Source organism: Diceros bicornis, chromosome 1 (genome assembly GCF_020826845.1).
Source record: "Diceros bicornis minor isolate mBicDic1 chromosome 1, mDicBic1.mat.cur, whole genome shotgun sequence".
Taxonomy (NCBI): Eukaryota; Metazoa; Chordata; class Mammalia; order Perissodactyla; family Rhinocerotidae; genus Diceros; species Diceros bicornis.
This window is the reverse complement of record NC_080740.1, coordinates 58111347-58375557: the sequence shown is the minus strand read 5'-3', so window position 1 is coordinate 58375557 and position 264211 is coordinate 58111347. Positions and strand designations below refer to the sequence as shown.

The window sequence follows — 264211 nt, the reverse complement described above, 5'->3', positions numbered from 1 at the left end:
CTAGGCTGTCCCCCTGGCCAGCTGGTTGTAATGCTCAGCTGCGTGCAGCTGCTATGCTCCCTTCAGTCACTTTATTGGGTGTGGGGAGCCTTTGCACAGTTGGCTTCAAAGTCTAATAGCACATCCCTACTGCAGTTTTTCTGTTAAGTGAGTAGGCCCCCAGTGTGGCTGCTTGCTAGGCTCAGGGGCTTACAATTGCTGTAGGCCTCCAGCCTGCAAGGCTGTTGTCAGCTCTCTCAGTAGTGCAGCTGGGTGGGGCCAGCGCCAGGCATGGCAGCACACAGTTGTTTCAGGCGTTCAGGAAGGTGGGGCAGATCCCCAGTGTGGCTTAAGATTGCTCCAGGCCATGAAGCGGCATGGCTAGAATGTGGCTTTTTCCTCTCCAGAAAGGAATTTATGCCTCTTCCACCTCTGTCAGCACTGTCCCTTGTTGTGGGGGTTATTTTTATCCAGTTTTAAGTTCTCTCTCAGGGGGTAATTGTTCCAAGAGTAGTTGTAAATTTGTTGTGTCTGTGGGAGGAGGTGAGTTCAGAGTCCTCCTACGCTGCCATCTTCCCAGCAATCCCTCTCCTCTTCTAAACTGTGAGCAATTAGAGCACCGCATCCAAATCTTATTCCTTCTTATAATCCTGGGACATAGTAGGTGTTCAGTTAATATTTGTGGCAAGAATAAATGACAGTCAATTTTGATATCAAAATACTATTTTTACCCCCTGCTAAAAAGGGTATACCTCCTTACTCTTTTTTTCTTGAATATATTTTAACTCAATTTTCCTTCTAATCTATTTGTAGTAGAAGCAATGGGTAAGGCTGGCTGGTTATTTTAGGCTAATCAAAATAACTTACGGTAGTTTGGTGGGGTAACTACGCTCTGAGGTCTAGTCACCAATTAATACTTTAGGCAGTAGCAACCTGACCCACTCTTGAGCAAGGAAATAACATGATAGTAGTAAAGACATATTACTCTGTCGCTGATAGGCAAGATAATTAGAAGGCTATTGCATTAATCTGAGTATGAGGGCATAAGAACTTGATGAAAGGTAATAGGAAAGAAAAGAGAAAACACATTCTAGATATACATTTTTTATTACTTTGATTTTATTTTCTGATTTAAAAATAATACTTTGATTTTAAACAAGGGTTCCAGGACCATTCAATAGGGGGGGAAATAGTCTTTTCATCAAATCATATTGGAACAACTGGATATCTACATGCAAAAGAATGAAGTTGAACCCCTACCTCACACCATATACAAAAATTAATTGGAAATGGATCAAAGATATGATCATTATATTCAATAAGAGCTAAAACTATAAAACTGTTAGAAGAAAACTTAGTGTCAAATCTTCATGACCTTAGATTTGACAATTGTTTCTCAAATATGACTCCAAAAGCACAAACAATAAAAGAAAAAATATATAATTGGACTTGACAAAAATTAAAAACTTTTGTGCAGGGGCCGGCCCCGTGGCTTAGCGATTAAGTGCGTGCACTCCGCTGCTGGCAGCCCGGGTCCAGATCCCGGGCGTGCACTGACGCACCGCTTCTCTGGCCATGCTGAGGCCACGTCCCACATACAGCAACTAGAAGGATGTGCAGCTATGACATACAACTATCTACTGGGGCTTTGGGGGAAAAAATAAATAAATAAAATTAAATAAAAAAAAAACTTTTTTGCATGAAAGGACATTATCAAGAGAGTGAAAAGATAACCCACAGAATGGGTAAAATATTTGTAAATCATATACCTGATAAGAGTCTAGTATCCAGAATATATAAAGAACTCTTACAACTTAACAATAAAAAGACAACTCAATTTAAAAATGGACAAAGAACTTGAACAGACATTTCTCCAAAGAATATATACAAATGGCCAACAAGAACATGACAAGATGCTCAATATCATTAATCATTAGGGAAATGCAAATCAAAACCAAAATGAGATACCACTTCACACCTACTATGATGGTCATTAAAACAACAACAACAACAGAAAATAACAAGTGTTGATGAGGATATGGAGAAATTGAAACTCTCATACATTGCCGATGGGAATCTAAGTGGGTGCAGCCTATGGTGGAAAAGAGTTTGGTAGTTCCTCAAGAAGTTAAATATATGTGCCAGCCCCGTGGCTTAGCGGTTAAGTGCGCGCGCTCCGCTGCTGGCGGCCCGGGTTCAGATCCCGGGCACGCACTGATGCACTGCTTCTCCAGCCATGCTGAGGCCGAGTCCCACATACAGCAACTAGAAGAATGTGCAGCTATGACCTACAACTATCTACTGGGGCTTTGGGGGAAAAACAAATAAACAAATTTTTAAAAATTAAAAAAAAAAAAGAAGTTAAATATAGAATTACATATGATCTGGTAATTCCATTCCTGGATATAAATCTAAAAGAGTTGAAAACAGATGTTCAAACAAAAACTTGTACATAAATGTTCATAGCAGCCAAAATGTAGAAACAACTCAAATGTCCACCAATAGATGAATGGATAAACAAAATGTGATATATCCATACAATGGAATATTATTCAGTCATAAAAAAGAATGAAGTACTAATAAATGCTACAACATGGATGACGCTTGAGAACATTATGCTGAGTGAAAAAATCTAAGCACAAAAGGCCAAATATTGTATGATCCTATTTATATGAAATATCTAGAATAGGCAATTCTGGATACTGAGGCAAGTCAGTCTCTATGGCCCAATAGAGACAGAAAGCAGATTGGTGCTTGCCAGGGTCTAGGGGAAGGAGGGAGTAGGAAATGACTGATTAATGGGTATGAGATATTGATTTGGAATGATGAAAAAGTTCTGAAACTAGATGGTGGTGATGGTTGTGCAACATTGTAAATGTACTTAATGCCATTGAATTGTACACTTTAAAAGCTTAAAATGGTAAATTGTATGTTATATGTATTTTACCACAATAAAGAAAGTAATATTTTACCCTTTGACTCAGAAATTTCAATTTTAGGAATCTACTCAGAGGAAATAATGGGATGGATGCAAAGATATAGTCAAAAGGATGCTCATTGATGGGTTATTTAGAGTGGTAAAATACTGAGACAGTCCAGAAGTAAAGAGTTAGCTTAGTAATTTATGATATCTCCATATTATGGACTACAATGCAGTTATCAAAAATCATGTTAGAGAAGACTTTATGGACATGAGGAAATGTTCTGGATAATATGTCAAACAGACAAAAACACAGATCACAGAGCAGATGTAATGATCATCTTTTCTAACAAGAAAAAAATCTACTGCAAAAGGACTAGAAGGATATACACCAAAAGGTTAACAATGGTTATTTGGATGTTGAGGTTATAGATGGATTTTGATAGTGTTCCTTTAATTTTATGTGTATTTTCTGTTTTCTACTTTGAAAATGAATTGTTTTTGTAACTTGAAAAAAACAAACCATGAGTACTATTTAAAGCAAGAAAACTATCCCAGAATCATTATAAAAATCTAGAAAAATAACTTTTAAAGGAGAAAATAAAAATCATCTATTTTCCCACTACTTAAAGAGAAATATTGTAATTGTTTGACATGATTTCTTTCACATGCATTAGTGCTTACTCTTGCACTCACTTTATGTGTGTATAACATATGTGAATGAATAAATCCATATAAATATAGAGTATATTAATTGCTTCAGTTACTATGTATCAATCACTATAAATTAATATTTAATGTAAAAGAACTACATGACCATTGTAAAAGTTTAAATGGTTACAGAAGTACTTTATAAAATAAAAGTCTACTGTTCCCCAATCCCATTAGTAATACTAATATTGATATTATTCTAGAAAATTTTGATCATAAACAAACATCATACAAACACACACAAACACATATATATGTATGTATATTTAGTTTTACCTAAATTAGAGCATACTATTTATACTGTTGTGAAATGTAATTATTTAATAATACATCTTGGAAATATTTCCATATTGTTATGTATAAATCCATCTTATTCTTTTTAATAGTGTCAGAGTTTTACACAGTATGAATTTACTGTGATATGTTTAACCAGTCTCCTAATGATGGACCCTAGGGTACTTCAAAGACTTTTTTTGTGGCTGTTAGAATAATGGTAAGAGAGCCCTCTGTTTACGTGTCTGCATGCTTGTCATAGTATTTCTCTAGACGCATATGATATTTTAAAGGAAGAAATGGTAAGCCTTGCTGACAGGTTGGTCGGAAGCTTGATTTTATCAATTCAACCAAGAATTGAATTGGGCATCAATTCAGACTAACCAAATTTGCAAAATTCTGAATTATATACCAGGATGCCACTTCATTAAATTGCAGTAAGAGGTATCTCTGTTTGAAAAGAGAAATCCATTGTACAGAGCACCCCATTTCTTGGTTTCGAATTATCCAATAACCAGAAAGTTGCTTTGAGAACTGGGTATTTTAAAATAAGGAGGTTTAGGGCTGGCCCGTGGCATAGCGGTTAAGTGCTCGTGCTCCACTGCTGGCAGCATGGGCGTGCACTGACACACCGCTACTCAGGCCGTGCTGTGGCGGCATCCCATATAAAGTGGAGGAAGATCGGCACAGATATTAGCTCAGGGCCAGTCTTCCTCAGCAAAAAGAGGAGGATTGGCATGGATGTTAGCTCAGGGCTGATCTTCCTCACACATACACATATACACTAAATAAATAAATAAATTTAAAATAAGGAGGTTTATTTTTTTATTTTTATAATTTTATTTATTTATTTATTTTCCCCCCCAAAGCCTCAGTAGATAGTTGTATGTCATAGCTGCACATCCTTCTAGTTGCTGTATGTGGGACGCGGCCTCAGCATGGCCGGAGAAGCGGTGTGTCGGTGCGCGCCCGGGATCCGAACCGGGCCGCCAGCAGTGGAGCACGCACACTTAACCGCTAAGCCATGGGGCCGGCCCCTAAAATAAGGACGTTTAATGAACTAAAGGGATGTTTTTTAAGCTGTGAAGGATTGAGTCATCCTTCTTTAATGAACTATCTACCTGTCACACAGATTGCAAGGCTCACACCCTCTGGTTCTCTTACACATTGCTAGAGGCATTATACTTATCTGTTACTTATCTGTTCTACTTTTTAAAACAACTCTATAATGAACTTGCCCTTGTTATTTATGATAACCGTTTTTGTCATTTTGGGCTCCATCTCATTTTGGACTGGTAGTCCAGTGTCCACTAGTTTGTCTCGTTAGATGCAATTCTGTGCAGTGTTCATACCAGACTACTCTTTTCCTTTCCTTAGTTCTTTCAGCACCCAAAGAGGCTGAGGGAGGAGGAGGAGCAACACTCCTTCTTCCTTTTCTCCTTTTTAATCAGTTCTTCATCCACTTCATCTCAAATGGAGAAATCAGTTAACTGGAACCATCAGGCTTCCCACTCTTTAAGTGGTGACTTGGAGGAGAAAAAGAGGGCAGTTTCAGCTTATAGGGGCTCTTGGCTCAAATTTCTACAAGAATGGTAGAGGAAGGGGGTGGCTATTTCAGTCATGAGTGATTATGTTCTCCAAGGCTAAACCTATAAATATTAAACGCCAATTTTGTGGTGGTAAATGCTACCAAATTGGATTGCTTTTAAAACTACACATAACCTTGGCAAATATAATTTCAGCTCTTTTCTCACACTGTGGTACCCTTTTACTTACGCCATACTTTGACAGAGAAAGAATGGAACAAGCTTCATTTTGATTCATGAATGTTGTTTTTATTCTAAATGCCCCATGTGAGGGGAATGCAAATGGACACAAGATATATGCAAATTCAATTGCATACCCAGAGAAGGCAAATGAGGCTTAGTTCTTAGATTCCTTGATCAGGCTCCCTGGGTGAGAAGGCTAAGGAAAGAGGTGTCTGTAACTGAATTACAGAGAACGTCATGTTTGAGAAGGGAGAGGAGAGATGTTGGCTGCCATACAGCTCCCAGCATTCCAGAACCTGCATATAAAAGTGAGTGCAGCTGCCAAGGCAAGTGAAGGAGCTCAATGAAAGAACGGCCTTCACTGGCGTGAGGGCGCCCAGGGCACAGAATGCGTACAGCAGGAGAAAACGGAATCTCCAACTTTTCTGCTTTAGGTCTTGACCCCAAATCCCTGCATAAGGCTTTAGACCACTATCTCTTCCTGCCTCCTTCCTCTCTCTTACAACCCAGGCCAGGACAAGGGTGTGGTGAGTGAGGCACAAAATTTAAGGGGAGCCAAAAATCTCAGTGATCAAGATAAATAATGTTTTAATGTAATATTTTTTAAAAATTCAAAATTGGTGCAAAAAATCCATGATGAACAAAATGTCAAAATTTTAAATAAAGACAGAATTCTATCCTGCACTTTTCTGACCCTGCCTCAGTCACTTCACCCTAAACCTGACCCTGATTCCAATAAAACTTTATTTGCAAAGCAGGTGGCTGGTTGTAGTTTGCCAATGTGATTTTTTTAAACTATTGCATTAAAATATTATTTATCTCGATGACTGAGTTTTTGGGGGTGCCTCTTAAACTTGGTACCCGAGGGGAGTGTGTCACTTACCTTATCCTAGTTCTGGCAGTTTCAACTCCTCCTTTTTTTCTTTTTTTAACCTTATGATGATTCTGTTTGTAAACAAGCTCCCTCCTGAACTTGGCTTAATATAATGAGTAGTGGGAATATGCAGGACATACTGGTTTTTGCAGAGAGCTTTTCTCATTCCACCTTCTTTCTTTACCTTCTTTCTCTGAAATCAGTTCCCTGGCAGAGCATTCATTCTTTTGTGTGTGTGTGTGTGTGTGTGGAAGATCAGCCCTGAGCTAATATCTGCCAATCTTCCTGCTTTTTTTGCTGAGGAAGACTGGCCCTGGGCTAACATCCATGCCCATCTTCCTCCACTGTATATGGGACGCCGCCACAGCATGGCTTGCCAAGCGGCGCGTAGGTGCGCGCCGGGGATCCGAAGTGGCGAACCCCGGGCTACCCCAGCAGAACGCGCGCACTTAACCACTTGTGCCACTGGGCTGGCCCCCAGAGCATTCATTCTTAATTGTCCTTTCCTGTCCCCTTTGCTTTTTCCAAGCAGCATCTCCTAAATTTCCTGATCCCAGCTATCCAAGTTCTGTCATCTGTCATCTCAAAAAGCCCCTCCATTCCTGTACTGATTTTAGACAACCAGGAAGAAAGAGAAATTTGCTCTGCTTGTGACAGAGGTTCTTATGCCTGAATTATGTTCATGCACAGGGTGGGCTGAGATGGCTTGCTTAGAAGAATGGACATTGTGTAAATGCCATGACAGAGACATGTCAGAATATCCCTGAGGTACTTATTCCTCGGCTGTGTTTATAAAAGAGGATTTATTAATGTTCTTTACTTTGGGTTGCTTTAAGATTTATGTTCTGTTCTAAGTTTGTATTATAGTGGAGTTACATCATAAGTATTTTTAATTTATGTACATTCAACTATACACACTCAGCGAGAGAGAGGGAGGAAAGGAGAGAAAGGGAGGAGGGGAGAGAATTTAAATTTTGAAGATAGGGCTCAGCCATTCCCCTAAATGAGGATATATCCCAGAGTGAGCATGAGAAGGGAGATGTGACTCTGCTGTTTCCTTACAAAGCCATGTCTATAGAACTGTTCTTTATGAGCAAATTTAAGGAATTTTAGAGTAATTTGTCTATGTTTAGTTTTTTCCTTTTAAGTTGATTTAGGAACCAATCCCCCATTAGATGCTATTCCACTGGATAGTAATGAATGATTGTTGCTATTGTGTTTTGTAAGGGTGTTTTTCAATTGTTTAATGCATTTGAATTCTCTTCACCCAAATAAATCGACCCTTTTTTTTTTTTTTTTTTTGGTGAGGAAGATCAGCCCTGTGCTAACATCCATGCCAGTCCTCCTCTTTTTGCTGAGGAAGACTGGCCCTGGGCTAACATCTGCGCCTGTCTTCCTCTACTTTATATGGGACGCTGCCGCAGCATGGCCTAACAAGTGGTGCATCAGTGTGCGCCCAGGATCCGAACCTGGGCCGTCTAGCGGCAGAGTGCCCGCACTTAACAGCTACACCACGGGGCCAGCCCTAAATCGACCTTCTTTGAAAGAAAATGTGAGGTCATAGCTGTCACACAATGTTGCACTTATCATTTCCTCCTCAGGGCTCGCAAAGGGTGCTGGCTAAGACCATGGGCTCCAGAGATAGCCTACCTGGGGTCAAATTCTGGCTCTGCCACTTATTAGCTGAGTGACCTTGGACAAACTGCTTACAGAGTCTCAGTTTCTTTCTCATCTGTAAAGTGGGGTGCTAATCCGACCTCATAGGCTTATTGGGTGGATTAAATGAAATAATGCATATAACATGCTTAGCCCAGCACCTGATGTTTAGTAGATATTCAGTAAATGTTAGCTATGATTATAATAGGTCTAGGGTTGCATGGCTGCATGGTAAGTCTGCAGTTTGAGGAGTTGCCCCTAAAAATAGTGACTTCTGATGATGATGGTAAGACCCAGTCAGGCTTCCCTCTCACAGACATCTGGTCAGCATGTGATTCCAGTTAGTTATGAGTTTTTTCATAATAACATGTTTAGTAAATTTATAGATCTGAACAATTACTAACTTCTAAAGACCATAAAGAAAATGCGATACACTTAGAACATAATGTTAAGAAATAGACTTAAGTAAAGTTTGGGTCCCTTTTTAATTTCCACTAGCAGTTATCAACTACTTTTTAATTCTTTGTTCTATTTCCAGTTGTTAATGGGAAATAATCTTCCTCTCACCCTTAAGAAGCTTGCTTTGCGTGTTTAAAACACCAGTGGTGCTGGTGCACAAAGGTTTTAGCAGCTTGGCAAAAAGACCATACGAGCAATTTTCTCCTATCTTCAGTTTTCTCATTTTCTTTTCTGGTTGGTGTTCAGTCCTAATTCTATCATATTTTTTAGGGGAAAAGTCCCATCAGCCTTCCAATTATTTTATTTCTCTTCTCCTCTTGGCAAAAACTTACAAGGAAAGATAAAAAGAGAATTGTGACTATAATGTGCACATACTCTTTTCTAATCAGAAGTTTCCTCAGTAGTTGGTTTTGCAGCCTTAAACAGAGAAATCCCCCGGCTTTTTTTTGTGTGTGTGTGAGGAAGATCAGCCCTGAGCTAACATCCATGCTAATCCTCCTCTTTTTGCTTAGGAAGACTGGCCCTGAGCTAACATCTATTGCCAATCCTCCTCCTTTTTTTTTTTCCCCAAAGCCCCAGTAGATAGTGGTACCTCATAGTTGCACATCCTTCTAGTTGCTGTATGTGGGACGCTGCCTCAGCATGGCCTGACAAGCAGTGCTTCGGTGCGCGCCTGGGATCCGAACCTGGGTCGCCAGTAGCGGAGCGTGTGCACTCAACCACTAAGCCATGGGGCCGGCCCTCCCCCAGCTTCTATCACTCTTTTCTAATCATTTCTTATTATCATTAAAAGTGGTTTCTCTAGAGCAGAGGTTGGAAAACTAGGCCCCACAGGCCTGCCACCTATTTTTGTAAATAAAGTTTTATTGAAACACAGCCATGCCCATTTGTTTGCATATTGTGTGTGGCTGATTTCCTGCTACGACTGCAGAGTTGAGTAGTTGCAGTGGAGACCACATGGTCTGAAAGCCTAAAATATTGACTGTCTGGCCATTTAAGAAAAAGTTTATGGAGCCTCTGCTCTAGAGCATCTATAGCTTTTAGCTTTGTATTAGTTATCTACTGCTGAATAACAAATTAACCCAAAATTTAGCAGCTTAAAACAACAGATATTTATCATTTCACAGTTCCCGTGGGTCAAGAATTCAAGAGGAGTTTAACTGGGTGATTCTGACTCAGGGTTTCTCATGAGGTTGCAGTCAGAATGTTGGCAAGGACTCTATCTGAAGGCTTGATTGGGGCTGAAGGATCCACTTCCAAGATGGTTCACTCACATGGCTGTTAGCAGAGGCCTGAGTTCCTTGCTAGCTGTTGGCAGGTGGTCTCAGTTCCTCGCCACATGGACCTCTCCACGAGACTATTTGAGTGTCCTCACAACAGAGGAATTGGCTTCCCTCAAGCAAGTGGGATGAGATGAGGGAGCAAGGAGAAAGCTGTAACATCTTTTATGATGTAGTTTCAGAAGTCACACACACTTATTTACGCCATACTCTATTTGTTAGAAGGAAGTTACTAAATTCAGTCCACACTCCAAGAGAGAATTAAGCTTCACCTTTTGAGGGAAGGTGTATCAAAGAATTTATGGACATATTTTTAAACCACCAAGCTTAATTCCAAACCATTTGTAAAGGTTTTTTTTAAACACTACAACTGGAGTTGACAAACTTTTTCAGTAAAGGGCCAATTAGTAAATTTTTTTGGCTTTGTGGGCCAAATGGCCTCTTTGCAACTACTCACCTCTGTATCAGGAAAGTAGCCACAGACAAGAGGTAAATGAATGGGCGTGCCTGTGTGCCAATAAAATTTATATTTACAAAAATAGACAAGGAGTTGGATTTGGCCCACAGGCTGTAGTTTGCTGACATCTAGTCCAGAAGCTTCTTTTTCAAGAACACAAATCAAAAAGTTGACTCACATAGAAGACATTTAATTTAAAGTCAGAGATCTGTGCACCTTTGACCTTTCCCAACAAGGTCGTAAGCTCCTCCAGGATAAGAACCATGGCTTATACTTCTTTTTATTCTCCTTTAAAACTTAATAAGATTCTGGGCATGTAGTTGCTATTTAATTAATAATTGTTTGTTATTTAATGGTTTCATAGTATTCCACTGTATGACTATTCTATAATACCTGGCCATTTTTTTCTAGTCTTTCTTAGTACAAATAAGCTACAATAAATATGCTTCTACATATATATATATTTGTACACACCTGTGAGTATATTCTAGGAGAGATACCTAGAAGTATAATTGTTGAGTCAAAGATCATGTGTACTCTTAATCTGACAAAAAGAGTTTCAAATTAAAGTTAATGCTTAATTTATTTCATTTAATATATGCACACTATTTCAGGACAAAAAAAGATGTATTTATAGACTTGAACTTTATTTATAGACTGGTAATTTTCGTAGAACTCTGCATGCTCTTTCTATGTAAAGTAGTACAATTGAATGCTGATGACCAATGCACCTATTGTCACGGTGGGGTCTGTAGATCACAGGGCAGGCAGAAATGAAATACGTCTCCTGTTACCGTGCTTTCAGAAACTTCTTGAGATGCTTCATAGAACTTTTAGATTTCCCAGAACATAATACAGAAATCACCACTAGCACTGCCCTTGCCACATCAAAAATTCCTATCCTGAAAGTCCTTGTTAAAACACAAATATGTTCAGGAGGCAGTATATCCCCTTATCTCACTATCATGTCAGTGCATCCTAAGGAAAGTGCCAAGGGATTGGCCTTGCATCAGTGCACCAAGAAAGGGCGACGTTTTAGAGTCATTCTCGACTAAAAGAATTATTATGGGAGAGGGGAGGAAGGGACCAAAATGTATAAAGTACTTACTAAATATCAAATTCTTTACTGATTTTTCCTGTTAAAGTAGATGTTATTATCTCTCTTTCACAGATAAAGAAATATGCTCAGAGGATTTATTGACTTTCTGGTCAAAAAGCTAGTAAGTTGTGGTGGTCAGAATTGATTTGAATCGGGGTCTAACTCCAAAGCTCTTTCTACTGTGTTACGCTGCCTCCCAGTGCGCTCGGGATGCATTGATAGCCTCATGCCAGAGACATGGAAGACTTCAGGGCACTGATTTCTCTAGCTTGATCTTGGGACACTAATGAATTTCAGGAAAATTTCAGCCATTGCTGTTTTGCTCTTTCCAAAAAGAGAGAAGCAGGAGCTGTCCATCTGAAAGCAGAAGAGAGAGATGGAATAACAAGAAGTAATTACTTTGACTTAGAGTTGAAAGAAATGGAAAGATTTAATCTACTCATAGAGTCTGATCATTATGCTAATTAGAGGAAATAAAAAGGGGAAAAAGAAAGAGAAGGCAAATAGAAAGGAAAAGGGTGGTGGTTAGGGGGAATACCTGAGAAGAATGAAACTATTTGCTATTTATGGTTCCAGTGAGGCAAAATCAAAACTGAAACGTGTTTGCTGTGCCTCTTTATGGTTTTCCTTTAGGGGAAAAAATCTATTTTACTGTATTTCCGTTTCTCTACCTAATAAATACTAGAAACAGACTTTGTGATTGTAATAATTACTCCTCTTCCAGTCCTAGGAGATTGTTCCTGGATTGTATTTCTTCCTAATATAGAATAGAATATATATGGACATATGCATTATAATATAATGAAAAAGCTAGAGTAAAATTTCATTCATTTGGACTCTAGTAATTTAGAATTTGTAGTAAAAATCAGTTATAGGTTGTGCTGAAATTTATGTCATTGGGAATATGGATTAAAAAAAGACAAAGTCATTGAAAAAACAAACGGTGCTATTCTACTCATTTAAGGGAATTAGTTACTCATAAGTGATTTAACACCTATTTCATATTTACTGCTTCAGTCTGAATTCAGAACAAAAAAAAATTGAATTGATTCAGTCCCGAAACTCTTGTTTACATGACATTAAATAACAACTGAATTAATTCCTCAGGGAATACTATACAGCCTCAGATCAGCTTTTTGGGAATGTTGAAAGTAAGAGGTTAAAAAATAATTTTGGGAAGGAAGGATTATGCCAAAAGGAAGTAGAGGAGAATTAGAATCTAGAAAATAGCCTTAGAATGGACACGTAAGAGGTTTTTTGGTGACATCCAGAGGTTAGTTTTGGTAGTGTGGTGAGAATGGAAGCAAAATTTCAGGGATTTAAGGAATGACTAAATAGTAAGGAAATGGAGGCTTCTAGAGAACATTCATTCCAAATATTTGGCAGGGAAATGAGGAAGAAAAAAGACAGTTACAATGGGGGAAGGCCAACAAGAGCAAGTGAAGATTTTTGCAAAAAGTGAGAAACTTCTGCAAGATTGAAGGCAGAGAAAGAAGACTATGCTAGAAAGGTCTAAGGAGGAATGGAATTAAAAGGCTGGGTAGAAAAGGAAAAATTAATAAATTAGACTTTGCAGAATAAAAAAAATTCTGCTCTTTGAAAGACCCTAAGAAAATGAGAAGACAAGCCACACACTGGGAAGAAACATTTACAAAACATTTATTTGGTAAAGTATTGGTAACCTGAATAGGTAAAAGACTTTCTAAGCTCAATAATAAGAAAACAAACAAGCCAATAAAGAAAAAATGGGCAAAAGATTTGAACAGACACTTTACAAAAGAATATATCCAGATAGCAAATAAGTACATGAAAAGATGCTTGATGTTATCAGTCATTAGGAAAATGCAAGTTAAAATGACAATGAGATACCACTACACACAGTAGAATGGCTCAAATAAATAACAACAACGATAATGTCAAATGCTGGTGAGGATGCAGAACAACTGGAACTCTCATACATTACTGGTGGGAAGGCAAAATGGTATAGCCACTTTGGGGGACAGTTTGGCAATTTCCTATAAAGGTAAACATGCATTTACTCTAAGTCCCACTCTTAGGTATTTACCCAAGGGAAATGAAGACTTACACCCCCATGAAAACTTTATGGGAATATTTTTAGCAGCTTTGTCTATATTTTCCAAAAACTGTAAACATGCCAAATGTCCATCAACTGATGAAACAAATTGTGGTACACCTATACAAAGGAATACTATTCAGCAATAAAAAGGAATAAACTACTGATATGTAACACCATAAATGACTCTCAAAAGCATTATGCTCTGTGAAAGAAGCCAGATTCAAAGACTACATACTGTATGATTCCATTTATATGACATTTGGAAAAGGGAAAACTATAGGGACAGAAATGCAATCAGCAGTTGCCAGCGGGCTGAGGGTAGGGAAGGTACAGAGTGGTATGAGGGATATTTTTAGGGCAATAGAAATACTATGTATCTTGATTGTTGTAATGGTTACCTGACTGTATAAGTTTGTCAAAATTCATAGCTTTTTACACCTTAAAAGTGTGAATTTTACTACATGTAAATTATACATCAATCAACTTGAAAAAATTTTTAAAAGGGCTGAGTAGAGAATAGTTGCTTGGTAAAAGTAGGAATACTTGAGCATGCATATTGCTTCTTGCTTTAAAGCTTTTGCATACATGTTTCCTCTAGTTAAGGAGTCTCTTTCCTCACTTTTTTTCCTGAATAACTCCTTAATCTCCTTTGGGTTTCAGTAAAGCATTACTTCCCCCCAGAAAGCTTTCCCTAACCCCATAGACTAGGTTAATTTTTCCTGCTATGTGCTCCTAATAACACTCTTATCTAATCCCTACTGTGGGGTATATCATACTCCATTGCAACTGCTTATTTAATTGTGTTTCTCCCCCTTTATGCTGTAAGCTCCATGAGGGCAGGAACAGCACCCATCTTAGTTAAATATTGTAGCCTTGCCTTCAGCACAGAGCCAGGAAGAATATTGGTTGAATAAATGAGGAGAAAGCAGAAGGTTTGGAATGGCTCAATGAGAAATTGAATATTAAATTGATAAGGGATGAAAAAATATATAAGTTATTCCCAAAACTACATCTCCAGTCCCGACCTCTATGTTCTACCACCGTAATTCTGATTATCTATGTCATATCTTCACGTGGATGTTCCACTGTTACTTTAACCTTAATATTTTTAAGCAGAAGTAACTTTCCTCTCCTTGATTTTGTTCAAATTGAATTCTTTCCCCAATTATTCTATTTCTGTCAAGTTGTATCTCTATTCTTACAGTCTTCCAAAGGAGAAACCTTAGAATGACGTTTAACTTTTCCTTCTATTTGCTCTCTCATATAATTTGATATAAAATTTGTAAATCCTTCTTTTAAAATGTTTCTCATTCACATTTGTTTTTCCATTCCCACTGATGTTCTTCTGGTTCCAAATCTGGTCAGAGAGGCAGGCACTAAACAAGAAACACCTATTCAAATATGTAATTATGACTTGTGATAAGTACATGGAGGAAATAACAGAGTGCCGTTATAGAGATTTATCGGATGGGGAGAACTTATTCTATATAGGATGGCAAAAGAAAACTTCTTTGAGAAGATTATATTTAAGCTGAGAAGAATGAAAGAGAGCCAGCGATAGGAAGACTAGAAAGAAGACCACACTGAATTGAAGGAAAAGAATGTGCATAGGATGTGAGGTGGGAAAGAAATTGGTGTTCAGTGATAGCCTGTTCCAGAAACTGAAAGAAGAGGCTTATAGCTGGAGGGCAGTAAGCAGTGGGGAAGAGTGACATGAGAAGAGAGTGGAGAAGCAGGCAAGGACCAAATCATGCTGTGTTGATTACTATGCCAAAGAGCTTGAATATTGTTTCTTTCTAATGTGAAGCTACTGAAGGATTTTAATCAAAGGAATAACATAATGCAAGAAGTAATGGTAAGCAAGAAAATCACTAAACATGTAAGCATATCTAAATAAGCATTGATTGTAAACAGCATTAATGATAACATTAATGTCTAACTTAAGAAGATATTAAAATTAAAATACTAGATAACAACAATGAGCAAGATAGGAGGGAGGGTGATTGGAGATAAAGCTTTCTAAGCCCTTGATCACTCAGGAAGAGAACAGATAAAGTAATTAACCTTAAACTTTCAAATGTACATGTTAAAAATGTAAGGGTAATTACCAAAAGGATAGAAACGTAATATAAAGGTTCTAAACCAAAAAGGATAAAGAGAGAGGAATAGATAAAACCAGATCAATCCAATAAAAGGCATTCAAGGAGGAAAAAAAAGAATCAAAGAAATAGCATTATAAATAAAAAATATAGAGTTGTAGAAATAAGTCCAAATATGTCAGTAATTTCAATATATAGATCAATCTTTTCATTAAAATCAGAACTGCTCATATTAGATAATAAGAAAAAATCTAGCTATATGCTGTTTATCATAGACATAGCTAAAACATAAAAACACAGAAAGATTGAAAGCAAATGAATGGAAAAATACATGAGTGGGCAAATATTACCCAAAAGAATGCTAGTGTAGTAAAGTAAGACTTTAAGGTGAAAAGTATTGTTAGGAATAAAGATTTTAACAAATAAATAATAAAGGAATAATTTACCAAGAAAATATAGTAATTCTGAACCTATATTTAATTTACCATATATCTTCAATAGATATAAAGCAAAAATGTCATTGACAGAGTTGCAAGAAATGAACAAATCTTCAATTACAGTGGGAGGTTTTTTTTGTACCACATTTCCTACAGAAACAGAAAAAGCTGACAGAATATTAATAAGGATATAGAAGATATGAACAACACAGTTAAAAAGCTTGATTTCATGGATATAGCCAGAATCCTTCACCTAACAGAGAGTATATGTTTTTCTTAAGTACACATGGAAAACTTATAAAATTTTACTGCAGAGCCAATCTCAAGAAATAACAAAATAATTGGTATCATACAGACCACATTTTTTTTTTTACCATAACATAACAAAACTAGAAATCAACAGCACGAAACCCCACACCCTACAATAGAGTGACTTTTAGTTTCTGCCTTAAGCAGTTAGGTGGATGGTAGTAGTGTCATTTACTGAGATGGGAAAGTCTGAAGGAGAAAGTGTTTTAAACTGGGTGGAAATGGGGTCAGAGGAAAGATGAATCAGTGTAGAGACGTCTGGCCAACTTAACACCTAGTGAGGTACTGGGACAGATGTACCTCAACTGATTCACCAGCCATAGATTTAGTGTGTCTGCTATGACCGCACTTTTCAAAGAATCGTCTTTCTATTTTCGGATTTTGTAAATTTGTTTGAAAATCACCTGTTAATATTGCCAATTAATTGGTTATGCTGCCACCTAGCGGTGTACTTTAGGATAGCAGGATGTGTGTTTTTGTTTAGTAGACGAATTCCTGTACACTTTTTCAATTCAAGAAAGCAAGGATTATAAAACCATTAGTGTCATTGTTCAGAATATTGCCATTCTTTTCTCTACATTATGCATTCTTTTCCATGTCCCGAAATGTAAGTATTGCCTTTTTATTAAACTATTAATATTGCAAAAGATTAGGTCCCCCAAATGGAAAAAGTTTAGTGCACAAAAATTAAACAAATAGCTAATATTTGTTGAATGCTTACTATGTGCTAGGCACCACTGTACGTTCTTTACATGAGCATCTCATTTAATACTCACAACAACCCTATGAATACTACCATACCTGACTTGAGGAAATTGAGGCATAGAAAGATAAGTAATTTACTCAAAGCTACCCAGCTAGTAAATAATAGACCTGAGATTTGAATATAGGTACTATATTTCTACAACTCTTGGGCTTAACCATTGTGAACATTGTTTAAATCAGGAAAAATTGAAAATAATCTAAACATTTAAAAATAAGGAAATGGCCTAGTAAACTCTAGAGTGTCTATTTGATAGAATGTTGTGCAGGCATTTAAAATGATAGATTCAAAAATTATGTAATAACATAGAAAACTATTCAAAATGTGAAAAATCCAGCCAATGTTATGCATACAGTATGAGTTATACATCTATATGTGACACTTTGATATGGCTTTTATTTTTTAAGTTTTGAAAAACTTAGTTGGAAATAATTTCAAATTTATAAGAAGTTGCAAAAATAAAAATAGTACAAGGAAAACTCATATATCCTTTACAAAGATTCACCAATTGTTGTCATTTTACCCCATTTACTTTATCATTTATTCTCTCTCTCCCTCCCCCTACTCACATGCACACACAATTTTTTTATGAACCATTTGAGATAAGTTATACACATCATAGTTATTTACCCCTAAATTCTTCAGCATGTATTTCTGAAGAACAGAGCTTTGCTCTACAGTTCTTAACTTCATAAATTTACATTAGTATAATACTTTTATCTAATTTACTGTCCATATTCCAGATTTTTTAGTTGATCTAATAATGTCCTTTGTAGGTTTTTTCCCTTCCAATGTAAGTTCAATTTTAGGGTCAGGTATAGCATTCAGTTGTCATGTCTCTTTAGCCGCCTTAAACCTGGAACGTTTCCCAGCCTTTCTTTGTCTTCTTTGACATTGACATTTTTGAAGAATGTAACTCCTCCACACCCCCACCTTTATTTAAAATAGAACACTTTTCATTTTCTGTTTGTCTGATGTTTCCTCGTGATTATATTGAGTGTATACACTTTTAGCAGGAATACTGCATAGATGATGTTGTAACCTTCTCAGGGTATTATATCTGAGGACGCATGATGTCCCTCTGCCCTTCGTAGATGGTATTAATTTTGATCACCCAGTCAAGGTGGTGCCCGATTTATCTACTGTATAATAATCTTTTTTTTTGTCTTTCTTGCAACTAATAAGAAGAGTGCGTGGGAGATACTTTACGACCATGCAAATATCCTATTCTTCACCAAAAATTTCACTTAGATTTAGCATCTACTGATGAGTCTTGCTTGGTCCAATCTTTACCATGAAGGCGGAAAAATGATAATTTTTCCACTAGCACCCTGTCCACATTTACCAGTTGTCCCTCACAGGGCCACAATATGACTTTCAGGAGCCCCACACTCTTTTGCTTTAGTGTGCCCCTTTCCCCATAAAAAATTTTTAAATTATACTTTATGACTGTGTTGTTATAAAGATGAGTATGATCCAGACTGGATTTATTATTGTTATTACATTTATTTTTCTTCTGATTTCTTTTAAAAGATATGAAATTTAAAACATTTTCATGGGCCTTTAAAAGTATATGAGCTTTAGATACTGTGCCTAATGGATAAGTTGGCTCTGGGTCCTCAGCATTCTGCTCTAAACAAGAGACCACCCTTCGCCCCCATATATCTGTCTGTCTATCTATCTATCTATCTATCTATCTATCTATCTATCTATCTATGTAGGTAGGTATGTGTGTGTGTATGTATCTACCTATGTATCTATCATCCATCTATGTATGTATGTATCTATGTATCTGTCTATCTGTCTGTCATCTATTAATGCTATAGATTCATATTGCTATTTTTTTCAGTGGTTTATCATTCATTACCGTTTTTACTTAGTTTCGTGCTCAAATTGTCCCAGATTTGGCCAGTGGGAGCCTCTTCAAGCTGGCCCCCATGTCCTTGCAATATCCTCCCATCATCTTTTAGCACTTATTTGCTGGCATAACAAGATGTTCCAGGCTCCAATTGTACCTATCTTGCCCCAGCCCTGGAATCAGCTATTTCTCGAAGGAGCTCAGGTTCCTTTTAGTGGGGAATGGTATTAGAAACCAAGATCTGGGCATAAGACATGCTCATTACTATTTGGTTGTATTTGCTTCTTGGACCTTTGAACAGCCAGAGCTAGGCAATATAGGCATCTATATACACATACACATATATACATATACGTGGGCACATACATAAACACGTATATACACACATATATTCATATTTTAGAAATCATGAGTTCACACCAGTTTCCCTAATTCCAACCATTTCCACAGGATTCTCTTGCCTTCCCCCGTTTCATACTTACATGTCCTTTCTTCTACAGTGAGAACCCTGGCTCCAACAATAGCAACACATTTACTCATTTGCTTAATCCTAGATTACACCTATAATAGTTTCGGAATTGCTTTGCCCATACCACGACTGTTAACAACCCTACTCTAAAGACTGCAGGACTGGTTTGCATTTTTCTCTCTCCACCTCCTCCAAAACTGAGAATATACTCTGTTTATAAATTCATTGGATTAGTTCTCTCTTTTTAATTTTTTTCCCATTTACTGTGGTCATGATATTCATTTGAAATAAATTACATTCATTTGTTTCAACTGGTGTTTGGTTCTAGTTTTTCCCCCCTTCTTACTGATTTATTTTTTGAATATGTAAGATATTAAAATGCTTTCAAAAGTCAAAACTATATAAAAATTTACCCTCAGAGAAAGGTCACTCCCTTCTGTGTCCCTTGCATTCATTCTCCCCACCTCTACTCCTTGTAGGAATCACATTTCGTTGTTTTCTGGTTCATCCTTCTTATGTTTCTTTTTGTGATGATAAAGCATATTTTCTTCTTTTTTTTTAGCTGAGGAAGATTCGCCCTGAGCTAACATCCGCCGCCAATCTTCCTCCTTTTTTGCTTGAGGAAGATTAGCCCTGAGCTAACATCTGTGCCAATCTTCCTCTACTTTATATGTGGGTTGCCACCACAGCACAGCTGACGAGTGGTGTAAGTCCACCCCTGGGATCTGAACCAGTCAACCTGGGCCAATGAAGGTCAGAGTGCAGAACTTAACCACTACGCCACAGGGCTGGCCCCAAGCACATTTTCTTATATTCCCTTTTTTCTTACACAGAAGGTAGCATATATATATACTCTTTTGTACTTTGCTTTTTTTCACTTACTATCTCCTGGCAATCATTCCGTACCAGTTCATAGAGATCGTCCTCATTCTTCTTTACAGCTGCATAGCACTTTACTCCACTACATAGATGTACTGTAGTTTATTCAAACAACTTTCTTCACTTAGATATTTAGATAGTTTCCCATATTTTGAAATCACAAATAATGCTGCAATGTATAATCTTGTTCATGTGTATTTTTATATTATTAGAGGTGTAACTTCAGGATAAATTTTTACAAGTGAGATTGCTGTGTTGAAGTAAATTTGTATGTAGTTTTGCCATATTCCCTCCAGCAATGTATGAGAGTATCTGTTTTCCTACATCCTCACCAACAGAGTGTATTATCAAGCTTTTGATTTTTTTGCCAATCTAATGAGTGAGAAATGATATCTCAATATACTTTAATAATTTACATCTCTCTTATTATGAATGAAGTTGAACATCTTTTTATATGTTTAGAAACTTATCTTTATGTATCTCCTTGTGAATTGCCTGATCATGCCTTTTGCCTATTTTTCTATAGGATTTTTGGTCATTTTTTTCTCTGTTTTAAGGAGTTTTTCTAAGACATAAATTTGAAATATTAACCTTTCATCTGTGATACATGTTGTGAATATAATAACCCAGTTTGGCATTTGTCTTTTAACTTTGCTTATGGTGTTTTGTCATACAAAACATTTTTATTTTTATGTAGTCAAATTTATCAATCTTTTATCTTTCCTGCCTCTATATTTTAAATTATAGTTACAAAGCTATATACAAATACAAAGTTACAAAGGAATTTACCCATGTTTTCTTCTAGAACTTTTACGGTTTTATTTATTTTATTATTTTTTTGCATTTAAAACTCTGATCCATTTAGAGTTTTTTCTTGTGCATGGTATGAAGAATGGGTCTCGTTTTATCTTTTTCGAAATGGCTCTAATATTAAAAAAACACTTTGAAGGTAATTCTCTGAAATGTTAATAATAATTGGTTGTAGATGCTTGGACTACAGGTGATTTAATTTTTCTTCTTTTCTCTTTTTCTCTATTTTGCAAGTTTTTCTTAATGAACTTTTTTTTTTACGTGGGAGAAAAAATTTTAAAAGAGAAATAGAGTTGTGACAAGGACATTGGCATTCTGGAGGTCATGAGTCCCATTAATATTGCTTCCATCCTCAGAATACTGATAGTGCCCACAGTCTTCACTGCACAGCTTAGGACTTCATTTACACTTTCTTGTGGTGTTTCTAACTGTTTAATAACTGTGAGTATTCTCTATTCAGTTAGACTGTGAACTTCCTGAGGTCAAACTGTTGATTAAACGAACAGTGACCATACATCCCGTAAGTAAACACATATTTGCTAGGCAAAATGTTTTCTGATTTTTACTTGAGTACATACGGTAACTATTTTTTGTGTGTGTGAGGAAGATTAGCCCTGAGCTAACATCCATGCTAATCTTCCTCTTCTTTTTCTTTTTTTCCCCACTGAGGAAGACCAGCTCTGAGCTAACATCTATTGCCAATGCTCCTCCTTTTTTTTCCCCAAAGCCCGAGTAGATAGTTTTACATCATAGTTGCACATCCTTCTAGTTGCTGTACGTGGGACGCGGCCTCAGCATGGCGGAGAAGCGGTGCGTTGGTGTGCACCGGGGATCTGAACCCTGGCTGCCAGTATCAGAGCGCACGCACTTAACCGCTAAGCCACGGGGCCGGCCCTATGGTAACTATTTTTATATATCCTTGAACACTTCATTGTATCTAACAGTGCTAGATAAATAGTGGTATACTTATTGGTTGATTTAGATATTTCAGTCTGGACCAGAGGAAGCAGTAGTAGATTTAATTCTATTTCTTTCTTTCTTTGTCTGAGCTCCAAACAGTCTTTGCATTTACATATAAAGTCTTAATAGAGAGATTACTCATTAATTAGCATGCTCTTACAGATGAGAACATAGAGACTTAGAAAGTGAAGGAAATAGTTTTTATTTTTTTTTTATTTAACAGTTTTATTTATTTATTTATTTATTTATTTGTGAGGAAGATCAGCCCTGAGCTAACATCCATGCTAATTTTCCTCTTTTTGCTAAGGAAGACCTGCTCTGAGCTAACATCTACTGCCAGTCCTCCTCCTTTTATTTTTCCCCCAAAGCCCCAGTAGATAGTTGTATGTCATAGCTGCACATCCTTCTAGTTGCTGTATGTGGCACGCGGCCTCAGCATGGCCGGAGAAGCGGTGCATCGGTGCGCGCCCGGGATCCGAGCCCGGGCTGCCAGTAGTGGAGCGTGTGCACTCAACCGCTAAGCCACCGGGCCAGCCCAGGAAATAGTTTTTAATGTTTTTAAAATTTGAGCCCTATGTTGCTCCAAAAGAAATTTAGAAGTTTATTTATTACATTTTGCTTAATGAAAGAGTGCATTCTAGAAAATTTTTGTGCAGATAATTTTTTAGTTAATTGTATCATGACCTCAATGTTGGCTAACTGGTGATAAGTCAAAATATGCATACATATATTCATCTATAAAAGCTGAGACACATGCACACAACCCGTCACCAAGACTGGCTGGACTGCCTCTTCCTCTTCTACAAATCTAACTTCAATTTTATGTTTTGTTTATACTTTTTCGCCAAGCCTTTTGTTGCTGTTTCTTCAAAGGTGATATTACCCATAAAAATTTCAGGGAAAAGGACACACAGTGTGATTTATCCAGGAACCTGTACCTTCTAGAAATGCTACTTTGGAGTTGTCTTTGCCTCATATACTTTTCTCCTCCTTGTCCTCCTGTGACTTCCAGTTTGTCCCTTAGAAACTCGACTTCATCACCACCTCCTTTGTGAGATATACATATATATTTTTACTGAGATCACATCGATTTATAACATTATGTAAATTTCAGGTGTACATCATTATATTTCAGCTTCTGTATAGACTACATCATGTTCACCACCAAAAATCTCATCTCCATCTGTCACCATACACATGTGCTCCTTTACCCCTTTCGCCCTCCCCTCACTCCCTCCCCCTCTGGTAACCACCAATCTGTTCTCCATATCTATGTATTTGCTTGTTTTTAATCTTCCACATATGAGTGAAATCATATGGTATTTGTCTCTGTCTGACTTATTTCGCTTCACATAATACCCTCAAGGTCCATGTTGTCACAAATGGCACAATCTCATCTTTTTTTTATGGCTGAGTAGTATTCCATTCTGTATGTATATATCACATCTTCTTTATCCATTCATCTGTTGTTGGACACTTAGGTTGCTTCCAAGTCTTGGCTATTGGGAATAATGCTGCAATGAACATAAGAGTGCATATATCTTTTCGAATTTGTGTTTTCTTGTTCTTTGGATAAATACCCAGAAGTGGAATAGCTGGATCATATGGTATTACTACTTTTAATTTTTTGAGAAATCTCTGTATTGTTTTCCATAGTGGTTGCACCAGTTTGCATTCCCACCAGCAGTGTATGAGGGTTCCCTTTTCTCCATCTCCTCTCTAACACTTATTTCTTGTTTTTTTAATAATAGCCATTCTGATGGGTGTGAGGTGATATCTCATTGTAGTTTTGGTTTGCATTTCCCTAAAAATTAGTTATGTTGAACATTTTTTCTTGTGCCTATTGGCCATCTGTATATCCTCTTTGGAAAAATGTCTTTTCATATCTTCTGCCCATTTTTTGATCAGATTGTTCATTTTTTTGTTGTTGAGTTGTATGAGTTCTTTATATATTTTGGAAATTAATCCCTTCTCTGATATATGATTTGCAAATATTAGTTTGATGTAGTCCCATTTGTTTATTTTTTCTTTTGTTTCCATTGATATTCAAAAAGATATGCTCAGACCAATGTCAGAAAGCACACTGCCTATGTTTTCTAGGAGTTTTATGGTTTCAGGTCTTACAGTCAAGTCTTTAATCCATTTTGAGTTAATTTTTGTGTTTGGTGTAAGATAATGGACTACTTTCATTCTTTTGCAGGTGGCTGTCCAGTTTTCCCAGCACCATTTATTGAAGAGACTTTCCTTTCTCCACTGTATGTTCTTGGCTCCTTTATCAACGATTAACTGTCCATAGATGTGTGGTTTTATTATGGGGCTCTCAGTTCTGTTCCATTGATCTGTGTGTCTGTTTTTCTGCCAGTACCATGCTGTTTTGATTACTATAGCTTTGTAACATATTTTGAATTCAGTGAGTGTGTGATACCTCCAGCTTTATTCTTTTTTCTCAGGATTGCTTTGGCTATTTGGGGTCTTTTGTTGTTCCATATAGATTTTAGGATTCTTTGTTCTATTTCTGTGAAAAATGTCATTGCGGCTCTGATTGGGATGGCATTGAATCTGTAGATTGCTTTAGGTAATATGGACATTTTTTGCTTATTCTTCCAATCCAAGAGCATGGAATATCTTTCCATTTCTTTACATCTTCTTCAATTTTTTTCAAGAATGTCTTACGGTTTTCAGTGTTTAGGTCTTTTGCCCCCTTGGTTAAATTTATTCCTAGGTATTTTGTTCTATTTGTTGCAATTGTAAATGTGACTATATTCTTGATTTCTCTTTCTGCTGGTTTGTCATTGTGATATGTTTCTTAAGAGAATTAATTCATCTTCTTTACTGATGCCTGAGGAACACCAACAATTTGAGGTTGATCAGAGGAGGAAGAGCCAGAAGAGGAGACTTTAAGTGAAATGGTGTGGACAGAAACACACTGGGAGTGAGTTGAGAGAATAGCAGATGAGAAAGTGGAGACAGGGACCATAGACAACTGATTCAGGAAGTTTTGTTATGAATGGAAGCAAGAAAATTGGACAATGGGTGAAGGCGTATGTGGTCAAAGAAGTTTTTTTAAACGGATGTTATGAAGGCATGTTTATCTACTGATAGGAATGAGTCAATAGACAGAAATATTGATGCTGTAGCAGAAGGAAAAGATAATTGAGTGAGTTGTGGAAAAGGCAAGAAAGGATGAGACCTGGAATACTGAAAGTGTTGGCTTTTGATAGGAAGAGGAACAATTCTTCCAGTGTAATGGAGGAAAGGCAGAGAGTGAGAGTACAGGTATGGAAAGGTTGGTATATTTGGTGATGGGAAGAAGGGGCGTGCCTGTCAGATTTTTTTCTTTCTTCTACCACAACACAACACAACACAACACAACACAAGACAACACAAGAGTTGAGTTCATCAGAACAAAATATATGCCTAACATTATGTGTGAGGTGCATAAAAGAAGTAAGCTACGTAGTCTCTAGTTAGTCTTACCTAAGATACTGTTTTGGTATCTATTGCCATTTACCAAACTACTTCCAAACTTAATGGCTTAAAACAACAATTTATTATTTCTCATCCTTCTGTGGATTGACTAGGTGGTTCTTCTGCTTCACGCGGTGTTGGCTGAGGTGCTGAGAATGGTGGAATGTCCAAAATGTCACTCTCAGGGCTGACAGTTGGTGCTGGCTGCTAGCTGGAAGCTCAGCTGGGGCTGTCAGCAGGGGCCTTGCTCATCCCCTATGTGAGCCTTTCACACAGATGCTTGGGCTTCCTCATAGCATAGTGGTCTCAAGGGAGAAGGACTTCTTACATGTTGATCAGCTGGGTTCTTTGGAGGGGATTCAGTATTAGAGTAGTTTCAGCTTCAGTACTCATACAATCGATAGCTGGGAAGCCATATCCATATTTTGTCTTGCTAATTAAAACGTCTCATAAGAATTCTTAACAATAACAACAACAACAACAACAGTTGTGACTTTTATTAGAACTAGAAAATAAGCAAAACTTCATTTCTCCTTTGGTGACTTGAATATCTCTTTCCAGCTAGAAAACTGCCACCTGTCACCAAGATTCCTCTGATTTTTCTGAGCACATGGCAGATTTATCCTGGGTGCAAAATTTTAAAGTCCCATTTTTTTCCCATACTAGTTACAGCATTTTTCTGATGCACTGTCAAATACAAAAAAAACGAGCATTGAAAGAATGATTGGACACAGGGGAAATGAAGCGCTCTTGCTTCTGACTCCATGGATATAAACACAGTCAATGTGAAATTGTACTCAAAGCTTTGTGTTCCTGAGAGAGTAGAGAAAGGAAACCTGAAAAAAGTGGCATGTTCATGAGTAAGAAACAGTGGAGTCAGAGCTAACTGATAGATACAACAATAAATGTAGCTTCTGGGAAAAGCCACTTGGCCCATAAAGATACCCCTGTAGTTTTCCATTTCAAAAAAGTTGAATTGTAAGCATTATAATTCATTTTAGAGGGAATTCTATTTTCCCCTAGACTTACAACACAAAATTGCAAACTAAAAATTACGGGGCCGGCCCAGTGGCGTTGTAATAAAGTTTGTACACTCTGCTTCAGGAGTCCAGGGTTCACGGGTTTGGATCCCGGGGACAGACCTATGCACCATTCATCAAGCCATGCTGTGGCCGCATCCCATATACAAAATAGAGGTAGATGGGCGCAGATGTTAGCTCAGGGACAATCTTCCTCAGCAAAAAGAGGAAGATTGGCAATGGATGTTAGCTCAGGGCTGATCTTCCTCACCAAAAAAAACCCAAACAAACCTGAAACTGAATATAAAGTTCCACCGGAAAAATGTCGTTTTGGTGAGGAAGTGGTTGGTAGGGGAACCAGTCCATGTGATATGTAAACATTGTATCATTCTCGTACCCTTATGTCTACTAGAAATTATGGTTCCAATTTGGAAAAATTTATTTTTGTTATGGTTTCTGTATTTTATAGCATTTTTTATAGCAAATAAGGATTTGCCCACAACCTCCCCTTTCCAGACCATGGGAATTTCTTTCATATTTGAGGCTCCCCAGTAAAACTTTCCACAGTGATGGAAATCTATATTTTCACTGTTTAATGGAGTAGCCTCTAGCCACATATGATGACTGAGCACTTGAAATGTGGCTAGTGCAAGTAAGGAACAGAATTTTACGTTTCATTTAGTTTTAATTGCTTACAATTAAAATTTAAACAGCCACATGTTGGTAGTGGCTACCATATTGGGCAGCACAACCTGATGTCTCGCTTGTAGCTCACAGAATTCTGCTTACCTCCTTTTCTCTTGAATCTGAAAGAACTGAGCTGCAGTATCATAATTCATTAATGAGCATTGCTCTATCATACATTTTATTTGTAGTAATTTGATTAACATCTGTATCCCTCACTGGATCACAAGATCCTTAGGGGCAAGAGGTGTGTTTGTTTTTTCCCACTTTTATATTATGCTCAGCACCCAGTCCAGGATTTGGAACATAATGGGTGCTCAATAAATATATGAGAGCAGGAATGAATTAATAAGTATCCATATACCTTTGGTATAAATGAGGACTCCACTATCTACTGTGTGTGTGCGTGTGTATGTGTGTGTGAGAGAGAGAGAGACAGAGAGAGAAAGAGAGAGAGAAGAATCTAAAGATGTGGGGAGGAGACCAAGACTGGGTTATTAAAGACAAGTAGAGTTGGTTGCATAATACTTTGGAATCAGAAAATTGGCTTTATTAATAATAGAGTTCTGCTTAAGCATCTCCTATATGCCAGAGAGTCTCCTAAGTACTTTACATGAAGTATCTTATGTAGTCCTCACAAGATGACCCTACGGAATAAGTACTATTATTATCCCCATTTTACAGACGGCATGGAGGATAAGATGAGTACCTTACTCAAGGTCATACGGCTACTAAGTAGTAGAGCAAGCATTTAAATCCAAGCAATCTGACTTCAGAGCTTCCATTCTTAACCAAAGTGCTGTTTTGCTTTCTGTTTGATTGTGTCCATATGGTGACAGAAGCTTAGTGACCTCAAATGTCTGCATCGGACTTTTGTCTAAATTTAAGCCTCAGTTAGCCAGTGTCTCCTGGAGGTCTAGGCCTCTTTCCAGTGGTGCAGGTGGAGGGAGGGCGGGGGTAGAAGGACCGAGGATGATAGGATATGAAAATCTGCACAGGATTCCTTTTCTCCCAAAGTCAAGAAATATTTTTACCTCTAGGATTTTTTGCCTTGTACATAATAAAGGGAAAATAAGATCTTTTCTTTAATAAAACAAAACACAAAATAATCAATCCCCCCTCCTCCAAATCTCTGGTCTAGTAAGAAAGATTAATGAAAGCTAAGAGTTACTGTAGTTTTATTTAGCTTTCCCTCTCCCCTCCCTTCGTATCTATCACATATTTAGTGCTCCCTAGATAGTCCTATTTAGTTGATAGTCCTATTTGTTTCATGTAAGGATATCTTATCTTCCTGTGCTAGTTACACTCTGCTTGCCCCCCACCCACTCCCATCCCCAGATTCACTCTCCACCCTTCCCGGTCCAGCTCTGAACCCGGAGCACTGACCTCTGTGGGTGACATCACCCGGGTTCCCTCACCCTCTGGCTTCCAGTGGGTTCAGCAGAAGATTGGCATGGGGATGGGAGAAGAGCAGGAGGAAAGAGAGAGTTGGGTATTTCTTCTCCTCACTTTCTCCCTACTTTGGTGCCATGTTCTTGCAGTAGCTGCCCGACAGCCCCTCCTACGTGGCTCTAGCACTCATCGGGACCCTGTAACACTTTCTTCACCTTGCCCCTGCATGTCTAGGGAAGGGAAGGCTTAACAAACTCTTGCTAGTCCCTGGGTGCCTCTACATACCTGTTGTTTCCTTTAATTTTGCTCACATCTTTGTAAATAGTCCCATTAATAAATTATTTTCAGGAAACAATTTCGAGTAGAATACCATTTCCTGATTGGGACCCTACCTTGATATATTTCCCCTCTAGCAGCTTTTGACTTTCTTAAGGCAAGGAAGAGACCTAGACTTCCAAACAGGTGTAAAATTAAATAAGCCTCAGGTAGATTGTCCCACAAATTGGATCATGAGATTTTATCACTCTGTTTCCAACAGTGTTCAGGGGAGAGAGACTCTTAATCTGACAGATGTGTGTACCCTCTTGTATGTACCAGAGGTAGTTCATCAGGCTTTTTTATAGCTTGAATGAAATAATAACCTCAGGATTGTTCATTCCCTTTGCCCTGAAACTCTGATCATCAAGCAACCTTGTGATTCCTAAATTGGTTTCCCTGGTAACTTGATCCAGAGAAAGGGGTGCCTTGGAGAGTGGACACCAACATTGCAGACGCTGAAAAAGTATAGTCTTCTCTTATATTAATCAAATTGATATTTTGAAAGAAAGAAAAGAAAAAGAATACAGTTTTCCATCTTCCCCCTGCCACATGCATACTGCCTTTTTTTCTTTCTTGCTTGCATTTCTCAAATATGTGCATAAATATATTTGCTGATTGTTTCAGCCCTCTGTTAAAATGAAGATGCCTGTTACCTGGATCTATAAACTAATCTGTATCTCTACTCTGATATTGTATCCACATTCTGTCTTCCTTCCTGTTATAACAGAAGGATCACTCTTCCCGTCAAAGAGCAGCCCCTCTTTCTGTGCTCTTGTGCCTAACTTCTCTCGTCTTCTGAAAGGTTTCCCTCTTCAGTTATCCCCTTTCTCCCACAACAATTTCTTCCTTCTTGTTGGAACATTTCCATCAGCATACAAGCAGGCTCTCGCATCTCCTGTTTTGGTAGAAACCTTTCCTTGGCTCCACATCCACCTCTAACTAGTGCCTCATTTCTCTGCTCATCTGCATAGCAAAACTTTTTGAAAAAGTTGTTTATACTGGCTGTTACCACTTCCTTATCTTTCATTGACTCCATTCTGGTTTCCTTCCAGGAAGCCATCACTCCATTGAAACAGCTTTAGTCAAGGTCATCAGTGACCTCCTGTTGCTGAATACTATTGCTCTTTCTCATCTTACTCAGCCTCTCATAAACAGTGGACACAGTTGACCAGTCTCTTTTTAAAATATTTTCTTCTCTTGGCTTCCATAGCACCATTCTCTCAGTCTCTTTTCCTGACTCCTCCTCCTGTATTCAACCTCTAAATGTTGGGTTGCCCCAGGGCTAAGTTCTAGACTTGCAGCATTCATATGTGCCTGTTGAGCACTTGAAATGTGGCTAGTGTGAAATGAGATATGCTGTAAGCATAAAATATACCCTCAATTTCAAAGACTTAGTATGAAAAAAATATATAAAATATCTCATTAATAATTTTTATATGAGTACATATTGAAATAATATTTTGGCTATATTAGGTTATTAAAATTAATTCATCTGTTTCTTTTTACTTTTTTAATATAGCTACTAGAAAATTCAAAATGACATGTGTGGCTCACATATATTTCTATTGGACAGCGCTGTTCTAGATCCTCTTCCCTTTCAACTTTCTCTTTTCATCATCTTATCTAGTTCCACAGCTTTAAATATCATCTGTATGTTAACTTCAAAATTTATTTATTTTTTCTTTTTTAATTTTTTTAAATATCTTATTTATTTATTTATTTATTTTTTGTGAGGAAGATCAGCCCTGAGCTAACATCCATGCTAATCCTCCTCTTTTTGCTGAGGAAGACCGGCTCTGAGCTAACATCTATTGCCAATCCTCCTCCTCCCCCCCCCCCCAAAGCCCCGGTAGATAGTTGTATGTCATAGTTGCACATCCTTCTAGTTGCTGTATGTGGGACGCGGTCTCAGCACCGCCGGACAAGCGGTGCATGGGTGCGCGCCCAGATATGAACCAGGGCCGCCAGTAGCAGAGCGCGCGCACTTAACCGCTAAGCCACGGGGTGGCCCTGACTTCAAAATTTAGACCTCTAATTCTGACCTCTCATTTGAAGTCCAGACTTACATATCCAGCTTGTATTTGAATTTCCATTTGAATGTCTAACGGGTATCTCAGTATTAATATGCCAAAAATGGAATTTTCTATTTCCTCCAGTCCCAATGTTACTTGCTAAGTTTCCCATCTTAATCAATGGTGCCATCATCTGTCCAGTTGCTCAAGTCCCAAATCGTCATCCTTGATCACTCTATTTTCCTTACGCACTTCATCCAGTCTTCCAGCAAGCCTTGTTGGTTCTATCTTCAAATTATATTTCTAATTCCATCCATTTTTCTTCATCTCCACTGCCACAACCCCAGTCTAAGCCATCTCCTACCCAGGCTTCTGTAACAGCTTCTTAACTGCTCTATTTGCTTCCACTCTTGCACCATTACAGACTCTGCTCCATACCTCAGAGTGATCTCTTTTAAATATAAACCAGATCATGTCATTCCTCTACTTAAACTCTCCATGACTTCCCGTTATACTTAGAATAGAATCCAAACCTATCGTAACTTGCAAGGCCCAGCATAAATCTGATCCCTACTTATCTCCCTAACCTCATTCTATGCCACTCTTTCCCCTTGTTAAAACAATCGCCAACCTAACTGGCCTTCCTTCCATACTCTGATATGTCAAGTTTGTTATTGCCTCAGGCTGTATATTGGTATGATTCTTCCCTCTGCCTCAAATGCTCTTCTCCCAGAGTTTTGTATGGGTGACTCCTCTTCATCCTTCGATCTCAGCTCAAATATTGCCTCCTTAAAGAGACTATCCTTGCAGGTGGCATTCTATCCTAGTCACTTTCAATCCAATTATACTCACACACTCTTTCTTCTTTCCTCTCTTCTTTTTCTTAATGAAATGTTTTATTTATTTGTTTAATTTTTAGTGTCTGTCTGCCTTTAAGAGTGTAAGCTCTTTAAGAGCAGGGACTTCGTGTATCTTATTTGCACCTGCATTCTCAGCATCTGGTATAAAGCTTGGGCCAGAGTAGGCATTAAAAATAGTTTTGAGTGATAAATTGCAAGATAAATATTAATCAAATGGATTTTTTAAAAGAAAGAATGAATAAAACTATTTTTAGAATAAATAAATTCATTTTGGAATGAATAATATGAATGTCTTAGAAACTAAGGCATAACTAAAGGAGTTATGCATTAGGCCTTCATGGATATTAATCCCTTAGTGTGATTGAGTTTGTCATGTTCAGCAAATATTGAGAACCCAGCATTTGCAGAGCATACTCTCTCTGCCCTCAGAATCAAGAGAGCTGAGAGAACAGTGGGGCACTGAGCCTGAGAGGCAAAAGGGAAGGATGACATTAAAGGAGAAAAGTGTGTGCGTGTGTGTGTTGTGGGGGGAGGCCCAGGGAAGGTACTAGCCAACACATAAGAGCTCCTGACTCTAATTTTGCCCAAATTTTAGCTCTAGCAGGAACCATGGCTATTATTTCTTTCTCATCTGGGTCACCATGCATAGTAGGTTTTCAATAAATGCTTTTTGGTAGAATGAATAAATTTATGAATTGTAAAGAAAACTCAGGAAAAGTAAAGTCTTAAAATTTCTGACCTTGGATGATATTGGAAGTGTCTAGCAAGCAAATGAAAAAGAATGCACATGAACTGGAAATTATGAGTAGAGACAAAGTTGAATTGAACACTCAAAGGGCCACTAGCCTGAGGATTTGGGAATAAGAGAATAGTAATTTCTTCTCGTCCTGCTTCACGCCCCCAGAGTTGAATCAACCTCGGAGTTCCTGTTGACCTCAGGAGAGGATTCCAAATACACAAATCAGGAAAACAGAGGGAGGAAAATATTTGAATGTTAAACAGCAAAAACATTCAGCTTGAGGACATCTCATTTTTTTCTCAATCCAAATTAGGTATGCTATGACATGTAGAAGACAACTACTCATGGTGTGAAGCACAAACGTTATTATCTGATTGTGATAATACAGGACAGATACATCTGTGTCCAGACTGTACTTCTGCTGTGGTCTATTTTAGGGAGCTCCTGGATTTGAATCTAAAAGCGATATCTGGAAAAGAGATAATAATTTGTGCTCACATAGCACTTTTCATCCAAAGGTCTCAAAGCACTTTACAAAGAAATAAGTATTATTATCCCAGATGGAACAACTCAGACAGAGGGGCTGCTGCCCTTTTCAGCAAATTGGAGAGGGGAAGCCCTTGGACTCCTGACGCAGCCCTGGGCTATAAATTATCGAATCATGTCCTCTCTGATTGGGAGCTGGGACTACCAACGATGTGGCTTTTTTTTTAATATAAAGCAGAACATCAGGCTCTACTCTTAAGAATTTTAGCAAGTGTTCAAAACATATAGAAATGGGTGGTTTTAAAACCGCTGAGTTTGGGGTAAAGTATGGCTACTTAAAATAAGAAAAGTGGTTATTCTAGTCAGACAGCTAACATGAACTGAGCATTATTCTAAGTGGGCTATATATACTATTTTATTTAAGACTCATAACAATTTTAATGAGGTAGGAACTGTTATCACTTTACTCATTTTACAGGTGAGGAAACCGAGACTCAGAGAAGTTAAGTAGCTAGGCCAAAATATCAGTGAAGTAAGTGGCAGAGCTGGAACTCAGACACAGGCAGCTGTGTCCACTGCCCACACTGTTAGCCAGTTACTCTGTGCCAGGTACTGTGAAGCATTTTTCATGACTTATCTCACTGAATCCTCAGAAAATCCCTAAGAGGTAGATATTTTATTACCCTAATTTTATTGGGGGAGGAAACTAAGGCTTAGAAAGGTGAAGTGACTTACCCAAGCTCACATTCCAATCCAGGATGGGTAGAGCCAGGATTCTGAAATATAGACCAAAAAGCACTAGTCAGGGAGTCAGGGTTTTAGTACTATTTCTGCCACTAACTGGGCTGTATGACCTTGAGCAAATCAAATAATCTCTATGGTCTCTATGTCTCCCTCTGTGAAAGGAGGACATTGGGCTACACTGACACTCAAGTCCTTCCCAGTGCTAATATTCTCAGAGTCTCAATATCTGTTTTCTATTTAGTCCCTTGTTTGAAAATCCTTGGAGGAAAAGAAATTAACCACACAGACCCTGAGACTGACTCTGGAAGCCAAATTTAGAAACCAGATCTCAAAAGGAGAAAAAAGAAATTTACAAAATGTCTTTATTTAGAAAATGAGACTGTCCTGCAAAGTGTCTGGCTTGATTTGTGAGACTCAGTGACCCCATAAAGGCCATACACATCTCCTTGACTAGCCAGTTCTCCTGGATGTAGTAAGTCACATAACCTGGTTCAGTGGCCATTTCTGGCCACTGAATCGGCTAAAGCTGGAAAAAGCCCATCTTGTGTGGGAGGGAATCTGGGAGAAGAAGCCAAGCTTTTCATGTGGGTGTTCTATCTTGGATTCAGAATGTCTATACCATTCTGTCTACTTCTGTTTTTGTTCTCAGTGATTATTATATAGTGACACAGCCCACTGCTACCATGAACTAGTTTTTTCATAACTTTGTGGGAGCCATGGTGTAGTGAACAGGGCTGGCTTCCATATTTCCGTGTGGTTCTGTTCAAAAGTGTGAGCTTTATCTAGAGAAATGAAATCATTATCTTGAAGAGATATCTGCACTCTCATGTTCATTGCAGCATTATTCACAATAGCCAAGGTATGGAAACAACCTATGCCCATCAACAGATGAATGGATAAAGATGTGCTGAGTGTGTGTGTGTGTGCATATACATACACACACACACACACACACACATATATATGGTAACAGAATATTATTCAGCCTTAAAAAATAAGGAAATCCTGCCATTTGCATCAACATGGATGAACCTAGAGGGCATTATTCTAAGTGAAATAAGCCAGTCAGAGAAAGACAAATACTGCATGGTATCATTTATGTGTGGACTCTAAAAAAAAAAAAAATCAGACTCATAGAAACAGAGAACAGAATGGTGGTTGCCAAGGGCTGGGGCATGGGGAAAGGGGGAGAGGTTATTAAAAAGGTACAAACTCTCAGTTATAAAATGAATAAGTTTTTAGAATCTAACGTATAACGTGGTGACTATAGTTGATAACACATTGTATAGTTGAAATTTGCTAAGAGAGTAGACCTTAAGTGTTCTCACCAAAGGAAAAAAAAAACGGTAAATATATGAGGTGATGGATGTGTTAATTAACTCAGTTGTAGCAATCAAATGTATATGTACATCAAATTATCACTTTGTACACTTTAAATATAATAAAATTTTGACAATTATGCCTCAATAAGGCTGAAAAAATAAAAAGAAATAAACAAAAGAGAAAAAAAAAGAAAACAAAAAGTCTCCAAACGTGTTAGCTTGAGTTTCTGATAAATTTTGGCCCTATCAGTAGCTTTGTGATCTTGGGAAAGTCACTTAAATTCTCTCAGTGTCTCAATTTTCCTTATCTTTTTGTAAAATGATGCTTATACCACTTGCTCTCCAGTGTTATAAATTTCAAATAGTCTGACATTGGTGGAAGTAGTTTGGAGAGATTAGAGACCTCTCAGATGACAATGAAAGCGAGGCTGAGAGACACCTCTCACTCAGAGAGACGTGGTGGTGGTGTGCACAAAGCAAGTGTTTGGGCAATGGGCAAGGCTGGATGGGAATCCCAACTCTGCCTGTCACTGGGGCAAGTTATTAAACCTCTGTAAGTCTCTGCAATTTTTAAAATGCAACGTTGTCGAGGCATGGAAATATATACATGAAGCTCCTAACAAACAATAAGCCATTATTAAAAGGTACTTATTATTATTTTTATTATCAATTATTGAATTATGATGAAGTTAGCAGGTTCAGAATATCAAGCTTTATTTTCTAAGACATGCATACTAATTCACTTTGATCTCCAGGAAAAAGCCAATATAGAATTGAGCTGTCCTTCTAGAAACCTAATACTCAGCTCTTCTATACTAAATGGCTGAGGCTAATTCTGGAAGTTTATCCTCATACACATCACACCTTGAGGAAATCTGGACAGGTACCTCTCTTCCCTTTAGAAGTCTCTGCCTAAGTACCCACTTTCTGTGGCCACAGGAATTCTGATAGAATGTTGGGATCTCAAAACTTACCTTTGCGTTCTAAAGAGGATAAAATTATAGTGCAATAATTCCCAACCCTTTGTAGCATGAGAATCTCATTTTTAAAATTTTTTTAAAATTTTTATTTATTTATTTATTTTCCCCCCAAAGCCCCAGTAGATAGTTGTATGTCATAGCTGCACATCCTTCCAGTTGCTGTATGTGGGACGTGGCCTCAGCATGGCCGGAGAAGCGGTGCATCGGCGCGCCAGGGATCCAAACCCGGGCTGGCAGCAGGGGAGCGCGCGCACTTAACTGCTAAGCCACAGGGCCGGCCCGAGAATCTCATTTTAAGGCAAAAAAATTTCAAGGAATCCCATATAATAATAGTTCTATTTTAAGTAGCTTTTGATTGAGAAAATACATGATAAAAATTCAGCCACAGTAAAAAATTAGAGGATCTTCTCTTAAAAATATTTTCGAATAGGTAGTATATGAACCTGACACAAAATTCACAAGGTACAAAAGAGAATACCATGAAAAGTATCCTTCTTGCACACCATTCCTCAGTCACTCAGTACCCTTCCAGAGCCAATTACTGTTTCAATTTCTGCTGTGTCCTTTCAAAGGTAATCTATGCTCTACAAATATTTATATATTTATCCTTTAAAATAAGACAAAATGGTAGCATATCTTACCTCTCTTCTTCACCTTGTTTCACTCATCTTCATACATAACAATGTCTTGTTATACTTTAAAATAGATATGTGAAAAAAGAGAGAGAATACGTATTTTTATTCATCACGATGGCATCTGCTATTGAAAACTTGCATTGCCTTTTTAATATACGGAAAGTCCTAGTGTGCAATAACTACATGTGACTTAGAGATTCCCAGCTCTTAGATTGGGAACCACTGGTATAAGTAAAATATCAATAATATTCAGCATTAATTTTGGCCCTTACTCTCCGCCAGGCATTGTTCTAAGCCCTTTACTCTTATTATCTCACATAATCCACATCCTTCAAATCCTTCCAGTCTCAGCCTAAATGTTATCTCCTCAGAGAAGCTTTCCCTTATCCAAGTAGACCTACCCTCTCCCTTTTCCATTATTCCCTATCATTTCATCCTGTTTATTTCCTTCAGGACACACATCACTATAAGTAATTAGTTACCTATTCATCTACTTGTGTACTGTTGTCCCCAAACTAGATTATGAGCTTTGAGAGCAGGGACAGTGTCCCTTTTGTTCACTGCACTATACCCAGTGCCTTGTGTTGGCACAGAGGAACCATTCAATTGGATATTTATTGAATAAGTACATAATGAGCAAAAAACAACTTTATGAGGTAGACACTATTATTATCTCCATTATACAGATGAGGAAACTGACACCTAGAGAGGGAAATAGACTCATCCCATAGTTACCAAGTTACAAAATTGGTTTGAAACCCAGCTCTGCTTGACCCCAGAATACAAGCTCTTCACCACTACTCTGGTCTCAGAAATAGGCTGAATACAGTCCTGTCTGTGTGTGATCTTGAGTAAGCCCTTTTCCCTCCCTGGAACTGTTTCTTCTACTGAAAAATGAGAGGGTGAAGTTAGCGATCTTCCTTATAGCGATGTTTGGTGATATATGAGATCTCTGATCTATGAAAACGAAAAGGGAGACATTAAAGGGGCTAACAAGACTTGACGCCTTTAAGAAATCTGATTTTCAATTCTTTTCTTTCTTCCCTTCTTCCTTCACTGAAGATTTGCTGATCCTTATTCTACGCCAGGCATAGTGTTGTATGTCCCTTTGGATAGAGATCCAAAGAATAATAGGACATAGTCCCTGGTATTAAGATACCTGGTCTGATGGGTCTAATGCAGACCCATTAACAGCATATAGGTAAGAGACGTAATAGAAATATGTATGAGAAACATGGTAACATAGAAGAGGAGGGATTAATTCCCCATGTATGTGTACGGGGGTTGGGATGGAGGTAGATGTGTAGGAAGGGAGGGATGAGTTATAATGCTGAGCTGGGCCTTGGGAAAAGAATAGTTTTCTAGGTGGACAAGATGGAGGTGAGGCTTCCTGGATATAAGAGACATTATGTGCAGAAGCACAAGAAACAGCACAATGTGCCGAGGATTGCTAGGGTAGGTGGCTGGCTCCCAGAGTAGGGAGCTGGCTAGGTAGAGGGAGCCCGTGAACAGTCATGCTGAAGAGTTTGGACTTTACTCCTGAGAGCAGTGGCATGGCCAAATCATATTTACATTTTATTTTTATTTATTTATTATTTTTTTTGTGAGGAAGATCAGCCCTGAGCTAACATCTGCCAATCCTCCTCTTTTTGCTGAGAAAAACTGGTCCCGAGCTAACATCCGCGCCCATCTTCCTCTACTTCATATGGGACACCGCCACAGCACGGCTTGACAAGCAGTGCCCCAGTGCGCGCCTGGGGATCCCAGCTCCTGAACCCCGGGCCGCTGCAGCAGAGCGCGCGCCCTTAACGGCTTGCGCCACCAGGCCGGCCCCAACATTTTATTTTTAGAAAGATCACTCTGGCAGTGGTAAGACTGGAGGAGGGTGATGAAGAGAAAGGTGTGGAGACCATTAGGAGGCTTTGCAGTAATCTAGGTGAGAGATGATGAGCACCTGGACCTAAGGTATTTGCAGCAGAGTCAGAGAGGAACTAGATAAATCAGAGATGTTTTAAAAGGTGGAGCCAAAGGACTTGGTGATTGATTGGATGAGGGAGAATAAGATGAGACTAAAGGATTTATTGGAATGCGTTGGGTGGCCAAGTATAAAATGGTGCCATTGATAATTATAGGAAATTTGGAGTGAGGTGGGAGAAATAATGCTGTTGGCTTTGGATATGTTAAGTTTGAGGTGTCTCTTAGATAGCCAGGAGAAAAGGTCTGGCTCCCTCCTTCCTTTCCAGAATAGCAGTCCTAGCCTAAGTCAGACATCCTTGGCCCAGTTTCCTGCCAGGCCCAGTCAGGGATAAAATTCTCCAAGACCTCACTGGAATTCCTGAGCTCCATATCCCTCAAGGATATAAACTGGGTATTGAAAACTCCCTGGATCCTTATTAATAGGAGGAGAATGGATCGTGAACTTGCTTTTTAAAATCAGATGCTGGCTCCAGTGGAGCAAACTCTCCTGCCTCTTGTAAGCACCAGACTTTTACAAAGAAGTCATTTCCTATGGAGCAGCCTCTGGTCCTGACAGGCTCTGGCTCTTAGGTTGGCTCCCAAGAGGCCTCTACCTCCCTCAGGGAGCAGCTTTTTAAAAAACGAGGTTGTATGTATAGCGTGGTCCCGCCTGGCGGCTGGAGAAAGCCCAAAGTCTTGGGGACTGGACCCTCTGCCAACCACCACCCCTGGTTAGGTGTCCTCAATGCCGAGACAAGACTCCATGTAGCCCCAACTCTTTCCAAAATGACGGGGCTGGGATCCTCCCCGACCTCAACTCGCATCTCCAGCGCTCACCAGGCGGTGGCAGGGCCGAGCACGTGGGCTCGATTAGGGGCCGGCCTCTAGGGTCCTCTCCGCGAAGGGGACAACCCAGGAAGCAGGAGGCTGGCCCACCATCCTGGCAGTGGCAATCTCCCTGGCTGCTACAGCCGACGGCCAAAGGCAGGGGCACACCCTCTGTCCCACTCCCATGTTCATAGGACAGTGCCAAAATCCGTTCTCTCTACTCCGCCCTCTCTTCACGCACTACCCCACTGTCAGGCCGATAAACCCCAAGGGCAAAGGGTAGCACGATTCCTCTCGCGCCCCTGCGGGCCCTGAAGCTGGGTACTAAAGCAGTGCAGTCCCAAGCTTCCCCTGCAGAAGCCGCGCTCCTCACTCGGTCCGGAGGTAGAGGGGGCGCGAGAGAGCAAGTGGGCGGGCGTCCCATCCTCCGCATCCTCCTCCAGGTCCTGGCGCGCAGGGTGGGAGCGCTGCGCGCCGCCGCGCTGCGCATCGCGGCCCGCTTGCCGCCTGCCCCCTGCCCTAGCTGGGCCACCTCCCTGAACTGCGGGTGGAGGGCTTCGAGCAGCTAACGTTACGCTGTTTCCGGTTTTCCAGCGGGCTCTGTTTCCCCTCCCAAGGCGGCGGCGGCGGAGCGGCGGAGCCCCCCAAATGGCCTGGCCAGATGCGGCAGGTTTGCTGCTCAGCGCTGCCGCCGCCGCCACTGGAGAAGGCTCCGTGCAGCAGCTACAGCGACAGCAACAGCAGCAGCGAGAGGAGCAGCAGCAGCAGCGAGAACAGCAGCAGCAGGAGCAGCAGCAGCAGCAACAGCAGCATCTCCCGTCCCGCTGCGCCCCCAGAGCCGCGGCCGCCGCAACAGCCGCAGCCCCGCAGCCCCGCAGCCCGGAGAGCCGCCGCCCGCTCGCGAGCCGCAGCCGCCGGCGGCATGAGGCGCGACCCGGCCCCCGGCTTCTCTATGCTGCTCTTCGGTGTGTCGCTCGCCTGCTACTCGCCTAGCCTCAAGTCGGTGCAGGACCAGGCGTACAAGGCACCCGTGGTGGTGGAGGGCAAGGTACAGGGGCTGGCCCCGGCCGGCGGCTCCAGCTCCAACAGCACCCGCGAGCCGCCCGCCTCGGGTCGGGTGGCGTTGGTGAAGGTGCTGGACAAGTGGCCGCTCCGGAGCGGGGGGCTGCAGCGCGAGCAGGTGATCAGCGTGGGCTCCTGTGCGCCGCTCGAAAGGAACCAGCGCTACATCTTTTTCCTGGAACCCACGGAGCAGCCCTTAGTCTTTAAGACGGCCTTTGCCCCCCTCGACACCAACGGCAAAAACCTCAAGAAAGAGGTGGGCAAGATCCTGTGCACTGACTGCGGTGAGTCGCCCCCTCCCTCTGCTGGAGAAAGGGGGGAGGGGCGAGGTAGTGGAGAATGGGGGTGGGGCGGGGAGGTGCTGCAGGTGCCCAGGCCTGGCAGCGCCCGGCCGCTGGGGGTGGGGCCGCCCCTGGGCAGGGCGCCTGGCACGGGTGGGTGAGGGGGTTGGAGTTGGGGAGGAGGATCAGGCTCAAAGTGTGCCAGGGGTGGGGGGCGGGGAGAGGCGCCAGCCTGTGCCAGCAGGGATCTGCGGCTGATGTATGGCATGTGGGGCTGGAAAGCTGCCATCATAGCCCAGTAGCGGCAGGAAAAACGGAGAGGTCCGGGTGGTGCTGGCCCTAGGCTCAGTGAGTCAGGAGTGACCCTCGGAGGCCTTGCCCGCTCTGCTCCCGCGGGCCTGCCTTGCTCAGGCTGGCAGGGTCTGCAGAAGCAGCTGGGCAGACTCCCAGGCTGTGAAGGCCTCCGCTCGCAAGTTCTCCTAGGGAATAATGGCCCCCGCCCCCTCCTTCCTCTCCTGGACTCCCGGCTATGCTCATCCACACCGCTGGCGCAGGCAGAGTTGGACTTTTTCTGCTACTGTTTTCCGTCCTCCATGTGGCTCCGGTTTTTTTCTCCACGGTGATTGCCTGTCTTTGCTAAGCGGGTAGCACAGTCTTCTCTTAACCTCCAGGACTAGCAAGGAGACACCTCTTTGGGCTGTTTCTGGGAGATCTTACTAGGTCTGTTGATTGTGATGACGATGAAATAGAGTAAGTTCTGCTGAATGCTGTTAAGTTCAGCTCTGACATCTTACTGGCAGAATGTATTGACTGCATCTCGCATCTTCATGATGTTGGGTGCTGCACAGGAATGCAGGTGATTAGAAACACAACACTGAAATCCGTAGATTTGTGCAGCTGGGAATGGAAGACCCCCAGGTCAAAAGTCAAAATGTCAGTTTAAGAGTTTTTTCTTCTTGTCCCTGAATCCAGTAAGATGTTTCAAACCAACTTGTCCCCATGCTGGAGTATTTGGTTTACCTTGTCTTGTGCTTATTCATATTGAGGTTTCATTTTGTTCCAACTAAGGCTGAATTTGGTGCTTACGGTGTGACTCTGAACTGTGTAATCACTGAATTGTGACAGATGTCCTGGACTGTCATAAAGTTGGTATGTTTACCAGTTTAGCAACTGATTCTAGGCAGTGTAGACAGGCTTTGAGTAGCAAAGAATGTGTGATAGCTCATGGGAAGTTTTGCTGCCCTCATCTTTCTAGATCAATGCCTTTGACTTTTGGAAGCTTCCCTCCTCCTACCTCCCCTCCACCCCTGTCCTTCAAGAGACAAATTTTAGTTTAATGGTGGGAGTATATCTAGGCATTATGTTAAACTGTGATCACTCTAATCAGAAGAATCTTGCAGTGTCTTAATAACGAGGGAAAAAACTTTGTGATAACAGCAGTTTCTCTCTCTGACATCGTTCTAAAGAATATTGTTAACTGCTCTTTAATGTTGGTTTTATGCTCTGAAATGGTTTATGATGACAAGTGGAGACCAGTTAAGAATTTCTAATTTTTTATTCTATTAAGTATTTTATCTGAGATCCCTGGGGGAGCTGTGGAACTGTATTGTGCTGCGGGAAATAGATAGTAAAAACATTTATTGAACCTTGTCCAAGGACAGCTTCTGTTTTGGTTTTCGGTGAGTTGCTCCTGAATATGCACAGTGCACATCCACACATAATCCCTAGTCTGGTCCATTGAGACCCGCTGGTCATTGTCAGATAATCCCCTGTCCTCCTCCTCCTCCTTTTCTCCTTCCCCCCATCAATTATACCTTGTTTGTTCTAGTGACTGTTTAAGAGTTTAATAGTTGAATGTGGAGATCATAAAAGATTTGGGGGTTGGAAATATAGCCTGCTTTTAGGTTACGGTCATCTCATATTATTAAAATAGCATGTGTAGTACAGTTCTGAAAAAGATAAATTTAGGACTGCAATCACAGCTAAAGAGAAGGCCCTCACACATCACAAATTATTAAGGAGGAGGAATGTGGATGGAAGTAAACATTTTGGAATGCAAAAATCTTTGCTTTGAATTGATAGTATATAGATATGTGTCAGTTTGGGGGGCTTTATATAAGGGGATTAGAAATGAAAGGACATCTTTGTGAGGGGAAACTTGTGGAACTGGTGATAATATAACAGAAGAGCGTAAACTGCATTTTCTTATTTTCTACTCTGTGGTTAAAGAAAACATGCCCTGGTGATGGTATATTAAATAAGGAAACAAAATCATCCTAACAAACCACAACACCTTCCTTGTGCTCAGCAGGAAATAACCAACAAATTCATTTTCTGTTTTCTATCTATAAAAAAAGCCCTCTGGGCCACAGGGTCATTGGGAACATTTTCTCCTTGGAGCAGATTTGCCCATTGCAAAATAGGGAAACTGGCATTGGAAACTGTCATCATTGCCCTTATGTTGAGCAACTGTGGTTGAATTGTTACTTTGTTTAGCCAGTTTGAGCTCTGAGTGTGTCTGCATTCTGAGAGGTGTGGTTCCTGGGGAGATCAACTAGAAAGCTATGTTTGGTGGGCTAAGACTTTGGGACCATATAGAGGGATATACCGTGCTTAAAAGTTAGCACATGCCTCAGTAACATCAATGCAGAGATCATACTGCACCCCTTCTAAAAGGTCCTCATAAATGGCTAATTTCACCACAACTATGGAATGTTGACTTGAAGCCTGTGTAGTCTGGCTGAAATAGCAATATCTGCGAGAGGGGTATTTTTATAGATCGAATGTGTATCATTCATCCAAAATTACTACCTCTGGTGGTAAAGAGTTGAGTAAAATCTTTGCATTTCTCCAAAGATTGCATACGGAGGTGTTTTCTGTGCCTTCTGTGGAAAGAGGAAAAGGAGTTAGAAAGGACTCCTAGGGATTAGAAACTCTGTACAATGCTGTAAAAGCATCCTGTTTTGCAAATAGTCCTGCATTTTTAATGATGGTTGCATATATTTTGGTATAATCACACCCTATCTTGTTGCTTTCCTATATATGTGTTTTTCAACTGTTTCCTTATTGAATAGACACAGTAGACAGCATCCAAAAAAGAAAAATCATCCTTCCTTTGGGACTTTCTAGTTTGCGGTTTTCTTCCAGTGTATAGTGTACTTTGTTGTTAAAGATGGAAAGGGTGTATTCCTGGGGGACTTTACATTCCTCAGCATAGTTTTTAATTCATTTGGCACCCAGATTCACATCTTAGAGGAAGGTGGTTCACAAAATTCAGTACCATAGCAAAACCGACTGCATATTTTTTAAAAGCTGTTTATTTAAAGAATCTTTTCTTCCCCAGCCAGCTGGAAACCCAGCTGTGCTGCAGCTTGAAGATGGGAAAGTGAAACTAGATTAGAAACTGACCAGTCCTAGTGGTGAGGACAAGGCTTGGTTATAGATTTAGGGGTAGGATTACCATCATAATGTCATTATTTCTTTCGGTGGCTGCTTTCCTCGGCAGACTTGGATTCTTGGGGCCAGGAACTATAACTTATCTTTCAGGTCTTCTGTCACCTGGCTCTCCTGCCCCCCAGTGTTTGGTACTGTGCCTGGTTTATAGAGGGACTCTCCTAAGTGTCTTTTGAATGGACGAAGTCAAGTGAGGTTAAAAAAGCAAGTCTCCAGATTAATTCTAAAACAATCAACTCTCGGATCTGTGACACCAGGTCTTGTGCTGAAAAGCTGAGTTTGATGATAGCCTTTACCTGTCGCTATGGGAACCTTTTTTTCTAAAGGAGTCCTTATCAACTAGAGTACTTAACCACAATGTGCTTAATCATTGTGCTGATTAGTGTTAATGAGATTTGAGCAGTGGAGAATAAAGGTCTTGCTGGAGAAGATCCCCCTTTTTTTTGTTTTTGAAGGGTAGATTACCACTCCCCCGCCCCCAGGTTTAAAGAAAACAACTATCAGTTTGAATTAACAAATGGTTTGGGAGCTAGAGAGAGTGGTATATTAACTAACTAGGTGACTAACTTCTTCTTGGTCCCAATCCTCTTTACCATCTTTTATTATCTAGGACATTTTAATTTATTTCCTAATAACGAATACACCAAGTTAGTTTTTTTCTTTATAAGATTGGATTTACATTTTTGAATATGTAACACATTTATATGGCTCAAACTTCAGAAAGTACATAAGAATATCTGGTGAAAAGTCTCCCTCTCACCCCTGTCCTCAGCTGCCCAGCTCTCAGGTAATTGTAAAACAACATGTTCTTGAAATGCGTATTTCTCTAAAAGCAAAATGTTTTCAAAGTAGTTATATTTTTCTCTTAATAGATGGAGAATGTTAATTTTGCCATTAAGTCAATTTTACAGTAAATTCTTCCCAAGTAATACATATTTTTTTAACCTAACCCCAAGATCTTAACCAGTACCCTACCTTCCAAATATAACCCTAGGGTCAGGAATGAAAATACCAACTTATTTTTTAGATACTTTGCCACTAAGAAGTTTTCTATGACAATGAATTTTGTGAGTGGGTCTTAATTGGGATGCTCAAAGGAAAGATCGAGAGGTTTGTCACTGAGCTATAGGGCTGCAGCTCTGCCCATACAGCAATTCCTGCTGCTTCACACTCTTGGTAATCTCACAATAGCATCCATGTGGGAAATCACATGATTCCCTATATGGAAAGAGAAAACTCCACAGTGCCTGATTGCTTTGATTTTCATTTAGAAGCCAAAGACCCCAGTTGCTGATGACGAGTTTGATTTTGACCGTTTTTATGTACAGCCGGGATGATTCCAGGGGGAATTAGCCACCCAAATATATTTTTGAAGTATGTTTTTTTTTTTTTTTTGTGAGGAAGATGAGCCCTGAGCTAACATCCGTGCTAATCCTCCTCTTTTTGCTGAGGAAGACCGGCTCTGAGCTAACATCTATTGCCAATCCTCCTCCTTTTTTTCCCCCAAAGCCCCAGTAGATAGTTGTATGTCATAGTTGCACATCCTTCTAGTTGCTGTATGTGGGACCTGGCCTCAGCATGGGCGGAGAAGCGGTGCGTAGGTGCGCGCCCGGGATCTGAACCCCGGGCCGCCAGTAGCGGAGCGCGCGCACTTAACCGCTAAGCCACAGGGCGGCCCTGAAGTATGTTTAAGGTAACTTAATTTAAGGTAACTTGAACATAGTGTTAACATTTCAGAGGATCAGGGAATTGCCATTTGGATAAGTAGGAAAAAAGCAAATATGCAAAGCTACAGTAAGAAGTCTTAACCCTCTTAATCCTGTCGGCTTAGTGGCATTTGGCAATTCTGAACATCCATTTGGAAAAGGAATGATGGTATCAATATCAATGAAGTTTCCCCTGTGTGATCTTCAACAACTTGTTATTGGATCTTTCTTTTCAAGGTCTGAAGTGTTGTTAGTATAATTTACACCAAAATTAAAAGAAATTTCCCCCCCAAATTTTGAGTTTGGATGGATGTATGTGAAATGGGGATTTTTGTCTTACTTGTTTTTAGTGAATTAACCCTTTCCTCCCACTTACTTGTTGGAATTTGTGCCAATTTACTTATTGGAATTATTTCTGAGAAGAAATAAATCCAGTTTATGAATTTCAAGAGATGATATGGGGACCTCTCTAGAAAACTGGGGAAAGTAGACAAATTGACCGCTGGAAGTGCTAAATTATGACGTTTGAAAAAGTGACTATCTATGTGAAATCTCAGTAGACTCCTTTAAAAACAATACTCACAGAAGAATCTTGGTGAACTAGAGCTCCATGTAGGGCTGTAGGAACTGAAGCAACCCTGGAGGATGATTAAAAGGCATTAGGATGACATGAAAGAGGACATGCTATACCCAGGCAAAGAGCTGGGAAGCTTTTGCCAATTTGAGGTCAAAAGACAGATTCACACTGACTGAGATCATTTGTTGCTAATCAACTGTGATGTTTTTGATAATTATGAAATGAGGTTAAGTTAAGGGGCCTTCTTTCTCTGGCTAGTTGCTGCTGGCAGAGTGTGGCAAAGGAGCTCTGTTCTACAGTAACAGTCCCTTCCTACTTGGTACATGCAATGAGATCCAAATAGCCTCTCCAGGGATGATCCCTGTGACAGAGCCTGTTAGTTCTTCTCTTGCCTCTGCTCGGGACCTGATTGTGCTGCTTGCCTCCTGGGGTGGGGCTGGAAGTGGTTAACATTCCATTTACCCTTGCAGATGTTTCGAGAGTGGCAGAGGCATAGGTATCCTAGATGGTTTCTGTATTCTACTAGCAACACAGACCCCCAAGATGTGATATTCAGGTTACTTTTTATTCTCTCTTCAGAAACAGAATCCTTAATGGTTCTCTTTTTCCTTCACAGATTTCCTGCCCAGTGCAGAGGACATTGGCTTCCTCCTCCTCTTTCCCTCCTTGATCTGTTTATACAGACTGAGGATCTGTCTTTGTCCTTTAGGCTTGGATGTTTTACTTGGTCTTGATCTTGATACTGGTCCAACTAACAGAAGCCAAGCTGAACTAACATTCCTCAGAATTGAATGAGAGGAAAGTCACCACATTGCTAAATACCTAGTCCAGCCCATGGGAAAGTCAGGGCATTATTAATTCGATTGTGACAGTGATGCAGTTTGGTATCCCAGAGGTTGTATTACTAAAAGAGCTTTCTTTCAGCTCCATCTTTCAAATGTTTGCTTCAGCAAATATTTGAATATGCGGTCTGTGTAAAGAACTAGGTACTCTAGGGGAGTTGCTTCAGACACAGTCCTTGTCATCAAGGAGCTTACAATCTAGAAGTACAAAGATATAACAATAATTCAATCCCGAATATAATAAATGCCACAAGATATGCCAACATCGTGCTTTTGGGAGGAGGGAAAGAGTCATAAAGGAAAGAAAGATCATATCTGGTTAGAGGATTAAAGAAAGTTTCTTGGAGAAGTAGTTTGAGATGGGATTCTAATAGTCAGCGATAGATGAGGTGGGGGACTGTGGTTTAGGGATAGAGAGAGATGAATGGATTGATTAAATGAATTCCATGCAGACAGAACAGCATTCTCAGTAGGAGAGGGGCATGTCTGTGATAAATAAAATAACTAGAATGAAAGGGAGAAATGGGCAAGGAGTCTGGAGAGGTAGATTAGGGTGATATTTTCACCCATTTTGAATGCTAGGCTGATGAGTTTATTTGTAATTATGTAAGTAGTATTTGCAGACTTAGATTAAAAGCAACTCACTAATGTTTTGTAGTTATCAGTGAATGGGTCTTACACATATTTTGTTAAATTTACCCCTAAGTATTTCATGTTCTCTAGATGCTATTGGTAAATGGTATTTTTGTTTAATTTTGTTTTCCAATTATTCATTGCTAGTATATAGAAAGACAATTTTTTAAATATTGACTTTGTATCCTATGACCTTAATAAATCCATTTATTTGTTCTAGTAAATTTTTTTGTAGATTTCTTAGGATTTTTCCTATGTACATGACTGTGTTGTCAGTGAAAAAAAGACAGTTTTACTTTTTCCTTTCTAATCTGTTTGCCTTTATTTCTTTTTCTTGCCTTATTGCACTGGCTAGGACTGCCAAGTACAATGTTGAATAAGAGTGGTGAGAATGAACATCCTTGTTCTAGTCATGGGGAAAAGCATTTAGATTTTCACTATTCAGTATGATGTTAGCTGAAAGTTTTTCATAAATGTTCATCCTTAAAAAAAAAAAGTCTACTAAGTACAGTGTAATGACTAAAAATTTGAGCTCTACAGCCAGATGGACCTGGGTTTGGAAACCATTTTATGCATTTTCCAGCTGGGTGATATTTGGCAAGTTACTTTCTGTGCCTTAGTTTCCAATAAAATGGGGATAGTGATAGCACTTAATAGGATCGCTATGAGTATTAAATGAGATAATGCATGTAAAATGATTAGGACAACACCTGCTCAATAAATGTTAATTATTAGCAAAATCTTATTAATTTAGACCAATGTGACCAGGAAGCCTAGTAAGTGAAAATTTTAAGTTCTAGAAGTGGATTGGAAGCAGGCAAGGGGGGAAATTTTCACCAACAACTATATTTTTCACCCAGATGTTCCTATCTATCTCAACATGAGAGTCACTGGGCTGGACTGGTGGAAGTGGTGATGAGAAGAGAATGGGTTGTATGTGGTCTCATTGTAGGGAAGCCCATGTGAATCCAAGGTATGAATGCTGGTCCTATGGAGGTCCCAAGCAGGCAACAAATCTTGATGTATCCATGGGTCTGTGTTGGTCAATTTTTTGAGAAGTCCACAGATAGATACCGCTTTTCTCTGTTTCACAAACAGGAGGACTAAGACTCATACTCCAAAGTGTCCCTTTCGAAATCTCACCATTCTTGTGGGGTCAACCAAGGGTCCAAGTTCTGATGTCCTGCCAGGCTTGGTCTTTGACTTCGGTAGGTCTTATCTTATGTTGTATTGTTATTAGCAGGAATTGCTGAAAGTCCCTGGATAATGGCTGAAACTGTCCTTTTTTTCCAAAGAAAGCAGCTCCCTGACTCATCCTGCTTTGATTTGGGGGTTTCCAGAGCTGGGGATGGGTCCACACTGCATCATTCATACTCTCTGTTTCCTTGTTTCTATACTGGGTTGAGATGGATCTGGTAGCTGCCCAGGGTCAGAGGGGTACAGGTGTGGGCGTGTAACCAGTGGCATTTTTGGAGTTTGTGGGGTTTTATTTTAATTTTAATTAATTAATTAATTGATGTGTAGGAACTGATGAAAGTATGAAACTTTGCTCCTTAAGTATCTGTAGGACAAAGACTCCTTGCTTTGGCTTCTTCCTCTAAATATTTATTTATTATTACCCCTCAGGTCCTGTGTGGGCTGGCCACATATCTTTGACCTCTAAAAGTATTCTTCGTTTTTTCTTATTCTTGGAGTTTTAGTATTTATGGTCTGTATCACTTATATGACATTTATCACTTAATGCCATGAATTGTTAATTATATTTTGATGGGTCAGTATCTTTTCTCCTTCACCTGATTGTAAGATCTTTGGGAGAGTAACTTAAAATATGGTTAAGAAAATATTTGATTACTGGCTATTGCCAAGTAAGAAGGGAGCATTGGGTCCTTTTGCTTTCTATACTGACCACTTTTGTCCTAGACAAATTTCGAGATTCCTCAAATGACAGCTCAGGCTGAGGGACTAGACCAATCATGGAAAGTGTCTTCAGATATTTTGATAAAGGGCAGAATTTTGCTTCTCAGTTATGTTTCAGTTCAGTGTTTTTTCCCCTTAATAATCAGTTCATAGTTTCTTCATTTTCTTGCAAGTAACTCTCCTCTTTTCTCAAGTTTTAGAATTTTCTCTAGGTGGTTTTCCTCACACATGTCAATATCTTGGCTTCTGTTTTCTTTCTGTCTTTTGGTTAGTTGGCAGTCTGCAAAAATCTCCAGTTTCACTTGCCATGTGAGCTTTTTGGATATTCTCCATTCTGGTCTCTCACTGGAATGTCCACTTGAACACTGTTACTCTGACCTGTTCATGCTTCAGGCTGAATACCTTAAAGAGGTAAGAGGTATGACGAAGTGTCTTCTGTGGTAAGCTCAGATCACAAATTAGGAGTGGCTGTACCTTTTTGCCCAGTAGGCAGCTTAGGGTCTTCTGGAGGCCAGTATTGGTTCTTAGATCATTGTTTTTTTTTTGAGGGAGTTGGAGGTGGGAACCCAGTGTTTCTTCATGTCTCTTTTTTAGCGTGTTCATTCTTTCACCATTTCCTTGAAATGAGGCACTTCCTGCCGTGTCTGCTTGGCTGAAGTATTGGGTGGGGGTTGTGAGGGGGACGCTCTCCAGAGGGAGTTCTCTTCTGGCTTAGAGGACCACTAGTTATCACCTTGCAGAAGGCTCTGGCACTCAGCTTCCTCGAGTTAGAGTCCCTTCCACTGTTGCCTGTGGTCATAAGTATAATCTCACTATAGTCGTTTAGGTTGGTAATGAATGTCATAGGCACTGCCCAATTGATAACTCTCTTCTGGAGTCGCTTTGTATGGCTTTAGAGAGGAGAACTGATTTACCAGTCAGGATGGAACAGGTAGGTTAAGTAGATGATCTGTCATATCTCAATCCCTGTCTCTGGGTGAGAAAAAACAGCAGGGTTGCATCCAGTGCAGCTTTCCCAGCATCGTCATTGGTTGATTAGATTTCAGAGAAAAAGATAATAAAATGCAGAATAATTTTTAAAAAAGGAAGAAAGGAGTCTCAGACCACGACGTGAACCAATTGTCACAGAGTGAAACCAAGGTCCACAAGTGAAGTGTTTCTTTCAAAGAACACTAGGGCTTCCAAAGGCAGCCTGTCTGACTGCTTACTCTTACATGGTTTCCCTTTCATAGTCTGTTCATATGAGTTTTACGTCTGAGACCTTCTTACCTGGAACTCTATCCCTCCCACCTTGCCCAACTTTGCTCCCCACTTTCCTGCTTAGGCCTGCTGTCGTACTTGCATTTGACATAAATGTAACTGCCATTCCTCAGCCCCCATTCCCAAGAATCACAGAAGTTCCCAGAAATTTCTAGTACAAAATTCTCAAAGCCTCCTTGGACTTTAAGTCTGACAGATCTAGTGGGAAGGTAGGAACAAGGCCTGGGATAGGTACCTATGAGGATGGAACCACATCCAACAAATGTGGCTAAATTTCCCTCAGGTCCTGTTCTTTTGGACAAAACATTGAGTTTTTCCAAGAAGGCCTTTCCCATACTTCCAGGTCTCATTTTCAAAAGGGAATGCTTTCTCCAAAAAGGCTAGTAACATTCACTGGCCTCTTAACATGTATGTTAAGTTGTAACACGTATATTAAATTGTCTTGGCCAAGTACTGACAATAATCCCTCTCAGATGGCCCCTGCGGGGCTCGGCCGAGGTGGTTCAGGCCGTGCTGAGCAGATCCCAGGGTGCAGAGCCGGGTAGTATCATACTCCAGGCAGAGCAAGACATCACCACATCTGAGAGAAACTCCTTGCTGCCGGGAAGAATCTAACTTGTAGGTTGAAGGGAGGCACATGAGTGGCCCCCAGATTGAGAGGGAGCTTACTGTCTTTGTTTCTTATTATGTAAATTATCTGAGTGGGTGTCCACTGTGCATGGTGTGCACTCAGTTAACTGAGAGGGCAAATGGGAGCTGAGCTGAGACTGCTTCCCTTGGGAATACTGTTTTCACCTCTGCCAGTGTTACCTGGGCTTCTACTTTTGCCTGTACACAGTGAGGGCTCCGTGCTGCTTCTGTGTGGTGTCACAGCCTCAGGGCCTCTGGTGAATGGTCTGCCTTTAAGTAAGAGTTAAAGGCACTGGTTTTAGATTAGTTCTGTGAAGGGATCCTCCTAGGGCGCTGTGTCTAAAAGAAAACATCACATTGATAAAGGGTGCCAGTGGGTTTGATGGTCTTCATTGGGTCAAGGTCATGAAGCGTATTTTTTTAAAGTAAGTATAAGATTTACTTTTCTCATCTCTGAAGTTAAATAACAGCCTAATCATTCAGAGTAGGGGTAAGTGTTGTCATTGTAAGAGGAAGAATAGAAAAGGGCAATAGTACTGCTCTGTCCACATGACTCGGGGTAATCAAATGGACATTACTCTCCATTCTATGGTTCAAAGATTACTTTGTTTGGAAGAGTTTGTTACCGACAACTGTGAGTTTGGGGGAGGGGTCTCCTGGCTGGCTTGCATTTGACACGGTCCCCCTTAAAGATTGAAGCTGGTTTGTGGATCTTGCCATGGGTTCCTCCAGTAATGTTGTAGATGTAGTGTTTGGTTCTTTCCCCTCCCTCTTCCTTTTCAGGTCTCTCCATTAGTGGCTCTTCTTCTTTTGACCACCTTGTAAAAGGCACAATTCCTAAGGGGCTGTCCTTGGTTCTTTCTCAATTTGTGTGATCTGTCTTGAAGTGCCAACTACACGTAGCATAGTAGTTAAGACTGAATGCTCTGGAGCTGACTTGGAAGAGTGAATCTTGGCTGTATGACCTACTAGCTATATAACTCTGAGCAAATTAATTAACCTCTTTGTGCCTCAGCTTCCCCAACTGTAAAACAGGCCTATAATAATACCTACCTCATAGCATTGTGATAAGGATTCAGTGAGTTCCTCCATGTAAGGTGCTTAGAACAGTGCCTGCTTGTAGAGAACATTCAATGCAGACTAGCTGCAATTACTATTATTGACATGTCTGTTGTTAGTGGAAAGAGAATGGCTTTGGATTCAGACTGGTGTTTATTAAAATCCTGACTCTGTTCCTTACTAGCTATGTGAGCTTTGGACAAGTCCCTTAATCTTTTTAAGTCCCAGTTTCCAACTGCCTCTGGCACATTGTTTCCATTATCTCTTGCTGCATACCAACCCACCATAACGTAGTGGCTTCAAACAGCATCAATTATTTGTTATTATCTCTCATTCTTCTGGGGACTGACTGCGCTCAACTAGGAAGTTTAGTATCTTTCATGTAGTTTTAGTCAGGTGGTGGCTAAGCAGTCAGACAGTAGCTGAGACTGGATCATTTCAAAGTTTCCTCTCTGACCTGTCTAGCAGTTGATGCTGGCTAGTTCTCACCTGGGAGCTTAGCTGGGGCTGAGGGCCAGGGGCCTCGCCTGGGTTTCCTCACAGAGCGGTGGCAAGGTCCAAGAGTGAGCATCCCAAGAGACGACCAGCAAAAGTTGTATTGTCTTTTATGATCTAGTCTCAGAAGGCACTAACATCGCTTCCACCACATTCTCTTTGTTAAAGGAGAGTTATTAAGGCCTGATCAGGTTCAAGGGGAGCAGAATTAGGCTCTACCTCTTGGTGGAAGGATTATAAATGAATTTGTGGACGTGTTTTGAAACCATTACAGTCTGCCCTCTGCTGACAAATTATTTATATTCCTCACACATTAAAAATACACTCATCCTCACCCAAGATCCTCCTCCTTCAAAGGAGCCTATATAAAGCCCAGGCTTAGGAGCCAGAGTCTCACCATCTAAATCAGGTCTACCTGCAGATGAGGCTTCTCTAATGCAGTTCCTTGGGTACAGCAACTCCAGTGCTGTTCTTCTTGACCTGAAGAAGTGAACTAAAGAAACAAATTATCTGCTCCCCCCACCCCCCATACAATGCTGGAATAGACATAGAATAACTGCTATAGAAGCCTGTTTTATTTATTTATTTATTTAATTTATTTTTTCAATTTGAAAACAGTCACTGTTTATTTACTGACCAGATTACAAAAATAATCACGGTAGACACCTTAGTTCATCCTTCTAATAAGCCTATTGATCTGGTCTTCCCTGTTGCCAGCATCTCCACCTTCCACAAAATGGGTGGTCTTTTTCTTCATTCCACCTCGTGGAGAAGATAATTTGAAGCGCCATAGGAAATTGTTTCCTTCTTTGAAACGTTTTCCAACAGTATAGATCTCATGAATCAGATCCTCCATGCAAATGATGCCGAATTTACCCAGAGATCAAGCAATCAAGGCGTTATCTGTCAGGGCAATTCGCTTCTTGTTAGTTTTGCCATAACCACGCTTGTAGATCAATTCATTTACTGACTTCAGGTTTGGGTACCCCCACGCGATATATGGTTCCACAATCCTCAGCATGTTGACTGAAGCCTTGTTGAGCTTAACAAAGGTGCCGTTGAAGATCTGGTGAAGGCGAAGAAGCTGCAACACCTTTCAGACCTTTGGGCTCACACCATTGATGCCTCTGATCCTGATGACAAATGCCAATTTCGGTTCCGCAGGTACATAGAAGTTGCCAGCTTTTCTTGCCATCCTAGCCATTCGGATCTCAGTTCTGTACATCTGCCTATATTCCTTGTGGTAGTGCTTAGCTTTTTCATAGATAAGCTTCCTCCTTGTCTTTCGAAGCATCTTTTGGGCAAACTTCTTTCTCAGGCTAGAAGCCTGTTTTAAAAAATTGGTAATACTTAATCATTTTTAAATGACTTTATTTTTTTACCTTAAATTTTGAAATAATTTCAGACTTACAAGAAAGTTGCAAAAATAGTACACAGAAATCCCCTGTGTCCAGCTTCCCCAAATTATACAACCCTGTAAAATTATCAAAACCAGGAAATTAATAGTATCGCTGCAATACTATTAACTAATCTATGGACCTTATTCAAATTTTGCCAGTTGTCTCACTAATGGCAATCCTAGTCCTGGATCCAATCTAGAATTTCATGTCACATTTAGTTTTCATGTCTCCTTAGTCTTCTATCTGGGATAGATGTTCCCATTTAGAAAGGGGAGAACCAGCAGTCACTAGTCCATAGCAGTTCTGAAATCCAGCCTGGCACATGAGTAGGGCTCAGTCCTACTGCTTGGGAATGATTCTCCACTGTTCTTGGTTCTGTCCTGTGGACTCCTTGGTTTTGCCCTCTGCATTATCCTTTCTTTCCCATAAAATGAAGCCTGTGTTTGCAGCTTAGCAGTTTTCTCAGTGTTCTGTATTCTTTTGTGAAAGTGATGGTCAGTCAGGTGTGGCCACAAGAGGTGACACAAGAGAGGCACAAAAAAACCAAGTTTACTATACTCACAAGTCCTACAGAGGGGTGTCACTGCATGCCACATGGGGTCACAGGGAAAGTGCCAGGTTTTGGTCAGGTGGCAGAAGACAAGAAAGATGGGAAAGCATTAGGTCAGAGCCTTTATTAGGACTTCCTTGGGGAAGCCAGAGCAGGGCAGGGTGAACAGTTTAGGATTGGCTAGTTTGAATAATTTTGGTGGGCTCTAAGCTATGGAGGTGGTCCCTGGTGCCTGGTACCTGGACTTGGGATGATTAAGGGGCCAGATAGAGGGGATCTGGCTCTGGATTTGTTAATTTGCATATCAAAGGCATGCTCCTGGCTGAGTCTTTTGCTATCTCTAAGAATTGGCTAGCCCTGGGAGGGACAGTTTCTCCTCAGTCAGAAAGGGTTAAAATGTCAAAACATCGTGATGTCCAGAAAATAAAAAAATATCTAGTACACTTAGCTTGCTTCCTACTTGTAAATGTTTGGGGGTCCAAAGGCTTCTTTTCATTTTGTACTGCCTTGTCCCCTATAGTCCAAGCTGGAGGTGTTCCTGCTAGTACACTTCTTTTTAAAAATTGTGGTTTGCCTATGAATCTTATCAGGGTTCACTACATTAGACAAAAGCCATACTTAGAAAACCTTATCATGATAAGCTCTTTGCTACCTTGACCTCCCTGTGTGGCTGCTGTGGGACAACATCCTTCAGATAAGTGGAATCTCTAGTCTTTAATGGAAAGGGGCTGAGAAGCATGTCTTTAAGAGTCTTTTGTCTGTCTCAAAGATTCTTTGAGGCATGGCCTTTGATCTTCTGAGGTCTTAACAAAGGATACAATTCAAAATGTCTCAAACTGAGCTCATTATATTCTTCTTACCATATCCTGTTCTGTCTAGGACAGAATTTAGATAACCCCATCTTAGATAACCACATAGATCTAGTCTTCCAAGCCATTAGAAACCTCAAAATCATCTTTGGTTCCTTTCTCATCTTCAAATCCTATATACAGTACATTGTCAAGTCATGACTGTTTTTACTACTGCAAAGTCTCTTCAGTCCAATTCTTTTCATTCATGATGCCCTAGTTGGATACTTATATCTCACCTAGACTGCCACGGTAGCTGCTAAATGGAATTCCCTATTTTCAGAATCTCTGCTCTCTTCCCTCTATCATCTATTGCTGGAATTAGCTTTCTAAAAGTAATTATCTCTCTCCAACCCAGAAATCTTCAATAGCTTCTTATTGTCTATAGAATAAAGTGAAAACTCCTTTACATGGCATGCAAGGCCTTCCATAATTTGACCCCCACCTGCTTTTAAGTCTTTAGCCCACTCTTCCACAGTTACTCTTTGCTTTAGCCATAATGTACTGTTTTGAAAAATTTGAACATATTTTACATTTTTCTTCCTTAGTGCTTTTGCACATTTTGTTTCCTTGGCTTGGTATGCCTTGCCTTTCCTTCTTAGTCAGTTGCTAGCCTCCTCATCCTTCAAGGCTCAGCTGAGATCCCACTTCTCCTCAAAGCTTTTTCTGATTTCCTCAGTTTGTATGAATCATGGCATCCTCTGTGTTTCTGTAGCAGTTCATAGCTCTTCTGTAATCATAATTACAGTGGTCTATTCTACCACTTAACATAGTTGGGTGGGGAAGGAGGATATGTATATATGGTTCTCTAGACTGTGAGCTTCTTGAGTGCAAGATAGAACTGTAGCAAACAATGTATCTTACTTATTTTTTTGTGTCTTACGTAAATTAGATGGCTTGATGACTTGAAAAGAGAATGAATTTTACCTTAGTATTAGAACTGGCAATTGGGAATAAGCATCTGGTTCACGGAAGGAGATTGGTCTAGGTAAGTAATGTATGGCAGAGGTATGAAAGTGGTAAATTGAGGCAGCCATGTTAGATGAAAGTGAGGGGTTGGTTTAGTTCAAAGTACTACTTTGGACTCGTGTGTGTGTGTGTGTGTGTGTGTGTGTGTGTGTGTGTGAGGAAGATTAGCCCTGAGCTAACATCCGATGCCGATCTTCCTCTTTTTGCTGAGGAAGATTGGCCCTGGGCTAACATCCGTGCTCATCTTCCTCTGCTTTATATGGAACGCTGCCACAGCATGGCTTGACAAGCAACACGTCAGTGCGCGCCCGGGATTCGAGCCTGCGAACCCCAGGCGGCTGCAGTGGAGTATGTGCACTTAACCATTATGCCACCGGGCCAGCCCCTACATTGGACTCTTTGCTGTCATTGTTGTTGCTGTTTATAATAGTAAAAACCAAGTCTGTGATGTGCGGATTAGAGTCTGTGTTTTATTAGCCTCTATGGGAAGTACCTTGAAAAGATTACTCAGGGATGAGGGAATTTGGTTGTTTTGTATACCACTGTATCCCTATCACCTTCATGGTACTTGGCATATAATAGGAGCTCAATAAATATTAGCTGAGGGAAAAATGAGTGAAGAAATATTTTCTTCTCTCATGTGATGCTAGAGTACCTACATGTACCATACCCAAGGAGCATAGCCAGGAGAGCTGGTTCAAAATAAGCCCAAGTTAAAAGAAGGCTTATTCGGCACAAGTGACTTTTTTTTTTTTTTTTGTGAGGAAGATCAGCCCTGAGGTAACATCCATGCTAATCCTCCTCTTTTTGCTGAGGAAGACCGGCTCTGAGCTAACATCTATTGCCAATCCTCCTCCTTTTTTTTCCCCCAAAGCCCCAGTAGATAGTTGTATGTCCTAGTTGCACATCCGTCTAGTTGCTGTATGTGGGACGCAGCCTCAGCATGGCTGGAGAAGCGGTGGGTCGGTGCGCGCCCGGGATCCGAACCCGGGCCGCCGGTAGCAGAGCACGCGCACTTAACCGCTAGGCCACGGGGCTGGCCCTCTGGGGTCCTCTTGATACTCAGAACTTTCTGCTTTGCCACAGAGGAGTGGGAGATATTAGGGCCTTAGGATATAGACAGGGTGATTGGAGGCAAGTAAATGGCAGAATTGCAATCTGAATCAGGCAGTCAGAAATGACAGGAGCTTCTTTTAGGTGGCTGGGAGGAGAGTCTGAGGTGTGTCCTTAGTTGAGGAAAAGGACACTATTCAGGCTTTGTCAGGTTTTTGTTGTTGTTTTGTTTTTAAATAATCAGAGTGCTTCCTGGAAATCAGCCTCCACAGGTCCAGTCCCAGCCCACTGCTTTTTGTGTGACCTTGTGCAGGCTGTACTTACACCCTGGGTTTTGTTTAAGCTGACAAATGGTGGTTTCTTCTTCAACTGTGAGAACTGGGATGAAGAGAGTGTTTCAAGCCAATTAGGTAAGTGGCATGGCACCAAAATAGAGCCTGCATGGGTTTATAGTTTTTCTTTGAAAATTTTAGCAAAATCCTGGGCTGAGAGACAGTCTGGATGTCTGGAATGCTGAATTGCTTTCTTGAAGCTGAACTTTCCCTGTATTCTGTTCTAAGTATCAAACCCGTGCAGCCTCATCAAGTCTGTGATTTTGATAATTGGATGGGAGGGGTTGGGGCAATTTAGGAAGATGATGGGGGCCTGACCTCTTCCTGCCTTTGAAATCCACAAGGGAGGGAGAATGGGGAAACTGATGAATAGTTGATCAAAAGATGGGGAGTGTCCCTCCTAAATTAGGACAGCTGGCTCATGATAAAATTGTTTTACTCTGTTAATGGCCCGCAGGACCAGATGCTGTGAAAACAGAAATTAAAGTACAACTTTGGCCAGCTCTCTCCATACAGTGAGGTCACTGTAACCTCTTCTCTCTGCCCTTGCCCAGCTGTGGATTCCTCTAGGGAAGTCTCAAGAGTCTTGAGGGAGGAGGCTTATTGGGCCCATGTCACTAGACTCCAGGGAAGTGGTAGATTCAGTTGACAAGTGCCTCGGGGGATGTGGGGTTTGCCTCTGCTTAACTTCTGGCTTGTCTTTGGAGACTATGCCTTCCTGGTTTTGGTAGGGCCAGCTCAACTCTGTCCATTCCATAAATAGAAGAGTTGTCTTCTTGGTCTCCTCATATCCCTGGGAAACTGATTTTGCTACAGGGCTGGGTGAACCATATGGCAGCCTAGGTTACAGTGATTGTTGACATTTGTCTACAGAGAGAGCAGGCTTTTTGGCTATAGCAGATCCCCCAGGTAGGGTTGCCACACCATCTGTGAACACAGCATATAGGATCAGCTAGATGGGTATGCAGTCCCATTCTCATCTACTCCCTGCCTCCCAAAGAAAGAGGCAAGTTCATCATCAAATATTGTCTAATAGATATATATTTTTAGCTCCTTTATTGTTCTTTTCTTTGAAGTTTGCTGGGGAGGTCTAGTAGGCATGTACCCTGCTCTTGAGGGGTTTACAGTCTAGTTGAGGATATCAGATTAACATGAATCAATAGCAAATGACATAAAGCGAAAGGTATATAATAATTGCAAAAAGGGAAAATAGACTATAGAATTCAGAGATGGGAAAGATCAATTAGAGCTGAAAATTTTCCAGGATAGAGTTAGGACTAGGGGTTAGTCTTGAGGAATGAATAGGTTTTTGAGATTTAGGAGGATAAGGGAAAGGCTTCTAAGCCAAAAGAACAATATGAGCAGAGGTAAAGACAAGCAAGATATCTTCACAGGACCATGAGGAGTTGGGGTAGAGATATAGGGCAGATAAGATGGGAAAATAGGACAAGACCAGATTAAAGAGGGTCCCCAGAAACAGGCAAAGGAGTTTGGACTTGGTTCTGGAGGTGATATGGCATCACTGTAGGTAGTGGAGCAGATATGATATGAAGAGAGGAATGTTTGCAAATACTTTGTACACACAGTTCAGAGTTGACTGGAGTTGGGGAGAGATATGTTCGAGAGAGGAGTTATAAAGGAGGAGAGGGTTATAACGTCCTTGAAGCCATGGAAACTGAAGGAAGAGGTAAACTACACTGTCTCTTTTCAGAATCTGTGAGACTTGGTGATGAGCTGGGTAGCGGGCATGAAGCAGAGAAAGGAGTTAAGGTTTAATCTTGCAAAGCTGGGAAAAATAATAGTGCCATTAGCAGAAATGGAGACGTTCTGAGGAAAAGTCATTATAAAGAGGAAAATGATGAGTTTGGCAATGATTGCGTTTATGTAACAAATACTTATGTGATACTCATAATGTACTTGGCACGGTACTAACCACTTTATAAATGTTAACTCATTTAGTTCTCGTAATAACCGTATGAAATAAATATTGTTATTATCCTCTTTATTACAAAGGGGAAAATTCAAGTGTAGAGAGGTTTAATAATTTGCCCAAGGTCATGAAGCTATAAATAAATGGCAGAGCCAAGATACTGATCCCAGGCCATTTACGCTAGGCTCCCTCTTGTTGATGGGAGACCCAAATAGAAAATACAGTAGACAGTAGGTAGGAGATCAGCTGTTTGTTGGGTGCTTCCTTTGTGCAGAACTCTTTGCAGGAAATGTAAAAATGAGTACAACATGGATGTATTCAAGGAGCTTGTAAAGTTCTAGCGAAGGAATGGCAGATCATCAAATTGTTATTAAGGGTCCTAAGTTTTGTGCTACTTGGAGAGTGTAGAACATAAAGAAGGAGAGAGGGGGGCCGGCCCGGTGGCGCAAGCGGTTGGGTGTGCGCGCTCCGCTGTGGCGGCCCGGGGTTCGCTGGTTCGGATCCCGGGCGCGCACCGACGCACTGCTTTGGCGGGCCATGCTGTGGCGGCGTCCCATGTAAAGTGGAGGAGGATGGGCACGGATGTTAGCCCAGGGCCGTCTTCCTCGGCAAAAAAAGAGGAGGATTGGCGGATGTTAGCACAGGGCTGATCTCCTCACAAAAAAAAAAAAAAAAAAAAGGAGAGAGGGAGGAGAATACATATCTAGTTAGATATCAGAAAAGACTTAAAGGAGAAGGAGATGGAATTATAGATAGACCTTGAATGATTGGTCAAGTTGGACTTTGGTAGTTGGTAGTAGGGGAAGGTCATTCCTGGTAGAGATAAAAGCTTGAATAAAATTATGGAAGAAAGAAAGTTCAAAAGATATTTTGGGACCAGCACACGGCACAGTACCTAGCTCAGTGATTGTTTGACCTGAACTAGGATGGCAGGTGGTTTAGTTAGGCTGCAACCTAAAGCATGAATTGGAGAAGCAGTAAGAGAGATGGCGGGGACTCCCTTGGTGGAGGGCTGGAGCCTAAGTGAGAGGATTAGACTGGAGATGTGGAATTACAAGTCCGCAGCATATAAATGAGGGGGGATAGCTGATGCCGCAAGAGCAGAGGACTCCTAGAGGGAAGACTATAGCAAGGGGAAAGCTGAGGGCTGAGGATGGAGCCTTTTTGTTTTATGCATGCAGATACCTAGGCTAGTCTTACTTTGGGATGAGCCCAAACATTTCCTAAAATAAGGCCTCTTAGCTTGTAGGGTGTGGATTCTTCCTCTCCTAGACTGGGAGACCATTTCTGTCTCTCTGTCTTTGCTCTTCACAGGTCCCTTAGCCACCTGGGGTAAATGAAGTACTCCTTGTCCTTGTTCCCTGAGTAGATGTAGACAGGAATCCTAGGACCCTTCTACCTGGACTCAAGAAAGAATTAGCAAAATACATGCTCATGTTATGGGTGCAGAGGCGATATTTCAGGGAATCATGAGTTCTCTGTGTGGTATGAAACTTCAGTGGTTGAGATTGCTCTCTTAGGTCATGGGCAGTGCTTCCCGAGGATAGGCAAAGCCTGGCCCCTTCCAGTATTTCATACCCCTTGTAGGCCTTTAAGGATCGTTTTGGGAAAACAGTGTTGAGTAGAGACAGAACTTAAAAATTCAGAGGTCAGGCATTACTTGTGGACTTCTTCAATGGACATGCTGGAATGGTCCTAACCTCAGATTTCTTTTCATAAAACAGAGCACAGTCCTAGGAGAGAGATGTCAGTTTAAACTCCAGTTCATCTTTTTGTCAGTTTGTCGGTTTAAACTCCAAGCTCTGTGACCTTGGGACACCTGACCTTTGGGAGCCTGTTTCCTTAATTGAAAAATAGGGTTAGTGATATTTGCTTTTCTTACCTAACAGGCTAATATTGTGAAGCTCAGAGGAAATAGTGTCTGTGAAAGTGCTTTGAGATTGGAAAGTTCTGTATCAGAGTATGCTGTTATTATTACAACTGCCAACCAGTTTGCTCACTCTTGAAGATTAATGCTCTGAGGATGCCTTTGGATAACCTCTTCACAGCCCCTCTGCCAAGGACTTAAAGGGCAAGGCTACAGAGTGGAAGTTTGAGACACGTCATAGAACATTTCCTCAGGCAGACATATCCTGTTTCATTGGCTCTGTGATGCAATTCCCTCCACTCCATACATTAACACCTCTGAAATTTGGCCCTGCCTTACAAATGATGGCATAGTAGATGTGATGAAATCAGCTAACTCTTTTCTTGGAGCCAGATGCGCCACATATACAAACTTTCTTTTTTCTACATGAAGAGCTATTTTATCTCAACTTTTGCTAGAGAAGATCTTGCTAAAATGCATGGGGACATTTTTCTGCCTCAGTAATTGTAGAATTCAGTCTATCCTTGAGCTTCTTGCATGTGTCCTGGTCATCCTTTCTCATTGCATAGATCCATGGAAGCAGAAGTTTGGCTTGAATATGTAAGTCCTGATCTTGGGACATATCTATCCTGCCTTTGATTTTAAAAAAATCTCTAATGACAATTTTGTCCTCATTTCCTGCTTCCTCCTAAAAGTGGAAGGTGAGATGCATTTTGGTTAAGGGATAGTTTATATTATTCTGGTTTGACTGTCTTGGGCCCTGGGTCTCCTATCCCTGTCCTGAAAACCACTAACATAAACCCTCCAAGTCACAGGACAATCAATACACTCTCTGTGAAGCTTCTCTTCAGGATGAATTCTGCTCTTGTTTTCTTTTACCTTTTGAAAGCTGTTGAGATTCAACTGCAAATTCAGAGCTTCTTTCTTAGTACCAATTCTTGTTGTTTTGTCTCCTATTGATCATCTGGGTGTGGACTTTCCACCTTTTGAGTTGAATGGCAAGGAGACTTCTGAGCCTCTCCCCCCTTGTCCTCTGCTGTAGGTTCAGGGAATGTAGACCAAGAGCTTGTTATGAATGTGAACCCTCAGGGACAGAGGAGTAAGAAAGGCACTAACACTTATTGAGCGTGTGCTTTTACAGACATTACTTCATTTGAGCCTCACAACAGCCTAGGAAGGTGGGCCTTCCCTTCCCAATATTACATCTAGGAACCTGAGGCTGGAAACAATTAGGTGAGTTCCAAGCTGGCCACACTAGTTATAAGTGATGGAGCTCGTTTGAACTCATGCTTTCTAGGCAGAGCCAGGCTGAAAACAAAGAGAAGTGATAAGGGGATTACTCTTACTGATTACACAGGCATTCTTTCCTGGCTGATGTGGAGACTCAAGGGATGACTGGACAGGGTTCTTTGAAGAGTTCTGTGGTTTTTTCCCCTGCCCAACTCTGGGAGTGGGCTGGTGACCAAGGCCCCCTGGCTGAGCTGTTCTGTGTTTCTCAGCCTCTGATTGGCCCTCTGGCTTCTGCTTCCAGAGGCTCCCTATTCAGGTCAGGTGCTGCTTGGTGCCCTAGAAATAACAGGGTTTCTAGCACAGAGTGACTCCCTGGAGCCTCTGGGCCTGCTAGGGCAGCACTTGCACCACCTCTCCCCAAAGCTGTGTTTATTTCTATTATCTCATTTGCTTATTATAGGCCTTCTGCTAAGTGTCAGTTGTCGCCTCCCCACAATTCCTGCCTTTTCTTCTCCATCTGTCTTCCCCAGTGCTTTGGGGACTCTGGGCGACAGGGACCTAGGAGACAGCATTCTAAATAGTCTCCTTCTACAGTTCTTCATTTGGAATTAAGCCTTTTTGCTGATTTTCCCTCAGGGATGAGCTTTTGTTACAGTGGCACTGTAAATGAGTATCCTCTCTCTGGTCTGCGGAAGGAGTGCCTCAAAGGGCTGAAAAGAGAGCAGTCTGGGAGAGCAGGGCCTGGATGGAGGGGGGTGTTGGTTTCCATCTGCAGGGCTCAAGTGCTGACCTGGGACTTGGCAGCCTCTGTGTTTTGGTCTTCTGCTTCATGTGACCTTGGCAAGCACTTGTCCTCTTAAATCTTTGTATCCTGGTGCTGTTTCTGCACTTCGGACTAAGAGATGCTGATTGAATTCTGGTCCTAGAGTTACAGCCATGGGTCTGAGACAGTGAACTGGAGAAACTGCCCCAGATTCCAGGCCTGGGGGAGCCTGGGCAATGACGTGGGAGGTATCTTACTCTGAACTATAGTGTGTAACATAAGAGCTTAGTCTGTAAGGCAGCTAGGCAGCCTCTGCCCCCTTCCAAAGTTACCGCGTGAAGGAGTGGGGCTCTTTTCCTGTCCTAACATACCCATCTGATCCCTCATCTGCATGCTGGCACTTGGTGACTTCTCTTCTACTTCACTGCTGTTTTCAGTCATTTCCCCGGACCTGGTTACACCTGGGCCATCTCCCAGAGATCCTGTCACATCACCTGCAGACAGCTTGGCTTGAAGCAGCTCCCATTTGGCCTGGTTCTGACTCAGGAGCAGGACAGAGGAGGGAGTGTTGTTTTGTTCTAGGTGTCAAGATAGAGCCCACAGAGGTTGTTTGCTTCCTGGGATCTACATTGCTCACCAAGAACACATGGGCCTGTAGATTTTGAGGTTTTCTCTGGAAAACATTAGCAGAACTGACTTAATGACTTTGTGTGTTTGGAGGGATGAATATAAACTGACTTGCATACTCATCCTCTCCTTCCTTCTGATGCTCAGAGGAGCTGTCCCTTTCTGACTGGGGCCAGTCCTCCAGCTCTGCCCTGTGGTCCATTCCTTTCTGCCTTCTTGGGATCCTGATACTGTTGACTTTTCTTTCTCTCAACTGTCCGTCCTCTGTCTTCATCTCTGCTGAATCCTTTCTATCCATTTTTCAACATCCTCAGGTCTCTCCCATCTTAAATTACCACCTATCTTTCTCTTTCACAGCCAAACTTGTTGAAAGAACAGTCTATACACTTTGTCTCTGTTTCATGACCTCTCCTCTCCAAATGGTCTCCAGAAGACCATTTGGCTTCTTCCCCAATTCCCACTCTATCAAAACTGCCCTAAGTGAACTACAAGTTCCTAAACCTACCGTCCATGCTTCATTCCCCATCTTATTTCATCTCTTAGTACTTTGATACTATTAACTAATCCTGACTTCTTGAAATGTGTTGTTCCCTTGGCTGCCATGACGTCACACCTTAGTTTTCCTTCTACCTCTCTGGTCATTCCTTTACATTGTCTGTTTTTTGGCTCTTTCCTCTCTACTCCATTACTTTTTAAATGTGGGAGCTCTTCAAGTCTCCATCCTGGGCTCTCTTTGTTACTCCCGTACTCTCTTTGTACACAGTTTTCATGGCTTTCCTCACTGTGTCTATGAGGACTCTCATATTCGTGTCTTCAGTTCTTTAGTTGGAGACCTTTGAGCTCCAGATTTATATATTTACCTTGCTACTCATCTTCTCTGCTTGGTATCTCACAGCTTTGTCACACTCAACATGTCCCAAACTGAACCAATGATATCACCCCCTTTCCAAACTTGGTCCTTTAACAGTATTCCCCATTTAAACCACTAAGGTTGCACTTTGGTACTTTCTTCTTTCTTACCTGCCCGCCTCCTCCCCTCCCTCACATCTTATCACTTTTACCTCCTAAATCTCTCTTGAATTTATCTGTTTTTCCACTGACATCAGCCATGTCAAATACTGATCATCTTTCAACTGTTTTACTCTAGTTGCTTCATTACTGGCCTATTTTATTTATTTTATTTATTTATTTATTTATTTTTTGGTGAGGAAGGCCCTGAGCTAACATCTGTTGCCAATCCTCCTCTTTTTGCTTGAGGAAGATTGTCCCTGAGCTAACATGTGTGCCAGCCTTCCTCTATTTTGTATGTGGGACACCTCCATTGTATGGCTTGATGAGTGGTGTGTAGGTCTGTACCCAGGATCGGAACCTGTGAATCCTGGGCTGCCGAAGTGGAATGTGTGAACTTAACCACTATGCCACTGGGCTGGCCCCAATTATTGGCCTTTTTATATTGACTTGTATCCCTTAGAGTTCATTAGAGCTTTGAAAAACACACACCCAATCACCTTTCACTCTGCCACCCCTACTCTGCACCAATCTCTTTCATCAACTAACGTATATTTATTTATTTATTTTTTTGTGAGGAAGATCAGCCCTGAGCTAACATCCATACTAATCCTCCTCTCTTTGCTGAGGAAGACCAGCTCTGAGCTAACATCTATTGCCAATCCTCCTCCTTTTTTTTTTTTCCCCAAAGCCCCAGTAGATAGTTGTATGTTATAGTTGCACAGCTTTCTAGTTGCTGTATGTGGGACGCGGCCTCAGCATGGCCGGAGAAGCTGTGCGTCGGTGCGCGTCCAGGATCCGAACCCGGGCCACCAGTAGCGGAGCGCGCCCACTTAACCACTAAGCCACGGGGCGGGCCCCATCAACTAACGTATATTAAGACCACATCCTTCTCATGGCCTACAAGGCCCTTGGTGGTCTCACCTGTGCTGACTTCACCAATGTCATCTCTGCCCCCCTGCTCCTCACTCTGCACTTGGGCCACACTGGCTTTGATAAGATGTGACTTCCGCCTTAGGGTGTTTGTAAGTATTCTTTCCTCTCTCTGAAATGCCCTTCCTTCTCACCTAGTTCTTCTGTTTGTCCTTCTGAGCTCAGCTCAGATGTTACCTCCTTCAGGAAGGCTTTCAGAAACCCCAGACTAGGCCATAGATGTGCTGCATTGTTCACACAATGCCATTATCACTTCCATGTCTCTCTAGCACTTATTCATGGTAGTAACTGAAAAACCCTTTGATGTCTGATGTCTATCTCCCTGCTAGACAATAAGCTCCTGAGGACAGGGACTGTGTCTGTCATATTCACAGCTGTACGCCCAGTCCTAGTATAATGCCTGGCACATAGTTGGCACCAGGATTGTTTATTTTTATTAATGAATGACAGCTGAGCTGGGGAGGAGGCAGTAAAGATGAATTTGCAGGGAGGTGTATGCAGACAATGTTGTCCTCCCAAACAGTCAAGTTAGAGGAGCCAATAATAGTTCAATTTTATAAGAATCATATAGTTAGATTATCTGCTTCAAAATACGAGGAAACTAAGGCCCAGAGAGTGAAATCACTTGCCCAAGGTCATAGGATGAGATAGTAGCAGAGTTCTGACTTCCAGGTTGGCACTAGCTCTCCTTCTGCACCACCCCCCTTCCTGCCTCTCTTACAGGTGACAGCCTCTGTGTACTCCAGCTGCAAGCAGGACCCTGGAGTCAGGAAGGTCGATTGCTTCCTCCCTGACTTGTGTGTGTGGCAGGTAGAAGCAGCCTATCCCACAAGTGCAGCATAAGGAGCCATTTCACTCCCCTCCACCTAGTGTTAGAAATGAGTGATGGGCTGCAAAGGCTGAGCCAACGCCAGCCTTACCTATTGAGATGTGGTGCACTGAGAAGAGAAACACAAGGGATGTGTTTGTTGAAGTAACTTGATTTTCTAGTTTCTAGGTTATCAGAATTTGGGGCCTGGAAGCCTGACATTGGAGCTAAAGCTTATGGGAGGCTGGTTTGCATCTATTACTTAGGGACTCACTGTGCGCCCACCTGGAAACCCTACTTGTGTGGTCTGATGGTGAAGCCTTAGTTAAAGCCTGCAGGGAAGCCCTTCTTCAGTAAGAGGTCCCTTCCTCCATCATGTTTACCCAACCACTTCATTCTAGTCATTGAGAATTACATCCTGAATGATCTGGAAATGGAAAGCTCCAGACTGGGAGTGGGCATGGAGGAAACAGGATACAGTAGTCCCCCATTATCCATGGTTTCACTTCTCACAGTTTCAGTTACCCGTGGTCAACCATAGTCTGAAAATATTAAATGGAAAATTACAGAAATAAATAATTTGTAAGTTTTAAATTGCATGCCATTTTGAGTAACGTAATGAAGTCTTGCACTGCCCTGCTCCGTCCTGCCTGGGACATGAATCATGCCTTTGTCCAGTGTATCCGGGCTGTATATGCTACTTGCCCGTTAGTCACTTAGTAACCGTCTGGGTTATCAGATTGACTGTTGCGGTATCGCAGTGCTCGTGTTCAAGTAATGCTTATTTTACGTACTAAGGGCCCCAAAGCGCAGGAGTAGTGATGCTGGCAATTCGAATATGCCGAAGAGAAGCCAAAAAGTGCTTCCTTTCAGTGAAAAGGTGAAAGTTTTCAACTTAATAAGGAAAGAAAAAATTGTATGCTGTGGTCGCTAAGATCTAGGGTAAGAACAAATCTTCTATCCATGAAATTGTGAAGAAGGAAAAAGAAATTCGTGCAAGTTTTGCTGTCGCACCTCAAACTGCAAAAGTTATGGCCACAGTGCATAAGTGCTTAGTTAAGATGGAAAAGACATTAAATTTGTACAATAAGATGTTTTGAGAGAGAGACCACATTCACATAACTTTATTACAGTATATTGTCATAATTTTTATATTATTTTATATTTTTATGTTTTATTATTAGTTATTGCTGTTAATCTCTTACTGTGCCTAATTTATAAATTCAACTCTCATAGGTATGTATTGCTAAACCAAAACTGCTCTTGTCAAGATCCCCAGTGACATCCACATTGCCAAATCCATGCCTGTCCATGGGAAGCTCACAGCTTAGCGGTAGATGGACCATTCATTTATTCATTCACTCATTTATAAAATATTTGGTAGGCATCTATTATGTGTAGGCATTTTGCTGGGCTTATTTGTGCGTTCAGCAATATTTGAGTTTCTCCTCTGTATCAGGACTTCTTCCAGGTGCTTGGAATGTTGAACAAACAAAACTCTCTGCCTTCATGGAATTTACTTTTAGTGGAGAGAGACCAATAATATAGAATATACATAATAAATAAGTAAATTAAATAGTGTTTAGAAGTGGTAAATACTATGAAAAGAAAAAAAGAGTAGAAAGAGTAAAGGGAGTGCAGGGGGTGGGTTGTGATTTAAACAGTGTGGTCGTGGTAGACCTAATGTACGAAGTGACATTACAGTGGAGACTTGAAGGAGGCGAGGATATTAGGCATATGGGTAGCTCGGTGAAAGGAATTTCAGGCAGAGGGAATTTCCCCTAAGGTGGAAGTGTGCCTGGCATGTTCAGGGAAGAGCAAGAAGGCCCATATGTCTGGAGTGGAATGAGCTGAGGTTGGAGAAGCAATGGATGTCAGATCACATAGGGCCTTGTAGGCCACTGTGACGATTTGGCTTTTTCTTTTGGTGAAAAAAAGATCCACTGGAGAGTTTTGAGTAGAGGAGTAATATGATCTGACTTATATTTGAAAGATCACAAAGTCTGCAGTGTTGAGGATAGACTCGCAGGAGCGAAGGTGAAAACAGAGAAACAAGTTAGGAGGCCACTGCAAACATCTAGACGTGATGGTGGCGCAGTGTACTGTGGTGGCAAAGGAGGAGATGAAAAGAGGTTGGATTCTGGATATTTTAAAAAGATAGAGAGCCCAGAGGGTTTCCCGATGGACAAAATATAGAGTGGGAGAGAAAAAGAGGAGTAAAAAATGATTCCAAGCTTTTTAACCTGAGCGATTGGAAACGTGATATTGCCATTGAGATGGGGAAGACTGTGGGTGGATCAAATTTTGGGGGGAGATGAGTTCAGTTTTAGATAGTTTGGATGTGTTAAGTGGAGAGTTAACATATGGGCTGGAGATGTAAATATGGGAATCATCAGCATATAGGTGGTATTAAAACTGGGAAAGTAGACAAGATCACCAAAGGACAGAGTATAGGTAGAGCAGAAAAGCAGAGCAAGAACCTGAGCCCCGGGCACTACAGTGGTAAGAGGTTAGGGGGAAGAGGAGGAACCAGCAAAGAAGACTGAGAGGAAGTGACTAATGAGGTAGGAAGAAAACCAAGTGAGTGTGGTGACCTGGAAGCCCAGTGAAGAAAGTACACCAACTAGGCGGGGAGAGACTAACTGGTTCAAATGCTGCTGAGGAGTCAAGTAAGACGAGGAGTGAGAATTAATCACTGGATTTGGCAATGTGGATGTCACTGGGGATCTTGACAAGAGCAGTTTTGGTTTAGTAATAGGGGTTAAAGCTTTATTTGTGTGAATTTAATAGAAAGTGGAAGAGAAGGAATTTATTGCAAGTTTGCTGCAAAGGGGAACAGAGTAATGGGGTGGTAGCTGGTAGGGGAAGTGGAATTATTATTGTGGTAAGGTATACATAACATAAAATTGACCATTTTAGCCATTATTAAGCATACAGTTCAGTGGCATTAAGTACATTCACAATGTTGTGTAACCATCATGCTGTCCATCTCCAGAACTTCTTCATCTTCCCAAACTGAAACTCTGTTATTATTTTTTTAATGTGGGAGAAGTAACAGCCTGTTTATATGCTGATGGGAACAACACAGTTGAGAAGGGGAAATTAATGATGTAGGAGGGTGAGGGTAGATTATTGGAATGGTTTCCTAGAGTTGGAGGGGTGAGATGTGGTGCACAAAAAGAGGAATGGCTGTGGGACCACAGACGATCCATCTTTAGTAACAGGAGGGAAGGCAGCGTTGTGTGTATGGATGCTGATAGGTGCATAAATATTGTGGTGGGAATCTGTGGAAATTCTGATTGTTTCAATTTTCTCAGTGAAGTAGGAAACAGAGTCATCAGCTGAGAGTATGGGAGAGGAGTTGTTAGAGATTTGAAGAGAAAGAAGGTGTGAAATAGTCATCTAGGAGAAGAGGTGAGGGCCAGCCCGGTGGCTTAGCGGTTAAGTGCGTGTGCTCCACTGCTGGCGGCCCAGGTTCGGATCCCGGGCGCACACCAACACACCGCTTCTCCGGCCATGCTGAGACTGCATCCCACATACAGCAACTAGAAGGATGTGCAACTATGACATACAACTATCTACTGGGGCTTTGGGGAAGAAAAAAAGGAGGAGGACTGGCAAGAGATGTTAGCTCAGAGCCGGTCTTCCTCAGCAAAAAGAGAAGGATTAGCACGGATGTTAGTTCAGGGCTGATCGCCCTCACAAAAAAAAAAAAAAAAGAATAGGTGAATGAATAGAATAAACCAGGGAGATACAGCATGATTGTATCATTACAACATTAAGGGCTCATCTTTGGTTCATGGTCATAAATTTAAAGTGAGACCAGTCTAGGTGGTTGTGTGCTTTTCTCCAGCTACATCCAATTGCATGGGTGCAAATACCAGGTTAGATTTAACTAGGATTGTGGTTTTGCCAAGTGAAGAAATGAATTATTACAAATATTTGTCATGAATGTAAGGTGGGAAAGAAGGGAAGAGAGGACATATTCACTGTGAGGATCAGTGAAAAGATGGTAGTATCAATGCATTGGAGGTCCTGTTAGGATAAAAGAATAGTTGGAGTCCAAATACTAAAGGGAGTGAGCTGGAAAGTAATGAGGTGGTGGAGGAGAATGAGATGCATATATTTGAGATCATGGAGAGGTTGCAGTTCTTGGTGATGAGAAGGACTATGGTGTGTGAACGAGTCAGTGTCGAGAGTAGGGTGGATTACAAATTAACCACTAAGTAGTAGGGTTAAGTACTAGAGAAGAAGATCACCGGAGAAGAATTCAAGGACCTGAGAAGCCAAAGTATTGGAAGGACCACTTCTGTGTGTAGTGAAATTTCTAAAAGTTACAACAGGACTAGTATATATACATATGTGAATGACAGATATGTGCCCTGCCCCTAAAGATCTTGCAGTCCAGCCCAGGAGATAAGCCAGTCAAAGGCATTGACAGCATAATGGGATAAATGCTCTGATTGAAAATGTATTGGGGGGGGCACGAAAGGGGACACCTAAACCCAGCCTTGGGAGTTGGGTGTCTTCCTGGAGAAAACAGATGTGAGTTGGGAGTTTGAAGAACAAATAGAAGTTAAATACATAAAGAGAGAGGGAAGAAGTACTCCAGAAAGTGGGAACAGTATGTGCAAACGGAGAAAGGTTAGACTGGGGCACATTTGAGTAACTGAAGTATCAGTTACCTCAGGTGCCATGCGCAGTGGTGAAAGGTGAGTTTGGGAAGGTGAACTGAATTGAATCATCATATGATGCCTTGGGGGCTATTAAGGAATTTGGATTTATCCCATGAGCAATAGGAGCGGTATAGGTGAGGGATAGAAGAAGGTGTTGGGGAATGCTTAAAAGATGAGTGACATTTGTATCAATTATCTATGGCTGCATAACAAATTACCCCGAAACTTAGTGTTTATTGTACATTTATTTTTGCACCATTTCTGTGGGTCAGGAGTCCAGATGTGACTTGACTGAGTCCTCCAGCCTAGGGACTTTCACAAGGCTACAATTAAGGTGCCAGCCAGGGCTGCAGTCATCTCAAGGCTCAATAGGAGGCTTTTAAGCTCACTCAATGGCTGTTGGCAGGCTTCAGGTCCTTGCTGGCTTTTGGCCAGAGACGTCAGTTCCTTGCCACATGGGTCTTACCAGAGGTAGTTCGTGCCATGGCAGCTGACTTCCCTCAGAGCAAGCAAGGGAGAGAGTGAGAGAGAGCAAGCAAGGTAGAAGTCACAGTCTTTTTATAACCCAACCACAGAAGTGACGTCTCATCACTTTTGCCATATTATATTTATTAGAAGTGAGTCACTAGGTCCAGCCCACACTCAAGGGGAAGACATTGTATAGGGACAGGAATATTAGGAGGTGGGATCATTGGGGGCCATCTCAGAGGCTGCCTGCTACAGTCTTGAAGGAGGGCTAAGGAGTTTGCCAGAGAGATGAGGAACAACTAGGGAAAAATGGCACGGAAGAATTTTAAGGAAGAGGGAATAACATGGGCAATGATATGAAGACATGCAATACACTACGTGTTCCAAGTGGTAGAAGATACTGCTGCTAAGATAGGCTGTGGCCGATTGGAAAGGGTCTTGTGTGTTACGCTGAGGAGTTTGGTCTTTACTTTTTGTATCAAGAGAAAATCCCTTGAAGGCTTTTATAAAGAAAATTGACCTGATTATTTTTGGTCTCTGATGGCTGTGTGTATGGGACAAATGGGAGTGGGAGGGACTGGTGACAGAGAACATCCTCCAGTGGATAAGGAAGGCCTGAACCAAGGACCTTGTGAAGAGGGGCCAGATTCAAAGGATATTTAGACAATAATTAACAAGTCTTGGAGAGCCTCCTGGGAGAGCACCAATGTATCAGATGCTTTTGAAGTTCTCCACCTGGATCACTGAGGGTTCTGGCTGGAACTGAAGGTACCTGATCCAGCATGAGTACAGCACTGCCCCTTGTGGATGGAGGGGGAATTGGTCCTGGCATTATTGCCATACTTGGCCTTCACCTGTGAACTTAACATACACGTTCCTACTTTTGTTTGCTGACACTCAAGTAGTATTTAGTTCAAAGCATTTTTAAAGATATATTTATTTATTTATTTTTCCCCCCAAAGCCCCAGTAGATAGTGGTATGTCATAGTTGCACGTCCTTCTAGTTGCTGTATGTGGGACGCAGCCTCAGCATGGCCGGAGAAGCGATACGTCAGTGCACGCCTGGGATCTGAAGCCGGGCCACCAGCAGCGGAGCGCGCGCACTTAACCGCTAAGCCACGGAGCCGGCCCTCAAAGCATTTTTAAGTGCCTCCTGTGTGTAGAATCCCAATTAGAGTGTTATGGGCCATATAGAGTACAAGGCCCTACTCTTAAAGAGCCTTCAGCCTAGTTCTGGGAAGAAGAGGTCTGGTTTAGATTTAGGACACTGACTCTGAGAACACTTGCGCTCTGAGGAAAGGCAGGTGAGAGACTCCATGTGCCTCCGAACTGTGGCGGCAGAAACACTCAGAGATGCTGCTATTTCCATGGGTCTTTGATGAGTGGTGAATCCTCACAGTATGTTAGGACTGCTGAACTTCCATTTCTATTGGTTAGGCAAGGGTTGTCGTCCTCCTCTTACCACATTCCAGACCAGCCTCTCAGGATTTCTGGGTCAATTAGTGTCACCCCAAAATGGTACTGGGCTCCACGTTGCCATTTGACTTGGGCAGGGTTCCTTGCACCTGAGACAGTAGAGAGACACGGTGGCATTAATCCATGGTGTAGTGCACAATGCAGCCCAGCGAAGTTTGTGGTGCCATTTTGCTAGGATCTTCTGGGGAAAGGTCAGGATCAGATTGGAGGGTGAGCACTAAGTGGCTCCTAAGTGCCAGAAAGAATGGCTACTGAATATGTACCAGTGCCATGTAATCGTTTGGCACACGTTCTCTCATTCAGTCCTCACAACAACCCTAGGAGGTTGGTACTATTGCATTATCCCATTTTTCATATGGGGAAGTGAGACTCAGAGAGGTTAAATAACGTGCTCAAGGCCACGCAGGTCATTAGAAGTAGAGGCAGGCCTGTCTGACTTTAGTCGCATATTCCAACCATATTACCATACCTCCCCTCTCTTCATGCTTTTATTTTTTTGAACCCTCAGTCCTGTCTGTGATCATGTCATTTGTCAGAAGATTATTTTCCCTCCACTGCTGGGGTAAATTGGCTATTCTTTTTTCCTTCTGGTTTTTAGTTGGCATTTAATGCTGACCCATCTGGAATTTATTGCAGTATATATACATTTCATGTGGTTTTAGTTGTGCTCTTTTGGTCACAAGCCAAAGTCAGATTCTCCTAAGCTAGCTCAGGGGAAGATGAGCTTACTTGAGGGAAACTTAGAGTGGTAAGGAGTAAGGGATCTCAAAGCAATCCATGAATAGGGCCTCTAACAGAAACTAGATCAGACCCACATGGCCTGTGCTCAGCTTGGTTTCTGGCATATAATAGATACTCAATAAATATTTGTTGACTAGATGCAGTGAATAGTTGTATGGTCAACTATCCAGTGAAAGGGGCCAGCAGCAGCCCCAGGGGACCAGAGCCCTTTTGTTTTGGCTGAAAGAAGGTTTGCTAGTCTAGTCGAAGGATATGGGAGTAGCAACACTGGAGATTCACACCTGTGTGGGACATATCTCTGATTTCCTCACGTGTCTTCTGCATAGACTCTGAGCTTGTCTTAGTGGCTGCAGCCGAGTAGGATATACGGATGACAGTCTGCCCATTGTGTACACATTCCTGTGTGGGTCCCTCACACCTGTTCTCATTTGAAATGCTGCTAGAGAGTAAGAGCTTCCTCTGCCAAAACTGGTGGCTGTGGCCTACAGCACTGGTGGCTATGTTGTTAAGGAATACAGAGAATGGAAGATCTGGGTTCAGGTATTGGCTCTGTCATAGCTGTGTGACTTCGGCCTGATCTTTAGCTTTTCTGGGACTTGGTTTCCTGATCTGTAAAGTTTTGGCCAAGGTTCATTCCAGCTCTTGAGTCCTGTGAGTTGCTAAGTTGGGCCCAAGGGCATGGGAAATGCTGGCATTACGTTCAAAATGCCATTAGTGCCACCGCTAGAAGCCCTGCTCTAGAAGGGAACCACAATTTTTTTTTTTTTGTGAGGAAGATCAGCCCTGAGCTAACATCCATGCTAATCCTCCTCTTTTTGCTGAGGAAGACCAGCTCTGAGCTAACATCTACTGCCAATCCTCCTCCGTTTTTCCCCCCCAAAGCCCCAGTAGAGAGTTGTATGTCATAGTTGCATGTCCTTCTGGTTGCTGTATGTGGGACGCGGCCTCAGGATGGCCGGAGAAGCGGTGGTCGGTGCGCGCCCGGGATCCGAACCCAGGCCGCCAGTAGCAGAGCATGTGCACTTAACCGCTAAGCCACGGGGCCGGCCCGGAACCACAAATTTATTTCTGCCCTTGAAGCCAGTGGATAAGTGCAAGCAGGTGGCCCCTTTGATGGAGGAGAGTTTCCAAGAGGGGAAAGAATCTTTCTCAGAGCTTGGGTGGGGATCTGTCCTTTTCTCCTACTCCAAAAATACTTGGAAGCTAAGTCTGGCATGGTCACCCAGGACTCTTGAGGTGCCAGAAGTGAAGATGCAGAGGAAGGGCATGCAAACAGGCCTGCGGCTCCTCAGTCCGGCTGGTGTCATGCTGTCAGTATGCCTTTCCCCCCGCCTCCCCAACCGCCCTCTATTTGAGCTCTTGATCCTAAGCTGTGTTCCATTTGTGTCTATTATGGTTCGGGAGTGAAATGAACAATTTATTTTTCTCCAGTTGGAAGCCGAAGGTTGCTTAATATAAGTAATAAAGTCCATGATGCTCTACACCCTGGGGGCTGTTAACTGCCAAGTCAGGTCCTGTTTGAAGCAGAAGGCACTACAGCTCGCACAGGATGTGAAGCAGGTTGGAGGTTCCTGATGTACTTTTGAGCCACCTGAGCTTTTTCTTTTTCTTTTTTTTGCTGACGAAGACTGGCCCTGGGCTAACATCCGTGCCCATCTTCCTCCACTTTATATGGGACGCCACCACAGCATGGCCTGCCAAGCTGTGCGTCGGTGCGCGCTCGGGATCCAAACTGGCAAACCCCGGGCTGCTCGTGCACCTAACCGCTTGCCCCACTGGGCTGGCCCCTTGAGCTTTTTCAGAGTCCAGTGGTGGGGAATAAATTTGTGGTTCCTCTCTCCAAGAGCAGGGCTTCTAACAGTGGAACTACTGGCATTTTGAGCCAAATAATTCTTTGTTGTGGGGTGCTATTCTGTGCATTGTAAGATGTTTAGCAGCAGTAGCGCTCCCTCCCCCAGTTAGGACAAACGAAAATGTCTCTAGACATGCCAACTGTCCCCTGGGGGGCAAAATCGCCCCAGTTAAGAACCACTGTCCTCAAGCTACCGCTGCACATATGCTGGCAGCTTGTGAAACGAGCCAGGCTTCTGAAAACCAGGGTCTTTATTTTTGGCTTCATTTCTGACTCGCTGAAGATCCCGGGGCAAGTTAATGAGAGTCTCTATAGTTCTGTTTATTCACCTATAAAATGGAGGCTATCTATTTTCCTTATTAGAATAGTAATATATGTTTGTTGGAGAAAATTTAGAAGCAACAGAAAAGTATAAAGAAGAAAATCTAAAAAGATCAGTCAGCATCTCAATTACCTAAAGATAACTACTATTAAGGTGTATTTTCTTCCTACATTTTTAATTTGCATACCTCTCCTCTCCCATACCACATACACACCAAATCAGGATCATAGCATAATATATGGCAAACCATTCTTGGAAAATACGATTTTTAATGGACACATAGAAGCTGTCTTATGAACGTCCTATATTTTATTTAATCAACTTTCAGTTGTGTAACATTTATTGTAGCCAAATTCTTGTTACTAGAGTTAATACTGGGATGGCAACGTTGTGCATTAATCTTTGTGTACAACTCTGATTTTCTTAGGATAATTCCTAGGAATGGAATTGTTGGGTCAAAGGGTGGGAACGTTTTTAAGGCTTTTGATACATATTATCAAATTGCCTTCCAGAAAGGTTGTGCCATTTCATACCAGCAGTGTATGAGAGAGGCAAATAGGAGCAATATGTACTTAAAAGCTTTTTTCAACACCTCAGGCTTCTGCTGAAGTTGAGTAATCCCCATTTTGTTTGTAATAGTGCGCATGGGCCCTACAAAGCACAGTGGTGGTCTGCTGTCATGGTACAGCTGGGCAGAACATATACTGACAGGATGAGTGAAAGATGGCACATTTTACAATTATTGACAGAACTAAGACCCAAGGCTAGAAGCCCTCAGCAGGTCATGCCATGGGAGAATCCTTTCTTTTTGGCCTGGCCCCAGGAATGGGGTGATGTGTGCTAATGGCCCTTTTCTAACTGTCTTCTGAAGCGGCCACTGATTTTTAGAGCCTTTGCCCTAGACATCTTTGGCATCTGGTTTTCTAGAGTAGCAAGTCGGTGGCTTCCTCTTTTCTCATCACTTCCCCAATTATCCACTTGAGCCAAGCCACCATCATCTCTTGCCTAGTTGTTTTAATAGCCTTCAAATTGGTCTCTCTGCTTGGAAAGTCCCGTCTGAGCTGGAGTTGGCTAGGAGTATTGCTAGTGTCAGCATTTCCCTCCTTGCTCCTCACCTACCCTCTCCCATTCTTCCTCCCAGGCTCCTGGATGTGTTCTGGGCACTCTTGGTAAAAGAACCACGCTGAAGTTGTAATTTCTCATCTTGACATGAGCCTAAGATGCCTGAGGTTCTGGGGACAGTCTAGACAATGGAGTGGGCATGTGGTACCTGAGATGTTGGGTCCATGTGGTGGTAGAAATGACCTTGATGGCCCGTCTGGTCTTGGTGACCAAAAGCACTACTGCCATGGCTGTCTCTGTCCAAGAATGTGGTCACTGTGGGGAATGGAAGGTAAACAGGCAGGTAGTGATGTAGTCAGAGACAAGTTTTGAGACCAAGTGCTTGCTCCTTTCTTATGGAGGCAGACACTTTGGGGGGAAGATCAGTGTTGGCCTTGCTGTGCTACTAGGGTGACTGCGTCTAGGGGAGCACCAGCTTCTAGTCCCTGACCACCTTTCTCTGGCCAGTGGAATTGAAGGTGGAAGTCTCTGGTGACCTGCTAACTGGTGCTCATTAATGGGCAGATCTATTGTTAGGTCCTTTAATGTTCACAGGAGGAGCTCTCCTACATGGGAAGAGAAATATTTAAATCTTTGGGGTCTTTCGTTTCAAATCCTCACTTCTGGCCCGAGGGAGCTCAAGGCCTAATAGATATTTTTTGAGGAGACCCACCCAATGACACATTTCCTGAGAGGATATCAGGTTCATCTTATTTTACAGGACTGGCATCATACCTAGAGCTGAGCTAAACTGGGTATGACACCCATTCCTGGAAATAACTTTGTGCCTAATCTCTCTCCCTTCCATCTCGTAAGGATCACACACCTAAACCAGGTTTAGAACATGATGCCATGTAGGGCCCTTGAGAAGGAATCTCACATTCCCTTCAGAAGGCAGTGTTCTGATCCCAGGTTGTCAGGGCAGGTCTGGGAACAGGTTTGTATAGAACTGAGAATCCTAAGTACAGCTGAGCCAAACCATGTCTAGCCCCCATTCCTGGAAATAACTTCATGATGTAGGAACAGGTGTCTGGAGTTGTGGGGTGATGTTTAATCAATGGTAAATCTAGAGACATAATCTTTCCTTTTTTAATTTTTAATTTTGAACTAATTTTAGACTCATAGAAAAGGTGCAAAAATAGTACAGAGAGTTCCTGTACAACCCTCACCCGACTTCCCCTAATATTAACGTCTTATATAACCATAGCAAAATGATCAAAACTAGGAAATTAATATTGGTACAATACTGTTAACTAAACTATAGACCTCATTTGAATTTCATCCGTTTTCTGCTCATGACTCTTTTCTGTTCCATGAGCCTACCTAGGATCCCACATTGCAGTTAGTTGTTATTCCTCCTTCATCTCCCCTAATCTATAACAGTTTTTCAGTCTTTCCTTCTCTTTCATGATCTTGACACTTTTGAAGAGTGTTGACCAGTTATTTTGAAGACTGTACCTCAGTTTGGATTTGTCTGATGTTTTCTCATTATTGACATGGGGTTATGCCTTTTGACAAGATTACCACAGAAATGAGGTTGTGTCCTTCTCAGTGCATCTTACTGGTGATGACAGCCTTGATCACTTGGATAGGTGGTGTCTGCCGAATTTCTCCACTGTAAAGTTACTATCTTTTCCTTTATAGTTAATAAATATCTTGGAGGACGTACTCTGAAACTTTGTAAATCCTTTTACCTCTTCCAACTTTTGACTACTGATTTTAGCATCCATTGGTGGATCCTGTTTGCAACAGTTGTTTGTGGTGTCTGCCTGATGGTGATTTTCTATTTCCCTCATGCCTTCTGCATTTATTAATTGTGGAATGCTATATCGTATCTACTGTAAGGTAGAGCTAGAGAGATGATCTTGATGAGATATATGATTCCTTGATCAAGTCTTTATTCAAGAGCAGTAACTCTTTCGAAAGTATGATCTATTTATCTCCTTATACTTCTGTATATTAGTTTCCTAGTGGTGCTCACAGAAAACTTGCAAAAGTAGTACAGAGGGTTCCATACACCCCTCACCCAACTTCCCCTAATATTAACATGTTACATAACCATAGTATAATTATCAAAAGTAGGAAATTACTTAGTGTATTTGAAGGCTATTAAAACAACTAGGCAAAAGATAGTGGTGGTTTGGATCAAGTGCGTAATTGGAGAGGTGAATGAGAAGTGCTTGGATTCTGGATATATTTTGAAGATGGAACGTACAGGATTTGTGAAAGGATTGGATGTGGAATGAGAGAAGAGAGGAGGATGCAGGATGGCTCCAAGATTTTTGACCTGAACAACTGGTCCTGCCTTTTTTTTTTTTAATTATTTTATTTATTTTATTTTTCCCCCTAAGCCCCAGTAGATAGTTGTATGTCATAGCTGCACATCCTTCTAGTTGCTGTATGTGGGACGCGGCCTCAGCATGGCCGGAGAAACGGTGCCTCGGTGCGCGCCCGGGATCTGAACCCGGGCCGCCAGCAGCGGAGCGTGCGCCCTTAACCGCTAAGCCACGGGGCCGGCCCCGGTCTTGCCATTTTTTAAACTGGGGAAGATCACAAGAGACATCCAGACACTTTTGCCCATCAACTGACAAACTCCCCTTGTCTCATCGCCTCCCCAATTATCCACTTGATTCAAGCTACCATCATCTCTCGCCTAGTTGTTTTAATGGCCTTCAAATTGGTCTCTCTGCTTCCACCCTTGCCCCTCTTCATTCTATTCTGAAAACAGCACCAGATTGACCAAAAATGAAAAATAATTCAGCTCATGTGATTTTTCTGCTCAAAGCCTCATCTGGCTTTCTTACTCAGAGTAAGATGACTAAAGGCCCACTTGCGTGTTCTGGTCTGTTACCTCTCGGACCCCAGCTCCTACCTTCTCCCCTCATTTCTCCCACTTTACTCTACATGGTCCTCCTTGTTATTTTCTGAACCTGCCAGACTTGTTCTTGCCTCTGGACCTCTGTTTGTCTTTTGCTCTGCTTGAAATATGCTTCACCTAGAAATCTGCATGGCTCATTCCCTTACTTCCTTCACCTCTCCAAATGTTCCCTTCTCAGTGAGGACTTCTCAGGCCATCTTATCTAAAATTGCAACTCCCATATCACTTCTTTCTGTTTTCTTTTTTTATTTCCCTCTTTCTGTTTTCTTTTTCACCTTAGCTCTTATCATTAACATTACTATATATTTTACCAATTTATCTTATAAGTGTTGTCTGTCTCCTTCTACGAGAATTATAGAAGCCAAGAGGACAAGGATTGTTGTCTTTTTTGTTTTCTATCACATCTCTCATATAGAGTAGTGCCTGGCAAATAGCAGGTGCTCAATAAATATTTGTGCGATGAATATCTGCTTTCATAATTAGGCTATATATTTATCAATTGCTTTCTGAGGTATACAAGGCACTATGTTATATGTTTAAAAGGTAGATAAAAAGAAATTTAAGACATGGCCTGTATCTTCAGGTTGCTTATAATTTGGTTTGGGTAACAAGATACCGATGTGTGAAAAGATAACTAGTGGTATTATCATCATAAGCTGTATGTGTGTCTTAAATACGATAAAGGATAGGGCACAGTGGTAGGTATTAGAGATAAACAAATATGTAAGACACAGTTTCTTCTTTCAAGCTCTTCTAGGCTAGTTGTGATCACACAAAGGAAAACAAGCTCCACCAACTGGATGAGCCAAGTGCCAAATAAATGGTATGGATGCGGGCGGGAGATCAGAGGGGAGGGGTTCATCAGCAGGGCCTGCAGCAGCAGGCTTCATGTAAAAGGTCTCACCTGAACACCTTGGGTCTGGAAAATCCAGGGAACTCTGAGAGGTTTGCTATAGCTAGAACATGGGGCAGGGGGAGGGTAGGGAAAAGGCAAAAGGCAAGGCTAGCAAAGTAGGTCACAGAGAGCTATGAAGAAGCTTGAGTCCTGTGTTCAAGAATCGACTTTGTTCTGTAGGTACTGAGGAGCCCATGAAAAGTATTCAGTGGGAGAACGGATTGAAGTGATTCCATGTGATATTGAATCACAATTTGTGATGGATTAGAAAGGATTGAAGGTAGGGAGAGCAGTTAAGAAGTTCTTATAGTAATCCAGGGGAAAGATGAAGAGGGGCTAAGTACAACAGAAGCTGTGAAAAAGAAAGAAGGATTGGAGAGAGAGTTCGAAGGAAGAGTCGGTACATCCAGGTGAATAATTACATGTGGGGTTAAGAGAGAAGAATTTATTGAAGACAGTGCTGAAGTTTCTAACTTGGGTGACTAGATGGTTTGTGGAACGTAGAAAGAAGAATAGGGCTGGAGGTTGGGGTGGCAGGAGTGGTGAGGGGGGCAGATAATGGCAGAGATAAAGAGGCCCCTGGTATCATCCCGGTAGATCTGCCTGGGACCTCGCTGAGTTCTCTGACGTTTGGTTATAGATTTGTGTGGTTGCTGGACCAGAAGGAACTGAGCCTGTCCCCAAGGCTGACTCCCCAAGCTCCAGGTCAGAGCTACTCCTCTGCCCACTGCCTCCAGCTTCGAGTAGCAGTGCAGACAAAGCCAATCCTGGCAGCAGGGAGGAGGAGGTGTGGTGCCTGGGGAGCATCTCTGAGTGCTTGGAAGGGAGCCAACAGGGAGCAGGAAGGAGGCTCGCAGTGCCTGGGAACCAAGTTCAGCTCAGCTCTATTTTGGGTGACAACATTTACAACGTTCCTTCACCCAGAATCATTCTGCCTGCCTGCCCGCCTTCGGTGTTTCCAGCTGGTGGGTTCTCACGCCTACTTAACAACTGGCTTGGTTGGGGGGCTCCCTAGCTCACTGATTACTGCCCTTCAGTCCCCTCATTGTTCAGCAGGATGCTCAAGACCCTGGGGTGGCCAGAATGCTAAGTTTGGGCCCACCATGGCTCTTAGGCAGGGGAAGCTGAAAGAGTGGTGCAGAAGCTGGAAGCAAAGAAGGGTGGTCATGGGAAATGTCAGAGTTCAGGCACAGAGGTGTGCAGCCAATTGACTTATATTTCTGTGCTTCACTTCCTCTGAAACACCAAGTTACTGAGGGAGAAAATGCTTGATAATGATAATATTTTGTGTTTCCACATCTCTTGCCTAAGAACCTCCAGGCACAAGATCTGAAGTCTGCTGTTGTCCCAGATTACCCAGTTAACTAAATCTATGGGTGTTTATAGGTCACGTTTAGGGCTCTGCAGATATCATAGCATAGAAAGGACACGTGTCATTCTTTTGTAGTTAAAAACTTAAGAATTTTCATTCTCCCTTCATTGTAGAAAATACACGAGAGTATAAAGAAAGAATAAAAATGACCCATAATCCCATTATTAGAGAGAACTATGGCTAATATTTTGATCCTGTTTTTACCCTGGGTACATGTGTGTGTATTTTCCTGAGTACGTGTGTATTTGTACGTGGTGCATGTGCAAATATCTTTCCCCAGGCTCCCTCTAGGTCAGTGTAGAATGGGGCACACACCCTCACCACCAAAGTGTTCTCACCCAGAGTGTATTTTCCACATAGTCTGGGTGGTTTCCCTCCTATGATTCTCTTACCTTTTCAAAAATGAAATCACACTCCTTGTAAAAGACTGTTGGTTCTTCCAGGAGGGGGTGATGTTTGGGGGAGTTCAGCATGGGACAGTGTGCAGTGGGGAAGATGAAACTGAGGTTGTACAATAATCTTGCGTCCTGAACAATGATTCCAAAGAGCCACAGAGCACCAGCAGAGAACTTTTGGTCCCTCCCCTCTTTCTTTGAGCTTTGCTGGATAAGGCAGTGGCAAGCTAGATATGCCATCGAGTTGAGTAACTGGACCTGGTGGATGAGCAGAGAGCCGTGAGCATTACCGAGAAAGCTTTTCAGAGCAATATGGCATCCTTTGAAAAAGATGCCAGGTCACCATAGAACTCTCTAATCAGCTTGTAAGCACCAGATTCTTTTTTTTTTTTTTTTTGGTGCGTAAGAGTGGCCCTGAGCTAACATCTGTTGCCAATCTTTCTCTTTTTGCTGAGGAAGACCAGCTCTGAGCTAACATCCGTGCCCATCTTCCTCTATTTTGTGTATGTGGGATGCCGCCACAACATGGCTCGATCAGCGGTGCGTTGGTCCGCTCCTGGGATTTGAACCTGCAAACCCTAGGCCACTGAAGTGGAGTGTGTGAGGTTAACCACTAAGCCACTGGGCCGGCCCCAGCACCAGATTCTTTACTGATGTTTTTGGTTCGGATTCACCTGAAAGCGGAACCTGAGGTGAGGATTTAGGTACAGATAGTATATTTGAGACGAAATCCCAGGAAGCAGGAATGAGGGAGCAGCATGAGTGGGGATGAGGCAGGGGAGGAGGGCAGCCAATAGTACTAAGGGCCCTTCTGTGTGCAGTGGGGACTCAGTTCTTCCAGGACTTCCTAGGAATCACAGAGTGCCTTGTGGAATTGTCTGCTGGCAGGATTCGAGGCTGGAGCATTTACCCCCTGGCTCCCATTCCCCACTGGCTGAGCATTGTCCTTATGGGTCAGAAAAGGCCCCAGGGGGGTATATGCTTGAGGTGTGACCCTGTCAGCAGGAGCTGAGTCTGAGCTCACACAGAACAGCTGTGCAGAAATAGGAGGTAGGCCAGGTGGATGGGATCAGAAACTTCTGCTAAAACTTAGAAATTTTAGAACCCTTCTTGGTTTCACTGATGTGAGCAAGTTCTTTCCCCTGTCTTAACTCTTCTTATTTTCCCCTATTTCTGCAATTCTCTGGTCTTACCCCATATTTCAAGTGACGGTATATTTCTTTGACTCTGGATGGTAGATGGTATTTATTTGTTTGTTTTCAGCCAACTCCCAAATTCTGAAATCCTTGGCTCATAATTCTTATTTCAGCCTTTTCAGGACCAAGCGTTGGGCCTCTTGAGAACTGAGATTCTCCACCTAGGTGACTGTGTGTTCTGCACTTTTTGCTGCATCACCAGTAGAGACCAGACTTGGAGAATGGCAGGAGATGAGAAGAGTAGAGGGGGGAGGCAGGTTATCTTGAGCTGCAGTCCCCTGGCTGGGTAGGGCTCCAGTTTGGATATGGAGCAGATAGTGAGTGCCTCTGGTGTGGGGTTGCTCTGCGAGGAGACCCTAACATAGGCTTACCTGAGTATACTTGAGATGGAAGGATGGCTGCCCTCCAGGGCTTTCTTGGTTTCTGGTTTGGTTTAAATATATAAGTGTTGACGACAATAAAGGCATTTCTGCAGCCCTCTGAGGTTTTTTCAGAACTGTGTTCTGACCTGTTAGCTCTTTTGTGGACAGCATTGGGATCTCATTTTTCTAGTGTAGAAACCAGAGGCCGAAAGAGGTTAAGTGATTTACCCAAAGCTGTGTCATTTTTCACTGGGGGCAGAGAGTGTTAGAACTAGACCTCCTGACTTCCTCCTAGAATTCTTGACTTTCCGCTCCCCACCTCCACCCAACCCCTGCTCACCAACACAGAAACAGAGCATTTTTGTTCCTTGTTCTGTCTCTTACTTCAGACCTCTTGCCAGATTATAGCTCTATAAAGAGAGGGCCCTGCTTTATTTCCCCCATACGTCACTGCTCTTAGCCCAGGTCTAGGCAGAGCAGGTGTTTAACAAAAGCGTCCTGAGTTACCTGGAGGGACAATGCTCAGAGCAACTGAGTGCCAGGAGGGAGAATTAACTTGGGCCTCATCAGGCAGGACCCTGGCCCATGGCGCTCCCTCAGTCCAGGCCCCTTCAGAGGGAGCCCGTGTCCGTGTGTGATAGACCTCAGCCTGTGGGTGGCAGGCTTGGAAGTTCTGCTTTCGTGGTAAATACCACTCACCTGCTAGTTTTTCCTGGGAGTTTCTTTCATTCCAGGGCCTGGCACAGGCTAAGTGAGGGTATCCTCACTGACTGCTGAGCCCTTGCTCTGGGGGCTGCCTTCCATCTATTTCTGCTCGTTGGCAGATGACGCCCATATGGCAGAGTAGCTCTGCTGTGTCTGTACTACGCCTGGTATTAGGCAGGGGTATCTTCCCTTCATCTCTGGGGCAAGTCTATTTTGATGAGCTCTGTTCTTCCCCCTCCTTCCCTAAAGAGCACAGAAAGTACTGTTTGGAGATAGAGGCAGCTCACTGCTTAACCCTTTAGAGCTGTGTTGCCAGACCTTGTGTTAGATGGTCTTTATAAGATCACTCCGTTTATTCCCGCTGCTCTTTGAGTTGTCAGAGCTTTGACTGTGTAGGGTCAAGGAGGTGAGGCAGGTCAAAGGCGGGGTGCTGAGCTCTAGCAGTCCTTTGGATGGGCTGAGGAAGGGTGGGCTATTTTTCTAGTTCCTCATTCCCAGTGACTACCCATAAGCCCTGATTAAAATTAGAGGATTTCCTCCCCCAGATTCTCATCAGACTTCTAAATGAAATAATTTAACAAATATTATTGAGTGCTAATCACTTGTGCCATCATTTTGGGACTACAAAGAAGTACTCAATGTGATCTCTGCCTTCAAACAGCTTCTAGCATAAATGGAGAGACAAGGGATATGTGGCAAAGACTGGGCCAGGCAGGTTTTCAAGTGCCCAAGGAAGGCACTATGGCTCAGGTGGAGATCAGAGAACTTGGGAGGGAGAGAAAGCACTTTGGAGGGATGTGATCAAGAGAAGCCTCCCTGGAAGAATGAGGTTTGAGTCAGGTCCCTGAGGGGACACATGCGTTTCTTACAGTAGGTGTTACAGGTGTCTCCCTTTGGAATAGGACTTCATTGCACATTTTTAACACATTCACCAACAACAACAATGTTAGGATCCTGGGGGTGAGGTTATTTAGTTCCTAAATATTTGCCATAGTATTGTTTATAATAGCCAAAGATTGGGAACAACTTTAATATCCAACAATGGGACATTGGTTAACTAGACTCTGGTATCCCATATTCCCTATATTGTGGAATACCATGCAGCCATCACATATCATTTTTGTAGGAGTTTGCTTTGACATCAAAAAACATTCACAATAGGTTGTTCAGTGAAAAAAAAATCAGGTTCCAAATAGTACACACAGTATGAGTCCATTTACATTTGTTAACATAGTAACACGCTAAAACATGACTGTTTTATTAATCTTCTTTTTGCTTGCCCATTTTCTGATTTTTGCTACATGTGCATTAACTTGTAAATAAAATAATTTCTGATGTTTTCCCTTTTTTTCAATAAAAGAGCGAACATCCTATAACAATTGTGAGTGGACAGGTCCAGGGGAGTCACATGTCCCTTATTCTGCGGGGACGATAGCCCTTGGCTCACTCTGGTCTTCAGTTCCTGAAAAGAAAAATTAGCTGGCGGGGGATGGGAGGTACTGGAGAGCCTGCTCGTTTTTGGTCCAGAGAGCAGTGCCCAGGAGGAAGCCTCTAAGAGCTCCTTCTAGTTGTGGGAACCTCATATTTCCCAGGCCACAGCTGCTGGGGCTCAGTTGCCCCTGTTGGCATATGTGGGAGCTCTACTTTTTAGAAGAAAGCCTCAAAGAAAGACTTCTTCCTACTTTGCATTTTAGTTAGGGAACCACTGCTGCCCACTGTCTGGCTAGTTACAGTGCTGGGAAGAAAAAGGTGCTTTTGAGGTTCTGAGCCTCTCTGGGAAAAGGTTACGAGACAAGAGGGATAGAATCCATCTTTTCACAGTAGTGGTGGGGGACAGGATCTGTGTTCCTCAAAAAGCTCATTCAGATGACCTATTTGGTCTATACTCTGTCTGTCTCAGCAATAGCTGTCATCTGAATGTAATATTAGGAGATTGGGGTGCTTCCTTTTTCTTCCCATGCAGTAGGTTTGAGATTAATGAGTACTATATTCTAATTTGAATGCTAATTAGTATTTTTAAAATACCCCTTTTATCACATCATCTCCCAAATCTAAAACCTTTCATCTCTCCTCATTGCCTTTAGGCCCAAGTCCAGACTCCTCAGCCTGGCATCCAGGCCTTTCGTATTTTGACCCAACCTCCCTTCACACCCTCATTCCAACTACCAACCTTCTTATACTCTCTGTAGTTCATCAGAGCTAGTCCATTTATTCACTGGCCCCCAATACATTTGCATGCTGGCTCCTATAAGCCCCGCTTTCTGAATTGCCCTCCTTCATTTTGTGGAAGCCTGTTCTACTCTTCTTTCCCAGACCGACTCAAGTCCTTCCTCCTGAAGTCTTCCCAGACTCCTTGTGTGTTCAATGATCCCCCCGGGGCTAAATGCTTTTAGCATTATGGTCTGTACCAGTTTATTTGGCATTTTTTTTAAAATTGTGGTAAAAAATGACAAAATTTACCATCTTAACCATTTTTAAGTGTACACTTCAGTAGTGTTAAATCTATTCACATTGTTATGCAACAGATCTCTAGAACTTTTTCATCTTGTAAAACCGAAACTCTATATCCATTAAACACCAACTCCCCGTTTCACTTTATTTGGCATTTTATTAAGGACCATGTTGTGATATCATAAATGTTGAACTGTTTATTTCAACTAGCATTCAGTGAGCACCAGTGTTCCAGATAAGCCTTTGCAGGTTCTAGGGGAATATGAAGCCAGATGAGACACAGCCACCAAATGTGAAGAGTTCACAATTGTTATGGAATAAAGTTTGCTCTGTCATTTGTGTATGTCTCATCTCCCTAAATAGGTGATATGAGAGGGACCTTCCTATGAGCCACAGCACTTCCTTTTTTGGGACAAGGCAGAATATTATGACTAAATAAATGCAGATATAATCTTTGGGTTCCCTATGACACCAGGCTAGGGCTGGGCATACACTTACTATGTGTTGTCTGGTAATTGCATATGCTGATGGAAATGAGTTCTTGAGTATCTGAGGTGTCTTTCTGTGCTCTTAACTAGAGTGTGAATTTTTTTTATTGTGAAATTTTTGTTGTACATTATTGTTTTCAGTCACCATATAAATGCATCCCTCCACCCTTTGTGCCTATCCCCCACCCCTCTTGCCCTTGGTAACCACCAAACAGTTCTATCTGTCCGTGTGTTGGTTTATCTTCCACATGTGAGTGAAATCATGCATTGTTTGTCTTTCTCTTTCTGGCTTATTTCACTTAACATAATACCCTCCAGGTCCATCCATGTTGTTGCAAATGGGACGATTTTGTCTTTTTTTATGGCTGAGTAGTATTCCATGGTATATATATACCACATCTTCTTTATCCAATCATCAGTCGAGGGACACTTGGGTTGCTTCCGTGTCTTGGCTACAGTGAATAATGCTGCGATGAACATAGGGGTGCATGAGCCTCTTTGGATTGTTGATTTCAGGTTCGTTGGATAGATTCCCAGTAGTGGGATAGCTGGATCATAAGGTATTTCTATTTTTAATTTTTTGAGGAATCTCCATACTGTTTTCCATAGAGGCTGCACCGGTTTGCATTCCCACCGGCAGTGGGTTAGGGTTCCCATTTCTCTACAGCCTCTCCAGCATTTGTTGCTTTTTGTCTTGGTGATTATAGCCATTCTTGAGTATCTGAGGTGTCTTTTTGTGCTCTTAACTAGACTGTGAATTTTTTAAAAGAAAGAAACATGTCTGTTCTTTCATCGTAATAAGGTTACTTTTATTATTTTGTGTATAATAAACACAATATGTGCTTGTCAAAGAAGTAAAAAAAGCAGAAAATACAGACAAGCAAAAAAACGTAGATACCAGGAAGAGACGTAGACTCACTCACCAGAGATGACGCTGTTAGCACGTGCTGCCATCCTTCCAGACATTTGACTCTTCAGGTTCAGACACATGCAGATGTATGTTTTAACAAACATGAGATCCTATCGTGGATGCATACTCCTTTTCTCAGCTTAATATGGTTTGAATGTCTTTCCCTGTCAATAAATAAATTCCTGTAATATAATTTTGTTACAACAAAAATATTTGTTGAGGACCTACACTGTGCCAGCCACCAATTTAGATCTTAGAAATAAGGCAATGAGCAAACCTTGCTTAAAGCTTACATTATGGGTTGGGATGAGGGGGAGATGATAGTGAAATAGATAAATGAACAGAATAATTCCAGATACTGATAAGTGTTATTAAAAACAGGTGATGCAAGAGTGACTGGGGTGCTACTTTGTATCAGATGGTCCAGGAAGGTCTCTTTGAGCAAGGAAATTTTGAACTGAGACCTTAATGATCCTGGGAAGCTACCATGTAGAGATTAGGGGAAGGAACATTCCAGAAACAGAGAACAGCTAATACAAGGACCAAAGCTTGGGAATAAATTTGGCATATTTGACAACCAGAAGAAAGCCAGTATGGCTAAAACAGAGTGAGGAAGAGGGAAAATTGTGTATTAGGTCAGAGAGATAGATGCAGATAGGACTTTTTATAGGGCCCTCTTGGGCCTTGTAGACTTTGGATTTTATTCTAAAGTCAGTGAGAAGTTGTTGGAGGGAAATGGCATGATCTGATTTGTTTTAGGAAGATTGCTCTCTGTAAATGTAATTTACCTCATTAACAGGTTAAAATAGAGACAAAACCCCCACATAATCATCTCATTAGATTAAAAGAAAACCTTTGATAAAAATCAATACCCAACAGAGGAAAACACCACACAACAAGTGATCGGTTATCTTCATGGAATAGATTGTAGGAGGGGAAAAAAAGATTCAAAAGACATTAAAAAATTAGATAAATACATATTACTAAGTGAAAGAAGCCAATCTGAAAAGGCTACATACTGTATGATTCCAACGATATGATGCTTTGGAAAAGGCAAAACTATGGAGACAGTAAAAGATCAGTGGTTGCCAGGGGTAGAGCAGGGGGAGGAATGAATAGACAAAGCACAGAGGATTTTTAGGGCAGTGAAAATACTCTGTGTCATACCATAATGGTGGATACATGTCATCATACATTTGTCCAAACCCATAGAATGTACACCAAGAGTGAACTGTAATGTAAACTATGGACTTTGGGTGATTATGATGTGTGTCAATGTAGGTTCATCAGTTGTAGCAAATATACCACTCCGGTAGGGATGTTGATAATGGGGGAGGCTGTGCAGGTGTGGGGCAGGGGGCATATGGGAAATCTCTGTACCTTCCCCTCAGTTTTCCTGTGAACCTAGAAACTGCTCTAAAAGAGTACAGTCTTAATTAAAAAATTAGGAAAAACTAAACCATGGTGTTTAGAGATTCATGTTTGGGTGATAAAATTAACCCAAAAAAGTAAAGAGGTGATTACCAAAAAGTCAAGAGAACAATTACTCTTAGATGGGAGGAGGGAAGCGCTTGTAATTGGGAAGGGACACATGAGGGGCTTCCGGAGTGGAGTGGCTGGTTTTGTCTCCTTTCTTGAAGGTGGTTATGAAGGTGGCAGCCTTACGATAATTAAGCTGTTTTGTGCTGTTGTCTATATTTGTGCTATTTTAGCTATAGAAAATGTTTTTAAAAAATCAACAACCATTCAGGATAAAATGGAATGAAAGGGAACTTTCTCACCAGATAAGAGTGACTCTAAAAATACTAGAGCAAACATTTTCCTAACTGGGGAAGTGTTTAAAGTATTCACTTTAAAACAAGAATGAAACAAAAATGCCGATTATCACCAGTGCAAAAATACAAGAAAAATAAATGAGAGGCATAAGAATTAGAAAGGAGGAAGTAAAAGAGTCATTGTTTGCATTATGTGTCATTGTTTACATAGGAAACCCAAAACAATATACAGACAAATTATTAGAAATAATAGGAGAATTTAGCCAGTTAGCTTGATATAAGATTGCTATGTAATTTGCATTCTATATACTAACAACAAGCTAGAGAACATAAAGAAAAGACACATTAAAAATACTCTCAGGGGCCAGCCTGGTGGCACAGCGGTAAACTGCGCAAGTTCCACTTCAGGGACCCGAGCTTCGCCAGTTGGGATCCTGGGCGCGGACCAACTCACCACTCCTAAAGCCATGCTGAGGCGGCATCCCACATAGGAGAGCTACAACTCTACAACTATGATATACAACTATGTACTGCGGCTTTGGGGAGAAAAAAAGAAAAAGAGGAAGATTGGCAACAGATATTAGTGCAGGGCCAATCTTCCTCAAAAAAAAAAAAATACTATCAGAGGGGCCAGCCTGGTGGTGTAGTGGTTAAGTTTGCGCGCTCCACTTGGGTGGTCCAGGGTTCGCAAGTTCGGATCCCGGGCGCAGACCTACACACTGCTTACTGTGCCGTGCTGTGGCAGCATCCTACATACAAAAAAATAGAGGAGGATGGGCACAGATATTAGCTCAGGGCTAATCTTCCTCAAGCAAAAGAGGAAGATTGGCAACAGATGTTAGCTCAGGGCCAATCTTCCTCACCAAAAAAAACCAAAAACCAAAAGACTGTCAGAGAAAATAAAATACTTAAGAAGATGTCTAGCAAAAGGTGGTCAAATTTTCTACAGAAAAAAATGTGCAATTTCATTAAGAGATATTAAAAGGAGAACTAAATAAATGGAGGGAGATACTACATTCATAGATGAGAAAACTTAATACCATAAAGGTGTCAGTTCTTCAGTTCTCCCTTATTAGACTTACAGATTCCAATTAAAAACCCAACAGGGTTTTTCATGTTACTTGATAGGGATTCTGAAATTCTGAAAAAGAAAACTGGGGAGAGGTTTGCCCTACCAGATATCAGGACTTATTATGAAACTAAGATAATTAAGACAGTGTGGTATTGGCACAAGAATAAACAAATTGGCCAATAAAATAGGTTAGAGAGCTCAGAAATAGACTCATATAGATATGGAACTTTGGTATATGACAGAAGTATAATGTCAAATCAGTAGGGAAATGAACTATGTATTAAATGGAACTTGAAAAAAATTCTTATGCATAAAGGTGAAATTTCTTGCTTGCCTCACACCATATATAAAACATTAACTCCAGATGGTTTAAGGATTAAAATGTAAAATAACCACAGCTTTAACATTCTTGGTAGATAATATAGGTAATTATCTTTTAGAATTTGAGTAGGGAAAGATTTTTAAATAAGACACAAAAATTATTGACTACAAAAGAAAAATAGATAAATTTCACCATGTTAAGAATACATATAGTTTTTTGCTGAGGAAGATTTGCCCTGAGCTAACACCTGTTGCCAATCTTCCTTTTTGTGGCTTGAGGCAGATTAGCCCTGAGCTAACATCTGTGCCAATCTTCCTCTATTTTGTATGTGGGTCGCAGCCACAGCATGGCTGACAAGTGGTGTAGGTCTGTGCCTGGGGTCTGAACTCGCAAATCTGGGCTGCCGAAGTAGAGTGTGCCAAACTTAACCACTGCACCATGGGGCCGGCCCCTACTATTAAGAATTTTTATATAGCAAAACACACCTTAAAGAAAGTGAAAAGACAATTTACAGACTGGAGACAGATCTTTGCAACACACACAACCAGCAAAGGATTAGTGTTAGGGATGCATAAAAACAACTCCTACAAATTAATAAGAAAAATGCAGACAACTCAATTGGAAAATGGGGAATGACATAGCAAGCATTTCATAGAACAGGAAACACTTAAGAACAATAAAACTTTGAAGAGAAGTTCAACATCGTTAGTGATCAGGGAGGTGCAAAGTAAGACAACTAGAGAACTTTTAGCACCAATTTGATTGGCAAAAATTAAAAAATTTTATAACACCAAATGTTGGAAAGGAGATGGAGCCACAGGATCTTCAGAATTGCTGATGGGTGTGTAAATTGGTGAACAATATGGAAAACCGTTAAACATTCTCATATTCTAAAATGCAGACATTCCACGCCTAGATACAAATGCAAGAGAAACTCTTACACATATACAATAAGGGACATGGACCAGAATGTTCATGGCAGCATTGTTTACAATACTAAAAACATGGAAAGAACACCTTAAAAGCCCATCAATGAGAAGTTGGATAAACTAGGTCTATAAACACAATGGAATATTAGACAGCAGTTTAAATGAATGAACTGTAATGATATGAAACAATATGCATGAATCTTAGCAAAATACTACTAAGTGCAAAAGATATTGCATACCACATGATGTTCTTTTTATTGAATTAAAAATAACTTTAATAAAAATATGCATACTTAGGAATTCTCATAGATGCAACACTACTATATAAAAAGGAAAGCAAGGGAATGAGAATTCAGGATGATGGCTGCCTGGCATGGAAGGAGGTAAGGAGATGAGTTGGGTGGGGGGCCAAATGGTTAGATGCAGGTGATTGTCAAGTTCCTAGCTTTTACTCTAGGTGGTGGGTTTACAAGTGCTTATTGTATTAAAATAGTTACATAGGTAGTCAGTCAGCAAGCTTGCCAGTTCTGGCTTCTATGTGGAGAATGGGTTGAAGCGGGGGAAAGTAGAAGCACGGTGACCAGTTAGGAGACTGTTTAGTAGTCCAGGTGAAGGGTGGTGCTTTGTACTCGGATGGTGGCAGTTGTGATGGAGAGTAATGGACAGAATCTGAATATATTTTGGAGGTAAAGGAGGACTTGCTCTGATGGCTTAGATGTGGGAGGTAAGGAATATTCTATAATAGGAAGCTACCATGATTTATTTAACAATCTGCTCTTGTATGTCTAGACTGTTTACAATATTTTTTGCTCTGTAAAAAGGTCTAAAATGAACATCCTTTTAGCTTAATTTTCGTATATCTTGAATTAATTTTTTAAATTCAATTTCTAGAAGTGAAATTGTTATACCAAAGGATCTGAGCATTTAATGAGGCTTTTGATACATTTTACCACATTACCTTCCTGAAAGGTTGTACCACTTTAACTCCCACTGGCAGTATAAGGCAATACCCACCGGGGAGGCTTCTTCCATCCTTCTTTTCTCCAACCAGAGCTCTGTATTCAGGGACAGCTCATGAATGGTCTCATTGGTAGTTGAAGGAATATGTATCTTTCTACTAATTTCCCCTGGAATGACTTTTTGTGGTAGCTCAGTCTCCATCTGGCCAGGATCCTTACCATTCAGAGAGCACTTAGAGCTTTGGATTCCTGCACTGGGTCCTTCCCTGGAGTATGCAGTCCAAGACGTGAGGTGGCATAGTCTCCCTCTCCTTGGGAAAGCACGTGGATCAAAGAGACCTCTTCCCTTCTTTCCTGCACAGAGTCTTCCACTCAGACTGTGCCCACCACCAAACCTCAAAGAACCTTGGGGATTTCTAATGAAGCTGGGAGTTTTTCTGGGTCAGTTGGGTAAAGGTTAAGCAGGCATATAAAGAATTAATCAATTAATTCCTCAAGTTCATGTGCCCTCAGAGCCTTTAGAGCTGCACTGTCCAAATACAGTAGCCAGTAGCCACAGGAGGCAATTTAAATTGGAATTGAAATTAATTAAAAATAAAATTTAAAAATTCAGTTCCTCAGTTACACTAATTACATTTCAAGTGCTCAGTAGTCACATGTGGCTAGTGGCTACCGTATTGGACAACACAGATATGGAACATTTCCATCATCAATAGAAAGTTATATTGGAGAGTGCTGCAGAAGTTGTGTTACTCAGGAAATATTCCCGGGGGTCCTTTTAGATGTGGGGTTGGGATGGTCAATGAGGGTGGGTGAGAGTTATTGGTATCAATTGATATGACTTTCTGGATTTCTCCTTGCTGATCCAGAAATCAGTTCTCATCGTATCTAGGTTCCAGTTTGATGACAGTTACATCTTAAGAACTGTGTATGTGTGTGTTCCATAAGAGAAGTCTGATCGCTAGTTCATGACATTGACCAACCGACGCCAAAGCCCTTTACCTCCAGTGCAAGGTTCTGTAAGGGAAAACCCAGGGGCCACACCTGATGTGCAGACAGGCTGAGGTTTCACCTGGGTTTGCAGTGGTCCTGAGGAGAATGTTAGACTGGAGCCAGAAATTCAGAGTTCTTCATTCCTTCCTGTTGCCTCAGTTTCTTCTTGCATGGTATGAGGATAGAACTGCTCCTAAGCATTTTAGGGATGCAAGAAAGGAGTGCTTAGGGTGGTGAAGCTCCAGATTCTATCTTCTTTCGATTCTCCTAGACCCGTGATCAGCATCTGCCTATGTCCATACCCTGCCGAAGTCCAGACCCTGCTGTGAGAAGCAGCTCTTCCCAGTGGCCTAAATATAGGCCTGGGAGCCCCAAATGCCACATTCTAGTCTTGGCTTGGGCACTGACTCATGGTATGACTCTATGTAAGTTACTTTCCCTCTCCTCCCAATGGGTCATCAGAGGTGGAAGAAGGATAATGGCCCTGAGTCACCTCCCAGAGAAGAGCTAATTAGAGCCCATTGAGCCAACGAGGCAGCAAGCTGAAAGGGCACCGGCCGGAGTACCTCTAGATAGGGCTATGAGGAGGGGCCTGGCTTTCCCACTGCCTGGGCAAGCTGGCTGCTGAGACCTGGAAGCCTAGGATCTATGGTTAGCTTCAGAAGATCTGTAAACCTTCAATTATGTACATGAGTATGTGGGTATAAGCTTGCGTGCAATGTTCTGCAGAGGGTCCATAGCTTTCGTCAGGTTCTCAGAGAGTTAAGTAACCCCCAAAATGTTCTGAATCATTGCCTTAGGAGGTCTGACTCCTTGGCCTAATGGGTGCTGAGGAGAGGAGATGCCTTTCTGCTTGGGGAGGGGCAGTGAGGGCCAGGCTTCCCTCAGAGGTCAGAGGGCGACTGTTCTGACTAAAGCTCTTAGAACAACGCATGCGGTAGGGCCCTGGCCAGCAAGCACTTAATGAGCCCCTACCAACTGCCTAGCACTGTCGGGCCCAGTTGAGGTGGAATTGAAGTGCTTTTTGGCTCATCTACGTCTCCCATCCCCTACTCCTGAGGTCTGATCCTCCCAGAAATTTGGCCTCAAGTGAGGTTGGTGGGCACATCTGTGTGGGCACACCCCAGAAGACAAGAGTGGAGTGCATGTGCCTGAGTGTGGTGAGCAATGCAAGTCTCCAGGCTGAAAGTAAAAGCATGACTAAGTAATAGGAAAGTTGTCATCTGTGGAGGCCAAAAGGAGAAGCAGAAGGGTCTTAGACTGGCTCTGAGGACAGCTGAGTGCTGATCCTGATGTTGACCTTAAATCACTTTGTGACATTGGTTTCCACTTAGCTTCTCTGTGCTCATTAGGCCATCTATAAAACGGGCAACGTCCCCCCCTGTCCTAAATACTGATAGTGCTTGTTATGAAAAATAAAAAGGAATTTAACAAAAATTAGTATTTGTTATGTTTTCTTATTTTAAAGGTAGTAAATGCTCATTGTAGGAAATATGGAAAATTCAGAAACTTATCATTCACAGGAAAAAGAAAAATCCTTCACAGTTTTACCATGCTGAAATACATCCTCTTATGAAGTCTTGGAAATTTTCCTTCCAAATCATTTTTCCATGCATATATTTTTTATCCTTACTAGATCTTAATGTTGCTATAATTCTATATACTCTGTTTCTCACCTATTATTAGATAGTGACTATTTACCCAGGCCAATAATTGTTCTTCAGAAATCTGATTTTTAAAGCCTGATGTTCCATGGTTTGAAAGAAACAAACTTTATTTAACAAATCCCCAGTATAGGCCATTTATAAGTTGTTTCCAAATATTTCATTATTATAAATAATGCTATGTTGAACAATCTTGTATATAAATCTTTATACTCATCTCTCTTTCCTTATAATAAATTCTTAGAACTGAGGTTACTGGACCAAAGTGTAAAGCTGATACAGTTAAATATTTTAATATATATATAATTATACAAGTGCAAGGCATTGATGAGAATGATGATGAATATTTGTTCATTCATTATGAATATATATCTTATATACCTATTGCAATCGAGGCATTTCTGTGTATGAGAGGTGGATGTCTCCATGATCCTGGGGGGAGGTTGGGTGGGGGTAGAATTTTGCAGGAGAATTAGTATCTATTTCTCTCTTTTAGAGTCTTATGCCAGGAAAACAAATCATTATCGTAAGAAAGTTTTTAGTATGAGAGAGCAGGGAGTTTAGGCAAGGTATCATTAAAAAAGAACAAAAAAACAAGCTCTTGCCCATGTTCGAAACTCTCGGTTCCAGTCAGTACCCTATGTAGGTTGTTAATAACATGAGCAAATCATATTATTTCTCAGGCTTGGAGAGACTAATCCTTAACCTATCTGACATGAAGGAATGTTGTGAAGATCTAATGAAATTGTGTGTATGTGAACTTATTATAACAATGTAATAAAGGCTATTCTTTTGCCTTCTGTTAATAATGAGATTGAGGGCTGATGGGAGTAGGAGAAACAGCAGAGAAACAGAGGCAATGAAGGAAGGTGTCTGAGAGACAGAGAGAGAAGTGAGGCTAGGACACCTCACGAGGAGCATGTTAGAGGTCGGGCATGGAAAAGGCCTGTAGAGGAGCAGCCCCAGGAGGGGCCAGCCTACCCTTTAGGCTGGGCCTTGCACTGGATCAGTGCTGTCCTGGGAACCACTCCCAGATCAAGGCACTGATGCCTCCCAAGAAGCAGAGATATTTCTCATCTGACACTGGGTACCTTGGGATTCAGCTCTCTGGAAGGCAGTTTTAGTGGCTTGTCTGCTCAAGCTCACAGCCGCCTTCTCTTTCAAATCTTAAGATAGGCTGGCTCCTGGGCTGTGGGAGAGGAGGAGGCCACTCTGACCCATCTGCTTACCTCCAACAGCAACTGTGAGAATCACGATGGAATATCTTGTACGAAATGGCTTTTCCCTGTCCACAGGAATGTGCAACACTCCCCAGCCCTCAGCGGCCAGAGACCTAGTGTCATAAACAGAGGCTGTGGTTCTGAGCATTTGGGGCGAGTTAATCCTCCAGACGTCAGGGCTTGGCTGGTGGGGATGGGAGCGGGACTGATAAAGCCTGATGAAGGGGAGCCGCAGGAGGAGAGGCGCTGCAGGGATGGTGGTATGCACTCCTGTTAAGGCAGTCTCTGACTGAGGCAAATCATAAAAGGTCACCCCTGGGTGAGACCTACCCCTCAGCCCGCTTAGAGTGCGACACCAACGGCTGGTCTTCAGAGCCTGTGCCCTAGCTCACTGTATCAGGGAAGGCAAGGCACTTGCAGGGGGATGGGAGGAGGATAGTACCTGAAAACTGAAAGGGAATAATGACTGGCATTTACTGAGCCCACCCTGAGCCAGGAGAGACACAGAAGAACAATTCCAGCACAGTCCCAACTCTGAGAGAACTTAAACCTCGCAGTGCCAGCCTGATGGGCACTCTGCTGGGTCTCGGGCAGCTTTTCTGTTCTAGTTGACTGTGACTTGAAGAAAAGCAACTAATGAGCAATGCTAGATGCTATAAACAGGCTCAGTCATGTGGTACATGCTAGGAGTGCTGTAGGAGTTCAGAAAAGGCAGAGAATGGTGTGGGCTGAAGTGATCAGAACGGGCTTCACAGAGAATGGGGCCAGGACCCAGTCCTTGAAGGTTCGGATCTGTTGTAAAGAGGGAGGGAGGAGGAAAGGAGTGGCTTTAGTGAGGATGGGAACCTGCCCGGACAGCGATGAGACCAGTCCGCCGGGTACCCCAGGATTGTGCAGGGATGCTGAGGATGAGCTGCTGGGGTGGAGGAGCAGTGGGAGGGCGGGGAGGCAGCCAGATTGTCGATTGCTTTGAATTCCAGGCAGAGGAGTTTAGTCTTGACTCTATAGCAAATAGAGTAGAAACAACCCCTAGTGTGAGGAAGTGTAGGAAGCCATGCCTTGCTGCTTACTCCCACTGAATTAAATCCTTTTTGCCCTCAGTGAGGCATCTTCTGAGAGCTGAGCCGCGCTGTCCCAAGCGTGCTGCGTGGCTGGCACGGCCTGGAGGATGGCTGTCAAGCCCTTCCTTCTCTAGGAGCACCTCTAGATACTGCTTCATTCTTCAGTCTTCTCCACACTAGTGTCTCCTCTATATTGGCAGGCTAAGGCTTGTCAGCACTGGGGGCAGAGGACAGGGCCGACATATTGGGGGCTTGCTCTGGGCTAGGCTCTGTGCTGGGGCACAGACCCAGCCTCTGTATTTGGAGCTCACAGCCTGGTAATACCAGATTAAGTACCACATGCAAAGCATGGCAGGCAGCTCCCTTCCTCCAATGCTGAACTGAGTCTTCCTCACAGCACCCTGGAACCACGGAGCCCTAGATGGAGTTCTTTAAGTTCTGGGACCTGTCCTTTGACTACTTCCTTATTCTTGAGGGACCTAGGATAGAACCAGAACTTCAGCCTGGCTCTACACAGCCACCTGGACTCTCCAGATTAGTACTCCTGTGTCGAGAGAAGGAGGAAGGCCACAGAGGCATGACTGACACCACTCCATGTGGTGCGTCCAGGCTCTGTAAGAGTTCCACATGAGGGAGATCCAGAGCAGGGAGGGAAGTGGCTGCTGGGAAGACTGGCCCCCTCCCCCATGGCTGTGTAGGGTGGGTGGGCTACCTTTTCCTGCCTGTGGACTCCAGTCCTAGGTGTGAGAAGAATGGCCCAAGCCCCTTCTGAGAGAAGGGCATGTTGGAGGAGCAGGGATGGCCAGGGGGGCAGGAGCCAGTCCAAGGTAAGCAGCCTTCTCAGGCTGTGCTGGGTGTGGCAGTTGCCATGTGCTCAGCAGCTCCTCTACCAGGCCTCAGAGCATGTACAGCAAGCCCAGCCTGAGTCCTGCTGGCTCTGTTCTGGGCCCTCATTTCTGTCACACCGCAGGAAGCCCTTTCTGGGGAGCTGCCGCTACTGTTGATGCTTTTACTAGCTCTTACAGCCACAGCTGCACCCCAGGAGCTAAGCCTCAGTGTCTCCATCCCTCTCCTGCCCCCTCGGAGAAGCATCTACTGAAACCTCTTCTCTGCACAACCAGCTCCTTGTAGGGGGTAATCAAGTCAAGAGATGCATAGATTTCAGCCATTTGGGAAAGGAAAGTAGGAAGGAGATTCCCCAGGGAAAAGGAGCTGCCTGGTGAGCTCAGAAAAGTTTTGGGGGAGGATTTGTAGTAGTAGGAGGAAGGAGCAGGGAAAGAAACCGGGAGGAAAATTCTGTATCGGAGCCAAATGATTGTGGAGATTAGTGTTAGCATTAGGTGGAGTCCACTAGTCTGAACAGATGGTTCTCTCTCCACAGTGACCCCATCCTTTCAAGGCCCTTGTTTCCCCACAGAGCTCCGTGGAGTTGGGGGTGCTGACTGGCAGCCGGAGGACTTGGACTCTTCTTAGAAGGTGGATGATCTTCCTGCTCCTCACCCTGTGAGGATGTCTGCCTGGGAATAGTGGGCATGGGAGTAGGGTATCTGTCCTGGAGGAGACACACTGGAACCAAACTTGCACTGGGAGCAGAGCTTGTTTGCCTGTACATTCCTATGGGTCTAACAGTTGGACTCTAATTTTGAGAGGTTCTCTTTATCCTGAGGACAGCCTTGGAAGGAGCAAAACAAGATAGAAGGAAGATAGAATTTTTATTTTATTTTATTTTTGGCGAAGCAGTGAACATGCTGTGAATTAGAGAGACCAAAGAGCTGGGGCTGAATATCTTTGGGACACTGTTTGACTTGATCTGAAGCACTGTTTGACTTGATCTTGACTTGACCCTGCTTCATGTCTGGGGAGAGCAAGGCTGCCTCACCTGAGTGTTCCTCGCCCCCGGAATAGCTGAGTTCTTCCAAGTGTGGGGAGAGCTCATGGGCTGTCATCACCAAACCCATCTGCCTCCAGATGTTCAGGGAGCGAGGGGAAGGAAGAGGCAGTGATGAGCAGCAATGTCATGGAATGTGACAATGTGGAGGGGCCTTCCATGGGATCTGATGGGCTTTAGGGTTTGATTTAGTTTTGTTTCTGGCTTTACCAAATTTCTTAGTTTTCAACAAAGTATTTTCACAGATAGTCCCTTGTATTTATATAACATTGCAAAATTACCTCAAAACTCAGTGGTTTAAAACAACAAACATTTGTTATCTCATAGTTTCTGTGTGTCGAGAATTCAGGTGCAACTTAGCTGACTGCTTCTGGCTCAAGGTGTCTCATGAGGCTGCCGTGAAGCTGTCATCCTGGGCTGCAGTCATCTCAAGGTCCAACTAGGGCTGAAGGACCTGCGTCTCAGCTTATTCACATGTTGTTGGCAGGCTTCAGAAGATTTGCTTCCAAGCTCTCCACAGGGCTCCCTTACAACATGGCAGCTAACTTTCCCCAGGAGAAGCAATCCAAGAGGGAAGCCATAGTCTTTTTATACCCTAATCTCAGACCTGACATCCCATCATTTGCCATTTTCTATTTGTTAGACGCAAGTCAGTAAGTCCAACCCACACCCAAGGAGAGAAGATTACACAAGAGTATGAATACTAAGAGGCAGGGATTGTTGGGGGCCATCTTGGAGGCTGCCTGCTGCATCTCTCATTTCAGCCTCACAACAACTCTGTTCTAGACAGGGAAAAATGGCCCACAGGTAAGGAGGAGAAGGAGCTCTAAAGAGGTGAGGGGCTTTGCTCAGAATCACAGAGATACTAAGTAGTAGATTAGATTTGAACCTCGATGTCTGTCTGACTTGAGATTTAGTAGTCTTACTCTGAAGCCTTGATGCCTGTCAAACCTGTTGCCTATTGATATCTGCGGTTGGGAGTTGGGCCAACTTGAGTTGACTGAGCATTAGGGGCTTTGATTCTGGTTGACTTGCTGCTTGATTCTTTCTGGCTGTTTGCAGAGTCTTAGGGACATGGCTCCTAATCATTCCCTTCGATAACAAAGACAACTTCTACTATACTCCTTTTTATTTTTAAACAAACCCTTTATTTCAGAAGTTTCAGACTTACAGAAAAATTACAAAGATAGTCCAGAGAGTTTCCATATATCCCAATCCAGTTTTCCCTATTATTAACATCTTACATTAGTGTGGTACATTTGTTACCATTAATGAACCAATATTGACACATTATTATTAACTAAAGTCCACCCTTTATTCAGATTTCCTTGTTACTCCTGCGTAATTGAGCCAGGCACTGGGCTATACATGATTTTGATTAATTCTTAGACCAATCCTGTAAGGTTGGCACCATTTTTATCTCTGTGTTGCAGAAGAGGAAAGTGAGGCACAAAGAGATTAAGTAACTTGGCAAGATTGCAGAGCTGAGCAGAAGCAAAGTGAGCATTCAAACCGTGGTCTCTCTCGCTCCCATGTAGTGCTCTTAACCAATTATGCTTCTCTTGTCTCTCTCATCCTCCCACTCCTGCTTCCAGGAAGGGAATTATGCACATAAGCACTAACGTCTGGTCCTACCCCTAGAGCCTAAGTTTATGGGAAAGATAAGAGGATGCCAGGAGACTGACAGTGTTTTAGTGACCTCCTTCAGCCTCAGCCTTCTCATCTCTGGAATGATAGGATTAGATTAATGACCCTGGGTCTCTTCTGCCTCTGACTTTCTGCAACCCTGTCCGTCTATCCCAGATCCCTTGTCCAGAGGATCTGGGGGCTGCTGGGGAGAAAATGGGTCCTGCTTCCCCAGGCATCAAGTGTCCTTGGCACCTGGAGAATGCACTTGCAGATGGGTGTGATAGATCAGTCATTGTGTAAGATAAGGTGGCTTGGCTGCCCATCAAGTGAAGATCTCAAGGCTGTAGTCTCTGCATTTGAGCTCACTGCCCTTAACTGGTTCAAGAGCCTTCAGGAAGAAGGCCCCTGGGGAAGCCACTCTGAGCAATATTTTTTTCTGAAACATAAAAGAAACCCATTCTTTGAGGAGCAGAAGCACTGCACGAGGAATTTTTTTATTTGTATAAAGGGTGACTTGTCAGGATCCCAGAGGCAGTGTCCCTGAGTGGTGAAGAACGTGGACTTGCGAGTCATACAGACCTGGCTTGCCTCTCACAAGCTGGTGGCTTTGGACTAGTCTCTCAACCTCTCTGTGTCTCCATTTCCACATCTGTAATATAAGGAAAATATAAGGATAGCTACCTCATGGAGTTGTTCTTAGGATTAAATGTAATTTATGTAAAATGCTTAATTAGGCCTATAATATTTAAATGCTTAATAAATGGTATTTTTAGGATTTGTTTGAATAGTAGACCAATTTTAATTCACCTATAAAAATTATTTCTTGGACTTTGAGGTCTGTTGCCCTATTGGAGGTCCAAGTAGCTAGAACGCACTGATTGCTAAGAAGCAGTTCAGCCCTGGGATACAAAGGGCTTTACTCTCACATACCGGGGTGATGGTGGGGGTGGGCGTGGGCTTGGGGGTGGGAGGTCTATTGGCCTCACCAAATATTTCGTTCTCCATCAGCTGCCAAGGAACCTGTAGCCTTGGCAGGACAGTCCCAGCCCAGCCCAACACTGACTGGCCCAGTCAGCTTGCCTTGGTGCTACTTGATACTCCCCAGATGGCCTGTGGGCTCTGGAGGGCCACCTCCCCTGTGTAATGTGGTGAGCAGGACTGTCCACAGGGTTCCTCCAGCAGGGCGCCTCCCAGATCTGACACCTGGCTCTGTATTGGCCTCTCTGGCTGTCCGTAAGAGGCTTGAATTCTATATGCTGGCCTGGGGTCCTGGACAACACGCTCAGGGGTTGGAATGAGAATGGCCCCTCCATGACAGTAGGACCAGGGAGAGGGTGGAAGGCTAGGCCGGGCTGGGCCACACAGCTGGGTCAGCTCCTCTAGCAGGAGGCTCGTGTCTGTGCCTCGCAGGCCCTGGGGGCCAGCAGAGTAGGGACAGAGGGATATCACTGTGAGTTCTTGCAATGCTGGGAAAGGCGTTTAGATTGTCTTTTTTTTTTTTTCCTTTTACCAGAAGATACATCATCAGAGAGGCCAGACTTGATTTTGATTCCAAGTCCATTGCTGCCTGGGGTTAGAATTAGCTGAGTGAGTCCAAGATATTTAAGAAGGGGGAGGTACAGGGACATTATTATATTACTGAGGGTGGCCTGGACATTCATACACACGTAGTGCACATGATAAATAGACATTTGTAACACACACATGGGGCGCTTGTGTATCAGCATTCAAGAAACCTCTTTTCCAGAAGCGGGTTGGCTGCCAGCCCACATAGGAGGCCTGTAGCCCACATACAGACCAGGAAATGGGTTTTCCACATCCAGGGGACATCTAGTGCATCTGAAGAGTCATTCCATGGGCCTGTCCCCCTCTGGGTTTAGGAAGGAAGTGGCCTGGACCCGCGACCTGGCAGCAGAGGCCCTTTACGGGTAAGAGCCCCCAGCCAGGGCCCTTTCGGAGAGCCGCTGTCCCCAGCCTTGGTGCTGAGAACGATTGGTTCTGAGGTCAAGGTGGAGGATTAGGCCATTTCTGAGGCCTGTATCCCACATGGAGAAGAGCAGTGGGGGATGGTAACAGCTGGGGAAGAGGGGGAGGTTGGAGCTTTAAATTTTAAATAATTTAGATCTTTACTGGCAGAAAAAACTATTGGTAAATTATTCTTCTAAAATAAAGTATATAATTATGACCCTAGCTGAGTGTGTGATTGTCTTGCTTTTGCCCCCAGCCCTTCAGGGAGCTCTGATCTCCATTACCTCTCCCGTTGCTATTTTTATGGTCTAGGTGGCAGCTCATGATCCTCAGATTCATGTGCTGTCAACTAACCCAAATCTCTTCTTTGCTGGCCCAGGGTCTTCTCCCCTTCGCCTGGCTCCAAGTGACCCATTTGGTTTATGCATTTTGGAGTCCCTGTTGCCTTCCAAGACCTAGTACAACCCCAGTTTGCCAGGGACAGAGATACTCCTCTTGGGAATGGGGGGAGGGGAAGAAGCAAAGTAGGGAAGCTGAGTCCTTGTTGAGTTACGGTCTTTTGTGGCAGTTTTCATGGTGAACAGGAATTGGAATGAAATTACTTGGGGTGGGGGTGTATATTTCTAAGCCATGGGATCATTTCTCCTTAATGAAGCCTTTTTATCCCCTAGACCAAGCAGGGCCAAGGAGGACTGGAAATCTAGGAATTGCCCGTGGCTCTTAATTTTTTCTAATTTAAAAATTACATAAGAAGTGCTTAATATAGAAAAGTTGGAAAACATGGATGATCAAAAAGAAGAAAACAAGAACCCTTATAATCTTACCATCCATCAACAAAACTATAAACATTTTGGAGTAAATTCCTCCAGACCTTTTGCTATATGTAAAAACTGTTTTAAAAATGGGACCATACTATACCTACTGTCTCATAACCTGCTCCTTTTTTCATTTAAAAGTATATCAGGAATGTCTTTTCGTGACCATAGCTATGTTTTTATGCCATCGTTTTGAAAGGTTGCATGGTATTTCACCGTATGAACACAACTATAATTTATTTTGTCATTTATTTATTATTAGAAATTTAGGTTGTTTTCAGTATTTTTGTTATTCCGGTTGGGCTTCTAGATAAAGGGTTTTTTTGTTGTTGTTGTTGTTGTTTTTGCATATTCTTACTTTCCCAGGATGACTTCCCAGATGGAATTGTAGAGACTAAAGATATGCACATTTTAAGGCATTTGATACCTATTGCTAAAACGAATTTACACTCAACCACCAGTGTTTGAGTGTCCATTTCTGCACGCCCTCACCCATGTTCTTTTTCATTTTTACAAATCTGATATGCAAAATGTTATTTCATTTTAATTTACTTTGATTACTATTTAGACTGAACATTTTAATATGTTTATTAGCATTTTATGTTTCTTTTATGTCTTTGCCCATTTTACTATTGCAGTATTTATGTTTTTCATATTGTTTACAAGGTTCTTTTTATATCAAGAATATTAACCTTTATTTTGTTTGATAAATGTTGCATATAGTTTTTCTAGCTTATTATTTGCCTTTAGTTTTGTGACATTCTTTGACACAGAAGATTTACATTTTTTAATGTAGTAAACGTATCAATTTTTATTTTTTATTTATTTATTTTTCTTTTATGAGGAGGACCAGCCCTGAGCTAACATCCAATGCCAATCCTCCTCTTTTTTGCTGAAGAAGACTGGCCCTGGGCTAACCTCCATGCCCATCTTCCTCTACTTTATATGGGACGCTGCCACAGCATGGCCTAACAAGCGGTGGTTGGTGCGTGCCCGGGATCCGAACCAGCGAACCCTGGGCTGCTGCAGCAGAGCGCGCGCACCTAACTGCTTGTGCCACTGGTGCGGCCCCTCAATTTTTATTTTTGGACTGCCTTTTGATCTGTGCTTAGAAAGACTTTTCTACTCTTATGTTACATAAACATTCACCTAAATGTTCTAGTATTTTATTTAACATTTAAATCTTTTAACCATCTACAATTAATTTTTGTGTATTATAGGTATGGCGTTTTTAAATTTTAGTTCATTGTTATCCCAGCACCATTATTGGACAATCTATTCTTTCTTTCTTAATATGAAATGTCACATCCTATGTGTATTTATGATATTATATTTCATATGAGCACTGGCACTGTTAATGAAGCCATTGTTAGACACTTATAATTGTTTCTCGGCTTTAGAGTATGTTCTACTGATCAATCTATTCTGGTGCCTGACCCACACTTTTTAAATTATTGTAGCTTTATAGTACATTTTTTTTTTTTTTTTTTTTTTTTTGTGAGGAGATCAGCCCTGAGCTAACATCCGCCAATCCTCCTCCTTTTTTGCTGAGGAAGACGGCCCTGGGCTAACACCGGTGCCTATCTTCCTCCACTTTATATGGGACGCCGCCACAGCATGGCTTACCAAGCAGTACTTCGGTGCACGCCCGGGATCCGAACCAGCGAACCCCGGGCCGCCGCAGCGGAGCGCGCGCACTTAACCGCTTGCTCCACCGGGCCGGCCCCTATAGTACATTTTAATACCTGACAGTGCAACGTCCCTTTTTTGCTTTTCTTTATTGACATTTTTTTGTGGCTATTTTCATATGTTTATTCTTCCAGATGAATATGAAAAGCAGTTATGCCCTTGGGATTTTGATTGGAATAGTGTTAAATTTAGAGATTAATTTGGGGAGATTTACGTTGCAAGGTACTACATTTTTCTATCAATTCATGTCTTTGTTGGTTTCCTTTAGTAGAGCTAGAGCATGGTTTTCTATTGGTGGATCCTGTACATTTCTTACTAACTTTATTCCTATCCTTTTATGTTTTTATTGACATTGTTAATGGAATGGTTTTTTCGTTATATTTTCTAATTGTATATTGCTCATATACATAAGGACTCTTGATTTTTATACATTGACTTTGTAAGTGGAAGGCAAACATGCTGTCTCCTGGTTTTTCCTTTGGTGGGTTTCTGCCAAAGGCGTGTTTGACCTAATTTGAGGCTATTTAATTTCCTTCTGGATCTGGGCCACAGCTCCTCCCTGTTGTTCACTGTGGCTGTAGCATAGGGTTTGGGGAAAGAATGGCAGGCACAGTCGGCTCCTTGTCAGCTGCATCCTAAGGACAGACGTTAAACAGATGCCCATCTAGTTCTTTCCCTACACCAACACCAGCCATGTGGATGCCAGGGGCGGGTAGTGACTTACCATCCAGTGGAAAATAGGTGCACGCATCAAGGCTGAGGCAGGCAGAGAGATCACAGAGGAGGTAGAGTGTTTAGATTAAATTTGGTGCCAACTCTGGGAGCGCTCAGGAAACCCTTAAGGGCCTGTAAGTGCCATTTGCTTGGCATCTGGGGTGGCTGAAGGCATCTGAGGTGGTTCTTACTGTGGCCCAAAGGCAGGGCTGGATCAACTTCTTTTCTCCTTGTGTTAGAGAAACTGGGGTCAGGCAAATCAAATGGCCTCCAGGATGGTGGTGATGCAGCTGTGTGCTCCTTCTAAGAAGGATGGAGATTCATTAACTTTCAGAACTGAAGGGAAAAAAAGAAAAACTGATTATGGAGACTGGCCTCATTGTTAAGTCTGAAGCAAACAAGTTTGGAAAGATTTTGTGGATAGTGCTGACTAAGGAGTCTTGTCAGGTTTTACACATTCTCCTTTGGTTGGATGTACAGATTAGCACTGCCATTTCTCTCTGAGTTTTAGCACTCGGGGTTATTTCTCAGTGATGACCACCCTCTCAACCATCCTACCGTCCCACCATTCCCTGCTGCAGTCACACACACACCCCTTCCTTGCTCTGTGGTCTTTCCTGCACAAGTTGCATACTAGAGGAGAAGAAGGCCCCAGAGGTACCTACCTACAGAAGGTCAGCCCAGCAGAAGGACACAGGATTGATAGTTAGGGAGAGACATGGAGGGATAGGGGCAGTAAGGCGGCCCATGGACATGGATGTGGAGGATTGGAGTGGGGAATGGTACTTAGAACACCATTGTAAGTCTTATTCAGGGCAGGGCCCAAATAAGCCTTGCCTCCATTTTCTGGTGGCTTACTCTGAGTGTCCCTCCAGAGGAGGTGGGGACATTGCTCTAGTCCTGGTGGTCCTATGAAGGCCACCTCCTTATTATATAGAGTTTTATCAACCTGGCCTTAAAGGCCCAGCCATGTGCCCAGACCTTATCCAGTGCCCAAACCGAGTCATTTCCTCTATTCCCTTCCTTTTACCACTGGAACCCAATGGAAATGCATGTTGTTTTTTAAGTCTTCCAGGGAAGGAAACACCACAGCCTGGGTTGGCATATTACTCCAGTGTTTTGGACCATCTTTTCCCCAGAATGTTCTGTTTTACAGCTAGTCTAGTTTTCTTGCACTATCAAACCATTATCCTGTGGCATGACTTAGAGAAGGTGGAGAACAGTCAGACACCTTTTTTTGTAAATCTTTAGGGACTTGAAAGATTAAGTTTCCCTTTGAACTTTTTTTGTGTACGTGTGAGGAAGATTAGCGCTGAGCTAACATCTATTGCCAATCCTCTTTTTGCTGAGGAAGATTGGCCCTGGGCCAACATCTGTACCTATCTTCCTCTACTTTATATGTGGGACGCCTGCCACAGCATGGCTTGATAAGTGGTCCGTGCCCGGGATCTGAACCTGTGAACCCTGGGCTGCCGAAACGGAGCGTGCCAAGCAATCACTACGCCACCAGGCTGGCCCCTGCCTCTGAACTTTTGCTAGCACAATTAAATAAAAATCATACTTGTCAAGGAGGGGCCGGCCCAGTGGCGCAAGCGGTTGAGTGCGCGCGCTCCGCTGCGGCGGCCCGGGGTTCGCTGGTTCGGATCCCGGGCGCGCACCAACGCACTGCTTGGCAAGCCATGCTGTGGCGGCGTCCCATATAAAGTGGAGGAAGATGGGCACAGATGTTAGCCCAGGGCCGTCTTCCTCAGCAAAAAAAAAGAGGAGGATTGGCGGATGTTAGCACAGGGCTGATCTCCTCACAAAAAAAAAAAAAAAAATCATACTTGTCAAGTGAGGGATACAGTGCCTGGTACAGAGTAAAATTATGTTGGTTATTTTTATTGTTATTATTTATATTATTATCCTTAGATCATGATAGACACCCAGTTTTCAATATTATTGAAGTTCATATGTCAGCTGGAGGTCAAGGATTATTCCACTTAGGATAGAAAGAGCACATAATATTTCCCTTGCCCTTGAGAGATAAATGTAGTATAAGCCAAAGGTCATCATATGTTATTTGGGGTGGGTCTAGAAGCTTACTACCCCACTAAACTCTAAAATCTTTGAGGACAAATGTGTCTTATTTACTTCTAAAATCTCTGGTGCCTAGCACTGGGTTGATTCAATAAATGTTTGTAAAGAACAGTAGGGAGAGAAGAATCAGCTGGTGTGGCATCTCAGCTTTGGAAGGGACAGTAAGATCCCTGTACAGAACTGCACTTCTAGCGTCTCTGCCAACTAGCGATCCTGCCTTGCTTGAATGCACCTACTGCCTGATAGCTCACTCCTTTTGAAGGCTGCCAGTAGGGTCAACTCTGATTAGTAGGAATGTTCCTTCCATTTGAGGCAGAATCTGCTTCCCCTGAACTTCCACCTTTTAGTCTTATATCTGTCCTTTGAGCTATGCAGAATAAATTTAGTCCTTCTTCCAGATAACAGCCCTACAGTTATTTGAAGATAGCCCTCGTTCCTGACTTCCTTCTGCCAAATCTGGAACTTAGTTCAGAAGAGCTGTAGGAAACTCTGTGTCAGAGTCATAACAAGTTATTAAAAGAAGCCAGGCAAGTTGGCCCTAATCTTGGAGGGGTAGATTAGAATGGCCCTTTCCTAGCACTGCCTCGGCACCAGAGTCTGTACCCTGGATCAGAAGACTACGACACCTCTGAGCCTCTGCTCCAGAGATTTCCCCTCCTTCTACCCTAGATCAGCCCAGCAGCATGTGCTAATCATTTGCCATTACTGTGGGGCCATATAGCATAATGGTCAAGGGTGCAGGCTCTAGAGCCCAGCTGCCTGAGTTTGCATCTTGGCCCTGCCAGTTAGTTATTTAACCTCTGCCTATTTCAGTTTCCTCATTTGCAAAGTGGGGTTAATATCCCCTATCTCACAGGGGCTTAAATGAGTTAGTTCATATAAAGCACTAAGCACAGTGCCTCACGTATAGTGAGCACTCAATAAATGTTAGCTATTATTATCATTATTAAAATTGTAGCTGTTCTTGCTCATGCTGTAGAGAGAATTATGTATAACATTCTGCCTGAGTGCCAGCCCCGGGGGCCTAGTGGTTAAGTTCGGCATGCTGCGCTTCGGCGGCCCATGTTCGGTTCCCAGACGCAGACCTACACCACTCATCTATGAGTGGCTATGCTGTGACGGTGGCTCACATACAAAATAGAGGGAGATTGGCAACAGGTGTTCGCTTGGGGCAAATCTTCTGCAGCAAAAAAAAAGAAAATTCTGCCTGAGCTCTGCCCAATATCCTGTGTGTACTTCCTGGTGTCTTTGTTTGTCACTCCCCAGGCTGTGAATACCCCTTGAGGAAGGGTTATTCTTGTTCCTTTTTGTTGCTACAGTGCCTGGCATATCTCAGGCAAGGGAGGAATGTTTGTTTAGCAGTGAAAAACCCTGGGTTTGTCTTTAGGCTCTGCCACTTACCAGCTGTGAGACTTTGGACAAGTCATTTAACTCCTTGGAGCTTGAATGTTTTCACATGTAAGGCGGAAATAATAACACATATCTCTCCAGGGTTTGCAAAGATTAAGGGAGATGGTATATGTGAAAGTCTTTGGTAAAGAAGGTCCTAGGAAAAAAAAGGCCTTACTCAGGTTGAGCATGTGCAATTGTATTGTCTAATCTTTCATGTAAATGAGCTCTGTTTCCCCCCAAATGACTGTGAGTCCTTAAGGACAAGGATTGTGCCCTAGAAAGCTCCATCCTTTATACTCAAGCCTCAGACAGCAGGCTGCCAAGGGGCTGAGTCCAGGTGGTCAGCTGCTGGGGCTGATTGCCTGAGCTCAGAACCTTCCGTCACAGCTTTCCACCAGGCGGCAGGGCACACCTGTCTGAGTGCTGTCTTGAGCATCTTCCTCCTATGTCCACCAGGTGGCGGGGCAGGCTGTGTTTCAATGCTTCACTGGCCTCTGGAAAGGGGCCCCTCCTCCTGGGCTAAGGCTGCAAGGAAAGCCTAACCAGGCTGTAGGTGCTCCTGGAGGTCTCCTGCTTCCCTCCCCATTTAGGTCCAGCTGATGTCTCTGCTGCCTGTGGGGGCAATGGATCTGGGTTCTTGGTGGCTTTGCTATCTGAGTCCTGTGCAGCCTGTCAGAGAATTTACCACGTTGCTCATCAGAGTGGTGTCTAGCAGACGGCCTATTGGGAGCAGAGCCTCAGTGCAGGTTAGCTGAATGGAGATCTCCCAGTGTGGATGGCTGATTGATGTCCAGTGCAGGAGCTACCCCTCCTGCCCTTTGCAGCCTTCCTTCCTCCTTCCAAATCCTCACAGGTCTTGAAGAGAAGCTGCTGCTGTCTCTCTGGCTTTCCCGCTTCAGGTGCTGATCTACACCTGGGATAAAGGCCAGTCCTGGAGCTGGCTTGCAGAGTCAGACAAAAGACGAGTTCTACAGGCCTCTTGTCTGTGAGGTGGTTGTTCAAATCCCGGGCTGCTCCTAAATTCTTGGGGCTCCAGGCCCCAGCCCCTCCCCTCATCCAGGCCCTCTCAGCTCAGGGCCCAGACCCACTGAGTCTCTTTCTTTTTGTATTCTGTGTCAACAACTGCTTCCAGCTTCTCACTTCCACATCTTCCCTTCTGACCCCTTATCAGTCAGACAAACGTGGTGATTCTGGGCCAACCTTGGTATTCCATCGAGTTGGGGACTATCAGAGAGCGGGAAGGCCTGACAGGAGGCTGCCGGTGCCTAGTAGGAAAGCAGAAGCTATTTCCCTCAGAGGCCTTGGGGATCAACACAGCCTCCTCCCCCTGGATCAAAGCCTCGGAAGGACTTGAGTGACCACGCAGTCCTGTTCTCCTTTTATAAGAAAATTGAGGCCCAGGGCTGAAAAAATTTCCAAAGCTACACAATAGGTTGGTGGCCAATCTTTGACTAGAACTCAGGCCTTCTACATCTCTGATGAGGCCTTACTTCTGCAGGGCCTTAAGTTACCAGCCTCTCCTTATAAGTGTCTCTGCTTCTCTTCACATCTGGTCACCCACTCTCTTCTTCTGGGCCCACCTCATACACAGTAGCAGCACTTTTGTCAGCTTTTATTCTCTGGCCTGGTGGGAGGGCACATTTGACTACCTGTGGCCTTTGTGGGCTGCAGGGTGTGGAAGGAGGGGAAGGGGACCTGTTCTTCAGTAGGGAGACTCTCTTGTGGGTAGGGGGATGATCTGTATTCTGAGAGTGCCTGAACGGCACTCTCTTGTGAGAGTTTTCTATTCCTGTGACCAGAAGGAACACTTCTTGGGCCTCTATTTTGTGCCCAGGGCTGAGCAGGATATGAGATCAGTGGCCATGGTCACTGAAGGTGCTTTGCATCTAGGGAGGAGGTTGACTCTCAACAGCTTCCTTGGCCCCAGCATCACTCTGTGCCGCCTCTTCCTCTACAGGTACTCCTATTCACCCTATTCCTGTGGGCTGTGCAGTATGGAGGCCCGTCACGCATGGTTCCCATCTGATTAGTGTCTTGGGTCTCCTGCCATCCCCCAGGGGGTTACCTCTCAAAGGACAGGGCAGGGAGTATCTATTGTCCTGGAGCCACTGGGGAAGGCTGGGCACTCTGCAAGACCCTGTCTCCTCCCAGGCCTCTTTTTGAGCAGCTCTCATAGTCTCCTGCCCATCCATTAGGGACGGTGGAAGGGCCACTTGCCCTCTGCCTGAGCAGGTGTGCTCTGAGCTTGCTTTTCTGAGTACTTAGGGAATTTTCACAAGCTTAGATTCTTTTACCTTTCTGCTTTCTGCTACCTTTAGCCCTTTGGTGGCTCTCCTCACTGTTTTCCAGCCCTTCCAGTGCTTCCTGCTTGCCCTTCCAGCCTGTCTCTCGGCCTTCCCTCACCTTCACTGGCCACAGTGAACTTCTTTTCTCTCCTTGTTTAAGCTACACACTTTTTTACTTCTAGGCTCTTGCGTGTACTGATCCCTTTTAGTGAAATCCTCTTCTCTTCCCCCATCCATCCCCCTACCTTCTCTGGCTAATTCATACTACTCTTTAGAGCTCATCTTAGATGTCTCTGGTCCGGGAAACCTTCCCAGCTCCTTAAGACTGGGTTAGGTCCTCTGTTCTTACCTCTCTGATGGCACTTCTCAGACTTAGTTGTAGTTGTTTCTAATATGCCTTCCTTACCAAAGGGGTATCTCCTTGAGGAAAGGGGCCAGGTCTTTTTTTTTGTTTTTTTAAAGTTTCCTGGAGGTGTCCTCAGCTCCCAGTGTCACATAATAGGTCCTCAGGATAGATTTGTGGAACCTGGTATGAGCTGATGGGCGGATGGGGAGCAGGTGGGCCTTACTTGGAGAACTTCCTGCCGTTTCTGATCTGTATTCTCTGGGTCTTTAGATACTTCACTCCTGTGTTTCTGGGCGGTTGAGCTCAGTGTGCAGAGGTTCTGTGGGCAGAGACCATTCATTCATTCATTCATTCAGTAAATGTTACTAAGTCTCTCCCATGTGCCAAGCACCATGCTGACACTGGGATACAACAGTAAATATGACAGACCTGGTCCCTAACCTCGTGGAGCTTATATCCTGGTGGAGAAAACAAATAACAAATAGGCAAATATGAAAACAACACAATTACATATTGTGATATATGCTAGAAAGGAAATGAACAGGCTGATTGGGTGCTATGACGGAATAATAGGAGGGGCTGTGTCCACAATCCTTTCTCCCCCTGTGGCTAGCACACCTCGTCCTCTGTAGAGGCGTTGAGTTCCCACATTCACACCTCTTCTGGGTTTATCTCAGAGTCACATTCTGACCTTGGAAAGAGTTGTACCAATGAACACTCCTGGGAGCTTTTCCGTTTAGCACTGACTGCATCTGGGGTGAGGGGCTTTCCAGGGTGGGAAGGAGATGTATCTGGGCAGAAGGGATAGCTTCTTGCTTTGCCGTAACTGGAGAGGCCTTCAGGAGGGCCTGGATTCGTCAGCAGAAGTGGCAGAGTCCCTCTGTCCAAGGTCTGGTTGGGTGAAATATTCGGTCCCTGATAACATTCTGGAGCATCAGCAGGACTGCTGTGGGGTGGCATGAAAGCCACAGCCTCCTGGTGGCACCTGGAGCTGCTGCTGCCAGCATGGTCTGGAAGGGCCGCGTCACTCTGCTCTTCGGCCTGGTCTGGGGCTGGGGACTGCATGCCTCCTGCTCTGTTGGCAGCTGTGCTGGCATGGGCTGCTTTCTCCTCTGAACAGCTGTTTGCCTTCTTGGAAAACTCATGGCTTTGGTTTGGGTGAGCTCATGTTGAATGGGTTGGGGTTTGCCTCTAGGGTGCTCTTCCCTGACCCAACCTGAAACATAGTGAGCTGTCTAGCTTCTTCCATCTCCCCCACCTAGTTCTCCTCAGGATCTCTCATACAAGCTCTTGGAGGTCTTAGAGGAGAGCATTGCCAACTTGTGCCCAGGGCAAGGGGGACTGCTTTGTGGAGCCAAGTGGGGAGGCTGGAGGGCCAGCCTGACCATGTGGGGTTAACAGGGTGGTGGCAGGGTTCCTGCCCTGGGGCAGCACTGACGTGTCTCCTGCCACCAACAATTGTAGTGCCCTTGCATCAAGGCACCTTTGTTTCCCCTTCAGCTGGGAGAGTGGATGCCAGCCACAGGTTAAAGGCTCCTGTCAGCCTGAGGCCAGAAACTCTACTGTCTCCCTGGGAGACACAGTGGCCTCTCCTGACATTCGGACACAAACCATCCCTCCTGGCATAAGCCTGGCCTCTATTGGCTCAGGGTAGATGGACTGTGCTTTGGGGTGGGGGCCATAGGGAGAGCTGGGGAGGGCTCTCCCCTGTTCCTGGACTGGATGGGACTCAGCCAATTCATTAACTTCAGAGATTCAGTGGAGTTGGGGACTGAGAAATAGAGGCCCTGTGAGCTTTGGAGACCCCTCTGATTCAGGGTTCTAGCTCCAGCCTCCTTTGTTCTTCGGGCCTGTCCACAAGTGCCTGTGCCCAGAGACCTGACGTACTCCGTGAGCGTGCACGTGACATTGTTTGTGCCTAAGAGAAAGGGCATGTTTATAGCAGTGCTTGGGAACATGTGGTTGTGAGTGCATGTGCTCATGATTACGTGTCTTAGCCTCAGAGGGGTTTGTGTCCCTTGAGGCCCTAAGTGCCTCTGTGAATAAGACCGGGCTGGGACGTGTGTGTTTATGCCAGTGTGTGATTCTGGTGCAGGCACCCATGTGTGTGCATGTGTGTGTCTCTGTGTGTGACTAACCACACCTTCTCTCTGGAGCTACTTCTCTAGCCCAGGAAGGTGATACATTGCAGAGTCCCAAGAGAAGAGGGCATACATTGTAAGGCCGCGGTGGGAACTGGAATTTATCATTTTCTAGGGCCTTTCCTTGATCTGTTTTTCTTCCCATCCTTTCTTGTTCTCTCACCCCAGTCTTGGCCTGGAGGTGTATAGGGGAAGAGAAGACCCTAAAAAGGCTTTGTGACCAATGGTCCTGCCAAATTTGGGGGCCAGGCACGTATGGGCTTGTCTAAGAGTCAGAGAAGCAAGAAACTGGGCAGCACAGGGAGAGATGTTACAGTTCCTGGAACAGAGCTCCTTTTTTTTTCTCTTGTTCTTTTTTCCTGGCTTGGAAATAATAGGTCTTCAATCTGAGATTAGGAGAAAAGGAAACAATCAGAAAAGGAACCAGTTTGAACAAAGACAAGTTGCTGGACGTGAACAACACCCCCTGTTGCGATCGAGTGTTCTTACCTAGATGTGGTTCTGCATGCCGGGGTGGGGCCGGGAGTTGGGAGGGAGCAGTGGGGACCTTCAAGTTCCCCTTCACCACCAGGCCTAGGGAGAGGCAGGACAGCAAGTGAGGTAAGAGAGTGGTCTCTGGAGTCAGGCAGACCGGGTCCAGCCTGCCTCTGTTGTTTACTAGCCAGACTTCGCCTCTCTGAGTCTCGGTTTCCTCCTCTGTAACCTGTAGGGAGGTTGTGAGGACCAAATGAGAAAATACTTATGCAGTGTTGGGCACAGTGCCTGGCACACAGTGAGCATAATGATACCTATATGTACAGGGCTCAGTTCTTGCCATACATCAGGATCATAGGGGTGAAGAAAAGGAGGATTTTCAGGGAGATGGGTCTTAGCTGTCTGCTATCAAAAGACCCCAGTAGAGATGCCACTCTGGTTAAGATGGGGATGGATTTTCCCACAGGGGCTAGAGCCTGTGCTTTATTTGTACACGTGGGAGTACATGTGTGTATGCATGTGTGTACGTGTGTGTTGTGGGGTTTAGAAGGCAATGAGAAAACATGTTGCCCCAGCCAAGCAAAGGCTCTGAAGATGGGACAGCACTAAGGTAGATAAGGAGGGAAGGTACCCCTGTTTGTAAAGTAAGAATATGGCCGAAGAATATCTCCAGACTACCCTGTGCTGGGACTGTGCATTTATCATGCCAGGTTATTAAGTGAATTTAGCAGTTTTGGGGGACTGCTATTTGAGATCTGTTTCCTGGAGGTCCAAGCATTGTGCTTATGTGGAAACTGTTGGTTCATTGGTTCATTTATTCACCATCCATTCATTCATTTGATAGTTACAGAACACCTAGTGGATGTGCCATGTCAATCATGGGATGCTTGGGCCTATAGAGAGAGAAACTGTTAAGATTGAACCTGGAGAAGAGAAATCTGAGAGGGAGCCCCAAAATGACCTTCAAATCTAAAGAGGGCTTTTATATGACTCTGTCTTGCCTATGAACCAGAGAAGTTGTATGTTTAAACCGCAGCAGGAAGGATTCAGGCTAGATTTGAATTCAATAAATATTTGGCACTGGTGCTTAAAAAAAAAAAAAAAAAAAAAAAAGCTTCCTGACGTGGTCAGGCATAGTCAGAAGCCCCATTTGTTGGGATCCGGCCTGCCTGGGGCAAGTGGTGGAGTAGGTGACCTCTTGAGGAGCCTTCCACGCCCGGGCGTCTAGAATATTCCACTGGCTTGGTTGCTGACTTACTCTAAGACCTGGGCAGATGACTAAGCACTAATGAGCCTCAGTTTCCCTCTCTGTTAAATAGTGATGAGAATGTTTCCTTTCAGTTCCTCCCTGTCTTCCAGGGCTTGAGAAGGGCAAGGAGCCCATCTTTGTAAGGCTGCTTCAATTTCTGAAGAAGAGGCTCGTCTTTTACCTCCAGGGAGTTCCTGTGACGGTAGTCTGAGCTGACTTCCCTGGCTACACCCACACCCCACACTGAGGCCCTGTGCTTCCTTCACTGCCCAGGATTCCCAAAATACAATTCAGGGCCACTCTCCATTTCCCCCAAGCCTGTGTGCCTGTAGGAGCTGATTCTCCTGGAGATGCTAAGCAACTTCCCTCCTCCTTTTCTTGCTGGTGCTATTACTCCTGCCTAGAATGCTCTCCCCAATCTTCCTCTACTGTATCCCATTCTGTCCTGACTGTCTCAAGCCCGCTGGTTTCTGGTCAGGCCTTCTCCCATTGGAGATTCAGTTTCTCCCCCTCTCCATCCTCCGTAGCTTGCCTCCAGCCTAGCGTTCCTCCTTCTATGCTTGCTTTAGCTATCCCCAATTCTGGCACTTGATGTCTGCCACATGATCTGCCATAAGGGCTTAGCAGCATTGGTGGAAGGAAGAACTGTCGGGGGCTGGACTTGGAAGTAGCAGGAGTCTGAAGGAGGCTGGAGAGGGGGAAAGGATGCCAGGAGGTCAAAGACTAGTTCTTGGGGCCAGAGAGACAGATAGATTGGAAGAAGCATGCAGGTGACCCTTGCTTCCAGTGTCTCCTGCCATCTGGCCATCCGTCGGTCCAGTGACTTGTTGCTCTTTGGATTGGTCAGGAAAGCAAGAGCTTTGGTGAGGAAGAGACACTTTGGCAGGCCACAGGGCTTTTGCTTAGGGCTGCCTCAGCCCCAAGTTATCCTGGGATCTAGGTTGGACGAGCTTGCGTGTCCCCAGGCCAGTGCTAAGGTTAGGACAGAGGCTATTGCACAGGCTTCCTGGAACTGGCCTGAGTTGCCAGGGAAAGAGCTCTTCTTTTGGGGGCTGGGGACAGCCTAATTTCAGCTGCTTTTTGGCTTCCTCAGTCCCCGTTCCACCTCTAGTTCCCAGAGAGGACCAGGGGGCCAACCCCAATCTAGAAATAGAACTGGTGATATATAACAGAGGTGGCCCAGAAGGGCCTTCTGGAGGGGGGCGTATTTACAAAAGCCTCCCTTCCCTGGTCAGCCTCCCCTTAGAAGCTCCCCAGGGGGAGGGAGGGACTGCAGCATCTGACCAGATGTGGAGGTCACAGAGGGAGTCCAGCCCCATGCTGATCAGCCCCTTCTGGGTCGCTGTCCCTGGGCTGGTGGGAGAGGGAGGGCCTGGCCTTGGGGAATGTTTTATTCTTCTGGCTGCAGCAGCCTAAGACCATGGCTTCCACATGTTTCTCAACAGGCTTGATTGACCTCTGAGTGATGTGTCACATGCAGGGCTGGAGCTGGAGTCCTGACAGGATGGGAGGAGTGGGGGCAGGCATGGGGTGAGGGGCGCTGGGACTCTCAAGGAGACAGGGCAGTAGGGGTTCACCCAGGGAGAGGAAGCCCCGCAGGAAGCTAGGTCACGGCGATGCACCAATATAGTAGGCAGGTGAGGGCACCGGCCCAGGCTCCCCCTTCTCCCCTGACCACAGACCCACTCAGCCCCCCCACTAGCAAGGCCTAGAACCGTAAACAGCTTGAGTCAGAGCTGGGCAGCAGCTTACAAGCGTGTTGGTTCTGTCATTAGCTATAATAGCAGCATCTCACCCCGCTGCTGCTGCCTTTCATCTGAGCCTCTCAAAGAACTTGACAGAACAGCCAAGGGGTCTATTATCCCCGTATTACTAATGGAGAAACCAAGGCCCAGACGAGCCTGGCAACTTTTTCAGGGTTCATAGAGGAGCTAGCAGGAGGCTGGGAATGGGCAGATTCTGTCCAACTTAGGAAGTAGGTCCTGGGTTCTTAGGCATCCACCTGAGAACTTTCTTTCATCAGTTGCCCATATCAAGCAGATAACAACAGTAATAATAGCTACAACTTATGTAACACTTACTGTGAACAAGAGGATGTAGGTGCTAGTTTATTTCCATTTACAGATGAGGAAACTGAGTCACAGAGAAGTTAGGTAACTTTCAGGTCAGACAGCTAATAAGTGATAGCGTCAGGATTCAAGCCCCGGAAGTCTGGTGCCAGAGTTTTTTTTTTTTTTTTTGTGAGGAGGTCAGCTCTGTGCTAACATCCGCCAATCCTCCTCTTTTTTTGCTGAGGAAGACGGCCCTGGGCTAACATCTGTGCCCATCTTCCTCCACTTTATATGGGACGCCACCACAGCATGGCTTGCCAAGCAGTGCGTCGGTGCGCGCCCGGGATCCGAACCAGCGAACCCCGGGCCGCCGCAGCGGAGCGTGCGCACTTAACCGCTTGCGCCACCGGGCCGGCCCCTGGTGCCAGAGTTTTAACCTCAAAATTATATCACCATTCTGGACCATACCTGGAGCAGACCCTTGTATCAAGGCAGAACTCCAACCTCAGCGCTGAGGAGGGGAGAGCCCCGTCCCCTCTGTCTTCCTCCTTGGGGGCAATTGGTCTTGGGAATGATGTCCCAGGAGCCTTGGCCTGAACATTGGGTACAGGGACGTTGTGGAAGGGATTCCTGATTTGACTTCATTTCTGGTGACTCAGAGCCTGGGACCCAGGGAAAGGGGGCAGTACCCTCAACCTATACTCACTTTTTCCTCACTGCCAGCTGTCCAGAAGCTGGGGGGTTGGGGGGAGGTCTGGAGCCACCTGGGGCGGTGGCTAGCACAGTGAGTGTGTTCTTCCATGAACGCCTGCCGCCCTCCCCTTCCAAGACAGGGAAGAAGTCTTTGTCTCTGTCTCCGGGCCCACAGCGTCTCCTCCACCATGCCCACCTTATCCTCAGTGACATGCATGGCCCAAGCCCAGCCACAGATGGCTTCTTGTCCTGGCTTCTTAGAGACCTAGAGACCCTGCCCTGGTCTGCCCTGAAGCATTTCTGGGACCGGGGGGAGGGGGGGAGCCAGCCTGGGGCGCTCTGGTTTGGCCATAGCTTGCTGTGGGGCCTAGGGCAAGTCACTTACACCCTCCTATGGGCCTCAGTTTCCTCACCTGTGAAATGAGAATGTTAATCCAGTGCTGAGCTTCCCCCCAGTACTCGGTTCTGTGCCTGGCTCCTTGATTCTTGGATGCCTAGAAGGGAAAGTCTCTTGAGAGATGCCTGGGTACCTTGCAGACATGAGTGTGGAGGGCTGGGGTGGCGGGGTGGCAGGAAATACTGGGAAATTGTGCTAGACAAGGCTGCTGGCCATTTCTATTACATGCTTCTATTTCAACTATTTGTAACTTTCTGAAAAGTTCATGGTTTGGGGATTTTTACTTTTTTGGTCATTTTTTCCATATTTGGCCATGGCCTAGAGCAATGATTTTTGGAAAGATAGAGTAAAACCCCCTTCAGCTGTTTGTGAGCATTGTAAACACCCACAAAAAAATATCTTTTTTCCATTTGGAAGAAACAACAACATAGTTATGTTTTCTTTTTCAGTTCAAATAACTCCCAAACAACTCCAAAGACTTCAAACTTGGCTAGTAATTAATCCTTAATGAAGGGGACTGTACAGTATGTGCTCTGCAAGGTTTGGAAAAGAGAAGTTCCAAATTCAGAAAATTATTGATGCTTGAAAAAGCTCTGCATTCTTTTTCCTGCTTGCTGGCCCTTGCCCCTATACGGCAACCCCCTCCTAAGAAAGCCAGAGTAGACCCCAAGTCTTGAACTGTAGTTCACTTACAGTTCGAGGTGGCCGCACCTTCTGCTTTAAGATGCTAGCTGTTGGGGGCCGGCCCGGTGGCTTAGCGGTTAAGTGCGTGCGCTCCGCTGCTGGCGGCCCTGGTTCGGATCCCAGGCGCGCACCGACGCACCGCTTCTCCGGCCATGCTGAGGCCGCGTCCCACATACAGCAACTAAAAGGATGTGCAGCTGTGACATACAACTATCTACTGGGGCTTTGGGGGAAAAATAAATAAATAAATAAAATCTTTAAAAAAAAAAAGATGCTAGCTGTTGTCTTTCCCACTCTGGGTGGGCTTTGCCTATTTCACAGACTGAGAGACTGAGGCTGGGCAAAGTTGGAGTCAGGCCTTGCACCGCTTTGTAAGATGATTGGAAAGCTTACATTTGAAGTCCTTGTCCCAGGAACTATCCAGGAGGCACCTTACAATCTAGAGTCCCAGAACCCCCCCCCCGGGGGGGGAGAATCCAGAAGGGCTGGCCCCTGAGGAATGACGTGATGACGGCTCAAGTGCCCATAGGAAATGGGGGGCTGTCCCTTGGGTGAGCAAGGGAACCCTTCCCCATCAGGCTACACCCCTGAGGCTACATCCCTCAGAAACCAGTGTTTGGGGCCTCCCTTCTATCATCTACCCCTCCCCCAAATCCCTCTTGGCTTCTTTCAAACTCTTTTTAATCCTGCTTACTCCAACCTGGAAAAGGACGTCCCATCTTTCTGTCGCTCCTCCTCCCTCTGATGTCTGCGCATCAACACCTGCCGCTCTTGACGGTGAGAGCCTCAACCCCAGGACACAGGCTCTCTTCACTCTGCAAATCAAGACGATAGGAGCCAGGTGTTTCTGGGGGGTGGAGGAAAGGGGGCAATGTGGAAAGATCGCTGGAAGCCTGCCGCCTCATCCACTAGATCCACTACTTGCTTCTGACATGCCCCCGGCAGACCTCTCCTCTCCTTCCTGGCTTCCTTACCTGAATAGCAAGTGGGTGGGGCTGCATCCTCTCCAGTGTCCTTTTCAGGGCCAGGGATCTGACTTGGCCTCGTGTTCTCAGGATTCTTTACATGAAAGTGCATGTACATACATACATATGTGCACACACACTCACACACACACATTAACAAACACATACACAGATTTTTGCCTGGGGCATGGTGACCTGCTAGTTCCCATCTCCATGGTATAAGAGAATAAATTGATTCTGGGGTGGACCAAAGCCAGACATGAGGAGCTACTTGGCCAACCACAAGAGTCCTGCAGCCTGGGCTATGAGACCAAAAGAGGTATGCAGGCAGATGCATGGACAGAAAGACCTGGAGAAGGCCCTGCCAGCTGGGAGGGTAGAGGATGGACCTTGAACTTACCTACCAGCCAATGCCAGGATGTCATTTTCTCACATCTGGTTCCACATCTGGAACCAGTCAGATGCTCATTTCAAAGTGCTGATGAGGCCTGCCCTGATTGCCTCAGAGAGAAGGCCATTGGTGACACTGTCTTCCAGACCCTGTCCTCGTCTCCAGATGGTAGCCCATTTTTCAGCTGTGCTTCTCTGGGCACACCCACTGTACCATGAAGCTGAAGAGGGGTTTGGGGCAGCAGCCTGGAGTGGGGCCTTGCCTTAGCTCTGTTCGTTGTCAGGCGCTAGCACCTGTAGTACATTTAAATTTCTTGCTGGGCAGCTGTTGGCCTCCCCACCTTGCCTCATTACCTTGCCTGCTGGGAACTTCCACATCCTGCCTATTGGGATTTCAGCACTTGCTGCCCAGCTGCCTTAGCCTTTCCATCTGACAGTCACATGACTGTTGCTCCCAGCTTATGGCCCTTTGCTGGGGAAAGCAGAGTGGGTGTATGTCAGGAGAGGCCACTCTTCTCCCCCTCTCCATCCCTGGGATCCAGATCTGGCCCATCCAGACCCTCAGATCCTCTTCCTCAGCTTCAAAGAGGAAGGAGTAGGAACCAGCAACCCAATGCCTTTGGGAAGCTTGTGCTGGGGACCATGGAGGATGCTGGAGAGGCAACAGCTGGATCCTGCCCTTAAGGATCTTGGAGTCTTGAGGTTGGGAGGGGCCCTCCGAGGTCTGAGAGCCCTTAGAGGGAAGTTGCAGTCATGTACTTCATGAATGGTGCTGCCTGGAAGTGCAAAAAGTCAGAGAAAGGAGAGAGTATTGTGAGTTGGGGGTCAAGGAAGGCTTCCTGGAGGAGGTGCTAACTGGTCAGGACAGAGGCAGCCTGGGGCCTCCTAACCTGTCTTCTTCAGGTCCCCATTACTGTAATATGTGTTGAGGGAAGGGCAATTGGGCAACTTCAGGATTAACAGTGATTCCCACAAGCTGGAGTGAGAGAAATGGACAGAGAGGGCGAGAAATGGACAGAGAGGGCACTGTGGATGAGGTGGGGGAGTGGCTGAGAGGCACTCGTTTGTTTCTTGTTCTTCTGAGTTTGGGCTCCCTTCCTCAGCCTCCAGAGCCAGCCCCGCAGTGGGGTCCAGCCTTCTCTCTCTGTCTCAGCATCGGCTCCCTCCTTTGGGGAGCCGTTGCAGGGTTCTCATCTGCACTGTCACGTGTGATGGGCAGGTAGACAGGTGGCATGATTCTCAGTTTACAGAGGAAGAAGCTGAGTGTCAGAGTATTTGAGTGGCTTGTCCCCAGGCTGCCTGTGCTCAGTGCTGACCCAGGTTTCCCCCGTCTTGAGTGCAGAGTGTTCCTGTTACACCACCACATATGCTCTGATTTCCTGCTCTGTGCACCACTCAGTGCAGTCCGTAGTCTGCCCTCAAGGAGCATCTAATAGATATATACTTGTTTATGTTCTACGTGGTTGAGAAAAAGGCGCATGAGAAGGCACCAGGTTGTAAATCTCCTGAGAGGCAAGTCTGACAGACGTGAAACAGTTAAAAATAGTTCCAAGCACATATGTTAAGGGCCAAAGTGAGCAGCACAGCCCCTCCCCTGATTCCCTATTGCCCACAGGACTCGGCCCCAGCATCCTAGTCCAGCTTACACAGCCTTTCCAGATCTTGCTCCTGCCAAACCTCTCCAGCCTCAGCTTTCACCATTCCTCCTCACAGTCCATTTTTAACCCTACTGAGCTCACTGCAGTTCTCAAATCCATCACCCTCCCCCTCCCCTCATGCTGTTCCTGCTGTTTACAACCCCTCTCCATCCCTCTATCCTGCTAACTCCTATTCATCTTTCAGATGCACACTTGTTTATCACCTCCTCCAAGAAGCCTCCCCTGATCCTCAGTGCTGGTCTTACCTCTGTGCTCTCATGGTGCTCTGTGCATAGGCGCTCTGAGCCCCACACTCGCACGCCCTCTTTGCCTTTTGCTTGTTTGATTCCCTCCAGACTGTAAGCTCTTTGAGGGCAGGGCAATAACTGTCTTATTCCCTGTTTCCTCCCTACTGCCTAGCATGGTGTCTAGCATTGTGTAGGGAGTCTGAAACATAGTGTTTGAACAAGTGAGTTGAGCTGGTAAATGCAAGGAGGGGATGACAATGATGAGTGGGCAGGTCAGGGAGATAATGCTTTATAGAGAAGATAGAACTTGGGCTCAGACTGGAAGGGGAATGAGTAGAACAATAAGAACCATACTAATAGCTCACGTTTACTCTGTGCCAGGCTCTGTTCCAAGCACTTTCTAATTTTATCCTTACAAAAACCCTATGAGGTAGGCATTATTACTCTCTCAATTTTACAGAGGCGTGGAATGTAAAGGGGGAATAATAATGAGTTGGTAGAGACAAAAAAGCATTTTTTGTTAAGAAAACTGCATGAGCAAAGATGCAGAGGGACTTGGCAGGATACGTGCAGGGACCTTGCGGAGAGCAGGGGAGTGGAGGGCTTGGCTTGGGGAACCATGGGAGTGGGAATTGCTGAGGTCCAGGGGAGCTAAATCACGGAGAATCTTTACATTTGGGCCCAGAAGTTTGTCTTGATTTAGTGTTGGGAAGCCATTGCCACTTTCTCAGCAGGAGATTGGTGGGGTCGGATTTGGCCATGATGTTGATGAATGAATTAGGAGGAGAAAAAACAGGCAAGACTGCCAGAAGGAGGGTGTTGGCATAACTTCCCTCCCGCCATTTAAATTCCTCCCTTTCATCACTGCCACTATAGGTGCTGACGTGGTGGCCTTGGGACCCCAGGGCTGGACAGCAGCTGCAGGTCTCCTGGGGTCCAGCCTGCTCCTCTCTGGCTTGGCTGAGGCTGGCTGGCTGCTCAGGGCTGTGACCGTACCCTGGGCTGGGCTGGATTTCCCCTCCACGGTCACTTTTGCTAATGAGAAGCAGTTGTGTTTGCCTCGAACGTGTAGGAGGTAGAGGGAGAGAACCGACAGCCCAGAGCCTCGCTTGCTTCTGCGCATCTGCCACCCCACTCTGGGTCTCATTCTTCATCAGCTTCCAACCACCGCCTCCCCTTCCCTCCCAGGGCACAGTCTACCTGCCCTCAACTCTGGCCCACTCCTTCTGGGTCTCTTTGGGTTTCCAGTGCAGAGAAGCTGCCTGGGGTGGGGGTGGGGTTCCCTGAGTGCCGGTAAGGCCATTATTGGCGATCCCTTTCACAGCTTCCTCCTGCTATATAACCTCTTTTCTTCTCTTTCTCCCTATTGTCAGATAAAGGGCTTGGGCTACATGGGCTCTGAGGTCCTTCTGGTTCTCATGTGATTTTTCTCTTTCATTCCTCCTTTCTCTGTTTTTCCTTCTCTACTTTAGCTTGTTAGGGGCCTGAGACCCTCCTTAGCAGAACAGGACATGTCCTGTCCTCTTCTCATCATCTAGCCAAATCCCTCTTATCTTTTGAGACTCCATATCCTCCAGGAAGCCTGCTGTGATCACCCCACCTTGTCAGTGTTCCAGAAAAAGCTAGCTGGGCCCAGGCCCAATGCCCCTAGGTAGTAAGGCGGCCCAGCCCTGATATCCTGGCTTTGCATCTTTGTGGCTTGTCTGGCTGGTTGTCTCAGGATGAGGGGCTAGGGGTAGAAGTGAGGGTGGAGGCAGAATGTGGATGGGAGTGGGGACAGTGGGGACAGGAGTTGTAGACAGACGTTCTAGTGCTTTCCCTGCTGGAAGCATCCAGAATACCTAGTTTCAGGAAGGCCGAGGAAAGAGGCCCAGAGTTGTTCTCTGGCTCACTTCTTCTAGCTCTTCCCAGACTCAGGCACCCCCTTCCCCCAGATCCGTTAACCCTTAAACCTCCATCACAAAGGCTCCTTTTGGCCATGTCTGTGGCTTTGAGCTTTCAGGAGCTCTCTCTGCAGGGTGGGAGACACACCTCCTAGCTCAGCCCCCTGCTCCTCACAAGCACACACGCTGCTAGGGCCCAAGGTTAAGTGCTAGCCCAGACTCTCTCCCGACCCCAGAAAGTGTGTCAGAGGCCCGCTGACGACTCTCAGGGCCTGCTCTTGCTTCTTCTCTCTTTATTGAGGCCTTTTTTTATGGCAATGCTGTTGATGGTGCACATATTCCAGAGTAATATGTTCGGGATTAGGCCGCACAATGAGGTTATGACTCCCTCCTGTGCAGCCCCAACCCAGGGGAGCTTGCCCTACATCTGGCCGGCGCACATCTGGCTCAGGCTCACAGCTGGCCACATGTTGCATCCCTCTCAACTCAGGCCTGCAGCCTTCTCTGCTAGGGGCTGGAGTTGCGTGCGCGCGCGCACACACACACACGCACACATACACATACACACCACCTGCCTCCGTTTGGAGCACCGAAGCACTGAGGTCATCTGGCTCTCCAAGGGGAACTCAGCCTTGGTGCAATTATTCCTCCTGCACCGTGGTAGGGCAGGCAGGCTGTTGGGACACATCTGTGGAGGTGTGCACATATCAGGTTCCCTCCTTCCAGCCCAGACAGGCTAATGGGAAGGACCCGCTTGAAACCAGGCTCTGAATCTGGAGTCTACCCCCCACCCCACCCAGGGGCCAGCTGCTCTTAACAAGTTCCTTGTGCACTTCTTTTGGGGCCCTCCGAGCCTTAAGCCACACAAGCCCTCTTGTCTCATGCTGAGGCTCCCCTCTGCACCCTTCTGCTGCCCACCCTTCTTCCTACCCTTGTCTCATTTTCCTCTTTCCCACCTTTCATAGTCCACAGCTTGTGCAGTTTCAGAGACAAAAGGTACACAGGCTGAGCCCTGGACCCTCAAATAATTGGGAGGTGATCTGCCGAATTTGTTTGCCCATTGGTATTGGCAGAGGCTGGGCAGGGGGATAAGGGAAGGGAAAGGAAACCGGCATTTATGGGTGCCAACTATGTGTCAGGCACTGAGCTAGGTGCTTTAAATATATTATCTTGGTTAATTCTTGCAACTACCCCGCAAGGTAGCTATTATTATCTTTGTTTTACACATGAGGAAAACATGGTTCAGAAAGGTTAAATCTTTTGCCCAAGGTCACATGGCTGGGAAGAGGCAGAGCCAGAATTCTGAACCTAGTCTGTTTGACTACAAATTATTTGCCCTTATGCCGTGCTGTCTCCCTGGCAACTTAGCGGTGAATGCCTCTACCCATCCGCAGGTCCTCCTTCCTGGCCACTGTATTCTCTGACTATTCCAGGGCTAAGACCCTGAGGCTGTTTTGGCCTTCCTGCCAGGCCAGGCAAGACTGCCGGGGTAAGCCAGGGGGAGGGTGTGCAGGAAGGGGGTGCTAGGCTGAGGTTGCAGTGTTGTAACGAATGAATGTTCTGCATGGTTGGTCAAGGGCCTGGGGACTAAGGTCTCAGAAACATAATTAGGAGTTGAGAAAACTGGGTGGTGTAAGATGAAAGGCAGGCAGATGGGCCGAGGAGGCATCTGTGGGGAACTTGGGAGCTTTCCATGGCTGTGGGGCAGAAGGAACCTCATTAGAGGGAAAGAAGGGAGCCACAGAGCCTAGGCTGCTATTGTTGCCTTATCATTCCATCAGCCCTCCAAAGGCCTCCCAGCAGATGGAACATTCCAACAGCACTTTCAGGGCCCCTCTTCCTGACCGCAGAATGTGGCACCCTAGAGGGCAGCAGGGGGTGGACAGGCGCCCTCCAGCCTGACCATGACTGACTAGGTCCCCATGGCAACTCTAGTACTCGGCTCCCCTGGGCTTGGAGAGCAGAAACAAGGGCCTCACCCCTACCTCACCTGATCCCGTTACGTAGTCCAGACTCACTTATGCAAAATCCTTCCCCACCCACAGACATACACAAACACTGTTCTGTATCGCTGCCTCAAGCTAAACTGTCATTGTAGAGATGAAACTGAAGCACAAAGAAGGTAAGTGACTTGTCCAAGGTCATGTAGCCAGCAAATTTATGTTTTCCTTCTCAGTCTGCATCCAGATCTCGGCCCACCATAGGGAGGCAGCACGGGGCAGTGGGAACAGCACAGCTCAGAAGTCATCCAGACTAGATTGAAAGCCCAGTTCTGCCTCTTCCCTGTGCTGTGACTCAACATTTTGGGGCCATGGTTTCCTCTTCAGTGATCTTGCACATTCGCAGTCAGAATTAGAGACAACATAGCAGGTGCTCGATAAATGGGAGCTGCTGCTGGCAGCAGTGGCCAGGATATTGACTGGGCTAGTAGTTGGGATGCAGCTAAGATGATGGAGCTGGAACGGTGGCACTGATAATCAAAATGGTGATAACAATGATTTGTGAAGTAGACCTCTGTTTTGGGGATAAGTGTGGTCCATTCAGGTTAGGTCTGTCAGGAACTCCGGAGCTGAACTTCTTTCCCACCACTGGAAGGGTTGGTATATGGGAGGCCTGAGGTTGGACATGACCAGGTGTCAAGCATAATGAGATTGTGTGGACCCTGGTTCAATTCTGGCTGTGGAGAGTATTTGCCCCAGGAAAGGAGGCAGCTGTGATTGCAGGCATTGCAGGAGGAATGGTCAGCCTGGGATGTCCAAGATCACCCTCTCCCCGATTCCTTAGGAAAAAGCAGGTCACAACATAGCTTTGAGACCAGCACCTTCCTAAAGAGGTGGGAATGGGAAGGTGCTCTTAGATTTCCGTGAAAGGAGAGACTTTAGTTCTTGTGGCGTTGGGAATTTTCTACTTTGAAAAAAACTAAATGTTCTACAGAAGGCATATCTTACCCCTGAGTGTGAGGGACGTATTGGAACCTCTAGTGCTGCAGTCCAGTTCCCAAGGGTTGGGCAAACCCTCCAGATCTCCCCTGGGGTGGGTCAGGAAGGGACAGGGCCAGAGTTGACCATCGATGTCCCTTGCGTTGGGAGTTTGGTCTCTAGTGTGAGCTTACTCCAGCTGACCTTTTGGGGGACCTTTTAGAAGTGTTGGAACAGCCTGGCTCAAAGGCTGTTCTACCCTGGGGAGCCTGAAATTCTTTTTCTACTAATGATCCTTTGAAATAATCCTTTTAATCAGGGTTCCCTTAGGAAGAGTCTGGGACACCACTCTCAACAAATTTTCATTTGTCTCTTTGTCACGGACGCGCCGGTCCTAGCAGCAATTTGCTATTTAGACAGAGGCAGGAGCCACGCAAGGAATGTAGCAATTCTAGCTGCCCTTTGGGAGACCTCACGCCCTGATCAGCCCCCTGCTCTGGCTTTGAAGATGTCTGTACTTCCCTTTTCTTATATTCCCAAACCGAGGTGGGCAGGGCTTGTACAGAGGAAGCTAGTAAACCCAGCTTCCAGATACTCAGCAGGGCCTCATTTAGAAGCAACCACCTATGTGGAAACCTGAGAGATGTGACTTGAGAGGGCTTGGAGAAAGCTCTCTGCACCAAGTAGCAGCCACACTGGGGTTATTCCTTAGCCTAAGATGCTCATCTTAAGTAAAATGTAAATTCCCTAGTTAAAGTAAAATAGAAGAAGAAAAGAAAAAAATGGCATAGAAATCCAGCAAGACATAGACCAGCACGTTTATAAAGGTGATCTTTAGGTGGTGGAAGTTCTAGTGATTTTTATGTCTTATTTGTATTTATCTGTGAAATTACTTTTGAAATAAGAAAAAAACTTAATTCAAATTTCCATTAAAGGAAGACCACATTAAGATATCACTCATTTGTGCTTCAGTAAAAATCAGCTCTGGGTCTTTCCCCAAGAGCAGGTTTGCTGGAGGGAGGGAGATCGTCTCTGAATCCTTAGACCTGATATAGTGTGTCATCCCTGGTATGTAGCAGGACCATCAAATGTCTGTGGAATTGGGTGATTGATTGATTTTTAAGGACTGATAAAGAGATAGAAATGATAGAAATTTGGTAGAGGAAAGACTGGGCTGCCTGGAGATCCTTTGATATGCAGAGTGTATCTTTTTCTCTTAAAGAGAAAGGGGAGACAGGAGACCATTTCTGTGGTGGTCAAATTAATCCTATCAGTCTCATTCCTCAGTGAAATGCCTACACTATGGATCTTTGGGAAATCCTATTGATAGAGACTTGAGTGATCTGGTCTCGGGAGCCTCGGGGTCACCAAGACTAAAGGACCTGGATAGTTAACGAAAGATGGCTACCCTTAGCTGCTGAACTTGCCTGTGCTGAGGGACTCTTGACTGTAGCCTCTGTCATATCCCCATGCTCATTCTGAAACCCAGTTCTATAAATTCCGCCTCCTAAGCATCTCTCAATTCTACCAGTTCTCTTCATCTTCACTGTCACCGCCCTTATCTCACCTGGAATTACTGCAACAGCCTGTTAACTGGTCTAACTCCAGTCTCACATCTATTCTCCAGGTTACAGTCAGAGTAACTCTTAATAAGTAGATATGACCTTATCATTATACTCCTAAAAACCATTCAGTAGCTTCCCATAGCACTCAGGATAAAGTCCAGACTCATTGGTATGCAGGTTTGCAATGAGGATTAGAGACAACACAGCAAGTGCCCAATAAATGGGAGCTGCTATTGGCAGCAGTGGCCACGATATTGGCTGGGCTAATAGTTGGGATGTAGGCTGGGATAGGGGCCCAGATGGTAGCCTGGAATGGTGGCAGTGATGATCAAAATGATGGTAACAATGATTTGTGAAGTGGACCTCTGTTTTTGGGACAAGAGGGGTCCATTCAGGTTAGGCCTCTCAGAAAGTCCAGAGCTGAGGGGCCGGCCCGGTGGCACAAGTGGTTAAGTGTGCGCACTCTGCTGCGGCGGCCCGGGGTTCGCCGGTTCGGATCCCAGGTGCGCACCGACGCACCACTTGTCAAACCATGCTCTGGCAGCGTCCCATATAAAGTGGAAGAAAATGGGCATGGATGTTAGCCCAGGGCCAGTCTTCCTCAGCAAAAAGAGGAGGATTGGCAGATGTTAGCTCAGGGCGGATCTTCCTCACACATACACACAAAAAAGAAAGTTCAGAGCTGAACTTCTTTCCCATCGCTAGAAGGATTCATATGTGGGAGCCCTGAAGTTGGATGTAACCAGACGTCAAGTGTAATGAGATTGTGTGGACCCTGGTTCTTTTCTGGCTGTGGAGAGTATTTGCCCCAAGAAAGGAGCCTGCTGCCTGTTTTGGTATGGCCCAGCAAGCTACATTTTTAGATTGGGTGGGGTGGGGGGAGGGGGAACAGCTTTATTGAGATATAATCATGCATTTAAAGTATACAATTCAATGGTTTTTAATGTCACAGAGTTGTGCAGCCATCACTACAATCAATTTTAGAGCATTTTCATCACTCCAAAAAGAAACCTTGTACTCTTTAGCCTCCTACCACCCTCCAGCCCTAGGCAACCACTAATCAGCTTTCCATCTTTATAGATTTGCCTATTCAGGACATTCCATATAAATGGAATTATACAATATGTGGTCTTTTATGACTGGCTTCTCTCACTTAGCATAATGTTTTCAAAGTTCATCCACGTTGTAACATGTACCAGTACTTTGTTCGTTTTTGTTGCCAAATAATATTCCATTGTATGTATATATAGGTGTATATATACACCACATTTTATTTATCCATTCTTCAGCTGATGGACATTTGGATTGTTTCTACTTTTTAGCTATTTTGAATGATGCTTCTATGAACATTTGTGTATAAGTTTTTGTACGGACATATGTTTTCATTTCTCTTGAGTATATATCTACCTAGGAATGGGATTGCTGGGTCATATGGCAACTCTTGTGTTTAACCTTTTTAAGGACCTGCCAGACTGTTTTCCAAAGTTGCTGTGCCATTTTACATTCCCAGCAGCAGTGTGTGAGGGCTCCAGTTTCTCCACATCTTACTCCACACTTGTTATTACCTGTCTTTTTTATTCTAGCCATCCTAGTGGGTGTGAAGTGTTGTCTCATGATTTTGATTTGCATTCCTTGATGACTAATGATGTTAAACATCTTTTCATGTGCTTGTTGACCATTTGTATATCTTCTTTGATGAAATGTCTGTTCAAGTCCTTTGCCCATTTTTTAATCCAGTTATTTGGGGTTTTTTTGTTGAGTTATCCTTTGCCCATTTTTAAATTGGGTTGTTTATCTTTTTATTATTGAATTGTAAGCATTCCTTATATATTTAGGGAGTATTGCCATCTTAACAATATTGAGTCTTCTGATTTATGAGCATAGGATGTGTCTCCGTTTATTTAGATCTTCTTTAATCTCTTTCAACAATGTATTTTGTAATTTCCAGAGTTTAAATTCTGCATTTCATTTGTTAAATTTATTGCTAGGTATTTTATTCTTTTTGATGCTATTATAAATGAAATTGTTGTCTTAATTTCATTTTTGGATTGTTCATTGCAAGTGTATAGAAATACAATTGATATATATTTGTGTATATACATATATTCTTACAAATATAAGATATATTGTATCCTGTAAACTACCTGAACTCATTTATTAGTTCTAATAGTATTTTTTAGTGGATTCCTTAGGATTTTCTATATACAAGATCATGTCATCTGTAAATAGAGATAGTTTTACTTCTTCCTTTCCAATCTGGATGCCTTTTGTTTAATTTTATTGCCTATACATTTTTTCATGGTTGAAAAAAATCAAAGAACAATATTTGTGATGTGTGAAAATTTTATGAAATTTAAATTTTAGTGCCCATAAATAAAGCTTTTTGGAATGCGTAGCCATGCCCTTTTGTTTATATATAGTCTATAGCTGTTTTTGCACTACAATAGCGAGTTGACTGGTTGCAATACAGACTATATATGACGATGTCGTCACTTTGCTCTGTTCCACGACAAATCAGTGAAGCACTTATAACTTGGCAGTGTTGCAAGTGACATGCATATTACTGTACTGCAGCATTTTATTTGATTTTTTATTACTTGTTTATTGTTTATTACTTGATGAGTGCACACTCATCATGTGAAAACAAGAAAAGAAGAAAAAGTGGACTTTGAATGTCATGCTTTTGAGGCCACAATGGACTGTGGATTATTTTGTTATCAAATTAAATGACAAAGAATTATTATGCAATGACATGATAGCTATGCCAAAAGAACACAATATACATCAACGTTACCAAGCTAAATATTCATCACAATGTTCCCAACTCACAAGAAAGCGATGGTTAGAAAACTTAGAAAATTTAAAATGGAATAGCTCTTCACAGTAGAATCTTCACAGAAATAAAAAGTGAAAATCAGGCTGCAACCAAAGTAACTTTCTGAGTGGTTCATTTGTTAGCAAAGCAAGGAAAGCTGTTCACAAATGGTGAGATAATTAAATCGTGTTTGATTGTTGCAACCAAAGAATGTGTCCAGAGAAAATAAGCTCACTTAAGACTGCCTTGCAGCAAGAAGAGTTGTTCAAAGGACCAAGGACATTGGGAGTAACATAAATAGTAAACTAAAAGACAAGACAAGTGATTTCAAGTGGTTTTCCTTGGCTCTGGATAAGTAGACAGATGTTAATGATACTGGCCAGTTATTATTGTTTATTGGAGGAATCAATGCCAAGTTTGAAGTGACTAAAGAATTAGGCTGTAAGAATAGTCTGCATAGAGCAACTACAGGTGAGAATAGTTGAGAAAACACTAATTCAGTATGACCTGAAGTGGAATCTGCTAAGATGTGTTATAACTAATGATTGCAAAAATATGTGTGGAGCAGAAAAAGGCTTAGCTGGGCATATATACAAAACTTGTGAAAATGTAAAATGCATTTAAAGCCTATAGTTATTCATTGTATTTTTCATTGACAGATACTTTGGGAAATATTTTGATCTATCATGTGTTATTTAACCAGTAGTGTCAACAGTGAACTTCATATATATATATATATATAATATATATATAATGTATCGATATAATATATACACTCTTGAGAACTTAACCATTGACAGTTCTGTGAATTTTTGTCAAAAATAAGAGCTGAATATATTTTCTCCTACCACACAGCACGTTGATGGCTTAATAGTAGTAAAGGTTTCTTGTGATTTTTTTGAGCTTAGACCTGAGATAGAAATTTTTCTGAACGAGAAAAACTGCCCTCAGCCACTATTATCAAATACTGAATGACTTTGAAATTTAGCTTTTGCTGCAGACTTGGTAATATTTATTAATGAATTAAATTTAAAATTACAAGGGAAAACAATGCTTGTTTATGAAATAGATGTTGTGGTAAAATAACCTCAACTACAACTCATGTTGTTTGAATCACAAATAAAGTCAAGCTGCTTTATATGCTTCCCATGCTGTCAGAAGTTGAAATAAGAAGCAAGATCTCTATTCCCACAGAAATTTGCAGTGAAGTATTTTCTGAGTTCAAACTATAGCTCTATCTGTGTTTTTTCCAACATTGATGCAAGTGCAAAGGAAATTTTCATATTTCAAAATTCATTTAACTGTGTACTTGGGTAGCTTCCACCTAACCTTCAATTGGAAGTGATTAATCTGCAATGTAATGACAGGCTAAAAGGCAAATATCCAGAGAAGAATCTAATAGAATTCTATAAATACCTTCCAAGTGATGGATATGCTCAATTAAAATCATATGCTCATGAATTGATATCAATATTTGGCAGTACTTATCTGTGTAAAAAGACATTTTCAAAGATGAAATACATAAAATCTCATTACAGATCAGTATTAACAGGTGAACATTTGCAATCAATTTTGATGATAGGAAACACTAACTTTGCATCTCAATTAAGTGAAATGTTATTCTGCCCCCCAAAAAGAATTCCGTTATTCTCATTAGTAGACCTGTATTACAAAATATTGTACTTAATTATTATGTTTTGAATTTCATCAGTAAAAATTGTAGGAATTAATTTTTTCTTATCTTGTATAAGTACCTACAATATATCCTGGATTTTGCCTCTTGGCCCACAAAGCCTAAAATATTTACTATCTGTCCCTTTATAGAAAAAGTTTGCTGATCTCTAGCTTAGGAGATGAAAACCTAGCTCTCACCTGTTTTCCCAGCGTCCTCTTTGTTCTTTAACATTCCAGCTCCACAGAACTACCCTGCAGTTACCTAATGTCACATTTTTTTTCTTTTCTTGGGATCTTTGTGCATGCTATTCCCTCTGCCTGGAATGCCCTTCCACTTCTTCCCCACTTCCGTTGGTTGACGCCTTATTGTCCTTTAGGTCTTAGCTTAGAGATATAACTTTTTCAAGGAAGTATTTACTGACACCCCCACCAATATGAGATAGATAACCCTTCTATGAACTTCCGCAGCATCCTGTACCTCCCCTATATCAGAATTCTTTAAAAAAAAAGTACATGGCAGAAAGTTCAAGAATACATAATGGGAAATAAAATCTTCTGCCTATTTCAGACTCCAGACACTGAATTCCTCTTCCTAGAGGCTACCACAATTACATTTGCTTGAGTATCCTTCTAGAGACATTCTCTGCCTATGTGGGACATACCTATATATTTTCTTTCTTTCTCCCACAAATGATAGCGTACTATATGCTTAGTTCTGCACCTATTTTTTTTCACTTACTGTGAACTTTGGAGTTTATTCCATATGTATAAGATACAGCTGCCTCATTTTTTTAAATTGACATAGAATTTACATATAATACATTTCACTAATTTTAAGGGCATAATTCTATGAGTTTTGACAAATGTGTAATTCATGTAAAACACTACAACAATCATGTTATAGAACATTTCCATTACCCCAAAAAGTTCCCTCGTGCCCCAGGCAATCACTGACTTGCTTTCTGTCACTGCAGATTGAATTTGTCTTTCTAGAATTTCATTTAAATGGAATCACAACATATGCATTCTTTTGTGTCTGGCTTCTTTTGCTAAGCATGTTTCTGAGATTCATCCATGTTGTTGTATGTATCATGTTTCTTCCTCTTTATTGCTAAGTAGTATTTCATTGTATGGATATACCACAATGTGTTTATCTATTCACCTGTCGATGAACATTTTAATTGTTTCCAGTTTGGTGCAACTAAAACTGCTGTGAACATTTGTGTACAAGTGTTTGTGTGGACATGTTTTTATTTTTCTTGGATAAATACCTAGGAGTGGCATGGCAGGATGGTATGGAGGTATATGTTTAATTTTTAAAGAAACTACTAAACTGTACCATTTCACTTTCCGAGCAGCAGTTCATGAGAGTTCCAGTTGTTCCACATCCTCCTCAACTGTTTCTATAATCATTCTTTTTAATTTTGGTTCTTCTAGTGGATATATAGTGGTATCTCATTGGGTTTTAATTTGCATTTCGTTGATGACTAATTATGTTAAGCATCTTTCCATGTACTTATTTGCCATTGGCATGTCTTTTTTGGCGAAGTGTCTGTTCAAATCTTTTGCCCATTTTTTGAGTTGTTTGTCTTTATATTACTTAGTTACAAGAGTTCTATATTCTGTATATATTTGAGACACAATTCCTCTGTCAGATGTATTTTGCAGATTTTTTCCCAATCTGTGGTTTGCATTTTTATTTTCATAACACTGTCATTTGAAGAGCAGAAGTTTTTAATTTTGAAGTCCAATTTGTTTTTTCTTTTATATTTCATATTTTTGAGTCCTGTTTAAGAAATCTTTGCCAAACCCAAGGTCACTAAGGATTTCTCCTGTGTTTACTTCTTAGAAATTTTATAGTTTTAGCTCTTATGTTTAGGTCTATAGTCTAATTTTGAGTTAATTTTTGTATATGGTGTGAGGTAAGTGTCAAGGTTCATATGGTTTTTTTTTTTTTTTGTATATGACTATCCAATTGTTCCAGCACCATTTGTTGAAATGATTATCCTTTTCTCCCAAGAATTCCCTTGAATTGCCTTAGGACCTTTGTCAAAAATCAGTTGATCGTATATGTGTGGTTCTATTTCTGGATACTCTATTGTGTTCTATTGATCTACATGCATTCTATTTTTACACCAATATCACATTGTCTTGATTATTATGACTTTATAATAAGTCTCTAAGAAATCAAATGGTGTAAGTTCTCCAACTTCTTTGTTCTTTTTCAAAATTGCTTTGGCTGTTCTGGGTCTGTTGCATTTCCAGATACATTTAAGAATCAGCTTGTCAATTTCCACTAAAAACCCTGCTGGGATTTTGATTAGGATTTCATTGAATCAATAGATCAATGTAGAGAGAATTTACCTTTTAACAAAATTGAATCTTCTGATCCATGAACACAATATGTCCTTCAATTTATTTAGATATTAATTTTTCTCAGCAATGTTTCATGGTTTTCAGTGTGTAGTTTTATACATCTTTTGTCATTTTCCCTTTTTCGTATTTTTGATGTTATTGCAAATGACGTTGTTTAAATTTCAATAATGTTATAGAATATTTCCATTACCTCAAAAAGTTCCCTTGTGCCCTGGGTAATCATTGCTAGTATATAGAAATACATTTGATTTTTTTATAATGACAATGTATCCTACAATCTTGGTAAACTCACTTATTAGTTCTGGTAGCTTTTTTGTAGATTCCGTAGGATTTTCTACATAGACAACCTTGTCTTCTGTAAATAAAGACAGTTTTTCTTTTCTTTTACAATCTGTATACCTTTTTTTCTGTTGCTTTTTGCACTGGCTAGGACCTCCAGTACAATGTTGAATAGAAGTGACAAGAGCAGACATCCTTGCCTTATTCACAATCTTAATGAAGAAGCATTTATCTTTCGCCATTAGGTATAATGTAGGTTTTTTGTAGATGCCCTTTATCAGATTGAGGAAGTTCCCTTTTGTTCCTGAAAATTTTTGTCAAGACTAGATGTTGGATTTCATCAAATGCTGTTTCTACATCTATTGAGATGATCATATTTTTTTTATTTTAATAGAGTGAATTACATTGATTTTCTAATGTTAAACCAATCTTGCAATTCTGGGATAAACTCCACTTGGTCATTATGGATTATCCTTCAAAATATTCTTTGACTTGATTTTCTAAAAATAATTAATAAATTTCGTGTCTATGTTCATGAAGGATATTGACCTCTAGTTTTCTTTTCCTTAATGTCTTTGTTTGGTTTTGGTATCAAGACAATACCAGCCTCATAGAATGGGTTGAGAAGTATTCCCTTGTTTTCTATTTTCTGCAAGAGTTTGTGTAGAATTGATATTACTTCTTCCTTAAATGTTTGGTAGAATTCACCATAAAGCCATCTGGGCCTGGAGTTTTGCCTGTGGGAAGGATTCTAACTACAAATTCTATTGCTTTAATACTATGGAGCTATTTAGGTTATCCACTTCTTCTTGAGTGAGTTTTGGTAGTTTCTACCTTTCAAGGAATTTTTCCATTTCACCTAAGTTATTAACATACCATCACTCATGATATACCCTTATTATCCTTTTAGTGTCTGTGGGGTCAGTAGTGATGTCCCCTCTCTCATTGCTGATATTGCTGATTTGTGTCCTCTCTCTCTTTTTCCTGATTGGTGTGACTAGAGGTTTATCAATTTTATTGATTTTTTTCAAAGAACCATCTTTTAGTTTCATTTATTTTCTCTATCATATGTGTTCTCTATTTCATTATTTCTGTGCTTATCTTTATTATTTCCTTTTTTCTGTTTACTTTGGGTTTAACTTGCTCTTCTTTTTCTAGTTTCTTAAGGTAGGAGCTTAGGTCATTGATTGAGACCTTTCTTCTTTTCTCATATAAGGGTTTAATTCCATAAATTTCCCTCTAAGTACTGCTTAAGCTGCATCCCACAAATTTTGATGTAATATTTTCATTTTCATTTGATTCAAAATATTTTCTAATTTATCTTGTGATTTCTTTTTTGACCCATGGGTTATTTAGAAATGTGTTATTTAATTTATAAGTATTTGGGGATTTTCCATATGTATTTCTGGTATTGGTTTCTAATTTAATTCTATTATGATTAGAAAATATACTTTGTATGATTTGATTCCTTTATAATTTATTGAGATTTGTATTATGGCCCAGAATATGATCTAGCTTGGTAAATATTCTGTATGCACTTGAAATAAATATGTTCTGTTGTTCAGTGCACTGTTCCATGAATGTTAATTAGGATTATGGGGTTTTTTTCTAGTAGACAGTTACTTTCAATCTTTTGCTATGAAAATTATCAATGAACGTCATTAATTACTATAAGTGAAAATTCCTTGATCAAAGGATATGTGCATTTAGAATTTTGATAAATATTACCAAATTTCCCTCCCATAAGTTATACCAATTTGCATCTATTACATGGCTTGCTTCACCCACAAGACTCATTGTTCATCACTGTACTCTCAGCACCTGGCACAAGGCCATTAAACTTTGTGTTTCTCTACCTTGTCTTTCTTCAAAATTAACTTGGTTGTACTTGGCACTTTGGGCTTCACTCTTTAGACTTAGCCCCAGCATTTCCTCTATGGTCGGGGAATAGGAGCAGGCCTCTTCTCTACTTCTTCCCTTCATACCCTGCTTTGAAGGATCTACTCACATCTTACCTTCTCCAGATTGACTTCTCTGATGATTGTGACCCTCAGAGATATTGTTAATCTCTGAAATGCTACATTCAAAGTTGTACCTCACAATCTAGTGCTTGATCATATCCTGTTTGTTTGCTAGTTTTCATGTACTTAATATTTCTATCTAGATTATAAACTCCTTCAGTGTTGGGATTGTATTTTTTTTCTCTAGATTATCAGCAAATTGAGTTCTTTCTGTGTGATAGGTCTTGTCCTGGGCACTTTATACCATCATTTCATTTTGTCTTCACAACAGCCTTGTAAGGTAGGTATCATTTTCCTCATTTAACATATGAGGAAACTAAGGCTCAACAAGGTTAGATGGTGGCCATCTAGTTACCAGCTAGTGAGAATGAATGACTAGGCTAGCATTCAAACTCAGGTCCATCTGACTCAAAGCCCATGTGCCCTTGGGTTTTTATGCTAGTTGTATTTGTATCCTCTTGCTCTTGCTGGCCACCAGTCTGACTGTTGCCATGTGGAACAGACCCAGATAAATTGTTTCTTTGGATGATGTCTGGTGGCCCAGCATTCTCTACAAACCTCTTGTCACTGAAGATAGAAGCCCACAGCCTGCCTGTCTGCTTTAGCCCAGGCTACTGTTTCCATCAGGATCCACCCATGGTCTGCCACTCCCTGAACCCCTACTTGGTAGCCCGTATGCCTTTGTTGTCCCCTGGTGGGTTTTCTCCAGCCATTTTTGCCAAGTGGAGTCCTGAGCAGGGCCAGCAGCAGACAGTGAGTATCTGGAAGCCAGTGAGGCATGCACTTTATTATCAGAAGCAGAAGTGTGTTCTGTAGAGATGGAAAGCAGACCTCCTGCCAGAAGAAGAAACACAAACCAAAGGGAACCTGTCTAAAAGTTTGAACTGAACTCTGCACCTTTTCTGTCTCTGAGACCTGGAGGACTTTTGTTCTCTTTGTTGAATCATTTTCCAAACACACCCTACACGTGGCTAAAACACGTAAAACATAAACCATCTCTTTGCAGGGATTCTTGAGGAAACATCTTGCTTTCAGTGCCTTATAGACATGATCACCTTTTCGCTTCTTTGCCAGGTCCTTTAGTTTGCTCCAGCATCAGCAAACTGGAAGAGAAAACCTCTTTTTTTAACTTTCTTACCTCCCTTCCCCCAAGGAAAGTATGAAACAGCAAATTTGTAGAAAGAGGCCAGTTATGCTTTAGGCTGGTTATTTGCTTAGGTCTGAGAGGGAATAAATGCAGTCCTGACTCAGAGTAGGAGAAATTTAAGAAAGGGGGAGGATGCTATGGGAAAACACTCCAATCCTGGTTTGTCCCACAAATAGCCATATTAAAATATCAGTACAGAAGTCCTCTCTGAGGCTGAAGGAGGTGTCTTGGGTTAAGAATTATGTTGAAATGGCTCACCCTAAGTGCCATCATGTATTCAAACAAATGAGCAGTGAATGTCCCAGTTGGTGATTTTCTTCTTTTGTCCCCAAGGTAGAGTCAGAATTGACTGAAATATGGAGGTGACTCTTCTCACTGACAGAGACATCCAGCAGCTAGTAGGAGGGTTGACGTGTGAGGGATGTGTGAGGTGCCAAGCCCTAACTGAGGGAAGGAGTCTGAGTGCTGGAGGGATCCTTGAGAAGTTATGGTATCCAATCTGTTGACAAGGGAAGAAGTAATCCTGCGGTTAAAGCATTTAGAGAAAAACCTACAAGTAGTCTCCTGGGGGTACCATTTCCTTGGTACGCAGATGGAAGTGTGGCTCCTCTGCTTTGCAGACATTTCCACACAACTGTGGCCACTCTTCACACTTTCCTTCTGAGGAACTCATAGCCCACACCCAATCTCATTTATTCCCTTGCCTTCCCCAGGAAGCAGGAATTATATTTTCATTCATCTGACAAGTACTCTGAACACCCCACTGTGTTAAGTGCTAGGAGTACAATGAGGAATGAGAAACGGTCCCTGTAAATTAAAGATTATGGTCTAGTCAGGGCAACGAGGCCACAAGAATCATTGTAGTAGAAGGCATGATGTACTTCATTGGAGGGAAGCAACATCTGATCCTGTTCTTTGGGAATGGGTAGGTTTAGAAATAGTGGAGATGGCATGAAGAGTCTAGGGGCCAGAATAAACAATGTTGGGAAGGAGTAGGTTGTGTTTGGGAACCATGTGGCCAGAACAATGAGAAAAATCACAATATGTATGCAGTGTCAGGCCATAGGATTTGGACACTACTTGAGAGTTGATGAAGCACTCAAAAAGTCTTTTGCACAGAGGAGTGACAAGGTAAATGCTTTTTTGGAAAGATTATTCCAGCAACTTTATATGGGACTTTTTTAGGGCTGGTGGACTTAAGAGGCAGGATGAAGGGGAGAAGTTGGAAGACTGTGACAGGCTCAATTGTGGTGGTAGTGGTGGGAATGAGTAGAGAGGAAGGGGCAGATGTGTTAGATGAGCATCGTGCTGGCAGAATTAGCCAGACACAGCCAGTGACTAGATGTGATGCCAAGCTGTCAGTCAGAGACAATTCCTGATTTTCAGCTCCGGTGGCCAAGAAAATCGTGAGGCAGGTAACATAAGTCAGAGAGTCAAGAACTAGAAGGAGTAGCTCAGGGAGAAGATGTTAAGTTCCGTTTGTAGTGTCTGAGCTTCATCTTCCAGGGTCAGGTATTCCAGCTGGAGTTAAGAACACGTGGTTGACCATCAGGAAAGGCCGGGATTGGAGACATACTTGGGTTGTCCTAGGAGAAGTGGTGGTTATTGCTGTGGGGGTTGTGGAAGTCCTGAGGGGGGAGTGAGAAATAAATGACCAATGCCCAGCGCAATACCTGGCCCAGAGCAGGGCTCATATGGAAGGGAGAAATAAATGAATGAATGAATGATCCAAGGGCAGAATCCTGAGAAGCACTTACATGTACAGAATGAGAGAAAAAGGAATAGTCTATCAGTGAAGAGGAGAGAGAAACAGCTTTAAGAAGGCTAAGAGAACCAGGAGAGTAGCCCTGGGAGGAGAGGACATGGGAGGGGAAAATTTCAGGAAGGAGGTGGCCCACAATGTTCATTGCTGCAGAAAAGCGGAGATCCTGGGAAGGCTGTCAGGATGGCTGGCTGCAGTGCTATGAACTGGGCAGGTCCTATAACTTGCCTCAGTGATGGGACTCAGGGCCAGGGCATTCATGTTCATCTGTTTTTCTTTGTGCTTTGTCATGAGAGCTGCTCCGGTCGTAAGAGTATTGGGCAGGGCCGGCCCCGTGGTGTAGCGGTTAAGTGTGCGCGCTCTGCTGCTGGTGGCCTGGGTTCAGATCCTGGGCGCACACCAACGCGTCGCTTGTCAGACCATGCTGTGGTGGCGTCCCATATAAAATGGAGGAAGATGGGCACAGATGTTAGCCCAGGGCCAGTCTTCCTCGGCAAAAAAAAAGAGGAGGATTGGCGTGGATGTTAGCTTGGAGCTGATCTTCCTCACAAAATAAAAAAAAAAAAAAAAGAAGAGTATTGGCCATAGCGGGGCTGACTGATGACAAGGAGCTCCTTTTTGTCTCTTGCTTTGGGCCAGTGGTGGAGGACTGCAGGGCACGCGGTGGAATGAAAGTGCGAGGATAGAGATGATTCCATTTTCTAAGACAAACAGGCTTTTCCTAGGGCAGAGGGCAGAGTAGGCACATAGCCCCCATCTCCGTAAAGTCCGCGTCTTGGCCTCCCAGAGAGAGAGTAGACAAAGCTGTGAGCTGGTAGCCATCTCATCCAAGGCCAGTGAAGTCATTCTGGGGATGGTTTTCTTTGGGCATGGGATAAGAGGAAAGTGGGGCCAGAGAGTATTCAAAACTTGTCCTGTAGCCTTTGCTAGATTTCTTTTTTATGTTTTTCATTTTCCTGTCTGGTATAGTCTTTGAGGAGCAACCCCACAGTCTCTAAGCAGGGAACTAGAGGGTTTCAGGTACAGGAGGGAGATTAAAGGTGGGGGGAGGGGAGAGAGGGGGTAGTAGCTGCCTGGAACTCACTGCAGTGAAGATTCCAAATAGGATGGGGCAGTAGGGCAGGTGTGACATCTGGGCCCAGAGTGAGCCAAGAATAACCACAGCAGGGAGGAGGGGAGAGACTGCCACTCCTACTCGCACGTTTGCCCAGTGTGGTCTCCCAGAGAGGCAGCTGTGACCCTTGCCAGCTACCACATCCTTTTATTAGGTTCTTCTTGGCCTCTTAGAACAGGATTGTATGAGAATCTTGACTCTGTGGAAGAAACTAAGGTTAGGCTACAGTACAGACATCCCAACAGTGGAGTCCTGGTAGTGGGTGGCTGGCACAAGGCCCTGAGCTCCATCCCCTCAGGAGCCAGGCAGCCTTTCTTCCTTCCATGGTCACAGAAGGTGCTGTGTCCAACTGCCTGGTGGAAGGTCTGGATGGAATGTGCTTGGAAGGTGAGCTCAGGTGATACACCTAATGGATGGGGCCCAATGCATCCACTTTGGAAGGGAAAGAGAGTTGTAAGTAGTGACATCAGACCTCCCAAAGGAGAGGAAGGGGGAGTTCCATCCCTAGAGGGGTTTAGTGAGCATTCGTATATCACCTTTGGGCTAGAGGCAGCCTTGTTTTTGCCTGGAGCCTGGAGGCTGACCACCTATAACCTAATGAAGTAAGGAAGCAGAACAGCACAGTTAGACTGTTTTTCTGCCCAGAGGTATCACTGCACAGACGCCCTGCTCATTCCTGCTTGGCAGTATACTTGATGGAAGCCATGGCTGTGTCGTCTAGACAAACCATGCAGCCAGGGGCCAAGCTACTGAGGCCGTAAGCACAGCACTATCACTCACGGCACCCAGCCTGGGGCCTGGGAAGCAGAGAGAATCAGGGAGGGGTAGCTACCTTGGAGGGCCATTGAGAGCCAGGCTTATACGATCATATGTGACTGAGCATGACTATGCCTGCCCCGTGTCTGCTGCTCCCTGCAGAGGGCTCATGCACTAGTGCTTCATCCCCTGCTGCCTCTGTGGTGTCATCCTTCCCTGATTGGCACCCATGCCAACCTCAGAAAGTGCAGAGGCAAATGTTAAATTTAGGGAGCCAAGATGCCCGTACCCATGCGTGCTACCCTAGCAGAGCAGTCAGAGCACGTGTGACATAGCATGTTACCTCTTGGAGACCTAAAGAAGTACATCTGTTGTGGGTGGTAAAGGTCCTTCTACTCTCTTCCTGTGTCAGAGTAAGGCCCCAGGCTCTCTCCACACCCTGCTGCTGTGTTTGGGGTGATGGGATGACTCAGAGGCTGCCATGGCCACATTAGCCTCACCTGCTGGGTGCATGTGGGGGCGGGGGGAGGCGGGGGAGGGGCGGAGGTGGAAGGAAACAAGGTGAAGGTGCCCTGGGCAGCAAGAATGGGCCCTGCCAGCTGGCAGGAGCAGCATCCCTGCATTCATGGGTGGCTGCTTGGAAAGCCTGTGGAGTGGGAGGAGTGGTGGGGCCTGCTGGGTTGTGCTGGCCAGGCGGTTGAGGGAAGATGGACCACAGTAGTGCCCTGCCACTTTCCCTCAAGCTCTCCGTCCCTGCAGAGGTCCTCTAACAGACCTCAAGAGCCTTGCTGCAGGCTTCTGCCCACAGCCTCTGCCAGCGCAGTTCTTCCCTTGGCTTGGTTTGGCTGCAGGGCCTGTCTTTTTTCCCTAAATCAGTTGGCTCCAGGACCTGAACTGCTCTATTCCCAGCAGCCTCTGGACTCCAGAGGAGCTAGATTAGCTACAAAATAGAAGGACCCCTGGAGAGGCTGCTAGTCTAGATGATAGTACAAAGCAAAGAAAATATTCACCAGGAAAGAGTGGAAGCCTTTCTCGGCTGTTTGGCTGCAAGTTTCCCTTCCTGTGATCTTCAGAGTAGGCACATTCTGTGGGCACCAGCCCTTGGGATCTGGGATTGCTAGTGCTTTGGAGCCATTGTCTCAGTTTCCCACCAGTGTAAAAACTCCTTGAGGGCAGAGGTGGGTTCCCCCCAGAACAGTGGCAAGAGCAGTAGAAGATGGCATACAAGAAAGTATGGAGTTTGTGCAGTGCCGATGTTCACCCAGTAGATTCTTCAGTGCAGCATCATTTTGAACCTAGGACTTTCACTCCATAGGAATTTTTCTACCTTGACACCAGTTTGTAGTCAGAATTTAGCTCCTGACCGGGAAAACAAGAAAGAAGACAGCCAGACAGTGGAAGTTATGGATAAACTGACAGACTGTGCCATCCCTACTTTATCCCAATACCTTGGTTAGCCTCACATCTTCCTTGACCTCAGGCTATCCTCTTGTTCCTGCCTCCCAGTGCCCTCCGCATGGGCTGCTCCTGGTCTTGACATAGCCTACTGTCCCGAGACTCGGGCAGGCCCCGGGGCAGCGGTCACCACCTCTTCTCAAGATCCCCACACCAGTGTCACTTTCATACTTCTTCCTTGACCCTGCCCGAAAAAGGTGTTAGCAACTTAGTACCTTGCCTTCCTCCAAGGGATAGGCTCCAAGTGAGCAATGGCCTTTGTCCCAGCAGCAGCACTGAGGAGATATCAGTGAGGCCCTGGAAAGGGAGGTGGCCCATGGAACCTGTGCCAAGCCCTGTCGGCCCGGGGAAGCCTTACAGAGAGATTCTTTCTGGAGGAAAGAGGAGATTAGCTGAGCCTCCCCAAAGAAGACAAGTAAAGAGAACACAGAAATATTTCCTTTAAAAGGGAGCATGAGCAGATGGAAAGAGGGTTTATATTAATGAAATCTCCGGATATTAAGGATGAAATGAATGCCAGGAAAGGTTATTATCATTTCATTAGAACACAAAGGAAGAAACAAACACATTATTATATGAAACGAAGAAGTTATGAACAAGGGAATCCAGCAGGGAAGTTATTAGCTGGGTTAATTAAAACAGAACAAGCTGGTTGAGTAATTCCATCTGTAGGACACAAGGAAGGCATAATTCATTGCCCTCAAGAAAAAGATTCAGGTTTTTTTTCTTTTTCTCGTTTATCAGAAATTCTGCACTTTTGATATTGTCTCACAAGCCAAAAAGATTTATTCTCATAAATCTATTTGATTTATTGATTTAACACCAGGATGTTTTATTAAGGAGAGCTCAGTTCTGATCGGAAGAGATGGAAATCCACCAGAGATACTTGAGGCAGACAGCCAGGGCCCTTCACTTATCCAGGAACTTGGGCCCCTCCAAGATCCTTTCAGTGCCTAGCCTGCAGGGTTATGAGAGGTGGCAGCAGAAGGTGGGACGAGGCCTCACTCATCCATCCCAGTGATCCTGGGCAGGGCTGGACCAGGCCAGGTTTGCTCACTGTCTTCTCTTCTCTGCTTCCTCTTGCCATCTTGAAGCTGGGAGTCCTTGGCACAGGACATGCTGCCTGGAGCTGTCAGAGTCAATCTTTCTAAGCTAGCCCTGTTGGCTGCCAGCACAAGGGGGAAATGACCAACAAGACTGCTTTCGCAGCACCAAGCCACCTGGTCATATGGGCCTGGGATCCACTTGTTTGGGTAGAGCTCATATATCTGAGCTGCTGCCCCCCTTCAGGGAGCTTAGAGGTCCCAAGCCTGGCAGTCCCCAGCAGGCCAGATGGATCCCATCAGCTTTTAGGATTTTGCTGGTCTCCTATTTGTCAGGCTTTATGAATTGCATCTGGGGCTCTGGGCTTGGCTGAGCCCTTGGAGGCTGATCTCCAAGGGCTTTTTCTCAAGTTAAGCTACCAGAGAGCCAGAGCTCGCAAGTTCTTTGGCATAAGCAGAGGACATGAGAGCTAGAAAGGGCCTTGCTGAGGGGCAAGTCCATCTAAACTCTTTGTTGGAGAGGAGGAAACTGGGCCCTTGAGAGAGACGGGAAGAGTCTGAGACCTATCTGAAGCTAATCAGTGGCTGAGCAGGACAGGAACCAAGCTTTCTTAGCAAGTCCTGGTAGCTTACTTCTGCGTTGTGCCCATCATGCTCTGTCCATTTCAGGGCTGTCTACCACAGACTTGCCTAGGAGAGCTCTGGAGAAGACAAGATACATTTTAATGAGAGATCATGTGGCACAAACATTATTTCATAATTGTCATTTCCTTTTTTTTTTTTTTAGTTAATAAACTTTATTTTTAGAGCGGTTTTAGGTTCACAGCAAAATTGAGCAGAAAGTACAGAGGTTTCCCATATACCCCCTACCCACACATGCATAGCCTCCCCACTATTGACATATCCCTCACCACAGTGATACATTTGTTGCAACTGATGAACCTACATTGACACATCATCACCCAAAATTCAAAGCTTACATCAGGGTTCACTCTTAGTGTTGTACATGCTATGGGTTTTGACAAATGTATAATGACATGTATCTGCCATTACAGTATCATACAGAATAGTTTTGCTGCCCTAAAAATCTTCTGTGCTTTGCCTATTCATACCCTGACCCCCTAGCAACCACTGATCTTTTTACCATCTCCATAATTTTGCCTTTTCCTGAATGTCATATGGTTGGACTCATACAGTATGTAGCCTTTTCAGATTGGCTTCTTTCACTTAGTAATATGCATTTAAGTTCCCCTTGTATCTTTTCGTGGCTTGATGGCTCATTTCTTTTTAGCACTAAATAATATTTCATTGTCTGGATGTACCATAGTTTATCGATTTACCTGCTGAAAGACATGCTGGTTGCTTCCAAGTTTTATCAATTATGAATAAAGCACTGTAAACATCCCTGTGCAGATTTTTATGTAAAAATAAGCTTTCAATTCATTTGGGTAAATAGCAAGAAATACAGTTGCTGGATCTTATGGTAAGAATATGTTTAGTTTTGTAAGAAACCACCAAACCACTTTCCAAAGTGCCTGTAACCATTTTACATTCTCACCGGCAATGAACGAGAGTACCTGTTCCTCCACATCTTTGCCAGCATTTGGTGTTGTCAGTGTTCTGGATTTTGGCCATTCTCATAGGCAAGTAGTGATATCTCATTGTTTTAATTTGCGGTTCCCTAATGACATATGATTGAACATCTTTTCATATGCTTACTTCCATCTGTATATCTTCTTTGGTGAGGTATCTGTTCAGATCTTTTACCCATTTTAAAATAAGGTCATTTGTATTCTTATTGCTGAGTTTTAACTTCTTTGTATATTTTGGATAACAATACTTTATCAGGTGTTGTCTTTTGCAAATATTTTCTCCCAGTCTGTGGTTTGTCTTCTCGTTTTCTTGACATTGTCTGTCCCAGAGCAGAAGTTTTTTATTTTGTTTTGTTGTTTTTATTGAGATATAATTGACATATAACATTGTGTAAGTTTAAGACATTCAAAGTGTTGATTTGATACATTTATATATTGCAATATGATTGTCACCACAGCATTAGCTAACACCTCTGTAGTGTCACATAATTGTCATTTCTTTTTTATGATGAGAACATTTAGAAGTTTTTAATTTTAATGAAGTTCAGCTTATCAATTATTTCTTTCATGGATTGTGCCTTTCGTAGTGTATCTAGAAAGTCATCACAAAACCCAAGATCATCTAGATTTTCTTCTGTGTTATCTTCTAGGAGTTTTATAGTTTTGCATTTTATATTTAGATCTATCATCCATTTTGAAATAGTTGTGAAAGGTGTAAGGTCTATGCCTAGATTGATTTTTTTTGCATGTGGATATTCAGTTGTTCCAACACCAGTTGTTGAAAAAACTCTTTTTGCTCCATTGTATTGCCTTTGTTCCTTTGTCAAAGATCAGTTGCTTACATTTATGTGGCTTCTGTTCTATAGGTCTGTTTGCCTATTCTTTCATAATACCACACTGTCTTTATTACTGTAGCTTTATAGAAAGTCTCGATTTGATTCTCTGACTTTGTTCTTCCCTTTCAATGTTGAGTTGGCTTTTCTGGGACTTTTGCCTCTCCATATAGACTTTAGAATCAGTTTTTAGAATCAGTTTGTCAATATCCACAAAATAACTTGCTGGGGTTTTGATTGGGATTCTGTTGAATGTATAAATCAAGTTGGGAAGAACTGACATTTTGGCAATATTGAATCTTCCTATCCATGAACATGGAATATCTCTCCATGTATTTAGTTTTTCTTTGATATCTTTCATCAGAGTTTTCATATATAGATCTTGTACATATTTGGTTAGATTTATACCTGTTTCATTTTGGGGAGTGCTAATGTAAATGGTAATGTGTTTTTAATTTCAAATTCCACTTGTTCATTGCTGGTACATGGGAAAGTGACTGACTTTTGTATATTAACCTTGTAGCCTGCAACCTTGCTATAACCACTTTGTCATTTGCTTTTAAAACAGAAACCTTCTCAGAGGATGGTAGCTAAACTTTTTTTAGTTTCATGTACTTTCTTTCCCCTTTGGGCTTTTCTATATCCTTTTCCTCTGTCTAGAACAATCTCCTTTCCCTCCCCTCAGTCTCCACTCCGGATACCCTCTTCTTCATACCTGACTAATGTCTTCAAGGTCTCAGAGAAGCCATGTTTTACACTGAGAAGGCTTCTCTGACCCTGTGAGTCTGGGTTAGCTGATCACCTCTCACTTCTCTCCTCTGGAAAATGGAATCCCTGCCCTCAACAGACTTATGGTTTATCAGACAAGCCACAAAGATGATAATAATAATAAACAAACATTTAGCTCTGATCTAAGGACTTCACCTGGATTAACTTGTTTAATCTTCACACATGTGAAGATTAATGAGAATTGGTGCCCAGTACCCTCAGGAACTCTCCTCAGTCTGTAAAATAGAATCTAGACACCTTAGGTTGGCATGTAAACCTTCATATCAGGATCCACATCTACTTTTCCAAGCTAATCTGGATTCCTCACTATGCCTTGTTATAGTCTACACATTCCTGCCTCTGAACATTTGCATATGCTATTCTCCCTATTTGGAATATGCTCCACTCTCTTTGGCTTGGTTGAATTTTACCATCCGTCAAGGCCCAGCTGTAGTCTCATTCTTCCATGACCACTCCATCCTCCACAGTTCTATAACACTTGTTTTCTAGACCACTCATTTTTATTATGAACCTAAGCAAGTTTACAGGAAGAAAACTTATGGAACACCAAACAGGTAAATCCTTACTGACCTCCATGGTCTCTCTAATTTTTGTTGAGAGCCTTGCACAGCTGTCTCTGGTGTGGTCTCTGCCTTGTTGAATTGCTGTATTTTATTTACAGTCTTCATACATTGATGTAGCCAACATATTTGTCATTGAAGTAGTTACCTATTATTTCGTGGTGTACATTCATTGCTTCTCTTTTAGAGCCCTGTATTATTCTAATTCAATTTTGTTTTCACAAGTGTTTGTATGCCAAGTATGTGCAAGACACTCTTGTCTCTTCTCTGTTAGTATGGCAATTGTGAGCTCCTCAAGACCAGACTGTTTTCAACATCACTGTATCCCCCACTGTGCTTAGCTTGTTACTAGATGCTCAGAGAGCCCTGCTCAATTGAATTAAATTTTCACAAAGCCAGGCAGTTAGCCATGTAACTCACCCCACTCCCCCGCCTCTGCCGTGATACAAACTAAACTCATAAGAGCTAAGATGTGGAACGAGAGGGTATCCAGTACACTTCTCCAGATGCTTGATCACTCTAACATTGCACCTCTCGTCTTGTCACCTCCCGTGGCCCCTCCTCTCTCCAGAGTATCATTTAGCTACAAGGATTCAGGGAACCTTGAAGATCACTTTCTCAAGCAGCTAATGCATACAAGCTAAACATAAGGACTAGGTCCCTGGCAAGTGCTTCTTCTACCTTAGTAACACAGGGCCATAAGGAGCACTGGGGGTCATAGTGAGGGGAGGGTTAGTGACCCCATACCTGCCATTTCCCTGACTTTGAATTTAAACTCAAAACTCACAGAATTGCCTGCTTAATCTGTACTCAGACTGAAGAAACTTGGCTCTGCCCTTGGGATGGTAAGAATTTCAGAAGCACATTATGCTCCCTTCCACAGGCAGGCATTCCTAGCCTTAAGCAACACTTTTATGTGAAAATTCTCTTTGAGAGAGAGAGAAGGAGATATTAGAGAGTGATTACTTGCTTTACAAAACAATTCAAGAAGGGTTTACTTCAAGTAACACAGTCCCATCGTGCACTAAAGTGTGATCCACTGGCCAGCTCTTCAGAGCAATGATCTGTGATATTACTTCCCAGACCCCTCTGCCCACCCATCCTTGTCTTTTGGAAGTTTTCACCCTCCTGGCTATTTATTCGGTATTTGCTACTAGTTGACCCACCCTATTCTCAGAAAATTCTTCTCCAAGCTCTTTTCCCATCCACTGTTTTTCCATCTTTCCTGGTCTCTTCCACTGGTGATTTCTTCCTGGCCTCTAAATATGGGCCTCTTCCCATGAGTCTCTGCTTCAGCCTTCCTCTTTTCTGTCTGTACTTTCTCCCTGGCAGGCTTACCTGCCCTGATGACTTTAATGATGCCCTTCAACAATGACTCCTCAAACCCTGTCTTCAACCCTGACCTCTTGAGCCAACTCTACTGCTGCATTTTCAGATGTCTGCCAGGTATGTCCCGCTGGCAGCCCAAATCCATCCTGTTCAAACAGCTCAAGCAGCTCTTCCCCCTGTTTTCCCAACTTCCATCAAGATTCTAGTCACTGAGGTTCAGAATCTTGGGGCTTGTCTGGGCTGCTTACTAACCACATCTTGGACCCTCACTTTCCTCATCTGTTATTTGGATATGGTAATGCCCTCTCTACCTCACTTAGAGGACTGAATGAGACAACGTATATGGAAACACCTTTTAAGCTGTAAAAGGGTACACAAAGAAAAGGTGTAATCATGGTATTATAATCTTTGGATTTTTATGGATCACTACAATCACTCTATCACCTTGTTTTACCATTTACTTCATCTCTGTATCTCTCATCCATCCTTCTATCCCAATTCTTGATATGATCACCAAAGTTTAAACCCATTGCCTAGCCTAGTTCTATATCCGCTAATTCACTGATTCTCAGTCTGCAGTCCACATAAGAATCACTGAGAGGAACTGATGAAAAACGCAATTGTAGTCTCTTTAACAATGGTGCTGGGACAACTGGATATCCACATGCAAGAGAATACCTCACACCATATACAAAGATTAACTCAACATGGATCAAAGACAAAAGGATAAAAACTAAAAATACTCAACTCTTAGAAGAAAAAATAGTCCTAAATCTTTGTGACCTTGGATTAGGTAATGATTTCTAAGATATGACAGCAAAAGCGCAAGCAAGTGAAGAAAAAATAGATAAATTGGAATTCATCCAAATTTTTGTGCTTCAGAGGACACCATCAAAAAAGTGAAAGACAACCCACATATTGGGAGAAAATTTTTGTATATCATATATCTGATAAAGGACTTGTATCTATAATATATAAGGAACTCTTACAACTCAATTGTAAAAAGATAAATGACTCAATTAAAAATGAGCAAAGGATCTGAATAGATATTTCTCCAAAAAAGCTATACAAATGGCCAATATGCACAAGAAAAGATGCTCAATATCATTATTCATCATGGAAATGCAAATCAAAAGCACAATAAAATAATGTAATATTCCAAAAACCATTGAATCGTATCAATGGGTGAATTGTATGGGATGTGAAATATATCTCAATAAAGCTATTTTTTTAAAAACACACAATGAGATACCACTTCACACCTACTAGGATAGCTAAAATCAAAAAGTCAGATAATAACAAGTGTTGACAAGGATATGGAAAAATTGGAAACTTCATAAAAGCTTGTGGGAATGTAAAATGGTATAGCTGCTTTGGAAAACAGTCTGGCAGTCCCTCAAAAGGTTAATTACCATATGACCAAGCAATCCCACACCCAGGTAGATATATACTAAAGAGGAATTAAAACGTACATCCACACAAAAACTTGAATGCAAATGTTCATAGAAACATTATTCATAATAACTAGAAAATAGAAACAACTCAAATGTCCATCATATACATGAATGTGATGTACTAATGAACATGTAATATGTGGCATATCATACAATGGAATATTGTTCAGCCATAAAACAGAATGAAGTACTGATACGTGCTATAACATGGATGATCCTTGAAAACAGTATGCTAAGTGAAAGCAGCCAGTCACAAAAGACCACAAGTTGTATGATTCCATTTACGTGAAATGTCCAGAATAGGCAAATCTATAGAGACAGAAAGTTGATCAGTGGTTGCCTAGTGCTGTAGGGGATAGGGGAATGGGGGTGTTAAAGATTACGGGGTTTCTTTCATGGGTGATGAAAATGTCCTAAAATTGATTGTAGTTATGGTTGCCCAACTCTGCGAATATACCAAAAACAGTAAATTGTACACTTTAATGAGTCATTTGAATGATATGTGAATTATATCTCAATTAACTTTAAAAATACAGTTGTAAGGGGAACGGCCCCATGCCGTACTGGTTAAGTTCACGCACTCCGCTTCAGTGGCCCAGGGTTCGTGGGTGCGGATCCCAGGCACGGACCTACGCACCACTTATCAAGCCATGCTGTGGTGGCATCCCACATATAAAGTAGAGAGAGATGGGCACGGATGTTACCCCAGAGCCAATCTTCCTCAGCAAAAAGAGGAGAATTGGCAACAGATGTTAGCTCAGGGCTAATCTTCCTCAAATACACACACACACAAATACAGTCATAAGGAAAAAATTGGTGGGGACAGGTTACAGAAAGCTTTAAATGCCAAGCTGAGCAGTGAGGACTGGATTCTCTAGGGCCAGTTTTCCCAGAATAGTTACAAATTCCAAGTCTAGCCCAACGCCAGAGAACATAATTCAATGTATTGGATGGGATCAGTACTCTGCACTTGTAGCAAGCACCCTAGGTAGCTGTAGCAGGTGGCTATAGCCCGTTGTGGAAAATGTTGCGCTGACCAGTCTTGCTGTCTCCAGACTCCTCGTGCTCCATTCTGCCCTGCACATTGCAACCAGATAAGCCTCCAAGAAGAGAACTTGGGTTGGGTCACTCCTTGCTCAAAAACCTTCTATGTCCTCTCCTTTCCTTGATATGAGCTCCAAGGGCTCTAAGCCATCTGGTTCCCACCTTCTTTTCCCAGGTTTATCTCCCATGACTCCCTACATGAGTCTTTTGTGTCAGTCAAACTGGAATGTTCATCATTCTCTGAACACAGTTGGTGGGTTCCTACTCATGTGCGTTTGTCCAGGCTGTCCCATATTCCACGAAAATATTTCCTATACTCCCATCTCATCTTTTGCAATACAAATGTTACCATGATCCTTTCATTTTAACTGTATGATCATCTAGAATTTACCACATAGCCTTTCATAAACTTTTCAGCTATATAATTCTGCTGCTTGTAAATTGGATAACAATACTCAGAGTTGTTGTGAGAGAACACACGCAGATCAGGGGCACAGCCTGGCACATAGTAGGAACACCGTAACTGAGCAGGTAGCACTTGAACAGAGCCTACAGTGTGTAGGATACGGGTGTGGAGGTGGTAGTGCTGGCATGCCAGGAGGAAAATTTGAGTGGCAGTCTCTCCCGAGAAGTTTAGTGTCCTCCCTGGGGACCCAGAGATCAGGGGCCTGCGTCAGACACAGCTGTAATGTGGGCAGGACCTGGGAGGCCCTGGCCACCACCAAGCCTGTGAAGCCTTGGCAGCTCAGCTGGTGCCAGCTCCTCACAGTAGCTAGAAACTGCTGAGCTGAATCCTTGTTTCAATTGGTGACCCCGAGTGGAAAGACTCCCACCCCGTTGTCCACCAAATCACCCCATCTCCACAGCAGAAGAGAAGGCTGGAGAGCGAATTACAGCCTATTTGGTAATGAGCTTTTAAAAATAAAATAATGATTGTCAAATAATTATTTTACAGTGTAACAAGAGCCCCCTTGCAACCATTTCAGTAATTACATTGTCATTCTATTTGTAAGAAGCTAATAGGAAACAAACTGTTAATTAGCATTTTGTCGGTCCTCCCACTGCCCCTTCCCCCTGGAATCATTGGGGGCGCACCCTGGGACCATAGACCCGGGGTGCAACCATGTGGGTGGAAAAGACTAGGAGATAGAAGGGCCAAGGCTCACTGGATGGAAGAATGGAGAGTGATGGAAGGTACCAGAGTTTTTGTGACTCCAATGTAACCAGCCCCAGAGCCTACATTGGCCTAGGGCCCACCTGAGTGTGGCCCCCATGTGGCTCTGTGTCCACTCCTTTGGACCTGGAGTGGAGCAGCCAGTAGCTGTGAGGCAAGCTGAACCCAATGTGGGCATGTTCCCAGGGGCCTCAGAGCCTGTGGGTAGGGCGGGCACCTGGGCAAACAGAACTAAGAAACGGGCAGGAATGAATCAAGGGCAGCTTAAATATGCAGAAATGCAGCTCATACCTCTGGGCAAAAATAATCCCAAACAGAGTTATGTAATGGATGGGAGGGATATGATAGGAGGGATGAGGCTGCGAGGTGTATGAGTGAATGAGAGAGAGAGAGAGAGAAAATGGAGTGGGAGGATCCTGGGGGACTTGGCAGAGGAGCTCAACAGAGAAGCTGTTGTCTTAAGGGTGAGTGTGCATGTGTATATGTGCATATTGGGGACAGGGTGTCATTCTTCTTTGTAGAACCCTGGGAAGCAGCTAGAGGAAGGTAGCTCTAAGTGAGGCTGAGTTCCATGCCTGGGGTGGCCTTAAGGCAACTCCAGATGTGTGGGTTCCCTGGTCCTCAGGTAGTAGGGACAGGGAAATGACCAGAGGGCACAGGTGTGGAGTTTAAGGCACAGTTTTCTTTTCTTTCTTCTTTTTTTTTGGTGAGGAAGACCAGCCCTGAGCTAACATCTGTTGCCAATCCTCCTCTTTTTGCTGAGGAAGATTGGCCCTGAGTTAACATCCGTGCCTCTCTTCCTCCACCTTGTGTGTGGGACGCCGCCAGAGCATGGCTTGATGAGAGGTGCATTGGTCTGCTCCCAGGATTTGAACCTGCGAACCCTGGGCCGCCGAAGCGGAGCGTATGAACTTAACCACTACACCACTGGGCCGGCCCCACAGTTTTCTTTTTAAGTCAGTGCATCTCCCTCTGACCTCCATACTCCAATCCCTAGCTTGCATCCCACCTCCAACCCTTTCTGCTGCTGGAATCTTCCCCTTCCTTGTATAGGACGCCCACCTTGACTGACCACCCCAGGTCACACTAACTCTCTCCCTAAGGAACTTCCAGGATATTTAGTCTGATCCTCTCATAGGAAATTATCCATAAATTGCTACTGCTGTCTTATATGCTATGATTTTTGTCCCTCTGTGAAAGTGTTATCCTTCCTCTAGATTGTGAGCCTCTGAGCAGAGGGCCCTTGTATCCTGCAGTGCCCAGTGCTGTGCCTGTCACAGAGCAGGTGCTGAGCGAGCAATGTCTGACTCCAAGGAGGAGGCAAAGGCAAGGCAGAGGAGAGGGCACAAAGGCTCTCTCCTTTGTGCGGATCCCCTCAGGCAGCTGAACTGTTGAAGCCACTGGCCACTAGGTGAGCCCCAGGGACTAGGGGGTAGGTTCGTGGTGTTGGAACTACAGGCTGGTTTAGGGGGAGAGACTGTGTATAAAATTACATAAAGGAAGCACTTGGTTGGACATCAGTCAGAAACCCAGAACAATGTGGGTAATTAGACAAAGGCTGGTGGTAGACACTTCACTGACCACAGTTTTCAGAACCCACTGCTTCAGAGTGATGGGAGAGGGAGTAAGATTCACCAGAAGCCTGGGTGTGACTGGGGCAGGGTGTAGGAAACAGATTTAGGGGTCAATATGGGTCCAAGAAGGCCATTGAGGTCACCATCATTGTCATCCTCCTCCTCATTGTCATGATGGGGGCATGATTGATTCAATGCTGTGGCCTGCAGCCCTAGGAAGAGTGCAAGGAATTCTGCAGCATCCAACGGCCAGGTGCAGGTGCTCAGAGCTCCTGAGGCCCTGTGTGTGCGTGCTGGTTCCCATGGACATGCCCAAATATACCCTCAGGATGGGCTTATAAGAGTAGAGGTTTCTGGAAACTAGTGGTTGACCTTCCAAAGGTGGAAGGGAGACTGCTCAAGAGCCAGCTGCAGGGGCAGCAGCTGATGGCAAAGGATGAAGTTCCCAGAGTTGGGAACATACTTGGAGACTCAGAGCTCTTCTTTGAAGGTTTATTGCTAGAGTGGCCCTTGGAGAGCATTTTGGTTTCCCTTGGTTCACAGATAAGTAGACATTGAGGTCCAAAGGGAAAATATGACTTCCCCAGAACCACCAGAAAAAAACTGGCAGAGTTGAAAGGAGAACTCAGGTTTCCTGGCCCTATCTTGATAGCGTATCTCCCTGGAATTTGTCTATCCTGCTCCTGGGCGAATTATGGTATTCATAGCTCCAGGGTGCTCCAAGAGCCAACAACCTAGAAGTTCTGGTGGTTCTTGCTTGTTGGTTAGTGCTGGAACTTTCATAAGCAGTGAACAGGGACTCTGAGGAGAAAGAAAGGAGTAATTTGGGGTAGTAAAACAAAAGAGGACAGGGCCAGAGCTGGGTCTTCAGGATCCTTGAGGCTGGTCATAGCCACTGTGAAGTTAGCATCTATGAAGCTATCCATTGGGAATTCCCAAGAGGCCTAAGTCTGGCATGGGTACCAGTACCCAGACCAGGCCAAGAAAACTGGGCTATGGTCCCATGAGCAGCCAAGCCTGAGATAGCAAGGCTGGGCTGGGTAGGGCTAGGCTGGGCAGGGCTGAGAGAGAGAAGAGAATTTTTTGCCTCCAGGCTCTTAAATGCCTATATTGGGCAAGGCCTCTTGTTTCCCTGGGCGGTGACCAGGAGTCTCTCCAAATTTGCCAGCCTGGATTGAATTGTCTTCCTCTGCCTGGAAAGGGACTGCAGTCTTCTAGAGGAGCCCCCTGAGTCCTCAAGGGGTTGGGAATGGCCGATGGCCCCTCCAGCCTGACCTCGCAGAGTGGATAGAGAGGGGTAGGCAAATTCCATGTCAGAGGCCTGGCCCCTCATTACCCCTGCTACTTTAAGACAGGACCCTCAGGACAGGGGAGAACTGCTTCTGGAAAACATGGGTTGCTGATCCACACAGTCACTGTGTCCCCCAGGTGGTGTAGACTGTAGCTAAGCCCTTGCACATGGTCCCCACAGCCCCCAGGCCAGCAAACAAGTCATTATGTTGTTACATAAATAAATTATGTACTTATACCGGACTTGATGTGTAAGTGCCAGTTATTATTATTGCTATGTAATTATGCAGTTAGCTTGAAGAGGGAAGCAGGCAGAAGGACTGAATCATGCCCCAACCCTGGGAAAGGTAGACAGGCTCCCACCTATCATCCCAGGGAAAAGTGTGGCTCTGGGTCACACAGAATGAAGTGGTGGAGTCTCCCAGGTATGTCCATGCAGATGGGGCTCTTTACCCGAAGGCTATGCCCCAGGAGAGGTTGGCAGCAGGAATCCAGGACGGCACTCACTTGCAGCGGGGGCCTGATACTCGTGCCTCAGGCTTTCTGCCAGCCCCTGATTACCTGCCCCCAGCCTAACAGGAGGGCTCATAGACAACAACTCAGGGCTGCTGCCAGGCCAAGAGGCTACGGAAGGAAAGCGCTGAGGGAGAGCGTGGGGGCTGGGAGAAGGGCCTGTGGACCAGGAACATCTCTTTCCCATCTGTGGAACGGGGGTCCGGCTCTCTTCTCTCTTGCTGGCAAGCTTGGAACCCTTAGGTTCCTCATATGGGAGGATCTCAGAGGTCTAGTCCATCTTCGTGTTTTCCAGTTGGAGAGGCAGGCCAGAGGGAAAGGAACTTGCCCAAGGGCACCCAGCAGGTCCCTGGGCACACTGGAAGTAGCACCTGGCTAGCCTGCCTCCCTCAGGCCTCTGTTCTGCTTCCCTCCTTTGTCATCTCGCTCACACTCCCACCACCCCTCCCTCATTGTTGGGGCTGCTCCAGTTTCTCACTTCCTCTCCCCATCCTGCTTCCAGCCCTGCCCAGGCCTGCCTATCGCCTCACCTCTCCCCTCGTTTGCTCTCCCATTGCTGCCTTGGCTTTCTTCGCCCGGCCCCTGGAGCCAGGGGAGGCTCCCTACCCTCTCTTTGGCCAGTGCTTTCTTCTCTCTTCTGGTCCCTCCCAGCTTGCTCCTGGGACTCCTCCTGGGATGGATCTGCCCCTTCCCGTCCACCTCCTTCTCTCTCCCAAGAGGGTCTAAAATTGAAGGAAAGACACTAAACACCTGAGCAGGGAGCATGAATTCTCTTCTGAGTTTGGGATTGAGTGGGCTGAGGCAGGAGGTGCCTCCCAAATGGTGGGAGTGGAGACAGAGGTGCCTACTCATGGCATCCCCCCCAGCTAGGGCCCAGCTCAGGCTCTGGGACAGCTGATCTGTGTCCCATGGGAGGGAGCGCAGGGAAAGGGGATGGGGTCAAAAGGGCATGGTGGGGAGGCAGCTTAGCACTGTTGGCATGGCCTCTGAGCCTAGGGAGCTGCCCAAGGCTGGGCCCTTTTCAAGTGTCCTAATTTCTGGAAGATCAGAAATGAATTTCCTCATCCACTTACTGAAATCCCTGTGAGAAAGGTCTATGGGCCCATTTTTACTGAAGGAGAAACCAAGTCTTGTTCCGAACATCGCAATCCAAGGAAGACTGGTTTGGAGGCTGGGTGGGCTGATTGGTTTCAGTCTCTCAGCTGTGCCAGGGCTCAGGGATGTTCATGCACCCAGGTGTGAGAGTGAGTGTAGGTGTTGAGCAGGCAGGCACATCTCTAGGGGAATAGCCGGGGTTTGCAGGTCTGTGTGTAGCTCCAGAGGTGTTCCTACCGGGAAATCCAGTGCTTTTCTGCAGTGATCTTGGGTCCCTTACTCCTTCAGCCACCCCGATTCTTGTGTCCTTCCTGGGCTGGTGGAGAGGGATCTGGGGGCACTTCTCCCCACATTGTAGCCTGAGTTCCTGGTGTGAAAAGTGATCTGCTCAGATTAACCTAATCTCAGGGGCAAAACTGGGCTCAGGCCCAGGTGTCCTAGCATCTAACCCAGCCCTTCTTGTCCAGACCACGCAGCCCCCTTCTTTTTGGCTACCCAGTTCTCTGCAGGCTGACTGAGGGAGGTGGTGGCCTGAGTGAACCTGTGTGAGAGAGAAGAAACCATTGTGGATTACAGGGATGCCAAAGCTACAGCCGGGTGCAGCATCTGTGAGAGGCGCTTTCTGGGCCTGGTGAGCTGGGACTGGCCCCAACGCGCTCCTTGGGGCATGCCTGGCTCAGGCCAGGATCCCACTGCATTCTAGAGCTATGGGAGTAATGGGCTTCCCAAGCCTTGCATAATCCTCTGGGGTAAGTGGGCATTTCTCTGGTCCTGCATGGAGTGACATACTGATCCAGTTCATCCTCTGGCAGCCTCACTGGGTGGGGAGTGAGGGAGAGGAGCCCCGTAACTTGGAGGCACTAAAATGGGGGTGGCTGAGGGTGAGGGCAGCCTCGTCTTCTCCAAGGACTTCTAACTCCAGGGTGAACATACTTGGCTCTTAGCTGGGTCAGGGTGCCTTTTTCTGGGGCTGGGGGTGGTCCTAAGGGACTGCTTCAGGCTCTCCCTGGCCTGAGGTCACTGACACTCTCCTGGAGGATTCCTACCGAGCACTGAGTCCAAGGGGAGAGGGCAAACCCCAGCTTGGTTCCCTTTTCAGGAGAATTTTATAGGTAATCCTCTTGGAGCCCCAAAGTCTCAGGTGGGAGAAGGGGTAGTGTGTTTTTTTTTCCCCTTTTCACTCAAAGGCATTTTTGCACATGACTCATACAAGTCTAAACTTTCCTAAACTTCAAAGTTTGCCCATGGCACAGCCTCAAAGTGGAGGGGAAAATGTTAAAAAGGAAAAAAGGAGGTTGTAAGCCAGTTAAACATTGTGTTTTTGCTCCTTAAAGGAACTGAATTGACTTGTTATGTTACTATTAGTGTCCCATTGTGAAACCAGGGTGGGGTAGAGGCTTCTCCTCTCGGTGGTGTGGTCTCTGGGCCATCCCCAGGTTTAGCTCACTCCCACAGGAGGTTGTACAGGGCATTGCACAGCCTGTGGTAAGAGGAAGGAGTTCCCACGGCAACAAGCCTGGCTCCCAGGGTCATTTTCAGGCTCCTAGCAGGAGCCCTGGTCCAGGCTGGGGCTGCTCCAAGTACCTGGCTGTCCTTCCCCCCAGAAGCCTTTGCTGCAGGCACTGGGAGGTTGGGGCAGTGGGAGCCCTGCCGGCACGCCTTGTGGTGCCATGTGCCTCTCTCCACCTGCCCGTGACCTAGGCACTGAGCATCGGTCACAGGGCTGTGGGGACTGTGCGGGTCCTGAGGCCAGTGGTTGGCCTTGAAGAGAGGCCCTTTCTCTACTCTGTCTCCCTCTTCCACATCTTCTTGAGCAACACCGTGGAACTGTGCTTGAGAGTCTGGGCTCTGGATGTGCAACCGCATGGGTTCCTAACCCTGCTCTGCCACTTACTAGTTGTTTGACTTGGACAAATAAAAATAACTGTGCCTCTCTGTGCCTCAAATCCTCATCTGCAAAATGGGGATAATAGTAGACTTACTTCATAAAGAAAGTTGTGAAGAATTAAGTGAGTTAATACTATAACGTGAGCTACTCCTACTACTGCTATTTTCACTGCCTTTACCCCGAGGTTCAGGCCCTCCTTACCTGACCCTCAACAGTGTTCAGGGCCTGGTGCCTAGTAGGCTCTGAATAAATATTTAGTAGTTGACTGCTTAACCGGTTCCCTTGCCTCCTCTCTCTTCCCCTTTCCATCCATCCTGCACACTCCAGTCAGATTAATTTTTCTAATGCACACGTCACTCCCTTCCTCAAAAAATCATTAGTGATTTCCCATTATTTACCAAATAAAGACCAAGAGCCTCAGCCTGGCAGTCAGAGTGTATCTCTGACCTGCACACCAGCAGTATAGTGCGGAGGTGAAGAGCATGGCCCTGGTGAAAGTTGGCTACGGTGTGAGTCCTTGCTTTGCAGCTTCCCAGTTACATGACTTTGAATAATCTCATCATTCCTAGTCTTTGTTCCCTCTTCTGTAAAACTGCCTCACAGAAGTACTGTGGGGATTACCAGGGATAACACATAAAATGTGCTAGCACCGTGAGCTCTGGCACACAGCAGGTGCCCAATAAGTGTTTGCTATATGAATTATTAGTAGCCCCTCTGGTTTCCTAACATAAACCTGGTCTGCTCATTGTCTCCTGAGCAAGCGCCTGGGAATGCTTCCCCTAGGTCTTTGCCATATCTCACCCCTTGGGAACCCCTCACCTGCCCCCCATCCAAACCCTCCCCATCCTTAAAGACCTTTTTCAAGCCCTGCCTTCCTCAGCGCTGTGTCTGGATAGCCCAGCCCATGGAGAGTGCTCATGCTCCCTCTGAATTCCCATGGTGTTTCTGACTCGTTCATGCGTTGATACCAAGCCATGAGCTGTCTTGGACTGCCATGAGAGCTCTACCCGGGGGAAGTCATTTCCCGCTGGCCTGCAGGCTCCCACTTGGAGCCATTTTGTCTTGCTGCTACCCTTGGCCATTCTTCACTAGTGGGAGGGAGTCACTCCTCTGTCCCACAGGGAGGTACTGACCACCTACCATGTGCCAGGTGCTGGGCTTCCAGCCCTAAAGGGGCCTGACTCCAGTGGAGGAGACAGAGGTGGAAACTAAAAATGGTACAAAGCAATATGTTCTTACAGAGATACATAAAAGGTACTAAGGAAGCAGAGAATCAAATCATTGCCTTCTCCCACCCCTCACCTACACTGCTCAAAAGCTTTTGGTAGCCGACCATTCCTCTTAGGATAAACCCCAATGTCGATGCTGGGCCTACAATGTCCTGCTTGATCTGAACACTGCTTGACTCCTCTCCGGGTTCCTTTCACACCATGTGTGCCACCCCTCACCCCCACACATACCCCATGTACACACACACCTTATGTGCAGACACACATATACCCATACACACACACACTCATACATACACCACACACACATACTCAGACACACATACCCGTACACATACACCACCCATACACATACACACCCATACACACACAATCATACATACACCACACACACACATTCAAATGCACACACCCATACACACACACACATACATACACACAGCCCTCAGCACACTGACCATCTTCTGGTTTTGCAAAGGCCCCAAAGCTCCTTCCTGCCCCACAGCTGTTGCTTGTGCTATTGCTTCTTCTGTGAATGCTCTTCCCAGCTCCGCTTAGTCCAGCCAACTCCTACTCATTCTTCAAATCCCAGTTTACATGTTTCCTAGGGAAAGCCTTCCCTCTCTACAGTCTGTTTCCTCCATCGACCTGTATGTCAACATATAGAAATGTTTGTTGAATGAGTGTGTCACCTTAATATTTAACACAAATTGTAATTAATTCATTATTTGTGTAATTAGTTGATTGTCCATCCCCACCAAGACCATAACCTTCATGTAAGTAGACCCATGTCTGTCTTGCTCACAGCCAATCTCCAGCACACAGCACTGTGCCTGAAACACAGTAAACCTTACTACATATTTGCTAAATGAATAAACAGAGAGGTTGGAGGTCAAGAAGAGGGGAAGGCCATTCTGGGCGGAGAGATTAGTATGTGCACAGATATGTAGAGGAGATAGTATAGTTTGTGTGGCTTCTGGGTAAATGTGGCTGATACATAGGATTGGGGGCTAGAAGGCTATGAGCTGGGGCCCAGTGGAATAGGGCTCTGGATACTGATGAGGAGTTTAGGCTTAATCCAGAGGTAATAGTGAGTGAAATGATCTGGTTTGTGTTTTAGAAAGCTCACACTGACGGCCTTGAGGAGGTCAGAACTGAGAGGGTAAGACTTCAAGCAAGGAGACGAGAGTCTGTGGGACAGGAGGAGGGAGGGAACTGAGGCAGTGGCCAGATAGCCAGGGAAGGATAGATATGAGGGCTGTTTTGAAAGCTGAATGAGCAAGGGCTCAGAGCAGAGGAGAGACCTGGGCTCTGGCTCTGCCCAGGACCCCTCACTGCCCACCTCACAGGGAGCAGTACTACATGAGTCGAGGTGAGTGCTCTCTATACCTCAGCTGGGATGTAGGAGGAGGGATATCTCTTAAACACAGTCTCCCCAGAGCTGGCCTCTGATGGCACAGGCTTGAGGCCCCAAGAGCACCAGAGATTAGCCTTCTGCATGGGTATTGCCTGCATCTTCCCTCTTTCTGTATCCACCCCTCCACCCCCCAGTTTGGCCTCAAGGTCTGATCAGGCCACCAGGCAGCCCTGGAGCCCTAGAGTCCCTGGCATTGACCCAGAGTCCTAGCCTGCTCCAGGCTCTTCTAAGGATGACACTGTCCAGAGAAGCCTTGGGACCCTCTCATGAGGAGGCAGAGGACTGGCTGAGATGATCTTTGACTCGGATTCCAGTTGGGATGGCTGTAAGGGGACACCTCAGGCAGAGCGAGGCAGGCAGGCAAACCGCAGGCTCAGGCTTTCTGGGAGTCAGAAGAGAGAGGGCCTTTGCTATGTAACCCTTTCAGCACCACACCCAAGCAGGAGGCAGGACACTGTCCTTTCTGGCAGCCCTTGCCCAGTGGCTTGTGAGAGGTGTCTAGGGGGTGGGAGGGTGGTGTCAGTGTCTGAATCCATCTCTGTAGGCCTTGAAGAGAGGAGCCAGCTGGTGCTGACAGCCTGGGCTGTCAGACTGTGTGTGGGAGGGGGGCTACAAGCCACCTGGGGCACCCAGGTTTCCTTCAGGCTGCAGCCCACCCTGGCCAGGAGGCTGGGAGGGGCTCCTGGGCCACAGACCCTAGCAGCCAGGCACAAATGGTGGCTGCATAAAAGGTACTCCCCCAGATGGTCGTATCCCATGGGGTTGAGGCCAGACCTTCAGGAATGAGGAGGCACAGACAGGCAAACTGCGGTAAGGCTCTGGGGTGGTGGGGGGAGCGGGGCGTGAAGCAGGAGGCTGCAAAAAGCAAGAGCGCTTCCTACCCCCTGGGCTGGCCAGTGGGCTTCATTTTAGTCCCTTCCTGGGCCCTACTCTCGCTGTCTCCCTACCCCCATGCTGTCCTTAGCCTGGCCCTCGCTGGGAGATCTCTACTCCTCCCTCCACAATCATGGCTCAGGCACCCCCCCGCCCAGCTTGAGACCCCTCTCCAGCGAGGAGGTCTGTGCACTGTGGGCGCCAGTCTTGCCCCGCTTGGTGGGCCCGAGGAGGGGGTCCAGGGCCCAGACCTGGCCGCCCGCAGCCCCCCACAGCCTCAGCGGGTGCGGGGGGGGGGCGAGGGCGGCGGGCGCGGGAGGGGAAGAGTTAAGGCTCCTTGCTCTCCTCCCCCGGAGGGTGTGACCGCCTATAAGAAAGGCGCCGCGCTCGGGCACTGGGGCTGCAGGCGGCGGGGGCGCAGCGCGGCAGCGGAGGCCGTCCCTGCCTCCCGCGCCTCGCGTCCGTCCCACCGCCTGGGACCCCGGGCAGCATGTCGGAGTCCAGGAGGAGGGGCCGAGGCCGCGGCAAGAAGCAGCGAGAGGGGAGGAAGCGGGAGCGGGAGCGGGAGCCCGAACCCGGGGAGACAGGTAGGGCACCTCGGCGCGCCCAGAAACCCGGTTTCGCTGGGAGAAACCTGCCGCCTGCTCACCCGCGCCCAGCGCCGCGAGGGTGAGTCTGGGGCTGTGCGAGCAGCTGCCAAGGTGACAGGCACGGTGGGGCGTGCGTGCCTGCGTGCGAGCGGGTCGCGGTGGCCGGGTGGGCAAGGGACTGCGCACCCGGAGCCCATCGCTGGCTGTGCGCGCCTGTCCCCGGGCCGCCGCGTCCCGACGGAGGGGGCGGGAAAGAGGCGCTGCCCGCCGGTACCGGCCTGCGGGGAGGGAGCCCGCAGCGAACGGCAGAATGGAGCCAGGGACACAGACAGAAAGACAGCAGACAAACAGACGCGAGGCCTGGCCTGGGCGCGGGGCGCTCAGGGAGCTGTCACTGCCTCCTCTTCTTCGGAGTGTGCTCTGGGCTTGCTCCCACCCATGTGCCACACCTCCATGAGTTCTGCTCAGCCATTGGAGCAAGGGCAGCAGCGCCTGCCACCTCCGGAGACTCCGAGGGGATACCCTGCCCCGCTGGCGAGCCCCAGGGAGCAGGGAGCCGCTGCTTCTGTGACAGATGTTTCCCTCAGAACTGGACCAGAGGTAGGGCGGTTGTCCCCCTTTGGTCCTCGGGAGTGACTCCCTTGGGCCCTTGGGTTCTGTGCCCAGGGAGGGAGGTGAGAAGGTGCTTTGGGTGAGCAGAGCCTGTGCCGAGACCTACTTTGGTGCCCTCCCTGGGCAGCTGCAGGGTGAAGGAGGAGGGGCCCCCACTCAGTGCACTGGTCCAGGGCTTCTCAGGGATGAGGCTAGGGCGTGCAGGTCCTCCCCTGTAGAACCAGGCTTGCATTATTGTGGGTGCAGTTGGGAAAACCTGGATTCTCATTTCTCTTTTCTTCTTCAGACAATCATTTGGTTAATGCCTGTTTTGTACTGGTCAGCAGGCTAGGCATGTTCAAATGCTTCATCTCCATCTAATCCTCATAACCACGCTGGGGGGGACTCGTGGTCCTAGCCCCATTTTACAGAAGGAGCAACTGAGGCTTGCTGAGGTTAAAGTCACAAAGTAAGTTCCAGAAATAGGTCTTGGGGCTTCAAATCAGCATTCTCTGGACAATGATGCCCATTTTGCTGAATCTCTATCCCCCCACTGGAGTTCCTGCCAGAACTGCAACATAAAAATGTCTTCAAAAGAGCACTGGACTGGGAGATGGGAGCCTTCAATTGTGGTTGAGAATTTGGCCAAATCTCTTTCCTTTTCTGAATTTCTGTATAATGAAGGAGAAGGGGTAGCAAGGTAGCCTCTGAGGTCTCTTTATGGGGTAGAGCCTAGGAGTCAAACGTTACCTTCAGCCCAGTAGAGAAAAGGACCTAAGGGAATTTAAAGGCCAGGGCTGTGTTCTCTTCTTTGCCCGTTTCTGCTGGGCAAGTCTATCTAGGAGTTGTCTCTAAGGTAATGAACACTGTTGGTCTGCCCTGAGTAGTATGTGGTCAGCTTAAGCTGGGCTCGTGTAGTGTGGGATGCGCTCCCAATCTGAAACCTGAAGGAATTCAGGGTACCTATTTTCAGGATCAAAATTCATGGATTTGGCTCAGTGAGCCACTCCTCTGCCCCCACCCCTCACATACACATCCTATTGTGGGCACCTTAGAAGGCTGGCTAGGTAGGGGCACCCTCCCAATGTCAAGGTTGCAGGAACTGAGCTGGTAGCAAGCCACATGATGGGCTTCAGCGGGTAAGAGTCAATAGTGCCAGGTGAGCATGCCTGCTGCCGAGGGCAGAGTATGCATTGGGGCAGAGGTGGGAGGCAGCTGTGAGTAGGAGACTCCACAGGCCTCTCAATGATCTCTTCCAAATCTTCTACCCTTGTAAGAAAGTCCTCATTGTCTAACTGTAATCTTTCCTGCTGTCTTTTCTTCTGTGCTTTCTCTTATTCCCTGCTTCACAGTGGGCAGCCAGCTCTTCAGAATGCCTTCTTTCAGGGAGTTGGCTGATGAGTAGATACCAAACAGACCCAAGGCCTGGGCTAGAGGAATTTTGGAGACCTGGGACACTCTGGAATGGGGAGGGCATGGGGGAGGGTCATGCTGCAAAACAAGATATCAGGAGAAGGTACCATGTCAATGAAAAGCAACAGTCTTAAATCCCTGCTATGTGACTAAGGAGGTCTGATTTGAAACCCAGTAGGATGGGTGGTTAAGCCAACAGTGGCTTAGAGCTGGAGGCCTCCCTCACAACTCCCCTCCAGGCCCACCTGAGCACCCCAGCGGGCAGAACATGGGCGCTGGGCAGCTGGAGAGAGGTCTTAGCCAGGGCAGGACCACATTTGGTTGAAAGATTGGGAGAGGCAGACATGGAGAGTGTGCACAAGTTATCCACTGAAATCTTCAGCTTACATGGGGAAGGGAATCTGGAAAGTGGGAGGGAGAAAGGAAGGAGAGAGGCAGGGACATTAATTAATTGGCTTCCCACCCCCATCCTTGATCACACTTCCAGCAGTCGCCCATCTTCTCCTTGGCAAATAGCAGGAGGGGTACCCCCACACACACACCCAGGCCAGCATGGGGAAATGAGCTTTCCCTATGCCTCAGCACAGGAGTGCTTGGTGGGGCTGAACTGCAGGTGTGGGCTCTGCTCCATGACTCACTGAGAGTTCATGGGGCCTACACCTGGGATCCCTACCTGGGGCTGGGTTCCCCCACCCCCCATTTTCCTTTATCCCAGGGGATTTGGGAAGGGTGGCTGGCAGAGCCTTGCCAGCCTTGGCAGCAGTGTTGGGGGGTGGGTAATAAGCTCACTCATGTACCTGGGGTTCCAGCCCTGCTCTGCCTCTGTGTGACCTCAGGCTCCCCTCTCTGGGCCTCTGCTCTCAGCTCTTACCTTCTTCCCGGCAAAGGCAGAGCCTCAGCCCTCAGGCCCTGTGTCTCCCAGAGTCCAGAGAGGAGGAGAGCTGCGAGACTGGGGGGCGGGGGGGGGGGGAGAGGGGGGAGCTGGCCTCAAAGAAACTGATAACCCCTGAAGGTGCTGTGTTGTTTTGAAGAATGACTTTGGAATTAAATTCTAAGTCACTGGCCTTTTCTCTGTGCCCATTGAAAGACCAGTTAGGAATTGATGGAAAAGTCCCCCCTGTTGGAGCTCCCCTGTGAATTGGGAATCTGTGTCTGCCCACAGGAGGGCAGAGGGCAGACTTTGGTCTTCACCAGGATATGAAGGATATGATGCTCTTAGCATCACTAGCTGAGAGCTCTGGATACAACTCATTTGAATGGGCACAAGAAAATCCTTGCAAAGTCTTCTCTCCCATCTTTCCCATCTGCTGCCTCTGGTGAGGATAGTGCTCAGACCTCTAAGACAAACTCGTGTCTTTCGGCTGTCCAGGGCCAGGTCGGAGGTGGCGATGGGCTCATGTGCACGTGTCTGAGCCACATCTGGCGGTTGCTTTTGGCAGCCTCCACCTCTGGCCTTGGCCCCTGGCTGACCCTGCTGAGCCAGGCACCTGGAGCAGTCCTCATGTTACTCTGGGGCTCAGCCTGTGCCTCACGCTCTGCTCCGGCTCCCTGGCACCTCAGGGTTCATTAGGAACAATAACAACAAGCAGAGAGTGACTTTGTACTTCCCAGCAGTCTTTCATCCTGAGAGCTCAAAGCAGTTTACAGACCAGGACTCATCAGTCCTCAGCCCAGGTCCCAGGCACTCAGCTGGGGGCGGGGGGGACAGAGGACCAGGGGACAGAGAGCTCTAGTCTTTCCAGATTGGCACAGCAGTGGGGCTGGGATAGGGCAGTGAGTCACCTGGGGTGGGGGAATCAGGTGACCAATAGGTCTGGGATAGAAGTAAAATTGGACTGAGGGCTTCAGGCTGCAAACAGAGGGGATTTTCTCCCTTATAGGAGTATGAGCTGGGCCCTTCTTTCCCTCGGGCCCTCTGGCCTGTGTGGGCTCTGTGAGCTGCTGGAGGAAGAAGCTGCAGCTTCATGAGAAGCATGCCCTCTGCCCTTGGTGCTGGGAGCTTCAGGGCTAAGTCAGGCCAGCCCTGACATTAGGGCGGTGCCAGAGTGAGGAGTGTACAGAGGAAAAGGTGCTGGCCCAGCATGGGCGAGCCCCAGCCCTGACCTCGGGGTGGGCTTCCTGGTGTGGCTACCTACATCTAGTCAGCCCCACTCACCCTTCTAGGCCTCCTCTGCTCTCTGTCTCACAAGGCTGACCTGTGGGGCAGGTGGCATAGGGAAGAGAGGGATTGTTTTTTTTTTGAATGCTGGCAAAGCATTGCCAAAACTTGAGACCTGGGGCCCATCAGAACCATGTCCCCATTGTGTTTCCCCACCATCTCTGAGCCTGCAGCACACTGTTTATAACTTAGCAGAGGTGACTGTGGCATATCCTCCCTGTCTTCTTCCAGCCCAGCCCTGGCCTCACCATCCATTTATCAAGACTTCCAGGTACTGGCCATGTGGTAACTATACACACTGTATGTGCTTTCACTCGCTTTGGTGTATTCAGTTCTGCAAGCATTCACTGAGCTCCTACTATGTGAATAAATCATAGCCCCTGCCCTCAGGAAGCTCAGACAGATCCTCACACAAATACCTGTGATCGGAACCAAGTGTATAGCTAGAGATATGTGCAGTGTATGGTTAGGAAAGGAATGATTTGTTCTGCTGGGAGGGTGTAGGGTGGGCTTCACAGAGAAGGTGACATTTGAGCTGAGCCTGAATGGTGAGTAGGAATTCACCGGGGCGAGAAAGGGCCTTCCAAGAGGTAGGAACATGTCCATGCCTGTCTTGTAGGGGTGGGGGGTGGGCAGGGAAGTGGGGAGGGAGAAGGAGGCAGCTATAGTTCACTGAGCACTTACTGTATGCCAGTACTGTTGCTTTGAAGTATAGATATTATTTTATCGTCCCCACTTTACAGATGAGAAAACTGAGGCAGGGAGAATCCCTGACTTCCCTGTGATCAGGTGCAAATTAGTGGCAGGATGGATCTTAAGCTCAGGCCTGCCTCCTACTCGGCCTTGCCATGCACAGTCCACCTGGCTCTGGGCTGTTCCACAGTCTGTACCCCTCAGGACAAACCAGCGAGGGGCATAGGATGCTCTGTTGGTCCACTTGTTGGAGCAGGTCCTTCCCATCATATCAACTGGTCAGATATTTACTTCCTGGGCTCTTGAGCAGGTTTAGGAGATACAAACATGAGCAGGTTGAGGTCCCTGCCCTCACAGGGAGCTTGCAGTATGACTGTGGCAGGAAGGTGTGAACAGGAACCATAGAGCACTGACCCAGGAGGGCAGCCCCAAGGCCCTGAGCCTGCACCAACGGCAGGAGTTCCTGGCAAGATTGAGGTTGTTAATGTCAAGTGGCCTAGCCAGAAACCACGCTGGGGGTCCAGAGAGTCCATCTAGACCTAGCACCAGTCTGGGTAGTTTTCTGGTCTTTTGGAGCCCCTTGTGCAAAAAAATGAATGTTTAAGTAAGTGGGAATCTTATTTAAAGCATAAACTAGGAACTTGCTAGAAATGCAAATTCTTGGGCCTCACCCCTGACCTACTGAATTAGAAACTGTGGGGATGGGGGCCAGTATGTATGTTTTAGCAAGTCCTCTGTTTGACCACTGGTTGAGCTGGGTGGCCCAGCCTCCCAGAACAGAGCCCTGTAGAGGGCCTATCAAGTGTTTACCAGCACCTGGTGCCAGGCACAATGCTTGGGGACTGCAAGGGGATTGGGGAATGGGCTTGCCACCTTGTGGGACAAGGTAGACATGGACAGGCCTAATTGCAGTTGCAAGGCTGTCCCTGGCAAGGGCTGACACAGAATGGATAGGAGAGACTCATTCCCATCAGAGGAATCTGAGGAAGCTTTCTGGAGGAGGTGGGTTGAGGTAGACCTTGGAGAATAGAAGGACTGGTAGAGAGATGTAAAAGGGCTGGACATTCAGGCTGAAGAAAGCACTTGAGCAAAAGTGGAGAACAGAGAATGTTTGGGAAATAAAGTGTAATCCTGAAGCTATGCTGCCCAACATGGTGTGTAGGAGGGAGAGACCCACGGGGCCAAATGGTTGGTTTTCTGAATGTCAGGCTGGTGAGTTTAGACTTATTTGAAATAGCGAGGAGTGAGGGGGTTCTGGGCAGGAGGGTGACCTGGTCAGAGCCACTCTTTAGGCATCATCAGCCACCAGCAGTTTGTGGAAGGATGGGCGGGGGCGGGGGCATAGTCAAGGCTCCTGCAATAGTCCCAGCTGACTAGTCAGGATGTGTGTGTGGTGATAGATGGTAGAGGGGGCCATGCACTTTGCCTCGGGATAGCTCACCAGCTGGCAACACTTTGGAAAGATTCTGGAGGTTTGGGCCTGGCCAGAGGTTTGTGACTTCTCGTACAGTCAGGCCAGGCTGGATCTGAGCTCATGGTCGAATCCCTTCACTGTACAGATGGGGAAACTGAGGGCCAGAGAGAGAAGTCCATACACCAGCAAGGCACAGGGTTTGGTAGCTACCTACTGGGCAAGAAGGAAAGCAGCAGCTCCTGCTGCACTGCCCCCTCCCCCAACCACTGCAGCCTCATGTCTCACCCCTCACACATGGCATATGGCCATCCAGTCAGATGGATTCTCTCAGTTCCCTGAGTGCACTGTAGCCTCCTGCCCCGGTCCTTTGAACCTGTTCTTCCCTTTGCCTGGAGCACTGTCTCCCTTCTCTTGACCAACTTCTGTCATCCTTCAGGCCTAGCAGAGGCTTTGCTTCCTCCACAGAGCCCTCTCTGGCCCCCAAAGTGAGCAGGGCGGCTGAGGCGTGTCCCCTGTGCTCCCACAGCACCCAGCACCTCCCCATCACAGTACTGATCCCACTGTATGGGCAATACCCCGCTCAGCTAGCATCTCCACCAGGGCTGAGACCGTGTCAATGTGACCTTCGGCGCCTGACATGTGCTGAGTGCCCCATACATGCTTGAGCGAATGAATGAAGGAGGACATTCTCAAGCTCTTCACCCCTGTACACGGAGACCCAGGTGAGGAGCAGTCTCGTGGGAAGAGGCTGCCCTGGCTGAGCGATTTCATCATCTGCTCTGCTGTCCTGGGGCAGAGGCCTGTTTTGGCTGAGGGAGAGGGAAAGGGCTGAGTTGGGGAGGAGTGTTGGGTGGGAAAGGGCTCTGGGATTAGCCATCAAGGGGCCCCACCCTCCCCTGAGTGCCTGCAGCAGTCCTGATCCAAGCCACTCTGAGGCACCCATCAATCACAGTCCAGCCTTATATCATTAATTCGTTTGTTCAGCGAGTGATCAGGGAGCACCTACTCAGTGCCAGGCGCCAGGAATATAGTGATGCTCTGACACATCCCCTCCCTGAGGTCTCCACAGTCTAGAAAGATAAGAACTTGGTTTGCTCCAAGGTAGGAATCCCAAGTAGGGCAGGTGAAATGCTCAAGGAGTCTGTGTGAGGCAGAGATGGCTTTTAGCTGGGTGGATTAGAGAAGGCCGTGGCATCTGTGGAGATCTTGAGGGATTTAGATTAATAAGAGCTGCCAGTTCTTGAGCTATCTCTCTGTTCCAGGCACTGTGCTAAGTTCTTGACGTACGTTATCCCCATTTAATTCTCACCACAATCTTAGGATGTGGGTGAGATTGTCCCTGTTTTACAGACAAGGAAATAAAGGCTCAGAAAGGTTAAATAACTTGTCTAGTTATACAAGACACTGGGCAGAGCCAGAATGCAAACCGAGACCGGTCTGACCCCCCAGCCTGCATGTCTGACCCTCTCATCTGTGCTTCTGTGGAGAATGACTTGGTGGGAAGCGTGAGCAGAGGGCGTGGAGGCAGACAGAATACAGAATAGGCATGTTTGGGGAACAGCCCATGGTTTGGTTTGCCGGGAATATACAATTCATGAAGGGAAGTGGTAGGGGAAAGCAGAGAGGTGTGTGTGGGAAGGGGGCCCATTCACTGACCCAGCAATCTCCCCCTGAGGGCCCTGGCTGCCAGCCAAGATGGCGGTGGCCTTTCTTCTACAGACACCTTGGAGCCCAGGAAGGTCTCTGAATGATGGAGATCTGTCCTGTGCCCACTGCTAGTGGAGGCCGGGGGAGCAGTCTGGCCTGAACCAGGGCCTGGCAGACGATGGAGGGTTGTGAGAGTAAGAGGCTTGGTGGACGGGAAATGGTCTTGACCTTTGGGGAGAGTCAAGAGAGATACAGAGTGACTGAAAAAGAGATACAGACAAGGTGACTGAAAGAGATTACCCAGGAGAGAGAGTGGTCTTGGGAGAGAAGATGGGGAAACTGGTTTTCCAAATGTATTTGAGCTAGTGACTGAATATACAGGCAGCGATTAGTTGTGGGGTGAGTTCTTTCCAGCCCCCTCTCTCTCACTAGCCTGGACCACAAGTACCACACCCCAGCCCTCTCAGACCCCGGAGTGCCTAGGTCAGGGCTCTCCATGCTTGTCGATGGACTTGAAGGTAAGGAGACCGGGCCTCTGCACCCACTGGAGTATCTGCATTTGGTGAGCATATGGGCCTGTATCCTTACCTGTAGCAGCCCTGCTAAGACCTTTCCCCGGAAATCTAACATTTCTTTGAATTCTTGTATTTTTATCTTAAAAATCCACATGAACTTGACATTGTACTCCATCATATGTCTGTTTGCTTTAATACAAAGATGCTGCTTTTCCTTAAAGATTTTATTTATTTATTTATTTTCCCCCCAAAGCCCCAGTAGACAGTTGTACATCATAGCTGCACATCCTTCTAGTTGCTGTATGTGGGACACGGCCTCAGCATGGCCGGAGAAGTGGTGCGTCGGTGTGCGCCCGGGATCCGAACCCGGGCCGCCAGCAGCGAAGTGCACGCACTCAACCGCTAAGCCACGGGGCCGGCCCTGCTTTTCCTTACTAATGAGCTTGGCAGGCCCTCCAAAAAGAGGCCCTGAGATCATCCTGCGGCTTTGCATGTATCCCAGTTTGAGAAGCTGAGCTTGTCTGGTGTACGAGGAACCTCCCTTTTCCCTGCCCCCGCTACATTTCCCCACGACCCAGAACTTCAGAAACAACTTTCTCCGGTGCAGGCCCATCCTAAATGGGATCGGGCCTCTGGGATTCCCCCCCTTGGCTCTCTCTCTCTGGGTTCCTCAAGCAAGGGGCAGTCTAGTCCAGTAGCAGCAGGCCCTCTCCACAGAGGATTCCCCAGGGCGCAGCCCAAGACTTTGGCCCAGGGCCCAGCCTTCCCCAGTGGGGAGATTAAACAGAGTTTGGGCAAATGGTAATGGCCTTCCAGGACTGTCACCTCTGCTTTGTCCCTACATCCACCCCCAGCAGCTGAAGAGATGACAATGGTCAGAAGCCTTCCATCCCTCCATAGAGAGCTTTCTCTTGCTCCATTCCTCTGAAATAGGCAGAGTGTGGTTTATAGGTGAGTCAACGGAGGCGCAGAGAGGCTAAACTACTTACCTAAGGGCAGACAGCTGGAAAATTGGGAGACCAGGACAAAGACCTGAATTGCTGTGTCCTCAGCTGCCACCCATTCCTCTGTTATGCACTGCTTCCTCTGTGCCTCATCTGTGCCAGCTGTAGGTGGCTGTGCCCCAAGTACTGGTAAGAACCCAGGGAGACTGTGTGTCTGTGCTGAGTACCCATATGCTACCCTAGCAACTGGCACCTCTGCTCTGTGAACCTGTGCAATTTCCCCCGGACATAGGTGACATCCCCCTCTCCCCTGTCTCTGCTGCTCATGTCCCCATGTCTCAGCCCTGAGCCGAGGTGAGAAACTGCAGTGTGGACCTGCTCAACTCCCTGGGCTGGGCATCTCTGCCTTGGGGCCCCGAAGAGGCCTGCTTTTCTGTCAGGCTGCCTGGCTCCTGGCAGAGGGGGCTGGGGGTGGCCTAGTGTTGAGTCTGGAGGTCAGGCCAGGCCTGTGTATGCCCTGCACCCACATTCTAGGGTTGGGTGTTAGTGGTTGGGTGCTTATGGATGGACAGGTAAAGCTTTAAGGTGGGAACCATTTCTGTCGGTCTTGGAGCTGCCAAGTTTTGTCTGCTCTTCCTTCCTCCCTTCCCCTTCTTTACCTGTCCTCCTGGAACAGGGTCTGCTTCCCTCTTTAGCTCCCATCCCCAGCAGGCCCTGGCCCCTCTTCCCTACCTTGTAGCTGCTGTGCTAGGCACCAGGCCTGCTGAGTTGAAAGCCCATCAGGTCTGGGCTGGCTTTCACTTGTGCAGGGAAAGTGGCCCTCTATGAGGCTGTGCTCCCCTCCCATTCTCAGTGGAGCCCTAAACAGGAGGCAGAGCCTGACCCCAGGGCAGGAGCCATGTTGTCTTGCTCAGCACCATACCCCTGATGCCAGTAGGTGCCTGCTACATCTTAGGGACTACAGGAGGTGGGTATTTGTTAGATGGGTGCAAGACGAAGGCAAGACAAGCCCAGGCACCAGGCTGGGCCTGGTTGACTGAGGAAATGTGACTAGGGGAAAGCCCAGGCTGGGCACACTCTCCCTTTGGGAGGCCTGGCCTGTGAGTATCAAATGGCTCTTCTGCAGGCCATGGGGAGGAGACCTGACTGCCTGTTTCACAGAGTAGGCCCTCTTAAGAGTACCCACTTAAGCCCGCTGTGTTTTTAGTTGTTTTTTTTTTTTTTCTTTCTTTCTTTCTCATTTGAACTTAGAGTCTGTAATTAACCTGCAATAGGTCACAGTCACTTTGTGGATGGGAGAGGGGTGGGGAGGGGACGGGCCTATAGCCTGCCAACAGCAGGACAGTGGGAGACTTTGATGCCAGGCAGGCTGGCCGCATTGTCTCCAGGTGTTACCCTGCAAAGGGGACTGCTCAGCCTTAGTCATGAGGTGAGGATCATTAACCCTTTTAAGAGTCCGCTGCCCCTGCCCCCTGGTTGCTGGGAGGAAGACGGGTCCAGGTCCTCCCTGGCTGGGCTGCCTGGCCATGTCCTGGGCGTCTGTCTTGCTCTCAGATCTCTGCAGGCTCCGCACCCACCACCCACTGCCGAGAGGAATGAGGTCAGGCTGCTGGCAGCAGCGGTACCTCCTGGCCTCAGGGCTGGGATGTGGGAAAGGAGCAGCCCTGGTTGTTCTTGCTGTTGTTGTTGTCTTTGGTGAATTGCTTTCTGGGGATTCCCTGTCAAAACAGATGCAGGCCACATGACCTGGCTTGGCATCACGTGATGAGGAAGCAGAAGCCACCAGTTACCCCATGGCCAAACTCGTGGCAACACTGGAGATGTGTCTTAAGGTTTAACAGGACCCGTCCTCAAGGGGAATCTTTTTGTGGAGACCTAGGTCATCCTTGAGAGACCTTCCTCTTGTTATAAAGCTGCCAAGGGAGATGTCCCCACACCCTCACGCCACACCCCCACTCCAGAGAGCCCCAGTCCTACTGCTTAGGGGGGCACTGTTCTAGGAGGAAGGGAGCCGGACAAAGCAGCCTCACGAGGAGTATCAGTGCTCAGCAGACAGGGCTTGGTCTGAGGAGGAGATGTTAGGGGAGGTGAAGGGAGAGCTGCCCAACACCCAAGGGCCCCCCTAGGCCATCAGTTTGCCCCCTGCTCCTCCACCTGTGGGGAAGGAGCAGCCATAGGGAAGCAGGGCATCACTGACAGTCATGGGAGCAGGGTGTTGGGAATGTGCCCCCTCGTATTGTGCACACAGATCTTCCTCTTGCTTCTACCTGCTGCCTCTCTTCTGTCCATTCTCCTGTGTGCTGGGCCTTTTAGAGTCCCCTCTCTGTGTGGGGACATGTGCACAGGCCCCCAGGACTGCAACTCTTCCCTTTGGCCGCAAAGCTGAATTCATAGAGAAGTTTATTACCGTCTTGTTAATATTAGCAGGACGTCGGAGACAACCTAACAAATTCATCTGAACAATGGACTATAATGCAGCCATTAAAATAATTTAGATCTAGATTTCTAGATTTCAGAAAATGTGTTTACAATATGTTGACTGAAAAAAGTAAGATATAAAACATTTTAGAGAGAAAAGTCTTCTTACTAAAGAAAAGTCTTTAGAGAGATGTTTGAAAATGTTGATGGTTTTCTCTCTGGTGGTAATTGAATGGATTTCAATGTGCTTTTCTTTTTCCTTATTTGTGTTGTGTAATTTTTCTACAACAAAAATGTGTTTCTTATGTAACAAAACAATAACAGAGGGGGACAAGCTGAACTTCTTGTGGGGTGGGAGTGGTTACTCCGTATATGGCTAGATCATTTCTGACTGGGACAAAGCACAGAACCTGGCATACAGTAGGCACTCAGTAAGTACATGTTGACTGACTGAGGGGTGAGTGCCTGCCCACTGGGTTGCTTCAGCTCTTGCCCTAACGGATCCCATCCATCCCAGGAAGCCTGTTCCTCTGCTTGGTTCAGCTCTGGCCCCAAGACACTCTTGGGACAGTGCAAAGGTAGAGCAATACCTCACATTAGCATTGCATTCTGGGCCCTGGGCCCGAAAAGAGACCCAGTCAATACTGGACCCAGCTCAGAGAGGGTGCCCAGGCAGAGGCTAGAGCCGGCCCAGTCATGTCTCAGGCCTCATACAGCTGTCTCTAAGTCCTGAAAGGTCTGCTGTGTGAACAGCCTCTTAGCCTTGTCCCAGGTGTCCCCAGGGGCTGGTACTGGATCCAATGACTGGGAGCCACAGGGAGAGAAGTAATGGTGCCTGAGGGTAAGAATGAGCTAAAATGCAGAAAGTAAGATCAGATCATTCCCCAACTTGTAAGTCTCTGATGCCTTCCCATCACATCTACAAAATAAATCCAGGGCCACCTTGGAGGTTGTCCACACTCCTTGCCAAAAAAACCTGACAAAGCTCTGGGCCCAGGAGTGAGGGTGCAGAAGTCTTCTGGGATTTGTTCCCCGTGTCACCTGGTGGGCATTCTTCTCTTTCCTGCCAACTGAGCCGCTGCCTCTCCCCTCAAGGGACTTGCCTGAGGCAAAAAACACAACCTGTTTTCAGCGTCCTATTCCCTTTGAAAATGCCCATCTTCGGCTTTCAAAGAGCTGTGAACTAAGATTTCTGTGAGCAAGGACCAGAACTAGAAGTAAGAGACAGAGCAAGAGACATGGTTTCTAGTATCTCAGATGATTCTTGGAGGAACCATTAAGACATATGAAAGAAGACACTTTGTCAAGAACAAGGCATGATTCAAATGTATGGATATTTTTATTTTGTCATCCTTTAGACAAGTGCTGTCTAACAGGAGCATAATGTGATCCACATACGCAATTTAAATTTTTCTAGTAGGCACATAAACAGTGAAAAAAAAAGGGGGGGTGCAAAACAAATCCAAACTTTTCATCCTGGCTCACGCAGACCCATGTCACCTGAGCCTACCTCTCCAGGCTCCCCTCATACCACTCCTGTCTTCCAGAATCTTCCAGCCGCATGCTCCTCTTTTATCCCGTGAACTCACCAACCTCATTCCCACCTCAGGGCCTTTATCCAGCTGCCTATTACTGCCTCATATCTCCTGTTGATTATTTGCTGTGGTCTATCCTTCTCACTAAAATTCAGGCTCCCAGGGCCGGCCCTGTGGCATAGCGGTTAAGTGCACACGCTCCACTGCTGGCGGCCCAGGTTCGGATCCTGGGCGCGCACCGACGCACCGCTTGTCAGGCCATGTTGTGGCGGCATCCCATATAAAGTGGAGGAAGATGGGCACAGATGTTAGCTGAGGGCCAGTCTTCCTCAGCAAAAAGAGGAGGATTGGCATGGATTTTAGCTCAGGCCTGATCTTCCTCACAAAAAAGAAAAAGAAAAAAAATTCAGGCTCCTTAAGAGCAGGAAGCTTCTGTGTCTTGTTCGCTATTGTATACTCAGGGCCGAGAACAGTGCCTGGCACATGCATAGTAGGTTGAATGAATGAACGAATGAGGAACAGGTGAACCAGATGGGGTTGTTCTGAAGTGAGTGGACTGTCAAGAAGTGGCTGTCGGGTCACACAGCATTCTCACTAGATGGGATAGGCTCCTTGTGATCTGAAATGCAGTCTTAGATTTTCCATTGGTGGAGGAAATGACTTTGGAGCCCCTAGTTCCTAAGGCCTTCTGAATTGGGGTCTTGGGGTCATGCCTGCTGTTTCTGGGGTCAGTCTCTATGTAAACCGCCCCCTACCATCACCACCATCATCAAGCAGTGGCCACAGGCTCAGTGCATAGTATCGCACCAGGACTCATGTCAGGAAACAAGGTAATAGAGTGACCACCACTTCCTCCCACTGAGGGAGGTGGCCCATGGTGGTGGGCTCAGAGGGCTCCCTTGCTCAGAACTTCCAGGAAGGGCAACACTCTCCAAGCAGGGGAAGGAGGCACCTTAGAACATGAGAAGAGCTCTCTGTGTCTTCAGTTCATGAGAAGGCAGAGGAGACTAGTTGGAGGTCAGCAGTTGACCAAGAGGTGAGATCACTGGGTGTCAACCCAACCTTAAAGCAAAGCCACCTGTGAGGATGTGTTCGGTTTATAACCAGTCATTGAGCTATACACTTACAATACGTGCACTTTCCTGTATGTATGTTATATATATTTTTTAACATTAGAAAGACACTCGAAGAACACTTTAAAACCCAAACGCCTGGACCCACTCTCACAGGTTCTGCTTCAGAATGTCCCAGGCACCTACGTAATATTTAAAGCTTCCCATATAGTTCCAGGGTTAAGAGCTATTGATAAGGAGTGACTGGGGACCTCAGAGCAAGCAGATGAAGGAGGGTTGGAGTGTAGGTAAGGGGGAAGGATGCTGAGGCAGGACTTCAATCACACTTAGAATAATGAAGTTCCAGAAAGTCTGACAGATTGATAGGTTGATACATATAAAACCTCTGGGTGTCAAAAAAAAAAACAAAACTAGCTTTAAAAATTGTAAAAAGCAGGTAATTGGGGGAAAAAATTGTAGTAAAAGGTTAATAGCCTTAATATTTATATTTATAAACAACTGTTACAGATCAATAAGAAGATAAGCACCCAGTAGAAAAACAGAGTATGGACATGAACAGGCAATTCAAAAAGAAGTAATACAATGGGCCAATACACTTATGAAAAGTGGTCAGCCTCATCAGGAATCAAATAAATGCAAATTAAAATAACAAAGAGATGTTACCTTTGCCTAGCTAATTGGTGGAAGATTAAATACATGATAATACCTCATGTTGGTGAGGGTGTGGAAAAAAACAGGCACTGTCATTCACTGGTGGGAGTGCAAATTGGTGCAGTCTTTCCAGAAGGTAATTTGGCAATCTATAAAGCTGAGGAAGATTGCATACCCTTTTGACGCAGCAATTCCACTTTTAGGAAGCTTGCCTTACGAAATAATTGTGGATAATAATAACAATAATAGCTAACCTTTATTAAACGCTCTGCGTGTGCCAGGCTCTACACGCATATAATCCTCACAGCCATCGTCCCATAATGTAGGAGCTGTTATCATCACCTGTATTTTACAGATGAGGAAACCGAGGTGCAAAAGGATTATGTCAATGACCTGAGGACACAAAGAATGAGTAACAAAGCCTGGATTTGAATCCAGGCAATCTGAGTCAAGAGCTACACTGCCTGTATAACAGTATACACTGGATGTGTACCAAGGATGATCCTCTGGGCTTGTTTATAATGGTGGTGGGGGAAGGGAGGGAAGAAAACATGCTGAATGCCCTATGAAAGGAATTGGTTACATAAATTGTGATACACCCATATAGGAATGTTATGCAACCATGAAAAATGATGCTATAGAAAAAATATGTGTGTGTGAATACTGGAGGGTTTTTGTCTTTTGTGGGGTTTTTTGGGGGAGGAAGATTCTCTCTAAGCTAACATCTGTTGCCAATCTTCCTCTTTTTTTGCTGGAGGAAGATTAGCCCTGAGCTAACATCTGTGCCAGTCTTCCTCTATTTTGTATGTGAGGTTGCCACCACAGCATGGCTTAATGAGTGGTGTAGGTCCGCGCCTGGGAACCAAACCCGTGAACTGGGGTCACTGAAGAGGAGCTTGCTGGACTTAACCACTACACCACGGGGACGGCCCCTGGAGGGTTTTGTATATGCATAAAAGATCTCTGAATGGATATACAAGGAACTGATAAAATTGGTTGCCTCCTTGAAAGGCAACTGTGTGGCTGTGGTCGGAAGTTAGAGGAAGACTTGTTTTTTAAGCCATATACCATTTTTCCACTTCTTGAATTTTGAACCTTGTGAATATATTATCTATTAAAATATGTATATATATAAATATATATACATCTAAGTTGTATTGTAGAACTTATTCCACATAACTTTGTTTCCTTGAAATGTTACTAAGAGTTCCAAGAAAAAAAATTCCAAGGCCCCTACTTGAAGAAGCACACTGAAGTCGATGAGGATGCTTGTTTAACTCTGTTCACCCACGTGTTCCACAGACTGACTTGCTGATGGCACCGTTTTCTCAAGTAATATCTATTATAGTAATATCTATTATCATCTCTGGATATTGCTGTCCTATGGAATTCAGCTTTGGAAATGCTGTTATTAATGTTTAACACCAAGGCAAAAGGTTTACATTGTTTCATTAAAGGAAAGAAACACGTTACTGGAAGTGATCCCATTTTATTTAAATGTGTGTGTATGTTTTATTTCTGAGTACTAGGATGATAATAGATGATTTTGTTTTCTTCTTTTATCCATCTGTATTTTTTAATTTTCTAGAATGAACACAAGCACCGTTTTTTGAGTCTATGTAATACTTCTTCTAAGGCTTTGGGAGCCCTTTCTCTATACTTCCTCTGCCCCTGTACTCCACTCCCATCTACTCCCTACTCACAAGCAGCAGCTCAGGTTAGGCTCAGTGAGGGCCCCTATCTATAGCCAGGCCCTCTCACCTGCCTTTATCCAGAGCCAGCTCAGGCGTATTGCTGTGAGCTGCCAAGGGAAGGACCAATGGCCTAGACAGGGCCAGTCAGTCCCCAGACAACTCCCTGGTCTCAGCAGATCCTCCCTTCTGATGTTGGAAGGATTAAAAAAAGGGTCTCCATTCCTCAAAGAGAGATGAGGCTGCAAAAGCAGACTCTAGCCTGATGCATTGTAAATTCAGATACCTGGGCTGTGGTCCCAGCTCTGGCTGCCTGGCTGCCTGGCTGTGTGACCTTGGTCAAGTTTCTTAACATCTCTAAGGCTCACCTTCACCATCTGTCAGTAACACTTCTTGCGTTACAGAGCTCAGAGACCAAATGAGAGTGTGCACAAAGGCATTGCGTATCCTGTAAGGGCTGTCCCAGTGGAAATTATTACATGCATCAACAGGGAGCGTGGGCTTGCCCTCACCTTCCTGAGAACAGAGTACTTTTTCTTTTTCTTTTTTTTTAGGTTGTTGTGGGGAAGGGAGCAAGGAGATGAAGCGTGGGAGACCGGGGCATGTGGAAATCGAATGGTGTTTAAGAAAAGTGGGAGAAGCCTCTCAGCTGGGCATTTGCAGCCCTGCGTCCGTGGTTGGGTCTGTGCCCACTAGTCTAGCCCCATGCCGTGTCCCCCACACAGCCACTCCACTTCACCCACTCAAGTCAGCCCACCCCACTGGATCACATGTGATTCTCCCAGGCCACAGTGCTGACTGTGCCTGTCCTACCTCCCTCCCTTCTCCTTCTCCCCCATCCTTTACCTCTCAGCTGAGTTCACCCGTCCCCCAGCCTGGGTTGGGGTCACAACTCTGGGCTCCAGCACTCCCAGGCCTCCAGGAACCCTGCTGTGATGCCAAGGCCAGGTTACTGCTCCCCTGCCAGACTGAACTTCCTGAGGGCAGGAGCTGTATTTGTCATCTTGGTCCACCTGTGTCCTCTGAGCCGAGCATAGGGCTGGGAGTCTGGAACAGGAGTTAGATCATGAGCACTGATGTCAAGGAGACCTGAGTTTGAATCCCAGTTCCATCACCTTGGGGAAGTGACTTCACCATTCTGAGCCTCAGTTTCCCCATCTATAAATGGGTTGAATCATTGCAGTGAACTCACGGGGTTATTTTCATAAGCTAATTATGTAAAGTTCCTAGTACTGTTCCAGGCATGAAGGAAACTCTCCATAGGTAGTAGCCACGTTGACATCATTGCAGACCCTCTGTGAATGCTTGTTGAATTGAACTAGGAAATAGCACCAGGAGGGGTGGCCCCCAAGGCCTCCCCCTTCCACCTCCCTAGACCCAGCCCAAGGAGAGTGGCCCTTCTTCCACTGCTCATGCTTGACACTGCCCCCGCCACCAGCATGCTCACCTCCCTTCCTTGTACCCCCACAGCCACCCGGCCCAAGCTGAAGAAGATGAAGAGCCAGACAGGACAAGTGGGTGAGAAACAATCACTGAAGTGCGAGGCAGCAGCCGGGAACCCCCAGCCCTCCTACCGCTGGTTCAAGGACGGCAAGGAACTCAACCGCAGCCGAGACATCCGTATCAAGTACGGCAATGGCAGGTAAGCAGCATCCTTCCTGCCCTCCAGCCTCCCAGCTGCCCTCCCTCCTTCCTGAGAAGAGGGGCCTGAGCTGGCAGGACCCAGGGCTGTGCCCCAGATCCACCCATGGAACCAGTTCCAGTCCCCCTTCCTTGCCCCACCCCATTTCTCCTGGCAGCTCTGTGCCCCTCTGGTTATGTTGGCCCAGTGTCTTGCAGACTACAGGTGCTTAGTTAATGTCTCTGGATGGTTGAAGGCAATTTGACTGTCAGAGTCAGCTTTACCTGTGGAAGACCCCTCTTGCCCCTAAAACTTCTCCAAGGACCTGCCACAGTGTGTGAAAGCCCGTCATTTGGCAATCTTTGGTCAAAGACTTGACTCGGAATGTGTCTTGGAGGTCACATGTGATGACGGGCTGGTTTCTCAGCTCAGCAAGCTGTCACTGGGCAGAGAGCTAGGTAAGAGGAAAGGCACATGGCTTTGACTGGTGTTGGGGAGTCTGTATCTCGGACAGTTTCCCCCTGTGCCATGGGAATTGTCTTTAATCTTGAAGTCAACGCTTCAGGGAAGAGAATCAGAAGCTCTGGAGTCTCCAGGCTGGAGAAGATGGCCTCTCTTCTATCTTGGGTTGGTGGGGCAGGGGGTTTTGGGCGCCAGAGAAGCCAGGAATCCCGGGGCAGCCCCTCAGCTCTCTCCTGCCTCTCACAGCCCCTGAAGGGCTGTCAGAAGGCAGAACAAGCAAGAGGAGAGGCCCCTGTCTGCCAGCTAAACAGAAGTTCTGCCTGACCTCTGCCCTGAGGGCCAGGTGCACTTCCCTCTCTGGCTGAGGAGCACCCCAGTCTTTCCTGCCCCTCCAGAGTTTTTACACCCACCCACTTCCTGACTGTCATTTCCCTCCTCACCCCCCCTAAAATGCAAGGGAATATGATTTTAGAGGACCCCCCAGCCTGCCCCCCAACGGAAAGTGGTGGAAGGAAGGCCTGGTCTCAGGCTGCTCCTGTTTGCTGTGTGGCCCTGGACATGCACCCACCCTGGCCCTGGGCCTTAGTCTCCAGAACCTGTGAAAGAGGGCGTGGGGTAAGGGGCCTGGTAGGTGCTTCCAGTTCTCTGACTCTCCTTCCAAGAGCAGGCAGCAAAGACAGAACTGGTCACCTGGAAAGTAGTCCAGGCAGAAAATAGAAAGTAATTTAAAAAGAGTTTGCTTTGGATCAAAGGTCTCTGGAAGAAAGAATGCTGCTTCCTAAGGGAATTGGCAGGAAGGGGTCTAGTGGGTCTCCAGAGTTAGCAAGAAATTCAGGTTACCCACCAAGCTCACCTCACCTTCTGAGGCCACCCCACCCCTTCCCACAGCGCCGCCAAGACTGGCTCTGAGCTGGAGAGAGGAATGGACAGGCTTCTGGAGCTGTTGGGGCCCCTGTCTCCCTCCTGTCCTCTCTTTCTGGAAAATGGCCTCTCCCCCTCCTTCACTGAGACAAGAGAAGTCAGGAGAGTGTTCTCCCTTGCCCTCCTCGTTACTCTCAAACATATCCACAACTTGGCCCATCCTTATCCCCCCATTCTTGATCCCCATGTCACACACTCGTATGCATGCACACACTCCTGCACACACATGAACGCACACACCCTCAGAGCCCCTGTGCCACCAACAAGTGCCTTTCTCTGGTGACTTTAGCCTTTCTCTTTCTACCAACAAACACACTCACATCACTACTCTTCTGAAAGCTGTCCCTCCATATTGCTGTCTCCTCTTCCTCCTCCAGCTGTTGCCCCATCTCACTTCTTCCCTCCACCACACGTGGTGTCAGTATCACGCCCACTGACTCCACTCTCCCTCATCCTCCACTCCTCTTCGATCTCCTGGAATCGGCCCTGTAGATACAGCCCCAACACTCTCTATGGCTGTGGCTCTTGAGAGACCCAGCGACCTCGGAGCTTCCTGGCCCTACGCCTCTCCCTGTGGTCCTCCTCCTGGTCCTCTTGTGCCTCTAGCCACTCTCTGTCAGTTGCCATCAATGCTGGAACTTTCCTGTCTTTGGGACATCACTCCTCCTCTCCCTCCTTCTTCACCTGTGGGTAATTTCACCCTCTCAGATCTGATGACCTGAAGCCTCCATCTCTAGTTTGATGGCTTTTTCTTTTTTTATTTGAGTTCCAGACCCAAGCTGCCAGCTAAACACTAGATACCACCCCTGAGATACCCACAGACATCTCTAATCCAGATGCTCCAGTCTAGCCTCTCCCCCTTGCCCTCTCTGGCCCTGCCTCACCCTCCTGTGCTCCTATCTCAGCTGGGGCAGAACCAGGTTGCCTGCTGCTCAGCGCCTGCCCCTGTGTCATCCTCTCCAGTCGGATACCATGTCTCCAGAAGGAGGCACCCTTCTCCCTGCCCTGCACTTTTCTTATCTGCTTTCTCTGCCTCTTTTCTTCCACTGTCCCACTCCTGGCTATCCCCACCTTTTCTGGGCCACAGGCCCGTTTGTGAATTCATTTCTGTATCTAACATGTACATGTTGAGCATCAACTGTGTGTCAGGCACTCTGCCAGAGGCTGGAGATACACCAGTGGATGGAACAGACATGGTCCCTATCTGCATGGAGTTCCTAGTCTAGCTTCTAGTATAGAAGTTGCTGAAGGCCTTGACCCGTTCTTCCAGAAGAAAACGTGCCTTATCCACCCAGTTTTGCTTACAACTCTAGAGGTCTACAGAGTCACTGACCCCCATGACTCTGATGGGGGCACATTTTTCTAACATGGGCACATATCCGATCATTCATTCATTTACTTGACAGATCTTGAGAGCCTGCCATGCACCAGGTATAGCCCAGGCCTTGAGGCCCTTCTGACTCTCCTCTTCCTGGCCTATAAATCACCGCCCCACTGTTCCCCAACACCTGGCTGTTCGCGATCCCTGGTCTTTCTTTTCATGACCCTGGACTTGGGCCCTGGCTATTCCTTGGGATGACAGCTCCATCCCCCATCCCTCACCCCCTTCCCTCATCCCTGGAAAAGTTCTCCAAGACCCAGCTTAAATGTCATGTCCTCTGGGATATCTTCGTGAGCCCTCTAGGCAGCTCTTGTCGTCTCCTCTCATGGTGCCATAGACACGATTTCACTGCATTGTTGGGGCGCTGTCTCTCCTTTTAGCATAAGAGAGCCTCAATTTCTGCCCTCCTCTTACACACCCTTCTCCCCTGTATGGTCTGGCAGAGGAGATCTACATTCAGGGTTGAATTGATGAGAATCCTGCAGGACTAGCTCTCCTCTCCTGGGCACAGAGTGACACTAGGACTGAGCAGGTCGCCCTTTGGGTTGACCTAGCCTTTGAGCAAGTTACTGTCCTGGTCACAGCTCAGTTTCATCTGACAAATGAGTCACCCAGTCCAGAAACAGGGCCTGGCAGGTCTTCTCCTCCTGGGTATTGGGGACCCCCTAAGAGCCTGAAATATGCCCCCTGTCCCCTTCCTATCAGAGCCCTGTCCCATCTGCTGCATTTCTGAAACTTCTTTGCTCCACCCATCCTGCCCCTGGGCTCCCAGCAGTGGGTTGATGGGGTGGCAAAGTGGACCATGATAGAGAACTTCTGATTCCCCATGAACTTCTGATTCTCTTGTGACTCAGAGAGAGCTACCACCTCCATACACATACTTCACCTGGCATGGGGACCAGGGCCAGGGGCGCAAGTCTCCTTTCTGGCAGAATCTTCTCTTTTCTTCTGCCCACACTGCAGCTTGTTCTCTGGCCCTCCTAGCCACGCCCAGGCTAGGCCTAGGCCCTGCCCAGGCCACGCTCTGTCTTGACATCACTCTTGCCATGCGGAGATCCCCTCCCTAGCGGGTCCTCTCTATCTCTGAGGCTGCTGCATTGAGGTGTCTCCCCCAAGCCTTCCTGTGCCAGGAGAAAACTGCCCCTACCAAGCCCTGGGCATGAGGCCATCCCCTCAGAACCGCATGTTCCCTTGTTTATGAGGGGCAGGCTGGGACAGGCCCCTCAGGCAGGCAGCGGGAGGTAGGCACTGAGGAAAATGTGCGGACGGGTGGAGGACGTGGCCTCCCAGATCCTGTCCCTGCCAGCAGAAAACTGACTGAGGAAGGAGGGGAGAGGTGTCCACTGCAGGGGCAGGCCTGGGTCATCATGGCGAGGGGGCACCAAGCCTGCCAAGAAGGCAGAAGAGAGTCCTCAGTCCTTGGGGCTTCTGACTGGAGCTAGGAGACAGGAGAGGAGAATGTAATGGCCCCCACTCCTTCAGGGCCTGAGAGACCCATAGAGTCCCACCCTTCAGCTCTGACCCCAGAGCCTCCTATGCAAGTCTGGGGCCCACCTCCCTGGAACTGGCCAGATCATCACACAGCTGGTAAACCAGGTGCCTGCAACCAGCAAACCTAGGGATCACTGTTTCTGTCCCCTTGCTTCTTTCTGGTTCCTCAAAGGGGAGGGGCTCTCCCTGGTGAGATCTCACCTACCTTCATGTGGGAAGCTCTTTCTTCCAGTTCTAGCTTCCATCCCTCCAGATATCCTGTGAGCCTAGCTCTGCCTGTTTTGCTACATATGATGTCGTGTAAGGGAAGCTCCTTTGAATTTAGCTCTGGGTGACAAGAAGGTTCTGGCTCTCTGTCCCCTGTACCTTGACCCTGCAACCTTCAGGTGACCCCCTACTTTGCTCAGCTAGTGTCAGGGAAGAGCTGGTGGCCGGGAAGGGAGAGAAGCCTGGTCCTGGGGCAGCCGGGCTTTGTAGCATCTAATTAGGCTGGAGCCAGGAAGGAGAGTCTATCTTAGCCAGAGGGACGTCCAACGACTCTGTTTAATGAAGGAACAAACTTGAATTGACAGAAGAGGTTGTAGGCAGACACCAGGCCAAGGAGACAAGAGACTGGCTTGAGCCAGGAAGGGTGGGGGGGATTCAGGATTCAGCTGTCACTGTAAATGGCGAGGACATTGCCACAGCAACAGGGCCTATTGTTAAGACAACCTTATGGACACTTGCTTGGGGCATCTTGAAGTGAGGCTGTCTGGGAAGAGGCCAACCCCAGACAGAGGTGGAACCCAGGATACAGGTCCCCAAAGCATAGCCCCGGTAGGGATGTGGACCAGTTTGCCATCTCCTCGACCCCCGACCCAGCCTCTCCACTCACCTCCCATGTCCTCCTTCCCCCATCAGCTTCATGGCTGTTTTACATCCCTGGGCTCAGGGCCGTGGCAGCCCTACCTCCTGTTCCACCATCCCTCCAACCCACTAAGCATATTCTGGGAATCTGGTGTTTTAATTCAGGACTAAAAAGAGGAAGAGGTGACATCAGGTAAAGAAATTTTCATTCTACTTCTTGTTTCCCCCTGGGGGCCAGGCTGGGGTCAGGCTTCATCCAGAGCTCAGATGGGCCCTGGAGAGCACTGGGGCAGAGGGAGGGTTGGGAAGTGTGAATAGACCCTGCAGAGCCCAGGCACCCTGGGGCAGGTGCAGGGAAACTCTGGGAAGGAAGGCGAGGTTTGGCAGGGTCTTCAGAAAGAAGAGGGGAACTAGGGCCAGGTACCCTGGAGTCACACACAGCACTGGAGTCCCTGCCCAGGCCTGGCCCCAAAGCTCTCAGCATGCAGGGACCTGGTACAAAGTCATCCACAGAGGGGGCTAGCCCCAGCATCAGGCTCCAGGAGATAGTCTATGAGCTGCTGAAGGACGCATGTCCTCATCAACTTCAACTCCTCATCCACCTCTGCCTTTGCCTTGCCGGGTGCCCTTGGACAAGCCCAGAAGCCCCTGTAGGACTCAGTTTTCCCATCTGTACTTCCCTGTCCATCTCCAGATTAACCGTGAGGGTCAAGTCAGGCCACAAGGATTAGGATCTTTTTGTTCCCTGAGGTGTCCAAGCTTCTAGCACAGAAGGCTCTCAGTAAACATTTGTTGAATGAAAGGATGAATGAATGCTGCAAAACGTCTTGGAGAGGCCACAGAGTGCCCCTAATAGCAGGGCTGACATGAAGGCAGGGGAGAAGTTGGGACTGAGAGGCTGGGCACAGTTTCCATAGGAACTCGTTAGAACATAGGCTCTCCCAGGTACCTGGAAATGGGCCTTGCATATCGAGAGTGACAAGCTGCCACTTCTAAGGGAAGGCTGAGGTAGCTGGTAAGCCAGTGGCTTCTTTGTTGGGGGGTGGGGGACACTGGGAATGGGAGAGGGGCATTGAAAGAAGAGGAAGGAGGTGGCCATGTGACTTCGTAAGGGACTGCACTTTCCTCCCCCAGAAAAATGGTTACAAAGAAGGTCCAGCCCTGGAAAAGTGGATGTGGGGATGCATAGATTTAGAACATGTGTGTAGCACTAGCCCCGCCCTGTGTTCTCCTGAGTGCCCAGGTCTCCCTCCAGCTCCAGGAACTCAGCATTCCACGTGGACCCCAGAAATGGCTGGTCGGAGAGAATCTACTTCCCATCCACCCTGCACAGCCATTGTGGCTCTGCAGGAAGAGGTGACCGCCGGGTGACCGCTGGGGAGCAACAGCCAGCCCGGGCCCTGGCTCACGCCTCTCCCCCTCTTGTCCCCCCCTAACCAGAAAGAACTCACGACTACAGTTCAACAAGGTGAAGGTGGAGGACGCTGGGGAATATGTCTGCGAGGCCGAGAACATCCTGGGGAAGGACACAGTCCGGGGCCGGCTCCACGTCAACAGCGGTAGGTGGTCCCCCAAATGAAGGGAGGGATCCTAGAGGGGTTCAGCAGGGCAGGCCAGTTGCCCCCCAGCCCTTGAGAGGCCCGCACATGATCCGTCTCGCACTTGACTCCCCTCCCTTCTGCTGCTGCCATATCAAGGCCCGAGATCTGGGCTGATTCAGAGAAATGCAGCCGAAGCATAAATGTTTAGCTTTGTTATCTGGGCCTGGAAGAGCAGCCAGCTCTTATTTTAAATACCCTGAAAACTAAATATTTTGAAATCAAGAGGTGGGGGTGAGGGAAGGATATTTTTAGAAGGCAATTATGGGAGGCTGGGCTGCCAGGAGCAGGGCTCCAAGGAGAGGCAGGCCCCGGGCGGGCGTGTGCGAGCTGACTGCCTGTTGCCTGTCGCTTTGCTGGCTGCTGACTGCAGGCAGCCGTCTCCGCAGGGCCATGGGTGGGAGGCTTGGGTGCCTTGAGCCCCTGAGGGCAGCCTCTGTTCAGGGATGGCAGGCCCCTCCCCTCAGGTCATCCTCTCCCTTGAAGACTTGCAAACTCGGGAGCTCACAGCACCTTAGCTTCCCCTCTCCACAGTGGCGGCTCCAGCTTCAGCCTGGCGACCGCCTCCCTGCTGCCCTGCCCTCCTGAGGCCTGGTTGCTTCCCTTGACTGGAAAGTTGCCAAAGCTGCCTGTCCTCAGGCCGCACCCCCTCCACTCTAGCTGGAGTACTCCAAATCCCACAGATCTCTTTCCTCCTCCCGACACCCACAGACTGAGCATACCATTTGGCCACCCAGTTACTGGGGTTCACTTCCAGTCCTGCCCCTCTCACAGAGTCTAATCCTGTATCCATCTTGGCCCACCCCTGTTTCCACCAGACAGCCTTCCAGTACTCCCTAAACCTAGCACTGTGTAAAGAGAACTTGGAACATTCGCTGCCCTAGGACCCTCAGAGGAAAAGCTGGCTCCGACCCTGTCTGTCCTGTATCGTGAGGGATGCCCCTGTTCTCCCAGCCTCTTGGGCTTCTCTGTCTCCCTTGCCACTGTATCTAACAGGTCTTGAGTCTCTAAGTCCTGGTCAGTCTGCTTTCTGGGTCTTTCTCACACCTGGCTCTTCCATTCTAGCCCCACCTCAGGGGCAACCCTGGCCCAGGTTTCATCCCTACTCACCTGAACCAGAGTAAGGGCCTATTAAGACACTTTCATCCTGTCATGCCCCCACCCACGGAGCCACGGGACAAGCTCAGCCCACAGCCCAGCTCTCACCAGTCTGGCCCAGACGATCTTTCCAACCCTAACTACAGCCAGCCGTGCCCATCCCATTCTTATTCTTCCTCCTGTGCCATCTCTCCCAGGCAGCCTTCCTCCCTCCTACCCAGGGCAGCATCACTCCCAGCTTGGGCCCCACTCCTGGGCCACTTCTTGGCCAACCATGGTTTTGTGTATCTCTTGAATTCTGTGAGGTCACTCTTCAGCTCTCATATTGTTGCTGAGCTTTCTCTGCGGGTGTGACCTCCCCAGTGGAGTGGCAAGCCCAGGAGTAGGGAGAGCAGTGATAACGCCTTCTCCCCAGGAGTTACAATAATAGCTACTATTTACTGAGAGCGTGCTCTGTGCCAGGCTCCACATTATCTCCTGAGCCCTTACTCAAGCCCGTGGTGTAGTTTATAAGTTATGAGACTAAAGCTCAGAGAGGTTAACTATTCTACCCAAAGCCAAATGATAGAGCTATACAGTGTAAGAGTAGTTGGCGAACACTGAGACCACGAGCGCCATGGGGCTCTGTCTAGCCTGTTTACCAGTCTGGCCTCAGGGCCTAGCACAGCGCCTGGCTCATAGTAGGCACCTGGTAAATAAAAGGACTTAGAACCCGCTCCGCGGCCTTTACTGGCTCCCTCATCCCCATCCCTGAGCATGGTTGCAGTGGGGGTACCTGGGCCCCCCTGCCCCTCCCAAGCTGTCCCAAGCCTGGGAAAATGGACCATGCCAGGGGGCCAGCACCTGCTGCCTCCAGCCATAGTGAGCAGACATTCTCAGATCCACTTTGGCTTTGAGGTTTCCTGGCTTGTTATTCAAGACTTTCTAGTTAGAACTGACAAAAACCCAACTTAAGACTACCTTAAGGAATCTATTTCTTGGTTTATAAAACTGAGAAGTCCAGAGGTAGAACCAGCCCTAGACATGAGAGAGTCCAAGAAATCAGAGTATGGTCAGGATACTCTCTCCCATTGTGTGTGGGCCTCATTCTCTCCTGCTGTAAAGTGGGCTTCTCCCGTGTTTGGGGAATGGATTGGGTTTACGTCATCCCAGCCCACCACCCCGAGAAAAGAAATAGCTTTGTCTCTGTGTCCATTCATACAGTCACAAGGATGGATTCCAGTTGACCCTGCTTAGGCCACGTGCCCCGCTCGGCCTGGTCACTGTGCTCAGGGGGATGGGGTGCCATCCTTGCCAGGCCTTTGTGTGTGTGCAGAGGGGGTCTTGAGAGGCAGAGGATTGTGAGTGTTGGCCCTGCCAGAACTGCACGAGGGGCCCTTCCTAGAGGGGTGCTGTTAGCAGAGGAAGAGGGAAGGGCCACCATGCAGAAATCATAGTAGTACCCTATCTCCTGCACAGGGCTTGGGGCCTGAGGCTGGGGGCGGTTATGAGACCCCTCAGATAAGCTGCAGCCACACCCCACACGTGGACTCCTGTCAGCCCTCAGCAGCCCGTGTTCTGATCAGTTAGGGAACCAGACAGTGGAGCTTTGAGCTGGGCCCTGAGGGCTTCCCACAGGGCTCCTTGCCTCCTGTCCCTCCAGCCTGGCAGGAGAGCAGCAGGACAAGGCAGTGGAAAGAGTCCAGAACTTTGGTCTCATCCCAGCTCTGTCATGCAACCCTGGGTGTGTTACTCCACCTCCCTAGTCTTCTGTTTTCCCCTAGGGCTGAGCTAGATGATCTCTAAGCCCCTTCCCCCTAAAATTCCAGGATTCTGAGTTTGACTTTGAGGCTAGCATCCTGAGCACCCAGCCACCACCACCACCAGACATACAGACAGTAGGCACCTCTTCAGATGCCCTGTTCAGTCCGTGGCAGGCAAGAGCCTACCCTTGATGTGGGGAGGTGAACAGGGCCACTGCAGGGGACCAGGAGGCCCCTACTGGGACCATTTTCCCTGCAGAGATGCCCAGGCTCCTTGTTTACCTGTGGAACCCAGAAGACCTGCAGCAACCACACCCTGGGGAGGGGGTGGAGGGCGGGTAGCGGGCAGCTGTGCCTGCCCCCATCTGACTCATTCCAAGATTTGCCCGCCCGGGCCCCAGGGAAGTCAGGGTTACAGGGGTGGGGCAGCCAGAAGAGGGCATGGGAGGGCTGGCAAGGAACAGTGGCTGCTCCAGGGGCATCACTGTGGCTCTTGGCTGCCTACTGTAGCTCTGTTCCAGTGGAGCGCAATAGTCCTTCCTCAGATCAGAGCAGACCCTTCTTGCAGTCTCAGCCCTGCCAGGTCACAAGAGACTGCTTTCCTGAGTTGGCTGGGAGCAGGAGGAGTCAGCAAGAAGGTTTTAGCGCTTTTACCAAAACAGTCAGCTTGGTCCAACCCACTTCTGAGTTAGAGAAACCAGCTGCCTCATCCCCAGGTGAAAGAGTACTTGAGAATGTCCCCGTGTGGCTGTACCAGTCCCAGGATGTCAGGCTGGGCGTGGCTTTACCCCAGAGGGCAGGCAGATTTGACCTGGGGTGTCACAGGACCATGGAGGCCCTGGAGAGGACTTCTGGGCCTGTCTCAGGTTTACCTGGGGACCTAAAAAGGCCAGCTTTAATCACATACACACACACGCATGCACACACACACATGCACACACACATGCACTCTCTCTCATGCATCCAGCAAGGCCTTACTCAGCAAGACCCTGTTCTGAGCTCTGGGGAGTCACAGTCTTGGCTCCCAACAAAGTTTCTCAAACAACAGGAAGCTAAAAACTGAACTCAGCATCTGCCTGTTTTAACACACTGAAGAGGAAGGATGGGCAACGTTACCGAAGGGAAAGGGGACATGTCGGGCAGGTGGGAGGGGAGCCTTGATGGATGAAGAGACACTTGATCTGGGCCTTGAAAGATAAAGAGAGGTTTTCTCCATGAGCAAGCGGGGAAAGCTGTGGCAGTAGCTGGCAGCAGGGAGTCAGTCTCTTCAGCCCCAGCACACCACCTGGCCCATTCTCACTCTCAGGGCCTGATAAACCCACTCACACCAAGACACTAATGGCTGATAAAGGCTTTCTGGGATTACCCCTCCCAGGCATTTTTTAAATCAAATTTTTTTAGTTATAATTTAAAACACATCATAAAATTCACCCTTTTTAAAGTATATGATTCAGTGGTTTTTAGTATATTCACAAAGTTGTATAAACATCACCACTAATTCCAAAACATTTTCATTACCTCAAAAAGAACTCCCATACCCATCAGCAGTCCCTCCCCATTTCTCCCTCCCCCTAGCCCCTGGCAACCACTAGTCTACTTTCTGCCTCTATGGATTTACCTATTCTGGACATTTCATATAAATATAATCATACTATATGTAGTCTTTCATGACTGGCTTCTCCCACTTAACATATGTTTTCAAAGTTCATCCATGTTGTAGCATGTGTCATAATTTCATTCCTTTTCATGGCTCAATAATATTCCATTATATGGATATACCACATTTTGTTTATCCATTCATCAATTTGGGTGGTTGTGTCATTCAGGTTGTTTCCACTTTTTGGCTATTATGAATAATGCTGATATGAACATTCATGTACAAGTTTTTGTGTGGCATATGTTCTCAGTTCTGTATATACCTATGAGTGGAATTGCTGGGTCATATGGTAACTCTATATTTAATTTTTTGAGGAACTACCAGACTGTGTTCCAAAGTGGCTGCACCATTTTACCTTCCCACCAGCAATGTACAAGGGTTCCAGTTTCTCCACATCTTCACCACCATTTGTTATTATCCATCTTTTTTAGTATAACCACCCTAGTGGGTGTGAAGTGGTAGCTCACTGTGGATTTGATTTTCATTTCCCTAATGACCTCCCAGGAATGTTTACATTTAATAGGAGATAATGCTTTAATCTACAGAAAAGTTATCATCAGCCAAGGAGACCAGCGCGGCCCCTGGGATGGTGGTAAAAAGAATCAGATGTTCATTTGCTCATTAGAAATATTTATAAATATTTGTTAAGTACCTATTGTATGTCAAGCGCTTTGCTAGACATTGGGGTTCAGTGGTGAACGAGACAGAGATGGCCACTGCCCAAATGGACCTTACGTTCTAGTGGAGGGGCTAAGCTTTAAACAGCTGGTAATTGCACTAGTCATTTAATTATGTTAGAGTAAGTATAAGTATAAGTATAAGAAGCTAAGAGAAAGAGTAGAGGAGGAGCTTGAGCAGCCTCCCTGAGATGCTGATATTTTGAAAGTCCTGGGCAGGAGGTCACTGGGCTTGAAAGTCCTGGGCTTGTTAGAGGAGCTGGACTAAGCTGGTGTAGTCTCAACATGCTGCAAGAGAGGGATGGGACATGAAGCGGGAGAGGTGGTGAGGCCCAGATTAGACGTGGGGAAGAGTCGGGGGACTTTATTCTGAGTGCAAATGGAAACCATTGGAAGGTTTTGATAATGGAAGTGATTGATCAATTTATATATTTTAAAGACCACTTGGGCAGCTGCGAAGTAAGAAGGTTAGAGATGAAGGCAGAGGACGGTAGAAAGACCAGTGAGGAGGCTACCGTGGTCATCCGAGAAAGAGACCATGGCTGCCTGGGCTGGGGAGGGGTGGTGAGACATGGATGGAGCCTCATGAAGAGGGAGAAAGGCAGCCCTCAGTGATGGATGGCTGGGCGCAACAAAGGAGGATGAGAAATCAAAGATGCCTCTAGGTCTTTGTTTGTGCCATTCAGTCACTGAGATGGGCAAGACTGGAGAAGCAAGTGGCTGGAGCAGATGATGGGGAGCTGAGTTTGGGGTGGCTCAGAGTCATCCCAGTGGAAGTGTCAAGGGAGCAGCCAGACTCTCCAACTTGGAGTCCATATGTCATCTTCACTTCCCCACACGGGAGAACACAGTGAATATGGCTACACTGACAAAGGAGTGTAGACGTGTTGCCTTGGGAGTCCACATGTGCTGGAACAGCATGAATGTACATCTTCAGTGTGGAAATCTTCCTGGCATGGGCCTTCACCACCAGCAGAGTTGGTCTGCAGTGACTTGGGAAGGCCCTGCTGTCACAGAGGGGTGGCCTCAGTGTACTTCTTTCTGAGGTGGAAAGGCCTTTGGTCACTTCCCCTCCACCCACCCTCTGTGACTGGCTCCCTCATTGCCCTCCCTTTTTGCCTTCCGGGGGCCCCAGCCTTGTCCCAATGATGACGTGGTTCTGGCAGCCCAGGCCAGTGCATCCCAGCTGGGGCCCCGTCTTCCTTCTGGAGTTGTCCTCTGCCTCCCAAGGCCTCAGTGAGCACAGACATGCATGTGGACAGGCCCAACTGTGCAGCTCTGGTCTCTGCCACCATCCTTGCTGCTGTCCACTGCTCACCCAGCGCAGCAATGGGCAGGCTCTGCCACCTGTGACTACAGTGGGAGCCAAGCTGGGCCTGCAGGTCCAAGCCAAGATTTCTCTGGCTTAGCCAAGGCCCATGCGAGGACTCAGGCCTGTGGTCCACATCGTGCTTGCATTCATCTGCTTATGTCAAGCCTTGGTGTTGACACGTTCTTCCACGAGGGACCGGGTGGCTGGCAAGAATGCTCAACCAGGCACAAGGAGCCCTGAGCCCTTGTCACAACACACATTGTGACTCTGGACAGGCACTTCACTGCTCCCTTTCCTCACTCCTCCTTGGCAATGTAACCGAAGGGCAGGACAACTTCTAGGGTCATCCCAGAATGGGATTTTACAACTCGCAGGCGTGGTCACCTCAGCTATTTCTCTTCTCTGTCCCTTTCTTAGTTCCCTGGGTCTCACTGACCCAGAAGTGGAGCAGAGACCAGCGGGAGGCCTCCTCTCCCAGCCAGCATGTGGGTCCCAGCTGGGTGTGGGGTGGAGCATAGACGGGAGATCTCAGCAGGGGTGGGGCTCAAGGATGCCAGATCAGCAGCAGGCATGATGTGGAGCGGAAGGTGGGAGCTGGCCCTGCCCGCTGGGTTTTATCAGCGAGCTGCTCAGACATATACAGAGGCAGAGCTGTGTATACACTCCCAGTCCCCGCGCTCCATCTGTCTCCCCACATGTCTAAACACTGAGAGCGCCAAGTGCCTGCCCTCCTCCTCCTCCTCTCACGCCCCATGACTGCAGGGAGTGGTAGAGACTCAGAACCCCTGAGGAGACAGGACCTGCCAAGGTAGGATGGGCCACCTCAGTCAGGAGGCCGCTGCTGGATGGGGGTGAGAGGCCCCAAAGCCCCAGAGGCTGAGGGGAGAGCAGAACTCGTTTCTGGCTGCCCAATCTGGATACCAGCCTCAGAGGTTAGCTTACAGGTGAAAACTGACATTTGGGGCAAGAATTCTCATTTGAAACCAGCTTTCTGTATGCCATCCCCTGGGGGAGGAGGGCTTTAGTTATTTTCATTTATCAAATGAATCTGATCAATCAGATGTACAGTCTGGGTGAGCAGCCTTAAAGCCCTGTGTTGCCCTCACCTGGTTTTCACATCGCAGCTGTCCGCAGCCCATCTCCCCCCCAGCAACCTGAAGCCTGGGATTTGTAGCTTGGGCTGTCCAAGGCCTGGAGGCTCCCTCCAGCGACAGCAGCTGACCAGGTGTGGGAAGATGGGGCTGCCTGGCGAGGGCGAACATGAAGAAGACCCTGGATGCTTATGGAGATGGACATAGTGGCCTTTGTCACATTCTTGAGAGGCATGTCCCTCCCTGGGACAAAGGGGGAAGAGACTGAAGCTAAGGGTCTCCCCACATCTCCCTAGATCTTAGAAAATGGCAGTGTCCGAAAGGTGCCATTCCCCTCAAAGCCCAGCTCCCTTCCAGCCACCCCCTGGTCCACCATGAGAGCCTGAGCAATGCAGACGATGTAGCTGTCTCCTCTCTGCACCCCGGTGACTTTGTTCCCCACATAAGACAGTGCTGTCTCATCCCTCTGCAGTGGAACCCCCAGAAAGGCAGGCAGGGAAGGAACAGAGGTGGGCCCTTATTCCAGTAGAGGGAGCAGTTTCTGCTAGCCTCACACCACCTCCAAAAAAAGAAAATCTTCCTGGTCTTTGGAGGTTTGCCCAGAGCACGGGTGCCGGATGGTGCCAGGCAGATGGTCAGAGCTCACAGTGGCGTCCCCTTTGCCTGGTTGGTGACTGGGGGGGACCACCAGACCTTCCCACCCCAGCCATTTCTGCAGTCTCTGATCTTCCAGCTTTGAGATGGGCCATGAAGGGCCATGAAGGAGATGATTCCTGAGGCCCAGAGGTGGTCTCAGTGGGTCACTGGCACGTGTCTCTCATACCTCCAGTGAGCACCACTCTGTCGTCCTGGTCGGGGCATGCCCGGAAGTGCAACGAGACAGCCAAGTCCTATTGTGTCAATGGAGGCGTCTGCTACTACATCGAGGGCATCAACCAGCTCTCCTGCAAGTAAGTGGCCAGTGGGGGCGGGCATGGGGACAAGAGTAGGGTGAGAGAGGCTGGGGCAGAAGTGGAAGGCTCTGGGAAAATTGGGCTTCAAGCCACTGACAGGGAGTCCCCAAGGGGTATAGACAGGGAGGTTTGTACCACTTCCTAGCCCTTTCCTGGAACTTAGGGAGATGTAAGCTCTGAAGGGCTCAAGGCTTCTGCAGTCTTAGTTTTCCAGGCCCCACCCCATCTCCCGATGTCCACCCTTTACCAACACCTTTTAGGGAGACGAGGATGCCAGTCAATGACCAGTCACTGGCCACTGGGTGTTTTCTCTCTCTCTTTCTCTCTCTCTCTCTCTCTCTCTTTCTCCCTCTTTTCCCCTCCCCATCTCTCAGCAACTCTCCAAACTGTTCTGATGAACATTTCCCAGGGTGTGTCTTCCCCAGCAGTGAGGAGCCTGGCAGGTCAGGCAGCGCACAGGTCCCAGAGCCCTTGGTAGCTGAGGGTCTGCTCTTGTAGTCTTGAGAGGAGAAGAGGGCTCTGCCCCTAGTGCTCGCCTCAGGACCTGGCTGCTCTTCCTGACCGGCAAGACCCCAGGGTCCAGATATGCCCTGACTGCTGCCTGTGCCCCTTCAGCCCCTAGCCCCTCCCTGTGGGGTGAAGGGACACCAGCAAGGATGCCACTCTGGCTCTGGCCCAATGGGGAAGGTCAGGGTTGAGGAGAAGCTCAAGTTGGGGCTTCTCTGCCTCCCCAAGGGCCAGAGCCTGCTCTCCAGCCAGGCAGGGCTGCCGCAGCAGGACCTCCCAGGAGCTTAGGACCACCCGCTCCCCTTAGCAAACAGGGCAGGCAGGAGCCTAGTAATCAGGGAGGGCTTGTTCAGGCCCAGCCAGATCTTCTGGGCAGCTGGGCCCACAGTGCCCCCTGACAGATTCCCTGATGGGTGAACAAGGAGGTGGGAGGAGCTTGGTGAGGGTAGCACAGGTTCTGGCCGGATCCTGAGGAGGAGTGGGGGGGGGGGGGCTAGTTAACAACTTGGGGTTTTCAAAGCAGCCCAAGCCTAGGGCTCTGGCAAGGTGCCAAAGCTGCCCCATTCCCATGGCATCTGGGCCAAGGCTACTAGAGTATTGATGGAGATTCAGAGACAAGCGTTTGCCCTCCCCACAGACAAGGTCAGCTTCAGCACTCCTCAGCTCTCCTGCTCTCCCTCCTGACTACAGCCTTGGCTGGGACTTTTAAGACACCCTCCCGCTTCACAATGTGATAACGAGGGGCTGGGCTGTGCCTCCTTCACACTCTCCCCTCAGCGCTGGGCTAGCTGGGCCTGAACTGCCAGGCAGATCTGTGCCTCGTGCCCCAGCTGGCCTCCTGTGCTGGCTTCCTCCCCAGCCCCACCCTCCACGTGCCGCCATCCCCTTCCTGGCTTCCCCATCCTGAATCTTGAGGGACAGTCCCAGCAGCAACAGCAGGGCCCAAGGGAAGTTCTCAGCCTGGACTCAGCCCCTCATCCTTTCCTTCATTCTGCCTCTAGGAGGCAGCGACATTAGTGCTGCAGACCCTGAGGAACATTCTAGCCTTGAAAATGCTCTGAGCTCTTTGGAATAGATCTATGGAAACTCAAAAGAGTTCTGGAATCCCTCACAGAGACCGCCCAGCCCTGCACTCCCTTCTTTTTGTGCCCCCCGACACACACACACACCAGGCCTCTCCTCCTCCCTAGCGCCTTGGACCCCAGAACCTTGAAGGGATCCAGCATTGTCGCTGAAATCAGCCCCAGCTCCAGGCAGGGATGGTTTCAGCAACCCAGGGCAGGTGCCAGGGCTGAGGAGGGCCATGGGGCCCAGGCTCCAGTGCTCGAGTGTAGTGTGGAAGGGGAGTGATGAGCTATATGGGCTCCCAGAGGGCCCTGCCCGCAAGGCTGTACCCCTAGGACCCTCTGGGTCCCACCCAGCTAAACCTGAGAGGAGCAGAGGGAAGGAGCCCAAGCCATTGTGAAGATGGTGTCCTGTTTCCCCTCCCCACCACGGCAACCGGGTTCACTGCTTAGAACTTGGACATGGTACCCAGAACTGCCACCTCCCTATCTCAACCTACCCTGGGTCAGCCCCAGCCAGGGCTCCTGGAACCACCTTCCCTGACTCTGTGAGCCCTCAGGGGAGAGGGGCGTCCCTGGTGGGGATTGTGGTCAGGAGGGCAGGTCCTCAGAGCTGTGCTGGAGAAGGGCAGGGGGAGGGGGGCAGGGCAGAACCCTGAGGCCATTCTGGGGGTGGGTAAGCCGGGAGGGAAGGGGGGCAGGCCTCTTGGGGTTCCTGATGACACCTGAATGGAATAAAAAGCAAAGAACTTAGGAAACGGAACTCACGTCTTACCATTTGTGCTGTTTGTTTACTTTTTATTTTGATTTTTTTGCATTTCCGCTTAGCTTGGATAGTGAAACTAGACTGATCAGTTTCATTCCAGTTTCTATAAAAATCAGTTTTCCTTCCTGGTTTTCTGACACTTGTTGTTGTGTATTGGTTCAGAGCCCTGCAGAGAGTGTTGGAAAGCAGGCACACTCCATCCCTCCTGTTTTTCTGGAATTCAGAGCCAAAAGAAACAGTGTCACTGATACTGAATTTCGTTTTAAAAAAGAAAATTTAGGGGGATTTGAAAATGGGAGTCCAAATCGAGGTGACCGTGTCCTGTCTGGGCCAGACGGGGGCCTCTGCACTTCCTCCTGCTGCTTTCTCCTCTTCTCTCGGTGTATTTGTAGAGCACGGTTGGTGCGTGACTCTTGGGGACTGGTTCAGGGGATGATGACAGAACAAGACTCTCTTTCCAGCCCTGTGCACATACCAGTGGCATGCCTCCCTTTCCCATCAGCTCATCCCCTCATCCCTTCTGCTCCCCCTGCCCCACCCATGTTCAGCTGACTCCCCCATCCCATACCCATCTGCCTGCCCATCCTCTCCACATCTCCACCCGACCCCTCATGAAACCAGAGACCCTTCACTCCCTCCAGTGCCTGGGGCACACCCTCATCCTTCATCCTCCCCCTCCTCTGGGTGAGGGCAGCACACATGGCATTATCCCCAGGCTACCAAAAGGAGAAACTGAGGCCCAGGAGGTGGGGTGGGAAAACAGGGAGGCAGAGTCCCAACCTCTCTGTCACCCCAGATGCAGCCCGTGGGCTCTCCTCTCTGCCCCTCTCTCACCCCTGCTCTTCTCCAGCCCTGGGCACAGACCTTCCCGTAGTCACAGCTGATGACTTGGGGGGAAGGGCTGGGAAGGCTGTTACCTGCCGCTCCTCCTCATCTGTCCCCTGTGCCCCTAAAATTCAGAGGGTCAATCCCTGTTTGAGTGGGAACCCACCCACTAACAGCCAGCCACCCATGCTGAGTTCAGACCCCCTTCTGGTTGATAGGCTAATGTAGCCTGTACCCTATTTCCTGGTCCAGGGTGCAGGGTAGACAGGCTGTAGGCCCACCCACAGAGCCTTCTCTAGGGAAGCCCCAGCCTCCTGAACGTGGCTCATCCTCAACAAGCAGGACTAAGGCAAGAACAGGACTGTCCAGGAGCCCCCTGGAAGGAGCCAGTGCCCCAAGAACAGCATGGGGTTTCAGTTTTCCCACCCCCACACTGTGCCCATCCCCCACTGCCTTTTCTTTTGTTCAGCCAGTGGGGACCACACTTACTCAGGGCAGGAAGGTTAGGATGATATTGCACAACTCCAGGGGACATGTTCGTGTTATAAACCGTGTCCACAGGGCCATCTGGAGTTGTGCAGTTCAGTGGCCATGAAAGATATGAGGATACTGTCGGAGTAGTCCAGGCTGGGTGTGGGATTAGGGTTGCAGGGGTGTGCTTAGTTATCATCTGTCTCCTAGAGCTGTGGGACAGCATCCCTAACTGTCAGCAGTGGGAACAAGTCTCCCCTTTGTCCCCTCCTGCCCCTGCACTCCTCCATTCTCTCTCCAACACACATAGACACAGACACACACACACACACACACACACACACACACACACACACACACACACAGAGGTTTTCCCTGTCTCCAAGAGCCGGGCTAATCTCAGACATTGGACACAGTCAAACCTATCTCTTTCTGGTTCCTTTGTGGATTCCAAGAGTGATTTTGGCAACTTCCTGGGTCTTTTTCCTTCACCCTTAAAAGTGCTGCTGCTCGTAAATTCACTTCTCCCCCTCTACTCCCCATCCCAAGTGGACATTAGTTTCCGAGAGCTGAGGAAGAAGAGCTGAGCCTGACTGGAGCTGGTTGGGAAGCCTTAGCCGCTACCTCCGTTTTCCTGGGCTGGGATGATTGGGGATGAAGGCCAGGGATCAGAGAAGGATGCATTGACAAGGTGGTAGCCTCCTCCTCCAAGCCACCCTGTTCAACGGGATGAGCATGCATCACCTTCATTTGTAGCCCCCCCACTTTCTCCAGACACACTTCCCAGCCCTCCACCACTGCCTGCTGGCCAGGCCTACCTGCACACACAGCCACCACTGCAGGACCAGCCTCCCACCTCCCCTGAGGGAGATGCCCTCAAGGCCAAGAGAAACTCTGGCTGTCTGCTTGCCAGCCACTCCCAATCCTCCAGGCTAGATTAGGGGCCCCAGGGTTTTCGTGAGTGTCTGTCACAGCCAATGGCCATGACTCCCTATAAGCTCAGGTGGCTATTGATGATTGGTATGCACTAGAATGCTCAGAGGCAGAGTACACTCACCTCTGAGGAAGTTTACTGATTAATGGTGAACAATGACCTTTTTTTTTATTCAGGGCACACTGGTGATGGGCTTACCTAATTTCCAAAGGAAGAAGAGGCAGAGGCAGCATAGACCCATCTTTGAGTAAGGGGGTAGAAGGGTCAGTCTGGCCCTGTCAGTAAGCTTCCCTTAGGTATTTGGCTCTGCCGGGGTTCAGAAAAGAGTGTAGGGCTGGGCGTGTCTCCCAGAAATCTTCAAGACAGGGACTCACTTGAGGGCAGAGTGGCAGCCAGAGAGCAGAAGGAAGTGCACCTTGCGGGTAAGGACAAGGTCAGGGAGATGGAAAGGGGTGGTAGTTTGCAGCTCTAGAGGAGGCCACATGGGAGAGTGAGCTCCCACCAGAGCCAGGCAGTGAGAGGAGCGGGTCATAGGGAAAGGGCAGGTGTCCCAGGCAGCCAGTAGGCCCCTGATGTGGGATAGGCTGCAGGGGTCCCAGGGAGCCTGCTGTAGCCCCCATTGTGGTTCTTGGCACCTGAGGCCACATGCCCTGCACCTGGCCTTGGCACGCCAGCTTTGGGATGCTGGTGATTCTGGCTCCTCCAGCCTCACCTGTTCCCCACTAAGCTTTTCCCATGTATATTGCTCTAGGGCAGCCTTCCCCAAACTGTATTCACAAGGGTTCCTCAAAAAACAACTTCCATGGTCAAATAAATTTGGGATATACTAGAAAGTTCAGCTCTTTCCTCCTACAAAACTTTTCATAGCCTTTCATATGCCAGCACATACTGCAACTCTACAAGGAAGCCTGGGAATGGATTTCCTAAATTTATTTGGCCACAGAACCCTCTTTGAGAGAACAGATGAGACATCTCAAAGGTCCCTTTTGTCATGGGCACACAGTCTGGGAACAGCATTCCAGAGTTTTCCTTTGAGTTTTCTGGGGGCTGTTTCATGGATGAGAAAACCTGCCCAGGGCCCTGGAGAGAAGCCTTTGGTGAGGCCCAGAAGGAGTGGCTCCCCGGAACTCGGGATTCCGGAAGGCTCCCTGCACACTGCCTGGCACCAAGGGGCTACAGTTCGGGCTTCATGGGGCCCCAGGCAGGTCAGAAGGGAAGTCTCAACAACCATTAGGACAATTAGGCAGTAAGTTCTCAATTCCCCCACCCTGCTTCCCCAAGTCATCCTCCTCCCCACCCCATGGCCGCCCCCACCACCCACGGAGCCACATCTGTTAGAGGGATTTTGAGGGAGATTCCGAGCCCACCCCCAGCCCCGACTGCAGCCCCTTCAGGACAGGTGTGCCCCAGCGCCCAACTCGGTTTTCTCACTCATCACTGTGCACTTTGATTTCTAACCTGAGCCTCGCGGATGATGCCAGTTTGTTCTGTGATTTTTCCCCTTTTCCTTCTCCAGATGTCCAAACGGATTCTTCGGACAGAGATGTTTGGAGAAACTGCCTTTGCGATTGTACATGCCAGATCCTAAGCAAAGTATGTTTGAAGATACAAACACGAGTCCCCGCTCCTTAGAAAGCTTCCGGGTGCAGTCCCCGCAATGTAGGGCATAGGACCAGGGGTGTTGGTTGTTTTGATCTTTGGCTGTTTTGTTTTGTTTCTCTTTTCTTTTTTGTATTTTGGTTTGTTAGTTCTTTTGTTTTGTTTTGTTTTGCTTTGTTTTTCATTTTTGGCCTAATCCTTGGGTTTAAAGTTCAGGGCTGCAGGTAAGGGGCGAGAGGCAAGGCCAGTACAAATGGTAACGGTGGCCAGGAGCCCAGCTGGCATTGGCAGGAGCCCGTGCCGGGGTGTGGCGATGCCTGCGTCTTGCTATCCTGGCTCTCTCTTTCTGGTTTTCTTTCTTTTGGTAGGTGTCCTGTGGGATACACCGGGGACAGGTGTCAGCAGTTCGCAATGGTCAACTTCTCCAGTATGTCTCTTTCTTCTATTTCTTCTCTTCCCTGGTGACTGACAGTCTCCCCCTGCGGGAGGGATGGGGCCTTGCTTAGAGAAACTAGGGGGCATGCAGGGGGTGTCCTGGGCTCCTCCCAGTCCTCAGTGCTCACCAGAAGCCTGTGCAGAGGAGACCAATACGCTCCCTGCCACCCCCACCTCAAACGTCACTGTGCTGCCTGGACGCAGGAACACTGAATTCTCTTTGCAGCCAGACGAGCCCCACTCAGGCCTCTTCACCACTTCTGGGGTCAGGCAGCCTGGCCAGAAGGGGAAGAAGCATTTGCAGAGCCCTCCCTGGCCTCTGAAGGCCTGTCTGAGGATGTCAGGCTGCTGATGGGGCTGGGCAGTGAGTATGTACACATGTGTGCTGGTGTGTTTGAGAGAGAGAAACAAGTTCTTGGAAAGTCTGTCTTCAGTCTGGCCAGAGTTTGTTTTGTTTTGGTTTTGGGTGATGGGGGAGAGTGGGGAAGGCGGACTGAGGGAGAACAGGCCCCAGGGCAATGGTTTCTATGCAGGCTAGAGACTGGAGACATTTACGTGGCTACAGGATGGTGGGGGTGGGCAAGGTGGCTGCAGATGCTAAAAGATAGAGGGAATGAAGACTCAGGGATGATTAGTAACTCTCTCTAGGCTCTCTCTGGTCTCAGTCCACATCCAGGACTTCATTCCCTTCCTTTCTTCCACTTCTGAGATTGGAGCTTTCTGATTTGCACGATTTGCTGAAAAAAATGTGAGCCCTGCAGCCGAAGGATGAGGCCATAATTGTGGCGTGTTTATTTGGGCTGGGAGCTTTTCCTTTAAGAGCCACCAGGTGGAGGTGGATGAAAACAAAAAGCCACGGGAAGGCCATGGGGCCCAGTGGTCTGTTGGCCTGCAAGGCAGGACCCTGTCACCCATCCTCCAGAGCACACTAGGCCCCTGCTCAGCCCACCCCCACCTCCTTCTCTCCAGGGAGGACAGGGTCCCAGGAGGAGTTAGGAACCGGAGTGATGGTGCCTGGGCATGAAGAAGTGGAACTCCAGAAGAGGCCGAGAGCGGGAGCCAGGGGGCCATTTAGGTAGCCCTTGGAGCAAAGGGGTTTGGGGGTTTGGGTCTCAGGGTGGAGAAATGAGCCTTCCCAGTCCTCCCCAGGCCACAGCACAAAATCCTAGAAATTGCCACCCCTCTCCTTCCCGTCCCCCCAGAAGCCTGGAAGCCAAGACTTGGAAATGAAAGTAGAGGCCCCAGGGAGGTGGGGGCTGCTCGGCCCATGTGGTCAACTATCTTAATAGAGTGTGGGAGGCAGCGCTCTCCCCCAGCCCCTTCAGTTGGAGGCCAGGGAGGAAGGCCATGGGCATAAGAGCAGAGCCTGAGGGCAGGGCATGTGGCCCAAGGGAATTCTCCAGAGCCCAGGCTCCAGAAGAATTGCAGAGTCAGATCCAGCCCCACTGAAGGACCGTAGGTCAGGAGGGGCCTTAGGAGTGGGCAGAGCAGCCAGGCGGAGGCTGAGGACCAGGGGAGAGAGACAGAGGAGGGCATATTTCTTTTCACCCTCAGGCCCAGAGCCTCCCTGGCTTATGGAACTGTTCTGGACAGGGAGTCCCAGCCCATCCTGATCAGAGCAGAGCAGCAGAGCCTTCGGAACTCGGCCACTGTCCAAGTGTCTCTGCCAGCTGGGCTGCTTCAGCTTTCGGCTCAGATCTGCTAGGAGGGTCAGCAGGGCCCCACAAGCCCAGAAAAGAGCCTGGAAATTCAGCCCCAGGCCTTCCTGCCTAGTGTTATCAGGATCATTGCTATTGCTGAAGGATTTATACTCTTCCAGCACTTGGCCCAGAGCACTTCTTGCACTGCTCTATCAGATAATTATTGAAAAGGTAGTGAAAAAATGCTAGCTTAAGTGTTCAGGCTTTGGATTCAGATGGACCTGAATAAAAATGCCAGCTGCTGAGCTGACTAGTTCTGGGGCCTTATTTAACCTCTCTGAGTTTGTTTTCTCATCTGTAAAATGGGGGAGAATAACATTTATGCCTGTGGGTTTGCTGTGAGGATGAAATGAAGTGATGCGTATGAAGGGCTTAGCAGAGAGCCTGCCACTGTTGTTGAAGTGTAGTGTGGCACCTCTCCCAGCTACAGCTGGAATGAGGGTGGGGGCGGAGAGCCAGCATCTGTCCCCTGGAGGCTGACTCCCAGCACATCCTGAGCAAAGTATCTGGCCTTCCCCGTCTGCCCAGAGAGCCTCTAGACCAGGTTACCTTTTAAGCAGAGGCCACAGAAACAGAGCCTGTGGCCACAATAGCACTTTGAAGCACTGACAGCCCCTCTACTTCCCAAGAGTCAAAACTTGTGCATCTGTATACCCTCCATGTAAAAAAGCACACATACCTGCAGACACATGCACAAACACACAGCACATACTCACTCATGTGCAAACACACACACACATATGCTCACACCTGCACACACACACACAAACACATGAGCATGTACTCTGGGGCCCACATCATGGCCGCCTTGTCCAGACCCCTGTGACTGGGTGTCATAGGACATGTCCAGGATGAAGACTTTGCATATTGTCTGGTAAGCCTCGCCCTGTTGGGAGTCCAGCATCGGGTTGCCATGGTTACCGGTCAATATGCAAATTTCTGCCCAGCAGGACCTGTCTGTGACTCAGTGATGCCACTCCATCCTGGCTGAGTGGCAGCCAGTGAACATGATGAGTGGGAGACTGTTATCTCTGCTGGGGCAGACATAGCCGCGGGCCCCTCAGAGTCTATCCCCAGGGAGAGGGAAGCAAGGCTGCCTTCCAAGTGATTGGCCAAGCCCACAGTGACATGACCAGTCCTGCCAGCCACCTCTGGTCCACCCAAAACAGTACTGGCCTTTGACTCAAAGGGCAGGCCAGTCAGGAGCCCCAGAAGCTACTGTTGCTTCTACTTGGTTGCCAGGGGAATGATGCAGAATAAAATTCTTAAATGGCTTTTGGGAGCCCTGCTCCCTTCTCCAGATGGTCACTGTCCTCAGGAATAGCCAGTCAGGCCTGCCCAGAGATTTAATGGGCAGGAATAACCATGGCCTAGCTTAGCCCCAAGAGACTGGAGACCTGGCCTCCAGTCTCCCTTCTGCCTCCTAATTTGCTGTGTGACCTTGGGAAAGTGTCGTAGCACCACTGGGCCCCAGCTGCCTCATCTAATACAACAACAATCAAAAGTGAGGCCCAGACGCTCTATGAACCACAGTCCTCTTAGTGTCCCGGGTGCTGTGGTCAAGCTGGGCTCTTCTCTCTCAGGGGACCATGGCTGGATAACCAAATGATGCGAGCTCTCTTGAGCTACCTGGAGGGTCCCTGAGGCCACAGGATTAACTACTCAGTGAGAGTTGCCCCGAGGACCCTTTGAGTTTGTCAAGTTTCTACTGCCCGCTTAGTTCAGCTAGCCAGCCATGGGAGGCCCTGGGAGAGGAGTGGACTCACTGTGTTTATGGTCATTCCTCCCTCCGAGCAGTAAGAGTAAGACTGCAGAGAAACCACATTCAAGATCACTCCCATCCCTGTGTTTAACAGGAATGCACAGAAGGGCTCGTGTTGGGAAGGGCTGGGTTCATTCTTCGGGTGCGTGGTCTCTGCGTGGAACTGGGGGTCAGAGCCCCAGGATCTTCCTCAACGCTCTTTCAGTCAGAACTATCTTGGTCCCTGGTTCAGAGCCACCTTGCTCTCCTGCAGAACCCTCTGGAATCCCCATCAGGAAGAAGAGAGATACAGGGATGGATAGTGCACAGGACTTCCTGCGATGTCCCCCATGTTATCCTTCCTCTGCAGGAGATGAGAACATCAGAACACAATTTCACCTCCTCCCTGGATCTAGCTGAGCTTACTGTGACGTGGGAAGGCCATGGAGTGAGCAGATACGGGCTGGCCGGCCCAGGGCCTTTGCATGCACACTGAGCCTCACGCTGTCCAGGTCTGCTCCCATCTTCCTCTCACTGTGTGCAGGCACTTTTGACAGATGAAGAAACAGAGACTATGACTTGCCCACATCCACACAGCAAATTAGGGACAAAACTGAGACTCCAGGCCTGCAGACAGGTGCTGGCTGCTACATCAGAATGGTAGGTGAGCTTTTCAAAAGCACTGTTGAGATTTCTGGGCTCCCACCCCAGAGCCTGATTCTGTTGGTCTGGATGATTCTGAATCACGGCCAGGTGCGACCCCCCAGAGATGCCATGACCAGGCCCGATCTCCACTTCACGGATAAGAGACTGAGAGCTAGAAAGGCTGAGGATGCTCGGGCTTGCACAGCAGGTCCGTGGCAGAGCTGACCCTTGGGCAGGGCCTTTCATCTAACCCTTCGATGGCATGGGTGTCCTCGCAGGGTCCTGCAGTCGCACATTTACCACACGATAGCACTTCACTTGGTCCACCATTTAAGGGGGACAGGTGTTTGACAAGTGAACCCACTCACCTCTTTCTCTGAGTTGCAGTTTGCTTCTCTAAGTAGTGAAATCTGGCTCAGACCTCAAGGCGTAGCCCCTGTAGGCCTCTAGGCTGTTGGGGGTATCAAGTGGAGAAGTGACCTGCCACCTGGAGCCTCCTCCTCTCCCTACTCCTGCTCCACACAAACTCTGTTTCCATGCCCAGGATCCTGGTGGATGCGCAGGCCAGCTAGGCCTGGGCGGGGGGCAGGGGACAGGGACAAAAAGGCCAGTCTGGGTACACCACACCCTCGTTCTGAACAGGAAAAAGAGCCCCATGAATGAGCTCGGGGCTGGGCAGACTGTCTCCAGGTGGGGCTTGAAAGTGCTGAAGGCCTGGCTCTGGAGCTGGGAGAGGGAGAATGGGGACTCCTCGGACCCCCACCCCCACTCACTTTTCCTCCCTGGGGGCATTTGCCAACTGACTCTTGTGCCTCTGCCTCCCCACCAGGTACTAACCCCACAGCTCATCTCTAAAAAACCTGCCCTGCCTGCTGATCCTAACATGTCCTCTCTCCACCCCTCTCAGGGGCTCTTGGGGACTGGGGGCCAGGGAAGGGGCTCAGAAGGCCGGGAGGGGACACCACTAACCTGCTTTCACCTCACAGGCTGGCTGCTGGTGTCTGAAGAGTCCTGACCAACGTTTCTCTCTCTCTCTCCCGCCTCCCCCCTCCCCATCTCTATCTGTATCTCTCCCTCCATCCCTTCCCCTCTCTGACCCTCCTCTCTTCTGCACTGCCAGAGCACCTTGGATTTGAACTAAAGGGTACGGAGCCTCTGTGTATCAGTCAGCACCATCCACACAGCCCCTCTCCGCAGCCTCTGATGCCATGTGTGCTGGATGTTTGGTTTCCTTTCCAAAAAATGGAAAAGGGATGATTCCAAAAATCTCCCCTGGCCCCATCCAGATGTCCTATCATAAACTATGTTGCTTTGGGGGAGACAAGAGAAGCTCATGAACAGCAGTGTACTCTGGGGTTCAGAGTGTGCCCCCCACGTACAGTAATGCCCCCTTGCCTGGGGCCCATCGCTAGGAGGCCACAGAGGGGAGGGGCCTCATGAGCTGTGTGCAGCCCAGTGGGTTGGCCAGACAAGAGACAGGCCCCTGGGAGAGCCAGTGTCCTCCTGATTCGGAGAGTTGTACAGAGAGGCATCCCTTTCAATTTGACTTTAATCTTCCTTCCTTTTCCCATTTCCATTTCCATTGCTTTTCATTCTGCGTCAGGCTGGCCAGTTAATAACACCTATTTGTCTCTGTCCCCTGCTCTGTGTCTGTCTGCCGGGCTTTGCCACCTGCTTGAGGCTGTCACTCCTTCCATGATCTGTCCCCACGATGGCACACGTGTTTGTCTGTGGGCAAGACCAGCAAGGGTCTAAGGTGGGCTAGCCTCTGGTATCTGCCCTCCTGCCCCCCCAGCTCGGAACCTTACCTCCCTCTGGCCCTCTGGCCCCTGGAAGATGCCTTGGGCAGGAAGGGACTTTGAGGGTCGGTCTCTTCAGCTCTCTGGCTTTGTACGGGGAGGCTCCACCCTGGGCTCAAGTGTCCAGACGTAGTCCAGCAGGAGAGACACAGGGGCTCAGATGGGTTGAGGCTCCCATGGGGTCAGACCTTTTCATAACTGCAGAGCCTGCAGTTACGAAAAGGCTGTTCTCGTGGCAGGTTTGAAGGCCCTCGTTCTCCCACCACCCAGCCCCGATCAGCTGTTCACAATAGAAGACACAACTACAAGTCTGTGTGTCAAGAGTGTGTCTGTCCATCTGCTGACTGACGGCGAGGGGAGGAGGGGGCTTGAGTCTGCGCCGTGTCTGTGTGATTGTGGCAGGGTGCTCAGGGGTGGATCTGTAGCTATGTGTGTGTGTATGCTGTCGTGGAGGGTGAAAACGTTTCCACCTGGTTAGGTCTTTCAGTGCAGGGTGCGAGTGCACGGAGAGGGGCAGTGGCATACCTTTGTGTTAAGGGTTGAGTGTTGTGCAGTTGGAACTGTGAGGGTGCGGAGGTGAGTGTGAGCATATGTGAACATGTGTCTGTGTCTGTAATGGTTGTCTGTATGTTCACTCACTCACAACTCAACAAACATCTACTGAACCTCAGAATTTGCCAGACTCTGGCACAGAGTCCTTGCCTTCCTGGCACTTAAATTCACAGGGGGAGACAGACAACAAACAAGCCGGAAAGCTATGGGGTGGTGGTAAGTGCTATACAGAGATAAAAGAAAGTATGGGATGGTGCCTAGCTGGGGTGGGAGCTGCTTTAGCTAAGTAGCCAGGGAAGGCTTGTCCAATGAGGTGACATTGGGCTAAAACCTATTGAAAAGTAGCCAGCCCTGCAAACAACTGGGGGAGAGTATTTGAGGCAGGGGCCACAGCAAGTTAAGGTTCGAGTGGGCTTGCCTTATTCAATGGACAGAAAGACTGCCAGTCACTTGGGGGCACAGTGGACATGGGGAAGAGGAACACAGACGAGATCTAAAAGGAAGGCCGGGACCTCATAGGCTGTGGTAAGGCTTTGGGTGGAATTCAAATTGCAGGGGGAAGCCATTGTGAATTTTTAAGCAGTGGAGTAAAATGATCCGCTTTATGGTTGGAAATCACTGTGGCTTTTGGGCTGAGAATAGACTGGGTCAGGGGACAGGGTGAGGAGGAGTGGAAGCAGAGAAACCAGTCAGAAGGTGGCCAGCTGTCCAGGTGAGAGATGGTGTCATCTTGGACTAAACTGGAAGCACTGGAAATGGTAAGAAATGGTCAGATCCAGGATTTGCTTGGGAGGTAGAGCTGAAGGACTTGCCGATGGATCAGAAATCAGGGTAGGTGGGAAGAAAGGGAGTAATCAGGAATGATTCCAAGGTTTGGAGCCTGAACAACAGGAAAGGTGGTGCTGCCACGGAAGAGATGGGCAGAGCAGGGAGAAGATTGGAAAGAGGGGGGAATCAGTGCTTCTGTTTGGCCATTGCTCTTGGATATAGGACTGGAGCTCAGGGAGAAGTCAGGGCAGGAGATACAAAATTGAAAGTCAGCTGCATACAGATGGTATTTAAAGTTCTGAATCTGGGTGAGATCATGAAGGGAGGGAGAGCAGGTGGAGAAAAGAAAGAAGCCTGAGAGCTCTGGGCCCTTCTGCCTTGCAGCCCACATAGAATAGGAGGAAGCAGCAACTGAGACAGAGAGATCAGCCAATGGCGGAGGAGGAAACCCCAGAGAGAACAGCCATCTAGGGGCAGTGGGCCCAGCAGGGGGGTCAGCTGAGAGGGAAGCACGGGACTTGGCAGCAGGAGGTTGTTGGTGACCATGACCACAGTGGTCTCAGAGGAGAGACAGAGACAGATGCCTGACTGGAGAGGACTGAGAGGTGGACAGGGATGAGAACTGGAGGCACGATGCGGACCGCAGAGCCCAGAGATGGGGGTCTGGGTTGGAGGGCTGTTTGTTCAAGACTCCGCATGGTTGTGTGTAGGTGAGCATGACTGTGTGTGTGTGCGCACGCCCGTGCACATGCACACTTCTCTGGACATGGGTGTGAGTGTATCTTTGTGAAGGTGTCTGTCTGTGTATCAGATAGGCATAGTCCTAAAGGTGTGTGCATCTGAAGGGTTTCTGCCCCTGGATGTTTGCTGGTGGGTATACCTCAGCCACAGGAGGTGCTGCAAGCCCAGGGGCTCAGGGAGGTTTCCCGGGGCTCCACCTAGCTGTGGGGCCCAGCCTCCACTTATCCCTGCACTGGCAGGAGGGGTGCCATGTGGAGGGTCCAGCCAGCAGGTGTGGGTGGGGACAGGGGTGGGGTGTCTCGGCGGTAGGTCTTGACTATGGCTGATGCTGTCACTTTTCTCCTTTTCTTCCTCCTGGCTTTCTCTGTTCTAGAAGGGTAGGGGTTGCCCCACCAAGAAGTGGGAGGTAGAGGGGATAGTCGGGTCTTTTTGAGCGCCTCCAAAGTTGGGGGGGGGGGCTGCTCCTTGAGCACAACGATTGTCCTAGATGCTAGGGAGCTATGCTGCCACTTGTGGCCTTGTCACAAGCAGAGACAGGGAGGGTTGGAGTGGGCCAGGGCCACAACCCTGACCAGGCTGCAGGAATAAACAAAGGCCTTTCTCCCCAATACCCTCCAGGGGCCTGGTCTGCTTTGTCCCTGCTCCTGGCCCTGGCATCCCTCCTACGTCCAGCCTCTGAGTCTGATGTCCTATCACCAGCCCAGAACAAGCCACTCGCCACCTTCTTAGGGAAGCTGAAGTGGCAAGCCAGGCCTTTGCCTAGGGTCTACATGTTCACCACCATGAAAAACAGCTCCCCCGGGGCCCATCAAGGCTCTTTGCAGCTGCCAGGCCATAGTGGGGCAGGGCAGATTTGCTAGCCAAACTGGGTTGCCCTCCCCTATGACCTGGGGAATTTCAACTCCATTCCACCCTCCCATCCCCCTGCATTTTCCACTCATGTGCTCCAGGCAGGGTGTGGGGTTTGGGAAAGTGAACTCGGGTAGTCACTTGTGACCTTTCCATGGGTGGGTGGAGTTCTGGGAAGCAGAAGGTAATCCAGGTGGGAGGGGACTGGCTGTGGAGGGAAGGGAGGGAAAGGAGCTGGGCAGCCCCTGAGCTGGAGGGATCCCGAGGCTTTGGGGGCGGTGGGGGGGGTTCTCCGCACCACTGTCCCCACCGGTCTGCCTCCTGCCCTGCCCCTCACACCCTCTGCCTCTGCAGAAGCCGAGGAGCTGTACCAGAAGAGGGTCCTGACTATCACCGGCATCTGCGTGGCTCTGCTGGTCGTGGGCATCGTCTGCGTGGTCGCCTACTGCAAGACCAAGTGAGTGACAAACACTCAGGCCGGGGACAGGCCAAGCATGGATGGGCCTCTAAGACTGCTTTTGTGAGGAGAGGCTCTCCTCCCCGCCCCACTGTGCCTAACCTAGCCCCCCACAACACCCTCCTAGGCCCCAGCTGCCCCTTCAGAGGCCTCTGTAGCTGGCGTGGGGCCAAAGGGCTGGGCCAGGAAGCAGGAGCAGAGGGGGAGGGAGACAGGCCCCAGGGGACTGAACAAGAATGGTCAGGAGAACAGGCATTGGAAGAAGACAGACCTGGGTTTGAGTCTGTCTCTGCCATTTCCCATGCAACTCTGAGCAAATTGATGAACTTCTCTGAGTCCTCATCTGTAAAATGGGAATGATCCTAGTATGTATCTCAGAGGATACTGTGAGGGGACATCTGACCTGTCAAGTAGGCAGGCATTGGGGCAGTGTTATGGGGTGTGGAAGCAGAGAAAGGAAGCCTACATTCCCAGGGCAAAAAGAGACCTTGGAAGGCACTGCCTGGTCCCACCTTGGGAGTGGTCTAGGCAAGAACACAGGGAAGGCGAGGTTGGGCCACCACTGGGTAGAGGAAAGGACAGAACCTTAGGGCAAGGAGAAGAAAGGGGCAGACGGGGGGCTGGGCAGTTCTGGTAGAATAGTGCAAGCTAAAAGATAAATGCAGGAGAGGGTCAGCTGTGTTCCTAGAGCAGGAGCAGCCCAGACTAGTTGGAGCAAAGGGCTGGTGTCAAGAAACAAAGGAATATGAGTCTAAAAAGATAGCTAGAACCCAGATGGCACAGGGCCTTGAATGCCAAGCTAGGGAGCTTGGGTTTATCCTGCAGATGATAGGGAGGCAATGAAGGTTGTAGAGTGATGTAGTTCAGAAAAATGATAGGTTTGTCACACTTGTTCTTTTCTGGAATGCAAGGGTCTGGGCATAGCCACCATTTGGGGGCCTGAGCCCCTGGGTCTTGACTCCTGCTGCCCCCATCTAAGGGATCTAAGGCCCTGCCAGCCTGGGGAGTTGGGCTCAGGGTGCCCAGAGGAAGAGACTGGGCCCAAGTCAGAAAATTGAGGCCAAGAATTGGGGGAAAAGCAAGCCCCCTGGTCTAACCCCCACTGTATTTACTCATTTCTTCAACAAATTTTCATTCAATGCCTGCTGGACACCAGATCCTGCACCAGGCACATGGCCAGTGCTCTGACCAAGATGTCCAGTGTCACAGGACATATGTCAGGGGTGCCAGTCTGGGCTGGAGGGCAGGAAGGGTTTCCCCGAGAAGGAGCATTTAGGCTGGGCCTCATCAGCAGGAGTTAGCAGGTGAAGAGACAGAGAATGTGTTCCAGTTGGATACAATAGTATGTGCCCAGAGGCCAGAGAGGGCGGGCACAGTGGAGGATCAGAAATAAGCCCGTCAAGGCTGCAGCAAGCTGGGTTGGGGAGAGGGCAGTGAGAGAGAGGCTAGGGAAAGAAACAGGACACTGAGGGCCAATGAAGTGTTTTAAACGGGCGAGTGACATGATTAGACTTATTGATGACAAAACAAATGTACTGAGCACTTAATACGAGCCAAAGTAAAGTAGCCCCACAGGCCTTGACTCCCTGACCACAGCACCCTGTGTTATGTCCTTCATAGCACTTTGTTGCAAGTATATTGTTGGTTTATTTGTTTATGTGTTTATCATCTGCATCGCCTACTGGCCTGCAAGCTCCATGAGGGCAGGAACTGGGTCTGTTCTCTGCTCCAGAATGGCATCTGGCACAGAGTAAAAACCCAAGAAATACCAAATGAATTAATGAATGAATGAGGGAGGGAGTGGGCCAGCACTGTGCTTGAATATTTTATCTGCTTTCAATCCTCCCTGGTCTCTGGAGTGGCTAAATGATCACCCCGCTTTACAGACGAGGAAAGTGAAACATGGAGAGTTTAAGTAGCTGGCCCAGTTACACAAGTGGGAAGCAGTAGAGGTCTGCTCTCTTGGCAGAGCCAAAGATCATCACCACTTCGCTCAGGTCCTGCTGAATTCAGGCTGGTGGTGACGGGGTAGTGGGTAGATGGGAGGGGTCCTGGCTGAGGGCAGCCTGAGCATGGGGAAAGCAGGAGCAGGAGACGCCCAAGGCAGTCTAGGGCAGAGGTAGAGTGGTTCCTCTGGAGGGACAGCCAGGGAAGTTCACGTGTGTGGGGGCATGCCAGGCTAATGCACCTTCCCCTGTGCAGAAAACAGCGGAAGCAGATGCACAATCACCTCCGGCAGAACATGTGCCCAGCCCACCAGAACCGGAGCTTGGCCAACGGGCCCAGCCACCCCCGGCTGGACCCTGAGGAGATCCAGATGGCAGACGTGAGTGGTGTTCCCGGGCCTCTCTCTGAGCCCTCACTGTACAGCCAGCCTTCCCGTGCCCCCTGAAGGATGGGCCAGGGCGGCAGCCAACACATCCCACGCTCAGCCTTGCCTGCTAGCCTAGCCTTGCCTCACTGGGATGACTGGCCTGGCTTTGCCCACTTCCTTAAGAAAGGGTGGGGCGGTTGATTTGCTGGGGCCATCGCTGCCCCAACACCGAGTCACTTATCCAGTGGCCACCCCCACAGCCTGGAGCTTAGTGCCTCATTTTTCCTGCCCCCACCAGAAAGGAGGGCCGACTCGGTCGCCTGTCACTAACTCCCACCCCCAACTTTCTGTCTCTTCTAGTATATCTCCAAGAATGTGCCAGCCACAGACCACGTCATCCGGAGGGAAACCGAGACCACCTTCTCTGGGAGCCACTCCTGTTCTCCTTCTCACCACTGCTCCACAGCCACGCCCACCTCCAGCCACAGGTGGGCACCATCAAGGCCCACACAGACTTGCAGACTCCTGTACGCACACCCACAGAGAGCATGCGCACGTGCTCACACACCTGCCTGGGGACACACAGAAACTCCCCAGCAAGGTTGGGCTCTGTATTGAGGGTCCCTCTGAGTGGGAGGATGGAGGTGGGGGCCTCAAACCAGAAGCCACCACCAAATGTCCGTCCAGATCCCCAGGGGAGTGGATTCCCTTTTCCAGTCTAAAGCAGCCCCAGAGGAACAGTGGCATCACTGCTCCCACCTAACGTTTGGACCTTGTTTGGACCTCGTTAGCACCACTTTACCTGGCAGAAAGTGCCTACTGACTCAGACACCCAGAGCTCTTTGATGCTCTTCTCTCCAGTGGTGGGGAGGCCTGTCTACACAGCATGAAGGCTCATAAATCGCAAGAAATAACGTGGTTGGCCCCCTTCTTCCCTGAGCAGCAGCATGGAATAGGCAGGACCCCCAGGTATTGGCCTCCAGGGCTAGGTTCCTGCAATAGGTGGCTAAGGACCATAGGAGTGGAAGGGTCCCTGACAGGGGACCCTGGGGCAAGGCTAGGGGAAGGTTGGTTGCAGAGAGGAAAGGAAGAGGCCTGCGCACATTGCAGCTCACCCACTCACAGGACCACAGCCCTCCTTTTCCCTCCATTGAGGTTGGGCATTTGTGATACTGCACATCAGTCCAGAGTGGACAAGGGCAGTGAACAGAAGGGGCCTGAGATGGAATGAAGACCCAGGGAGGGGGTGGGCCTGGGACCACACCTGCTGGGCTTTCCTGCCCCTTCCTGACCCCTCACTTCACCCCCATCTGGCTTCCCCAGGCATGAGAGCCACACGTGGAGCCTGGAACGTTCTGAGAGCCTGACCTCCGACTCCCAGTCGGGCATCGTGCTGTCATCAGTGGGCACCAGCAAGTGCAACAGCCCAGCATGCGTGGAGGCCCGGGCACGGCGGGCGGCAGCCTACAGCCTGGAGGAGCGGCGCAGGGCTGCCGTGCCCCCTTACCATGACTCCATCGACTCCCTGCGCGACTCCCCACACAGCGAGAGGTCAGTTCCTGCTGTGACCTGTGCCCCACCTTGGCCAGAGAGCTAGCACCACTGACCCAGGGCTGACCCTTAGGGTACCTCAGAGACACTCCAAAGAGCCTCACCCCCATTTTTCAGATAGGCAAACAAGGTCCCTGAAAGGTTAAATGATCTGCTCAGCGTCATCAGCATGTTAATGACAGGCTGGGACTATGGCCAGCCCAGTGGACCCTGGTATGGAGTGACCATCTAATTTAATTGTCCTACTAGGACTCTTTTCAGAGTAGAAGGGGGTGTTATTATAATTGCACTGGAACATCAGGAACAAACAGGGGCTGTCCTGGACAAACAGAACATATGGTAGCCCTACCCTGGTGTCACCTAGAGGCCCAATGTCCCAGCACGAACAGAAAGAGACTAAGATCGAGCAGATTGCAGGGTGGGAGGGGAGGTTGTCTGTGAGGAGACTGACCAGTGCAGGATGGGCATGAGCCAAGAATGATCTCAGGCCCAAGCAGTATCAGCAACAAGTCCCCATGAATCAAGATGCCACTGGGTTACCAAACAATTGATGCAGTGAGAACCAGGAAACTCTCCTTCTTCCCTGACTCCAAGCCAGGAGTCATAGGGGACCAGCCCCCTACCTTGCTCGGCCCTCGAGGGGCCTTTGGCAAGTGGGATCCATGGGAGGAGAGCAGAGGAAGGTGCACAGTACTAGGAACTCCAGGCTACTCCATGCTGCACCCATGCTGGGCAGGCCTGCCTGGGGATCCAGAGATGGTCCACCTGGTTCTTGCTGCTGAGGAGCTCCCAGCTGTGGACACAACCACTGAACTTCTCAGCTGCCTATGGAAAGTGCTAAGCACAGGACACTCCACTAGGACAGAGAAACTCAGTCTGACTGCAGGCTCTGGGAAGCAGCCAGGTTTTCCTTTCCTAGCCCAGCTCCACCACTTTTGTGATTCGGGGCAGGTTGACCACTTCTGTGCCTTTGTTTCCTCGGCTGTAGAACAGGGAGAACAATACCTAGCATGCATGGTTCTCATGAAGGGCACCAGAGATCATGTGCACAAAGCTCTTTCCCTCCTACCTGGCATGGAGCTGGCGCTCACTAGGTGTATCTCTTGTTATCAATAGCAATAGGACTCCTTAATGGTTGGGTGGTAGAGAGATGGGGCAAGCATTCCAGGCAAGGGGAACTTAAGAACATGGCTGGTGAGTGGGGTGCCTAGAGCAGGCTAGGCTGTGGGGAGAGTGGAGCTGGGCCTGAACAGGCAGTCTGGGGCCAGCTAGATGGCCAATGACTCCAGGCTTCTGCTTAGGAGATGGGCTCTGGGTGGGTAAGCAGGAAGGGCTTCCTTAAGCAGAGCTGTGACTTTAAAAGATTGCTCTGGGAACTGCATAGAGCGAAGGAGGAAAAACCCTGGGGTGGGGCAATGACCAGAGTGAACAACTAGGCCCAGGATAGGGTAGAGCAGGGCAGAGGTATGTTCCAGGAGAGAGGGAATGGGTACAACTTGGTTGTTAATTGGATGTGCATGTGGGAGACGGAAGAGAGGGGAGTCAGGTGGTTCAGAAATAGAGTAATGGGAGAGAGCAGTGAGGTGCCCAGTTTGGAAGAGAGTTCGGAAGAGAGGCGTGGAGGTGGGTGGTCCCTGTCCTGAGGTGGACAATGGTTGGGCCAGAGGCTGATGGACTCAGCAAGGGGGATGTGGAGAAAGAAGAGACAGGTGCCTGGGGCCCAGACTGGGAGATATTAGCACAGGCAAACTTTTGAAGGAACTGGTAGTCTTTAGTCTCCAGCAGAGACACTTCGGTGGGGTCTTGGTAACTGTCGGCCCTGGGCTGAGGACCCTGCCTGAGGTCCCCTGAGGCAGTTTTTAGCTTCAATATAAGAAGGAATATTTCTCCTACTGAAGACATCAGCCGTGGGCTGAATTGTCCCTGCAGGGACAGTGAGTCCAAGTCACAAGGGTGGCTTAATAGGGACTAGTGTCTTCTGGAATTAGGCAGTATGAGAGTCCTGGTTCCTGCCTGGCCTGCGTTCAAATCTCAGCTCTACCACTTCCAGGCTGTGTGAACCCTGAATAAGTCACTTAGATGTTCTGAATTTCAGCTTCCTCACATGTAGTATGGGACTAACTTAAGGGTCTTACAGAATTACTGTATCAGGTGAGATCATACATGTAAAACGCCCCAGCCTGAGCCTGACCCAAAGTAACCATTCAGGAATACCGGTGACTGTGAGCATCTCACAGCAAAGGACCATTCATGGAGGCTTACCGGATCAGGCAGGCACTGGGCTATGACATCCCACTGATACATTTATGGAATCGTCCCAGCGACGCTATGGAAGGAGCACTGTGGTTATCACCGCTTAACAGATAAGGAGATTGAGACTCAGAGAGGTTAAGGAAATGCTTAAGGTCACTGAGGATTACCACCATCGTTCCTGGAAGCGGGATCCCAGGCACAACCACTGCTTTCCGTCAGGGTCCGCCCCCTCCGCCCCACCCCCGGTCCGCCGCCCACCCCTCTCCCTCTCCCCGCAGGTACGTGTCGGCTCTGACCACGCCCGCGCGCCTCTCTCCCGTGGACTTCCACTACTCGCTGGCCACGCAGGTGCCGACTTTCGAGATCACGTCCCCCAACTCGGCGCACGCCGTGTCGCTGCCGCCCGCCGCTCCCATCAACTACCGCCTGGCGGAGCAGCAGCCGCTCCTGCGGCACCCAGCGCCCCCCGGCCCCGGCCCTGGACCCGGGCCCGGCGCCGACATGCAGCGCAGCTACGACAGCTACTACTACCCCGCGGCGGGGCCGGGGCCGCGGCGCGGGGCCTGCGCGCTCGGCGGCAGCCTGGGCAGCCTGCCCGCCAGCCCCTTCCGCATCCCCGAGGACGACGAGTACGAGACCACGCAGGAGTGCGCGCCGCCGCCGCCGCGCGCCCGCGGCGCGTCCCGCAGGACGTCGGCGGGGCCCCGGCGCTGGCGCCGCTCGCGCCTCAACGGGCTGGCGGCGCAGCGCGCACGCGCGGCGCGGGACTCGCTGTCGCTGAGCAGCGGCTCAGGCGGCGGCTCGGCCTCGGGCTCCGACGACGACGCGGACGACGCTGACGGGGCGTTGGCGGCTGAGAGCACGCCTTTCCTCGGCCTGCGCGCGGCGCACGACGCGCTGCGCTCGGACTCGCCGCCGCTGTGCCCGGCGGCCGACAGCAGGACTTACTACTCCCTGGACAGCCACAGCACGCGGGCCAGCAGCAGACACAGCCGCGGGCCGCCCCCGCGGGCCAAGCAGGACTCGGCGCCCCTCTAGGGGCCCCGCCGCCCCCTCCGCCTCGCCCGCCCCCCTGTCTTTAAGGAGAACAGAGACCACCGACTGGAGAGAGAAAGGAGGAAAAAAAGAAATAAAAATATTTTTATTTTCTATAAAAGGAAAAAGGTATAACAAAATGTTTTATTTTCATTTTAGCAAAAATTGTCTTATAATACTAGCTAACGGCAAAGACGTTTTTATAGGGAAACTATTTATATGTAACATCCTGATTTACAGCTTCGGGAAAAAAAAAGAAACAACAAAAAAAAAGAGAGATGGGCCAATTTTTTGACTCTTTAATAGAAACCTATATTGTGGTGCCTTTTGCTGTACGCTAATCTGGAGCTCCTGGAGAGAAGTCTGGGTTGCGGGGTGGGGATGAAGGGAATGTAGGATCCCGATGCGGGGTGCGGGGGAGAAAGCCGGGAAAGAAGAGGCTCCCGGGGTCTGGTGGAGGCGAGGGTCGGGGCAGTGAGGGATGGCCCTGAGAAAGGGAATGAGGACTGGAGTAGCTTTGCCCTCATGCAAGATCTTGAGTCCTGGGCCCCCTGAGGTGAGGGCGGGGATCCTAGGCTTGGAGCTAGAGTTGGGGTCAGGTAACGTCCAGGGGGAGATTAAGGCCCAGCGACAGCAACCAGAATGGGGAGGGGGCCTCCCCGCTCCTCACAGCTGCTAAGGGAGGGGCACTGAGAAAGATGTCTTCCCGACAGCCCCGGCCCCAGGGAGGGGGCAGCTCTGCCAGGGCCCCAGTGTTCGCGGCTCCTCCTCCCCCATGGCCTCCAGGACGCCCCTCCGTCCTCTGCAGCACCTTCGTTTACAGGTCGTCTTTTCTATTTTATGCCTGCATGTCCTTTGCATTTCAGATTCTTTAGATTGGATGCATGGTCACGCTGGGACCGAGAAGAGCCACTCCACAGTGTATTTGATTCCCCTTTTAGCAATAAAGTAACACCATTTCCTTCTCACAGCTGGACTCCCAGCCCCCAACTCACCTATGACTTCCACTCCCTCTCCAGCCCTGTCTTCCCCACCCTCCAAAACTGGGTCCACTGCTAATTTGTCAAAAAGGTAATTGTTTAAAAAAAAAAAATCCCAAACAAATAAATGGGAACCCTGCCCTGAAATGTCCAAACACCTGACTGTTGACACTTGAACATTTTTATATTATAAATAAAATCAGAAATAACTCATGTTTGACTGTGTGTGCCTAGCCTCCTGGTGAGGAGGGAAGACAGAGGATGAGGACCTGGGGTGGATGGATGGATGCTGGTGTGGCGGTTGGAGAGGACCAGGGCAGTCCCTGCAAGGAAGAGACCCTCCCTCCAATCTCCCTGGCTCCAGCTCCCAGGACAGGCTCCAACCCTCCTCTCTTCCAAGAACATTCACGAAGTGTTCCCCACTGGCTGCTGGGGAACCTGGCCAAGGGGCTGACGCAAATTACTTTGCTTCATGCTCAGCCTCAGAACCCTGGCCCACTTCCTGCCCTGGAGCTACGGGGGCCGGACAACAGTTTCCGGGCCTAGGTGGGTGAGGAGGAAAGGGTTGTGGGATTGGCACTGGGGCAGCTGAGGCAAGATGACCCTTGGGGCTTCAGGCATGTCACAGGCAAAGTCTAGACGTGCAAGGTGGCATAATGGGTACCCTTGGCTGCCAGGAGGACCACAGCTGCTGCAGCTTGTAAGCCCACAGGGTGTTGCACTTTTCCCAACTTTATACCCCCTCAGAGCTAGGAGCTGTCTAAACTCGCAGTCCCTGAGTACATGATTTTAAGCATGGAGAAGGCAGATGGAGGTTCAGGGTTGAGAAGCCTTCCCCCTCATTGATTAATTTATTAAACCAGTGCCCAGCGCCAGAAATCATTAGGTTCCAGCCAGACATGAGGGAGCCTTTTACCCAAAGAGCTCAGGTGGTTGATGTGTGTGCATGTGCCCCCAAGATGTGTGTCATCAGTTGGGAGACCTACAGATGGGAGGGACAGTGAGGCTTAGGGATGAGAGGGCTTAGGTATTAACAGGCCTGAGTTCAAATTCCAGCTCAGCCCCTCAATAGCTATGTGACTTCTCTAGGCTGCAGATTCCTCGGCTGTGAAATGGTGATGCCAGTACTCACCTCAGAAAGTTGCTGTGGAGATCATACATAAAGCACCCGGTATTGCTTCTGGCATATGATAGATGCCTGTTAATGACTAATTTGATGATGGCGATGATGATATCCTGTGCCTTGCATTCTTGAATCAGGTAGAGAGTGGCAAAAACTAGTTAAAAGGAAGGTGATGGAGGAAAGTAAAGAAAGAACTAAAGTCATTGTATTCATTGTGGGGCACTGGGAAAAAGTACCTGTTACAAAGAAACAAAGGAAAATGAACTAAAAGCTACATAAACCTGCAAATCACTGACCTCTCCCAGCCCCCATCTGATGAGCTCATCCAGGTGCCTATGCTGGCTCTGAGTTTGCTGTTAGCTTTAAAACTCTTTAAGAGCCAGTAATTCCTCGATATGACTTCTGACCTCTATGTGACCCCAATTAATTCTGAATGACCTCTTGATGAATCATTGACCTTTTCATGACCCCAAGTAATTCTGAATGACCTCTTGGTGACCCCATTGACCTTGTCATGACCCAACTTAGTGTCCTCATTTGACCCTTCTGAGGACCCTGAGTTGTTACCTTATAAAATTTTCAGTTAGAAACTGCCTCCTTGACTCCAGTGAATCCAGTGACCTCTGTGTGACTAAAGTAATTCTGAATAACCTCTTGGTGAAACCATTGACCTTTTCATGACCCCAAGTAATTCTGAATGACCTCTTGGTGAACCCATTGACCTTTTCATGACCCAGCTTAGTATCTCTATTTGACCTTTGTGAAGGCCCTGAGTTGTTACCTTTTGAATTTTCAATCAGAAACCACCTCCATGACCCCAATGAACCCACTGAGCTCTATGTGACCCCAATTGTGAATGACCTCTTGTGAACTCATTGACCTTCACATGACCCCATTTGATACCTTCCTTATCTGCTCTGAATTCTAAGATACCTGCTGAGAGTCTAAGGCCAGAGCCTAATCTAGTTCCTTGACTCTTTACTCATCATATCAGCCACTCATTCATTTCAGGTGTGAATGGGACCTGGGAGCAAATGGAGCCAGAAAGCCCCCTTCTCCACTCTGCCTCTCAAATTTCTGCCTTTGGGCATCTTTAGTATGGCCTGTCAGGAAGATGTGTAGCCCTATTAAGTCACTTCCCTACTACTACCCTGTCCCCCCCAGGAGCACTTAGGACAGTCAGGCAGCTTCCTGAATCAGAGTCTTCCTCCCCACTCCTCCAATTCTTTCTTCTTCTCTCTGCCAGCTCATTTTTGGCTTGCCTCCCCAGCCCTGCCAGAGTCCCAAATGGTAATGGTGACTGACTGTCCCCCTCCCCACAAGACTGTGAGCCCCATGTGGACAGGGAGCTGGTCAATCGTTTTCTCACCACAGCATCCCCAGCACCCAGCACAATGTGCAGCACGGTTGACCTTCATTGAATGAGAAGATGAAGGCTCAAGAGACGCTGTCGTTAAGGGTCAGCCCCCAGGAGTGCCTGAGCCTGCGGCCACTTCCCAGGACCACCAGGTGGCGCAAACCACTCATTGCATCTCACATGCAGTCAGTCCTCCAGCCCCTGGATTTGGACAGTTCAGGAAAACGGGCATTTTAGGGGCAGAGGTTGTGGAGGGAACATGATGGTCCATTAGAATGCAGGAAAAAAAATATTAGAACTTTGATTTAGATTTATTTTCAGCTCATCTTTTTTAAATTTCTATTTTTGTGGATGTTTTATAATGTACATATTTTAGTATAGTAGTACATGTATATAATTTACAATAAATAATTATACAATTAAGAAAGTGACCTAAAAATTTTTTTACTGATGGGAGGCACAACTAGTGCTCAGGGAAGCACATTGGTCTGCAGGGGATGGAGCTTGCTCCTCTGATTTCACTCACCCGCCCTCAGGAGGTGGAGGGTGGGAAGCTGACTCCCAAAAGCAAAGACCTTTGAGACAGCGTGGAGAAAGTGCAAGGAGCTCTTTTATGTTGCCACATTGCTCTTTCAACTTCATTTAAATGAACATTTACTTCCCCTCAGCAAAACAAAGGGGCCAGATGGTTTAGTTATAAAATATACTTCAGCTGATCCAAATTAAATAATCTGGCTTTAAGTCACTACATCTCTCCACCGACTGACACGTCCCTTGCATCAAATGTGAGTGGGCTTGTAAATGTTGGGTACTTAGTTGCCAGGTTGGCTTATCTTATTAACTAAATATGTTACCACTGAGGTCAAATTGCTGGCCAAACTACAGTAACCTATTTAAAAAATAGAAAGGATTTCCTCGTCATAGCTGCATTGAGGGTGCCGTCGCTCCCACCATTGTCGGTCTGAGGAATGCAGGGTTTAAAGGATGCTAGTCTGTGATCATCACACGACAAATTATTCTTCCCAGTCGTGTCCTTAGCTAGCGTTTCTGAGTCACTAGAAGAGTGAAAGAAATGTCAACCTAAAAAACAATCAGCAACTTGTCATTCCACCTTTTCCCAAGACCAAGAATTGATAGCTTCCATAACCTTCCCCCACCAAAGATCTCTGGGCTTGTTGACAAATGGCTATTTGCAAAGGAGAGTGTCTTTTATTCCTGTAGCAGTGGATCTGTACAAGAGGCCACCTCTGTAGCTCAGAGACCTGGCAGCACCAACATAAAGACTGATATATAAACAGGGCCATGGTCCCATTCCACTCATACGCAGGATGCCTGTGGGACAGATGGGGTGGCACACATACACACTATTTATTCCAAAGCATCAACTGTAAGAGCAGTGTAAGTCACAGGTCAGCCGGAAAAGGGAAGAAACGGGGTGCGAGGAGGTCAGCACTATCTCCACCTTCCCTCCCAGAGTGTCAGGGCCACCAGGGGGCCAGAGAGCAGCCCTACTCACTAACAGGTAGAGTTCTGAAATAGGCTTTTCCTTCATCTTATTTCATCCTCTAACTGATATCAGTTCCAAACCATCTTTAAAGAGGCTCCTTATTTATATATAATTCTTATATATATACATTTATGTCCATATAAAAGGAAGCAGTAGTGGCTTCAATGGATGGAAGGTGAGGTGGACACACAGATGAGTGGAGACAGCTTGGCCTCGAGGGCGCAAGCCCGGGTCCTGGGTTATTGCGACATGAGGCAGGAGAACGGGACGTGGTTCCAGAGGCTATGGGGTGGAGGGAGGAGAGGATGGTGCTGGTGGTCTGCAGACCCGCTGCTGGTCAACTCAGAGGAAAGAGGAGGAGATAGGGTGGGGTCCAAACTGAGACCTGGAGTCAAGACCTGCCCTCGGAAACAAGGGAGATGAGGGGAGGAACGTGTGAGAAGAGGAGGGTTTGGGAAGTCAACACTCTTCCCGCTTCTCCAGTGAGATGGTGTCTAGAGCATGCACACAGCTGGCCTACAAAATGAGGCTCTGTGGTGGAGAGGGATGTGAGGGCTGGGGAGAGGGTCTGAGGCCCAGAGAAGCCCCAGGATGCAAGAAGACAAATGCCATGAATAGCATCTCCATCTCCTTGGCCTACAGGGCTCTCCGCACCCCTCTGGCTGCCCGTCAACTGCCTGGAGCCGGTCCAAGTGGCCCCTGGCTGGAATTGTGCTCACTGACCCCTCTGGGGGCATTTGTCTGCCTCAAGGCCTGCCCATCCATGCCAGCTAAGTATCTGGCCCAGTGGTATCCTTCATGGCTTTGCTGCCAGTCACAGTTCCGTGGCCCTGGCTGAGGGCAGGGCTTGAGTGTGTCTTGCGGAGAGAAGGGTCATCCCCTTCCAGGGTGGTCAGCCGGGCCTCAATCCTCTCCAGGTCATCTGAGCCCACTTTGATTTTCATAGCCAGGAGGTGGATATAGGTCTCATAACGGCTTTTCTGGAAAAAGGGCAGAGAAAGGCCAAAAACCAAGTCAAAAGATAAACAACAAAATGTGAAAAAATATTTGTATCTTATACGACAAAAGACTAATTTCCTTAATATTTAGAGAGGTCTCACAAATCAAGAAAAAGGAGATAAACAATTCAATAAAAAAATAGGCAAGAGACATGCACAGAAATTTCACTTGTAATTTTAAAAATCCAAATTAATTGGCAATGACTTCTGGGATATGACACCAAAAGCACAGGCAACAAAAGTAAAAATAGATAAATGAGACTATATCAAACTTTAAAAATTCTGTGTATCAAAGGACACAATCACTAGAGTGAAAAAGCAGCCTACAGAATGGGAGAAAATATTTGCAAATTATGTATCTGATAAGGGTCTAGTATCCAGAATATATAAAAAACTCTTAAAAATCAACAACAAAAACACAAACGAACCAATTAAAAAATGGGCAAAGGACTTGAATAGACATTTCTCCAAAGAAGATATACCAATGGCCAATAAGCACATGAAAAAGAGGCTCAACATCACTAATTAGGGAGATGCAGATCAAAACCACAATGAGATACCACCTGTTAGGACAGCTACTATCAGAAAATAACAAATGTTGCTGAAGATATGGAGAAATTGAAACACTTGTGCCCTGCTGGTGGGAATGTAAAATGGTACAGCCACTGTGGAAAACAGTATGGCTATTCCTCAAAAAGTGAAAAATAATATTACCACATGATCCAGCAATACCACTTCTGGTTATACATCCAAAAGAACTGAAAGCAGAGTCTCAAAAAGGTATTTGCACACCCATGTTCATAGCAGCACTATTCAGAATAGCCAAAAGATAGAAGCAGAACAAATGTTCATCAGCAGATGAATGGATAAACACAATGTGGTATATACTTACAATAGAATAATATCCAGCCTTAAAAAATAAGGGAATTCTGACACATGCTACAACATGGATAAACCTCAAGGACACTATGCTAAGTGACATAAGCCAGTCACAAAAACACAAATTCTGTATGATGCCACCTATATGAAGTACCTAGAGTAATCAAATTTATAAAGACAGAAAGTAGAATTGTGGTTACCAGGGGCTGCAGGGTGGAGGTGGTGTTGAGGAGTTGTTGTTTAATGCGTATAGAGTTTCAGTTTGGGAAGATGAAAAAGTTCTGGAGATTGGTTGTACAACAGTGCAAATAGACTTGACTGAACTACACACTTAAAAAGGGTTAAGATGATAAATTTTATGTTATGTGTATTTTACAATTAAAAACTTTTTAAAATCCAAATTAAAATAGCAATGAGACATGACTTGTTAAACCTATCAGATTGGTGAAGATTAAAACATCTGATAACATCCAGTGTTGGTGAGGGCATGGAGAGAGGTACATTCATAAGCTAATAAAGGGACTGTAAATTGGTAAACATTTAGGGGGGAGATTGGGGAGTGTCTGAGGGCCTTGACTCTGAGCTTCAGGCCCTCACCACAGTCAGGGGTGGCTGAGGTCCTGGAAGAAGCAGGGACTAAGGATCAGGAGACCCTGTTCTGGCCCAGCTCTGCCACATGAGCAGAAAGACCCTTCATTGCCGAGCTTCACCCCCGTCTCGACCCCGTTAAGCCAGGTGGGAGTGAGAAAGACCAGGGCACTGGAGCTACAATCCATTGCCTGGGTTAGGATCCTGGCTCCTGCACTTCTTAACTGTGTCACCTCAGGCAAGTGATCTGACCTCTCCAAGCCCCAACTTCCCCATCTGCAAAATGGGGATAATAACATAACATTTCACAGAGTCAATATGACGATTAGATCAGTCAATACAAAGGAAATGAAGAGAATCACGCCTGGCAATTGGCAAGAGATCAGTCCTCTGTAGCTTTTGCCATCACTATTTTTACATTGCAGAGACTGGATCTGAGACTTCCAAAAGCTATAAAGCTTTATGTTTTGGGGGGGGCTGGCCCAGGGCCCAGTAGTTAAGTTTGGCGTGCTCCACTTCAGCAGCCTGGGTTCGGTTCCCAGGCACAGACCTGCACCACTTGTTGGCGGCCATGCTGTGGTGGCGACCCACATACAAAATAGAGGAAGATTGGCATAGATGTTAGCTCAGGGCGAATCTTCCTCAGAAAAACAAAAAGCTTTATGTTTTTCAAAAGCTCAGGATCTACCCTGGAACTCTCCTCTCTTCCCCACACCTCAATAGAAAATCAACGTCGAGGGCCGGCCCGGTGGCACAGTGGTTAAGTGCACGTGCTCCACTGCAGCAGCCCGGAGTTTGCAGGTTTGGATCCCAGGCGCACACTGACGCACCGCTTGTCAAGCCATGCTGTGGCAGCGTCCCATATAAAGTAGAGGAAGATGGGCACGGATGTTAGCCCAGGGCCCATCTTCCTCAGCAAAAAAAAAAAAAAAAAGAGGAAGATTGGCACTGGATGTTAGCTCAGGGCTAGTCTTCCTCACAAAAAAAAAAAAGAAGAAGAAGAAAAGAAAAGAAAATCAACGTGGAAACCTAGAGACCGAGATTGGTGAATTCCTGCCCTTCCTGCTCCAGGGGCTCCCTGGCTCCATCTCAGTCTCTCTTTCTGTCTATCCACCCCGAGGTCAGTCCAAAATGGACAAGCGGTTCCTACCTTCCTCCCCCAAGCCAACCCCATATCCTTCACTCAACAAAGGCAATGCTCTGTCAGCCCCATTTGCATAGCTTCGAGAGGCAGAATCAGGGTAGTGGGCAGAGATGGAAAGAAAGGAGAGCACAGAAGGAGAGATTAAGCTGCTCTGCTTGATAAACATATGTGAAAGAGGAAAATGAGACAAAAAGGGGGAAAGGCACATGGATAAGGCTTGCGAGTTCTGTGGTTTGGTTGTAAAAACTTGCCAAGGAGCTGGGTCTGTCGGGGAAGTGGAGGTGAGGAAGAGGCCTGGTGAAGGGTGGAGAGAGGTGGCGGGGGTTTCCGGTGGAGCCTGTCTGGTGCTCTTTGAGAGACACAAGTGAGGGCACGATTGTTTGATTAACAATTGGCAGCTGAACTGTGCAGAGACCAGCCCACAAGAGGCCATGCATGATTCATAACTGCCTCAGGGGAGCCCCTAAAGTGGAGAACCCCCAAACTAGAGCCCTCGGCTGTGGAATGATGTTGGTGGTAGGAGGTGGATGGCAGGAGCTGGCCTCCTCCTCTTGCTCCAGCCCTGCCCTTTGTGATCCATCCCGCAGAGGGCCCACCTCAAACGTGAGATAGTGATCCTTCAGCCGGTTCTCCTCAGCCTCCTTGGACTTAATGCCCTTCTCGACAGGGTGACACCTGTGCTCAGCCAGCTCTGCAGTCACCTGCCTCAACTTATTCTCATGAGAACGAAGCTGCTCCTCCTGCAAAGACAAGTTCTGGACTGTGAGGTTCTACTCTCAGGATGTCATAGGGATGGGTCTAATCCTGTCCCACCAGGATCTGCTCCACCAAAGGGAAACTGAGGCCTGGCCTGGGTCATCAGATACATGCGGGTAGAGCCAAGCTCTGAACCCAAGGGAGGGCTCCTCCACCTTCTTCCTTCCTCCCTTCCTCTCATCAGCATCAGCTCTCCTAGATACTCCTCAGCAGGCTCAGGAGATGAGAGACCCTCACACTGTATGCACATGCACACTCCCTGACACAGACACACAATCAGGAGATGAGAGACCCTCACACTGTATGCACGTGCACACTCCCTGACGCAGACACACAATCACCCAGGCACCCCCCCTGGTTCATGTGGACTCTCACACGCACACACAAACACACTAAACCAAGGGGCAGCCTAGCCTTGGCTACCCCTGGCTCCATACAATGCACACATTCTCTCACATTCATGCCCAGACACATACAATGGCCACAGACCCAGGATCGCACCCTAAGACAGGCAGAGACACTGTCACTCACAGACCAGCACACACATATATACCACCCATCACAGTACAGCCAGACCACTTTGTGCTGTGTGGGCAGTGGACTGCATGCATGTGTATGTGTGTGGTGTGGGTGCACTGCACATGTGTATACATACACACGCATGTGCTTATGTGGTATGTGGTGTGTGTGTGCACTGCGTGTGCATGCACAGGGCTCTGGGCATAAGCAGCAGCCCCTGGAGCTCAGTGGAGAGACCAGGAAAAGGGCCCAGTAGGAAGGGGCCCTGACAAAGATGGGAAGTATGGAGCTTCCCTGCCCTCTACTTCCTCCCCTCTCCAACAAAACCCTGAAAAACTGGAGGATGAATGAGTTGGAGTTTTTTTAGGATTACAAATAAAACATTTAAAGGTAGGTGAGGGCAGCAAAAGGGCACTAGCTGAAGGGTCAGCAGAGTCTCACCTGTCCCTAGCTCCCTCTGACACACACATTCTCTTGCATTCACTCCCAGACACACAAACTCACAATCACAAACCCACAATCACATCCACAGGATACATTGCCATCAGCAGAGCAGCACACTCATGCCACCCACCACAGCATAACCAGGCCTCTGTGTGGTGTGTGGGCTCAGTCTTCTCGTCTGTAAATGCGGGTGGAGCGTGGTGGGGATGGAGGAGAATATCTGCCCCTTCACTCTGTCTCTTAGCCCAGGACCAGGCCCCGTATAGGAGCTGAGCTGGGGGCTTTTGAAGGGAGGTCTGGCATGAGAGAGGTAGCCTGGGGAGGTGGTGTCATGATCCCAGGAGCTTGTACCTGGCAGAGGCGAGTGGTACAAGAAGGCAGCAGGGGCCGACAGAACTTCTTCATGGAGCTGACAGCAGCTGGGAAGGCCGGGGCCGAGAAGATGGCAGCCACCAGATTGATCCTAAGGATCCAGGACAGCATTTCTTCCTTGCTCCTGGGAACAGGAGGGGGGCTCAGAGGGCACCAGCTTCTCACAATAGGACTCCCTATACGCCACCCAGCACCGAGTACCCAGTACCCAGCACCCAGCACTAGCCTGACACAGAAAGGGCACGAATACCTTCATATAATGGGAAAAGGAGTGAGGGAGGATGGCAGGATAGGGGCTGGATGGGCCTGGTCACATCTGCATAGGGATCTCCCCTTCTGTCCCAGCTCCCAGAGGAGACTTGGGTTTTCATGTGAAGATAAAGCTGTCTAGGTCCAGAGCTAATGGCCCTGGAGCTAATGGGTCCTGGGACCAGCGGGCCCAGAGGATCGTTAGAGGCAGCTGGGCGACTGGTCGCCCCAACTCGCCCTCCTGTCCCTGCCCCACTACCTTGCCCAGCAAGCATACTCCCATCCTGAGAGCTCACCTACTAGCCTCCCTCCTTTTAAGCTCATCTGACACATGAAACTCCAGTTGCAAGTCACAGAAGTATGGGGTACAGGGAAGTGGATGGAAGGCCTTACAGGGAAACTGTAGGGCGAGTCTTTCCCACCCACCCCCTCCCCTTAAAGTGAAGGATGATTCATAAAGATTCCATCTTTCCATATTTAGGGACTTCACTGTGCATCAGAATCACCTGGAGGGCTTGTTAAAACACAATTGCTGGTCCATCCCCAGAGCTTCTGATTCCACAGGTCTAAGGTGGGGCCAGAGAAACTGCATTTCTACAAGTTTCCAGGAGACACTGAGGGGACCACACAGAGAACCACTGCCGCAGGGCCCCCAGCTGTTGGTTTGTGCCAAGTGGATACACTTGCTCTTGTGGCTGATGCGCAGGGGAAGCTGAGGGCGCCTCCTCCGAGGTGGATGAGGAGAGGGTGTGATACAGGCTCGATGTTGCAGGCCCTGCGCCCAGGGTGGAGTGAGGAGGCTCCCATTCCTACTTACGGTGCCTGGAAGAGGAAGACCCTCCAGTCGGCCGTCTTCAGCTTAAGCACGTTGGACTTCTTGCTGTAGTCGGAGGCCTTGGTGGCCAGAGCATGGTGCACGCGAATGGCGTTCTTCAAGTCGCCCTCGGACAGAGCTTTGTCAGGCCTGTACTCATCCTGGAGAGGCGGGGGGGGGGGGGGCAAGCCTCTGTCATCGCCAGGCTCAGGCTTACTGACCCACACTTCCTCCACCCTCACCGTCCTCCCTCTTGATCTCCCCTCTGTCCCTATGTCTCTCTCCATTTTTCAGCTCCTGATGCTGTGATGCCACGCCCACCTCAGCAGGAGTCAGTCCAGGCACTCCTCCCTGCCCCTTGCTTGTCCCAGAGGGCTGAGCAGGCCTCATGCTGGGTATCCTCTGAGCCCCTGGCATTTAAAAGACCCCTCCTTGAAACCACCAAAGCTCTGGGTGAGCCTGAGTCAGGGAGGATGCAGGGAGGACCCAGCAACTGCCTAAGCCTCAGGTCCTGCCCAGGACCCTCTGGGCACCACAAGGCAGGGGCTAGGTGGGGGAATGAGCTGGCCCCTCCTGGGTAAGGACTTGGGGGCAGTCTCTCACCTTCTGAAGGTACAGGATGGTCCCTTTGAGCACCGCGTAGAATTTCTTCCAGCCACGCCTCCCACGGGGTGCTGGGGAAGGGGGCATGGGTGGTGTGGCCGCAACCACCACCCCCATATCTCCTCCCCTGCTTCCCCCACATGTCTACTGCATGTGCACCCCCAGAGGAGTGGTCAAGGGGACCAGACCCCCTCTGGACTAGCATCCCTCCCCATGCCCCTTCCCCCGCCTGACACCCACTCCTCTTGCCATCCATGTCAGCGTGAGTCTTCCGGGTCAGCACACCATGCTTATAGGTGGTGGCACTCAGAGCCTGTGGGACATCCAGGAAGGGGTTGCCACCATCCAGGATCCGCGTCACCTTCTTTGTGCCTGTCCCAAACTTGTCATCCACCAGCTCAGACAGTGATTTCCTCAGCTCATCCTCATCTCTGGAAAGTACTAGGCCTGAGCACCACCTCCAAGGAGGCCTCAGCCCTAGATAAACATGCCCTCTCCCCACCAACCACCCTTCTGGAAGCCAGTCAGGGGTGAAGAGCAGAGATGAAGAGGTTCCAATTCCAGATCACAGATCCAGATCTCTGACCCCTCCACCCTTCTCCCCTGACCCCTGATCTTCGATTTTTGGCCTCCAAGCTCCAATCCTCACCCTTGATCAGAAAGTTGGAGACCTTACTATCTCCAGGCCTCCTTCCTGGTCTTCCTTCTCCTCTCTCCAACCCTGAAAGCCCAGACCCAGGGAGCAGTAACCAATAGCCAGACTGAAGCTGCTACCCAAGCCCCACGGACATGCTGGAGGAGGGCAGCCAGTAGATGAGGCCCGTAAAGTCTAGCCTCCCCATTGGAGCCCGGCTAGAAGAATGCCTGCTCTTCCCCATGGGGCTGGGGTTCCTAACAGTCCCTTCCTGGGACCTCTACATGGACCCAAAGATCCAGGCTGCCCTGGGTAGGGTGGAGTGGGGCTACAGCAGGGCAGTGTGGCCACTTTCCCCAGGAGCCTCTCAGTCTCCTCAACCAGCAAGGTCACCAAACCTCTTTCCAGATGGCTGGGCACCTCCAGGTCTCACTGCCATTTCAGGGGAGGAAGTTATGGAGAAGTCACCCCTCCCCACTGCCAAGAACAGTTGTCACCTAAATATTGTCATGTTCTTGGGGTTATAGGGGGACCCATGCCTCCTGCCTGCCTACCTCCCAAAGGTGAAAGAGTTATCATCACAGGGAATAGTGGCAATATCCCCAGTACAGAAAACCAGTTGTGGACATCATGTAACTAAAGTCACAATTGAATCTATTCCATAGCAGTGTAAACATTGCACACTTTTTATCAAGACAGAAAATGAACCCAAAGGGGAACTCAATACCAGGTGCTGGCTAACTAGACAGGGGTCACCAGGGCCCTGGGTTGGGAGAGATCAGCACCATGGAGAGGGGCAGGAGTGACTTCCCTACACCCCCAGCCACTCCCTTCTCCATCCCAGTGATTCGGTCTCTCCATATCTGTGCCCATGGGCACTACTCACATGGCCCATTCCAGCTTTTCATTCTTGATGGAGTTGTAAAGGGTCTGGGAGAGGGGTAAAGAGAGAGAGGAGTTCAGATGAAGAATCAAAGAAATCTCCATCTACCTCTAGCAATGTGGATGCAGTGAGGGAGCACCTTTTCAGCCAGTAGGGCAAAGTGGGTGTTTGATTCATACTTATTTGTTGGATGGGTGAATGAACGGGATGGGTGGGTGGATGATTGGGTAGATGACTGGGTGTATAGATTTGAATATGAGTGGGTTGGTGGGTAGGTGAATGCATGGGGAAATGAGTGGGTGGGTGAATAGATGAGTGGGTGTGGAGTGTGTATGGGTGAGTGTTTAGGGGTGTAGGGAGTATATGTGTGGGTGATGGGTGAATGGGCAGGTGAATTATTGAGTTGGTGGGTAGGTGAATGGGAGGATGGGTAGTTGGGAGAAGATGGGGAGAAGTGGAGAGGTGGGTGGTGGGACTGGATTATTTGATCTCACTCACAAATACATTCTTAACAAGTGCTTCTTGTCAGTGAAGACGATAATTACGGTAATAAGAGTGATGGAGACAACATCCTATTTTTTAACCTCCAGACTCACTATCCAACCACCCACCTAGTATCACCAGGGCCTTCAAACCCACTGTCTAAGACTGAACTTATCATCTACCCCAAAAAACCTGCTCCTCTTGCTCCAAGGCCAAGAACTGACCAGCCTTGAAAGGCCAGAGTTCCACCCTGGTCTTCAGTCTCAAAAGAAAACTAGATTCCCTTAATTCCTGTGATGTTGGAGGAATGCGTGGGCTTTTCTCTGTGGTGATGATGGTGGTGGTGGTGGTGGTGATGGCGGTGGCAGCTGTGGCAGTTGGTGGCAGTGTTGATGATTACCATGACAGCAATGATGATAATGGAGCACTGAAAACAAATCTCACAAAGCCCACCCCTCCACCCAACTCAGGGAACACACGACAGTCAAATGCTGAGCTGGATGGTCTCTAACTCTGTCCCAAAGTCATGGTGGCCCTGACCCCAGTATTAAAAATCTAAATTTCAGGACTTAGTGGAGCAGAGACCTCTCTCCTCTCCAGCCACCCCTGGCACAGCTGGGGGCATGGGGACCCTTAGCAGGTTATACCTTCAGCAGGTCTTTGGCAAAGTCTTGGCCATCATTCAGCTGGTCCAAGTTGGCAATGAATTGCTGGCAGGACATCTTCTTGCCAATGTTCTGTAATGGAGAAACCGTTCTGCCTGAGAGTAGGGATGGAGGCTGGTGTGGTCCCCACACCCTGCCCTGCCCAGCCAGAGGGATGAGGCAGCATCAAGGGCAGTAAGAAAAAAACTGCCTGGATTTCCCTTTATCTCCAAGAGTTTAAAAAACTCTTTTTCACATTCAAGATTCTATCTGATCCTCAAGCATCATGAGAGTTTGGGGTTCTCCTCAAATCTAGATGAAGGAGTCGGGTTGGATGAAGTATTGTAATAGTTGACATTTGCTAGGTGCCTGCTATGTTCCAGGTTTTGTACTTGACATGCATTATCTTGTTTCCTTCTCACAACAAGGAGAAGGTGAGGTGGGTGTTACCATCATCCCCATTTGATAGGTAAGGAAACTGAGGTGCAAGAAGGTGAAGTGACGTGCCCATGATTACACAGCAAGGAAGTGGAAGGGCTGAGTGTGTCTGACACCAAAGCCCGTGCTCTCACCCGCTACTCCATGGTTAACTCTCCCAAGGTCACACAGCACCAGGACTTGAACCCAGGCCTCTTGGCTCCTGAGCAGAAGCTCTGTGTATTCCGTCACAACTGTCTCACCCTCTCACCTGTACAGAGGGGCGGCAAGACCTCCAAGAGGTAGGTGAAGTGAGGGAGAGTTTGGTCTTACGAGAGTCAAAAATTAATTTCCACCAACACACATGGTTACCCCATGCTGAGTTGAGCTGGGACCAAGGGAACCCGAGCAGATGGTCTTACTCCAGGAGGCACAAACAGACAAAAAGCTGGGAGTGAGTGTACTCCCAAGTTCTGCCTTCTTAACCAATGAGTAACAAAGGGGCTCCAGCCCTCCAAACCCAACACCTGATGTGCATACCTTCAGACTCTCCTTGCAGTATCCACATTTGAGGAAACTGGATGGCACTTCATCTTTGTGAAGACAAAGACCCTTGAACACCAGATACTTACTGGTGTAGGATTTTGTGATTTTAGGTTGCTATAAGGCAGTGTTTCCCACGATTTACCTACAGGTGGGAACAGGTATTCCCCCAAAAAAGGGTTTCATAATCAAATAAGTTTATTTACATGCTTTAGAGTCTTTAACATGCTTATGTGTGTTGCGAGTCTCCAAGGAGAGGATTCCATGTACAGATTCCCAAATTTATTGACCTTGGCACCATTTTAGCAAAGAGAATCTATTAACATCATATGGAACATTCACACACCACAGAAAATAATTCAGAAAACAATGATATAAGGCTTTATAAGTAGCTGACAAGCAAGAATTTTCTATACCTTTTCCAAAGGGTTAAGGAGAAAAGATCCTGTGTGCCTTGATATAGTGTGTTTCATGTTTATGTGTATATTTTACACATAAAATGTGTAAATATATGTATGTATATATATATGTATACATAGCCACTTACATGTACATTCATAACAGAGGAGCATGAGGGCAATGTTGATAATATTGTCTGAGTTCCACACACGCTGAATGTTCCCCAGCCATCAGTCAGGAGCGCAAAATCAAAAAATAACCAGGCAAGATTTCCAATCATAGTAACAAAGACTATCTTGTTGCAGATGAACTCTCCCAGCAGAAACAATTGCTGGTCAAAATATTAGTAAAACATCTGTGTGAAGGCATTGGAGAAATATAAAAGCAGTGAGGACTTCACGGGTAAAGATCCTGCAAAGGAGGGAAGCATGGAGAGGTGAGCCCAACAAGGAGCAGCTTTCCTCCTTGAAGCATTTGCCAATTCACAGGTCGTGGCCAAAAAGCTGAGCAACTGAGTGGTCTTATGGACTGGAGAACAAAAATTGGGGTTCAGGGCCCACGAAGGACAAGGGGCCCTGGGAAACACCCCAGTCACACTTCAACAAAGAAGTTGAAATGAAGAAAGGAAATACTAAAGGGAACTCTTCAGAAAGAAGGAAAAAGGAAAATCATCCCAGATGGAAGCATGGAGAAGCAGAAAGGAATGAAGAGCAACAAAAAGGGCCCCTAAATCTAAATGAATATTGATTGTGTAAAGCAATAATAAAGTTTTCTGAGAAATAAAATAGGGAGAGAGATATAATAGTTAAAAACATGATAATAGTAGTACATAAGTTGAGAGGGCAATAAACGGAGTCAAAGTGTTTTAAGGTCATTTCATTGCCCAGGAAGTGGTAAAAGTACTTTGATAAGTCAAGGATGCATATTGCAAACCACAAAAAGAATCCGAAAAGAACGCACAACTAACAAGCTAATGAAATTCCAAAAAATAATTAAAGAATCCAAAAGTAGGCAAGAAAGGAGGAAACGGGCCAGCCCCAGTGGCCTAGTGGTTAAGGTCGGTGTGCTCCACTTCAGCAGCCCAGGATCGGTTCCCAGGAGTGGACCCACACCACTCCTCTGTCCGTGGCCATGATATGGTGGTGGCTCACATACAAAATAAAGAGGAAGATTGGCAGTGGATGTCAGCTCAGGGTGAATCTTCCTCAGCAGGAAAAAAAAAAAAAGGAGGAAAAAAAGGGCAATAGAACAGACAAGTCAAAGAGAAAACAAATAGTAACTTGGTATGTCTAAACTCAAATATATTAGTAATTCATTAAATGGTCAAATTAACAGGCAAAGATTATCAGACTTGATTTTTTTCTTAAAGTATATGATACAAGAGATAAATCTTAAATATAAGGGAATGGAAATCTTGCAAGCAAAAGGATGAAAAAAGATATAAATGCAAACACTGACAAAAGAACTCCAGTATAACCACACTAATATCTGACAAAATAGACCTGAAGGCTAGAGCACTACTAGAGATAAAGCAAGACACTTAATAATGATAAAAGGGTCAATCTATCAGAATATATAAGCATTCTAAATTTGTATGCACCTAATAAAAAAATAAAAGACAAAAATTGATAGAACCAAAAGGAGAAAGATATATTCACAACTTGGTTGGATATTTTAAACTGCTGTCTCAGTAACAGGAAGAACAAGAATACCAAACAATTAACTAGTTAACAACAATTAATTAATTAATGCCAACAAATTAGATACGTAGAGGAAACGGACAAATTCCTAGAAACACACAAACTACCAAAACTGGCTAAAGAAGAAATAGGAAATCTAAGTAGACCTATAACAAATAAAGAGATTGAATCAGTAATCAAAACGCTTACAACAAAGCAAAGCCCAGGACCTGATGCCTTCACTAGTGAAATTTACCAAACATTTAAAGAAAAATTAACACCAATACTTCCCAAACTTTTCCAAAAAATTGAAGCAGAGGGAACACTTCCTAACTCATTCTATAAGGCCAGCATTTCCCTGATACCAAAACTTGACAAAGACATCACAAGAAAAGAAAACTACAGAACAATATCCCTTATGAATATAAATGCAAAAATCCTCAACAAAATACTAGAAAACAGAATCCAGCAGCATATTAAAAGGGTTATATACCATGATCAAGTGGAATATATCCCAGGAATGCAAGAGTGGTTCAACATACAAAAATCTATTAATGCAATACACCACATAAATAGAATGAAGGGGGGGAACTCACATGATCATCTCAATTGCAGAAAAAGCATCTAACAAAATCCAACACCTTTTCATGATAAAAACACTCAACAAACTAGGAATAGAAGAGAACTTCCTCAACATGATAAAGGGCTTTTATGAAAAAACCCACAGCTATCCTCCCACTCAACGGTGAAAGACAGAAAGCTTTCCCCCTAAGATTAGGAACAAGGCAAAGACACCCACTTTCCAATTTCTATTCAACATTGTACTGGAAGTTCTAGCCACATCATTTAGGCAAGAAAAATAAATAAAAGGCATCCAAATTAGAGAGGAAGAAGTAAAACTATATTCACAGATGACATGATCTTATATATAGAAAATCCTAAAGAATCTACAAAACAACTATTAGAGCTAATAAATTCAGCAAAGTTGAAGGATACAAGATAAACACACAAAAATCAATTGTATTTCTATAGGTTAGTAATGAACAATCATAAAATGAAATTAAGAAAACAATTCCATTTACAATAGCATCAAAAAGATTAAAATACTTAGGAATAAATTTAACCAAAGAAGGGAAAGATTTGTACACTGAAAACTATAAAGGATTGCTGAAAGAAATTAAAGACTTAAATAAATAGAAAGATATCCCTTATTCATGGATTGGAAGACTTAATATAGTTAAGATGGTAATACTCCCCAAATTGACTTACAGATTCAATGCAATCTCTATCAAAATCCCAAAGGCCTTTTTTTGCAGAAATGTAAAAGCTTATCCTCAAATTCATATGGAATTGCAAGGGATCCCAATAGCCAAAACAATCTCGGAAAAGAAGAACAAATTTGGAAGACTCACACTTCCTGATTTCAAAACTTACTCCAAAACTACAGGAATCAAAACACTGGGGCAATGGCATAACAATAGACATGTAGATCAATAGAATAGAATTAAGAGTCCAAAAATAAACCCATACATCTATGGTCAATTGATTTTTGACAAGTGTGTCAAGAACATCTAATGGAGAAAAAAATAGTCTCTTCAATAAATGTGCTGGGACAATTGGCTATCCACAAACAAAAGAATGAAGCTGGACGCTTATCTCACACTATATATAAAAATTAAAGCAAAATGGATCAAAGATCTAAACATAAGAGCTAAAACTATAAAACTCTTACAAGAAAACATAGGCGTACATCTTCATGACCTTGGATTTGGCAATGGTTTCTTAGATGACAACAAAAGCACAAGCAACAAAAGAAAAAATAGATAAATTGGACTTCATCAAAATTTAAAACTTTTGTGTATCAAAAGACACTATCAAGAGAGTGAAAAGACAACCCACAGAATGGGGAAAAAACTGCAAACCACACATCTGATAAGAGTCTAGTATCCAGAAAATATAAAGAACTCTTACAACTCAACAACAAAAAGACAAAAAATGCAATTCAAAATGGGCAAAAAACTTGAATAGACATTTCTCCAAAGAAGACATAAATGGTCAACAAGCACATGAAAAGATACTCAACATCACTAATCATTAGGGAAATCCAAATCAAAACCACAATGAGATATCACTTCACATCCATTAGGATGACTACTATCAAAAAACAGAAAATAACAAGAGTTGGTGAGGATGTGGAGAAATTAGAACCCTGTGCATTGCTAATGGGAATGTAAAATAGTGCAGTCTCTATGGAAAGCAGTATTGCTGTTCTTCAAAAAGTTAAAAATAAGATTACCATATGATCCAGCAATATCACTTCTAAGGATATACACAAAAGAATTGAAAACAGAGTGTTGAAAAAATATTTGCACACCCATGTTCATAGCAGCATTATTCACAATAGCTAAAAGGTAGAAGGAATCCAATCAGCAGATGAACATATAAACAAAATGTGGTATTTACATACAATGGAATGTTACTCAGCCCTAAAAAGGAAGGAAATTCTGATACATGCTACAACATTGATTAACCTTAAAGATATGCTAAGTGACATAAGCTAATCACGAAAACACAAATTCTGTATGATTCCACTTATAAGAGGTATCTAGAGTAGTCAAATTCACAGAGACAGAAAATAGAATGGTGGTTGCCAGGAGCTGGGGGTGGAGGGTAAATGCAGAGTTGTTTAATGGGTATAGTGTTTCAGTTTGGGAAAATGAAAAATTTTCCCAAAGATTGGTTGCACAACAATGTGAATAGATTTAACATTAGTAAATTATACACTTAAAAATGCTTAAGATGGTAAATTTTATGTTATGTGTATTTTACCACAATTTTTTAAAATAAATTTTTAAAAATCAAAAAACTGGGGAAAAACCCAGTGTACAAATCTTTCACTTCTTTGGTTGCCTTTGGGCAAGGATTTGAATAGATATTTCCCCAGAGAAGATATACAGATGGCCAACAAGCACACGAAAAGATGTTCAACATCATTAGTCATTAAGGAAATGCAAATCAAAACCAAAACCTACCCACTAGGAAGGCTATAATTAAAAAAAAAAAAGGAAAATAAGTGTTGGTGAGGATATGGAGAAATTGGAACCCTCATACACTGCTAGTGGGAATTTAAAATGGTTCAGCCAGGGGCCAGCCCAGTGGCGTAGCAGTTAAGTTCACATACTCCGCTTCAGCGGGGTTCGCCGGTTCAGATTCTGGGCACGGAACTATATACTCTTCATTAAGCCATGCTGAGGCAGCGTCCCACATAGAGCAAATAGAAGGATGTACAACTATGATATACAACTATCTACTGGGGCTTTAGGGAGAAAAAAGGGGGAAAAAAAAGAGGAAGAACAGCAACAGAGGTTAGCTCAGGGCCAATCTTCCTCAAAAAATTAAATTAAATTAAATTAAATTAAATTAAATTAAATTAAATTAAATTAAAATAAAATGGTTCAGCCACTATGGAAAACAGTTTCACAGTTTCTCAAAAAGTTAAATATAGAATTACCATATGACCCAGCTAGCATACTCCCTAGGAAGGAAAACAGGTGTTCAAACAAAAACCTGTACACAAATGTTCCTAGCAGCACCATTCACAATAACCAAACAGTGGAAACAACTCAAATATCCATCAACAGATGAACGGATAAACAAACTGTGGTACATCCAGGCAATGGAATATTATTCAGCCATAAAAAGGAATGAAATACTGATACATGCTACAACATAGATGAACCTTCAAAACTTTATACTAAATGAAAGATGCCAGACACAAAAGACTACATACTGTATGATTCCATTTACATGAAATATCCAGAATAGGCAAATCCATAGAGACAGAAAGACAGATAGGAAATCCATAGTGGCTGCCAGGGGCTGGAGGGAGGATAGAATAAGGAGTGACTGCTAATAGGTACAGGGTTCCCTTTTGGGGTGATGAAAAAGTTCTGACCTAGAGAGGGATGACAGTTGTACATCATGTGAATGTACTTAATTCCATTGAATTGCACACTTTAAAATGGTAAATTTTATGTGATGTGTATTTTACCATATTAAAAAAAATCACGAAGGAAAAAAAAATCACGAAGGATATACAAGATTTTCACAACACAATTAAAAGACTTGACCTTATTGACATATAGAACATTACAACCAAGAACTGCAGAATACACTTTCTTTTCAAGACTACATGAAATATCTACTAAAGTTGATCTCTCTCTGGACAGAAACGCAAGACTCAACAAATTGCAAAGAAGTGAAATCATACCAGGTAGGTTATTTGATTTAAAATATAACAACAACCACGCAAAAAGACACGTACCCAGAAAAGAAAAAAAAAAAAAGACATGAATCAGATCATTCCAAAGCTGAAGGGAGGTGGATGACTGGGGGCCTCCAAGTTCCCAGCTTCCCCGCACACACACTTGGATCAACAGGACCTCCCAGCCTGCCCTTGAGAGGCAGACCTGTTCTCAGCAGCCTCTGTGTGCCAGCAGAAACGAATTCTGGCCGGCCTGGCCACAGACCCATCCCAAGGCCTGGGGTGTTTGAGGAGCGAGCGGCAGAGTGACGGCGAGGGAAGGGCAAAAGCACACAGCGGGGGACGCTGCTTCCATTGGGTTTTTTGAAGAGCTCACAGGACCTGCAACAACCAGGCCCTGGGTGAAGTGCTCTACAAGTGCTGTCCCCTGAAGCCTCACAGGGACTTTACACTGGGAGAAACTGAGGCTTAGTGAGGTGGGTAACTCGCCCCAGGATACACCAGCTGTCATGTGGAGAAATACAGAGGACTTCCACCCAGAGCCCTTGCTCCTGAGCATCAAGCCATACTGCCTCCAGAGAGAAAGACAGGATCCTCAATGTCTCTTGGCCGCAAATATGAACAATCCCGCCCCACCCACTTCTAATCTATGAGGGGGGGCTGATGTTTCTCTTCAGCTGTGGACACTAACGTGGGGCCATGGGCAGCTAAGGCCCACCAAGCTCGGGGGTATTCTCCACCTGAGGGTTCACTGAATAGTGGCAGCTGCCCTCACTGGCAGTTCTTAGCCATGGGGAGAGGCAGCCAGGGCTTGGCACAGCAGTGACAGGGTCTTGAGATTGCCCTCAGGCCCAGCCAAGGGTGGGGACGGGGAGAGGACAGGTGTGTTTAATGCTCCTCTCAAGGTACCACAGCAACACCTGCTCTCCATAAACAGAGGGAGCCGTCTTGAGGGAACGTTAGCCGGTTAATGGGCGTTAGCTCTGGTGACGTTCCCATGGAATACACATGTCTTCTCTCCTATCAACACTCAGGCCACTGGCCCAGGTGGACACAACTGAAGCTGTCCCACGACCACTCTTCCTGCCAAGGTCACTGAGGCTCTCATCCTCCCCAGGCCAGGGGTCCCAGTGTGCCCACGCCCACTCAGGCCGCCATCAGACTGTGGCCTTCTCATTCTTGACTCTGCAGGAATCTGCAGGCTGGGCCTTTGGGCTCTCCATCATTTAAATTTTAATATTAATAATGAATACTATTGTTATTCTTAAGTAATAATATTATTCGTAATAAAATCCTTTCTAGGTGCCCAACCCCGACACTTGGTCTTATGTATACTACCCTCTCAGTCCTCCCCAGGACGCTGTGGGGGAAATCATTACTCCCACCTCACAGATGCAGAACCTGAGACCTGAGAGGGCCAGTGTCTTGCCCAGGGTCACAGATCTACCACACAGAGACAAGCCTGAAGTCGGGTCCATCCCTGCTCTCTCTTCCATCCTGTATGCCCTGGACTTTCCTGGTTAACTCCAGAACCAGACAGGCTGGCCTGTTGTCCCCATGAGTCACTGAAATATCCCCAACCCAACAGGGGCCTCTGACCACCCCTGGGTAAGCAGTGATGGGGCAGTGATTGGTGGAGCCAGATGGGGTGATGAGGGACACAGAAGGGGAACATGAAGATGGGGGTGTCTAGGCTCACCGGACATGCACACCAGCAGCTACACTTACCACCTGAGGGAGGGCAAGAGAGCCCAAAGAGGGGGTCCCCGGAGCAGACAGAGGAAAGAAGAAGGAGTTATTGAGTCATAAGCAGCACTGAGACAACCCAGGGCCTGGACTAGACACAGCCTCACAGCCCGGGGCACCCACCTGTCACTTCTCTGTTTGCCTGGTTGGGGGCGGGGGTGACGAGAATGCCTCTTGAGGGAACCTACCATTTGACTGGTAGAGGAAGCCTGGAGCGTGGCACTCCAACAGGGCTACATTCAGGCTTGTGGGACAAGAGGTGGGAAGAGCACGTGATCTTTTAGCGACATCTGGCATGGATGCCATCTTATTCAACACATCCTAAAATTCCATGTGCCTCAGCTGTTCTCACTGCCCTGCTTGGGTGGGGACCCAGGCAGATCTCAGGTGGATAAACTAGGGAAGGGCCAAGTCTAGAAGCCAAGTTGCCCAACTCCCAGGCCTGCTAAAAGAAACATGGCCACTGAGCAAGAGGCCTCAGGCAGGGGGCTGGAGAAAGGGCCAGCCTTTGAACAACTCGGGGAGGGTCAGTGAGAGGACACTCTCCCTCCCTGCCTCCCCAACTCACGTGTCCGTGCAGGTCCGTGTTGAGCAGCATCAGGGCACAGGTGAGGGTGTGGATCCCGTCTAAATCAGAGATGGTGGCACCTTCAGTGTGAGGACCCACTCACTCCCAGCCGCAGCCACCCACCTGACAGAGCCAGCTCGGAGGCTCTGGAGACAGGAAGAGGCCAGCCACCTGCTAAATGCACCTCAGGGCCCAGGGCCTGTGACACTCCCTGCCCTGTGCCCACTGTAGCACTGGAGTAACCTGCCTGCCCCCGGCCAGGGCCAACTCCTCCCTCAGAGGAGACCTGACCACGCTGGGTCTGCTCTAGCCCAGACTCCTTCTTCCTGTAGTCAAACTCACCTTGACCTCAGACCCAAGAATACTCTGGATCCTGGGCCATGTCCCTGCCATGGCCTGTGTCTCCTCCAATAACCAGCCTCATCCCCCAGTTCCTGGGACTCAGGTCCATTCACAGGGCAAGTCCTGGCCCTAAGAGAGCCCCGACCCAGACCTCCACACCAGGACTCCCACCACACTGAGAATCAGCACTGTGACAGGTGACCAAGGAGAATGAAGACTCAAAGGACTGAACCTAGGATGGAGGAATCTCAGGCACAGGGAACAACAATGGGCAAGACATTTGGGGGGGGGAATCTCTTGCCCAGCAGACAAACCCCATTCCATGTGCCATAGTTCATGCATCCAATGTTTATTGAGCAGGACATTGGGGCAGGTGGTCCAGGGGCAGGAGGAAGCCAGGTCCTGGCTGGGAGGGAGGGTCAGGCAGAGTAGGGCAGGTGGCCATACCTTCCGAGGTGCTGTCATCGGGGTTGCACTGGCAGTACCGGCGGGAGAAGTGCGTAAGTACACGCTCGCGCTCCTGCGTCTCCCCCATCAGTGGGAAGGCCTTCAGGAAGGTTCTGGAGGGCAATTCAAGGATGCTGAGGTCCTCCCAGAGCCCCTGAGTCAGTCTGGGTCCTCACCCAGGGTAGGAGCCACCCCCTACACACACACACACAAACCTGCCCAAGGGGGCCAATGCTCCAGTGCCCCAGCATCTGGGCCCAGCGAGGCACTCCGACCCCCAGGATGGCTCTGGAGTGTGGAGGCCAGGGGGCCTGGCAGACCTTAGAGAGTCATCCTTCATTGGCCTCCAGGGCCCTTTTGGAAGTAGGCAGGGGACAGATTGTGAAGAACAAAGACAGACGAGCACCTCTATGCCAGCATCAGCTCTTCATCAGGGTAAATGCCCACTCCTCGCTCCCTCCTCTGTGCCTGGGCCCAGATCGTCATGCCTGACCCTCAGACTGCTCTTCCTCAGTCAGTCATTCCCACTCCTCACTTGATGTGCCACCAGCTCAGCCCCAGGCCCAACCCCGGCCTCCCTCACTCTTTCTTCACCCCAAGTCTGAGCTGTCCCCAAGTCCTGATGGTTTGTTCTTCACCCCCAATCTCAATCCCTCCTCCTCTGCCCTCATCATATGTCCAGAAAATCTGCAACAGCCTCCTAACAGGTGCACCCCACGCCCTGCCCCAACACATCCTCCTGCAGACACTGAGTGCTCTTTCTAAACACACATGCAGTCAAGACTTGCCCCTGCTTAAAATCCGTCACTGGCTCCCCAGAGCCCTCAGAATAATGTCCCATCTCCTCACATCCTGGCCTTGCTGACTACCCCACCTCCCACCTGTCCCTCCAACCTCACACCCACCTGCTGCCTCCCCTCACTGACTTCACACCCTGGACAGGACGCAACTTTCACTGCTCGGCGCCTCTGAGCAGGCTGGGCCCCGCCTGGAAGGCTCTTCCCTCCTCCTCTGGAAAGCTCTGAATCCCTCTCAAGGCCCAATTCAAAGGTCGCTGCCTCTCAGGGCCCCTGGCAGCTGATTCCAAAACCAGAGGGGCTGTGAGAGGGGGCTGGGGTCCCTCACCTGGGGCCTGAGCACACCCCTTCTTGAGAAGGGAAATTGCAAGCTGAGCCAGTTTGGGCCTCCCTCTGTCCTGGGTTCATGAGACCAGTTTGTTCCTAATTTTGCTGTGGTTCACTGGTTTCTGTAACCCGCCTTTGCTTTATCCCTCTCATGCTGCTCCTAAGGTACCTGGGGCCTGTGAGCCACATCTTGGCCAGCCCTTACCCTCTGAGGCTTCCCAAGGCATCCAAAACTGCAGACCACCCTCTAATTCTAATAACCCCAAACAATCCAGTGCTATACAAAACCCTCTGTCTGCCATCTAGTGTCCCTCCTCTCCATCTCTCCTGCTCCCTGTTCTCTTCCCCCTCTCTGGCCCCTAGCTCTGGCCGCCCCCCTTCTCCTCACACTCCATTAGGACTTTCTAAAACCCATTCCCCATCCCTGCCTTAGCCTGTCCTACCTATGAGCCATCCATCCCAGCTCCTACTCCCCAGCCCAAACACCCCTTCCACGGGGGTCTTCACCAAGCCCCAACTCAGCATAGCCGTCACCAAACCCTCAGGCTGCTCCCAGGGTCAGCCTCGCCACTGTCCACTCTCTCCCCTGCATCTTGGCTCCACCAGCCCCTCTACTGTATCCTCTGTGCAACCTCTCCCACCCATCTTTCCTCTAGCCCCACTGCCCAACCTCAGGCCTTGTCCTCTCCCACCCGACCCTCTTCGGAAGCCTGCACACCTCCGGATCCAAGGCTACCAGTGCGCTGCTGCCAGCACTGCCTCCCCAAACACTGCTTTACACCCAGCACCTTCCTTGGTGCCTGTGCAGTCAAGCCTCAATCTATTGGGCTGGCATACAAGGTCCTCTGATCATGAGCTGACCCACCGAACATCTTCCCCAACCGATCTTCCTCACTCCAATGCAAACTTCAGACTCAGCTCAGGATAGAGCAGCCTGCAGCAGACCAACACTTCCACTGAGAACAATGAGAAAATCCAGACAGGATACACCTCCCTTAAGCTATCAGAAAACTGCTGACGCAACAAAGACCAAAAGGGCCAAGATTCAGAAGAGGAGAGAGCTGAAGAGAGGTGGGCTGATCTGCAGCTGCTTTTTCCCAGGGCCATTGCTGATTAGGGGCACAGGCAGGAGGCAGAACATGTGACGGCTTCACGTTGCTGAAGTGACAAACCCAGAGACCTGAGGGGCTGTAAACACACCACTTTCCCTTTGAGGATATTCACTAAATCTGAAGATGTAAGGGGCAGAAAGCTAAAAAGCTTAGCAGAAAGCCTCTGAGAAGTAGAGGGATTTGGCTTTTTTTTGACAGTCTTGCTGTACTGAGGAGATAAAACTAGGATTCAGGACCCACCAAAGGGAGAGGGCCCAGTGAACCACCAGGCTCCCAGTGGGAAGTCCTGTAGGGACCCACCGTGTAATGGGGGGCCCTGAGCCTCCCCAAACTTCAGAGCAGCCTCTCCTCAGCTCAGCCCTGGTTGGATTAGGACCGCACACCCTTGCTCCCTAACTGCCTAGCAGAGGACAGGGGAAATTCTCTCAGAGGGAACATGCAATAATCTAGAGCCGCTGTAATTCTATACAAAATGTACAACATCTAATCAAAAAATTACTAAGGATGCAGAAAGACTGGATATATGATGAAAACCAAGAGGAAAAAAAGAGACAATAGAAATAGATATAGATGGTTCAGATGAGGCAGATATTGGAACGAGCAGACAAGGACCTTCGAGTAACTATGACTAATACGTTCAAAAAAAGAGAGGGAAAGATGGAGAAAATAAGTGAAAAGATGAAGAATTCCCCCAGAAAATTAGAATCTCTAAAAAAATTTTCTAATAAAATGAAAATTCTAGAACTGAAAAATATAATAGAAAGTAAAAACTCACTAAATGGGTTTAACGGCACATTAGACACAACAAAAGGGTAAGTGAACTGGAAGCAGGTCAACAGAAAATCTCCCAACTGCAGCAGAGAAAAAAGAATGGGAAATATATTTTTTAAAAGTGTGAGACAGGGGCCGACCCCGTGGCGTAGCGGTTAAGTGCCCGTGCTCCACTGCTGGTGGCCCAGGTTCGGATCCTGGGCGCGCACCGATGCACCACTTGTCAGGCCATGCTGTGGCGGCGTCCCATATAAAGTGGAGGAAGATGGGCACAGATGTTAGCTGAGGGCCAGTCTTCCTCAGCAAAAAGAGGAGGATTGGCATGGATGTTAGCTCAGGGCTGATCTTCCTCACAAAAAAAATAAAAATAAAAGTGTTAAGACACACATGGGACATGGCAAGAAGATGTCACATACATGGACCACCCACCCCTTAGCTCAGAGACTGCCGTCCCTCCCCACTAGGGTTCTGGTGTCTCCCTGCTGGCCCTGCCACCAGCGTCTTCTAGACATTGGGCTGCATCCTCCCATTCCACGCCCTCCGCTCCCTGGGGCTTGCACCTGGCCTTCCTGAAGGCCACTCCCTGGATCCGGACACCAAGAGGACCTGAGACCAAATCCCACTTTTACAGCTTTTACCGTCTCCTCCCTCAATGGCTGTGAGGAAATTGCCTTACCTCTCTGGTCCACAGTTTCTTCATTTGTAAATGGGAAAGATAACACCTACTTTACAGGGCTGTTGGGAGGATGAAGTCAGCAGGGTGTGTAAAGACCTATAGTGTCTGCAGACAGGAAGTGCTCAACACAGGCAAGCCCTTTGGCCCTTTCCTCTCCTAAAGGGTCATGACTGCATTCCACCTTCATAGCCTCAGCACCAACCACACAGCTGGCACTCACTGAGTTGCTGGACTGCTGCTGCTCTGATGACCCCTTCCCCACAGCCTCCCCAGAGGGATCAAGAGACTTGCTCAAGGTTGCACAGCAAGTTTATGATAGAGGAGGCATAAGAATGCAGATGTGCCACCTGTACCACCTGTGGGCACTGTCCCGTCCCAGCCCCACTGACCTTAGCGCTCGGTCCAGAGTCAGGCCTGAGAAGTCAAAGAAGCTGAGGTACTCCCCGGCCACCAGTCTGCTGAACTCATTGCTGCCAGGAGAGCATGGGGTGTCCATTAGAATCAGGGCACAGCAAACAATGGGGGGTACGTGGGCAGTGGGGCCCCCAGTACCCTAACCCACCTATCCAGATCTGCCCACCCCTAAGCTGCCTCCCCCTGCTGGCCAGTCAGGCTCTGACAGTTCAACCTTGGGCTGGAGGGTCAGGAAGACTTCCTAGAGGAAGTGATGTCTTAGCCAACACCTACAGGAAAGTAAGAGCCAGCCAGGTGAAGGGAGTGGGAGGTGGGATGATACACAGTGACACCAGTATAGGAAACTGCACTACATGTCCAAGAAGCTATCAGCAGGGCCACACTGCCAGAGCCAGAGAGCAAGAATGGGGGCAGGAAGAAATAAGGCAGGGAACAGGGCCTGAGGGCCCAGGGAAGGATGGGAACTTGATTTGGAAGGGTTTGAAGCAGGGAGAGGGATGAGTGAGATGATCAGATCTGTATTGGAACACTCTACCTGCTGAGTGGAGACCCACTAGGGGTTGCAGTAGCTGTTCAGGAGAGAGATGGAAGGGGTGGGGAGGAGAGATATTTCAGAATCCACAGGACATGGAGATGGAATGCGTATGGGGCATGACAAAGAAGGTGGCGCCTGGGGGAGATGTCTGGAGCTCAGGACAACAGGTGGGGCTGGATGCACCCACATGAGAGTCGTGAGCCCACAGCTGGTTAATAACAACTCGGTGGGAAGGGGGATGAGCCACGTGAGAGGAGGGTGCACACAGCAGAGCAGACCCAGCACGGAGAGCTGAGGAAGGCCTCTCTTGCAAGTGGATTGAGGAGAGAGGGCCAGTGAAGGAGACTGAGGAACAGCAGCCAGAGAGTCAGGAGTGTGGTGTCCTGGGGGCCAAGGAAGAGAGTGTTTCAAGACTGGAGTGGTGAATTCTTGCCGAAAAAGAGAACAAATTTCCACCTGAAACTAATCAAGCCCTGAGCTCTCCCTCCCATTTATAGGAGGCCTGGGAAATAGAGGAACGTGTGAAATAACACCATGTGGAAACCCAATCCAAAACGTGGAAAATTATTCCAGACAAATGGCTCTGTTTCTTCAACAAATACATGGCATAAAAAAAAGGAAGGGGACTGTCGGACTGTTGTCGATTAAAAGAGACTTAAGAGACACACTGGCCAAACATAATGTGTGGACCTTATTTGCATCCTGATTTGAACAAACGTTTTTGAGACAGAGAAAATTAAACATAGGCTGAATGTTAGAGATATTAGGAAATTTTTGTTAATTTTGTTAGAAATTATAATGTAATTATAATTTTGTAAAAAATTCTTATCAGTTAGAGACACATACTAAAGTATTTACAGATCAAATGATAGAGTGCCTAAAATACGCTTTAAACTATTCCAGCAAATGGCGGGGGGCATCCATGGTCGGGGAATAGATGAAACAAGAATAGAAAAATGTCGGTAACTCTGAAGCTGAGTAATGGGTACGTGGAGGTTTAATATATTATTTTCTCTGCTTTTGTGTATGTTTGAAATTTTCATAACAAAAAACTTAAGTAAAGAAAAAGGAGTGGCCGGTGTGTCAACACTGTTGAAGGGGGCATGAGGTGAGGCCTGGTAGTGGCCACCAGGTTCAGACACCATGCTGCCACTGACCCCGGCAAGAGGGGCTTCTGAAGGGGAGGGATGGGGAAGAAGCCAGCCTGGAAGGGCTGAATGTAGAGAAGGAGAGGGGACAGAGGCCACCCAGGGCAGAAAACCCGAGAATTGTGGTTATGAAGAGGTTGGGGGAGGACGTGCAGTCGAAGAAGGATTTTTGTTTTCAGATGGGAGAGACTGAAGCACAATGAAATGCTAACGGGAAAACTCTTGTAGACGGAGTGGTCAAAAAGGATCAACCATGATGAAGGCTCCCGGAAGATGGCATTGGCGGGGAGTGGGGTACAGCCCAGCTGGAGAGGCGGGGGCTTGGGAGTTGTGATTTCTGGGCTGTGGCTGGGAGGCCAGAGCAGTGTGGAGGCTGCGGAGGATGGAAAAGGTGGGAGGGAAGGAGAAGAGAAGGATCCAGGAGCAGAGTCCCCTTGGCACCTCCCTGTGGCCTAGGCCCCCAGTCAGCTCCAACTTGAGGTCTAGGGTCTGGACTGTCCTCCTTAGCCTTGTGAGCAAGGCCTGCTTCTACACATCTGGGAGCCTTAACATGGGTGTTGGGAGGCGCTCTGGAGGAAGGACAAAGGCAGGTGGACATGCTGGTGGTCAGACATGCTTGGGATAAGCCCCAGTCTCACAGCCCCACCCCCTTCAGGATTACCAGCTGGCTAGTTCCCTTTCCCCCTGTCCAGAGGCCAGGGCTTGCACTTTGGCTACTTCGGCCCCTTTAGCCAGTCCCAATAGACAGTGAGTGGGACTTAATAAGAGCCAGAAACCTCTTACTCAGCTCCTGGGTCCCAGGCATTCCCAGCCCAGGCCCAGGTTCTCCTCTCTCCCTGGCTCCAGTAGGTGGGCCACTACCCCCCCCAACCCCCGCCCCACCGCCCCCAGCTGCTCTGTCCTCACTACCATCCCTTATGGCCCCATAGCCACATGCCACATCCCACTCTCCCAGCCCCAAGCGGCCACCCCCCCACCACCTCCCCTCCCTGAGAGCACGGGCCTGGCCCAGGCAGCCCAGAAAGGAAACAGATTTAGGGCAAGACCAGGAATGAGGACAGTGGCAGGAAGAGGAGTTCTTGGGGACTGTCAGGAGCCCCCCAAGCACCAGGCACCCCGATAGAAGTCACCCACATGCCCTTCAGCCTGAGGGAGACAATGAGTTTGCCTAGGGTGGGGGGTGTGGGAGACAGAACTCACTTCTTGCCCAGCTGCCGGGCGACATCGCAGCGCTGGAAGCCCTCGAGGTGGTAGAGGCGGCGTGCCAGCCGGCGAGCAGCTTCACTGACCCCCTGGCACCCATTGGTCAGTGGGTCTGCGCCCCCAGGCTCCAGCCCCTCTGAGCTGCTCAGCTCTGAGTCGGAGTCCGACAGGCCATCCTTTAGGCTGGGGTCACTGCAGAGGGAAGGTGGGGGTAGAGAAGAGAGGACCAGAGGCCCAGGGTCAGAGGCCCTGGATGGGGGCTGGAAGGTCTCCCCAGGCCTCTGAAAACCCACACAGGTCCCAGAGCAGGAAAAGACACTCCACTGCATCAGGGGGGAATCAAGTCAGACTTGTAGAAGAGCCCCTCAGTGAGATCATTAGATGCTACACAAGCCCACAGCACAGCTCCCTGACCCACCAGGGCTGGAAAAGCCTGGAAGGGCAGAATGGAACCTCAGGACTGGGGTGGGAAGTCTGGGTACAGAGGAAGACACGATGACCTTGGGAAGGGCTTGTTCACTCTGGGTACTGGGTTGCCCTAACTTGCCTTGCCTCCTCTGGGTCTCAGTTTCCCCATCTGCTCAATGGTTCCAGCTTCCAGCCTGGGCCCTGCCTTACCTGGCTGAGTTTAGCAACTTGTCAGTGTCCTCCTCCTCTTCATCCTCATCCCCATCTGGGCCCTGGGGTCCATCTTCATGGAAGCCATTGGGCACAGCCGTGAGAGACAGGCAGCTCAGGACGTTCTCCGAGCGGCTGCTGGAGATGGAGCACCGCAGGGGGCTGCCCAGCTCCCCATCACCACCAGCTGCTCCCATGTCCCCCTCAGGCCCCATGTCCCCAATGCCCAAGCTAGCCCCTGGCTCTGGGCTATCACGGGCCCTTTGCTGGATGAGGGGTGTGAGGGGGGCCTCGAAGCTGACGCAGCTGTCACTCTCATCCGTAAGGCTCAGCACATCGAGGGAGTCGAGGCTGCTGTACTGGGTGCCCCGCAGGAGCTCCGACTCCACAATCTTCTCAAACGTGGTGCTGAAGCCATCCCGCACATCTGGCTCTCCAGGGCCACCCAGCCTGAGGGATGCAAGAACCAGTCACCATCCTGCCAGTCTCCCATTCAGGTGCCGGACTGCACCAATCTGTGTCTGGGAGCTCCCTGGGGATGGAGAGCAGGCATGGATTGTGTCCTGTTTATTCTTTCAGCCAGTACTTACTGAGCACCAAGTGCCGGGTGCTGGGGTGCGTACTGGGATACAGCAGTGAGAAGGACAGGCATGGTCCCGCCCCCCGTACCCAACCCATGCCTGGCCCATAGTCAGCATCATTCGTCTAAATGAACAAGTGTGAGGCTCTTCCTCCAGCCCGGCAAGGGGTGCTGCACCCTCCAGGCTCCCAGAGCAGTGGGGCATCCCCCTATCACAACTACTGTCACACTGGGTCATAATCCCGCTGTCCCCCCAGCCTCGGAGGTTCTTAGCTTGGCTGACCACATTCCAGCTCTCAGGTTTTGCCTTAATGTCATCTCCTCAGAGAGACTGAGGGAGGCACGTCCACACCACCACCACACTGGCTGCCTCTCAGTATTCTCCATCCTCAGGGCATCTCTTCATTTCCTCCTAACCCCTCTCAGCAAGTAGAACTCTGTTCCCCTGTTTACTCTCTGTTCCCCAGCCCCCCAACTACCCCCACACAGTGCCAGGGAACACCTAGCATGCAGTAGGTCCTCAGTAAACCCTGCTAAATGGTGCGCTGGGTGACTGAACAGAGGTTTATCAGCCCCACGGCCCACCACACTGCCTAAGCCCTGCAGGGCCCAGCGCTGCCCCAGAAGAGGCCTTTGCACAGCTGCTCCCTCTGCCCAGAGCGCTCTTCCCTGAAGCTGAAGCCTCTTCCCTCATCTCTTTCTTGATGAGGTCTGCCCTGACCACCCTATTTATAACTGAGACCTCTCCTCAAACACCCCAGCCCCTTTATCCTCCTTTATTTTTTCCAAAGCACTTATCTCCTTCCAAGATACTATATAATTATTTATTATTTTTGTGATTTATTATCTATCTCCCCACCAGACCATAAGCTCCACAAGAGGAGGAATTTTTGTCTATTCTGTTCACTGATGTATCCCAGCCCCTAGAAGAGAGCACCACACACAGATGAACTGAGGCATTCTGGGAGGATTCTCATCCACTGGGGAGACGCACAGGTAAGCAGGGAGGTCAGGGAAGCAGGAGGAGAGAGATGGAAAGAGGTGAGACCACAAAAGAGACAAGGAGAGAGAGAGGAGGAGAAATAGGAGAGAGACAAGAAAAAGAGAAAAGAGATACAGACAGCACGAGAGACAGAGAATAAGAGAGACCAAGAGTAACAGAGACAAAGAGAGTCAAAGAGAGAGAGAGACAGAAACATAGAGACAGCAAGCGGAAGAGACACAAAGAAAGAAGTAGGCTGAGCCCAGCCCATTCCAGAGAAATCAAGGCCCATCCCTGCAAAGAAGTGCACCCCTCTCTCCCGCTGACGATCTGGCTGAAGATCTGGCTTCTCCTCGAGCCCCTGCTGCCTAGCAGAGACCCACCTGTATTTGGAGGCCCCTCCCTTCAAACACCTCCTTAGACTCCCCCCCCAGTGTCTAAGATTTGTTTCCTGGAGAAACAAACCAAACTGAGAAAAAAACTGACTTCTGCCCACCCCTGTCCCAGCAGAAGTCAAGATTGCAGCCTCATTAGGCCTTCTCCTGCCAGAGAAGGAAGTGAGGAGGAGGGTAGAAATCTAAAAGGTGGCAGGCTGCCTGGCAGGGGGCTGGGGTGGAGTTGCTTCCACTGACCTCCAGGAGGAGGGGAGGGAGAAGGGTCACTGTCCTGGCCACCAGAGCAGACACCCGAAATCTGCCCAGCAAAGGCACCTCTGTCAGGCCTGTGCTGGGTCCTGGAGACACCTGAACAACAACACAGACCCATGCCCTCGGGGGCTCTCATTTCACTGTCAGGGCCATGAACGGTCACCCCTACCCACTATCTCCCACCTTCTCATGCACCTGAGCAGACCTGCGGGGTGGTTCTGACAGGGGCTTGAAGACCATCAGCCCAATCTCTAAAGCTTCCTCTGCTCCCACCTTCAGCCATCCCAAATAAATATGCTACCTAAATACAAATAGAGTGCTCCAAGAAGCCCCAGCCCCCCTGCCCGCAACCCACGGCCAGCCAGGTGACTGCTCTAGGACCTGCCTGGATGGAAATGCTCTTATGGCCATAGCATACCTGGTACACACAAGCACCAACCCATGTACTCACATTCCTACCCACGGAGACCTAGGCACATTCAGCCCTACACACTCACGTGCAGACCCAAATGTGTACCCACAACTGCACAGGCCAGGCACACACAAACACCCCCTACCCACAACCACACAGACCCATGCACACCAACATACTCACACTTCTCTGTGCACACACCAATGCACAGGCCAGGCACACACATGCATGCCCCACACACACACACTCACACACCTCCCACATACTTGCCTGTCCAGGCCAGGGCCTGCAGCTGTGCACACTAAGACTTCTATATGCTTTCTTTTCTCAGCCCACCCATGGGGTCTTCTAGACATTCCCCTGCCCCATCCCCACCCTCTTTGTCCAACTGGCACCTCCAAGACAACGAATCCCTCCACCTCCTGCTGAGAATAATAGAATTGGAGCTATAACTCCAGTAAGTAGGACTGAAGTGAGATTCCTGGTAGAAGTTCTAGATGGCTCTCAGGTAAGGGGTAGCTGACAGGGATTAACCCACAAAGCCTACTCTCCTGAGGTCAGTTGCAGAATTTGGAGATCCTTATCTCCAGGAAGCAGAAGGATGGACCAGATGACCTTCCACCTCAAGGCATTTTGGAACTCTAATGCCTAGCCTGGGATGGAGGGGTGTGGCCCTCCAACCCCATATAGAAACAGCCCATGATGGTTTGCGGGGCTGAGAGCGGGGGGCACAAGAGGCCTGCTGGCCTTTGAAATCTCATGGCTCTATCCTCCCAAAACACCCAGAAGCTGGGCAAAACACGGACATGAAATTCTCATGTTATGGATGAGAAAAACAAGAACCAGAGAGGCTAAGTGACTAGGCCCAGGCCACACAGCACTGGAGCAGCCAAATATGGTGAGTCCCCATCCCAAGACACCCACTTACCCCACCTGAGGGTCCTCAGTGTCTGGACAGAGGCTCCTGGAGGCATCGTCACCCTCTGCCAGCCCACCAGCCCTCCAGGGCCTGGACTCTGTAGAATCTTCCAGAGTGTTCGAGTCTGGCCCCAGGGCTAGGCCATTCGTAAGGGAGAGGCCAAGGCTGAGGCCATGGAGGGCCATGTCCGGGCCCTTTGTGGGCTCTTCAGTGTCCACCAGGGCACCCCTTATCTCATGTTCTGGGCTGTTGTCACTACTATTCAGGTCCTCACTGGCTCCCATTCCATTCTGGACCCCAGGCTCCTCTTCAGGCTCCAGGCCAGGGTCCCAGGCAGCACCACCTTCCCCAGGCAGTACAGATGGGAGCTTATCCTCATCCATGGCAGCCACTGCTTCCACCGTGAGCTGGCTGTTCCTAGGACTGCACTAAACCTGGCGGCAGATGGAGAGATGAAGGGGTGGGTCAGATAGGGCAGGTGCTGGGGGTCTAAAGCCCGGCAGAACCAGCACCGGCAGCCTGCCTGGGGACAGGAGGATGGCTGAGATGATCTTCTCAGGACCTCCCTGCTAGAGTCTGGGTTCAGGTCACGGCCTCCTCACTGCCCTGCTCAGGTCAGCCCCACTCACCTCTCTCCTGACTCCCTGCCACCCTGTGCACCTCCGTCCTGCCTTCCCTGTTACTTCTTATGTGCTTCTGTTGTGCCCTCTAGAATTCATCAAAGCCCTCTGAGGAAGATCCAGGTTGGGTTGGCCTAAGAAAGGGCCCAGGACCCCTCCAAGCCCCCTTCCTTTCCCACTGGTGAATGATGGAGACAAAACCGCAGGCTGACACAGCCAGTCCCCTTGCCTCTCCACGTTCTCTCGCCTTGGCTCCAGGAGCCAGACAAGAGTGAATCTGTGGTAAGTGGAGGGAACTGGGCTTGGGGCTGCCTTTAGAGGCAGAGTTAAGAGAGGAGGCAAGGAAGTCAACAGAAGTGCAGCCTTATTAGAACAGAGGCCACCCCAGAGAAGCCAAAGTGAAGCCCCGAGGCTGCCGTCCCGCGGGCCAGTGTGAGCGCTGTCCAGGGTGCTGGGTGAATGCAGCGCTACCCGGGAGCCTCGCCCACAGTGAGGCTGTCTTCGCTCCCCAGCACCCAAAGCCCTAGCTGTGTGAGGAGGAAGGAGGAGGGGGCCTGGGGTTCCCCTCCACACCCAGAGCCCAGAGCTCGCCCAGCCTTGAGGAGGGACTCATGAGGAGGCTGCCATGGAGCACTCTGGGGAGAGCACTGGAAGGGGAGCTGGGCCCTGCTCTGCCCAATTCACTGTTTGACCTCGTGTGGGTCCAGGTCAGGCCTCCTCACCGCCCCACTCAGGCCAGCCCCACTCCCCTCTGCCCTTCTCTGGGTCTGTTTCATCTCTGTAAAAGGAGGAGAACCATTTTACCTGCCATCTCCACTCACACCCCCTTTTAAAACGTATTGGAACCAACTCACATTTCCCAGGGACTTCCTGCTCAATCTAATCCCAGATGGGAGAGCAGATGTAATGGGCTGTGTTCTGGCTCTCCCCTTATTCCTCTCTGTCCCTGGCCCCACCTAGTCTAGGCTATTTCTTCCCCACCCTCCTAGTGACCTCTGCCACTAGGGACATAGACCAGCCCCCCACTTCCTTCCTCCCCTCTTCAAACCTCAGCTTGCCCCCAACACCGTACTCTCCTCTAGAGAAGGGGTTCTGGGGGTCCAAGAAAGGCTAGAGGGTGAGAGGGACTGGTCAGCCTTCTGGGCTGCAGCAGAACAAGCTGCAGGTACAGCAACAGGGATTTAAGTGAGACCAATACTGCCTACACTTGCCTACACCTGAGGGACTTGTTAGAACACAGATTATGAGGCCCTCCCTCAGTCCTGCTGAACCAGAATCTACAGGGAATGGATATAGTAATCTGTTATTCTTATAATAAGGCAAGTTTGGGAAACACTGAGTTAGACTCCAGGAGGAATTTCCCACTTAGAAAAGATGAGCCTGGAGAGGAAGGTGAGTCTACTCTGGGGGCTTCTGGGCCATTGAGGGGAGCTCTGCCACCACAGGGCCACTTAAGATCCATCTAACCCTTGGCTTTCAAACATGGAGTGGAAGAGAAGAGGGCAGGACAGACAGGGATCTGAGGCCCCAGCCCACCCACCCAGAGCATCACCTCCTAGAGTTTCGAAGACTGTGTGAGCATAAGATTTTACTTTAAAAAAGAAAAAAAAAAAAACCTACTTGAACATATTTTAAGAAAATCTGAAGACCCAGGCTCTAGAATATCTGGGCCCTGGTCCTAGGACACCGGGGACCCCAAGGGGCTCGGCACTGAGTGAGGGATTCTTTCTGGTCTGCCCTAAATCCCTGCTGCTACAGTTGCTATTTCAATCTGTTCCCTCTGGTTGTGTACTCAGAGGAGGGAGAACAGGAGGTCATCTCCTCAACTGAGACTCCTTAGAGGTGGGGGGAGCACTTAGAAAGGAAAGAGGAGGGAGTGTGGGGCCTTTTGGCCTGCTGCCTGAGTTCTAGTTCTCTGGCCTGCTTTCTGGCCTGGGGCCTGGACGAGCATTAGATTTGGGGCACAAGGCTTCAACCCAGTTCCACCAGGGTGCCTCCAGCTCCCACACCCACACGTGGAGGCTGAGCTCGGCAGGGTGGGCTGCCTCGCCTTTGATCAGGGCTCTGCCTGAGCTCCCAGTGAAGCCTGCGATTTGAGTGCATTAGCAGCTTCACCCAATGCTCAGTCTACACCAGCCCCAAAGCCAGAGTTAAGGACAAATCAAGGACCTCTTTGGAGGCACCTACATCACCCCCCAACTTCCACCAGCTGCCTCAAGCTGGCTCCAGCCCTACCTGCCCTGCCATGTCCTCCTGCAGCTGGGAGTGGGATGGAGGTTCTGCCAACACCGGGCACTGGGCCGTGTCCTCGGCTTCTGGGGGTGGGCAGACAAGGGGCAGCATTGAGCTCCACTCTGGGCGAGGGGCCCAGAGTCCCTGCCTGGGCTGAGGGCCAGCTGAGCCCAGAACTAGCTGAGCCAGGTCCCCTCTCTTGTTGAGCCCAAGGGAGGGGTGCATAAAGGGAGGCTTCAGGGCAGAGGTGTGAAACAATGCCCCAAGTCTTCACTCTGAATCACCATGTGCCCTGGAACTCCTTGTTGCCTCCTTTGGCCTTTGTGAACCCATCTGCAGAATGGGGGCATCACT

At 46.8% G+C, this 264211-nt stretch overlaps 2 protein-coding genes and 1 pseudogene across 2 annotated transcripts; 1 reads left to right on the top strand and 2 right to left on the bottom strand.

The window, feature by feature from the left end:
• The first annotated feature begins 40222 nt into the window (after positions 1 to 40222).
• Positions 40223 to 224832, top strand: NRG2 (neuregulin 2). The gene is made up of 10 exons (XM_058541813.1): positions 40223 to 40927; positions 186097 to 186268; positions 192789 to 192907; positions 201353 to 201473; positions 207560 to 207636; positions 217227 to 217329; positions 219532 to 219655; positions 220004 to 220131; positions 220967 to 221194; positions 223726 to 224832. Exons 1-10 carry the CDS (start codon positions 40243 to 40245, stop codon positions 224483 to 224485), a joined length of 2517 nt encoding a protein of 838 aa, XP_058397796.1. The 5' UTR covers positions 40223 to 40242; the 3' UTR covers positions 224486 to 224832.
• On the bottom strand, positions 54092 to 54811 carry LOC131406170 (60S ribosomal protein L7-like; annotated as a pseudogene).
• Positions 224833 to 228375: 3543 nt separating the features above from the next.
• Positions 228376 to 261426, bottom strand: PSD2 (pleckstrin and Sec7 domain containing 2). Its single transcript, XM_058542289.1, has 14 exons — positions 261015 to 261426; positions 257466 to 257915; positions 256845 to 257039; positions 253937 to 254017; positions 249865 to 249977; positions 249076 to 249134; positions 239463 to 239552; positions 238336 to 238379; positions 237056 to 237246; positions 236816 to 236886; positions 236216 to 236373; positions 235129 to 235273; positions 233655 to 233798; positions 228376 to 230429 (listed from the first exon to the last, which is right to left on the bottom strand). Exons 1-14 carry the CDS (start codon positions 261386 to 261388, stop codon positions 230220 to 230222), a joined length of 2325 nt encoding a protein of 774 aa, XP_058398272.1. The 5' UTR covers positions 261389 to 261426; the 3' UTR covers positions 228376 to 230219.
• Positions 261427 to 264211: the final 2785 nt, after the last annotated feature.

What these genes read in the sequence shown, in the direction of transcription:
- PSD2 (XM_058542289.1), bottom strand. Translation starts at nt 261,388, where the DNA reads ATGGATGAGGATAAGCTCCCATCTGTACTGCCTGGGGAAGGTGGTGCT. An exon ending in ACTGAGGACCCTCAGGTGGG is followed by an intron (nt 257,916 to 261,014) that starts GTAAGTGGGTGT and finishes TGCATCCCTCAG; the next exon opens with GCTGGGTGGCCCTGGAGAGC. An exon ending in CGATGACAGCACCTCGGAAG is followed by an intron (nt 249,135 to 249,864) that starts GTATGGCCACCT and finishes TCTCTGATTTAG; the next exon opens with ACGGGATCCACACCCTCACC.
- NRG2 (XM_058541813.1), top strand. Translation starts at nt 40,243, where the DNA reads ATGCGGCAGGTTTGCTGCTCAGCGCTGCCGCCGCCGCCACTGGAGAAG. An exon ending in GATCCTGTGCACTGACTGCG is followed by an intron (nt 40,928 to 186,096) that starts GTGAGTCGCCCC and finishes GTACCCCCACAG; the next exon opens with CCACCCGGCCCAAGCTGAAG. An exon ending in GACTCCCCACACAGCGAGAG is followed by an intron (nt 221,195 to 223,725) that starts GTCAGTTCCTGC and finishes CTCTCCCCGCAG; the next exon opens with GTACGTGTCGGCTCTGACCA.